The sequence below is a fragment of the Folsomia candida genome, unplaced genomic scaffold, assembly GCF_002217175.1.
Source record: "Folsomia candida strain VU population unplaced genomic scaffold, ASM221717v1 Fcan01_Sc003, whole genome shotgun sequence".
NCBI lineage: Eukaryota > Metazoa > Arthropoda > Collembola > Entomobryomorpha > Isotomidae > Folsomia > Folsomia candida.
In genome coordinates, this window is record NW_019091195.1 from 7,081,874 (window position 1) to 7,325,211 (window position 243,338).

The 243,338-nt window shown below is 37.3% G+C and overlaps 26 protein-coding genes and 2 long non-coding RNA genes across 47 annotated transcripts; 11 read left to right on the plus strand and 17 right to left on the minus strand.

Annotated features, from left to right (window-relative positions):
- The first annotated feature begins 3,927 nt into the window (after positions 1 to 3,927).
- LOC110846172 (glycine dehydrogenase (decarboxylating), mitochondrial) lies at positions 3,928 to 10,821 on the plus strand. Of its 2 annotated transcripts, XM_022092826.2 has the most exons (32): positions 3,939 to 4,250; positions 4,341 to 4,419; positions 4,950 to 5,018; positions 5,116 to 5,182; positions 5,259 to 5,386; positions 5,539 to 5,575; positions 5,645 to 5,804; positions 5,926 to 5,991; positions 6,069 to 6,161; positions 6,234 to 6,258; positions 6,333 to 6,411; positions 6,500 to 6,554; positions 6,622 to 6,909; positions 6,990 to 7,263; positions 7,441 to 7,604; positions 8,060 to 8,079; positions 8,198 to 8,217; positions 8,293 to 8,312; positions 8,382 to 8,445; positions 8,516 to 8,628; positions 8,861 to 8,920; positions 8,988 to 9,024; positions 9,102 to 9,140; positions 9,261 to 9,326; positions 9,400 to 9,449; positions 9,531 to 9,674; positions 9,767 to 9,960; positions 10,037 to 10,064; positions 10,161 to 10,254; positions 10,319 to 10,385; positions 10,471 to 10,549; positions 10,629 to 10,821. In XM_022092826.2, exons 1-32 carry the CDS (start codon positions 4,032 to 4,034, stop codon positions 10,749 to 10,751), a joined length of 3,021 nt encoding a protein of 1,006 aa, XP_021948518.1. In that variant the 5' UTR covers positions 3,939 to 4,031; the 3' UTR covers positions 10,752 to 10,821. The 2 variants fall into 2 exon arrangements, 1 of the variants encoding a protein (XP_021948518.1); XR_004834385.1 differs by lacking the exons at positions 10,037 to 10,064; positions 10,471 to 10,549; positions 10,629 to 10,821 and having other exon boundaries at positions 3,928 to 4,250; positions 10,319 to 10,354.
- A 756-nt stretch (positions 10,822 to 11,577) lies between these two features.
- On the minus strand, positions 11,578 to 13,706 carry LOC118435087. The gene is made up of 3 exons (XM_035850275.1): positions 13,555 to 13,706; positions 13,382 to 13,446; positions 11,578 to 13,271 (listed from the first exon to the last, which is right to left on the minus strand). Exon 3 carries the CDS (start codon positions 13,257 to 13,259, stop codon positions 11,772 to 11,774), a length of 1,488 nt encoding a protein of 495 aa, XP_035706168.1. The 5' UTR covers positions 13,260 to 13,271; positions 13,382 to 13,446; positions 13,555 to 13,706; the 3' UTR covers positions 11,578 to 11,771.
- An 880-nt stretch (positions 13,707 to 14,586) lies between these two features.
- Positions 14,587 to 17,750, minus strand: LOC118434827. The gene is made up of 6 exons (XM_035849168.1): positions 17,744 to 17,750; positions 17,256 to 17,474; positions 17,053 to 17,196; positions 16,779 to 16,984; positions 16,550 to 16,709; positions 14,587 to 16,468 (listed from the first exon to the last, which is right to left on the minus strand). The coding sequence occupies exons 1-6, from the start codon at positions 17,748 to 17,750 to the stop codon at positions 16,308 to 16,310; spliced, it is 897 nt and encodes a 298-aa protein (XP_035705061.1). The 3' UTR covers positions 14,587 to 16,307.
- A 3,006-nt stretch (positions 17,751 to 20,756) lies between these two features.
- LOC110845445 (acetoacetyl-CoA synthetase) lies at positions 20,757 to 26,949 on the minus strand. Of its 2 annotated transcripts, XM_022091858.2 has the most exons (14): positions 26,811 to 26,949; positions 25,044 to 25,136; positions 24,688 to 24,912; positions 23,820 to 23,931; positions 23,726 to 23,750; positions 23,472 to 23,546; positions 23,165 to 23,364; positions 22,936 to 23,080; positions 22,777 to 22,857; positions 22,353 to 22,414; positions 21,990 to 22,267; positions 21,526 to 21,894; positions 21,239 to 21,444; positions 20,776 to 21,151 (listed from the first exon to the last, which is right to left on the minus strand). In XM_022091858.2, exons 1-14 carry the CDS (start codon positions 26,818 to 26,820, stop codon positions 21,011 to 21,013), a joined length of 2,022 nt encoding a protein of 673 aa, XP_021947550.1. In that variant the 5' UTR covers positions 26,821 to 26,949; the 3' UTR covers positions 20,776 to 21,010. The 2 variants fall into 2 exon arrangements, with proteins under 2 accessions (XP_021947549.1, XP_021947550.1); XM_022091857.2 differs by lacking the exon at positions 26,811 to 26,949 and having other exon boundaries at positions 20,757 to 21,151; positions 25,044 to 25,334.
- Positions 26,950 to 27,007: 58 nt separating this feature from the next.
- On the plus strand, positions 27,008 to 30,946 carry LOC110845444 (wolframin). Its single transcript, XM_022091856.2, has 7 exons — positions 27,008 to 27,141; positions 27,210 to 27,934; positions 28,007 to 28,138; positions 28,254 to 28,358; positions 28,444 to 28,540; positions 28,628 to 29,208; positions 29,398 to 30,946. Exons 2-7 carry the CDS (start codon positions 27,490 to 27,492, stop codon positions 30,870 to 30,872), a joined length of 2,835 nt encoding a protein of 944 aa, XP_021947548.1. The 5' UTR covers positions 27,008 to 27,141; positions 27,210 to 27,489; the 3' UTR covers positions 30,873 to 30,946.
- Positions 30,786 to 32,699, minus strand: LOC118435050. The gene is made up of 3 exons (XM_035850142.1): positions 32,340 to 32,699; positions 32,009 to 32,237; positions 30,786 to 31,908 (listed from the first exon to the last, which is right to left on the minus strand). The coding sequence occupies exons 1-3, from the start codon at positions 32,396 to 32,398 to the stop codon at positions 30,955 to 30,957; spliced, it is 1,242 nt and encodes a 413-aa protein (XP_035706035.1). The 5' UTR covers positions 32,399 to 32,699; the 3' UTR covers positions 30,786 to 30,954.
- Positions 32,700 to 32,797: 98 nt separating this feature from the next.
- Positions 32,798 to 36,692, minus strand: LOC110847378 (phosphatidylcholine:ceramide cholinephosphotransferase 2). The gene is made up of 15 exons (XM_022094312.2): positions 36,559 to 36,692; positions 35,436 to 36,075; positions 35,278 to 35,352; positions 35,062 to 35,202; positions 34,886 to 34,955; positions 34,726 to 34,749; positions 34,571 to 34,646; positions 34,304 to 34,497; positions 34,199 to 34,226; positions 34,077 to 34,129; positions 33,877 to 33,990; positions 33,747 to 33,808; positions 33,580 to 33,654; positions 33,236 to 33,268; positions 32,798 to 33,161 (listed from the first exon to the last, which is right to left on the minus strand). The coding sequence occupies exons 2-15, from the start codon at positions 36,072 to 36,074 to the stop codon at positions 33,108 to 33,110; spliced, it is 1,638 nt and encodes a 545-aa protein (XP_021950004.1). The 5' UTR covers position 36,075; positions 36,559 to 36,692; the 3' UTR covers positions 32,798 to 33,107.
- Positions 36,693 to 44,564: 7,872 nt separating this feature from the next.
- LOC118435051 lies at positions 44,565 to 48,046 on the minus strand. The gene is made up of 9 exons (XM_035850150.1): positions 47,551 to 48,046; positions 47,249 to 47,479; positions 46,966 to 47,159; positions 46,773 to 46,878; positions 46,462 to 46,687; positions 46,117 to 46,380; positions 45,801 to 46,023; positions 45,351 to 45,731; positions 44,565 to 45,277 (listed from the first exon to the last, which is right to left on the minus strand). The coding sequence occupies exons 1-9, from the start codon at positions 47,650 to 47,652 to the stop codon at positions 45,010 to 45,012; spliced, it is 1,995 nt and encodes a 664-aa protein (XP_035706043.1). The 5' UTR covers positions 47,653 to 48,046; the 3' UTR covers positions 44,565 to 45,009.
- Positions 48,047 to 48,057: 11 nt separating this feature from the next.
- LOC110848004 (TIP41-like protein) lies at positions 48,058 to 49,425 on the plus strand. Its single transcript, XM_022095094.2, has 4 exons — positions 48,058 to 48,455; positions 48,545 to 48,730; positions 48,810 to 49,065; positions 49,138 to 49,425. The coding sequence occupies exons 1-4, from the start codon at positions 48,196 to 48,198 to the stop codon at positions 49,387 to 49,389; spliced, it is 954 nt and encodes a 317-aa protein (XP_021950786.1). The 5' UTR covers positions 48,058 to 48,195; the 3' UTR covers positions 49,390 to 49,425.
- Positions 49,426 to 49,526: 101 nt separating this feature from the next.
- LOC110848002 (phosphatidylinositol-binding clathrin assembly protein LAP) lies at positions 49,527 to 58,502 on the minus strand. Of its 6 annotated transcripts, XM_022095089.2 has the most exons (20): positions 58,228 to 58,502; positions 57,147 to 57,334; positions 56,476 to 56,771; positions 56,254 to 56,396; positions 56,111 to 56,186; positions 55,990 to 56,010; positions 55,616 to 55,718; positions 55,468 to 55,512; positions 55,201 to 55,403; positions 55,057 to 55,118; positions 54,918 to 54,957; positions 54,670 to 54,680; positions 52,744 to 52,873; positions 52,593 to 52,664; positions 52,103 to 52,489; positions 51,861 to 51,938; positions 51,500 to 51,625; positions 51,349 to 51,434; positions 51,200 to 51,237; positions 49,527 to 50,934 (listed from the first exon to the last, which is right to left on the minus strand). In XM_022095089.2, the coding sequence occupies exons 3-19, from the start codon at positions 56,606 to 56,608 to the stop codon at positions 51,232 to 51,234; spliced, it is 1,722 nt and encodes a 573-aa protein (XP_021950781.1). In that variant the 5' UTR covers positions 56,609 to 56,771; positions 57,147 to 57,334; positions 58,228 to 58,502; the 3' UTR covers positions 49,527 to 50,934; positions 51,200 to 51,231. The 6 variants fall into 6 exon arrangements, with proteins under 6 accessions (XP_021950781.1, XP_021950779.1, XP_035706044.1 ...); XM_022095087.2 differs by lacking the exon at positions 51,200 to 51,237 and having other exon boundaries at positions 58,228 to 58,500; XM_035850151.1 differs by lacking the exons at positions 51,200 to 51,237; positions 58,228 to 58,502 and adding an exon at positions 57,763 to 57,881.
- On the plus strand, positions 52,871 to 54,685 carry LOC110848003. Of its 2 annotated transcripts, XM_022095093.2 has the most exons (3): positions 52,871 to 53,098; positions 53,166 to 53,613; positions 53,671 to 54,685. In XM_022095093.2, exons 1-3 carry the CDS (start codon positions 53,090 to 53,092, stop codon positions 54,648 to 54,650), a joined length of 1,437 nt encoding a protein of 478 aa, XP_021950785.1. In that variant the 5' UTR covers positions 52,871 to 53,089; the 3' UTR covers positions 54,651 to 54,685. The 2 variants fall into 2 exon arrangements, with proteins under 2 accessions (XP_021950785.1, XP_035706045.1); XM_035850152.1 differs by having other exon boundaries at positions 53,166 to 54,685.
- A 630-nt stretch (positions 58,503 to 59,132) lies between the features above and the next one.
- LOC110846009 (adenylate kinase isoenzyme 6) lies at positions 59,133 to 60,764 on the plus strand. Of its 2 annotated transcripts, none has more exons than XM_022092600.2 (6): positions 59,133 to 59,292; positions 59,367 to 59,473; positions 59,577 to 59,728; positions 59,809 to 59,954; positions 60,043 to 60,116; positions 60,201 to 60,764. In XM_022092600.2, the coding sequence occupies exons 2-6, from the start codon at positions 59,443 to 59,445 to the stop codon at positions 60,332 to 60,334; spliced, it is 537 nt and encodes a 178-aa protein (XP_021948292.1). In that variant the 5' UTR covers positions 59,133 to 59,292; positions 59,367 to 59,442; the 3' UTR covers positions 60,335 to 60,764. The 2 variants fall into 2 exon arrangements, with proteins under 2 accessions (XP_021948292.1, XP_021948293.1); XM_022092601.2 differs by having other exon boundaries at positions 59,374 to 59,473.
- On the minus strand, positions 60,762 to 69,667 carry LOC110846005 (cyclic AMP-dependent transcription factor ATF-1). 8 transcript variants are annotated; one of them, XM_035850145.1, is made up of 12 exons: positions 69,649 to 69,667; positions 69,464 to 69,569; positions 66,630 to 67,002; positions 65,393 to 65,441; positions 65,265 to 65,309; positions 64,916 to 65,121; positions 64,695 to 64,838; positions 64,454 to 64,612; positions 64,168 to 64,377; positions 63,775 to 64,096; positions 63,551 to 63,712; positions 62,940 to 63,487 (listed from the first exon to the last, which is right to left on the minus strand). In XM_035850145.1, exons 3-12 carry the CDS (start codon positions 66,939 to 66,941, stop codon positions 63,009 to 63,011), a joined length of 2,088 nt encoding a protein of 695 aa, XP_035706038.1. In that variant the 5' UTR covers positions 66,942 to 67,002; positions 69,464 to 69,569; positions 69,649 to 69,667; the 3' UTR covers positions 62,940 to 63,008. The 8 variants fall into 8 exon arrangements, with proteins under 8 accessions (XP_021948286.1, XP_021948288.2, XP_035706038.1 ...); XM_035850148.1 differs by lacking the exon at positions 69,649 to 69,667 and having other exon boundaries at positions 64,695 to 64,814; positions 69,464 to 69,593; XM_035850144.1 differs by lacking the exon at positions 69,649 to 69,667 and having other exon boundaries at positions 69,464 to 69,593.
- LOC110846010 lies at positions 68,365 to 97,755 on the plus strand. Of its 2 annotated transcripts, XR_004834455.1 has the most exons (5): positions 68,365 to 68,499; positions 86,755 to 86,862; positions 86,932 to 87,020; positions 90,053 to 90,272; positions 97,452 to 97,755. It is a non-coding gene; the product is annotated as an uncharacterized LOC110846010 (long non-coding RNA). The 2 variants fall into 2 exon arrangements; XR_002547554.2 differs by lacking the exon at positions 86,932 to 87,020.
- LOC110846007 (probable isocitrate dehydrogenase [NAD] subunit alpha, mitochondrial) lies at positions 71,217 to 75,362 on the minus strand. The gene is made up of 9 exons (XM_022092597.2): positions 75,209 to 75,362; positions 74,969 to 75,030; positions 74,832 to 74,889; positions 74,672 to 74,736; positions 73,025 to 73,197; positions 72,669 to 72,932; positions 72,336 to 72,585; positions 72,169 to 72,251; positions 71,217 to 72,075 (listed from the first exon to the last, which is right to left on the minus strand). The coding sequence occupies exons 2-9, from the start codon at positions 75,002 to 75,004 to the stop codon at positions 71,919 to 71,921; spliced, it is 1,086 nt and encodes a 361-aa protein (XP_021948289.1). The 5' UTR covers positions 75,005 to 75,030; positions 75,209 to 75,362; the 3' UTR covers positions 71,217 to 71,918.
- LOC118435052 lies at positions 75,483 to 78,631 on the minus strand. Its single transcript, XM_035850153.1, has 4 exons — positions 78,062 to 78,631; positions 76,498 to 76,636; positions 76,190 to 76,430; positions 75,483 to 76,114 (listed from the first exon to the last, which is right to left on the minus strand). The coding sequence occupies exons 1-4, from the start codon at positions 78,467 to 78,469 to the stop codon at positions 75,649 to 75,651; spliced, it is 1,254 nt and encodes a 417-aa protein (XP_035706046.1). The 5' UTR covers positions 78,470 to 78,631; the 3' UTR covers positions 75,483 to 75,648.
- LOC110846008 (SH2 domain-containing protein 6) lies at positions 80,130 to 95,591 on the minus strand. The gene is made up of 5 exons (XM_022092598.2): positions 95,281 to 95,591; positions 87,731 to 87,895; positions 84,968 to 85,163; positions 81,754 to 81,846; positions 80,130 to 80,859 (listed from the first exon to the last, which is right to left on the minus strand). Exons 1-5 carry the CDS (start codon positions 95,350 to 95,352, stop codon positions 80,561 to 80,563), a joined length of 825 nt encoding a protein of 274 aa, XP_021948290.1. The 5' UTR covers positions 95,353 to 95,591; the 3' UTR covers positions 80,130 to 80,560.
- A 2,934-nt stretch (positions 97,756 to 100,689) lies between the features above and the next one.
- On the minus strand, positions 100,690 to 107,671 carry LOC110845832 (Bloom syndrome protein homolog). Its single transcript, XM_022092348.2, has 17 exons — positions 107,438 to 107,671; positions 107,257 to 107,340; positions 107,003 to 107,192; positions 106,355 to 106,938; positions 105,971 to 106,275; positions 105,733 to 105,889; positions 104,591 to 105,090; positions 104,211 to 104,271; positions 103,952 to 104,112; positions 103,797 to 103,878; positions 103,148 to 103,698; positions 102,883 to 103,078; positions 102,618 to 102,799; positions 102,335 to 102,527; positions 102,139 to 102,236; positions 101,751 to 102,029; positions 100,690 to 101,651 (listed from the first exon to the last, which is right to left on the minus strand). The coding sequence occupies exons 3-17, from the start codon at positions 107,173 to 107,175 to the stop codon at positions 101,076 to 101,078; spliced, it is 4,098 nt and encodes a 1,365-aa protein (XP_021948040.1). The 5' UTR covers positions 107,176 to 107,192; positions 107,257 to 107,340; positions 107,438 to 107,671; the 3' UTR covers positions 100,690 to 101,075.
- A 103-nt stretch (positions 107,672 to 107,774) lies between these two features.
- Positions 107,775 to 116,530, minus strand: LOC118434910 (alpha-protein kinase 1-like). Its single transcript, XM_035849519.1, has 5 exons — positions 116,142 to 116,530; positions 114,464 to 114,862; positions 113,404 to 113,570; positions 111,892 to 111,963; positions 107,775 to 111,786 (listed from the first exon to the last, which is right to left on the minus strand). The coding sequence occupies exons 1-5, from the start codon at positions 116,251 to 116,253 to the stop codon at positions 108,310 to 108,312; spliced, it is 4,227 nt and encodes a 1,408-aa protein (XP_035705412.1). The 5' UTR covers positions 116,254 to 116,530; the 3' UTR covers positions 107,775 to 108,309.
- Positions 116,531 to 117,742: 1,212 nt separating this feature from the next.
- On the minus strand, positions 117,743 to 130,163 carry LOC110845468 (pre-mRNA-splicing factor ATP-dependent RNA helicase PRP16). Its single transcript, XM_022091893.2, has 20 exons — positions 129,764 to 130,163; positions 127,632 to 128,659; positions 127,381 to 127,557; positions 127,126 to 127,284; positions 126,887 to 127,045; positions 126,729 to 126,825; positions 126,515 to 126,660; positions 126,238 to 126,384; positions 120,762 to 120,816; positions 120,484 to 120,639; positions 120,189 to 120,377; positions 120,045 to 120,074; positions 119,808 to 119,967; positions 119,563 to 119,713; positions 119,292 to 119,438; positions 119,036 to 119,202; positions 118,638 to 118,953; positions 118,371 to 118,445; positions 118,213 to 118,290; positions 117,743 to 118,081 (listed from the first exon to the last, which is right to left on the minus strand). Exons 1-20 carry the CDS (start codon positions 129,918 to 129,920, stop codon positions 117,944 to 117,946), a joined length of 3,732 nt encoding a protein of 1,243 aa, XP_021947585.1. The 5' UTR covers positions 129,921 to 130,163; the 3' UTR covers positions 117,743 to 117,943.
- LOC110845469 lies at positions 123,415 to 126,166 on the plus strand. The gene is made up of 3 exons (XM_022091894.2): positions 123,415 to 124,204; positions 125,203 to 125,399; positions 125,685 to 126,166. Exons 1-3 carry the CDS (start codon positions 124,009 to 124,011, stop codon positions 125,841 to 125,843), a joined length of 552 nt encoding a protein of 183 aa, XP_021947586.1. The 5' UTR covers positions 123,415 to 124,008; the 3' UTR covers positions 125,844 to 126,166.
- Positions 130,164 to 130,338: 175 nt separating the features above from the next.
- LOC110846650 (39S ribosomal protein L16, mitochondrial) lies at positions 130,339 to 131,706 on the minus strand. The gene is made up of 5 exons (XM_022093467.2): positions 131,528 to 131,706; positions 131,293 to 131,424; positions 131,031 to 131,188; positions 130,811 to 130,942; positions 130,339 to 130,725 (listed from the first exon to the last, which is right to left on the minus strand). The coding sequence occupies exons 2-5, from the start codon at positions 131,405 to 131,407 to the stop codon at positions 130,399 to 130,401; spliced, it is 732 nt and encodes a 243-aa protein (XP_021949159.1). The 5' UTR covers positions 131,408 to 131,424; positions 131,528 to 131,706; the 3' UTR covers positions 130,339 to 130,398.
- A 209-nt stretch (positions 131,707 to 131,915) lies between these two features.
- Positions 131,916 to 187,852, minus strand: LOC110845495 (zinc finger protein rotund). 2 transcript variants are annotated; one of them, XM_035849520.1, is made up of 17 exons: positions 185,827 to 187,852; positions 183,033 to 184,221; positions 178,759 to 178,839; positions 161,631 to 161,816; positions 159,733 to 159,865; positions 147,143 to 147,261; positions 146,958 to 147,035; positions 137,152 to 137,190; positions 136,963 to 137,056; positions 136,806 to 136,886; positions 136,651 to 136,737; positions 136,545 to 136,576; positions 136,352 to 136,448; positions 136,222 to 136,268; positions 135,670 to 136,135; positions 134,628 to 135,138; positions 131,916 to 134,520 (listed from the first exon to the last, which is right to left on the minus strand). In XM_035849520.1, exons 2-17 carry the CDS (start codon positions 184,209 to 184,211, stop codon positions 134,472 to 134,474), a joined length of 3,279 nt encoding a protein of 1,092 aa, XP_035705413.1. In that variant the 5' UTR covers positions 184,212 to 184,221; positions 185,827 to 187,852; the 3' UTR covers positions 131,916 to 134,471. The 2 variants fall into 2 exon arrangements, with proteins under 2 accessions (XP_035705413.1, XP_035705414.1); XM_035849521.1 differs by lacking the exons at positions 178,759 to 178,839; positions 185,827 to 187,852 and having other exon boundaries at positions 132,104 to 134,520; positions 183,033 to 184,240.
- LOC118434911 lies at positions 159,925 to 161,613 on the plus strand. Its single transcript, XM_035849522.1, has 6 exons — positions 159,925 to 160,168; positions 160,237 to 160,402; positions 160,472 to 160,847; positions 160,922 to 161,202; positions 161,268 to 161,370; positions 161,435 to 161,613. The coding sequence occupies exons 1-6, from the start codon at positions 160,027 to 160,029 to the stop codon at positions 161,516 to 161,518; spliced, it is 1,152 nt and encodes a 383-aa protein (XP_035705415.1). The 5' UTR covers positions 159,925 to 160,026; the 3' UTR covers positions 161,519 to 161,613.
- Positions 184,141 to 185,836, plus strand: LOC110845496. 2 transcript variants are annotated; one of them, XM_035849523.1, is made up of 6 exons: positions 184,141 to 184,264; positions 184,431 to 184,818; positions 184,913 to 185,093; positions 185,169 to 185,304; positions 185,359 to 185,579; positions 185,644 to 185,836. In XM_035849523.1, the coding sequence occupies exons 1-6, from the start codon at positions 184,258 to 184,260 to the stop codon at positions 185,722 to 185,724; spliced, it is 1,014 nt and encodes a 337-aa protein (XP_035705416.1). In that variant the 5' UTR covers positions 184,141 to 184,257; the 3' UTR covers positions 185,725 to 185,836. The 2 variants fall into 2 exon arrangements, with proteins under 2 accessions (XP_035705416.1, XP_021947621.1); XM_022091929.2 differs by having other exon boundaries at positions 184,163 to 184,304.
- Positions 187,853 to 211,159: 23,307 nt separating the features above from the next.
- On the plus strand, positions 211,160 to 212,596 carry LOC118435061. Its single transcript, XR_004834464.1, has 3 exons — positions 211,160 to 212,086; positions 212,169 to 212,216; positions 212,437 to 212,596. It is a non-coding gene; the product is annotated as an uncharacterized LOC118435061 (long non-coding RNA).
- An 8,314-nt stretch (positions 212,597 to 220,910) lies between these two features.
- LOC110845862 (phenoloxidase 2) lies at positions 220,911 to 224,585 on the plus strand. Its single transcript, XM_022092387.2, has 14 exons — positions 220,911 to 221,140; positions 221,211 to 221,328; positions 221,391 to 221,459; positions 221,531 to 221,577; positions 221,658 to 221,837; positions 221,903 to 221,978; positions 222,080 to 222,198; positions 222,259 to 222,383; positions 222,487 to 222,523; positions 222,601 to 222,714; positions 222,780 to 223,088; positions 223,159 to 223,380; positions 223,448 to 223,586; positions 223,657 to 224,585. Exons 1-14 carry the CDS (start codon positions 221,006 to 221,008, stop codon positions 224,490 to 224,492), a joined length of 2,526 nt encoding a protein of 841 aa, XP_021948079.1. The 5' UTR covers positions 220,911 to 221,005; the 3' UTR covers positions 224,493 to 224,585.
- Positions 224,586 to 238,608: 14,023 nt separating this feature from the next.
- LOC118434750 (rRNA 2'-O-methyltransferase fibrillarin-like) lies at positions 238,609 to 239,564 on the minus strand. Its single transcript, XM_035848896.1, has 4 exons — positions 239,451 to 239,564; positions 239,132 to 239,372; positions 239,003 to 239,048; positions 238,609 to 238,927 (listed from the first exon to the last, which is right to left on the minus strand). Exons 2-4 carry the CDS (start codon positions 239,370 to 239,372, stop codon positions 238,699 to 238,701), a joined length of 516 nt encoding a protein of 171 aa, XP_035704789.1. The 5' UTR covers positions 239,451 to 239,564; the 3' UTR covers positions 238,609 to 238,698.
- Between the last annotated feature and the right edge of the window lie 3,774 nt (positions 239,565 to 243,338).

A 243,338-nucleotide genomic window follows, 5' to 3' on the forward strand; every position in this document is an offset into this window, starting at 1 on the left:
ATAATACTTAAGTTGACGTATGTGGAAGGTGTCACTAAATACCTTCATAATTAATATAGTCGCACATACAAATACCACTGCAAAGCATGCATACTTACATACTGCATACTGTTTGTGTGGAATATGTACATATGTAACCACTTATTTTGGTACAATAATTAGAAATTTAGCAATGTCGCCACTTTTGCAATTTAGAACCGCCTTATTTACCACAAGATGAATATGAAATTAAGGAAATAGTTCACTGATTGCTACGTTTCATAAAATAAATTATTTCATGTTTGTGTATCCATTATAATGGCACCTAATACTTGAAACGAAATACTTGTGGTCTTTGCTACTTATTTGAGTTTTTTGTGATGTGTAGCATATGAATTCCTAAAATAATGAGGCGATAAGTAATTTTTGATTGATTTTCTTATATCTGCAACGTGCATTTCCCCAAAACTGAGTTTCATAATTTTTTTCTTCAAAGCCTATTCTTGGAACCTGAACCTATGTATTCGATTATATGCACCCTGGATCGAGAAATTTTGCATTTGTTAACTTATATGAGCAGGTATAGGCTTACGTGTACGAATACATAGAGATTGGCACGTGTAACTTTAAAGTGAATTAAAAAATATATGATTATGAGTTTCCAATTTTCATCACCATTGACTCAACTAGGTACATACTTTATTCCCGATATGTCAAACTAACGAAAACAAGGTATCCCAATTTGGTTCTATGATTCATACACACAAATTGCCTAAATTATTTACGGTTGTTGCAAGAATCTAATTAAGGGGAAGTATCACGAGAGGAGGATAACCATGAGTTTTGAGTATTTTCCCAGTCTCGTCCTTCCCCCTCGCTTTGCATAGTACATTGTATCGCCTATCTCGAAACTTCGCATCGGCCCTGTGGGGGGGGGGGGAGGAGTCAACATAAGTGTTAAGCATTCTCCAATTTTTTGCATTTTTTTCTTCGTCTGATGGTATTTTTTCAAATTTTTTGGTCGCCGCAAGGTTCTATTATGCCCCTTACCAGTCTACATAAGGTTACCTCACTTGACGGTCCTGGGGAATGTGATTGGCAATGTGTTTGCCAAGTTTGAGGTCAAAAGGTCACAAACTGCGGTCACCAGATTGCCAAAACGGGACCCTTCTTTTTTGATGGATTGTGCGGGATTCAGCCTGTCGACTCTGCGTGCGGGAATTTGAGACTGGGCGAGGTAAAGTTTCGTGATTCGTGACCGTCACTTGTATTTATCCTCCTCTCGTGACACTCGCCGTTAAGCTCGAGACATGTACTAAAATATATAGCGCGTCGCACAATCGTCACACCTGCAATAATCCAATTGATGGTTTTAATATCAGTTTTACTGATACTTACAATTCTTCCCTTCGCCTTAAATTGCGCTGAAAGTCTGTAGGTCAATACCAGATAGACTTTCGGTTCCGAGTGGCATGTCATGTCAAACCACTAGCTCGACCAAAGATGTGACAGAATGGCGACGGAATTTCAAGAAAAAATTTACCATATATTAAGTTGCATTGGCTGCACCCGAATTAGAGTCGCCAAAGACCAAAAGACTGGAAATTACACTAAATCCTACGTCTGGGGGTTTAGGGCCATAATATATTTTCTGTGCCATTTAAATTTTCTCGTCAAGGTTTGTTTCGTAATGCTTCTGTCTTTGGGATTTTTTGAGCCAGTGACAGAATTTTTTGACTGGATCGCTATTCTACTCTGGTTTTTCATTATTTTTATGATCTTAACCAGCGAGTGGCTCTTTTTCAAAATTTATCCATTCTTTGAAATATTATCTGCGGGCTGGAAAATTTACAACGATCTTTATGTCAAACTCAACAATGACCAAGATTTCAAAGACGGACTGAGGCAATCCGCAAAATCCAGAGTTTTTTTGCAAATGTATTTAGACCTAGATATTTACTTGACTATATAATGATTTCAATAAATCTTATTTACTTTCCGTCTAGATGGATAGCTTTGGTGGGATCTGCTGCCATGCTTTTCCAGTATTTGGCTGCCCCTAAATATTGTGTTTTTACATATTCCGCAATTAATATTGACACATTCTTTCTTTATATTTTGTTTGGAGCTCATGAACTGTTGTTCATTTTTCATGGGTGGCAATTCTATGGAGGAATAATTTATGTTAGCTCCAATCTCGGTGCTGAAATTCACCTCTGCCTGCGTTTTTTAAGAGAAGCATTGGTCACCTCAAGGACAACGAATCGAAGAGTAATTTATTCGGCAAGTGGATGTACACCTAATGAAATATCATTGATAAATGATGCAGAGATTTGGGATACTGATAGCTTGAGCCGCGACAGGAAGGCGTCATCGCTTCCGAAAATCAACTCAAGCCCATTGAATTCTATCATTACGGAGTATCGAAAATTGACGATATTTTCCGACCAACTTAACGACTATGCTTCCTATAATTTTCTAGTGATTCATGTTCTTGCATATTGTCAAATGATTTCCGACGTTTTCGTTATGATCCAGTTACTGCGAATGCCAGAAACAGATGTAGTTGGAATTATATTTTTCGCTGAAGATGCATTCGTAAGTAAATATGTAAATAAGCGAACAATGCGCAAAAACTGACAAATGTTTTGATTATTTTCATATTGTCAGGTTTGTATGTACATGTTGTTCAAGGTGTTCAAGTCAATGTCGTTTGTTTCTGCCGCAGCCGAAAGCTTTCTCCACGAGGTGCAAGTCAGCCTTCGAAGCAACAAGATGAACACAGTCGAACGGAAGTTGCTCAGACAGAAACTCAAGTCGTTGAGAGTCGTGTCGATGCGTATTGGACCTACGAACATAGGACCTGGAATGGTGGGTGGTGCAATGATGACCTTATTAAACTACTATGTGTGCGCAGCCATGTGGTAGTTATTAAGTGCTTATATGTATATACGTGTTACAATGTTTACTCATGATTAGAAATATACGAATGCGCAAATATTTTGGATGGAATTTTTCAATGAAAGATGCAAGCGAGTTGGGTGAGCTGCTTGTTTACTAAATAGTTCTTTAAACAGACATAAATTTTCCACTCAAGAATTGAGTTAACTGAAGCATATGCAGTTTTCTGGGTGTGGTACAATATACATAAACTGTCATGGTCAACTAAGTATGTTAGAAAGTATTATTTATTCAGAAAAATGTCAATATTGGAAATGATGTAAAATGTATGCAAAGTGGCAGTCGTAGCAAGTCAACAACTTCAAAACTGTTTTTCAATACGAAATGAAATTGAGAATCAATGTAACTCGGTGAAAAAGTATTATTTTGGTGGCCTGATCAAATATGAAACCTTCATTGTTTAATAAAAATGTGAATCACGTCATCTCAGTCAAGCCTCAATTTATTAATAATAAATCCACTATATGTCCGACATAATTTATACGAGAAGGCAAGAATGTGATGCAAGCGGGGTCTCATGAGTGGGTCAAAGGTCGCTAGATATTGTCTGATAATTAAGTTTACGCACATCCTCATAAAAGTGATGGTGAAAGAAAGTAGTGGAGTAAAGACTTTTGTAAATGTGTACAAGAAATGTGAACACGAGCCTAATAAATTTTATTATTTAGTAGACTAATCTCAATGCTCGAATGCAACCGTCCAGTTTGAGCATTGCTTGGGGGCTCCTTCCTTCGTGGTTAACTTTAATGGAGGAAGTTTCTTCCCCCTGAGAGCCCTGATATGCCATGAACCTGACTATGTATCTATGCAGCTCCGTCACTGAGTAAACTAATGGGGCATCTAATCTTCACTTCATCTACTAAATACCAAGCATATGTACATATACATATTCACATAAATTATACATTAACATTATGACTGGAATCAAGCAATAACGAATAAAATCCTAAATCAACTCATCCCAGTTTACTGATAAATGCACAATAAAAGTATAGCTTTAATGTGACTCGGGGTCTCGTCGTCTTGTGGAATCTCTGCTGGTCGGAGCATTTTTCTCTGCTGGACACATTTTCATATTTCCATTTTGCGACATGTTCACTCGAGCAGCCAAAAATTGCCTTCTCAAAGCGCATTACCAGAAGAAATTACTAGTATTAAGTCTTTCGAGACAACCACAATGTGCAGCATTTTCTACTTCTGTAGAAAAAAGGGGCAAGGGTTTGATACCCAAACGAGAAGAATTTGCTTCAAGGCATATTGGACCTCGAGAAAGCGATCGCGATCAAATGTTGGCATATTTAGGATTCAAGGTAATTATAATTGTTACTTTACCACTTGGATAAGATATTAAATTTCTGAATTTTTTTTTAATTTGTCTATTTCCGTAATTCTTCATCCAGACCTTAGATGATATGATACAACAGGCAGTTCCTGAAAATATTCGACTTAATAGAGATCTAGAATTGGAAGAATGTTACGGTAAGAGAAATAAATTGTTGATTATCCAATTGTAAATTTTATGTCGAAAATAGTGCTTAGTTTCCAAAATTAGTTTGTGCAATTCTGATTTGTTCAAAACATATTTAGTGCTTGTTTTGCCGTACATTTATAATGATAAGTTTGACCAGAAAGTTCAAGGCAAATTCATTCAGACAGATCAGACCTCACGTACATATGTCATATTTATTACTGCATAACATCCAAGTTATATGTAAGTATTGAGCAAAGATGTACGTACTACTCACTCTGCAGGAAGCCCATTAATTGCAACATACTCGTATGTATGACACCCACAACCGTCAAATGACCAAGTTCATCTGAGGTTAAAAATATAGGTAACTGATGGCACGTCTGTTTGTCCCAGATCGAGATGTCCCGTTGATAAAAATGCTAATGTACCAATGACTTTTTACTATTAAATGAAAATGAAAGTCCGAGAAATCGAATATTCTTTGATCTAAAAAAATCTTTACCAAAAATCTACAAATTAAGTAATTTTTTAAATACAGATGAACACGAATTGATTGAGAGGATTCGATCTATAGCCGAGAAAAACAAAATTTGGCGAAGTTTTCTGGGTAAGAACAACTAACGGTGTATTAGTTTTAATAGTATTAAAGAGTCCCCACTAACTGTTATTTTTTATTCTAATATTTTCTTATTGATTTTTTTAAGGAATGGGATATCACCACTGTGTTGTGCCTCATCCAATACTTCGAAATATGTTTGAGAATCCAGGATGGTAATGAGCCAGGAAAGATTTGCTATGTCAAGTTATGTGCTATGTAACATAATACATTTAATAATGCTGCATTTAGGACGACTCAATACACTCCATATCAACCAGAAATTGCCCAAGGACGATTGGAAGGCCTTTTGAATTATCAGACAATGGTGACGGACTTGACGGGACTTCCGGTAGCAAATGCATCACTTCTTGACGAAGGTACTCATTTCCGACGGCCCCTTAGTAGTAAAATAGTTAAAATTTGTAGTAATAAAATCGTGTCTACCACTACATTTTACCTTGCATGGGAATCACCCAGTCCAAATTTCGTACGAAATAAAACAAAACAATAAAAAATTTTCTTGATGAAGGAACTGCTGCTGCGGAAGCTCTAAGTTTATGCTACAGGTAAGAAAAGTGAACGAGTTATTTTGACACGATGATAAACTTATTTGAAGTATTTTCTGCGTGTGTTAGGCAAAACAAACGAAGGAAGATTTATTTGTCCGACAAACTTCACCCCCAAACTATCAGCGTGGTCGAGACTAGATGCAGTGCGTTAGGAATGGAAATATTTCTCGGAAACGTGAATAATTTTGACTTCAGTAATCGCGATGTTTCTGGTGTTCTTTTCCAGGTAAGTGCTTCAAACTAATAACTTAGCCCAATATGCAAGCAAGTTAGAGAAAGCTCGGTTTGGGTGCTAATGGCATCGTGCTCTGGCTCTGAAATGCAGATATTTTTTTTACCTTTTCCAGTATCCAGACACCGACGGCAATATCATGGATTTTACTGAGGTTGTTCACAAAGCTCATACAAATGGGGTACTACGACAAATATTAAAAATATGTGAATGAATTTACGGAATACGAAATATTCTAATTATGTACATATGTAATAGACTCTTGTTTGCTGTGCCACGGACCTGTTAGCTCTCACAATTTTACGACCACCAGGCGAATTCGATGTAGACATTGCTGTGGGCACGAGCCAGGTAGTTTAATTACATGTTAAAGGCCAAGAGATTAATAACATTGCAGATTTAATTATAAAATATTCTGTTAAGAGATTTGGAGTTCCTCTCGGATACGGTGAGACAAAACGTGTATTCCACGTTGTACAAATATTTTTTAGTAGCAACTTTTTTGCACATTTTATTTTGCAGGCGGACCTCATGCTGGATTCTTTGCCTGCAAAAGTTCTCTTATCCGTTTGATGCCAGGAAGAATGATCGGAGTGACCAGGTATGTTTCCCAAATGTGCTTGCTTAACATGGACAGGTAAAAAATTATAAATTGAAGGTAACGAGAACCTCCAAAATATTACTTGCAGAGATGCCAGCGGACAAAATGCCCTCCGTCTTGCCCTCCAAACCCGTGAACAACATGTATGTGCATAAAGATAAAATGTATTCAGGTAACTAGCTACTGACGAATATTTATTTTTTGAAATAGATTCGCCGTGACAAAGCAACAAGTAATATTTGCACTGCACAAGCGCTGTTGGCAAATATGGCTGCAATGTTCGCTGTGTATCACGGGCCAAATGGTTTAAAAAATATCGGAGTACGAGTTCACACTGCCGCATTAGTTCTGGCAAAAGGACTTCGAGATTCAGGAAATACGATAGAAAATCCATTCTTCTTTGACACCCTCCATATTAATCCCGTCATGGCCCAAACGGAAATTCGTCATCGAGCGAAACAACGTGAAATCAATCTTAGATATTTTTCGGATGGAACTGTAAGCAAAATCATGCTTATTTAATTTCTCTCTCATCAGCAGATTTAATAATCATGAATAATTAATGGATTATTAAACAGGTTGGAGTTGCTCTGGATGAAACTATTAATGAGAAAGATTTGGATGACTTACTATGGATTTTCGGAGGAAAAACCAACCTTGCTAAACTCACTAGTGAACATGATAATGCAGAAAATTTAGAAGGAAGTATTTTCAACTCGGAATTCAGACGAACGAGTCCGTATCTCACTCACCCAGTTTTCAATTCTCATCAATCAGAGACGAGGATTGTTCGCTACATGAAAACCTTGGAGAACAAAGATATTTCCCTAGTTCATTCCATGATACCTCTGGTTAGACAAACCTATACATATATTAACAACCCGAAAAAAAAATCTCATTAAAAATAATTTTTTGTTGTATTTTTTTAGGGGTAAGCGAAACAACAAACTTGCGCCTTTGACCCCATCAAATAGCTCAATTAAATTTTTGAAAATGATTATTAGTGACATATTCATGTATTATTTTTTAGATCATGTACCATGAAATTGAATAGTACAACAGAAATGATGCCCTGTTCATTCCGTCATTTTACTGATATTCACCCTTTTGTCCCATTGGACCAGGCCTTAGGATACACAGAGCTATTTGAACAATTGGAAAAAGATTTGTGTGAAATCACTGGCTATGACAAGGTAATAACAATATATAAATTAAAAGATATTAGACTAAGAGTTAATATTTTAGACTTCAGCAAGTCTCTGTCGTTTTGGTTCATCACGAATTTTTTCGTTTAGCCGTTTTGCCCTTAGCTTACTCCTGATTATAGGATGACATATTTCCAAGCACATTTTGAATTAATGTAAAGTTATGATCTTAAAATCTGGAGGTATTTATGCGACAATGAGTTTCTAAACTGCACGAAGGAAATCCCTGTGAGTGTATGTATGAACGGGATGTGCTATTTTGCAGATAAGATGCGAAAGGTCTTGTTTTATTAATTGTTAATTGAGATATGATGTAAGTAAACACGGTGGTGAGCCAAGTTTTAACACGATTATAACTATTTACCACATTTGAGTGCGAAATTAATTGAGAGAAAATGAGATTGACGAATTTAAGTATTTGGGGTTTCTTGTTTTATCTACAGATCTCATTTCAACCAAACAGGTTAGTTGTTCTTTCAGTCTTTTATGCGTTAGAAAAGTACAGATTCAGATAAATTGATAAATACATGTACGCTATGAGTTTGCCATTTAAAACAATATATATTTGATAATTTGACCAGTGGTGCTCAAGGAGAATACGGTAACTTTAATTTTAAATTTAACTATAATTGAACCAATTACAAACTTAATTAAACTGGTAAAATGGTGTTTACAGCCGGTCTCCGAGCTATAAAGGTATTATTCTTTACACATATATTACAATCCATTTGTTAGTAATGCGGTCTAAAATTATGATTTGATCAGTCGTATCTAGAAGCCAAGGGCGAAGGTCATCGAAACGTATGCTTAATTCCAGTATCAGCTCACGGTAAGGGTATAATTTGACTTTTAACGCGATAATTTGACTTGCTACTTATTAAAAAAACTCTTTTTGTTAGGAACGAATCCTGCGTCCGCACAAATGGCTGGTATGAAAGTGGAGGTTATTAATGTTAAGCGTGACGGATCTATCGACATTAAGCATCTTCAAGCCAAAGTTGAAAAATACAAGGTAAAATGACGCAATTTTGAATTTGCAATAGGATATTCACATTGACGTATGACACTCCTTTCACCCCTTGGTTACATGCGTTGTAACGGTTTATTTTTAATAAATATGTTCTTCCAAATCAGACATGGTGGACACAGAAGTCTATGAAAATCTTTTAAAAAAACTTGTATTTATCAAGTTTCATTTCAACCCCACGCAAAAAACTGATATGTATTCTAAAATAATGTTACAGGATGAACTCGCATGTCTCATGATTACGTATCCTTCTACCAATGGAGTTTTTGAAGACACTGTAAGATTTGCAATCATATTCCCTGCTCAATTATTATTACACCAATAACGTTAAACATTTTTTGAAGGTGGCCGAGGTGTGTCAAATGATCCACGATGCTGGAGGTTTGTTCGTTTAATCCAGTTTTCGGTGTTAATTTTCACGGAGTATCATAATCATGATGACATTTTCTTTTGAGCAGCACAAGTATATTTAGATGGTGCAAACATGAATGCGCAAGGTAGGTATAGACAACAAATAGATGTGGTAGCCAAGACTTGGCCACGCTCTGGAAAATACGTATTATAATTTATCAAACGTTTAAAATAAGCCGAATACTATTTGTAAATGCTTAATTTAGTGGGGATATGCAGACCTGGAGATTATGGTTCTGACGTGTCTCATTTGAACCTCCACAAAACATTTTGTAAGTTTCTTTCTGCTACTTCAGACAATAAGTTTTGACCTTAAAAACTCAACCAATATTCGACTTTCCCTAGGCATTCCTCATGGTGGAGGTGGTCCAGGAATGGGACCGATCGGAGTGAAAGTATGTATTTAGCCCTGTTTTTATGCTACTCACATTGACGGGAATAGTGACATTAATTTCTCATTAATATTTGGAATGAAGGCTCATCTTGCTCCATTTCTTCCATCGCATCCTGTCGTCAATCCCCTGGCATCCATGGGTAAACTGTCAAAGTCTTTCGGAGTCGTGAGTGCTGCGCCCTTTGGCTCATCGGCTATTTTGCCAATTTCATGGGCTTATATTAAAGTAGGTTCCTAGTTACTTTCTCATTTCATGTGTTCGTTTAACTCTCGTGCATAATGTCACTAAAAACAAAAATGATGTATGAACGTATTTAGATGATGGGAGCAAAGGGACTGAAACGTGCAACTCAAGTGGCCATCCTCAATGCGAATTACATGTCGAAACGCTTGGATAATCATTACAAAACATTGCATAAGGGAACTAATGGACTTGTTGCTCACGAATTTATCATCGATGTCAAACCATTTAAGCTAACAGCGAACATTGAACCAGTTGACATTGCTAAGCGGTAAGAAAAGATTAAATAAGATGAGGTAAAGATGAGATTGAACTATTATATAATCAATCATTCTCAAATATTGAAGCTTGATGGACTTTGGATTCCACGCTCCGGTAAATTAAGTATTCATGGGGATACTCTACTTACATATGTTGATATCTGTATCATCTGAATGTTATTTTATTTGTTAAATTTATTTGTTAAAATAGACAATGAGTTGGCCTGTCCCTGGGTCTTTGATGATTGAACCAACAGAGTCTGAGGACAAGGGAGAACTGGATAGATTTTGTGATGCTTTGATCTGTAAGACTATGAACTACATAAAAATAACTTGGGATAGTAGACTTATCAAAATGTGTCCGTCTAGATATTCGCCAAGAAATTGCTGAAATTGAGGAAGGACGCATGGACATTGGAGTCAACCCAATTCGAATGTATGTTGAAATACTTTTCTATTTTCGACTAGCATTTCCAATGCAAATCACTATTTTATAAATTACTAAAAACATGCCTAAATAGGTCACCACACACGCAAGTCCAAGTTATGGGATCTGACTGGAACCGCCCGTATAGCAGGGAAATTGCTGCATTTCCAGCCGTGGGTGAAAATTATTTTTATCCGAAAGCTAGCTGAAAGCAGATTATGTAATATTTTCTACTTGTTCTGACATTTTTAGCCATTTGTGAGACCAGACACGAAGATTTGGCCTACAGTTCAAAGATTAGACGACTCTTATGGAGATCAAAATTTGATTTGCACGTGTCCTCCGTTGGAGTCATACCAAAAATATGGAGGCTAAAACCTAGGACTAATGAAATCACTGCTACTAAAGTTGATTAATAAATACATTTCTATTATTTTTTGCTCAAGTGTTAATAATGTTTAACTCATTTCTCATTGCCTAAACCCCTAATCATTAATCCAGGATTCCACGATTTGTTCATATTTTTGCTCAATAACGAAACGAATCCAGAATTAATTAGTCATATGACCTCCATTATATTATCGGGCAATGCATACATAGATATATGTACACGCACGACGACGTAGATACGACGACCTTAAGTGACGATAGTAAAAAAGAACTTACAGTGAACTTCTGTATTAAAATAGCGCTGCTGCCAAGGCGTGACTCTAACTCCACTAGGAAAATACCGCACCCAAACCGGGTGTGGCTCGTCGAAATTTTTATGAACCTTCAAATGGCCCACCAGGCCTCGGAATATGCAAAACTTTATTCACGAAAGTGCCTCCAGAATTTTGGCCAAACCATACCCTTAGGATTTCGCTGTGCTTTGGTACGAAAAAGTAAGTTTAAGTCATTGTAACACGCAAGTTCCATTAGTGCGAGTTCGTGTGGATGGAAATTTTGATTAGTATAAGTGTTCCATTAGTACAAGCGTAATGCGACTTTTTTTTCATGCAACTTGTTTGGTTTTATGAATTTTAATTTTTAATTTTGAGGACCCCACACTTTTAGAAAAAATGTTACCCTTTTGAAAAGTGCGATTACTTTTCAAAAGGGTAACATTTTTTCTAAAAGTGCACCACCACCCGACACCTCCTGGTGCCGCCTCATTTAATATTAGGGGTACAAATTAATTGATTATGTACACACCTGAAAATTTGAAATATTGATCATTTAATTATAATAGGGGTAGAATTTAATTGATTACATAGACACCCTGAAAATTTGAAACATTGATTATTTAATTATAATAGGGGTAGAATTTAATATATTACCAACACACCCTCCTGAAATTTGAAACATTGATTACTAAAACCTTTCACATTTATCTTACTACTAAAATCAGTTCTTCTATTCATCGTCTTCATCTATTGGTCCCTCTGTGAAATCCAAAATCTCTTCTTGTGTCGACTGGTCATTTTGTGGTGTATGGGTAGCGTCATCTTCTTTATTGTCGACTTGCCCATGTTCTTCTTCTTGGGTTTGATCATCTTGGTCATTTTGCAGGGGTTGGTCTCCTTCTTGGGTTTCTTCTGGTTTATTTGGCTGGGTGTCATCTTGATCACTCTGATTTTGCTGTCCTTCGTTGCCACGATCTTGTTGGTTAGGTTCATTCATTCCTTCCTGTCCGTCTCCAGCTACGAGATATCTGTCGATGTCGACCATGATCCTGGCGTACGCTTGGGGGTACCTATCAGACAAAGACACAAACTTAAGCAGGTCAGACTCAGGTAGCTTACATTGCTGAATTTCCTCGTTGGATAACATGGACTTCCCGTATTCTTCGAAATCCAGACGAATCGCAGACAGCACTTCATACTGCTCCTTGGTCGTCACAGCTTTCTGATGAAATTCTCTGGCATGATTATCCTTTACCATCGTGTCCACTTTCGTTCGTTGCGCCACGAACGACTCCCGTTTTTTAAAGAGATTGTCAGCTTTGGATATCAGTGGATGATCGTCAACTTTTCCGGTACAGGTAGATTTCATCATCCTATCCAAACATGATTTGGCATCAAGGGCTGTCTCCTGAGCTAATGGGAACGCCATTCCTGAAATTTGTAAACTGTCAAAATCTATTAGTACGCGGTAAGATCTTTGCTGCCCTCCGTCAATCTCCCCAACAAATTTATTCGACATTTGGACAATCTTGGCATATGTTTGTCTCGCCTGTTCCACTTCAGCATAAATGTGTAAACTTTGCTGTTTAGCATTATACAAATAGTGGACAAGAAAGCAAAATAAGGGTAGAAATTCTGGGAATGTTAATGGGGCTTTATGTATTTGTGAAAAGCGAGCATATTTTTTTGCCAGGTTGCTCAAACTACGAGATCCATCAAACTTTTTACGCTGGACAAAGAAGGGAAGTTGAGAATTATACAAAGCTTCCTTCCATACACCAAGATTGTCTATTTCGAATAGATTTATGCCCTTAGATCCATCGTTCTTTTCTATGAAAACAACGATGGCCTCTAAGACGCATTGAAATTCTTGTGCACTATTAAATTTATAAAGCCAACTTCCCTTGTTGTTTTCTTTTGCAGGAGCAACAAATCGGTCCAGATGCCTAACCAACGTCTCAATTTTCAATCCGATTGATTGACGCCCTCCTGCTCCCTGGCCAACCAAAATCCGGGGTGGCAGGATTGTAGACGCCATCGACGCAGACGTTGATGGGAGGTTAACCGCTGGTGACCTCTCTGCAGCAGGGGGAGTGACCGGAATTTCTTCGGCTGATGACGAGTTGCTTTGTCCGTCGACATGAATCCTTTTCGCATCGAATTGGCTTGTGGTCCTGGTACTCGTTGTTGTCCTCTTGACTCCTCTCTTTCGAGCCATGATGATCTCGAACTATGTAACAAAACGAATAAATAAACAAGAAAAAATTAGTTCAGATTTCACACATGTATCACAAACGAACAAATGCTACGCAAATATATTAATTCTCCTCATGTCATTACCTTTTATGCTTCGAAAATCCAAGAATTTGCTGAGCAATCCGGCGTGGAAGAGAGCTCGAACTGGACTGGAAAGTGTTGCATAGCATAACAATTAGTGAAAAATTCAAACTTCTTTTCACACAGACCAAAATACACTTGAATATATATTTTAACACTCGAGACGAGAAATATACCTCCTCGGAACTTGGGGAGATTCACAATTCCTTCCGCGATCCGGCGTGGACGAGAGCTCCAAATCGACTGCTAAGAGTATCCTTTTCTCTCGTTTTATATACTAAAAGGGCCACCACCTTCGCCTACACCGTCGTGTACCAGTGGTATCCCATTGGTATACCGTGTGACGAATTTCAATTGGTGATGAAATCGAAACTACAATATCTAGCGACTTGGAAATTGAAATTCCATATTCAAGTCGACGAGACCTGTGTGAATTTTAATTTATTTTCTACTCGCCAATTGTTGGCGTTTCAATTTTATCACCAATTGAAATTCGTCACCTGGATCTACCTTTGGTATACCCGTGTTGACAAATTTCAATTGGTGATGAAATCGAAACGCCAATTCTCGGCGAGCTGAAAATTAAAATTCACATAGGGCTCGTCGACGATAACTTGGAATTTTAATTTCCAGGTCGCCAAGAATTGTAGTTTCGATTTCATTGCCAATTGAAATTCGTCACCTGGACCCGATCAACAAAAGCTATCACTTTTACGCAAAAGTCATACAGTTAAATTGCAGCAACTGATGGCCGGCAAAAATCCGTGAAAAGATACTAGATATTTAACGTAAAATAAACTGTCAATATTGCATAGAATTGACAGTCATATTCATGCAATTTAGCCTCAAGAATATTGCGTAGAAATAACCGTCAAATTAATGCAATTTATAGCATAGAATATTGCGCAAAAGAAACGAATAATTTGATGCAAAACTTGCAGTTAAACTCCATGCAATTACTGCAGTCAAATAACACGAATTATTAATTTTTATCAAAATCATTTATTTCATAACAAAAATTATATTGTTACATTATACAAGGGAATGCAAATGTTTTCATCTATTTTATCCGACGGGAGTAACCAACATTTCTTATCAATATCATTAATACCTATTATGGTTACGCTATTTGATAATTTGCTAACTTTAATTATTCCTAAAATTTTACTTTCACACGGACAAGTGAACAAGTTGTCCGAGTGTTTGAATTTTCTACAATTTATATGTTTTTTATCTTTACTTATACTACTTATAACAACTACTTTCCCATCCTTTAATATAAAACAATGATCCTTTCCGTTCGATTTTATAATACAGTGTCTATTTAAATTCACAGGGGACTGGTACTTATGATTTTCTCTCTCAGCAGTGCGATTCACAGTTTGCTCAAAAGGTATATAGTGAGCTCGTAGCGAGCGCTTTATTACTTGCATATTATTTTCGAAATCGAAAGCACTAAAAGAATCTAACGGGCCATGCTTTAAAGCGTCATCACTAATATGTATAAGAGAATGCATATTATATGATAAGAACTCTTCTTCATATAAATTGGAAACATTTTTAACAAACTTCAATAAAAGCTGTCGTGCATAATCGTTCCAATTATTTGCTTGCGCAAGAATCGTGACTGCTACGCAAAGATTTAAAAAATGTGTATACTTTTTCGGCGACAATAATCCTTTTAAAGCGACGGGTCCTGTATAAAGAAGAAAAGTTCTAAACTCTGTCGCTTTCCACATATCTAACTCTTTTACTGACCTCGGCTTACGACAAAATTCTTTAGGGCAACTATGCGAAAATAATACTAATTTACTTGATAAAGTTGAAATATCACGAGAAGATAATTTAAATGGCAATGGACCTTTTACCCAACTTCTTAATAGTTTTCTAACCACACCTAAGCAAATGAGGTGCATGTAGTCAAGAGGAACCGAAGAAATCATCAAAATTTTAAGCTCCGTAAACGGGGAAATGCCTACATGGTGGTGTTTATCTTTTTGAACATAAAAATCTTGATCTGTCCTAAGTGGACTATCGAATGTTCTGAAAATTACACGTCCCTTCCAGAAACCTGGATCTATACATTTCTCGCATCCATTGTATGCATTATGACTTTTACATTGCTTTAAAAAACTCCTGGCTGGCGCATCAGCTATTATTTTTGAAACCTTACAAAATATTTTCAAATTATTGTAACTAATCCCAACTCGCAAACTTTTTAACTCTGCTATCAAATCCATCAAGTATTCGTCAATACTTTCTGGTTTTGTCTTGCCATAAAATAAACCCACGACAAATACGCCGTACGTACTTTCTTCACACTTTGCTTGAATTGGCCAAAACTGGTTACTGTTACTCTTAGAAATGGGCAATCCATCAAAACTAAATATAAGGTTTAATTTAATTTCGCTACCAGAAGCAAGAATACAATTGGAATCTATTTGCCGTTTTATATTTTGAATAACATCAAAGTGTGCATATTGACCCTGACCGATAGTTTTCATAGAGTATTTAATTGAGTTTTTAAGCAATGTCCTACTATCCAATGGAAGAAATCTAAATTCTTGATAAAAGTTAAATATGCGTAGAAGATCGTTTAAAGCTACTCCCGTTATGTTATGTCGAAGCGACCAGTCCCTCAAGTCCCGTGTTAAATCTAAAATATTCCTATTATTTTCTACTACACCATTGTGGCTTAGTGAATCGGAAACTAATGGCTCGTCACTATTATGGATAACATTACTGCTTCTATCATTATTGCTAATATTACTACCTGAATCGCTATCCTCAACGACAGAATCACATATATCTAAATTTACAAGATTATTACTAATAGCAGGTATGTTTTTTGCACGAGTGAGATTCTCTCTAACCCGTTTTGCAATTATTCGCCTAATGTTTCTCGGTGATTTTCCATCTCGATCCATGATTATGATGCAATTCCCGAGGGAGCGTCGTCGTTGCACCTACTTTTTGAAGAACGAAACCAATTCATTGCTGCAGTTTGAATTATATCATCGGTGGGAATACGGCCGCTGGGATTTTTGGGATCGGGAACGGACTCAACTGTAAAGACGCTTCGCACGGTTTCTAAAATTTGCAATCCAATTAAACATTAAATAGAGACCAACAATTAGAAAATTTTCTTCATTTTAGAATATATTTTAGCACCTTTTACGACTTCCAATAGTTTTAGGTTTTTCATCGATGTCTTGTTTCCTTTACCCGTAAAATTAATTCGCCTGCCAAATTCATTCGTAAATAATTTTTTCAAGATTTTTCTAGTGCTCGCCTCGATCTGTGTCGCAGTTGAAAATGCCAAATATTCAACCTAGTATCAAATATAAGAAAAAACATTAAAGTTTAATTATGCATGTAAAATATCTCGATTAAATCGTACCAGTAATTCGCGATTTGAATCCACCTCGAGCCAAGATTCAAACTCCGCCAGTGCTACCTCGTTGTCGAGGGGTAATTTTGGAATGGCACTGAAATTGGGAGCCTTCCTACCATCCGGCCTTTGTTTCACATTAATCAGTAAAGCCTTAATGTCTTTAATGTCTTCAGCCTGCTTTTCCAACAAAGTTAGCACACTTTGCGTTGTCCCTGCAACGTGATTACAAAGCGTTAACATAATACATCAATTTTAATAAAATTATTTTGCTTGTACTAACTTGAAATCAACAGCCGTAAATCATTTAACTCCTGCGAATTTACAACAACAAAAGAGGTGTCTCCAGTTTCACCTTGATTTCCTACTTCTAGATTGCTTTGCTCTTCAGTTTCGGGAATTATTTCAGGAATGCTCAATGGTTGGTCTAAAAAGCATCACCATAATGATTAGTATAAAATATTTGTGGCAGTATTATAAGCCTACCCAGCTCCAAATTATCCAGAAGTGAGCCAGACGGAGGACTGTTTTTGTTCGCGTCGCTATCCTCCTCATCGGATGAAGACGTTATATCCCCTCGTGTGCTGCTGGGCTGAATATCGGGAATTATCTTCTTGCTCCTTAATCTGCTTTCTGGTTCTGTTTCACTTTCCAAGTTGGAAGTGTCCTCGGCTACTTGAAGTTTTTTTGTCGCAACTTCATAATCTTATCAAATTTCTAATACTTGGCCCAGAGTTTGGTGGCCAGAGACAAACTTTCTCTGCGGGGATAACCCAGTGACTTAGAACAAGCTCCACAGGCACTGAATTGTATTTATCAGGGGGGAATTCAATTATGTAATATTTTTTGGCAACATTGAGACAACAGATAAATTAACAGGGAATTTACGAGACTGCGAGGGTGGGAGAGAAAAGGAAATACCACGCTTCTCTTAGATTCAAACTCTCGCGCGTTGCCTGTCTCTTCGCACCCACCATTCATTGCGTATAAATTGCATGATTTTAACGCCTCATGTAATGTGGGTATTGACGAGATATTGGTGCGGTATTTTTACGCAATATCTCAGCACGTTTGGGTGCAATAATTTTTCAACCATAGGTTACAGTTTTTTAATGCAAATTTAGCGTGTCTCACGGTGCACACCAAACTTAGCACAAAATTTATGCAATAATCACGCAAGATTATTTGACACTTTATCAATCTATAAGGTTACGACAAATGGCCGAGTTACAAAATAAATTTTCATTTTTAGAAACCTACAGTGCAGACTCCATATAGCCCGAGTCAGGGACAGAGTCTCGTATTGACCGACATAATACACAAACTCCGTGTTTTGGATAGTTTAATGTATGTTAGATTTTTTATTATTTGGCATCAAATCCCTAAACAACTTGAACTTCCAAAGCTGTGTGTGCTATCCAGAAGTGGTTTTTATCCCCCATTCCAAATTTCAGATAGCACCTTTTAAAAACGGTATGGGTCAGCCTCCAGGGTCACTCTGGTTGCACTTTGCTCACTTTTTCCTTCAAATTCTTTCGTAGGAAGCCATTAAGTATCACCATGCCGGATTTCATGTTTTTAAAGCAATTTCTAAAAATCGGTATGGGTCACCCCACAGGGTCGCTCCAGATAAAAATTTTACCAATTTCATATCATATTCCTACATTAAGACCCATTTGCAACCTCTCTACCAAATTTCAGCTCGATATGATGATTTTGAAAAATCCGTATGGGTCACCCTATGGGGTCCCTCAAATTGAAAATGTTTCCAACCTGAAGTAATTTTTATCTATTAGGAACCATTAGCAACCTCTGTACCAAATTTCAGCCTTCTACGACAATTTTGAAATTTTGGTGCATAATACCCCACCCACTCCTATGACCCCCACGGGTCAACCACTGGACCGATTTCACCCATCTTCGAACTCCTTTCCTAACTTTGTCCAATATGCATATGGTAAAAATTTCAAGTCAATCGGTTCAGCCGTTTTAGCTCTATCGTGCCGGACAGACAGACAGACAGACAGACGGACGGACGGACATGACGGTTCCATAAGCCCTGACTCGGGCTAAAAACTAAAAATTGTTGAAAATATGTCATTGGTTACAGTTTTGGAAATGTAATTTTTAGTCAAAGTGCTTATGGAACCGTCATGTCCGTCTGTCTGTCCGTCCGATCATTTTACGATAACTTTCGTTAAACTCGGCCTAGCGACTTTAAATTTGGTATACATGTAGTATGTGACAAATGAGGAGTTAAGTTTGAAGATGGGCGAAATCGATTAAGTGGTTGACCGGTGGTGGTCATCTGGGTGGGTGGAGTATTTCAAAATCCTCGTTGAAAGCTGTAAATTGGCATTGAGATTGCTAATGGTGTCTAATTGAAGAATATGAATTTAAATTGGGAAAATTTTCGACTGGAGAGACCCGATACCATACCGATTTTTGTAAATTATCCATCGAGCTGAAATTAGTGCAGAGATTGTTAATGGCCCCTGATGAAAGAATATGAATTGAAATTGGTAACATTTTTATGTGGAGGGACCTTTAAGGGGGTGACCCATATCGATTTTCAAAAATTGTATTAAACAGATGAAATTCGCTCTAGACACTCGTAGAAGACTGAAATTTGGCACGAGTGGGGGTAGACCAGATTGAAAAATATGAAATATTAAGATTTTTTCCACAGAGATTTAACAAGGTGACCCACGCTGCTTTTTATACTGGTAGAATAAAAATAAAATTCGGTATCATGGGTAAGGGCACATCAGACTAAAGGATATGAATAATGTTCATATTCATTGAATATGAATATTTTTGTGGGCCCAGCCCAGAAGACTGAGACCGGTACTGGTTTTAAAATTGGTCAAGGAGCTGAAATTTTGCATGCTGGATTGTGGGAACATTTTTGCCGATTACGAATAGTAGTTGGTGCAGGTCGTCTGACTAAAATTTAGAAGCTGACACTGACCCTGACTCGGGCTAAATAAACGCTGCACACTGGGATTTCAAATTTAATTTTCGAAATAGTACCCTCGAGATTTTGATCTTAAAAAATCAAGCTAAAAATTACGATGATTTCATCTTAACGAATTAAATCTCTATGTTTGCCCATTCAAAAGTTATTAAAGGTCAAAGTCGTTGGTACACACGACCATGGGACGTGTACCAACGATTTAAAAAATAATTATTTTATTTGTAACTCCACCATTTGTCGCAACCGTTAAAAGACACAAGAGTTACCTAGATACTAAATGTCAAGCAATCGTGATAATCACGCCTTTTTTTGTTTGTTAAAAATTTTCACCATGGATGCGTTACTTTGACGCAAAAGTAATAATTTTTGTTGATCGGGGATCTACCTTTGGTATACCCGTGTTGACGAATTTCAATTGGTGATGAAATCGAAACTACAATATCTAGCGACTTGGAAATTGAAATTCCATATTCAAGTCGACGAGACCTGTGTGATTTTTAATTTTCAAGTCGTTTGATAATGCAGTTTCGATTTCGCTGCCAATTGAAATTCGTCACACGGTATACCAATGGGATACATCTGGGGACATTAACATGGTAGGATATGGGAGGAATTTATATAACATAGGGATACGATGGGGACATCGAATAACCGGGGGGACCTTGTCCCTCTGTCCCCACGCTTCCGCGCCCACTGCTTAACTCCTTCAACAGAAGCATTATTCATTTACACAAATTGAATATAAAGTCATTAAAAATCCGTGAAAATCTCATGCTAATTTTATAAATGTATTATACTATTCTCATTCTGTAAAAAGATCAGTGGTATTGGATAAACCTCTATTCATTAATCCAGGATTCCACGATTTGTTCATATTTTTGCTCAATACCGAAACGAATCCAGAATTAATTAGTCATAATAGCTTTATTCTGTAGGTTGTCAACTTGAAATTTACGTTGGATTCAATTTTCTAGCATCTTAAATAGATACGATAACATGAACAAAATAAATTCCGATTCTGCCAATTTATTAAAATAGACCCAATAACTGCACAATATTTTCCATGTGACGTTAACATGGGTGTATTTATTATATATAAAATATTGATCTCACATAAACGAAAGGAGAAACAGTAACCGATCATTGTTATCATATCGAATATATATGTAGACTCTTCTCAAAGTATTATGTTTTAGAAAATACACACCTTCACATTATATTTATGAATTACATATGTATGTATGCGCTCTTATGATGATGGAGATTACGAATAAGTCTGCAGAACTGGAATGTTGCGATACAGGTCCAAACATTTTGGGTTCGCTAGGGCGCCCACGTTCTTCACTTCTTCTCCTTCGATAATGTTTCGAACAGCAATCTCAACCTTCTTCCCACTTATCGTGTACTATATTCCAAAGGAAGTAACATTATATTGGTGTGTGTCATATATTTTTCCTTACACAGATTACATGGCAAATAAACTTAATCTTACAGGGATATCTGAAATTGGGAGTATCACGGCAGGCACATGTCGAGGACTGAGTTGTTCTCGAATGACCAGTTTAATTCTGTTCACCAGGTCATCAGAAAATGCTATGTTGGGCAATAGTCTTAAAAATAAGACAACCCTTTCGTCAGTTCCTGCCTCGTTCCTTTGAGCCACACACACGCTGTCGGAAACCTCAATAAAGTGCTCAACTAAAATGCAAATTCATATCGGGGTTGTTAGATCAAGACGAATATTAACATTCATGTCATATTTCTGACAAATGCCCTTACCAATTTGATAAATCTCAGCACTTCCGAATCGGACACCATTGGGATTCAGTGTCGCGTCACTTCGTCCTAACATGACAATTCCTTTGGTTTGTGGATTTATCATAATAAAATCCCCATGAGCCCAAATTCCAGTGTGCTTTGCGAAATATGCTTTTTTGTACAGCAATCCGTCCGTGTCATTGTGAAATTTGGTCGGCATTGAAGGGAACGGAGTCCTCACAACCAGTTCACCGCGTTCCCCTATCACACTTTCTCCTTCGTCATCCACGCAGTCTAAATCACATCCCAAGTGGTAGGATTGAATTTCTCCTCGATACACTGGCAACATTGGATTTTGTCCCATAAAGCAACCAATGCAGTCAGTTCCTCCTAAAATAATCATAGTTTAAGCTATAAAATGAGATTTCACAAAGAATTCTATTCACACTAATACATATTTATTCTACTGTCACATTTTAAAATACCTGAAATTGATCCAACTAAAACGTCATGCTTGACATATTCATAAATAAAGTCAAACGATTGAGGCTTTAAGGGTGATCCTGTGGAAAGGATCATTTTCAAGGATGTTTTGTTCTTATTCAGCTCCTTTTTTAACGCCTCCACATCTTCTCCATCAAGTTTAATACATTTTCGTGCCACTTCTTCTTGTACGGCCAACCATTTTGCACTTGTTCCAAATATTGTGATTTTGAATTCATCAATTAGACTCCAGAGAGCTTTTGAAGGTGCACCATCGTACCTAAAGGAAATCAGAGCTTGAGGTTGGATATTATTTTATTTATATCGATTAGCACTGATTCATTTTATCATTTAGTCAAACTTACAGTATGACCGTACATCCAGTTATCAACGAAGATATCAACCATTGGTACATCATCCATCCGACCTAAAATTTATCAAGACCACGTACACGTTTAATAAGTGACAAAAAAGAGGTAGATTAAAACACCGATTTTCTCATATACAAAAAATAATATGTGACAACTATTACGAGAGTCGCAAGGTTGCGACACATTTTATTACGCCGATGTTACATTACTGCTTAGAAAATACTTGTTGGGAATTTTCCTTGTGCGTTATCAACATCACAACTGGCAAAATGTTTTTCTACTATGGATTTATTGTTGCATGTATGTACATATATTATTATTGTTATGATGCAAGACAAACGAAAACCGGATCGATATTAATCGCAGTGCTGTTACGCAATCGTTGTAGAAATAAATGTGTGAAGTTTCCAGCACTTACCGTGGTGTAATAAAAGATTACGTCGGTTTTCTTGAGATTTGACTGCAGGAGGTGCTCTTCGGCATGTTTCATTAAAGTTCCCTGCGTAAAATTTCGAATAATAACAAATGATCGATATCAATTTGCGTGGAAAGATTATATATTAATTTGCATACGTACCCCAACAGAATGTACCATACATTTTGGTTTTCCTGTCGTGCCAGAGCTGTACATGATAAATAATGGATGGTTAAAAGGCACTTGTTCGTAGACAAGTCGCGTTTTCAATGAACGGAAATTGTTCAAGAATTCGGAAGCCCACGTCCTAGTGATTTGATTAAAGATTCTTAATAAACTGTATCCATTTAACCGAATATTTACCAGCTAAAGTTTTATGATGTTTGGGTACCATTTGGATTTGGGAATGTCAATCGCCCCTGCTTCCTGTCCCTGGATGAAAGGAATGACGACAATTTTCTCAAGGGAAGGTAGGTCGGATACCAGTTGGTGCAATTTCTTGGACATGGAATGCACCTTGCCATTGTAGAAAACTGCATTGACGGATATCAAAATTTTTGGCTCTGTCTGCTTAAATCGCTCAACAATCCCCTATAAAAAATGTTCATAAAAAACGAAACGAATATGAAAACAAACAAAAAACCAAGTGACGCATATGCATGTATCTAAATACATATAAATACACGTAAAACGCATACCGTAACCCCATAGTCAGGAGAGGTTGATGTCCAAGTTGCCCCCAAAGCTGAAGTTGCCAGCAATGCGATGAGAGTCTACATAAATTATTACATGTTGTGAGAAATACTAATGATGATAGTCCAACTAGTGCAACATCAAGAAAGGTAAATCCCGCATTGGTCGATAATAGATTGTATACACTGATTTATCTAATTTTCAAGGTGACTTAGCGTTGTATATACGAACTAGTGCGCAAAGGGGAAATACGACTCACCTCTGGAGCATTGGGCAATATTCCACTGTAACATGATTAAATAGAAATATTATGTAGTCCATACAAATAATGTTTTCTAGTTAGCTTTTCCTACCATACGACATCATCCTTTCCCACGCCCGCATTTCGTAATGCTGCCGCCCATACCGCAACCTCTGTCCTTAGCTCTCCGTACGTCAACTTTGTTGGTTCTGGATGTCCTTCTCCTGGAAAAGAAATGTTGCAATTTCCGGAGGTAAGAATTAATGGGTTCTTCCCAGGTGAAGAAAAATCATTTCATGACGATGACCACACCACCCGTCAGTCTTAGATATTAATAGATAACTTTTGCCATCAATTCCCCGAGTCAAGGATATTATCCAGCGTAAAGTAGATCCATGCTGTTCAACCATATCTCTGCTTATCACCAAGTCGTGATGATCATGTTCTCTGTAACTGGATTTCACTCATGTTCGACCATTATGCAACGATGAGTGCATGTACATGCTTATATGACGTGACCTGTGACATAATGCTCTGATGGATCCTAGGTCTTTCATTTCGATTTTCATTTACATAAGTGCCTTTAGCATTACACGTGTTACCGCGATTCGACATATGAATTTTAAAGTTAAATGCATATGCACGTAGTTAAAAGTTTTAACTGATGTAAAGTTTAAAGGAAGTTACTGTCAATTTTTTTTAAGAAAACCAGTTCTTAAAATCATGATTTAGTGTCGATTTAGATAAATAAAATAACAAAAAATGTGACGAAAGTGTCGTAATCAGGATTTGCCCAGGATAACTGTCTCAATTCAATATGAAGGATCTACAAATACCTGCGTATGCATGTGTGTAGTCGTTACAATGGAACGCGTTTGTGACTTAATTTAATGAATACCGTGAATGAATCAACGACAAAACAAACATAGAGGTCAAATGTAAGTGGGAATGCTAATCACAAGAATCTATGTCTCATTTACCTTTATAAAAAATCGCAATGTCATCATGTTGTCCCTTCTCCAGTAAATTTTCAGCGTAATTAAGCTTTGTTCCGACAAACCACTTTGGAATGCTGTCAATTCGGATGCTCTCATCAATAACGGAAGTAAACGGCTCGCTGTGGATGATCTCAGCAAGGTCCCAGACTTCATTCCAAAATGCAGAGGGTTCCGCTACCGACCACTTGTGCAGATCAGCGTATGTTACTAAAAGCAAGAAAAGAAAGTCATTTCCGGGTTTTAGCGGTAAAAGGAGAAAACTACCGCCTGTTGATGCTTGGTAGTTGGTACATAGCAGAGTTGTGTATTTATTTGCAGACTATAAATAAAATATTTACCAAGTTTAGTCCCAAATTTCTCGTTGACTTTTCGTCTCAATGCGTCCAGCCTAAGGGAACTCAGAGTTTCTGGATTTGGTGTCCACAAAGGAGCTTGAGCAATGGAACCCATTTTAATATGTAAGACTTGTTATCCTGCTGATTCTCACGAGCTACTTTGCTAAAATGTTTGCGCAGAGGCTGGTTAAATTGAACTCGTAGCAAATTATTTTAGCAAAAGTCGATTTGTCGATCGATAACAATGAAGACAATGCTATTTGTATCAGCTTGAGCCTCCTGACAGCAACTGAGCTTGAATCAGCAAATTGCATGCACATTATATATTTTAAGAACTGATAGAACCGTCGTCCTGGCTGGTATCTCAACTCGCATAAACCGTACTCCTCCTGCGTGAAAGAGTGACGTGAAGAACGGGTTGCTCCTCTCGAGTCGAGTTAAATATCCACCATAAAATAATGCCAGTTTATATGTGAGACACAAGCGAACATATTTTTTGCAAAGGGCAAATATTACTACTTACTTACTACTAGTTGCATAAAGCCAAAGGAAAAGAAATCCGAGTCCTCTCATGTTAAGATCGAACGACGTGTATGCAATAGTGGACGGAGAGTTGGAGGATCATGCCACCAAATGATTTTAATGCAGCAGCCAATTGATGAGAGAATTGCGAATCGAGGCATGCATGGAGAAGAATCTTTTTGCAAAATTTTTTAAGCTTAACACGTGATATCAGATTTCGTTGAGTTTTTTAATTCGTCTCTTACAATGTACACGCAATCTAAGAAAAGTATGTTAATAATATTAAGTTAATATCACTATATCAGTCTTAGGATTAGTGATGACATTAAATGATACATGAAATGTGTCAGCATTTTTGTGCACGTCGATGCATATGTAATTTGACATTTGGATAGCCAAAAATGAATTGATCTTTTTCGTCTTTGAGTTGAAAACTCTCGATGAAGGAATGGGTGGGCACATGATTTGTCCACCATCGAAAAAGCCGGAAGTAGAAATTTACAATTGCAATTGTGTCATCACACACGCTGTCTCAACATTGGTGTGGGTGACAGATAGTGTTTCTGCTCTTGCTGAACCTTTCTAAACGCCTCTGCAGCTCGCATAAATGCACATCCATATCTAGCGATGCCCATTTAGGATTTTTACCTGTCCAATCAGTGCAAATGTGTTAAAAACGTTTAATCTAAGACAAATATACTGTTGCTGATCTGTATAATCTCCATTCAATGCATGCTTTGTACATATGATGAACGAGTCCTATGTATGATTCTAACATTTGAAAATCTTTAATGGCATCATTATTATGTGAATCTTTCTGTGTGTACGACAACGTCTGGTTAATCATAATGTGTGTTCAACGTTCTTACGAGTTGTCTTGTTAAAACTGTACAACTCTGCATAAGGGATACAAACAGAGCTTTGTAAACAGTAAATGAAAACGACATTGAGTCAAGCAAGCTGGAAGACCACACTTTATCCATCTCTTTCAACACATCCACTCCAGTTTCTTTGAAGATAAACTATAACCTCTGTTGCAAGTATTACTACATAAACCAGAGTCTGCATACATATGTCCTTCATTTAAAAAATACGAAGCAATTATTACCAATTTACGCAAACAGTTTAAGGAGTTAATGTGAACATGGTATCCATATGTCCATACGTGTACGCAGCGCAGATACATTGGTACATTCTAGGCTTATTGTGTCACATAACAAAAAAGGTTTTAAAAAATTATGGACTTACGAGATTCCATCCTGTCTACCGCAAGTGTGGAGTGTGTAAAACTCCAGCAGAGCTTATAACTAGTTGTCTCATCTAGTTGTGTCTAATATAGTGCTAATATAGTGAATTTCTTCACGTTGACAAACTTTTGTTCCTTTCTCCAGGAAACTTCACTATTCTATTTTTAACTTGAGTAAAATGAAATGTGTTTGTTCTTAAGCTGTTCCAAACTCGGCTGCTGCATGCAGTCTCAAACAGTAGTCGTGGGGTGCATGAGGCAAGAGGATTATTAAACATTTATGTCTGTAAAGAAAACCAGTGTTCAATTTTCACCAGTTTTTTTGTGTGTGCTGTGAGTATCTGATTACAGAAAGCTGTTGTTGTTTGAGTAATAAAATAAAACTGTTTTTGTTATTGCAGGGTGAGGTGAACAAGTAGTGCTGTTTTCATATGCAAATGAGACAACTCGGTCAAAGATCTTCCCCATCTACAAAAGCACTGATCTGTCATCCCAAAAACAATTAAGTAGATATGCAAATAGCGTAAAAATTCTTAAGAATCAAAGCAAAATTTATGTAGAACTGTGCATAAGTACGTAAGAAGTGCGAGGAGACCCAAGTGTAGTTTGCATTACATTGCCTTGTGCTTATTTAAGCTTATTATCAATCTATCCTGCAACCTTTTATGCATAGCTGCCTTTATGGCATGTCGAGTTAACCTGAGCAAGTCGAGATCCAGGAATGGAGGAGGTGATGCTACTACTGGAAGCAAAAATGGTAATGCTAAAATCACTAGTGGATTCATCGCCCGAGGAAATTTAACAAGCCCAAACAGCGCCAGGCATATTCACTGCTTTCATAATAATCAAGAACAGCAGACTATCAATTCACCTGCATTTTCAACGCGTGCACCGTGCAAAACACCGTACAAATCCCCGATACAGTTGCAAAATTCTCTTCCACCTGGATGGACATTAACAGCAAGTTCATCTAGCACGACGACTGTAACTACCACGATTATTGCAGAAAAATCAACATCTTCATTTGGCCAGGAATCCATTCAAAACAAAGAAGGCATAATAATGGCTGGAGATATTCATGTTGTGGACGGAAAGAGGGCAAGTCGAAGGCACTGGACGCTAAGAGGTAAAAAAAATGTGAAAATAATTTATTTTTGCGCTTTTATACATATGAATTTATTTATGATTATAAAAAAAGATCGATCGGCAATGAGTGTCCACTTCCTAAAGACAAACTTGGCCGAGGACGGGTGCGAAGAGGCGCAACTGGACTTGGGGAAAAAATTACTTCAAGATAGTAAAGACCCGGAGTTACTAGAAAGCTCTCAAAGTTAGTAATAAAAATATGTCAAGCGTGTAATATATGCAGAATAACAGTTAAATGATTATGCCAATCCAAATAAAATTTGCATGATTTGATTTGATTTGAAATTAACTTGTGTTAGGAGAAAACTCTCGAATGGCTATTTATTGGTTGGTGAAATCGTCGGATCAAGGGAATGAAGATGCAACTAACCTCCTTAAAGAATGTCTGGATTCTGGACAATCGGGTAATTTTGATCGGAAGACCTAAATTGTGATTTTTTAAAAACTTCAAACGCACTGAACAACGTATTAATTTAAATATATGCGCAGGAATCACGGCTCAAAATTATCCCGATGTTATAACATGCATAAAAACTCCAACTAATGAAAAGCTGACGTACAAGGCAGCTAGACTTTTGTATTCTAAGTAAGATTTTAATCACCTTTTTGCACTTGGAGCAAAATTATATGTGGCCAATATGTAATTAGACTAACTATTAACTATAAATTTCAGACTTAATAATGGAGAAAAATTCATCACAACCACGCAACTGCTTGCAAGAATTCAATCAGAAAATCGAAAAGTGATACGCTTTGCAGATGAAGACGATGACGAATCTAATGAAAACTCCCTCGACAGCACTTTCGTTGAAGGGGACGACGAGGATGATGAAGATAGTTTGCCAAATGTGGGACTTAATGAAACATTTACATTTCCAAATTGCAGGTCGAAATCTCAATCCCCAGAAACAAAAAGTGACACAAACAAGTCATCTCGACGGTGTCAATTAAATTTCTCACACTCGAATCAAGATGGTATCAAGCTGACAATGGATTGTCTGCTACGATGTGCTTCGAAATTTAATGCTGGTGAAAATCCGACGCCATCCATCGATAGGAATCACCACAGAAGACCAAGACACGACTGGAAATTTGGATCTCAACTTAATGCATTTTTCTTGCAACTTTTAATACTTTGCGTCATGACGAAAACCATTAGCATTAAAGTGGGAGTGATACTAGGAGCGTCACTTTTATCTCTGTGGGCGTCGTTCAACTTACTTGGCTGGAGAAAGCGTTACTATAATTTTAATGGTAAACTCTGTTTCATTTCTGGTGATATCAGCGGGAAAGTCATGTGCCCATTTACTTAACATGGGCACATGACTTTCCCGCTGATATCACCAGAAATGAAACAGAGTTTACGTATGTACCTATGCAGATTCTTGTGCTTGTACATGTGTATATTTGAGTGTATCAAACACATTGTGATATTTTTTACAGATTGGAGCAAAGTTTTTGGAAGCGTCCACACCACGTGGTTTGATACAGATGCTAAAGATCGTCTCATTGCCAATTCACTCGTTCCATATCTCAGTACTTTAATATTCTCATCTGCCACTCTGTTTTACGTGGATGGATTACGCACGGTCAAAATAGTCATTTCGGGTCTAGTCATTTTTACACTGATTTATACTAATGGACCAGGTTTTCACCTCTCTGCACTAAAATTAATTGCGTTTGTCACAATTGTCAAGTTGGGGTCGTCCATAAATTATATCCTTTCGTTCTGCATTTATTATGTGGAATTCGACGAGAATCTACTCGAGTACTTGACACCATGGATGGAAAGTTTGAAGACCGTTACCCTCTATTGTGGAGTTGATCTATCCTCAGTTACTATGAACCGTTGTATTCCAGCTATCCAAATTGTTGCCATTCTCTCTTTACTCATGGGTAGTCGACGACACATATTGCAGAAAACTTTACCTGAATTTCTGGTTGCACTTTGGATTACAGAAATATTTGACATTTCTATCAAGTTACAAAACGAAATTTTGTATGTATGGATTAGTTTACTGACCAGTGTAGCAATTACTGCAATCATGTTGATAATTCACTCTCAGTGGGATCACTGGAAAATGATAATTTCGATCTTCCTTGTAATGATAACGGGGTCCGCATTGGCCGCATTGATTGCCAGTTCAGATCCGGAAAATCATATGATGATTTCTAAAAGTTTACAATTGTTGTACAACGACGAAGCAACTGTGCATAAAGGGGTCACGGACATTGACACTCTGACCCACCTAGAATGGGACGATTATGACTCGAATTGTCACCGACAAGCTTGGAAGACTCGCACACCAGCTTTCACTCAACTCTTTTGCTCTACTAAATATGGAAATGTCCCAACTGCTGTGCGGTGGAGAGGTCGTGTTTCCGTTGTGAAAGTTCGAGAAATGTCGACATCTGCTATTCGTGACGTGGCCTTCGACATAATCGTTAACTTAATGCCGTCTGAAACCAGCAGTGAAAGTGGTCATTCATGGCAACAATACCTCTCTGGAGGTGAACACCATCAGCAATCCCCTTCACCAGCCATGCTCCTCATTTCCACCGCAGATATCATGAAACACGACATGAAACAAAAAGCAATAGACTTAATCGTGAGTCTACGACCAGGAGATAAAATTGAGTTTCATGGCGTTCTAAACCCGGCCGCAGTTGGTGGACTGAGACCTGAAATCGACAATTTGCAAAGCATCAAATGCTTAGAATGCAATTCCTTTCACGTCGAGGAATTCTTTTTTCGTAATAAAAACCTCCAGAAGACTCTCCATCACTCTGACGGGAAAAAATTCAACGAGTCTAATTATTCTTCATTCCTGTCTGCAATCAATCAATTGAAAAATTTTTTTATTGAATTAATTGACACTGTGAAATCAAAGTCCAACATTACTGCATTTACGTTTTGAACATATTTTTTAAATTATTACAAAAAAGCTTAAAAGCGAATAAATAAATACATATTTAAGCTCTTTATTTCCTATTTACTTATTATCTGCCTTGCATTAATTGCACTTGCGCTACATCTTCCCAGTATTTTCGCATTCTGTTTTGAGAATTAACGACAAATGAAGGATATGCGATTCCACTTCCACCAAAACTGTTTAAAATCTCTTCTTCTCCTTGTTGTCTTTTCTTGTGTTTTCTTTTATGTTGCTGGCTCCGAGATTTTACTGAAGTCACAACGCCATCCTCAAGGGGAAGATCACCTCTAGCATATTCCATGTCATTGTCATCCTTACTTTCCCCTCTTTTGGAAGAACCGTGCTTATGTTTCATCCCCAAACGGTTTAACAATAAGTAATTTGTGGAGTCGGGGTATCCAATCCCAGGATTTACCCCATAGGTGGACACTAGCAGTGGGGACGCTGGATTAGCAAATACCCCTGAAAATGTTGAGGGGTAACGTTGCTTAGTGTCGCCGCCTCCGCTGCTACCAGAGATGAATGCATTGTGAAATCTATTAACTTTTCTCGTTGTGTGAGGATTGCGATACGGTTTTGAAAGTTGAATAAAGCTTCCATCTCCAAGTTGTCCTGTATCTCGCTTCCTACGTGTATTCGTCGCTCCATAATAATATGCAGACAAATCAGGTTGTTGGGCTGAAGGATATGAATTTGGTACTGCTGCGTAAGCGGGAATGGGGTCCGAGTGGGCACTGCTGTAAGAATCATGCTGACTTGGACTTCCGTATTGCAAGGATGGAGGAGGAGGGGCAGGGGCACCATAAGCCATGGACACACCCCCATTTGCATGATGGCCGCCACCATGAAGAGTTTTATACAGCTCAATCTCCGTTTGTCGCTCTCTGAAGGCAAGACCTTCTAAAACTATGGTGGCAGCTCCAGCGGCCATGCAACCAATTGTAAAGAGGAGCGCGGCTTGAATTAGGGTGAAATTTCCGTGGTGTGCAACTAACCCTATCGTTGATCTCGTCTGGTTCACCTAAAAAAAATATTATTCCTCAATTTCATACTGGCATTATGGTCTGTTTCACTAAATTGGTTTATATAATAACAATTTGAAGCAGCAAAACGAAACTCACAAACGAGGTCAACAGATTGTTGGCACCTGACACTAAATCCGCACTGCCTTGAAACCCTGAGGTAACAGAAGAAATGTTGAAAGGCTTGGTAACATTGAGATTGGATATTATGGAATTGGGGTCTGGAAGGTCTGGAAGTTTATCCCCAAGCATTAAATTAGTCAGAAATCGAGCCACTGGGTTGACATCGCCATCACTCTCTGAACCCCATGTGTTTTGAACTGTGAACCTATTTTACATAATCGAGGATAAATATTGCAAATGCGGAAGCAAATTTTTGTGGTGAGCACACAAATAACCTAAACGTATTTATTGATTGAACTTGTCATACCCGTTAGTTAAATAAATCAAAATAGGGAGAGACGCAACAATTTTTAGGAACAAATTCATGGTGACGGACAACTTGTGTAGACTAAAGCTTGTTAAAATGAGCAACACCTCATAAGAACGTCTAAAGACTCTAAACAGACTAATGAACTTGACCGGTAGATAATTAACCCAGTTTTTTATGACATTAAACAAACCTCATTGGATCAGGTATACAGCAGCAGGAGTCGTAATTGTAATGAATGGAAGACTCAACTCGACAATTAGTAGAAAATTATGTAGATAACTTTTACATGCTTATAATGAGCTATTTGAGCAAGTGTGAAAGTTCTTCATGTATGTGCAACAACATGATTTGCCAGGCTTGTAAATAACACAAAGCCGAAAATATAAATAATATAAAGTAATAATTTGAATGTATAGTAAAGTTTGTCATGAATTAAAATCGTATAATATTATTAATTGTATTAAAATGACATTTTGCTTTATTGTTTTCAGCTCTTTGTTGTATATTATTTTCTTTTCACAAAAATCGTCGGCTTCATGTAACATTAAATGAGGATACGTACAGCTTTACTAAAACTAAATATCACGATGCTGCAAAATTTAGATCCATGGACATTGGATCACTTATAGTAGTATATATATAGTTTTTCATATGATCAATGTACATATGGGAGACGGAAAAACCCGATAATATAGGGACTCGTCAGACTCTAAAACGAAATCACTGGACAAGAACTGATTTTGGCGAAATAGTGGATCTCAGATATTATATACTTCTTCTCGCACGTTGTTCTCTGGATGAGAACCAAGGAAGTGAGTACTAAATGTAAAAAAGAGTGAGTTATTAGTAATTGCATTAATGAATTTGTCACAAAACGGATTTTATTTTTTTACCTGTCTTGGAAGCGGCCCCCCTACATTTCCTTCCTAAAATTGAACAAGTAATTGATTTGATTAATTTAGACTCGCTCTAAAGAACTTAGTAGTTCAATGCTTTGTTTACTACTTTTGACGCATTGCAATGCGTCGAGACGACGATGAAGCAGTAAACTCGAATTCACACAACAATTAAGTATTTAATAAAATTAAATGGGATTTTGGCACTAAACTTTATATAAGTTGCTAAATTGAGATAATTTTTAAATCGCTGTACGTATTTGTTGTCGCATTTCAATGAATTACTGCTGAATTATTATTTCAGTAAAGTATGTAGTACTGCAAAACAAAAATTCCATTACCATATAACGAAATATAGGAAACCACCAAATTCTGGATAAAAAGTTTGTCGTCGACCCGTTTTGACCATTCTGTACCTGCAAAAATTAGAACAACGATAAATAAGCTAACCATCGGTACATAATTTGAGTATATTATTATACTTCTACAAGTAAGCATTGCTACTTACTTTAAGTTGCGGATTATTAGCAAGTGTATGATAAATCCAAAAGATTCTCGTCGCCACATAATCTTGAAACAATGTAAAAATTTTATTATTTTTTCTAACATAAATATCAAAATTGTTAATAAATACTTACACGCAATCAAAACATCAACTGTATAATGTCCTCGTGATATCAACATCATCACAACCCCTACTATGCTCACTATCCAGGAAGCCCAATGAAGGTAAAACAGTTTTCTTGGAGTGTCTATAAAACAAACAAAAAAATTATACCTTGCACATTAACTAATTGAAGTAATAATAATATTAATCGTTTTCAATAACAACACTTACATTCTTGAATAAAAAGGTACGCTATGCATAAAATAACTGTGTGACCAGAGTAGCTGAAAAAAGCATTGTTCACAGTTGACAGTATTATTCTGGAATCTTACATTATTATATATTATACTTACATATAATCCCCACAGTACGTGTGCTGACCTAAAGATTAATATCAACAATAATAATAATCAAACAACTATTTTATCGATTTTATGGCGAATAAAGAAAGTACTTACCATTGATGGATAAACCAAATCCACTCACAAGCTGGATGACTCGCCGGAGAATTTCAAGCACCGAAGTGGAATTGGATTTTGGGGAACAATGGTAAGTATAGGAAGCCACAGGTAGTACGGTCACATAAATAGTTATTGACCGCATGAAATATAGACATGCTAGAATAAGGAAAGCACGGCGAAAGACGATCCACCTGAAATAACAGTCGAAGAATCCACGTCAATTAACTTGTAATATAATAAGGGACTGACAATATGGCGTCTTACCTATGACGATGCAATAGCATAACAACTGCTGTGGCTAAAGTCGAAATAGCGACCAAAACATCAGATACACTAAGGGCTGTCAAAGGAAACCAAATTAAAGGTAAAGACTACTCCACCTCAAACGGATTAAAACTCAATTTATGAGATAAACTCACCCCAGTCCTGAGCTGTCACATTATCTGAAAGACAAAAAAAACAAGAAAGATGGATGAGATATTTCCAACCAAAGACATTTATCCATAACTATTTTAGGAGCATGCATTTGCGCTGGTTGGCGTTCGCGTGCGTGATTGCTAAAAAATGTCATATTCTTACCAAGTATTATGTCTGGAAGTGGTTTGTAAATGTTGCGATCAGGAACTCGTTCATGAGTTAGCGCAAGTGACTATAAAAAATTTAAAAAACACTTTTAAAGATTATACTATGCTAGAAATACAAAATAACAAATATCCAATTGACCTTTGCTTAGCATAATTCATTATTAGACTTACCAAAGTGGCCAGAACAAAATTGCAACTTAAAACCAAGAACGCAATAACAGTCTTTCTTTTCTCTTTCGGATATTTTAAAGTCACAACTGACTGGTCTGATGGGATGTCAATCCTTACTGCAGTTCGTCCTCTTTTCCCATCCTAAAATATAATGTACCGTTTTCGTAAACATATTTGGCATTCATTTCACAATAGTTGGTTTAATCTGCAACTTACGGAAGATACAGGAGAATCCAGTTCCGCATCCCCGTCATGGTCTATCCAACCATTTTCGCATTCTTGTAGCAACGGCTATTAATTAATTAGATTTAAACACAATTTCATTATTACTACAACTTCTGTAGTACAAATATTCACGCAGAAAATTGTAATACCTGGCGTTGGTACAACAAATCCCCACTATTTGTTGACATTGGACTGGAACTATTTGAGTAAATATGAGTTATTGTGGTGCCGTTGGCGTTGTTGGACGTTTTTCCTCCTCCGCCGTGATTACTAATTATGACAATGGTCTCAGTGGGTGAAAGGCGAGGTGCAGACTGACTATTTGTTGGGTTCAACGTGTTATTGTTTCCGGAAGAATTTCTATATCGGTTGGTTGAAATCCGAATTCTTGCTCCACGCGCTGTTCCGTCATCCGTTCCGGAACGCTGAGTAGTGTCGTCAATTGTAGGGGACGATATTGTTCTTCCCGAATTGTTGTGACTCAAGTCTAGATTGAGGCTGGCGTGGTGAAGGGTGTTACTATTTGGCCTATTCCTCGCGTTGCTGTCAATTGAAACTTGACTTCCACTCACAACCTGATCACTGTCCAGAACACTTGCACCCGATGAGATCCCACTGTTACTGTCACTACTTTCACTCGTGTGCCTACTATTACTATGATTAACTAAAGAGTGCAAGTTCCCACTGGAGTTGGCAACCCTCCCAGCAGACTCACCTCCTCCTCCTCCTATGATTACAGAAGACGACGGTTCTGCAAAGCTTCCATAATCAGTCTTGTCTGAGACCATTCTGCAAGGAATAAGTTTCAGTCATTACACTTTCACACACACACACGATGAATTCATTAGAATGCTAAACCAACATGCTGCACATCGTCATAAACTTTTTTTATAAGCTTTTGCGCTGTAGCTTGTAGTTATTTCGCCTTATTGCAAAATGCTCAACCAAGATATGAATGAAATAATTAATTACTATACACACTCGCGTTCGAAATGAAAGAGTATGAAGTAGTGGCGAATACTCGTCAAGTCAATATTCATGCCATAAAGCTTTAATAAAATGCAGATTATTTGGGATATGAGATGTCTCGACCAGTATAATTAATTTATATATTTTTTATCTTACGAGCCCTAATCCGACTAATTTAATACAACTAATTAAACGATAATCTCCTGATAGCATTTCTCAATTGACATAAGTTTTTGACTAAAATGGACGCATGCTTAAGATTATGTAGTAGCAATGTATGTAAAAAAAACGATGAATGATTACTTGACCCCAACACTAAGAATATTGCACAGGTAGTTTATTTTACAAAATCCTTGATCAGTTACTCCACATGAAAATATTAATTCTTTAGTATTTTTTGTATCACAATTGGTACGAGCTGTGGCAATATGCACGATTGGTCAAAATTGCCCGTACAATGTGCAGAGTAAAAAAATAAAATCTCATGACTCGCTTATCAGTCGTCCTTTCTCCGTAGTAAGCAGAGCAATAGTTCAAACAATTCCTTGATACAGTTTGGGTATAATATAGAAGAGATAACCCTGCAATGATAAGATTATTGCTATCAAAACCAAAACAAAACTTACTTGGATTTATGTATGCCGGGAACTCTCAAATATTCGAATACGAACAAAGAACTAAAATGACGAAACTATGAATTCTTATCCAACCCACAAAAACTCGACTGGATAAACCCCAACTATTCGAGGACACTGAGGCGAATATTTGAAGTTGGAGATTGATAATTGAGTTCAGTTAAACAAATCAGATCGGATCACATGAATTGATAAATCCATAAACGCAACTGTTGGAATATGCGATGGTACATCAATTCCAAATCCTAAGTTTGTAAATCAACTCATTCATGTATGTATTCTTCTGAAATAACATGCAACACAAGTACATACATACATATGTACATCTGTAAGTCCCATTCATAAATATTTCAACAACAGCAAAATAAATACGACGAGTTATATCAACGTGGTGTAGAATATGTGAGTCATCAACTATCAACTACGTAATCCAAATTGTAGTATATTTTCCATTTCGCATGCAGCTTCTGTAATGCAACTACTCAATTCACCATCCTCATACCAGTTAGTCCTCCAGTACTACATGCATATAAATAAATACGATCCTGAGTAGATCATCCACTTTTGTTTGTTAGAGCAGTTAATAGATTCGAATCTGGTTAGTTCAGTAGCTAATAGACCAATAGAAGATTTCAACATGAGTGGGATACACTGAGCAATGCAACTGAAGTTAACTATGATTAAGAGCGATCAATGCGTCACTATTTAACAATTTGTCCTGAGTCACAATTCAGGATTAAGAATGATTAACTTATGTACTACATAAAGATGAACTCATGAAAGACGCTGCTGCAATTAAGATCAATGAAGGACTCGTTTTGTCATGTTTATGGCTCCCTTATCTGTTTGCGTTAAATTACTATATGCATGTGTTTGTAGTACAGGGTGGTTCAAAAAGGATTTTTCATGGAGAAATTTTCAATCATTGACTTTCATTAGTCACAGTATAAAATAACAAATCATAATGGTAATTTTCATTCAATTTGAAAACATTTTCATAAGATTTCTTAAGTGTGAGATGGCTCTTTGTCTGCTTTCATAATCTGCGAATGCTTCCAGCCCTAACTCTCGGCGTACATTCGATTTTTATTAATCTTTGATGATTATTCGATATCATATTAACTAACTGATTTGAAGTAGTCAATAGAAATCATTGAAAATTGGTAGAACAATTTCTCTATGTAAGTCCTTTTTGAACCACTTTGTACACACACAGTACAAATATGTTCATAAGGACGGATGCACTTGAAAGTGCAAGTGCACTACTGATTATCTCTGGAGCTAACTGAATTTTCGAATCCGAGATTAAATTCATATTTTGTAGGGAATATATAAACAATTTAGTTATCTGCGTACTTTAATAAGATAAGAACATGTCCCCTAAACCAAAAATAATGATAAACTATAACCACATTATTATTAAAGTAGTTTCTTTAAAATCTTGCACAAAATACGCACGCTCTCTGTTTTTTACATGCAATGGCAGTATTATAGAGCTCGAGATTCCATACTGCCAATTTTAGGTCAAATGGTATCATGCATACACTTTTCAACGTTCATATAATTGCATATAAAAATGTGTGGCCATAAAAATTTAGATATCCTGGCGTCATTTGCCTAATGCAATTTTGATCACTTAGGATTCTTCGTTTAGACAGTGTCTAAAAATAGAGAAAAAAAGATTCAAATATAGGAACTAAATACCATTCTATGGTAATGGTATTCTATTCTATGAAACTAATGAAAGTGAATAAAGGCAAAGGTAACAGCAAATGTCAAGGTAATGCAGATGTGAAACCGGTACATGGTACATTGCAACATTCCAGCATAAAGTATGCTTTACTATTTATGTATATGCAGATATTACTAGTTTAAAACATGGGCTTGTTTTGGTAACATACTTTTTGGCTTTATGAGAGGAAAAATACATGCATATATAGATGGCAATAATAATAAAATATGACTTAAAATAGAATGAAGACTTATTCATAGCCCCATTTCATCTAAAGGAAAAACAGATTTCGTTAGGAGTTCAATCCGGTTTAGAATAAGTATACTATTTTAGAAGCGCCATACCACATGTTTTTTTACGTCATCGAGCCTTTAACTGACACACCCACACACAAAGAAATGATTTCATTGCAATAATACTCTGTTAGTATGAATGGAATGATAGCATGCAAACTTTCTTCCAGCTTGTTCTTCCAGGTTATGATTGTATGGTATTCTATTATTATACCGCCATAGCACACCACGCCCTCCATGATGACCATAAAACTTCGCAGCTACTATCTCACTATCCGCCCACTGAGTGCCTAAGTACCACTTAGGCTAATTTAGTAACAAAATCTTCCTTTTGGACCATAAAAATAATAACTATAGACATTCAGAGAGGCGAGATTTGGTGGCCTTTCGCCCTCTACACAAACTTTCACTTGTAAGATTATTGAGATATGCATATATGTTATACAGCATGTCCTCAATTGCGTCACGGTTTATGCAGATATTTGTATAGTGAGTGATATGATCTGCCTACATATTGCATAATACTTAAGACTTGTTAACATGCAACTTTGAATTGTTCAAATTGTTAGAAGAACGTATAATTGTATTCATACAGAGGCGACAACATTAATAGGTGTCCAATTTAGAAAAATACATTTTGAGATACACATAAAATTCCTAAAGTGAAGTTGAAAAACAACTTCACTTCTTGGTGACAGTCGTTGTTGGAAGGAATGTAGCAATGCTCGGCACTACAATTCCTTGGAAATAAGGTTTGGTCATGGGACGGCCAGGCGAAAGTTGACTTTGTTGGAGCATAGTGCCATGCACAACCGTAATTGACTTCATCGATCTTGCAGTCAATTACGATCTTATTCGCGTAAATTCGGAGGCGTGTTTTCCACCAAATCTCATTACTTTCTCACTACTATATTTTAGACTTGGTCAAATCCCACCCATTGGATAAAGACCTATACATACATACCTGGGCCCAGGATAACTAATAATTCATACCTTCACAGACAGAAAGTCAATAAAATATTATTTCCTTGTCGCTCCATTAAACCTATGCGGTTGCATTAATATTTTTATAACGCCACAACCACCGAGAAGGAAAAGAATGCGTCATAAAATGCTATAATAATTTCCTCTTCTCATAATTTACTTATCGGTATAAATGTCACACATTCCCAATCAATATCCCAATGTAATAATGGTTGTATGTATTTTAGCTGTTGTGTGCAATTGGAAAGTTCAAGTCAAAAATAGTCAAAATATATCGCATTAGAATTATGTATTACTCTCCCATTAGTCCCATTGATAAATTAAGGGTATACTAAATAAATGAATAGAACACACAGAGCATAATGTAATGAGTGCAGTTCGTAGCGTGCAATGGACAAACAACAAATAAAATATTCATGTGTATCAATCGCCCTCGCAATAAGAAGGTGTTTCTTCACAGCTAGGTTTGAACTAAATGACAAAATGCCTCTTGCTTGCATGAACTACCGTCCTGTGTCCTATCTGAATGGCTCAACTATTTACAAAGTAAGTCAAACTTTTTCTGCTTTCACTATGCAATGCTTGCTTTAGTAGGGATTCTCAAACCGCCCCAAGCATGAACAGCAGCATAGCACGGCACGAGAAGTGTATATTATTATTCTAGCAGACCGTAACCAGTTTCAGTAGACTGCTGATCGGTGCACATGCACTCGCCAAGTACATCTGCACCGAGCCGAAATACTACTCGCAATATTATTATGTAAGTTTTGGTCGGTGCAACCTTTTTGATTAATTCCCATTCCATAGTTCCAATTTAAACCCGATTCATGGACCTTTATTATATGAATTTTTCATGAGGGACAATAATGATATTAAATATGTCATTATTCATTAAATAAAACCATGCATATTGCCTGTTTTTATTTCTATGCGGTGATGTTAATATGTAAACTTAATTTCATTTAATTATACACCATGAAGCTATTTTCATTGTTTCTGTTAGCCTGCATAGCTGCGAAAAAATGCTTTACTAGAATGCTTTTATGTATCGAGTAAAAAAAATGATGACATACAGCGTATTAATATTGCGAACTTTCTGTACAGTTTGCCAAACTTAAGCTATGCTATTGCGGCAGTTTGAAGATTTTAGCATCCAAGTCAGATTTATATGACTCCTCTCTGTCGTAGGATCATACAAAATGAGATCATAAACACGAAGGACTTAAATTAAGAATGTAAGATGCTATACTAAAAACTGAATTATCACGTTTGTGCTATAAACAATTCTAAATAAAAATAGTTAAGCAAATAAAAATAAAATGCTTACCTATTTCAACGGCTTCGTCAAATCCTAGCTACCACCATAGAGCCAATAATTATAGTCCGAAATTGCTTTATTAGGGAGAGCAATTACTGCAGTGGCTGGATACAATGAAATGAGGGCAGTCAGGGTAGTCTTCTTATTTCTGTAATACAATCCGTAATTAGCTACATGTTTGCCCATATGACTAATTAGCTTAATTGTTAGCAACTTTCTCTCCCTCTGACGTGCCCAATATTCACTATTTCTAGAATTAGAATGCGAAACATTTATTATTCCTTGATAGCATAAAAACTATATTGATAAGAAAAGGAAAACATCCTAACCGCACGTGACAAACATATATGTATATATGCGAATTTGGTAGGAATTGAGCGTGCATAGTGTTACTTGTAACTTTACTATAATACTGCGATTGATAATTTTTAGGATTCTGTGACTCACCATGCACACATATGTACCACACATGGTCAAACTCTGGTCAAACTATCCAGACATAACTCGAAATAGAAATGCCATTTAGTAGCCTTCTTGGGAGAATGGTGTGCAAAAATAAGTTATTGTGGTTGGCCATCAAATATATATCTACATATAAGCTGTATACTAAGGTATAATTCTGCATATGATTTCTGGAAATAGTTGTGCTTTACAACTACGACTAGCTCACTTTTGGTCATTGATGAGTTTGATCGATTCCTTATTCATGACATTTTCGTTTCCTCTCTTTCAAAATTCACTCCCACAAAAGTCATGCATTCATAGCCCACAACTGTACTGTTCCCATCGTTGCTATTATTTCAGAACTCTGTGATAGCTTTGACCGTGTGTCACGCCATGCCGATACAATAGTAACGAGTCGAGAGTCATATGACACGTCTTCCCACTCTACTTATTCAGGCTAAGTGAATTAAAAATGCCGACTTTGTAACTTCATAGAACCAAGTCAATGGCACAATCAAGAATTATTGATAATGAATGAATGACATTAAACCGAACCTTATAAGTTCTAATAAGCACAACATTTAGACATTTAGTAAAAACCTACCCGACAAAGTGTTAAATTATTTAGTCAGTTTGACTAAATGATTTTGCATTTCTCTAGGGTGGCTGAACTTGATCTGACTAAATAATCATGACATTCACCCTGCGACCCACTATATTTGACTACACTACTATGTGCCACTATACTATCCAAATATACTTATTATCTAATGTTTGCTCATGTTAAGTTGCTGGTCTCATAATGCTGCTTTCCGAGGTTTTAGATAAGATAATTCCACAGAACTATACTATTATATCTCACGGATAATTCACACGTTCCCCATAAATCCACATAATCTTCTCCATTATAGTAGCTACTGAGATAATACTTTCAATTGAAAGTTTCAACAATCAGCACCGTTTTTAGAAAATTAAAATGTCGGTAATTTTCACTAGCCCAGTTGAATCAACAATTGACAAATAAATCCATTGTTTAAATTTCAATATATACAATGACTGCGTGCTTAATACAACCGAAAGCGAATTTTCGCTATAAATAACCGCTTTTTAACAATAAAATATAACAATAACCAATAACACAATTAGCAACAGCTGATACTGGTGGAACTTGTAGAGCGTTTTGTGCTTATATGTGCACAATTCAATGTAACTTTACGCTTGATGATGAGGAACAGTTACCTTATTACGTCGACTAGGAATAATTTTAAACTAGTTGATCAACACATCTGTTGCTTATGCCTTTTTAGGTACCAATGTCTGTCTAATTTATCGTATTGATCCTCCTGCGTACACCTGCCTGCCAATACTTTTCCACTAGCTATCTAGCAGTTTCGCCACCATTAAGCAAGAAGAAAAGTAGGTAACTGGTTACTTACTTATTTAATGAAACGAAGAAGCAAAGCCATAATTGCGGCGTTGCGTTGTAAGTCAAAAACAGCACCAACTCACGACGACTTGTCGACGAAGACACATAATAACCACCCACCAAAAAAGTCACGTCACCATCACATATATATTCGTTTAACGTATTATATAACAATATCACCACGATCTAATGATTAAGGAGATGAGGAGTGTCGTCCTATCTTAACATCTCCCTAAATCTACAGACTCCCCAATATATAAACTCTACTGTAACAAATGAACGAGTACAGTTAAGACGCAAATTTTCGTAAAGATAACCACCGGATGATATCGAGAGGCGCAAGTACGAGGAGTAAAGATAGGAAGTTTAATTTTAGGAGTCGAGTTGTGTAATGAATGAGTTAGTTTAGTTGAATGAGTTTTAAGACGAGGCGAGCAGTCAGTATGCGTGTTATTTAGTTAAGTAAGAGAGGCAGGCGGGGTGTGTGCCTCCATCACCAACTTCATAATGATGACTGCCACCGCTCTGCCAAATAATAATGTGCTCTCTCTCTCTCTCTCTCATTTCCTGTGCTGCGAGACTAACTAAACAAGCACTTTCTCCACGGTGAACCAGAAATACTCACTCAGCTTGGAGCTGCCTTTACTTTCTCCTTGTGACGAAATGTAGAACATGAAATAATGATGGCAAAGCAAATGTGACGAAACAAGCACAACGGAATGATGGAGACAGGCATGACTGACAATTCGATATTTGGTTGTCCCTTCACATAAAAGCCTCAGTAAAAGTGTGAAAATATGACAGGACATGACAAAGCAGGAGGAAACGGAAGCCAAATATTCAGCCAACGTCTGGCTGAATATTTTGTGGGAAAGGCGACAGCTTTTGACTGACCATTCAGTTCGTCTTCAGGTGCGTCATTCAGGTTTCAATTCAATCAATTTCTTATATGAACTGCAAAATTAAGTTTGCAGGTAAAAAGTTATGCCTATGGAAAACTGCATCCTCAATTGAACACTGGATCACATAACAACGAACTCGGGCAAATACTTTCAGAGTTGGGAAACGTGGATACAAACATAGCCAATCGTGGAATTGTGCATGCATTTTATATAGGAAACAGAATAGCGAAAAGAGTATGTACATATGTATGTGCTCATAAATTCCATGTTTTATTGGAGAACGGGATTGGTGTGTATGTGTAAGCAAGTGGTGCTTTGCCAGAATAATTGATATTCTGTTAATAATAGGGTGGTATTTTTATTGAAAGGTCGATTCGGGGCTATTTGGTATGGGTATAGTTTATGTGTCAGCTCATTTAATTTGATATGTTCTCATAGTTCATTTGGATTATAAATAGTTCAGGTTTATTATTCAGACATATCTACAACGTGCTATTGTATGATCCAGCATATTGAACGTCCCGAATATCTGCTACAGCATTTTGATGAGCACGAACTCAAGGTTATCGTTTGACTGGCTTCAGCTGTCGTTTATTTTTGAACATTTTTCTATAACAAAGACATATTAGTTATTACATACGTCATGCGTTATACACCTTAACTGACACTGGATTCACGAATGAAAACATAAACAAATCGACTAACGGAAATAAATTTAATATCCATGCACGAAAGCTGCTATGTTTGGATAGTGCTAATGGGAGTAAGTAAAGTCAATCGTGAACGAAATGTCCATTGGGTACATATTTATTGGGCATATGTTGCATGACGGACTTCCTCCCTATTAATGTGTGTTCCTTTCCTGGCAATATTTTTTTTTACTTTACCTTCCTCTTATTTTATCCTTCGTGTGTGCCATCAATTCATTGTTAATGTGCGAGTCGTTGTTGCGTCTTTTTCTTATACATGTATGAATATTGTACAAATACAAAAGCAGATCATTTATGATTTATGCATGTTTCATTGGGTTGGCGTAGCTTTTGTTTTTCTAATTTCATATGTAGTCCGTTTAACGACTCCTCCATCTTCAGGGGGATTATTTGTAGTCCCTCCTTGAGGGTCTTGTTGTAAAGGCACATTTGCCGGAACTTGGGTTTTACTAGGCGAATCTAGTTCTAAATTAGTCTTGCTTTTTGAAGGGCAGGGAACCTTCCGTAATGCCCCACTTGGAGTTGGTGGTACTGTCCCATTGGGGGCATTAACATCGTTAGCTCCTCCGCATGGGCCTCTGAGAAATGGGGACTTATGTAGGAGTACTGCGCATTGCACATGTTGTAGTAATTTTTATATTGTAATAGTACATCAAAGAAATCCCTGCCAATTCCCCAGGAACGCAGCCAGGACATTCAGGAATGCATCCCGTTGCTTTACAAATAGGACAACAGCATCCGTAACTTTTTCCAGACTCGGGCATCATACTTTTTCCACCAAATGAGCTTCCAAAGCAAGGTATTCCCAAGCGGGGGTACGAACCCACAGTGTTAAAAGTTCGTGCCCTCAACGAGACCAAGTCGATTCCTTGACTCTGATCTTTTCTCGCCTTTGGATTTGTCTCATCGCAGTCTTCAGTTCCAAGTTCCTCACAATCTTCCTCATTTGGTAAAAGCAGTCCCATCAGACCTCCAATAATTTGCAAAATCCCAATCACAGTGAACGCCATAAAAAAATCCATGAGTTCTCTCCTATTGATGATTTTCATGACATTTTTAAGACACATGTAGCTCCATAACTAAAACTATTTCCAAACTTACGAAATGACTGCAACAAACATGGTGATTATAAAAACTCCGATTGCATGAAACCACAAGATCCATCCCCAAGAGTTCTCAATCCAGGGTCGTGGTATGGTCAGCAAGGTCAACCGGGGAATGCAACAGACTATCAACCCTTCGATTATCCCAATTAACCCACCCCAAATAACCAGCCAGCCAAATGTGTCTACATACGGAAGGATGAGCCACAATATTCCGGATCCTGCGTATACATTTGGCGTTTAAATTACAACGCATTGATTCGTGTGACATGCATGATGATAAAAAAACACAAAAAAATGAGTAAATTATTTACCAACTGTAGAGCCCACAAATAAGTTGCGTTTATAGTCGAAAGTGAAGTCAACTCCAACCAGAATTGCGATTCGACCAATGGCGGAGGCGATGCAGAGCATGGTGATGTACCACGGGGAAAGTATCAAGGGGACGGTCTCCGCATAAGCCAGGATGAACATGTACGGCACAAAGAGAGCCATTGTCGCGATCAAGACGCAAAACCCCCAGAGGACAAAGGACCAGTCCGACCACAAGGCAACATCACAAACGCAGACACACATACCTTGAAAAATAAAAAATAGATTCAACCACTAAAAATGAAATACAAAATACGAAAATTTAAATTGGTCACAAATGTCCTCACAAGATCTTTCCTCGTGATGGCGAGATGGATTTTTCGCCTGGTTCCGTTTAGCTGCTTGAGCAATGCAATCCTTAATTTCATTGTCTCGTTGAGCATGGTTATCACTGGGATTTGCAGTTGTTAGTCCACATTCGATATCAACCATGAAACTTGGAAATAGGTGGGTAGCTCCGGTAAACAGAATGACTAGCATAGCAAGGCACAATTTTGTCCACCTATAACTAACCTATGGATGTATTATAACAAAGTCAACATTTCACAGCTCGTCAGGGAAATGTCATTTGCAAATAATTTTATGATTGATCATATACCCGAGAAAGAAGAAACAAGTTGCACCAATAAAATAATATTGTGCCCAGGCAGCTTCCAATTGATACAAGTATCATAGCCGTTGCCAAATTTTTTCGAAACAAGTCGCTACAAATAAATGCTAGTTTAGTTAATTAAGTTACAAAGTTCAAAGATTTACGACACATATCAATGCATATTTATGTATGTAAATACCCAGCAACCGCCATTGCAGAGCCATAAGCCAAGCCACCTCCAATTGCAAAAAATCCAAGATTGACGACATAAAAAACTGCATAGTGAATTGTAAATGCATCCAATAAGATTCCAATGAAAAAGAGAATCATCCCGAACAATGCCGTATTTCTGTGACCCACCCAGCCAATCATATAGGCCGACAGGGTTGTAGTCTGTATATACATAAATGGAAACTCGATAAATAATTTAGAAATAATACTTGGAACCACATTAGTTTTACCAGCAAAAAGACAGCTCATACTTTGATAAGAATTGCATACGTTAAGGCAGCCGTGAAGCAAATTTCCATGTAGCCCAGTCCGTACGCTTTTTGAAGAACGGGGATATAAAGCCCAAAGCAGTTGAGGAGTCCGATCACAACGCCGACCACGAACATGGCCATTAGAGCAGTGATGAGGTATTTGGGCCTGTCGAAGCCGCACGGGGGTTCTCCGCACTCTGCCATATACGTCCGACCACATCTTCGATGCACCTAAATACGTGGGCATAACTGAGATATTCTGAACATCAATTTAGGAGACGCAAGGTAAACATGACACTCACATCCGCTCCGGGCGTGCAAGGGTCGGTTGAATACAAATAATCTTGAAGAATAGCAGTGGCTCTAACATCCGCTGTGGCGAATCCACCGGAAGCACGCGACATAGCCACAGACAATACGGTCCCGTAGGCAAATCGGATAACAAAAATGTGGAATTAACTTTACAAATTGCCAAAATATATCGACAAGTTGAATCAGGTAGACTCATTGATTTACATAAAAGCGACCAATCATAATCCGTTCAGGTTTCCATGAATCTGAAGTTCAAAGATTCTGAACCTTCTGAACTTATCATTCGTTGATTTTTGAAACTATTCAAGAGCTTAAAATATGCCAAATACAATAGAAATCATTGTATTGGCAATTTATTACTCCACTAAATTCGCCATAATGTCCAAAAAATCCACCAAAATACGACTTCCGAAATGCTACTTTCACCAATACCTTTCCTTCGGCATCCACATTGCCCCATTTACTCACCGCTGCTCATAATTTGAAGTACATACATATCCCGTCGTGCTTGTTTGCTGCATAACAAATAATAAAAGTTTGTTGTTCCTAAAAAATTGATTTACAGTTTTTTGAATTTCTGTTCAAATTGTAGTTGAAATTCAATAAAACCTTTGTGTGAGTGTTTTGTGGTCACTATGCAGGTGGGGGACAGCGATGCCGCTACCGTGCCTAATCCGGCGGGCGTACGGCGGCCAGACGGCTTGAGAAGAGTTGCAATGTCAAAGCACGATTTCGAAGGATGGACAATTTCTGTTCTCAAAAGCCCAATTCTACCATCCAACTGCTACTGCGACGTCTTGGATGGTGAAAACACTAAAGGAATTGTGCTGGAGACAGGACAAAGTTGGGACTCAGTATTATCGAAGACTGATGCATTCAAATGTCAAGTGTGCAGGTAATACAACAAACATTCCATGATTCACAATTCACACACACATTTAGTTATACCAATCGTAAACCTAATTTGGCTACTATGGACTTTAGATATGGCGAAGGATTGGAGCTCAAACACCTTCCGGAGATGGTATTTCCGGACAATCTTCTTCACTTGGAGTACAATGCTTCTGGATTTGTCTTGGAATTTAACACTTTGGATGCTATGAAATTAATGTCCACGACGGACACACATTCCGTTCGGGTTGCAATGTCGGAACCTTGGCAAGCATCCAAGTAAGTTTAAAATAAGAATAAATGATTATATAAGATTCTTACCGAGTAATGTATATGATACCTTTAATTTAATTATTAGGGTTGAAATGGGTTTACCCAAGGATATTTTACATGACTTTAACTGGACATTTACTACAGAATACAAGGGTACCCTGAAGGAAAGGGGTAACAATTCATATAAATCCGAGCCATTATTCCGGGTTGAAACTAATACGTCGGATAAACTAAACCTGGAAAAACTAATGCAAAAAGAACAAATTTTATTCTATGATGAGCTAACGCTTTTCGAAGATGAATTGCATGATAATGGAATTTCAAATTGCAGCGTAAAAATTGTAAGTTTTGTTGATATCTAAATTTATAAATTCCTCATCCTTCTTTAGTTAAATAATTTTTCTTGATTATAGAGAGTGATGCCTTCGGGATTTTTCATTCTGCTGCGATACTATTTGCGAGTTGACCACGTTATGGGCAAGGTCTGTGATACCAGAATTCATTTCGAAAAGGGAAATCAGTATTTCTTGAGACAATACCAATGTCGAGAAGAATCATTCAAGAATCTTGGCACCTTGGACCCCCAAACGTTTTCCGACATAAATATTCTCTATAACCATCTCCCCATAAGAACAGAAATTATTGACAAGATTTTTATAACGTAATAATTTAAATGAATTAAATTCCACATGCTTTCAAAACTTTCTGCGTACATATGTGTGCTTGTTTTTATTACCACATATCAATTTCATCAATCACCACGATTTTACATTTTATATACGGCACTATTTTTTTTTACTATTTTTGAATATCTTTCTTTCATACACCAAAATCATCTCTGTTCATTATTTTCACATATTTTGTTGCACTCGTTTTCCTAATGTGATTACATTAGAGTTCAGATAAAGCTTATTATAATTGGTTTTTTATCATGGGATACCGGAATATTTATGTTGTATGTATGTATGCGCTGCTTCTGTGATGTGTATAATGACGGGGAGAATTTTTCTGGTTGGTGGCATTTATTCTAGTCCAGTGAGATTTTAATTTATCACACGATACAGTAATAATGCTCAACCTATAATAATTGACATAGGCCTAAATATCGAGTTTGCATTCAAAATGATATACTGCACGATTCGTAATTAGACATATGTATCTATCGATAGATGATAATAATAAATACTATAAGACTATCAATAAAGCTTTACAAACTAAGTTATCAATAGTTGTATTTCATGAGCTCGAATTGAACTACTACCAAAATATATTTAGTTATTTAACGTTAAAAGTAATTGATTCCACAAACTTAATACTTATACGCATAATAATCCACGTAGTTGTATAATTACACGGAACGTGATGCATTATTATTAGTATTATTACGTTTTGGGCTGGGCTGATATTGCGCATATTTTTTAAATATATTCTTCCGATACAAGATCCAGGCTGCTATTAAAAGGCAGATGAATTGAATGGAACTCTTGATTGCGCAATAATAAACAGCTTAAAATGTGTGTTAATTAATGTTTGGCTTTCTACATAGATATAACAGTTGTACATACATAAGTACTTGGAATGTGTTTATTACACTCTTTCTCGCTAGACATTTTTTTCTTAAAAGTCTCCACAAAATTAAATGATGATTTATGATTTCGATTAGGACTATGGACATCGGTTGCGGTGTGATTGGTTTTTTAATTTTACGTTTCATATCAGATTGTAGGTTTCATAATACATAATCCGCAACTTATTATAATCTCATAGACTAAGAACTTTTGTGTTTCCGTGAAATCCATATTCCGTGTATCAATTAATGGTTAGCACAAGCACCATCTTTTATTTAATTGATTGTTAAATAAATTTCTACGAGAAAACGTGAAGACGGGACAATATATAAAGGGGTCCGCATGCACAGTATAATTATAATTATGTTGCCTGTCTCAAATTATGACGTAATAATTCCTCTAATCAGATCAGCTTTGCTAAATTATTACCGGTTCACAAAAATTCAGCATTGTTATTGTTAAATCCCTCCACTAGAAAAAAAAAGTTTGTGTGCTAAGCTAATTTTGTAAGAATATTCAGTTATCGTTATCGGTAGCTGAAATTACTGCGCAGTAAATCTGATGAATTGTTACATATACTAATGATTAAACTCTGACTGTTTGCTTATTCTTATAGGTAGTCTTGTATTAAAACAGCCTCCCCTGCAAATTAAACAAAATATCATTATCAATGGAAAATCAAAACCAAGCACGTAAGAAAAATTTAAGTAAAAATTAATCAACAAAAGTTAAATCACAAAAAAAAAACAAAGAAAGTAAGTGCATCACATCGCGCTTTGGTGCAAAACATGCATATTTATAATAAAATAACAAATAACGAATAAAAATAAAAAGAAACCAGTGCCAGTCCAGTAGCGAAAATAGTCAAATTAATTGAGTATAAATGCATGGAAATTAATATTCTCACTCGATTGAATTTTGCAGACAACCACAACCATCCTATTCCTTTGTTTTTGTTATAACAAAGAAAGACAGTAAAAATTGTAAGACATTATTTACACACCATTTCCACTAGTCAATTTTCAGTTAGTTAATGTGTTACATATAATAACTTACCGTTGTATTGGCAGTTGTTCCTTTTGCTGTTTTACTCGGAGAAGGAGACCAATTGGACTTCATTGTCAGAGAGTCTGCTAAAGAGGCTGAAATTAAGAAGGACAACAGTTTTTAGTTCATTAGAATGGTTGCTTATCTTACAAGCAGTTACCTAGGCTAGAATCGAGGTCACCAGTAAATAATGGCTTTGCGGCTGCAGACGCTCCAGCAGGTTGGGTTTGACCCCCAAAACCTGCTCCTGACTGTTGTGGAGTCAAAATTGATCCAAAAAAGTCAACTGTAAATGCAAAAAATAATGCACATTTTAATTAGAAATAACAATTTATAAAACATGTGCACAATCAATATATGCACATAACTTAAAAAAATGGTAATACATGACACAACATCACATACACCTATTCACACAAGCAACACAAGTTTAAAAAAACCAAAGACAAAACTAAAATATCGTCGCCTTCAGGAAAAGCATTTTCCTTCATCCTATACTCTTCTCTTGATAAAAAATCTACCTGACTGTTGTTGCTGAGGTTGTTTAGTGAAATTTTGTGGAGTTGACGGCGGTGGTGGTGGGGGAGCACCTTCCGACGCTGCATGTTTCAAAAATAATGATGACGTGCGCAAGATCAGAAAGCAGTTACATCATCGCATAAGGGATAACTTTCAATCATTTTTTCCCATTGACTAACAGTTATTCGCTCACGTTGTATACATAAAAATGATCTATTTAATCATTGTTTTATTTATTTATTACCTTGATCATTGTTAGATCCAAACGCTCCGAACGGTTGTTGAATTGTCGGAGGAGGTTGTTGATAAAACTGCTGCTGTTGGTTCCCCATGCCCATGCCTCCCATGGGAGCAAACCCGTTGCCTCCATAATTAACTTTTTGCTGTGGTGCAAAGTCTGCGAATGGGTTGGAAGATCCGGTGGTAGGAGGTCCGAAAGCATTTGATCCATTGGTAGCCGTTCCATTTGTAGAAGAACCAAGTCCGAGAGATAACAAATCGTCCAGGGCAGATTGTTTTGAAGCAGTAGCAGGAGATCCTGCAAAGAGGTCTAATATTTGTTGATTTTGTGACGTCTGCTGAGGTGGTGCAGATGACTGAAGGAATGGATTTGTAGCAGAAGCCCCCGGATCTACAGAAAATATCAATTAATCATTTCTGCAACTCAATTCGTCAATTTTGTCACTTAGTTATAAATCAGACCAGATTCATAACTCTCTCGTCTTCTTACTTACCAGACTTTTGTTCTTTAAACTGGTTTAGGGCTGCTTCTTCTTCTGCTAGTATTTTTTGCTTTTCATCAGACGCTGAAACAAATAGATATCCGAATCAGTACATTTGTGAGTGTGCATCATAGATATGTATCAACAAACGGTACACTTTTACCAATGAATGCTGTTTGAGTGGAGCTGAAGGATGAAACGTCCACCGAATTTTGTTTTGACGTTGAGTTTAATTTTCTTCCCTCCAATGTAGCGAGGTGTTGTTCCAAAGCTTCCAACAAAGAGCTGGGTGCCTGTTAAAAACACAATATATTGTAAGTGTCTCACTTTCACCTGGCAAAGTAAAGTCTCGTCCCCCGGCAAAGGACATTTGATTACATTACCTTAAATTTATTCAATTAGTCTATTTGAAAAGATGGAATTAAATTCAACTGAAAACGTGCAGCAAGGTGAAAAGAGACGGTCAGAGGACGAGGGTGGGGTTAGTGCTTCAAAGAAATTGGTACAAAATGTTGATGGTAATAATCATGCTTTTATTTTTATGCTTGAATAAATACTAAAAAATATATATGTTGAAACTCATAGTTCCACCTCATAGACAAAACATTGTTGTCCAGGGCCACCACCCGAATTTGTAAATTAAAAATGAAAGGGACAGGAGCCGTTGCAGGGAGTGCTAGCATTGATCAGATTAAGGCTGCTTTCTACCACTTGGCACGATCCAACAAAGTGGAATTGGATTCAGATGAACTAATTTATAGTCAACCGGATGTACTTTCTCAATCAACACCTCCCGTTGCTCCTCCACCAGAACTGCTGCCCTTGTCATCTGAAGAAAGAGATTCAGCCCTTGTCAAAATAAAAGCTGCTGGAGAGGCCGGAATTACTATTGGAGATACTGGAATGAGTTTTGTTTGGAAAGAAAAATGTGGCGTTGGATTTCAACAACCAAAAGAAAGGGCGTCCGACCAGTTGTGTATTATGCAATCACGCACAAACTCCTTTGATTATAACTCTATCTGTACTCACAATGGTACATTTAATTACCTTGTCCTATTATTTTGTATTTATCCTTACTGTTATTTTGCAGATTGTTTTTCTACTACTGGAACAAGGGCAGATGAAGTTATGCCAAAGTGTCTCATGCACAAAGGACCCAACGAAAGTTATGCAGTTTACGAGTTCAAAGCTCACAAGGGTGGAGTCACTGGGATTGGTCATATGATCATGAAATTCAATTATGCTAAAGATAAGAAGCAATCCCATCTACAACAAGCATTCAGTAAAAGAAGTAGCATAAAACCCAAAGGCGTACCGGGAAAACCAGAGCTATTTAATACTTGTGATGAGGCCGAGAAGAGGTTGGCCGTCTTGCAGACCGTAGCTCTGTTGAAATGCTTTTCCAACCCAAACAAGTTCAAATACACCACCCCATCCGTGTCACTAGCAAACGGTCTCGAAGCAGAAGTCAAGAATGAGATGGAGGAACAAAGATTCAAACTTGAATTAACTGGAATAAGTAATTCTAAAACAGAGAATGCACAAATCCCATTCCCTTTTGGTAGAAGGGCTACACCAGATGAAACACTTGTTGATTTGTTGGATGACGAACATGGGGCTCTCTACATTGTGTGTGACAATAAGATGTTTTATGGTGGTCAAACAATCAGTGGAGTCGACACTCACAATGTCGTTCGGCATGGTTCTGATACCGTAGCCCAGTATGAAAAGGAATATGGGACTGGAAATGTAGTGAAGATCCCATTGTGCGCAATTCCAATCCAAAAGAAGAAGAAGAAAAAGGAGGATAAGGCAACAACTGCTAAAGAGCCAGCAGCAATTGTTGAGAAAGATGATCTCAAGAAAATGGAAGCTCATCTTCATGTTGGTCTCTACATCGCCTATCTTTTTCGCCTCAGAAACCCCTTTCATCCTACATTCACCAAAACGCATCCCTACTGTCTTAACAAACAGGTCTTTTCGTCCTATTTCGATGAGCATTCTTGGGAGAAGGTGGTTTTGTTTTTAAGGAGAGAATTTGGGTGTCAGTTTGAATTTAAGCAAATGTAATTAAATCACTCGTTCTTACCTTCGTCAAATCTGAAATTATTTGAAATTCCAGAAATCAATTAAAGAAATCTAATTCTCACCCTCATCCCTGAAAGGGACTATTTATTGTTTATAATCATCATTTTCCATAAAAATATTGAGCATTTTCAGAGTTCAAGTAAACAAAGAGATACAAGATGAACCTGTGTGACCCAAGCCAAGTTCTCTTTCTCCACTTGCTTTCTTTTGTCTACAAAAATAATGTAATTAATCAAATATCGTTCTTACCTGGAATCTCGCCCTTATCAATACCCACCGCTTCGGCTACCTAAAAGTTAGCATAGTTCACAAATATATTAATTTTATAGGCATGTATTACATTACATTTATGAATAGATTAATACATTAAGGATTTTGGGCAGCTTACTTTTAAAAAATCTGAAACTTTGTCCATTCTAGTCAAAAACTTTTTATAATAGTCAAGAGCATCTGGAAAGAGATAATCTGGGGGTTAGAGGCATACATACAGGCACATAAATTTCAAAATTTAAAGTACTGCTTTTTTCCTTACCCCTTGCATTCTTCTTGTTCATGGTAAAATACTTTTCCAATAGATTTATAACAGCATCGTTGTATGTCGCAAAAAGTCGAATCAAATCACGGAACAGAAGGGAAAATGCGACTCTCATTAGGGAATTGCGATGTATGTCGTCCGCCGAAGGGTCAACTTCCAACAATGAATCCATTTGGGTTTGAAGCACTGGGAATGTTTTCCTGAAAAAAAATGACAAAAGTTTGACTAAACAATTAGCATTAAACAAACAATCAAAAAACCTACAGAAGGGGGTCAGTGCCCATCGTTCGCAAAGTTCCGTCTTCTTTTCTGAAATTTTATAGTAACATTCATAATAATGAAGTCTTCATTATGAAGATTCAATAACATTTGTTTGCTTATTTTGTACACTTAATTTTTTTTGTTAACATACCCTCGTTTGACTTTGCAAAAATCAAAAGCCATTGTTCGGTAGGATAATGCTTTCTCATTGATATATCTGGCATATCGGCGAACAAACGGAGAAACTTCATACCCTGAATTTAATGAAACAAAATCACATTACAATAAATTAGACAATAAATTATTAAGAAACTACATGCGTAAATGAAAGAATACCAATACAATAATGTGATGTTTTCATGCAAAACTATAACAGGTTGAAATTACTCGGAGAGTGAAAAGAACTCAGAAACTAATTAATGATGTGAACAACTCAAAAAGGGGCTAAAAGTAACACGATATTGTAAATATGCAACACAGACTTTAAAATTTTCTACATTTTCAGAACAAATTAATAATTATTACCAACTCTCGGAGCCCCAGCGACTTAGCAAAGGACATAGTTAAACATTAATATATATGTACATACGTCATTTACTCATCAGTCCAAGACATGTAGAGTGTTACAAGTAAAAGTGTCACATACCTTGTGGATTTGCTTTATCCAAAAATGAAGTCAACTGAAATGTACAATTGCTTGAGGCCAAATATTGTGTAAATCTCTGAAATACAGGCAAATTTCAGTTAACATATGGAGACACTACCAAACCAACTGACTGAAGTACCCACCTCATTCCCATAGCACATTAAATGATGCGTCGTGACAAGAGATTTCAATACCACTACCCAATTGGTATTTTGGGAACGTTCCAATAGGAAATTTGCAAGTTGGAGAATCGAAACATTTGGTTCATTCGTACAGTGTATTAAATCTGCAATAAAAAATAACTTGTACCTACGTAAGAACCACTTGATCACACTGATTGATGAAATTAAATGAGTTCAACTCACAATCAAGATGCTTCTTTTTAGGTGGAATTGATTCTTCAGTTGTAGCTTTACAAACAGCTTTTGCTAACCCTTGACCAGCCAACGAGTGTCGTGCAGCAAGGAGCCGGTCACTTATTGTCTGTCCTGTCGCCATTGTTAGAACTTGTTAAAACTTTGTCACAATAAATCAAGTATGGCTCCAGATAACTAGATAAATCTTGTTTTGAGTAATAAGCAGCGAGTAATTTCTTCTCCTTCTTGATTTCGACTATTTTTCGAGGAATGGCACTAACACAGTGAAAACACCCAATCGCTGGCTGCAATAAAAAAGTAAAAATTAATTCATTGCCAAAATCAGTGTAATTTCAGAAAGTTCAGAAATGAAATGGGATAACCCTGCTTATTGTCAGCCTACATTTTTTTTACCAAACTGCTCGGATGACAAGTAATTGTACTCAAATATTCATATGTATTTTTGCTGCAGACACATTAAGTGTAAAAAGAATAAAATTGCATGCTGCAGTACAAAAGAACGCCCACTATTTTGTTACATTTACACACACATTCCATATTTTCCAGAGCCCTCATATCCTCCTTAAAATAAGTATTTAATCACATTACGCTACGAGATGCTAACTAGATAGTTAGAATGTCCCAATGTATACTCTTTACGCACTAATTAAAGGGCTTACCTTTTTTATATTTGATTTTACATGAGCAAATCACGTCTTTTTGATAGTTGAACCGGGTTTTTATCAATTCACTATTATTTATTGGGCCGAATAAACCCACAAGTTGTTATGTACAGCCTTGTCTGCCTTTTTTATGGAAATAAATACAAACTGGATTTTTGGGCTCCCAATGCCAAGTCCACATCTACCTGTCACAGGGAGGTACAAAATAATGATCAGTTAATTGCATTACAAGCTTCATTGCATTGCTACAAACGTATTGCATAGTCGAATATAGGCATATATAGGTAAATATGAAATAGGAGATATGTATGTATCTATATATTAGGTAGCATGATAACATTATTCATCTATCTACATTGATCTAAAATTTAGATTCTAAATACAAACGCATAAATGAATGAATATTTTCGTGGCATGACCGTATGGTAGGGAACATTTTAGTGGTACATAGTGTGCATTGGAAAAAAAATCATTCTGCATCATTGTACATAGTTTAATGTCCATTATCCACGCGATCTAAACTAATGAAATAATAAAATCACGAGATATGTATGGTCCACCTTGATTTCATTCACAATTCAATCAAAACGAGAGTAATTAATCAAATTCCTACCTATGCAAAATTATTTTAACACTTCACTATTTATCTGTTTGGCTTAAATTCTTCCCCATCTCCCATTAGAAATATAAACAATGCTAACCATAAATAAATGTCACAAAGTTTCTCCCGTTTATTCTCTATTGATTTCCTGAATTTATGTACGTGAGGCTACGTGACTACTCTCATAACTAATATGAACGAATATAAGTTACCATTTCTAATTATTTATAAGAGCAGCACTAAAACTGAACTAAATATTAAATACCCGACTGACTTTCTCCAAAAGTCAGAAGCTGTCAGTCAATAAGTTTTTAAGTCCTCACGTTGCACAAAACCAATAACCTATTCGCAGCAGGGAAAGGATGCGATAAAGAAGTAAAAATGTCACATTAAGGTTATGAGGGTGAAAGCAGAGAGGAAGAAGTTTTACAGCTCTTCAAGTACATTTAATTGTTTAAATTTTAGTACTGAACTTACAAACAATTGACAGGTTTTGTTGACGGTGTTTAATTGGAAGTATTAAATGGTCCAGATTGTGATGTGATGATGGAGGGTGGCTGTTCTGCTGGTGGTGGTGGTTAGTAGGTGGGTGAAAGAGGAGTTTCTCCGACTCTGATTCCGCTCCTGCTTTCTCCAACGCACAGCAACTAATACTTCAACAGAAGCAGCCTACTTTCTACGGCAGCAGCTTCTATATTTGGTTCATTTGACACTTTACCATTAGCAGATTCTCCGGCGGAAGGGTTGCAACTTTAACAAATAAGTCGACTCTGACAACAAATACTCGATGTGCACAACCACGCTGTCTCCTGGCCGCTCTTGCAACTAAATTACAATTGAACGCTTAATAGAGTCTGAAAATTATAATACAGCTTTTTATTAAACTTTATTATTGTTTTATCTACTAGTCCGACCTCTCTAAATTAATCAAATGAAGATATATCAACAAGAAGAACGCTGGAATCAAAATTATTTGCTTTCTCTTTTTGTTTGTGCGCTTACAGACAATATTAATTAACGTATCATAAAGCTTTTCTTAAAATAATACCCCTTTATAGAACGGAATACAATTTTAAAGGAATTGTAGTAAAATTTCATCTTAGAAAGGCGTAGTCACAATTGTATGGAGGTGAAAGTAGATCATCTGCTTTCTCTTCTGACAGTGGTAGAAATAATCATCGTCTCGCATCATGATGATGAAATCTGGTGAAATGTATATGAAATCAATAGGACAAATCATTTTATTTCTTCATGGACATGATTTTTATCCAATTCTTTCCAATACACAGTTGGAGAAAGTTGTTGGCAGAACGTTAAAAACGAACGTTGCTGAGAACGGTAATGCTGTTTAGAAGATGACGAAAGAAAGGGGTAAATTGCAGCTGGGAAGCGCGTTTAAAAAGCATTCTCAGCAGCATGCTTTTTTCCACTCTCTCACTTGACCACTTTCTTATATTGACAAACCATTGTATAGCAACGTCGCAGTTATTATTATTCCTGTGGCTGCAAGCTGGTTATTCATTTTCTAGAAATATAACACCCGTAAGTGTGATAAATTGTGTCGAGTTATTTGTTATTTACATTGCATTTATTTTCTCATTTTAATGCATATTTAGTATTTAGGATTCTAAATCGGTGAGGCGAACTGGCCTAATTAATTTCCACGTCGTGTGCTAGAGGTTAATTGACAATATGCGAACTCTGCCCAACATTTTGATTGCAGGTATGTCGTGACTCGTGAGAAAATAGTCTTCCGTGTTTCATTGAAGAAAATAATAGCATATTATATTTATATCTTAAGAAATGCAATTCTAAATTGTATTTAGGGACCCCCGGCGTGGGCAAGTCCACTTTGTCGCAAGTGGTATCGGAAGAAACTGGACTGGAATGGTTGGATGTTAGTCAAATCGCCAAGGAAAACAAATGCCTGGAAGGTTATGACTCATCCTACGGTTCCCACATTCTTAATGAAGAACGGGTGAGTTAGTTACTCGATAAATTATTGCGATTGAGATTAGTATTACAATTTGAGGCGTCTTAAACTGGTGCTGAAACTAGTTGCTGGATGAAATCGAGGACCAAATGGAAGAAGGTGGAAAAATCGTCGACTACCATGGCTGTGACTTCTTTCCCCAGCGATGGTTCGACATTGTGTTCATTTTGAGGACTGATAATACTGCCCTGTATGATCGACTGGTTAATCGGTACGTATATATACATTTTTTTGTGGATATTAATTGGATTTTCAATTTTCCAAATATTAAAATCAATAAAATTATTTACTAATTACAGAGGTTATTCCGGAAAGAAACTAGAGGATAATGTACAGTGTGAAATCTTTCAAACAATTCTAGATGAAGCGAAAGGTATCGAGCTTCCAGCAATCTATTAGGCATAATATTTTATACATTTGTGGTATTATTTGTATATAATTTATTCTCATTTTCCAGAATCATACGCACCAGAAATTGTTTTTGAACTCCCTTCCAACACGTCCTCAGATATGGAATCCAACTCCGAAAAAATTACACAGTGGGTCCAACAATACAAAGAAAAAGCTTCCAACAGCGGAATGCAAATGTAATCAAGTCAGTAGATTTATTAGTTGTAATTTTTCTAATTTGTAATTTACTTGTTTACGGAATCCTCAATATGCAAACTTTATATTGTAAAGTATCTATATACTACTTATTTGTCTAATACGTATACATATTTATCATTGGCTCTAAAAAAATTAACGATTAGATTAATTAGCCAATGCTGAATTATAATTTTTTTAACCGTACGAACACAACGCACACGATAAGATACTACAATACGCTGGCTGGCAATAATATATGAAACAAAATATAAATTCCATCAGTGGTGAAAGTTGGTTTTTAGCTTTGTTGCAACCGTCTCAGATGCTCTCCAGGATTCCATGATATTACATCAAGTTATTGTTGGTGACTTACTGTCAACATTATTATTCTCTGGATGCAATAATTATAAATAAATAAATAATATCATTATGACATTTGAAAAACAGTTTTATTATTCCATAACATTTTGATTTCCTGGTTAGAAATAGCCAGATTCCGACTTAACAAAAACAGGTTATGCATGGTTGGTACAGTTGAAGGATGACACATATATATTCGAATAAGTATAGTAAAAGTACATTGATAATCATTAATTGTCACTGCATAACTATTTAAGTACCTTTGAAAAATTAGGAAACATTATCATAGCACGCTTTATATAATTTGTAGCTGTGACTGAACGGTTTTTCAAAATACATGCTCAGTACAAGAAGATAATGGCTTATTTAGTATTTATATTACATTTAGAATCGTGTATGACTATATGATTAGTGTATTGCCAGTTAACGACAATTAAAGCAAGATGTCAAACAACTTTAGAGTCCGATCTCGTCTCTCACACGCCTGATGAGGAACGACATCGTTAGACATACATAATCAAATTCACCAATTGATAATGGTTAGTTCACTCGATCTGTTTTCAATCATTTGGAGGACCTATTTACTAGTCTATATAGGTAATTATAATACATTAGCCTTTACCTAACCTTAATTCAATTACTTTGTAATAATGTATGTTTTGTTTTGTTGAATATACGTTGATCAGTTCACAGTAAACGTAACATGATAAAGCAAAAAATGGGGAACTACGAAGACTTACAAAAATTGATATCACCGTGGTATATATCTACATATAAACTCTGATTCTACGCTCTTCATAGACATCACAAAAAGTGTCTACAAAGTTATGTGCATCGAGTAAATAAGATAACAGTATTATATAATAACTAAATTATTATTCTAAATAGTAATCAACCCCGCAAGGAAGGTTAATCATTTTTTTGTTGGCAATATAATTCTTTCAACGATTTTAATTCGTCGATTAACGCTTTGTTTTGGTTTTCTAATACAGCGACACGATTCTCAAGGCATTTAATATATTCTTTCTTTTTTCTTCGACATTCTCTGGCAGCTTCTCTATTTTTTAATAATCGGATCTCCCTTTTCCTCGTCACCTCGCCACCGCCACCGCCGCCGCCCCCATGCTCAGAGTGTCCAAGTCCCACCACTCCTGGAGAACTGGATGCTAAGGATAAAATAATCAAAAGAATAATAATGAAAATATGTAATGTAATATTGGAGAAAGTAGACTTATTCACACTTATGAGAACTTACCAGAACTTACTGGGCGAATTGTATAAGCTTGAATTTCTCCACTTCCCACTAAAATTGTAATAAATTATAGTAAATTAGGAAATCAATTAGTACATACGTGAAGAAATACATATATTACACCATATTTAAATACATATAGGTGTTACCTGGAACAAAAAATTGTTGACCGTCTTGAGACTGAGCATATTGAACTATCGTCCCCCCAGCCGTCGCCGCATTTGTCATTGTCTAGAGAAAGTAGTTTGTAAAACACAAATTAAATAATTGTACACAGCAGAAAATAATGTTAAATGCAAAAATTACAATAGTTTGAAGGGCAGCGGCGTGGGATGAACCGTCTGCCGTCGTTGCTTGACCCAGACCCAGTGCGTTAGCGTTTATAACTTTCACGGGATATTGTCCCTGAAGGACAATGCTTCCGTCTTGACTTGACTCGGAAGTGGAAGCAGAGTCGCCTTTATCCGCTGCAAACAGGGGAAAATAGAATTAAAATTAATTCGTGTGTACCTCCCTCGTAGACACCGGTCCTCTGATGGATGAGTAACTAAAAATATTTATAGGCTACCTGATATCTCAGCTCCGCCCAAGTCGTTAAGGATTTTTCTGTAGGAGGGCCTCCTCGTTAAAATATCTCTTCTTCTCCTGTCAGCCGTCCTGTTGTCTGGTAAGTCCACACCGTCGTTGGATAAAGATTCGTCGCTGTGATGAGCGTCGAGGAGTTGAACAGTCTGAATGGCACCACCAGTTGTTTGAATTACGCTAGAATTTGGTTTGGAGGACGATGACACCAAGATGACGTTCACGTTCTTGTCCGCTATAAACAGAGAAAAAGGCAATTAATTCGTCTGCAACTTTTGTGTTGGTAGACCCCTGTTCTCTGAGTGACGTAAGATAAAAGAATTTTATAATGGTTTTGTTGCCATTGATATTTGGCTGTAAAAGTGCATGATCAGATCGGAAGCGATGAGAGGCAGGCATTGCACGATAATAATCTAATGTTCAGTTCGACATGTGTATTTAATGGACCAACACTAACAATGAATAGTAACAAAAAAACATAATTTATGGCGAGCTTAATTCGGGCAGACTGATCGGTCGGTTTTTCAAAACGAAGTCACGATTATGAGGGGGCAATTCTTCAATGAAGGAGTCCAATTGCTCGATAATATTGAGTTTCTGCTGTTCGAGAAAGATGGCAGCCTCTTCCGTTGCGATAATGTAGATCGCGTCGTAATGTTTGCGTGCTAATCCCTTCACTTGGGTTGCAACAACTTTCGAAACAGCAGGAATCCCAAGGGAGGTCACACTTGTCCAATCAATCCGGTGACCTTTCCGGAATTCACGTCGGGCGCTGCCGCACAATTCCACCCAGCGTGCTGAAGCACTGTCACCCGACATAACCTTCATGAATTGTTCCCAGAATTCTCGAAGCACTGCTTGCAGATCCACGAATCTTGAGATGCCCACCGACAAGTTCACAGGGTTATTGTCATCGTTAATCCAATTCACCTTCCACACAGTCCACGTGTATCCAAATCTCACTACAATTGTAAATATACATACTCATTAACAGGTTTAGGTAATATTAACATCTAATAACAAACCTGTAATAAAGTCGATTTCAAACAGTCGAAACTCAATCTTTCCTTGACCGGATGCGAAAAGTACTTTTTGTCCTGAGGGGGTGAAATGCCCTAGTCGAGAATGATATTGAATAGCGCTTACGGATCCAGTAAATTTGCATTCGGGACAAGTTTTCAGTACGCCTTGGGGAACAAAGGTTTGAAAATACAAACATAATAAACAGTTGTATGTACATGGGCATTACCTAAATGATTTTTGTTCACATGCTTGACAAGGCCCGTCCAAGCCCCATACTCCATGTGGCATTTGGTACATCTCCAGCGACGTAATTTCATATGCACTAAAATGATATGTATTTTGGCGGCCGATGGGTTTATGTATGTTGACTCGCATCCTTCGACCACACATTCCGCGGACTTTGATTTGTCCTTTCTTTTTTCTAAATTTTCCTTCGCTTGTGCCATCAGAGTAGTGAACTCGTCACACGTGGGTTCAGGAATTCGCTCCATGTAATCCGACAACTTTTTCCTCTTCTCAATTTCTTCCGCTCCGATTATGCCTAAAATCTGTTATGATATATTAAATTAACTAATTACTATTTTCATAAATTGAATAAATAATACATTATTGACCTAACCTTGTCCAAATTGTTATGAACCACGCTGTGGGTTACTGATTTGTTCGTAGCAATCTGCCTACTATTCAATTTTTCCTTGAATTGATTTACAATTTTCTTTATCTCGTCCACCTTCCATTCATTAATGTTCATCTCCTTGTTCTCGATAATGTCGTCAATATCCCACATTGTGACATCAGCATCATGGCCAACTGAGGAGACATCATGCACCTACAAATACATGTAAATAAGTAGGTAGTAACATAAATTGGCATTGATAAATATTTTTAATCAACAAACTAGTTACTTCCTGTATATTGTCATCTTCTTCTTGGCACACCAACTTCTCCCTCTCACGCGGTGTTTCCACAACTTGTTCCGCCCCTCCACCCAAAACGGCCTCCCGAGGCTTGGCAGTCTTGACTGGGTTATCGTCATGTTTTGCGCGTTTCGAGAGTATAATATCCTACAACAAATAAACAATACAACGTGTGTTAAATTCTCTAATTTCGAACGTGCAGTCAATAAGAATTTCTTATGATACTTACATCGCAAGGCTTGTTATCCACTCTGTTACCAAACTTTCTTGACAAACGACTGAACGTTGGTTGAACCGACTTCAATGGAGACTTTGGTATCGCCTTGTTAGTGTCACTCGATTTGTGTTGCTGTGTACCCAAGTAAACAATTTCCTAGTAATAATTAATTCAGTTTTTAAGGGACGTTACTTTAAAACTACACAACCATTTCAACCCATCTTAAAACTTACCAATTCATTTTCATCCAAACCCATCTTATCTTTTTTATTTTGTGACATCTCTAACAATGTTAACCTGACTTGTAATGTTGTAATAAGAAATCGGTTCGCTGTGTTTATTGTTAGCAGAAAACGTGTGACTGAGCAGTCAAACTTCGCGTTTGGCACAGACTCCCAATACCCCATGAATACAGGGCAACCTGGGGCTTGATGGTATGCTACATTATGCAATACGATGTTTTACTTCCTCACTGACCGTGCTGGAAGCCATGCGATATGTGGCGCAGCTTAAGTTCCCACAGAGTACAAGCAAAAAAAGGAGAGAACTTGTAGAATTACAAAATTTGTGCTAAATTCATACCTTGAACGTTCTTGGGCAGTTGAAGTTGTTGTCCCCCTGCACTTACTATTGTTTCAATTTTTAGTAAAGACATTTAGTCTGGATTTGAGTATTTACCGTACATATTTATCTTGTGAACTCGCACTTACGTTGTTGTTGATGATTACTTTGTATCACCGAAGGAGACTGGATGACTGACTGTTTCATAGAAAAGATTAAGTTAGACAATACAATACAGCCAATAATATGTATACTGCAAATGGAAATTAGGTGGAGACAGCTTTTATAGATACGCAAAAATGACCAAATCAAAGAACAAAGACTGAGATGTGCATGCGTTAAACAATGACGAGCTCAGATCATTAAACCGAGCTATTACTACTTACTAGAAGAGACGTCATTCCATGTGACATGATATCAAAGGGAAAGTACTTTCACCACTAATAATAATATCCTAAATACTACGTGTCTTTTACCTCATGGAATGTAATTTTAGAAATGTATGTAGTCTAAAAATAAAACTCAGCCAGAATAGAAAGACGAACGGAAATGCCAATTATAGGCTTGAGAAATTGAGACAACAATCTATAATATCAAAATACGTATTGTGGTTGTCAAATATATTATTTGTCAAGCATTTCGAAAAACTCTTGCTAAAAGTTGTACACATTATCGAGAATTTTAATGAAAACCTATCTGCTCAATAAATGCTGGGGATTACAAGTTAACAAAACTTTTGGTCGTTTCATGTTGATACCCCACAAGCCTGGACATCTGTAATTATACGTCATCAAGCTATCGGATTGTCTTGTATACAATTTTAGCTCGGCTCATTAAAATTTTAGGGTTCCTCTGGTCGAAATTTGTCAAACTTGACTTCATGTTCAACTTATTATGAGTTCATAAACTATGAGGAATCGCTGTGCCAAATTTCACCTAGGACAATGCTAGTACTATGACCGTGTGAAACGATTTTGCGCATCTTCATAATTTGGCACACACTGACTACAGTAATTAAGTGTGTGCCAAATTTGAAGTGGATCGATTGAGTTTAGAGAGTTTCATGAAACACTGACGAACGGACATGTCTTGGCTCGAGGTAAAAATTTGACGGACGGTAAAAAAATAATAATAAAGTGCTTCAGCATACTAACTAGTTTACAGTACGAGATTTGCTTTTACATAAAAAATGTTTACGATACGATATACGAAAAAAACTGTGGCTGGATCCAACAGAACTGGAAAGAATATAAACTAGGACTACATACAACTGCACGGGTTATTTGCAGAAACGTAAAAAATCAAAAAGAAAATTAATGTGGCAGAAGTAGCAACTATATAGTCGTGGGGGATTGAGTGCGACACTGCGAAATTCGGAATAGACACCTGTGGAACTGTTACATGCACAACGCTCAGCCCTGAAGATTTGGCCATGGTTTGTAGTTGTTCTCCACTAAGGGAAGTGATTCTAACCGGAGTGGAGTTCAGTCCCTGTATCGTCGAAATCTTGTGGGTGGGCAGGTTGGAGGAAGGGTTCCGAGGTTTGGAGGGGTTGTAGGCAGAGGAACTGTGATGATTGTGAAGATGGTGGTGGTGATGTTTCGAATTAGAGTTGTTTCTATCGGATGAGGACACTTCCAACAATCCCGGAACAATCGTCTGTGGATCAGGCTTCACCTCGTGGAGTCCAACTTCCATCGATCTGATTTGGTGAATTGGTTTGCATGAACAACACTTGGGATGAACTTTTAGTAGTGGCCTGCATTTTAAAAAGAATTCAAGGTTTGTCACTTTTTACGTATTATTTTCAATTATCCAGTATTTGGGTATTAAGGAAAGCGTTCAATATGTGAGCTGTTTGAGAGTTCCACAATAAAAAACTTTTGAGATCGGAAATTTGCACACACTGCCACTTTACATAATTTCACTTTATTGCAGAATGAATGTAACCAGGCAAGGTTAAAAACCGGCTTTCATTCAAAACTGTCTGTTATAATGACTCTTGATTTTCACCTGGCGGGCACGCTAATAATAATTCGTGACCCCAACAAACAATAGCGTCACCTGAGCAAAATATTTATGGTTTTCGCACACCACACTGCTGACTGAAAAGCTACATACTATTGACTGTTCTCAAATGTCGCCCAGTCTTATTAATTGTTCTGTCATTACATCAAGATTTAGCGTAGTACTTAAATTTAGAAAAAAATCAGAAGTTGGACTGGGGAAACCTCTGATAATTGGGCACGATTAATTTATTATCATCGCCGTTTACGTAATACATACGCTTTACTCGGAAAGCAATTCAGCCACCACAAACGCAAACCAAACCACTCCAAAAACTTGCACAGCAATAAGAACTGTACCACAGATATAACAAACAAGTACTAAATATCTATCTACCTTTTTGCCACTGACAACTATAAAGTAGGTGCATCGTCGTATGCAAATAATATCGTATTGCTTTGCTGACGATTCCAATCTTTTGACTATACATCCTAACTTTATAACTTGGCTCGTAAGGATAACTATATTATATGCTGAACTTCATTTGAATACAAAATCAACAAATGTCAACGTCATCCCACGTTATCAAAACCAGAGTCCGGTTGAATTAATTTAAAGTATCTTTTTGCGTAAGCCAATAATAAGGAGACAAATGCAAAATCCCGAGAGGGCTACGCTACAACACAATGTTTATCCTCAAGTCTAGTCTGACGTATGCAGTGTACTAAAATGTATGTACAACATACATAGTAGCAAAGACTGTTAAAAATTACATTAGATAACCTAATTAATATCGTAAATAATTTGAAGCCTGAAGAAAAATTAGCAAATTATTGTCTACCTACTCTTCAGCTATTGGATTACTTACTTGTTTTATTTATCTTTTCAATTGAAATGTACGTCACTCACTAAACACCAATGTATATGTATTTCTACTGATTTCTTGTCTGGATAAACACTAATAAACAGTGACACGAGGTAGTTATGAAAGATGCTGTGCGTAAATAATAATGTGTAAGTTAATAGTATACTATAAACTCCTCTAATTCTATGGTGAGTTTGAAGGAGATGTTCTACAGTTTTCTCCCAGGGCTCTCTTCCTGTATGTGCATATGTACCAAATGTTGTAGAACCAGGAAGGAAGGAAACTACGTGAACTTTCTCCAGCTCTTGCTCCACCGCGAACGTCTCTACAACTCGCTTGCTTTCACTTTCGGGAGATAGTGAGTCAGACCCAGTCAAGGGTGAGGTATGACAACGTCCACTAATCTAGATTACTGTACACAAAGCTCTCTAGCACTGCAGGGACTGCGGAACCGTGGGGGCATCGGGGACAATGTCCCCACAGAAATTCATATCTTTGCCATTGTGGTTCAACTCAGGATCAGTATAAATGTTACTGTCCCAAAACTGTCCCCACAGTTCCAAACCCTTTTCTATGTATATGCATGTATGTAGCACGACTGTTGTTGGCTCACTTTCATAGTAAAATTCCACGTCGTGGACGATGGATGCAGAATTGCTCGGAGCTTTCACTTATCAATTAGCCTTGAGTGCTTTCTCTTCTGCACCATATTCAATATATGGTTTTAAACCCCTAATTTATAAATTGTAATTAATATGCTGACTTAGTCAACTAGATCATGTGGTTTTTTATAGCACAATATTAAACCTAATACCACATATCTGTACACTATGTATAGTGTACAGATGAATTGTTGGAAATAAGTATTTAGGCCATTTATAGTTAAAATTAGTGTTCTTATTTTCTGAGACCATCGTCATACATAAATATATCTGTGACTCAATACGCACTCAACAATCCTATCCATCAATATGAGTATTTATTTGACATACATATCTCCAATCACTAAATATATGATGCATATATATGCGTAGTATTTAAGTAGTAGTTAGATAATCATTCAAATCTTATCCAACATTTCGTTGTTCCGACTTATTCATGTGGGAGAAAGTCGTTAAAAAGTGTTCGAGTCCATGAAGATGCAATTCTAATTTGTGTAAGTAATATGATTACCAAAAGTGGATATGACGCCATCACATTCATCTGTCGAGACCATTGTTGAGGATAATATTGTTGTTATTTTGTTGACAACAAGACTATCCTCGTGGCTTAATAGGACAAAATGATGATGGTACGAGTTTGGATGGATTTGGATAGAAACAGAAACAGGAGATATGAAGGGACTTACGTTGAGGTTGTCGTCACTGGTCGTCGTCAGCGTCACAGCAACATCACGACTGACGTAGATGTATCGTGAAGTAATATGAAGTTGAATATATTCACTCGTATAAAACCTAATATACGAAGAAGAGAACTTGTTTTCAGAGAGGAGTTCAGTTTCCGAGAGACCCTCAAATAAAGGGCGAAACTCACCGAGCCACTCTCTTCTATATCCAGCAATGCTAAAAAACAGAATATCATGAGACATGAAGAAGGATAAATCCACTCATTGCGTCATCCGATATATCTTCGGTACAACAATGAATGGGACATGTCAGACACAGTAATTGGTACCAAAAACCCCGTTGAGGGTAGTGCTGCAAGACCACTGGGAGCGGAGAAAGTTGAGCGCTTCCACGCTCTGTTAATGATTTTTAAGAGAGAAAGCTACTCTCATTCTGCATGCTTCTTCCATTCGGATGCATGTTCCAGAATTTTTTGCACCAATTCCTGCCTAGTTATGAGTTATATGGGTTTGCTTAAACATACTTTTGCATATGAATTGTGTATTTAAGCAATCATTATTGTGATGTTAAATGCAAACAAGTTGGTTGGTTGGATGTAAGTAGGATATTCCATTACAGCATTAAGTCATGGATGGGTGTGTGGCAAGGCTTTTGAGGATACAATAAAATAATGTATTGGAGGTAGCAGCAGCATTTCGTGGCTGGGCTGTTACGTAGAAGCGACACTCAAGGTCGATAGGATGACGCAGTCTTATCGACCGCTTTTTAGTCATACGAGTGAACTTGAGTTGAATTGTTGATTGCGGAGATGATATAGACTTGCCATGCTGGCTTCATGTGTTGCATTTCATATTCAGCATAATTGGTGGCTGAATAATAAGTTATTTCAACAAATCATACCACGTTAATGCACTGCAGACACTTAATGCATATCTAAAACTAACCATATATATACATGTATGAAGGAATGATAAACATAAATAGCGAATATTATACGTTATGAACGCGTGTAGCGGAATTGGTGTAATATGTACGAGAGATTATTTAGTCATGAACTTGAACCACAGATAAATATATTCCGACACCATCTCCGTTCTTTTCCTTTCATAAATGCACCATTTATTGAATGCCAACAACACATCACCGCATTTCATAAGTAAATAAAAATTTCCAAGCCAAATTGCACAATGACGCGAAACGACACTGTTTGTTTACGGAAATTGCAACATCAAACAACGCACTCCCTCAACTTTATCCATACTTTCCCCATTGTTCGACTAGAGAGAAGGACAAAAAACGTACTTATTGGGACGATTCTTATACGCTGAGTTGAATGAAAAAAGGGATATGCAATGCAGTGAGTAATGATTAAAAAATGGGCAACTTTGTAATGAGCTTGACATCATCACAGTGAGTAGAACGTGATAGAGCATCGTTATAACGTTGTCGAATAACATGGTTTTCGCCAGACTATAATTCTAGCCCGGGCTACCGCCTATCTCGTAATGCAAGTAGCCCGGGCCAGGGATAGGGGAGCCCGGGCTAGAATTATAGTCTGGTTTTCGCTACATGTTGGCTTGGTCGTCACCTTACGATGATTCATGAATGAAAAAGGTGGGGTTCTATGTAGATGTAAGAAATTTCAACTATACCACTTGTGCAAATAAATAGCATTCAGCAGAGACTGTGGATAAAAAGGATTATGTGTTCCGTATGCATAATCTGACATCATGTCAATATCTTGTTTACAACAAATAAAGTTCATAACAGAGATCTACTCTTTAATTTCCGTTCTTAATGTAACGTAATTTTTAATTTGACTAGGACACACTAAGGCAAGGTCTGCAAACCCCAGTAAAACTGAGCAGCAGTGATTTTCAACATTATTGAGATTAATGACTGAATAGGACAAGAATTTAATGGCTGAAAGAAACCCTAAAATCTTATTGTTATACAGGCGTTTATAATCCTAAATTTAAGCTGATAAGACTCATATTTGTCATCTTTTGAGACGGACTATCACCAAATCGCCCGTACAACAATAAAACAATTCAACATTTTTTAGACACCATAAACACCATTAGCTACTACAAGTACTAATGATTTTAACTCCTGCACCATCTCCAATCAGATAGTATAGTATTGTAACAGCAACAAAACAACAACAACGATCATAATACATTTCCAAAACACTTGAATCCCATGAAGGACCTGTGTTTTGTATTGTCAGATATTGAGGTTTCTTGTCATCGTTAGGCAAGAATCGTACACCATTATAATATCATGTCATCTTTAGTTACAACTAAATAATAAGTATTTTTTATAATAATTCGGAATGCTCATAAATTAGAGTATTCTGAATTAACTATTATTGGCTGCCAATAAGATATTCTTATTTAACCAATCATTTGCATTGACGTTGTTGCACAAACTACAGTAATATAAATAATTTTTAGTTTAAGATGATGCGGTTTCGATTTTTTTACAAATTTCATCCGTAAATTCTGAACACTTTCCTTTACCACCCAAATCCCCAGTTAGCTTCTGTCCTTCGCGAATGACAGCAAAACAAGCCTTTTCAATCTTGTCAGCGTAAGGATTGAGCTCCATGTACCTAATATTATATATTTCATTTATTCAACTCGTTCAAAAACTCGGAAAGTCTGATGTACGATACATGTTTTGTACATAGATAGTTGTCAATTACCTAAGCATCATAACTGCTGATAATAATAGCGCAGTTGGATTTGCCTTATCTTGTCCAGCAATATCAGGAGCAGTTCCATGGACCTGGATTAAGATTGTTTATAATAAATAGGCATTCATAAATTGATCACGATGAAAATACATGTACTTAATTCATCCATCTTTTACCGATTCAAAAATTGCACCGTTAAGACCGATGTTTCCGGATGGCGTCAGCCCAAGTCCACCAACAAGCCCAGCACACAAATCGGATAAAATATCCCCATACAGATTTGGCATAACTAGAACGTCGTACTGCGAAGGATCTTGCACCATTGTCAAACATACTGTATCTAGGTATTTTTCCTCAAACTTAATTTCTGGCGTCTTTTTGGCGGCTTCTCGACAACATCGAAGAAACAGACCATCAGACATACGCCTAGATAACACAAACCAGTCATATTACATATGTTTCCAATTAAAAATAGTCATAATCAATATATAATAGCCAGTCAGCCTTACATGATGTTAGCTTTGTGCACAGCAGTAACTTTATTTCTGCCATTGGATTTTGCATAGCTAAATGCATACTCCGCAACCCGCATGGAGGCGTCTTCAGTAATCAACTTAATTGATTGCACAACCCCAGGAACGATTTCATGTTCAATTCCGGAATATTCGCCTTCCGTGTTTTCACGAATGGTTACAACATCTACGTCTTTGTATAGAGTCTCGTAACCCTCGAGTGACTTGCACGGGCGAACGTTTGCGTAAAGATTAAACTCTCTGGAAAAATAAGTATAAGAACGAGAATGAACGAATGAATAGAATAAAGTAAAAAAAAATATCGGAATGCACGGCGAACTTGATAATCGTACTTTCTTAAAGCTAAATTAAGTGAGCGATGTCCCTTCCCGATTGGCGTCATCAATGGCCCCTTCAATCCAACTGTATGTTTGTTGACGGAATCAATTGCAGCCTGGGGGATGCCAAACTTTCCATCCGGTCCTTTCACAGGTGTTACATCGACCGGCTCCCAATTGATCGGTACCTATCATTTATAACAATCAGCTATCAAACAGGGAGACTAACAAGGGAACCTTTAGTCCTGTCCCATCTCGATTTCCTTCCGGATAGTCTTAATTGATAGATAATTTAGTGTAAGTTAAACTTGGACGTAGAACATGTGCTAAATCACGTTTTCGCGAAATATTTGTCGAGAGCTGCACCAAACGTGCAGTTTTTTGTTCAATACTTTTAACGTAGCCAACAGCCTTCGGAATGATGAAATGAAGTTTATAAATTATATAGCTGTCCGTAATTTCATGCCGATCTCCAATATGCAAAACAGTGACGCAACGCTTGCCATTTTTTGCAAATTGTAAAAATCGGAAAATTTGTTAAATTTTAATTGTCATTTTTTAAATTTCAACAAAATTTTAAATTAACTTCTTTGAAGCATTGCAAAAAGTTTTATTTAATTCAATTTTTCTTGTTGCAACAAAATGGAGAGAAAATTTTCAAAGCTTGAAATTTACAATTTTTCATGAAAAAAAGATACCACGACCACTGCTAGTCTATGTTATGTATTTTTCAAAATTGCTTGCTATATTTCTTTTTGCAAGTTGCAAAAATTTTGGACATGTGCATCGTCAGTTTCGAACATATTTAAGAAAACAACTTTTCTATATCTTGTTCAAGATTTTACGCTTTTTGGAAAACTGTAAAAATTTTGATCTGGGAGGGACCCGTCCCCTATGAGGTCTATATACGACGTCGTATATAGACCTCATAGGGGACGCCATAGGGGGAGGGACCCTGTCGGGTCCCTCCCAGATCAAAATTTTTACAGTTTTCCAAAAAGCGTAAAATCTTGAACAAGATATAGAAAAGTTGTTTTCTTAAATATGTTCGAAACTGACGATGCACATGTCCAAAATTTTTGCAACTTGCAAAAAGAAATATAGCAAGCAATTTTGAAAAATACATAACATAGACTAGCAGTGGTCGTGGTATCTTTTTTTCATGAAAAATTGTAAATTTCAAGCTTTGAAAATTTTCTCTCCATTTTGTTGCAACAAGAAAAATTGAATTAAATAAAACTTTTTGCAATGCTTCAAAGAAGTTAATTTAAAATTTTGTTGAAATTTAAAAAATGACAATTAAAATTTAACAAATTTTCCGATTTTTGCAATTTGCAAAAAATGGCAAGCGTTGCGTCACTGTTTTGCATATTGGAGATCGGCATGAAATTACGGACAGCTATATAATTTATAAACTTCATTTCATCATTCCGAAGGCTGTTGGCTACGTTAAAAGTATTGAACAAAAAACTGCACGTTTGGTGCAGCTCTCGACAAATATTTCGCGAAAACGTGATTTAGCACATGTTCTACGTCCAAGTTTAACTTACACTAAATTATCTATCAATTAAGACTATCCGGAAGGAAATCGAGATGGGACAGGACTTAGGGTTTCGTTTTTCTTTGTAAGATGTAATTTGGGCTGAATCGTTATGTACGTACACTTGCTGCGGCAAATATTTTTTGGACAGCAGCAGAGATCTCAGGCCCAATTCCGTCTCCAGGAACTATAGAACAAAAATTAAACAAATATGCATTTAATACCAATAACAAACGGGACACGAAATACAAAAATTGTAAATAGACAATAGACATGTCTTACTCAAGGTAACGGTTCGGGTGGAGGCAAAACGCACATTCCGAGTGTTTTTGCCAATAAACTAGACAATTATTTACAATGTTATAAGTCATTCACATACATATACTCAAATGAAAACATGATAAATTGGTTGTACTTACAGCAGCTCCTCTACTCAGTAAAACACCTGAAGCCATTTTATCTTACAATTGTTGTTTTTAAGCTGCAAAATATGGTCAATTTATAAACAATGAAGTTATAAGATCAGATTCAGAGCCAGCGATGTCAATGGTTTAAAATTATTCAGACTATGTAAACAATAATTTTATAATACAACACACAATAAGTTATAATTTTAAATCGAAAATGTTTATTGTAAATAATTTGCACTATTATCTCACCTTTTAATTTGATTCCAACCCCGTTCTCTGTCCTGCCGACCGACTAGCGACTTCTCCGACCGAAAGTGTACAAAACGAAGAAAATGCAAAATGAGTGCAGAAATTCGCGAATCTTGTAAGAATATTATTATCCCAAACCAAAGGATCCCGATCTTTTAGTTCGCGGTGTCTGCCAATCCCAAATTTTATCTCCTTTCGCCTCCACAGATGGCACAAGAGAATGAGCCGGAGCTTGTAAATCTCGTCGAAAAAAGTCAAATCTTATTGATCGGTCGGCAGACTTTATATTTTGTATTTATTTCACAAACGCAAATTGACGAATAAGTTTACTATACAATCTGAATGACTAACATGAAGAATTTCTGTAATAATTATGTCATAGGAGCCAGGACCTGGTAACTCTTCACAATTCATTTATTTTATTTATAAGATTCTCTTTATTACTCGGCCATGTCGATTTCGTTTCTTCTGGTTGATCTGCGTAATCGAGGTAACTCTTGACTTACCAAGTTGTCCACGTGAGCATGAAGGGACCTGATTGGAATTTGAGAATTCATCTTATTTTTAGAAGACAATGTCGGCGACTGATGATTTTTCGTAAACACGAGTCCACCTCGTCTACCCAAGGAACGGTTTCGTTCTCGACTGAGACGTTCGGAAATTTCCTTGGCATTTTCTAATTTTCTATTGATTATCATGTTGCTGCTGCGGGTACGACCGTGTGAAAGTGGCGATCTGGAAACTGCCCTTCCACCAACGCCAACAACTAGACTGCTGCGTTGCGAACCTCTACTTTCTCTCGAAATGCTTCGAGTTCGACTTTTTAGTTTGTTGTCATTCCCGTCGCCTGAACTGGTAGAAGAATCTCGAGCTCGAATTTGTAACTCCGATTTTATTTTCTCAAGTCTACGAAAACATTATTAAAAAGTTTCATATGTCGATTATATAAAAGATAGAAGATACTTGAGTATCTCATTTTGCCTCAATTGAGCCATTCTATCTTGTTTAAGCTTCTTCTCTCGAATGTAGGCTGTTGGATCGAAGGAAACTTTCCTGCTGGGGGATGGAGAGAAACTCCGGCTTCGTCTCATTATCGGGAGTGGGCTTATCCCTGGAGACCCGACCCTCCTCCTCCCCACAAGGTTGGCCAAATTTGTTTTAATACCTCTGCGACTCGCCGCTGCATTATCTCCTGAATTCCATAGGTTTAAGCTAATTTTCCCTAATTTTAAATATATTTAGCATTTTAGCATGGAGTACGGCTTAATAAATACAAGGCCAAATCTCACGTTTCATTTCGTCCTTCCGTTTGCACGTAACACAGCCAATCTGAGGTTGGCTTTTCCTACCCGGTGGGACACTGCTTCCATGAGTTAGGAGATAAATCTCGTCTTCTAAGCGCTCCTCATACTTTCCGGATGAATTTAGCTGAAAACATTTACAACAATATTTTTCATTGCCGACTGGCCATTGTATTATAAGTACATAGTCATTAAATTTCTAAACCCTGATGGTGCCACCAAGTCCATAAAATAATGAACCATGCCCATGCTCTATTTCCTTACAAACAGATATTCTACCTACCTGCCCCCTTAATATATATGTATACATACATGATAAATGTACTGAGCTCACTGAGTGACTTCAGTGACTACGACTGTGGAAAAATACAAGAATTTTTCGTGTTAGGTTTAATTAAAGGCAAGTTTTATAACTCATCACTCACACGCCTACGTACATACGTAATGCATAATTTATATTATTTGGGGATGAAAGTACATGAACTTTTTCTATAATTGCTTCAAATCAAAATTTTAATTATGGACTATATTGCTTCCCATCATTGAACAATCTCTTCCGATTTGAATAGACTCCTCCTGACTTTGTTCTACACTGTATTTTATATTAAAACGAAAGTGGCATTCAGTTTACGACCAAGTAATTACATGAGAAACAAGTGATGGTTGGTGGTATAAAAAATAAGGCATGTATGACACCCGAGGGAAAACCACACACTGACCACTACTGTGTGATCGTGTTTGGCGTTTAGTTTCCCTGTCGCTGGCTGACAATTTGGTCATAATTCATTGAAAGAGACAACGCACACCACCAGACTCGTCATCACCCTTCACACAGCTTTCAAAAGTCGTTAGTACTGAACTAAAGCAGTAGCTGACTGTCCATATCTCGTACTAAAAACAATGACAATGAATGATCATGATCTATTGGTCAAGTCTTGGTCAATGCGACGGTGACCAACCACAAAAAAATGCCACCAATGACACCCGCAGACAGCCACAGCAGTAGATACAGGCATACATAGTATATAAAAATGCACTGAATTCCTATGAAAATGCAAGTATTTAATATATGTAATGATATGCAAATCGAGTATGAATAAAATAATATGCATCGATTTCTTTCCTTTGTAGTCAACAATTTTAACAACCATAAGTGAAATTAGTGTACATAATTCACAATGTACGCATGTAGGTAAGCATTGTCCATTCCGTAAAAGAAACCATGAGTAATTTTGACCATCATAAATATCATGGATGACGCGGCGCTTCAGCTCTTTCTGCTGCATGGGACTCGTAATTATGGGAGACTGATTAAATATGTGCAAGTAGTGAATTTTTCTCCATCTGTAATTTGTGCCAAAAGTAGATTCATGGTAAGATTTGAAATGCATAGTTCGATAGAAAAATGGCCTTGTTAAGAGGTCTTTCACCCCTTTGAATCAGTGGAATATGCATGTAAAATAGACGCTAATCAGAGTTTATAGCTGGGCGTTTAGTTGGCTGTGAATAAAATGTTTAGAAATTAAATGAAAGCTGAGCGTGTTCGACCTACTTTTTGCTGAAGAAAATTATTTTCAGCCTGGAGCTTCTCGACTATTTTCAGGTGGTCTGCTCTCGTTTCCTCCAACGTTTCCTCCAGGACGCCAATTCTTAGCCTCAATTCTCCAATCAACACTTGGTCTTCTTCTTCCGGACATCTGCATCTCATCTTGTGAGACAACTCAGCACCACCCATCAGACCCAAAGCAAGCCCTTTTTCGCCATAATTCTTCACATCATTATTTTCAGTATGTTGGTGAATCTGCTTCAGGTTGATTACTTCCTCCTCAAGCGAGATTTTTGCATTTCGTAAAATAACAACTTCTGATCGAAGCTGGAAAATGTTTTTCTGCATCACTTGAAGATTTGGTGGCCCAGAATGGTTGAGGGGAATCGGATAATGAACCCTGCACACATACATACATAATTATGAAAGACACTGGCAGTTCAACTTCTTGTGCAATACTATTGACTCTATAACCAACCACATTAAACAATTTGACAAATGCATCTAAACTACTAATCCTATACGTAAATAATTACATTATCAACTCGTCTACTTTAAATCTTGCCCCTTGAGAACTAAAATGTTGATTCTATTAATGTCATTATCTAAGAGTAGAAAATCTAAATAAATAACTTTGATCCTTACTTGACATGCTATTAATGTTACTTAATATACTTACATATGTATGTACGTACATACATATATACGTATGCATGCACTGGGTAAGGTTTACTTTCCATTTCTAGCAATATATCATCATACAGCTCATCACGGTGTATACCGGCATAAGACGCCACATTGTGTCACGTCTATTATGTATGCATCTTGTTTGGACAACCTTCTTTGCTATTGTATGTCTAGGCTTGACCTTTCTATTTACCACATTGCATTGCATGAGTTTAGGTAATCTAATCTAGTTAAGAAAGTTGATAATGCAATAAAGTTCTCGTAAAGGCTAGACTTGTTATTCAACTTTGCATTTTATGGTCAACCAACTGTTGAGTCAAGACCAAAATGCTTCACATATCATACATAGCATTTCGTACACATTAGAAATGCAGATCATGCACCAGCTAGAAATATTCAGAAAAGACTTGCCTGTCAAACTCTGCTATGTACGCCACAATTAAATATTTCTTCTTTGAAGATCCACTCTCATTGTTTTGGCATAATTTGTCTTTGAGTCCGTTTCCTGCATGAATATGGTCACTGCTGCTGAAGCATGACGAGTTCAGTTCACCGTTATTGGGCTTGAAATTCGTCATCCTTCCTCCGCTCCCACTTCCAAGGGTCGTGGAAGACGAGGAGCCTTTTTGTGATCGAATGTTCTCCAGGTCGTTCAAATTCATCAAGTCCAAGGCCACTGATTCGCTTTTCTAAATTTTCAGCTTTCACTTGCCTTATTGTTATATTACTTTTGCATACGTACTTAAAGTTGGAATATGCTGAACCCATGGGGTTTAAAGAACCGTTAGTTATGCACAAATGTAGTTACCTTTAGCAGAGCTGATTGAAGCATGGATACAAAAACATGAAACGGTTTATAACTTCCAGTGCGATGTGTCAGATTTTCTACATCTGTTAATTATTTGTGAGTTAATAATAATGAATCAGAAAGGCGAATTAGTGCAGTTTTTAATTGATGAATGAGACTTTTAGCAGTACATTTTGAGTCATATGAGCAGCTCCATTCCTCGGCTGTGATTTTGTCTGAGAGTTTTATGGACAGGGAGGTATTCAAAGAAGGATGTTCCATAACAGTGAGGGACAACACGTAGTCTCTGCCGTCCTTGAAGGTCCATGGAGTGGTAATGTTTTTAGACATTTTGTGTTCTAATCCTGATTCGAATTTAAATCAATTTAGATTTCAAGACTATCATTCTGTTTCCATTCTGTATTCGTATTGTTTTTTAAAGCCTTCAATGGCAAACCCTTGACTTTTAGTATCGTAGTAACGCTTGGGGTCCCACTAAATATGTATGCACACAATTACAGCAAGCAAAGTATTCATTACAAAACTTTGTGCTTACACATGTCCCTTTTGCAATTTATGAATAAATAAATAAAACAAGTCTGTTTTTCTAGAACTGCATTTTTTATTTTTGCATTAACACATACATTGCACATGCTATTTATGAAACAAACAAACCCCCTTAAAATCATTACACACAGCCCAAGTCAAAAAATATTCAAGTTTTAAACACCCCATTGAATCATTTAAAGATTTAATACTACTGCATGAAGGGCATTAAACATTGACCTTAAATATGTCGTCCTTCAACAAACGTCCATCCTGTCAACTCTTGAAGTTCTGCTCATTAACGAACAAAAATTAAGTTATGTAAAGAAATTGTCCTTAACAATTATATAGCCTTTACGAATAATAATTATTTTAATAAAGATGAAAATGAAAATGTCGCATACAATCAGCCGGAAGGGAATAATTTTTACGGTCATTATTACATTACACATATTGCAAGGCATGTGGCTTTACAATAATAATATCTAACATTTGTTTGAATAAGAGTAAACAATCGGTGGTTGAGTGAGCTTCGTCTCCCCGAAGAACTTGCCGTTGGAATGAAGTTGTAAATGAGTCTTTTTATAGGTGTCAATCATCTCGGCTACACTTTCGAAATGCATCTCGTTAAGTTTGAGGGTTCCTAATGCAAACCTGGAATCGCTTCTGAGACGAATTTGAATGTGAAAAAGTCTCCCATTGAACCGGATGGTGAGTGTGAAGGGAACCATTGGGCCACCCCCATGATGACATTCTCTCACGAGGAACGCACCGTCTGTCGTGTCTGCAATTCGGGGACAACAAATCATTCACATTCGTATAAATATGTATGTAGATACCGACGTGTATCTGTGCAACAATGAAAATGAAAACAGTCCAAACATGGTTTGCTTCCTCATTGTTCATCCTCATTTTGAAAGAAAAGTGCAGAAGCTAACTATGTACATTATTAATAAAGAAGAAGCTTTAAGGTGAGCGAATCTCTCTGGTATATGAAATTGGAGCACATTAATTTACAACAGAGGCACCCGAGCCTTCCTCATGATTTCTCCGTCATACATATTTAAGTCCAAATTGTTTCTATTTCTCTTCTACAAATTGACACAACTAAAAGTTCTGCTGACATTGATAACTATTTAACTGCGCTCTGATTCAATACAAGATATAAAGACATCTGTGAGACAAAGCTAACCAGATAGTTGGCTGAAGTCTTAAAATAACCAAATCCTTTGTCCTCAGTTGCCAATCAAATCTGCCATCCTCACGACTTTTTTCGTTCACTTGTCTCCCGACAAGTTTAAAATTGGCAATTTTCGTTTGACTAATGAGAATAATTTACACTCCTGTCAATCTTCACGTGCAGTTTTGCCAAGGAGACAAAAGAACATTTAACGAAACATGTAAATGAGCTGGGAATACTATTAATTTCAGTTTCTCTGTCATTTTACACGTGTACATATAAATACATATAATTCTACCTCCGTTTCTCGAGTGGCCTGAATCAATCATTTTTTTCCTGGTTAGTGTTCCTTTTTGTATTAATACGAGTGTTCATAAATAAGAGTAAGTTCATAAAATAATAATCGTCACAGAAAGCAGTTCACGTTACAACTCAAACCGTGTTATTTATAATTCTCAAATTAGTGCCGAGAAATGACACGAAATCGTGACCACTTACAATTTTCTAATATTAATTCGGCACGGCTTCGGTCTACACGGTAAAACCATGGGTATTTCTGCAACGCATCCTTAATCTGGTTAATCTGAGGACCTGAAATAATTGAAAATCCGATATTAAACTGATAATCACTGTTAACTTGATTTAACTTTTATTCATTTTTTCCACATTTAATGAGTCATTTTTGCACACATTCGAATAATTAATAAGTGCGGTATGCCGAAAAACAGATTTTCTAAATTTCAATTAAACTTGTATATTTCCACTTCACGCATAAATAAATCTGTTAAGACCAACAATAATTTCTTACATATTAAACAAAATGTTGACTCAATTAAATTCTACGCTTCATTTCATTTCATTGTGTCAGCAATACGCAAATTTACTTTCTCATTGATTGCATGACTTTTTGGTCTTTGATTTGAAACCATGTTTCGTTTGTGGCCCGCCTCTAAACTAAATGACTCGAGTCACCACCAATTTTTAACTGATTGAATAGTTCCTCGTTCACGCTTTTACTCGTTTATTATAACTGCCCGTTCTCGTTTGATTACCGTGATGGACAGCTTGAGTAAGCCTTCATTGTTTTATAATTACTTGCCGATCGTGCAGCCCATTCAGCAATAATATAATATTGATGGGACTCTTTAATCATCGTGTACTTACACGGTGTAGAATTATTATCGACTATGCCTAAGTACATGTATGCATAAATTGGTGCTGCAGCACAATCGATCATAAAGTGTAAAGTACGGAGACAAAATCTGAGCAATATCATAATTATTGGTTCAGTCAAATCTTGATAAGCAAGTCATATTTTGTGGTTTATATGAAAATACATTCTAAGCACGAATTCAGTAAATGTCAGCACGGATGACTATAAAAATTTGCATATGCATATGAAACGTTGTTGTTTGCGGCGATTAAAAAATCACGAGACGCACAAATATTTAGGAAACAATAGAATTTGTCATTGGAAAACGGGATGAAGATGATTGTCGAAATTAACATTTTTGTTTACAAATAGTATCCATTAATGATCGTCCGCCCATATATTTGTCAGATCCCCTATTCTATCTAGCTTGATTTGGTTCTGAATTTGTCCTGCATACACATTTATATAGACGTACGTATGTGTTAAAAATTAAGCTAGAAAGACTCAGAATTTCAGTTATCGTCGATTCGGATTTTGAGCTAGAAAGGTGTTCGCTTTACGACATGATTCTCACGACTTGTATTAATTTCGCAGCAAATGCGATGTAACTTTACTTTTTATGGATTAATGGTGTTTTGTTGGTGTTCACTGGGACGCAGTACTTATGTGGCGTTAAAAACACCGTATAATTCCAACCAAAACATGTACATACATACATACGTATATATGTAATGAATGGGTATTCATGGTACATCTTCTGGTACAATGAGGTGTAATCTTCAATTTAATCCACGTTGTTGAGCAAGGGGTAGTGATACAGTGGGCCTCCTCAGACACACGAAAATATCGTCGCTTAGAATTTCGCTTCGTTTTTCGCTTACTTCCTGATAGGCGAGCTCTGGGGTAAGCGAACAGAAACTCAACTCAGAAGTGGGGTTAAGGTCGCTTAGCTGAAGTCTCAACAAAATTTTGCAAATTTCATAATTTTGGCCATGATATCGATAAGCGAAAAACAAAGCGAAATTCGAAGCGACGATTTTTTCGTGTGTCTGAGGAGGCCCAGTATTTCTTACATATTTCTTATGTGCACTCTATGCCGGCAGTATTTATGGAAGTATGATTGAAAGCCACAAAAGAGGAAATTGGGTATAAGACGCTCCTACTTCACGATGCATTAATTGACCTAATCACTCACTGTCCTGTGCAGCATGAGTTTTAACCACATCGACAACAGCATGGTGAACAAAGAATTTCTCCATTTCCCACTTTAAGCTCTAAAAAATCTAGCACAACCACCATATACATAAAATGACATTGAAAGTACGAAAAACTGAAATTGGTGGTAATTAAATTGAAAGAGCAAGTGAATTATGTATGTAAATATGTACCTCCTCGTCATAGTATTGGGTTGCAAGCCCTGAATAAATTGAAATAGGCATTGTCATGTAAGAAAAGTATGCACAATGGGGCTTATTCTGTCATTAACTTGCATATTCATTGAGATCTATTTGGTCAGTATAAATGGCAATAAAACGCAATAAAATGGACATCATCGTGTTTGGCAATTTAGGACTCCATTGAGTCACTAAATTACAAACACTAACATTTCGCAGAAAAAGGAGGTTATTGTTCTGTTCTTCGAATGGAGATAATAATATAAAAATTGTAAAAATCAGCAGCAAGTGTGTACCATTGTAAACATGAGCACGGTTTTAGTGCAAGTTATTTACAATTTCAACACTTATAAATGGATTTAGTGACCGAATTCGTCACAATGAAAATCTCAATAGATTGGTTGCATACAGGAAAAACATAAAATAACAAAGTAGGCAGCAGTCGTTGGCGTTGAGTGAGTCGATGGAATGGAATGATACTGCAACCATTCAAACTCGCGATGTAAAGGGTGCTTATTATTATTGCTGAAATAGGTTATGAATTAATCCATAAGTTTAGATATTCCTCCTTTCTTCCCTTCTTTCGAATAATTGAAATCGGTACAACCACCTTTTTTATAGCTCCCAATTGCATCCTTGCATCTTGCCAATTTTACGAGAAAAGTTATTGGTGTCGTGTTTTCATTAATTGCATCAAACATTGTGGCAAATAGAGTGTGACTATTTCTGATTCATGCGAAGAAGGCAGGGTCGCATAGAATTTGCACCCTTTGGTTCGAATATTGGTTCACCCATTCGAAGTAACCCATTGATTTCAACCAATATTATTATTTCGGTATTACATTGTGTTTCCGTATTATGTGGAATAGTTAACCGTGCCGAATTGATTCATCAAATAAACCGTGCACCATAACCTTGACTGATCCAAAACAACAGTAGCTATTTTTGCATAGACCTGTTATGCGTTGACTGTAACTGCTCTAATTGTGAAATATGCTACTGTTACATGCAGACGTACATAATATGTTTCGGATGAACAATTACTGTAATTTTTGATGACATTACAAAACATCACTATAATTTCTGTGGAACTTGATGAAAGTACATAATGCGACGAGTTGGAAATATACATAAATAAAGATAAATTTACAATAAATTTGCTTACCAAGCTCAACAGCTCTCTTGACATTTTCAGGTGGTGAAATACTGTTGAAATTGTTATTGCCAGCAACAATCGAATTTTTAGTGACGTTGTTGTTGTGATTTGATGTCTTGTTGTCACTATTTTTTACAGCGGCCAATAGGTTTTTTTGACTCAGTTTTCTTTTTAGCGTCTCAATGAAATTTTTAGACTCTTCGTCCTGAAACAACAATTAGAACAAAACAATAAAACACTTTCTTCATGTCTTGAGAGATTGATGAACAAAAAACGACAAATTCATATTTAATCATCGATGGCTCATTATTTATCTAGAGTGTAATGAATTGCACATTACTCCATGTTGTATGTGTGCGTAATGCAGATAGTAAATAGTGAATGGTTAATTTCTATTTCGTTCCCACTGCACAATGTTGCATTTTGCGTATGGCTTGTTGTGTGATGTACTCCGGACGATCATTATTATTAAAAGTTGCGTGTAAAGTGAGGTGACTATATGGCTGAGAGTAGTTTAAGCAATAATTGGCAACTTTTTTGCTAACAATCGGCAAAGGTGAAAAGCTTGAGATTAATGAAGCTTAATTAGTTAAAAATGACACGCCTTCTACATAACTACATATCTTATGACTTTGATGCTTGTACCAATTTTAATAGTTTAAATACTAATAGTGTGTCAAATTCTCTAGAGTTTTCCTTAAAAATGAATTTATTGACCATTAGCAGCATCATTACAGTTTAATAATTGAGTAACTTGTTCAATAAGTTTTCGTTCATTACTTATGGGCTGTAGATGTGACTCTAAACGTTGTCTCGTGAAAGTTATGCTACATCCTTGACATAAGATTGGAGTACAAATAACTGTGGAATCGACAGAAATTCTTTTATAGGCGCCTGAAAATCCTAGAATAACGGTATTTAATATGTTCAGGTCTGATTACACACCAACCGGGTGACAACTCATTACACGTGTACTTTGGGGTGCAAAGTACATTTGTACATAAATGTGGCGAATTCCTTTTTCACAAGCTCAAATCTACAAGAGCGTTCATAATACACCGAATAAAAAAAGGCCTTTCAGCAGAGTTTACTCCTATTCAACCACCTCAGCATGATTCCTTTAATGCAGACCGGCAAACCGACCGTCTTCAGATTTTACGACTGAGTCAAATTAAAATTTCTTGCACTAGGAAATCTTCATTAAGAAGATTACCCCAATTATTTCTGCATTAACACTTAAAGAGTAAATTGTATTTCCGTTAATTCCGGTGAAAATTCATAAACTCTTCTTAACCTTGCAAAAAAGCTTATCTGTTACAATGGGTTTCTTATTATTAACAAGTTGCTAATGCGCATTTTCTACGGTTAGACGGTTATGAATGACACGAATCAAGCCAGCACATAAATACGTCATAAAAAGAAAATGAAATTTGTGAATACGTTCAATGGTAAGATTCCTGCGCTTTACCTTTCCTTAAAATTGTGAAGGTTAACTATTGAAAATTGTGAACATCTCTTGCAGAGAAATAATTAATGAGTGTTCTTCCGAAAGTTGGTAATGAATGGATGTGTATGTGCACAGAGTGTGCTTGGAATCTTTAGTCGATGATCAAATTGTTTGACCAATGACCACAGTGTAAATCACTGCTTAATTTTGCTTCCCTTGTGAATTTAAATGACTTGGTTTGCAGAATGTGGTGTGAGCGTTGGTTAGACATGTGTAAATGGTGGATTTAGTTATCATATGTATAATATAGTTACGTATATCTTATAATTGAACCCTCTCGTTTTTCTAGATTAACCACTATTCGAAGCGTACGTGTTTGGCATGATCTCATGAATCACGTCTAGTCCCCAGCAAATCAAATTTTACGTCAAATCAAAGTCCGTTACACGTCAAACAGGTATTACAAATAAGTTCAGATTACTTTTAATTACTACTTCTCAAATGCTCTATAATGAGATAATTATAGGGACAATTTTTTCTGGAAAAATAGCGGCACATTAAATAGTGGTTTACGCTCAAGGACTGTACAATTTTCAATTACCTATATTCTAACAGGTAATCCTACAACGTATGATGCACATGTTGTGGCTTATCGTTGACACTTGCTAATTGGCCAAACCTAATACTTCCTGCCTTTGAATGAATACAAAAGAAAAATATAAATAACCACAACAATCCAAGCAAGGACCAGATTGGACAAATATTATCCTTTTCTTTATCCGAGTGTATACAAAAACTAAAGTCAAATGGGACATGCATGCGCAAATGTACACAAAGAGTGAAAGTGGCTGAGATATACATACAAACAAAACTTCGTTGGATGTGCAGTTGTGACCCTTCGAGGTTGAAAGTGTTAATCATCCTAATAAGCTATAAAACTAATTTGAACACGTTATGTTTTCATTTCCCTTCCACACAGTGAGACTGATTCAATTTTTTCAACTGCTGCGGTCATCCACTTGCCGTATAAAATCTCACGCCAACAAACTTGAAACATTCATCTTCCCAACCGCAATAGCCTTCACAATTTCCGATGAATGAGAACTGATGCTTGGTAGACGATACCTCGTCGCAACTTTGTTTAATATTCAGTTGAATAGCGCACATCACAAAAATTATCTTGCAGGAATTCAAGATTTAATCAATTCCTTTGTTTTTCGAATTAGAAAACTCTGGTGCTGTTTTTTGTCTATCCGTCAATGAAAAAATATATACAAACGAATCAGGAGAGATATTGATTAAAAAGTAAAAATGATCAGACAAACCTTGGTAGCGCGTGTTGGAAGCAGCACATTTTCAATGTACTCGGCAGCGGAAGGCTTGTCATTTTCATCTGCAACTTTGTTCAGCCATTCTGGTACAACTGTGGGCACTGGTCGTGTAGGCTTTCCGTCAGGAATCTCATAAATCTCGCTGTGTTGATGTCGAACCTGTTTAAGAGATCAAAAAATTAAGTTTCCTTATTGGTTATGTCATGTAACGGATCATTGATATGGTCACTTTTGTATCGTTTGTATGTGGTAACAAATATTTGCGTGGGTGCCAAAATTTTACCTATAGATATTCAATTAAAATTGAAATTGTTTGTGGGGTTGGCTGAGGACCATTTCTGCTAAATTTTATCCGTGTGATAACTATTTTAGTACATACATATCTTAAAATTCAGGTTTTCTATAATTTTTCAAGATTATTTAAAGGACCTACATTTTGGAAGGAATGAACATGAAAAATTTCTCTATTTGGATTACATACACGTTTGAGAGCTATTATTTACTGTTTCCCGTGAAATGAGTTCCATTTAGTGAGATACAGACATTGCACATTGGTGATTGAGATGGCTTGCAAACTAATTTTGTAGAAAATATCTAGGTAGCGATCAAGAAGTTTATAAGTTACATTACAACTAAAAATTTGAACTCAACACGTCTCGTAAATGTACACGAGTAATGAAAAATGGAATGTTTTCCATCACGTCATGAAAATGCGGACGTTTGATGAGATGCGGAATAGGAATTAAGGAAACCGTGCTGCTGACCAGTGAGTGATTCATTGCTGGCTACCAAACATCCGTGTGCGAACGCTCAATCATGGCATAAACTACTATGCGAAAGTAATTTTAGTGCAATTTGCACAAGTCACCTGTCATTACCCTTTAAATTTAACCACATTGATTATTTACTGAATGACCCTATTACCGCATTTACAATATTCGTGCTGCACTACAGAACGATTCCCAACTCAAGTAGGTCCTTGTACATAGAAAGAATCAGTCGATAGTCGTCAATAACGATTTTTTAGCACAATTACTCTTTTAACCACGTATGCAGATTGTTTGTTTTTCATACCTATATGTATATATGTACGAGTCGTTTAAAATTCTTGCAAACATGCCTTACATAATTGGCAAATTATTTAAGGAAGTTGGTAAAAATCGCCAATTATTATTGACCGGAATCAATATATTCATATATTCATGCTTTGAATCATTATGCCCAATTTTTTAACTTTAAAGTGTAAACATGAACAACGTATCCCATTAACATAATTTGGATTTCACAAGTAATTATTTTATACTAGGTCTCAGATTTATATCACTATAATTGACGTCCTTTGTACCACGAGTGCTCAAGTGAACTATTTTTTGTTAATAATGATGATAATTTAATGCTAAATGTTTTCGTGTATCGATAAGGAGAATGCATTAAATTTTCATTATCTAGAATTGCACAATTGTTATAAACCAAATTTATATATCCACTTTACGACAAATGTGCACAATTTTATTCCACCCCAAGTTGAGAAACACGATAAGGACTTATTTTATTTATGCTGTTACAACAACATGAGCAACAACATAAGACTGCCTCAGACTGTGTGTTATAACAAAGAATTACAGAGAATTAAATTACAGTCACCGAATATATTCCTGCATGTAAAACATTATGCATTATTCTGGCGTTGATCTGTAAGTTTTGTTTTTTTAAAGTGGAGCGAATAAATCATTTCAGCGTTCATCAGAGTAGGTGAAAGTGTGGACGGACGTAACGTTGCACATTACCAAATAGTTTCACATTATAAATTAATTAAGACTCTCTCACATTTCTTTTGAATGATGGTTTGTATCATTATTAAAAAACTTGAGAAGGAAGGAAACTAAGAACATCTTTTCAATTTTGATTCGTCATCTCCTAATTCTTATGAAGATTTTATTTAACGTCTCGATCCAAACAAGTTTCAAACTCATACATTTGAACGTACTTACACATGTACGTACACACCTCAGGAAGATGATGCATTATGAATGATATGCATTTTATGCGGGTGGGAAGGCCAACTAGTATTGTAATTAAATAAAAATAATTGCACTTTTCCTTTCATCTGAAATATCCAGATTCAATAAAAATTGCATTTATATATGTTATTAGTAATGAATTGATGATATACCAGTGATAAATTGCATAAATTAAAATCATCAGATTAAAGGGGTTGAATTTTAATAAAATTTATCTGCAGGACAGTTTTTCTTTTTCGTACATACAATATGATTTGTGCAAATAAAAAAATCTGCTAATTTCTTTTGATTGCAGATACAAGCTGATTCAAGTCTAATTGGAAAACTGTGTGATGCAACTTGGACTCAACGAGTGTGCGTAATGCTCGAATGAAAACGACAACGTCAAACAGAATATTGAATAAATTATTTTCTTGAATGGATTGAAAACAAGTACGCAAACATTTTCATCTTTCAGTCTCCTCATTTCAAATTAGGAGCTTTGGAAGGAAGGAAGATGTGATAATAGAAACGAGGTAATTAGTGTGAGGGTGAAATTGAATATTTTGTACGCAGAGTGACTCAAACACTCGAAACAACAAATTGCATTTTTTTAACTTGCGACGAGTACATAGGTGACTGTGTGGCAAGTAGCACCATATTCCATGCGAAGAGAGACACACAATGTGTTTAGAGGCAATAAGGCGTGTTCCCTGAAGGAGGAAGATGAATTCATTCTTCTAAACATAACTTAGAAAAGAAAGCGAGTTTAAATAATATCGAGCATAACAAATAGACGCATAATAATGATAATAATACAAACGTATAGCGCATCGTAAATGGTTCATCATCCGAAAATGAAAGTTTTGCATCTTGCTCCCAACGAGCTTTACCACTCCGAATGAGTTCCGCAGCCACCGTGATGGTTATTTATTATTAAGCATCATTATTATTGCTACACCCAGATAAATGCCATACGAGATTCACATTGTACGTATAAATAGGAGGAGATGCTGATATGTCACTCACACTAAGTGAATAGCCATCACAACAACAAAAGGTACAGACACAACCCATCACTAAATATATAAATATCTGTGCTAGCGAAAAAGTTGGATGGTCTCATATTCACCTCCACTCGAGAAAAATAAATAAATAAACAGTCCTTGCATTGCCTCCACTTGTAAGTTTTGCTATTTACTACCGGATACACAATCTTCGTAGTGTCACTTGAGGAAATATGTGTCACTGAGGATGAGACACAGGAATGTCTGTAGTGAGCGATGCTACTTAACTGAATTTACAAGTTAATGGCTCTCGACTGAATTTCAATGAGGATGGGACTGCATGCATGTCGTTAAGATTTTACACAACATTTGTTCCGTTTACTGATACGTAATATGCAAATGGGTGCATGTTTCATAAAAATTTCAGGCACATTAAACATTATATTTGTGACTGGAAGAATGAATGCAAAGTTAATAATAGAAAGTTTGATTTATGGTTCACATGCATGCTTGCGATAATCCTCTAAAATCGGAAATTTATCAAAATCTCGTATTTCTCACAGTATTTATTCGTTTTCTAAAATCCCACATTTCACATTCTAGGTTCAACAGTTGAAAATAATATAAACCCTTAGAAAACGCAAGCTACAATTCCTACAGTTCTAGAGACACTTATCAATAATTATCAAAGTGAGTGGATAGATTTTTCACGAATTATTCATATGCTTAAAAACTTGAAACTTTTCAAAACTCAATGAAATTCAATGATTATACTTCCGTATTACATTGTCTAAAAGCAATTTGGCGTTTGAAAATTATTTTAAGAAGTTGATAGATTTTCAGTGTGCCATATATTGCTTGTTCTAACCGTTGTGTTCACTTAACCTAAAGAGATGGAAATAAATATGTACGTACAGTCAATCCAAGAAGTATTGGCAACCCCAACGGAAGCTAAATATAATTGGTTATAACTTTTGAATGCATTATCCAATTAGCATGAAATTTTGCACACATTTGACAAATCTAATGTGGTACTCGATGATAATAATCCTTTGTTGATTAAAAATAGATTGTCACGATTTTTATATAATTTGTTGGAAAATTTGCGAAATTAGCCCACAAAAAGTATTGGCAACCCTTAATTTAAAAAATCATAATCATAGATACTGCAATTTTGTTTCGATAAACTGCTTCTAGTACCGCGTAGCACCCCCCCACGACGCAATAAGAGCAGAAATTCGCCTTGGAATTGACTCGACCAGTTTCTTTATAACGCTTTTTGATATGGCTTCCCAATCTTCTTTCGAACTTTTGACAAGCTCGTTTTTCGACTAGTGATTTCCCACCAGTCCCTCTTATCTCAACCCGTACAATCAGAATCACATCGGGAGACTATGTGGCCAACGAAAGAAGCATAACTTTTTCGGTATCCAAAAATGTGCACGGTTAATTTGGATGCATGTTTGGGGCCACAGCATTTTTGGAATATGAAATTCCTTCCTGGGTCATGTTTTTGTCAAATATTTTCCAATTATCGTTTGGAATGATTACTTAGAACTCCTTGGTCATGATTTCGTCGATAATGACCAGGTAACTACGCAGCGATCTGGTCATTTAACCCCGAACCATAATTTATTATCCTCTATGCTGAACTGCCATATGCACCTATTCGTTTTTCTGAGCCTTTTATTGCATCCAACAGACTTTAACCATTTAATTTGCTCCGAGTAGGTAAAATGAGATTATGTGAGACCATCAGACCCTTTTTCATTCATTCGAAGTCTATTAAAGATGGTATTTAGCCCGTTCCAATTTATTGAGTTGTTTCGTTTTGGGGACCTTCGCGCCTGTCGGGATACTGGACCCTGAAACCCCATGGCATGATTTTTGATTGATTACCATAATGCATGCAATGTTGACCCCACAGTTTGTACTCAAATTTACGATGGTTTTGGGAGCTGAAATCTTCCGATCTCTAGTGCTAATTTGCTTGATTAATCCGTTGATTTTAGGATTAGCAGGCATTTTTAATAGTATCATAGAAAACCAGGAACTTAAATTTTTTGCCTCATGTTCTTTGGCTACGTTTCGAATAGTAAATATCACGGAGCATGTTTTCTGTATGAGTTATTGATATCCAAGCTTGATTGTGAAGGAGGCACGATTATTTCTAGCTCCGCCAAGAATAACCCGTTTGGTGTGGACGTTTTGGTTCTAGACGATACCAATCTGGACTTACGAAGCAGATAAAGTCATATTCTGTGATCGGATTAACTTACCTTGATAAGACGCAGAGGTTTGTCGTGATAAAAATTTCGCACAAATAATTATGACACAGGTTGCCAATACTTTTTGGAGGTTCGTACCTGACTCGTTCGTATCAAAATCAGGATAACGTGCGGGTTATTTAATTTTAGTCGGAAGCATGATTATAGTCGAACACTACATTACATTTTTCAAATGTATGCAAAATTTCAAACTAATTGGATATTGCATGCAAAAGTTATAGCCAATTTTATTTAGCTTGCGTTGGGGTTGCCAATACTTCTTGGATTGACTGTATGTATGTATCCGTATTTACATGTGCAACGTGTAATATGTGTGTTATGATTCTACCTACAACAACGGGAGTGAGAAACAACTTTCATTTTCAAATATCTTACATTTAAAAATCTCACAGTTTTTGTGCTAAAACACTGCTACATCTTGTACTTCAAAAAATCCAACTAATTTCACGGAAGACAATTTCAGATTTATTACTTTTGAAATTACTTTTTATCGCGTTACGGTACTGGTGCATCGTTTGGATTCGAAAAACTCACGCAAATATTATATACTCGTTATATTATTTATCAGTGTTGTTTGTGACATATTCAGAGTTGGAAGATTTTATTCAGTTGGCTACTTCACATGAGAATTCGTTCATACCTATTAAATTAGCATTAGTGTTAGCACATTCACAGCTCTAAGACCTATTTATATAATTATGCAGGTACATATTTATGACGTCGTAAATTAAAATAATTTCCGTGTGGGAATTTTTATATAAAATCCATAAGTCAAATATAAATTAGATGGTCATGATTTATGCAATAAGAATAGATAATAATTATTATGCTTGGACAATTTCAAGTCCAAGAACACCTTCTCGTGGGTGGCAGAGTGTCTTAAGCGTCCGCATGTACACATGGTTAATAAATAAGCTTGTAAAACTATCTATTTATGATGCGCTTAAATCTTTAAAATACGTTAGGGCGACCACAAACAATAAGCCTACAAAAAATGTGAGTCAAGCGAAGGATCGTATATCGTTGAGAAGCGTGTACAGATGCAGGTTACATCTGTTGCCTACCTAAAACAAAAGTCCTTTGATTATGGCTCCATTGACCGTTATTTATGTAAAAATTACAAGTTCATGCATTGCACAATAAAACGTAGGCGAAACAGAACTTGTGAGCGCTGATGTCCCAATTATACACATTTATAGGTGGTAGTTAGCAGTTGGTTGTTTTATACACCTGTGCACTTCATTTTTTCCTAAGACGATTGACATTGACTTTCCAAATTAGTCTCTCTCATCCGCAGCAGCTAAGTAAGTACACTACGAGACCGCAAGAATAGCACGATTCTCAAACTTGTACATTAAGATGATGGCTAATTAATGTTTTATATAACACCTTCGATAACAAACAAGTCCTCCATTTCTGTATCATTGACAATTTTTCTATTCACTTCAACTGACAAATGATGCATATCGTGGTGTGAAAGTCATTGGATGTCTAATTACTGCTTTAAGTTTAAACAATGCGGAGCTCGCCAGCAGCTGCCTGAACCACCAGCCAAATTGATCTTGAAATGGGTGTAGGGCATTGACTAATAACTTTAATACTTCCAATATTGGGATCAACCCATGTAACCAAAAGGATGGCTTATCGGATGTACAAGAATCATAGTGCTGCCAAGAAATTGAATCAGCCAAAACCTACTTGAAAATAATTGCATCACCAAAAATGATGAGGTACAAGATAACCTTTAGTTTGGCTTCAGTCCATGTTTGGAATCTCCTCTGTCTCCACTTTGGTGTTTACTATTGGTATTGTAGCAATACCTTCCGAATAAGCTCATGATTAATAATGCATGCACTAGTTGAATGACTTATGTCATACATACATACATTTATATTCGACCTTATCACGTGCATTCAATCCATGCGTGAGCTCAAAATGGAGAGATGTGGTATCGAAATAACATAAATTATTTGTGCTGAACGATACAATCGATCCCTGATTTGATATGGGTTTCATATTGTGATTGCATATGTATGACCTTCATTATAGATTTCTTACTCTATTGCCAAGCACTGTGCTTGTCCAAAATGGTACGACCAGTGTGAAACAAAGATATGAAAATTAATTTAAAATTATTGGCTGGCGACAAAATCTGTCTCTCTCTCTCTTTCTGCCAAATCTCATAAGTATGCTAATGTATTTCCGTTTTGGGTTTATGTCAAAATGTCTCAAAATTCCAATTAACTCACTGTTTCTTCGTCCACATCGTCATCAAAATCCGATCCCCAGTCGCTGACATCGTCACTTAAACCGTCACTCATCCTTCTGCTTTAGTTGAATGAACTACATAAATATATCTCAATTCCTATTAACTTGCCGGCAATATTCTTGGTAGACACTCTCGTGCTCGGCTACAAGAACATCATGCTCTAATTTTTTGCACGTAAAACCACACTTTCATCAAGCTTGCTTTGTCTCACTCCAAGAAGAAGAAAAAAAACTAGTGCACGAGGTGGATGTGAACTGTCGAAGAACTCGGCGATGACTGAGCGTCTGCAACGCGATGGTGTTAACTAAATCCATTCACCCCTTAAGAACACAACCCTCGTCTCATCTTTCTCCTTTCTGCAACTCCTTCGCATGGCAATCCTAATCATTACGCTACGCTTTACAATGTGCATATTTCTTACAGCAAATTACTGCACGAGGCATGCTGCCACTACGTCAAGAGTGTCATTTTAACTTGACATTTGAGATATGATAACTTTGTAAATAGGTGTGTGTGTGAACATTCACATGCAATATGCAATTAGCTGGCAAGTGATGAATCCCTAATTTTGTGTCATCCTCAGCCCTACTTTGTAAAATTTGAAACAATTTGATGCAGACGCAGACTCAGATTGGATTTGAGGTTGGTTAGTCCATGATAAAATTTAATTTCCTCCAAATAAATGGGTAATAAAATTTCTAAAATTTTTAGTCAGTGAATATACGGAACGAAACCAATCATACGTATAAATTATATTATCGGACATTTGAATCGCGTTTTTGATGTCTGCATGAATGGTCAATCACTGCATTGTTTTCTGTAGCTGGCTGGCAGTTCATGGTGCATCAATAATCAAAATCGAAATTGAATCAGGATTACTCTTGAGTATAATCGGAAGTCAGGTTTTTGTTTTCATGTATGCATACAAGTCCCATTATTCCAATTATTGGGTTAAATATTTCTACTATATGATAAATATTGCTGCTTGAGATTTCTTCATTTACTACGTGACAAGCCAAGAGTTCCCTAATTTAAGCCAAAACAAACTCGCAAGCTAAATAATGGTCTACTTTCATTCTTGACAATTGTAAATGTTTTGAAACAAGTCTTTGTGCCGAGGTAAAGCCGTCAAAAGCTTTATTCTCTCGAATGTCATGTCACAGCGAGCAACTGCAAACAAAGCTAACCAACCAACGGCGGATTGCACAGACGCAACATAATTGGAATTAGGTGTGAACAATCGTTCTCCATTTTTGCCAACGAAGGATGCCAAGAGGGAATTACGACATTCCGATTCTAAATTGTGGAGCAAATTAGGCCTAAACAAACGATGACAATTGTTAAATATCACCATTATGTAGTTCATTTGGTTGGATTGAGTAAGTTATGGCACCGACAAGAGTTTTAAATTTCGCACTTAAATGTGTATATACTTCCGTTTTTGCTAAATTCTGGTGCGGTTTATAAAACTTGTCGTATCTGCATGTTTTCATTTTCCTAATAACACACACAAGTATGATATTCGTGAATTTACAATCTACGTGCACATAAATATCTCAATCTTATTTGATTAAGAATTAAATTTGTACATAGTGCTCCCGGAAAATAATTAAATAAGCAGTAACGATATGCTGATTTCTGATAATATTGACATCATAATTATCATATTCTCAAGGAATAAAGGAGAACAATTTGATTTGCGGTTGGTTAGTAATCATTATTGAGAATCGAAGGAACTGAGCCGGCTACGGTTTGGCTTGGTTGAAATTGAGGTAGGCAAATGAAGCCACAAGAATTCACTATCGCTTTCAAATATTTGAATAAATCAACGAGTTCAGCAGCATTGCAACTGATTGCAGTGCATTAATACTGATCCCTGAGTGCTAATACACTTGTACGCGAAGGAAAACAGCATGTTTACAATTTACAATAAGTATACTTCGTTTATTTCAAAAAACAAAGAATGCATGTGTTATAAATCGTATTCGACGCACTCAACGAGAGATTTGACCGATGAATAATGTAATTAAATGCAAGTCAACCATGTCATGTACATATATACATACAAAGTGCGAACTTGTGTATAATAGCAAGAAAAATTACATCCGCAACAGCTTTAAATGTGAACTAATTAGTTCTTATTTGATACAGGACAAAAGAAACGGAAGGAAGGAAGCACTACTAAACACCAGCTAATTAGACTTCAACTAATTCAGCGTTACAGGAATGCAGAAAAGGTGTTGATTAATTAATGGGATTACAAGTATCATGCTGATTTACAAGCAGTGATGGACTTGTGATGCCTATTTGATGTATTACTTATCCAATTTTCTCATGATACGTACGTAAATATATTCAATATTGTTTTTGCATGCTTGAGCAGTCGTTTGTTTTATGTACAATGCGTAATCTTAGCTCAATTGTATAATAAATTATGTTCTTGATGTTCAGCACACCATTGCGCATACTAAACGTGTATCTTGCCGAGTGCATAATTTATGCATTTTTCCATATTTAACTTCGGTTTTAAATAATCTTAAATAAAAATTTAATTAGGCTGATTTCCATAGTTTACTGGATTCTAGATTCGTGAGCTAGTACTAGAATCTGACCAAGGTCCTGAATTTTACTTAGTTACGGGTCTACATAAGGTTAGCTCATTTGATGGTAAATTTTGTGACCGAGAGCTTGGGACGAGTTTGGGATTATTTTTGGAAAAACCTACGTTGCTACACGAAGTTAAGGCCATTTTAATGCAAATTTATAAAATAATAATGATGATTGTCATCGCGGGCGGTGACCACGATTAATTTACATCATTTCCATAGCGCGGTACATGCAGAAACGGTGTCAATTATATGAAGATTTTATAAATTTGCATTAAAATGCCCTTAATTTCGCGTGGCAACGAATTTTTTTCCAAAAATAATCCCAAACTCGTCCCAAGCTCTCGGTCACAAAATTTACCATCAAATGAGCTAACCTTATGTAGACCCGTAACTAAGTAAAATTCAGGACCTTGAATCTGACCGAGTAAAAAGACTGTTTACATACGCTGACAAAAGTAGCGTCATGAAGATCTTTCGTTGAATGAAGAGCGTGACACACGGCAGCACTTGTAGCAAAAAGCAATATTGACGCAATAAAAGAGGACACAACTCAAGTTTGTCAACGACCAGTCATGCTTTTAAATGCCTACGCAATCCTGGTTCATTTATGGCTTAAACTGTCAGTTTGTACGGGTGTCACGTTTTATGACCTCATAAGCGTCACCCATACCTTGAGATTGAGTAAATAAAGCTTTGGGCATGCTCCAGTTTTGAAGATTTGTAACTATCACTATTTCATGCTGACATTATTTTTATTGCTATCACCCTCCTGCGCATTTGATTTGCCAACAAGCGTAGAACAATGCCGACTGGGGAGTTCTAGATTTAATTGAGATTCAGGGGAGGAATTAGAAGATTAGTCCAAAATTGAATGTGCCAGAAACTTGAACTGTTTGAAGGCAGTTATGTAGAAACAAAATTTCAGTTGCATACTTATTCCAGATGACACGACGACGGCCACGTATTTATGTACTTTGTATTTGTATTTATGCATATCGTCGTCTTACAAAAGGAAAATTTTTGATGATAACAGGCTGAATTCAAAGCCGATCTGAGGCGATGTACGTGACTTGTTGTTACAGGGCGTGTAAATGGAAACTTCTTTTTAATCGTAAACGATCAATGAATTGTAGCAGCAGCATATTCTAGATATCCCTCGTTTTAAAATTCCTCTGGGCATGAAATGGAAATCGTTGCATATGTATGCAAATGTCCATTGCAACATTAGCACGTGCAAGACTTTGTCTACCCACATACATACATACACACTAAACGTGTGCACTTTATGTTTTGCAAAACCATGTTGTTAATTACAATGCTTAGAGGAAAAACTGCACTGAACACATTGAATTGATTTCTCGACCAATAATAATTAGAGTGCTGTGAATCTACTCAAATTATATAAAGTAGGAAATTTACAGGAAAGATTCCCTCGATTTCTCTCTCGGACTTTGATTTCCAGTCCATTAAACAATTTTGTCCCTTTCGCTCAAACAAAGAGAAAAATTCTCAACTCGAGCATGAAATGAAGGTCGTTGTCTTTGGTTGTCGTTTTGTTGGAGAAGAAACTCGAGCGACGACAAAGAATCCTCAACGACACGACAAGCAGTTTGTTGGTTAACAATTTACTAAATTAGGCCACCTTCGTAATTTATGGTGGATCCTAATCAAAGCGAATAATTTACTTCCAACTCTAATCAACCAATATTCGAATTTTACTCCACCCTTAATAATTTGGTTCGCACATAAGAAAAAAGTGTCTTAGACGCTCGGGTGTTTCTAGATGTATATTATGTACACCTATTCTAGTCTACCGAAATAGAAGTGCTTGAACCTTGTGGTTTCCATTGTAGCTAGTTAGCTATATAAAAAAATCTAAATTTCGTAGCTCGTCACCGTCAATTAACAGAGAATTGTCAGCTTGTTTGCGGTCGCGTGGTAAAAATTCACAAAAATCACACGGGAAAGAAAGTTGTGCCATTTAGTTGTACACATTGAAGAGCAGCCAAAGGATGCAATACTGCGTTCCACACTATTTAGTATTTGTTGTAAATAAATTAATCAATTTCTTATAAATTAGCAGCTCATCTTTAAAATCGCTTTCATTGTCGTTCATCGGCATTTTTAGAGGATCTGCCTACACGAGGACCACTGTAATAAAATTTCTAATGGCCAAGGCTATCAAAGAACGTCTCTTGAATATTTGATTGCAATTACATCCAAACATGCACATCGGTGGGTAAACTATTTAATAAGCGCGTTTATTGTAAGCACTTTTCATCCTGTTACCATATTAATTTCGGGTTATGCAGATTAAGCTAATGTGCAAGTAATGATTAAAGTTAGTTTTGATCAATGGGCTTTGAACTTACAAATTATCTGAAGGTGTTTTTTTGAATCTTTGCATCATACACGACGCATTTTGTCAATGAAATGAAAGTGAGTTTGGCCAAGCCAATTAAGTAAAAGTGATCTCCACATAAACCAGACCACCATCTACACCACACGCGTAAGATACCGGCTCAGATACAATATGTACGTATACTCACAAAGACAAAGAAACCTACCTAAATCATAAACTGACCATTTTTACGCATTAAACATTTCAAAGGTGAGGTTAATTTGCATTAAACGACGGCGAGCGTTATGTAGTTACATACATTTTGTAAGAGAAATATTTTTAAAATTGTTGAATACCCAACGATGAATGAACAAATGAAACTGCGCGGAATGACTAATGCAATAATTCGTGGTGATGCAAATTTAAGATAACAGTTTCGTAAGATTTATGAAATATTTATTAATAAACAAATACAGTTGACACCTGTTTATGATGATCTATTAGTAAATTCTTACACGCAATTTCACATTCATTGATTTTAAATTATTAGACCTTTATTGGCGTTTGAAATTTTTTCGAGTCACAATCGGTAAATGACATTAATTTAAGTAATATAAAAATCCCACAATTGCAGGGTCGTATAGAAAAGTTGTATAAAACACACTACAAATCTGTAATTCAGTGTAAAATATTGTTCTGGTGATGCCCAACAATCTAACTCTGGTATGTCCCCTCTACATAATTCGTAGATACCAAATGAACGACTTTTCTAGAGTCAAAACTTCAAAAAAGGGAGCAATGCAAGAATATTTTTAAATCGATACGTTAAAAGTTCATCTTCCGCTGAGTAGGTTTTGGTAGCGGCATTAAACCTAAACCACTGCTGGCAGTAGTCTTTTTAGCAGGGGCAGCACTAGTTGAGGCACTTGAGCCTGCCATGTGGGAATATTTTTTGGGGGATCTAAAAGCAGTTGCGACTTTGTACGATTTACGAGCTTGGGTGAGGCCAGAGAATGTCCCTTTTGGAGAAAATCCTTTATTTCGAGCATATGTCGCTTTTTTCGGAGACTTTCTCTTTTTCCTCCGTGGTGCTTTTCTTTTTCTGATTCCAACAGACGCTGGTTTTTTAGCAAAATACTTAGACTTGGTGGCAGTGCGGTCATCCGCATCTATCCAGCCATTAGAAGATTTTGAAGTGCCAGGTTTTGAACTCTGGGTCTCGTACTCCTCAATGTTATTCGCTTGATATTCTGATAGCACTTTAAATTTTTCAGCCTTATATTTAATTGTTATATTCAACAATTTTTGGCCATATTTCAAAAAGTTAGCTTTCGTAACACCAGGTACACGAAGCATCTCGTCTGGGGTCTCTGGAGTTTGAATAGACATCATGCGTACGGTCTGTAAGTTACATATGTGTGAGAAATATTTATGGGATCAGTGTCTTCAAATTTTTACCCCCGTATGAGTACAAGTATGTCTGAATTATTAAATTATTACCTGAGCACTCATTATGTTGGCCCATTGGTTAATGTTAAGTTCAGTAGCAAGATCTCTCAATGCTAGAACCAATTCATCATAGCACTTTTGTTGTACTTCTCCCAAAGATCCTTCCAACTCAATATTGACTGTTGATTTAGGTGGTGCTTGTGCTTGTGAGGATTTCGAGGCCATTGAAAATTCGATCTTCACCTTCCCATCTTTGATTAAATCTGCTTTGGCAGACAATTTTAAATAAGCGTAGCTAATCATTGTGTCCGTAACTTCATGTACTTCTTCCTATGGGGGATCAAGATAGTTTTTGTGTAAATAAAAAAATGCATCTTACTAGTAACCGATCCATTTTAATTGCAAGGTCGAGGTCCAGGGGTATAATAAAATTTCTTACTATAAGGTATCCATCCAATACAAGTTTTCGTATCAAACGTTCAACCTCTCCTTTTTGCCATGATTTCAGAGCCCCATGACCATCAAATTTATTATGTCCTAATCAAAGAAATTCAGAAATAACCGTTGGCAGTTAATTGAACAATACGAAACTTTTTTAACATGCTCATAACTAAATTAGGAACGTGGAACAATACCTGCTTCTACAATTTTTTTATGCTCACTTCCTTTCATAATATCAGCAATGTGCAGCAAAGTGAATCTTCCCCGTGGGTCAGCAAGCCGACCCCCTCTTGCAGACGCAACTCGCGTGCCAACAGCATTGACAAGATAAATAATTTTGACAATCTTTTGGCATTCTACAGTGACGTCCTTGGTCAAGTAGTTATCCTAATGTTTAAAATATTGGGATAAATTTAAGAACTATGTAATTTAGAACTTTAGACTTTAATGGTACATGTGAACATATATACGGCATACCGTTTGGGTACAGATATCGCACGCGGTTAGTCGACTTTCTTTGCAAAGTTTAACTTCAAATATTTCCCCAAAATATTGAAGTAATTGAGCTCTCCGACAGTCCGTCTTGTTCTCACAGTACGCCACCATTTGAAATAAGTTGTCAAGATGATTTTTTTGAGCATGGTAATTGGATTTTTCACCTAAAATCAATAAAGTAATTTTTAATTTACTGTAAATTTAAATGAGCCATTTGTACTTATAAGAAAAATATTTAAAAATTTACGTTTCAGCATGGATTGTATTTTTATTGCATCGCCGTATGAATAGAATAATATGCAATTCGAAATATCTCCATCTCTTCCAGCCCGACCAGACTCCTGATAATATCCTTCAACACTTTTTGGCAAAGAGTGATGAATTACAAATCTCACGTCAGGCTTGTCAATTCCCATTCCAAATGCAATAGTGGCACAAATGACCTGAAATAATAGTTCAAAGATGTTCATTATGTAACGTTAAAGAAAGTATTTTTAATAAATCTTCCATACCTTTGTTCTATCTGAAATCCAATCTTTTTGAACACTGGCACGCCTATCATCTTTCAGCCCAGCATGGTAGCTCACGGCTTTAATTCCTCCCTGCTGGAGTGCTTGAGCCATATTATCACAGTCATTCCTAGAGAAACAGTAGATTATCCCAGACTGTCCACGATATGGGCGACTATTCAGAAGTTCTATAACATCTTGAGAACTATTGCCCTTTCCACGCTTTGCACGAACTTCGTATCGCAAATTTGGTCGATTGAAGGAACACATGAACCATTTTGATTGTTGAATGTGAAGTTGTTTTAAAATATCAGCTCGAACAACAGGCGTTGCAGTAGCGGTTAAAGCCATCATTCGAACTTTTGGATAACGTTCCCTTAAAACGTGCAATTTCGTATAATCAGGTCTAAAATCATGTCCCCATTGTGATACACAGTGAGCTTCGTCAATTACAAAACGAGCCAGTAAATTTCTTCTATACAGCGATCGAAAAACATCTTCCAATCGTCCAGAAGCTGAAATTTTTTCAGGTGTGACATACAATAGTTTTAACTCTGAAATACATTTAATAAATTCCAAAATTAGTCTTTGATACGATGATTAGGTATGCTCGTCTTTAGTATATAGATATCGATTAATTAACTCAACGCACTAGGATCATTTCCTTCAAGTTCATTGTACACTGCTGATTGGTCTGCCATGCTGACATCACTTGACAGTTGAGCAGCACGAATCTAAACAGATAAAATGTACAATCATACAATCGGTAAGTGTCGATCTTGATAATTAGATAACCGTAAATCTTACATCAAGAGACGTCAGTTTTTGAACTTGATCTAGAATAAGCGCTTTAAGTGGTGATATTACAATAGTCACTCCTGGGGAAATTACTGCCGTTAACTGGTAACAAAGGGACTTCCCCCCTCCAGTAGGCATTAAAATAAAACAATCATGTCCAGCCATACAAGCTAATAAAAAAATAAAACAAATATCACATAATGTACTCATGTACGACATTGAATTTGATATATCATGGATTGTAAAAAAACTGGCAGTCTTGGCTTACCGTTAATTGCTTGTAACTGAATTGGTCGGAAATTTTTTAGTCCAAAGCGATTCCTTAAAACCTAGAAATCGTATTTGTAATATACAGGGTGGTTAAAATATCACGCCACAATGGAAAATTTTTCAATGGGAAAAATCCCTAAATCCCCATTAGTTACAAGATTTTGGATTAAGATTTTTATAATTATTATCAAAACTGGTGGAAAACTGATGACGAAATTCTTAGAACATTGAATTTTAGAGACAAAATTTCGGTAACTAATGGAAATTTACAAATTTTTCCCATCGAAAAATTTTCCATTGTTGCGTGACATTTTAACCACCCTGTATAAGAGTGCAGACTTAACATTGTTACTAACAAACAAATATATATATTCTTACTGTAAGCATCGTCTTTGAATGTCCGAAATTAAATCCATCAAATTCGCCAGTGATTCCATCATTGCGAACATCGCCCAAAAAACGTCCAACTTCAAGTTTTCCCGGGTCCATAAATTTAGAAGGAGAAATAATACTACTATTAAGAAGCTTGCTTTGACTCCCTAAATTATTTTTCTTTGGGGTGGTCATCCCAGTTGACGAGTTATTAAAGTTGTAGGAGTTGTCAGTGCTTGGAGTATTGTATTGGTTTTGTTCAAATTCATCCTCGTCTTCAATGTCAAAAATTTCATCATCTGGAGCGTCTTCACCAAAGTAATCGTGTTTCGGAATATCTTGGTGTGGTCTCTTGCTCGATGGAGATCCGCTAATGTCAATAACTGATCGGTCAGCAAAATTACTGTAACCACCACCACCACAACTTGTATATGAATTTTTAGCTTGAGTCGGCTTGGTTGAATTGGATGTCCCCGATTTGGCAAAATTATTGTTACCCGGTTGGCCTGTTGATAAAAAATAAGAATTAGATCTATTAGTTCTTTCTCTTGTAGAGTACTACTACATATAAAATAAACCGTAGTAACGTTAGAAGTAGCTCACCCTGTAATAATGATTTGGTTATAACTTGCCCCAAAGGTGCAGAAAAATGCAACAAAATTGATACATAATTTTTTGCAATTATGCACTAATGGTGCAGAAAAATCCAACAAAGTGGATCAATAATTTTTATGCAATGTTGCACCAATGGTGCAGAAAAATTAAACAAAATAGATCAATAATTATTATGCATCGAGGAAAGTCCAAAAATTGTGCATCACTGGTGCAGAATTACCTACCAACGATCAACGATAATTTTGAAAAATGTATGTCAAAATTGTCTAATAAAATCCGCCGGGTAGTATGCATTATTGGTGCGTTATGCATCTAAGCCCCCAATTCTTTCGCATCATTTGGTGTTTCCGAATGTCAGATACCAACGGTGCTATTAATTTATGAAAAAATGGAGCAGGGAGTTATTAATATGCATCAATTAATGCAAAAAACTCGTCAACAGACAGACGGACGGACGGACGGACGGACACGAGGAATTCAATAGCTCTCGTGCTACGCAGGGCGAGCTAATAAGGGCAAACTATTACACTCACCTACTGAAGAAGCAGCCATATCCCATAGTTCAATCAAAGACACTAAGTTTTTTTCCGCAAGTCCCAACAGAGAGGCTAAAACACTAGGGGATTTGCATCCTCGAAATATTGAAACTGTGTTCCGTAACAAATCTGACGACAATGACCTCACATCGTCCTATAAATAAACATGTTTATATGAAACTATTAATCCTTGAATATCTAAAACTCTTCATAAGAATTATGAAAATACAAATACCCCATTTTGAACCCTTTCTATCAAATCCTGTACCACTACATCCGGATCTGACTTATTTTCGGATAAATTGGCACTATTGCTCTGATTGACGTTGGGTGGTAAAATATTTGAGTCATCAATTCCAGCTAACAGACTATCTATTTCATCATCGTCTCCAAACATATCGTTCTGGTCAAACAAATCTTCGTCCACGGCATGACTCATGTCTACACCTTCTTCTTCGAAATCAGTTTCTTCACCTTCTGCATCTTCAAAATCCGTTTCGTCATCGTCCTCGTCTTGGTCTTTTTCCTCGGTTTCTTCCCCTAAATTAGGGTAATACGAGTATTTATAAGTATAAAGTGATACCATTATCAACTAACAAATTAGTAAGTAATAAAAAACCTTCGTTCTCAGTGTCCCCATCGGATTCTTGGTCCGACTCAGAGTCGCTCATTAAGACAAGCTTTCTCTGGCAAACCACCCGTCGTTTAGTTGGGGGTTGAATATAATCTTCGGAAGTAGAGTCGTCTTGTTTAACGGAACTATCTTCCTCTTCATCAGAACTTTTACGCTTATTATTTTTAGAGCTGGAAGAATCATCGTTACTAACATACGGCCCTATATCGGGCTTTATATCAGGGCTGGCAGGAATTACTGTACACCCGTCGTCGTCATCATCATCATTATCCAAGATGGGAGGAGAGTTATATCGAATTGGTTTGTTCTTATCGGCTAATTTAGCTGCCGTGTTGGACGATAGAAATTTTTGGGAAGAAACGATGGGTGATCCCGGAATAAAGTCTTCTTCATTCTCACTACTGTCGTCCATGGAGAATCCTATATTGAAATTAGATACAGCCGGTTTTGCGGGTGTGGGGTTTGCGGAAGAAATGTCAAGTAGTGATGAACATGACGAAATGTCAGACTTCTTGGGTGGAGACGATGGTTTTTGCACAACTTCGTGACCATTGTAAACGCAAGGTAACCTAAAATTACATTAGACTTTTATGGATCATTTTTTCACCTATGGTATTCGATCAATGTCCTTACACTGAGACAGTAGGTTTTGACGACTTCATATTCATGGATAAAGCATTATTCAAACTCATAGCGATTGACCCATTCTTTACACTGGAACTACTGGATACAACAGCTGAAGATACGCTGGTGATGTACACATCATCTGAAGTTCTAATCTTACCCTTTCTTGAGAGGCTACTCATTGTTGTGATGTATGTCGCTAGAATTTAGACACTAATTAATAATAAGTATTGAAAATTATATCCCTCAATATCTCTCCTTACGTTAATCCATCAGTCAAAAATTATAGAGGAGGATAGTCTTCTGGATACTTAATTATAAATTACTTAGTCCAATGGATGAGAAATCTATAATAAAGAATATATAAGAATCCATAAGAATAACTCAATGAATGGTCGTAGACGGTAGGTTTTTGTAAACGTATGTAAGTAATGTAGTTCATACCTAATTGTCATTATTGTTCCGTATCAAAAAAATGCAAAGATGATGAACGAAGGACAACTTATCAGTCAGGCAGTATTATCGTTAAAGCTGCTGGATTCACTTTTAGTGCCTTCAATTAAGAACTCGTTACCAAGTAGCTTCTGGACTAAAACGTGAGTAAATTTATTTAAAGAGATTTTCAAAACTTTTAAAAATTAAAATGTTTTTGTTGGGAACAGGGATTTTTAACGGGACTTCCCACGATCTCAATCAACCTCGCGCTGTTTACGGGTACGATGCAACATGACAAGAAAAGAGTCTACTGCTGAGGATTGATTCTCAATAATTTCTTAAAATGTTGCATTAAAATCTTTTTATTTCGTTTGATTTCTTGATATAAAAAATATTAGTATAAACTATTTTGTATCACTTAAATACTCGATTTTATAACGTGAAACTTTTTTCTGTTTGGGACAAAAGTAACGTTGACATTTGATATAATATATACACAAGAACGTGTAGCATGCTTTGATTTTATACAAACATATTTTAGTACTTTTTTGCTATTTTGTATATCCAGTTTTGACATGACCAGCCAGCAATCGGTCAATTTTTATTTTGCATTTTGCTATTAGCCCAATGCTTGATCGGCACTTGTATACTTTTAATCGTCTCATCTTCAGTGGTGCTGCTGATGGAGGCAAGGTGAGACAAATGCTAAATTCACAAGACAGCAGTAAATTCTACTTACTTAACATAATGACTCAAATTAATGAAAACTTCAAGAAATGCATATAAACGATTATAAAAAAATAGGACAACTCTAAATTAGCGAGCAAGTCTTTGGGTTCTTGTTTTTATACTGATGAGAATAACAAGATTTTGGCTTTTATCTAGGCGGAATTACTCTCCTGGGTCGAATTCCCAGCTTTCTCTCCACTGCCAAAATAGTTTTGCCAAGCATTTGCCATCCTCTTTTTGGCCATGGTCGATATCCTTAGACCAAAGTTTGAGGTGGACACGGCTGGAGCAGCCGTGGGGGAGGGGGCCACGGACACTGGGGTGGAAACAGACTCTGCCACTGCGGAAGTGTCGACGTAAATGGCGGAACTGCTAGAGGTGGACTTATTAAGGACGGCCCCAGCCAACCTTTTCCCTCCTGGAGTGACAATTCTATGACTTTCTCGGTTATATTGAGGGGATGGTGGTCGTCGAGTGGTACTGCTCACTACAACATTGTTAAACCTCTCTGTGACGGTGGGGAAGGGTGTGGTATTGCTTTTTGGATGCGCCGAGTAGGAAAAGTCGACCAGGCGCTTCGTACTCGTGGCACCGGGGACGCCTACTTTGAGACTTCCGGTCCCTTCAGGGTATTTGATTGTGGTGGTGATGGCAGAGTTGGCAGGGTATTGAATATTTCTGTGCTGGGATTCTTGGTTCGATCGTTGACCTTCATGATGCTGCTTTTTTGTATTCGAAGGTTGCTTGTTCCTTTTCCCGTGGTTATGTGGGAGGTAAGAATTTTGTCGATGTCCAGGGCTCGTAGAACTAACACTGCTCTGGGTGGGAGCTGCGATGAAGGAATTTTGATTTGTGAAAGGGGTGGGTGTAGCTTTGCTGGGAGAACTGTCCTTGTGGAAGGCAACGAAATGATCATTGGTGAAAGAGGGGGCAGTGGAATGAGGAGGAGGAGGTCGCATTGTAGAAGAGATTTGACCCTGTTGTTGTTTTTGTTGGCGAGGGGTTGGAGATGCCAAATAGTTTAGCCCATTGGGGGGTGGGGTTGGAGATGGAAATATATTGTTAGCTATGGAGTTGGTAGCTTTGGAGGGTTGTTGTTGATGAGACAGGATTTGTCGAGAGAAAGCTGGCGAGGCTGTTGTAGCGATTGAAATGAAGCTGCCAGATTTGAGAGACGTGAAACCATCCCTGAAATGATCCTGGGAGGAAGAAGGTAGTTGAAGATTTTGCGAAGGTATTTGAATTATTCTTTGATGAAATGGGGTGCTTGGAGAAGCCGAGGGTGAAAGTTGATGTTGCTGATTTTGGAAATGTTGATGATTAGGTGGGGCATTTTGGGTGTGGTGATGGTGACTCTGAGGTTGAGATTGAGACGCTACTTGGTGAAAGTTTTGCTGGGGCTGAGTCTGTTTATGAAATTGGTGGTTAGGTTGGGGTTGAGCGTGTTGCTGCGGTTGTTGTTGTTGTTGGAACTGTTGGTGTATTTGCTGGGGTGGTCTTTGATTATTGTTGCTATCTTCAGACCTTACGGGAATGTGGTGAGCATTCTGCGAATTTGGCTGCCCATGCCCTTGTTGAGGGTGATGTTGGATCTGTTGTTGATTTTGATGAATATTTGAGGAAGTGGAATGGGAGCCAAAGTGACCTTGTTGATGTGTATTTTGTTGTTGAGCCTGATGAAAATTAGGACTTGACGTTACAAAATTATTCTGAAGAGTGTGGGCTGTGGGAGGAGGGATAAAATTGGGATTGTGATTGGGATGTTGGATTTGATTTGGCGAAGGTGTGGAATGATTAATTTGCTGCTGATGATTATGATTTTGCGTTTGAGAAACAGGATGAGTGATGATAGTCTGGCGGATGCCTGGGAATTGGTTACTGGGATGATGCACATTTTCGCCAGGAAGTTGATGATACGGACGTGTTTCTGGAGGGACCTGAGTACTAAAATCGACGTTGATCTTATTATCGTCCCTGGACCTGTCTGCATCAGAGTATGCATTGCTTCGTTGTCCGTGAAAGTGGGGATATGCAAAAAGGTCTTTGCCTTGAGTTCTGAAACTTTTTAAACTTTCCAACTCCAATCTCTTTTGCTTATTCTTCTGCTGTGATGGACTGTATGGATATTCGATATTGGCGTTGATCGTGCTGGGAGAATACATAATCTCACGTTGGCCATTGTAATTGGTATACTGATTTGACCTTTGACCTAAATGAAGATTTGCTGCTTTTTCTGTACTACTGAAGCCCAATGGTTGTGGAGTTGTCGATGACACAAAATTACGATTGTTATTTGGTTGAGTGCTTTGAACAAATCCAAATCGGTCCACATAGCGCTGACTGTCCAAATCAAGACCTGGAGGTCGCAGTGTTGAAGTTATCAGAGTTGGCGTGATTTGAGTTGGGGGGACAAATCCAGCTTGGCCAAGATTTATACTATTCGACTGGTCAAAGATGTTGACCGGTGAAGGGCTGGTTGTTGGAGACGGTGGTTGAAGAGATCCGATGGACCCAACTTGTCGGTTTCCTACGTTATTTGGATTGGGGGAAGGTTGAGGATGTATATGCTGAGTTTGAGGTACCACTCGCATAACAGATGAATACGTAGTTGAAGTGCTTCTAAAAGTAGTTGTAATAGGTGCACTTGTCGTCCTTTGGTGGTTGACGTCCTGTTGATAACCGTTATTTTGTCTCCCTTGTTGCTGGTGGTTGTTAAATTGGTTTGGATGACCAAAATCTTTTGGGGTCTGCAAAGTTGATGATCCATGATTGTACGAAGGAATTTCAGTATTGATACTGACAGGCCGTGCAGTACTGCTAATGGTACCACTGAAAGTAATGACGGCTTGCTGTTTGCCTCCTTTCGGTTCAATGTTCACGTTTACGAGTCTAGGAGTAGTGTTAGGTCGCGATGAAGGGGTGTGGATTGTAGTGACATCCGGTCTCTGCGTGGTAGAAACGCTTCGATTCGTGTGGTATTCCACAAAGACCTGATTTTGCTCAGGACTGGAATACGTTCTACGTGCTACTTCGTTGGAAGGACTTTGGTGATACTGATTATCATTTGATTGCTGCTGTTGCTGGTATCCACCCGTGAAGGAGTTTTCAGTCGACGAAGATGGTCGATCTGTAGGATTGGTTGGATTCTTTTGCATTCGATTGCTGAGCATATTCTGGTTGCTGGTATATTTCTGGGAAGCAGTGTATTGCAACTGATTTTGATTATAATTTTGGTGTTGTTGTTGATGTTGAGACTCCTGTTTAGATGAAATAACGGGCAAATAGTTTTGGTTATTCTGGTTATTATTATTATATCCGGTGGAGGTTGGGTGTGGAGGAGGAGGAGATTGTTGCCGTAAGACTTGGTTCTGTCCGATCGACGCTACACGAGCGACTTGGTTGCTACTTTGAACTTGATTAACAAATCCATTCGAGTTTGGTCTGGGCACAACAGAATTAACGAAAGAATTAGCTGCACCAGAGCTTCCGAGGGGTGGAAGCCCCTTGTGACCTCTCGTTGGCTGTCCATCAATTCCGACACCAGGACCAGCATACAGAAACTGGTTTCTGGAATAAAATTCTGGTGCCGTATTACAGTCAACGTTGAACCACCAGTCGCAAACAAAAACCTAGTTGAAGGAATTCAGATTTTGACAAAATTTATTTTATATTAGATTATAACTTGACGAAGAAAGTGGTTTAAGACTACTACTGATTATTGTATGAGTTATTACCTGCTGGTTAAATAGTGTTCCGTTGGGGCATAAAAAAGCATCCATGCGTTGTTTTTGGCAAATCCAGAAGACCTAAAAATTCAAAAATATGTATGTCATTTATCATTTTGCTATCATACTTGAACATGAACTACATAAATAGTAATGATTGTTTTATGTTTTATTTTATGCTTTAAGCGTAATGTTATAGCATTTTTATAAAGTACACATGCATATGTATCTAGTGTATCTTTATTTATAAGTTGTAAAGTTCTTGGAAGATACATCAGTATTTAGATGTCATTATCAATAGAACAATACTTTAGACAAGCTTTAGAGCTCACATCATGAAATTGATCAGTATTACGAAACAACATTTTTTGATTTGGGAGCTTGACTTAAAATTTTACAAATCTTCGCATGCTTTCTCAAAATTATTTTTTATTATTTTGTACGCTTTTTATTATTTTTATGCTTTTTTACTAAATCTAAAATTTTTGAGGAATCAACTTCAATATTCTTGATACTACATACAATCTAAAATTATTACGTCACTGGTTGCCCTTTTTCTCGAACTCTATGAAAATACAAATAATAATAATTGATGTACACCACATACACATACACATCGATACAATTATGCATTTATCACGCTTTGTTAAGCGTTTAACTCATTACTTCTGCTTCTTCATTTCCATTAAGGCAACAATTTGAGTCACAATTGCACAACACAATGCAATTGACTTCTACTTTAATTTCAAAGGAAGACTTAATATAAACGGTATACTAAAACTAGTTATTGCTAACCAGCGTAGCCGCAATAAATGTACATAAGCATCACGGTAGATAAGCATGTGTATTGAAAAAGTGTGTGAGTTCCCACGCTTTTGTTATTCAATAGTTGCATTTTATTGTCAGTTGCCATTCTTGTGATGCTCACTCTGCTCTATTTACGGACGATAGTGACGAACTATGTATGCAGTTTAGCAAATTTGCTGATATTATATCACAAATGCAAGTAATTACTTCATTTCACTTTCTTCCTCTGCTTGTGCACCCCTCCTGAAACTATATGAACTACTTGAACTACATACCCTAATCCTACGCGATATGTTTTTGAAACATAGCATAAACTTAAAATAAATTTTTAATTTACAGTTTTTTTGGGCATCTGAAAGCTGTCAAGTTTGGGTGCCTTCCTCACATCTGGTGTTTAAATTTATTATTTATTGCAATTGCTCATCACTTTAGTATTAAATTATGCAACTTCCTGTCAAAAACGAAAGTACTTGATATAAGTAAATGGGAGTGTTTTGAAAGGAAGTGCCTAAATTGCATGAAAATATTTGATACGAATTCGAGTCCACTTTGTCTATAGGTCATTCACTAGCTAATGCCACGTACGTACACAAGTTGCATGTCAAATAGTGAGACGATGATTGCAAGTCTTCCGAAATCCCATTAATTTATTTAATTAAGTGAAACTTAATTAACTCCACATTGGGAAAAATGTACTCAAAGTTAGTAATTTACCTGACAGCGAGCCTCAGTATCGGCGTAGTAGCCCGGCCATGCCTGATCTTTGCATGAGAATGAGGTCCTCGGGATGCTGGAGAAAGTCGGATAATCTCGACCTGCCTCGCCTGGAATTGGTTTCCCATCTCCGCTCGTGTCGAAAAAGTCGTCCCTTCTCTCAATTACTGTTGAGCATAAGTTAAATTAACCAAGAATATTTATTTCACGTTTTCATATAATATTTGTGTCATTTCATATAAGAATGAGTAATATGAGCGATTCAGATTCTTTACAATTGCAATTTTATGATGGAATTGCCGGCTCAAAATCTTGCAAACGTTTGTGGATTTACTCTCAAAAATAGAAATAAGGGATAACAAAATCATAATTTGTTGAATGTAAATATAACTACAAACAGACAGAATTATCAAATTGGTGGAAAATTATTAGGTTAGATTCATATCTTTTCTCACGTATCCGTCACAAATATTAAGAGTTGGCTCATCTTGGTTGCAAATACTGTGTCTCTTTTCCCATTTTAAACCAAGAACCATTTTAGTTGCTTGATTGGCAACCTGTGACCTGCACTCTTAATTGATTGCAGCTGAACTTTGGATACGTTCCCAGACCAAGTTACAAAACACATTAAAACATGTGTACGATAGAGTGAACTATTTGGTGAATTCAAGCAGTGGGAGCGACGAGCTTCTGACACAAGAAAGTTCCCATACAGCCCTTAAATTGAGTTGAGCGTGATCATATTGCGAGAATTTAATAGCATATTTACAGAAATCTTATTTTCCATACACATGTTATAAACCTAGAGTTTAGAATAATGATACCAACAATTAGTCAATTTCTTCATACATATGACACATTTATGAAGTTTGTTTGTTTAGAAATACTAATTTCGTCACTTCATGATCATGTTTTAGATATGCACAGAAAAAATGTGGCAATCAGAATATTCTTGAACTTTAAAATTCTAGCTGTTGCGACCTCATGTACCAGAATTACACACATTTGCGAAACTCTTAGAAATCAATGACACATCAAAAAATAAATTGTAAAAACTTACTCGTGGTTGCTGCCGGAACTTCGTCCAATTTTGGAAGATTTGATGGGAAGCCCAACCTTGGCGAGAAAAAACTCGAGTCTGGTTTCCTGTCCAGTGAAGGAAGGTAACCGGATGAGGATGAGGATGAAATGTCATTGTTTGTCAATGCAGGTGGTGGCCGATCGCTTTCGAACTCTACGAAAGGAGGAGGAGAGGAGTTTGCGACCTCATCGAAGGATCTCTCATCCAACGGAATGTCAGTGTAGCCCCGTTGAGCTTGGCGTTTATCTTTCTTGGAAGCTTCCAATGTTTCAGTCGAGTTTAATGAGATGACTAATGTTGTTGAATTTGTAATCGTACTTGAATTTTTGGACGTTAAGCTATTTACTGTTGAATTAGTTGCATTTTGAGAGGATGTTGCTAAAATCAAAAGGGAAGAGTATTCATTGATAACTGAAATATGCATATTGTACAATCGTGGAAAGAGGTTGCCGAATTATCGGGTTTGTGCTTTAATATATTCAAAATAAAAGTTTTCATCGTGCATTCTAAATTATTGTGTATTGCATATTTTGATCAACTTATTTTTAAGTCGTATTTCCGGTGCCATTAAGTAATGTCCCTAATAAAATCATGCATTGAGTAAACTGGATCATTTGGATGGCAATCAGATAACTTGGCCTAATGGCCGAAGCATGATTTAAGCAAGATCTATCTTTCAACAGTAGTACTTATTTCCTGTTTTTTAAACCTTATCACCTATTGTGGATCATGCCAATTACTTGTAATTCGATATTCATTGTACAAATTGGCGAATTTAAGATGTATGCATCTATATAATTGGATCTCAACTACATACTTACGATTAGTTTATTATCCATATATCACTCAATGCATATGAATGCATATAACAAATTGATCCACTTTTGTATGCCCCACCTAACACCGCTTTCTTGTCAATACCGACAAAATACATAAAATCAAGAAATGCAGTATGAAATTTGCCTTTAGCATACATATGAGTTTATTATGACGGGTCGCTGACTAAAGTAATTCTTTTCGGGAAGATACATGTAAAATTAAATTAATAATCTGTACATATTAGCCCACTGTCAACATTTCTCAAGTTTTGTCTCAAGTCCTGTCATGCAGATGTACAAACAATTTAGATTTCATGTGTATTTATGATTTGCCATTAATATCAAAGTGGAATAGTTAATCTTACTGGCACAACGGAAAGCAAATCTATTTTGATCCTTGAGTAATGATAGCATATAATCAAAAATAAATATATGGTAGTTAATTAATTGTCGTTTCTCATCTTGTCACCAGAAATCCTTGGATTGGACACCATGTGCACATGATTTAGTGTAAAATTAGCAACTCACTAATGGCGAAAACTTATTAGAGCAAAGAGGACTATCGGATTCCCATACCTCGACCAAGATACTCATCCTCAGTGATTAACCATACGTTTTGAGAAAGCACATTACTAAATTTGCATAAGGCATGAATAGTAGTCCAACACTGCTAATTGCAACAAAGCTTCATATGTAGATGCAACACCACCTACTAAATACATGAGAATTTAAGATATTCATCTCTAAAAGTGGCGACGACGCTCATTTCAAATGCATACAAAAAGCCATGAACTAATGATTTTAATTTCTTGACAAGTTTTATTTTTATTTTTACGTACCTTGGAGCAACAAAAAAATAACTATTAATTTTCTGATGACACCATTCCAAACAAATCGAGTTTCCATTTCTCTCGCCGATTTTACTCCCACTTTGTTGTGGGGTGCACTCATTTGTTTTTTACCAATAATAGGTCCCGCACTTTAAGTTTCACATTCACTTGACAATTTAAAAACGTTTCTTCTTCCACTTGTTATGCCATCGCCTTCTGGAATTTCGGTGGATCCATTCTTCACCGTTTAGAACTTATCTATAATTGGTTATTTTATGAGCTATTTGTAATAATGAAATGACCAACTTTGGCTGAGCTATGTAGATGGGTTTTCCAAATGACGCTGTATGAAAATGATGTGCACACGAACTTGCAGAAATCGAAAGTGTTACTGTTAGCGAAGCGGATGGGAAAGAGAGCTTTATACGGCGGATGTTCTTTTGACATCATAAACAGGCAATATGACGATTTTTTCTATCACATAATCCCACACCACAGCTAAGGCACTAACATTGTTAATTCCAATAATCATCCTGCTAACCCCTTCATATTTATTGCACGGCTGCATCGTAATAACGCAACGCTCATCGCTCAAGTCTCAATTAGATCAAACATATTGTTGAGCATTTAGGTAAAACGGTATTAGCATTTGTTAGTGTCAGCAGTCAGTCATTTTTAAGCTCGGCGTAATAATATTAATGGTCGAGTTTATCTTCATTCAGCCCCATTGTTGATTGTGCTAAGAAGAACGATATTATTAGACTCGAGTCGTGCATTTGTTTCCCATTCAGACATCGACTTTTATGCAACCATTAATGTGAGACATTTAAATATCATTTCGTATCATTTGACACGACGCCCTTCAATCAGGCTTTCTGAACATTGACACTACGCAAGAATAATAAAGACAACACTCATTGCCAATAAATCCAACTTGCTCAATCGGATTACAGGAGAAATGCTTGTACAAATGTACGTGTGGTTGTACGAGTGTATTCTACATCGAGACACCAAATCTTTAAAGTTATTCACAATCGTGAATAACTTTAAAAAAGATTTTCATGGAGTCAATAAGCAGTCACTTCTGTATTAGCAATATATTGGCAATACTATAGTGAAACATTTTACATATCTATTACATAGTACAGAAGCTATTTATGTTGGATGGAATTGAAGAGCATGGACTTGATGTTTCACAGATATATCGCTTTTATGAAATTCACACGAAAAAGTGGGTGAACATGTCTCTTACTCAAAGTGCGCTTAGCCAGTTGATAAAATCGTGTGTTGCGTTCGATCTTCTCGTTTATCTTCTTAAGATTAAGCAGATCTCGTCATTTCATTACTTATCTGTCTCAACAAGTGCCTCGTGAGAAGAATGTGCCGGTTAACAATAACAGTCAACTCATGTTTGCCTCTGTTTTGCAATTGGTCCAACATATTTATGATGTGACCAAGACTGGAAAATCTAATTTTATCGCAGCATATTCAACAACCAACTACAAGTACAGTATTTGTCTAATACGAACTATCTACATATCTGTCTGCATGCAATTCATTCATTCATTGTTACATGTACTCATTGATTGCGAATAAATTCCTTCATCATGAATGGTGTAAATATTTTTATTAATTATATTGATCATGTCTAACACATATGTAAAGTAATGAGAACCAAAAAAAAGTATACTAGCTTGCTGGAATATATCTATATATATGCATGTACATCAAATCTAATGTTGTTATATAAAATTAAAATAACAATAATAATATTGAACTTTTATAACAAAATAAATAAAATACTATAAGTACTACAGACCAAATCGTGAAGGTAATCTACGTGGTGTGTCAGGGTCTGGTCGTCCAGGAGTCACAATTTCGTATTTTTTAGCAATCTGTTGCTCTTGAATTAGTTGTTCTTCTTTAAGTTGTCGCATGTCGGCTTCGGCCTGAAAGACAAACGTTAGTTAGCAGTGTGGATTGTTGAAAGATGCCAGTATTTTGAGTATTTAGTAAATATAGTATTTAGAACACTAAAGTTAGCTCAAAGCCACGTATAAGTCAGATTATTTATATTAACCTGTTTCATCTCAGCATCCATGTCCCGAATATGTTCGATCGTTTCACGTTTCTTGTCCATACGGGAACGAGCAGTTTCCTTGATTGATAAAATTTAATTTAATTAAGGCTTCAGATTAAATATTAAGCTTATTAAGATGAAAAAAAATAAATACAAACCTTCACAGAAAAAAACATTGGTCCAAGTTCTGCTAACCAATTTCCATCCACAGCAGTGACGCATTGCATGTATTCCTGAAACAGTAAATAAATTTAACTACCTATTACTTGCACAAATAATGTAATAAAATTAACTAATTCAACACAATGTTTCACATCTCTTCTCTTAATCATCGATCTTTATAAACAAAGGAAACATAACAAATGGTAACATACTACGGAATTCCTATTTATACGCTACCTATAAAAACAAAAACAAAACCTCACCTTATGCGTCATGACGAGTTCGTGATACACGACGTAGTCTGGTGTATAGCCCATACCAAACAAAGCTGACGTGGGATGCAGATGACAGGGCATCCCGGTTCTCAAATTCACATATTCTCCAATGCCCTTTAGTCTGGCAGCTTGGTGGAAATATGCGGAACAAATGCATTTGCGAATGACATCCCAATCAGTTCCCGAAGAAATGATCGTCATTTTTTGAGAATCCATGATATCTTTCAACTGACTCCTTACTTCTCGAACCTTCCTCATTGCCTTGCAATGAATAAAGTGTTCATTGCACCACGTCGCCGAATACCTATTCGTAGTACATAAATTATTACATGACATAAATATTACATATATACTAAAGTTAATTAAGATTTTAGCGTATGACTAACTTGTTTGTTTTCCACTGATTGTAAACATTCAAATATGTCAAATGGTCGGATTCTGGCACTTGAAACTTCTCTCGAACAGCATCAGCGTCCTCTTCCCTTCCCTTTGGCCTATAGAACAAGGCAGGAACGGACAACATTGATACAACTATCAATATATCTGCCGAGCACTGAAATACGATTCATGAAATCTTTATTATCTTCAACAGCACTAATTATTTGCATAATTTGTATAATGACTGAACAACTTTATTATTACCCCCATTTCAACTGACGCAATCAACATTTTTGACAATGCAGGATCCAAAGGAAATTCAACCATCGATCGCCCAAGATCCGTTAACCTCCCAGTGTTATCCAGTGCACCCAGGGTCCAGAGCTGGTACATTGAGTTTAGCATATTTTCCTAAAAATGGAAGGGGATTTGTCAGTGGTCGAATAAATTGGCAAGACACATAAATTGATATTTGAAAAACAAAAACATGAGAATCTTGCTTTTCGTTATACGAGGAAAGAAAGGATATAAATACCTGCGGAGGGGGGTCCATAAAATGAAATTGTAAAAGGTCTTGAACGCCCAAAGATTTTAACAACAATACGACGTTTGACAAATTAGTCCGTTGAATTTCAGGAATTGTTGTGACGAGCAAATCTTCTTTGTACTGCCGTTCAGTGTACAACCTATAATTATATATTCCTATAATGATTAATACAATTTAATTACTGATAAAAATTGGTACACAAATTATAAATTAGACGGCTAAGTGGCTATTACCTATAGCAAGCTCCGGGACCGGTTCTGCCTGCTCTACCTGACCGCTGATTTGCGTTGGCTTGACTAATTGGATAAATTTGCAATGCATCCATACCAATTCGAGGATTGTAGACTTTCAGCTTACAATATCCAGAGTCAATGACGAACATAATTCCGTCAACTGCAATAAAAACATATAAATTAATTCTACTTGTTCAACATATGTACATATTACCCGTTAAATGACGCTCAAATTACCCGTTAAAGAGGTTTCCGCAATATTAGTGGCTATAAGAAATATAAATAAATTAGGTTCGTTTATCCATCATAAAATATTATTTATTTATAAGAATTAACAAATGACGTTTGATGATTACTCATGAGAATTAATACATCCCTTACCTACAACACATTTCCTGATCCCATCGGGAGCTTTTTGGAAAATTTTGGCCTGCAAATCAGATGGCAATTGTGAATAAATTGGAAGGATAGCAAGTGGAGGAGCGTCATCTAATTGATCTAAGCGTTCAGTCAACACTTCGCATGTGACTTCAATATCTTCCTGTCCTGGCATGAAGATCAAGATATCCCCTGTTTAATTAAAACACAAATCATAAATATAAAGCATAGAAACTTAAACTTTATGTGTGCTACATATTTGGAATCTGTCTTTATATTCATCGTTCCCATTTCTTACCTTCAGTAGGTTGCAGATGAATTTGAAGGGCTTGTTTTACAGCAGCATCAACATAGTCTTCAACAGTATTTTTTCCAAAAAATAGTTGGACGGGAAATGTTCGTCCAGGAATAATAAAAACTGGAACATTTCCGAAAAACATGGCAAACTTTGTAGCTGCGAGAAAACAAAAGGGTGTTTAATTAATGCATTTGAATTATGCTACGGATTTCCCCCTTGAGCAGTAATTATTATCCAACTCTTTTAAATGAAATACAATATAATTTTAAATAACGTACCATCCATTGTAGCTGACGTCACAATTAGCTTTAGGTCATGGCGCCGGGCTACAATCTTATTAAATTGACACAAAAATTTGCCATTAGAACATAAGTTTGTATGCATAATATGGTAGATTTTTATAGCAAATCAGCATCGCAAAAAGCATCAGCATCCTGTTTACAAAAATACGAAAAGCACAATGCGTCTCATGACATAGTTGATTAAAAAACGAGAACAACCAGAAACGCTAAAATTAACTTGATTTTGAGGTCGAGATGCTACATCTGCTGCTGTTGAACCGATAGGAAGACATACACATTATAGAAATGCATAGGCAACCCGATTCATATAAGATTTCTTTGTCTACGTTTCCAATTCATTGGTCATGATCATGGTTCAATTCGGGCAAATACGTCACAACTGCGACCTTCACATTACCACCAACGTTGATGACGACAGATAAATGTAATTCGGTTAATGACAAGGCACAACTCGGTAAAATAATTGTATTTCTACAATTAACCACACCATAGAGGAAGATAAAGGTGTTAATTGCACTTTTCATGCAATACAACCCAGCACAATTATTTTAATTGCTTCATAATGTGGCATAGTGGATGGATATGTATATTCGACCTGACATAGAAAATAGACATCTAGCATGAACTTAAGCTTCAATGCGATGGAATAGTTGACAGGAGCAATAAAATCAGGAGACATCCAGGCAGTGAGAGAGATCTTAGCGTTAGTTGGACAATCACACAGAATTACAAAATTATGTGGGACAAGAAAAACAAAATAATCACTTTTATTACCAGCATAATAATGCTTTTATTGTCAGCATTACAGGGATGCTGCGAACCATACCTATTGACCCATTGCTCTCGTATGTGTGCATATGTATACTTAATAATTATTGCCGATATGGTATCAATTATATGTACCTATTTATACATATAAAATTTCCATCACAAACTCTACTAAACATGTATACAAAAACACACGTATGCACGCTATGTTTGTACATAAAAAGGGTGTACATTTCCTCCACGTGTCAATCAGCATTTAGGCATTATTGAAGGCAACTCTTATGGAAATACTATAACTCTGAAACGTGATACATAAATGCATACATACATTCGACTGACTACATCTTTTTATTATCTTCCTGTAAAGAAATGAGACTGAAGATGATCATACACAGACAATGTTCAGAATTTTTTTCATAATTGTGACTATTCGTCACATTTCCTGTCAGCTCAGCGTCAAACGAGCATCGATAAAAGTATTCGGTTTAAATGATACGTCAGAAGACAAACTGGATTTTACTGGAGAATGCATAGTCCTTCCATTTCAGTCCATGTAGCCTTGTGCACTCCGCCAAACTGCAAACTTGCAAGGTAAATGATAGTGCAATGGACGTCACCACTCAAGAACATTATTTCAAAGTGATGCAAGCATGTAATGCAGGGTTGTAAATATGTATGAAGTAAGTCGACCATTTTATTCATTGTGGGTAACAATGCATATCAAACTTTGTTCTATGTAATTCATCCCAGAAGCTATAAATAACTTCTCAGTAGTAGTAACAGCCCTTGTTACTAAAGGCTGTACAACAATTGTGTTATGTTCAACAAGCAGATTCTTTATATGAATGTGAAGAGAATAGCTTATTGCGTGGATCACTTATGTGCGCGCATTTCTTTCCCAGACCACCCTACTTCCCAAAAAATAGTCAGTCTGGAGGGATTTATTCAGTTTTATCCAAGAATCCCTTACAAAAAATGTATTCAGCTCAACAATGAAACTGGACTGAACTGCATCTAAGTGGATTTGGCCATATGTCTTGTCTATACTCTATACATACATTCTTATACATCCTGTGGGCCAAAAACCCCCTATACAAATATACACAGATGCCTTATGCCAAATGGAAGGGGATTTGAAAAGTTGCAGGGAACGAGGATGTTGCTGATAGCATTTTATCAACATAAGTATTTTATATTCTCAATTCATACATGTAATATTACTTCTTACTATTACTTACTATTACTTCTTTATATGCTTTATATGTTAACTGTTTTTGGTTTGTCTCCTTTGTTGTAACAGTTTACAAGAATCATGAAATCATGCATATATGTATGTAACATCCACTACCCCGGTATTTGGTGTATCACCATACTAATCTTACGTACCAATGGTCAACTGCATGTAGCGGTCAAAAGCATGAGCAACCTCCCAGTTCAGTTATATTATTTTCAAGAAGATTGTTCTTCTCACAAGAATATAACAATAGAAAGAAATGCAATAAAGGGGAGGATGGATACCTTTCTGAGATGGTGATGCAGAAGGGTGTGTGGTGGAGAGCGAGGTGAATGCAAAATTAATTATGCAATTCAGATGCGTGTCTTGACATTTCTAATTATAGTCAAAACATTATCCAAATCGAATCAATTTGCCATAAATAATTTTGAGTATACTATGACTAAATTCAATCCTACTATAAAATAATACCAACCAACCAACAACCAATGATACAAATGTAATGCCTTTTACCCCGTCCTGCACAGTCTCAACGACATAGACGGTAATAGTGGCTGGTGGGTGAGAAGTGGTGGTAGTGCATAAATGGTGACGCGATTAAATACATTGAGTTAGGCGAATGTTACACAAAACTGTGCTCCTCGTACTCTTGGTCTCTTTTAATACAAAGTTAGAACTGAAGCCAACACGAGAATAAAACGGCTTGAGGGAAAAGACCCAAAGAACAGTTTCACTTTACCACGCTGACATTCAACAAGTATTTTTCTCCCTACCTGTTAATCTTTTCTAAGGAGCAACTTTTTTTTATCAGGTTGGACCCCACCTCATCATCCTCCCATCCCATCAGTATTCCATCATTACTGCCTTCAAATATCCTCCTCAAAAAAATCATTCTGCAGACAACATTTTTACTTCTTTTTGATCTGAGTAAGAGAGGGTCGACTTCTTCTCCACACACACACAGAGCCCATATTTCAACAAATTTTGTTCAGTTTTCCAACCATAAACTTACCACTTACTCACGAAACACTAGTATTCTATTGCAACACGGTGTGTAAACGCTAACAGAAAGTACCAAGAGAGAGCGAGAGCAAAGACATAGAAGCAAAAAGTCGGCCAAGTCATTTAACCCAGCAGCAGCCAGCCAGCCTCTCATTACAGAGAAAGAGAAGACTGACAACTGACACAAAAATCCGAATTCATTTGGAGTAAGAAATCACCATGAAAGACGAAAAATTGCCCACTTATACGTTCGACAAAGTCTCAGATTGGTTTGACACGGACAGTTTCAAGGTGTTTGTCAAAGTGGTCAATAGCGGAGATGTTCTCGAATTAAGGTCGACGAAATGTTCCCACTGGGGGGTGACCACCAGAATACCACAACCGCCGATTAGCCCAAAGTCAAAGGCAAAACCACGTAAGCAAATTCTTGGAACCATTGTAAATATGCTTTCTGTGAAGGAAGTAGGTAATCAGAAAACTTGTCTATCCTCACCTGTACAATTTATTCATGGTATGAATCGTAGAGCGAGTGAGTCATTAAGTTCTCCTTTGGAACATATATTGTTTCTCACATGAAAACCCAATTTGATTTGTCATTCATTTCGTACTAAGAGTTAGACCCAGAGATGACAACATTTAATGCTCTAAAGTGGCTAAACCCTCACGGTTTACCAAATATAAATCTGAATCGATAAAACTATAAGAGGAAGATATTAAGAGGAAAATGACTTTTTGAGCAGGCTGATTTCCTCATGATGAATATAATAAAGTTCGTTACTTACATATGTGGCTAGACCATCACTACTATGTATATTCTGACTGATTCTGACTATGTAATGAGGATTGCTCCATGCATTATTACACGCATTTATCTGAGTAATCATACTTGACTTCCTTTCCAAAACAAATATTTCGTCTGATTACTCCGTTTGGTAACTATTTCTATTCATATCTATCTACATATATCCATAATATTATATATATTCTACCATCATCCAACTGGCTTAATCAATTGGAATTGTCTGGGTGAACTGCCGTTCACGTGGACAAATGCTGCTAGATTTTAATGATATCTGGCCAGGGGTTTATTAGTAGAAAAATGTATATCTGTATAGTTTATGTATTCTCTCAGGAAGAAGATTTTTGAGTTGAATGCACCACTGCTGAAATGTCATGAAGTGTCTACGTGCAGTAAACGAGATTTCGTAGAATCTCTATTTACGCAGAATGAGATGCACATAAGTGTCACTTTGAGAGAGGATCTGCTGCCGCATCATAGCACAATCCATGGGTTATGCGTAACAACCTCTCTTTGGATGACGCTTAAATAATGCTGCATGCAACTCCCCGTTGTCATTATTTCCTCATTTATGAGTTTGAAATTGATGGATTTTCTTTGATGTAAATTTTTAGCAAAGCCGGTTCCAGACGAGATCATGGTGTTTCATCTCATCCACTCATCAAGTAATCGAGGAATGGTGGGGCAGTTCACCTTGGAGGAATTTTGGGCACCTGATTGCAGAATACGAATCAATAATTCAAACATTTCCAATCTCTACTGTGCAAGTCGTCTAGTCTCCAAGGCTGACGTTTTGCAAAACGCCTTTACGGTACGCACAAACTCAATTATTAATTTGTTTTGTCTGACTGCCAATTTGCAAAAGAAATTGCAAATTTCCCCATTCACAAGCCAAAATCTATCCTAGCACTGGCTTCCAAAAGTGCAATTGCTACAACTTTCAAGGCAGCCAAAGAATATAACCATCCATGCAACTCTATTAAGTAACCTAATGACTGCTGAATATATGCATTGTATTTAATATTGCAACACTTATTCTTAACAAAGCTAACTTCCAATAATAGAAAAGAACTATATATTTCCTTTTGGTTTACAGGCTCACGCTTCAACAACGCTAAAGTGGCAAACCTGCGCGGATTTTATACGATGGTCATCTTGTTTAGAATCAAACGATGATCTCCGAAGCGGAAATAGCACCGCAAACCATTCCAGCTCGAGCATTACCAGCTCAGCCTGTTCAACTGCTAGTCATTGATGATGACAACTTATTATTCTTGTTGAAATTGACAAAAGACTAACCTGATGCAGTTTTCCGAAATCATGCAAAATTATTTTGTGAATCTATATTTTCACACTCCTATAAATAAACATTTTACAATAATTATGTGTCGCCGAATAGTATAAACTTTCCGTTGCTTGCTGTTACTATACAATGCAGACGGAAAGACTTTTTTTGTATCCCAGTGTCGAAATCCGATGAACTACATGAGAATGTTTTGTATGATTACCGAGTAATTTGTTTTAATTAGCTGCTTTCTCATGTTATTTAAATAAAGCATTGAAATTTGAAATTGGCAATAAGTTTACCTACACAGCCGAAAGCTAAATTATTTGCAGCAAGCACTCATCAAAAACAAAAAAACACTAACCTCACGTAACAGACCAAACAAGACATCCGTGTTGAGAGATCTCTCGTGAGCTTCGTCCATAATAACAGCAGCATAGTTGTCTAAATCTGGCTCACGCAGAGATTCACGAAGTAGAATACCGTCTGTCATGTATTTAATGATCGTTTTCTGCAATGAAATGAAATAGTGGAGAGATTAACAAAACCGTTTGCTTTAAATTATCAGTAAAGCAGAAAACCACTTCCTCTTCTTTACAGAACGAAATAGATGTGAAAAGCTCAATTATGTATATGCTTACATCACAAGTACAGTCTTCAAATCGAATTGCGTATCCGATTTCTTGTCCCAGTTCTGTTCCCATTTCATCAGAAACTCGCTTTGCTACAGACATGGCTGCAACTCGTCTCGGTTGTGTACATCCAATCATTCCATTTTTGGAATAACCTATAAAGTTAAAGTTATGTAGGTTCACAAAAGACATACACAAATTAATAAATGATTAATGTCTTTACCTTCTTCATGTAAGTATTGAGTCAGTTGTGTGGTTTTTCCGGATCCCGTTTCTCCAACAATGATAATAACGTTGTTATCCCGTATCACAGTAAGAAGCTTAATAAAATAAAACATGGTGAGGTTTTCATATTCGCTTATGTACTACAAAATAACTGACCTGCTCACGGACAGCAAATGCGGGTAAATATTGGCGCTGCTGAATAAAGGATTTGTTTTTAGCAAAATTACTACTAGCGTGGCCTGTGTTTTTCATGTGTTCTGCAAATTGTTGTCCTTTTTTGTAATCTGATTCTCCTTCTTCGTTTACATTTTCATCCTGAAAATTAAAGCGATTAATTATCAATTACTTACTATAACATAATGTTGATAATGTACCACAACATTAATAAAACTTACTTTCTCTTCCTTTTTCTCAACCCCTAACAAGTTTCCCATTTTCGTTCCAGCAAGCTCCCAATGTTTCTTTTGTGCTTTTTTACGTTCCTTTTGCTCCCGAAATGTTCGTACTAGCATGGAGCCTTTACGAGATATTAGGGCCATGTCAGAAGTTGGGTCCTGCAACCAAAAAATCACATTCACCACATGTATAATGTCCAGACAAATGTCACTAAATTTTGTAGGTCGAAACTAAACCAGCGTAACGTAACGTACCCTAACGGGAACGACGGGTTCAAACTGCTTCGTGAAAACAATACGTCCATCGAGAAAAGGGGGAATTATATGATGAACCAGTAAATGTACTCGAGCCTCCCCTACATCATCGTCTTCATCTTCATCCTCGACACGCACCACTACACCAGAGGTCAACATTCGATTTTTCTCCCACAACTGAAAAAAATCACAATCGTTAGAATAGTAACACGTCCCAGTTTAGAAAAATGCATTTTTCCGTCTTTACATACCTCATTATCACGGTGAATTTGCCTCTGCTGGGCAGACATTCGTTGATTCTTCTTTTGAGCAATTTGGTCTTCTTTCTTTTTCGTATATTCCTCCGAGACTCCAGCAAAAGGATTGTGAACTTCGTCATACCCCTCATCCATGGAGTACCATTCCCGATCCAGCCTTTTTTGCTCATCTTCCCACTCATCTGGATCCACTTTGATTTCCTCTGCCTCTTCAGCTCCGTCCTTAATCTTGACAAACCAGGGCGTTTCCATTAATTTCGAGCTCCCAGGTTGTTTGACCCAAGGATTAAACTTATGAGCTGGAGTTGGTAGCGGTGTTTCATCCTCCTTGCGATGCCTACTGTCTCCTACGAGTGGAGTGGGAAAATCCCATTGTGTAGATCGTCTGCTACCAAGTCCACTGTCATCATCATCTTCCCACGCTTTTCCACGAGGAGTATTTGCTACACTGAAGGCCGGCGTTAATGGTTCGTCACCAAATCTAACGCTATTGTCCCCTTCACGTCGCGAAGAAGGAGGCCTGAAACTTCTTTCGGAGCGTGGTTCATCTCGACGTCGACTACTGCTGTTGTTATTATCGCCACGATGTTCAAGTCTTTCTCGTTCCCTATCATGGTGACGAGGTGGTCTGTCATCGCGTCTCCTTTCATCCCTGTTATCACGATTTCGACTTCTATTATTGTCCCTGTCCCTGTATCTATCTCTATTATCTGGTCTTCCTCCACGTTGTCGATAGTCGTAGTAATTGCCATAATTATTTCTCTCTTGATCCTTGGAGGATACGTCGACACGTCTGGTTTTATGATGCCTATCCTCAATTGCCGTTTTGGCAGAAACATTGACACCGCCACCGTGTGAAGGGGTGTCGCCACTTTGTTCCCTATAACGTTTTGGTTTTCTATCATCAGAGGAAGGTCGTTTTTGAAAATTATGGGCGTCATTTCCACGTTGAGGAGTTAACTGCGCCTTTCTCGAATCTGCCGAATTTAAAGATTCTTCTTCTTGTTCACGGCGTTTGAGCTCTATAGGAAGTAATATTAGTTTCTTAAATTCAGGCTAGTTTTTATTCGAAATACAAGAATTCTCATTTAATTAACCTTTTAAAAACGGATTCCACCAATAAGGTGGAGGGCGATTTTGATCTCTTGGCGACGGACTACACCAATAAGGTGTAGGCCAAATTTTTCGCCTTAGCGACGGACTACACCAATAAGGTGTAGGCCAACTTTTTCTCGTTGGCGACGGATTCCACCAATAAGGTGTATGGTTACAGAATTCCGTTGAGACCGGGCTACATCAATAAGGTGTAGGAAAAAATAAAAATAAAATGACCGAGAAAATTTTCTCAGTTCCATTCTTTCCTCCTTATTTGTCGTTGGTTTTTCTTCAAGCCTGAACTAATTTTTTTAGAGTTTAGAGTTGTAGTTGTAGTGGGGGGAGGAACTCGGAGGAAGTGCATCAGAGGTCACGCCGCGCCCCCGAAAAATTATCCAACATTGGCGCCGCTAATAAATTGGTCGGCGTTGACCTCTGACCTGTATCATGTTGTAAATATGATACAGTTCATATTTTTTTTAAATTATCACAACGTTTTCTTTAGCTAATATATTCGCAATAGTGTCACCACCGATCGGAACAAGTCACAGAACACTGAAGGACAAAATTATAGCTAATAACTTGTTTAAAATATAAAATGCATCCCAAAATCAGTGTCATCAAATTGATGACATGAATGATGACGATTTATTCGTTTAGTTTATTTTTGTAGTACTATCAAAATCAAATCCGATCTTTTTATCAAAATTAATATCGTGTGTTCATTTGGTTCAGTTGCAATTTCATGTTAAAAATGTATTATGTTCTAATTTTTGTTGTCGAATCAGTTCCAGGTCTCTAATAAATCATAACTGCATCAGTAGAATATTCAAAATCGGTTTGCATTAATTCAGTCCCCAACTGATTTTATCACCGCCCCACAAGTCGGTCTCAATGGTATTCTGCCCCCCAGTAAATCCGCCCCCAAATGCAATAGAAACCATTTTTAATTCCGTTTTTAAATGGTATCCAGGTCAAAATTAATTAGTTTTTATAAGGTTAATTAATTAATTGCATAGTTGCGTTGTTACCGGCCAGTCTATCCAATCCAAGAAGTGATTTTTTTGGTAGGTCAGGTCGCTTAAATTCGTGTTCAGCTTGGGCCTTCTTTTTAATAATGAGACCACCTACCTCGGTTCCACTTGTCCCTTCCAGACGATTTATAGAATCGTCATACTCCATGTCCATCTTCAGAATAAACAATTAAATAGCAGATCGTGTAAGTTTGAGTAAATTCTCCTTAGTAAACAGGTAGTTCGTAGTTGGAAGTTCTAAAAACTTCCTCACTGGAGCTCACAACTTGTGCTAATAATCGGCAGCAGGTTTCAAGTCAAATTGATAATACCAAACTGAATACTGAATATTCAGTTTGTTTTATTTGAACCGATGTGTGAATGGATTAATTTGTGTTGTCGTCGTGTTTGGTATTGAACGAAGTGCAGCCCGCTCTAAATTTTCATGTCCACTTGACCCCATACATCTCGACAAAATCTCAGACTCATCTCGGTGGTCGCCAAATGATATGCAATTATGTACTCCTCTCACTGCCTCTCAGAACATTGTTTTATCTATTCTGAGGTTGATAAGTCAAGATAAACCACAAGAATCAGTTTGAACTTGTGTATTTATTGCTTTATCTAATAAATTCTAACAGGGTGAAAAAAAGTTATATGTGTTTGCCGAACCATTTTCTATCATAGGGTGATATCCAATGATGTGACTTGCCCAAATTATTTCTAATTATGTATTCTAATGTGTAAGGATTAATATTATATTTCTCTGAGTTGCTTTCTTTTTGTCTCATCTCTTGTAACATTTGATGACTAACAGGCTTCGCCTTGAATGGTAGTTTTTCAGCAACCTCTCGCAGAATTGGGAATGCTTCTTTAAATTCGCAATTACCTCCAAGTTCTACAATTATTCTTCCATGTTTTACTGGTGTGACGTAGTGATCAATGGCTCCTTTACCACCACCCATTCGTTTTCCTTGACCCTGTATAAATGGTACAAACGCGTTAATATAAGTTAAAGTTGGTAATCTACAAAGCATATGTATGTATGTTTTATATTTAATTTACTTTTCGAGTCACTGGCTGCCAAGGAGGATCAACTCTCCAAATAGCAAACATTCTGCTGGTGTCCAAACGTCTGCCGATGGTCATCCTCATCATTTCAAAGTGACCCGATCTTAATCTTCCTGGTCCTAATGCCTAACGGTGCGTGTGAGGTATGACAAAGTAAAACATTTAGATTTTGAATTGGGACCCTAATTCTAATAATTATTCCATGTGGACTCACCACAATACCATACTGCTGATGAATAAGTGAATGATGAACAGGTTCCGGTCCCCTCATAAATATTAGATTTTTCATCATCTTTGGGGGCCTTAAGCCAGCCGGATACGTTGGAACTTTGTCCATAAATTTTAATTTGTTCCTGTCAGGAAACTCCACGCCTAGGAGAAGAATGAGGATTGGTGAAACATTTAATATTATAGTTTAGTTTACAAACATAAATAAATGCCTCTTCTTTAAAAAAATAAATTCATAAATTCATTACCTTCATAACTGGGTGGTAAAACATAATTTTTCAGCCCACAACTCGGAACTTGTGTGGCACACCCTACAAAGCGAGTGCACATCCCCCCCAGTGGGGCTGCTCTGCAAATTAACATCTTAGTCGATGTTCAACCTAAATGATTCATCAACAATTAATTGCGTGTCTTGTTAAAACTAAAAAAAATAAATACATGCTGTAATCCATCAGAACTTTATTTTCTGAAATCTCAACTTACTTGCAGACTTGCAGTGTTTGTTATCTATTGCGTTAACCAACGCAATGATATGATACTGTAAAATGTGAAACAGTTTTTATTCACTATTCATTCGCCACATTAAATAAATTTCTGTAACTCGACTCAAAATACAAAATAGACAACTTTTGTGAACAAATTAAACCGGATGAAATTGAAGTTGGTAGACGGAGCGGAGCAAAGTGCGAAATCCATTAAAAAAGTGAAAGCACTCCATGCAAGATCTCATGCAAATCATGAAGCGTTGTCAAAATCATGTTATAATATTTCATAATGATTTTAAAATTAATGTTTTATAAAAAAAATAAAGGAACGTATGTTTAAACACATTTTTAAAATTTATTTATTTATTAATTCTTTCCATCATTGCATTTACTTATTATTCTAAACTTCAAACATTTATGTATACGTTTTATGCACTACTTTATATATTTTATGATTATCCTATACTTACGCTTCAAATATTATTCTGAGAACTTATCTTTAATATATCGTCCCTACTGCAAGATTGATTCAACAGCACAGTACAAACACATACGTTCACAAGAAGGAACGGTGTTGTTAGTCGTCACACATAATTTATTTTATTTTGTGATTTATTAGGTGGACAATCCTCCTAATGAGCTTATGCTATTTTTTCTTTTAATAATTTACGAATGTTTTGCCTAGAATATATGTATGTGTTTAAGATACATAGGATTTAAGGATGAGGTGACACCCATCAATGTCTGCTTTGAGACAAAAAATTGGTTTACAATTTAAAACATTTAACACAACATTAGTAATCATCATATATAGATATATTATATGTATGTATATCGTCGTATGTAATACAATATAATATTACAATCGCAGTGGGTTTTACAGTTTCAGACTATATAAAAAACGAATTTGATTAATTTTATATACGATTTAGTCCCTTAAAACATTTGGCCGATTGTAATCAATAAAACTATTATTATTTTATGATACTCATACGTTGGCCGATATTACGTACTAATTAATGTTACAGAGTGCACATTTTTGCTATAATTTTATTGGAGTCTAAGATTATGACATTGAGATTGTTTTATAAAGTAAATGATGGTAGTGCATAGTGGTTTTTCTGTAGAGGTGCGTAAACTAGACTAACTGAAACTGTAAATTTTGTATAAATATACTACGCGTGCTAATTAAATACCACAACAGAGAGCAAATTTTTAGTTTGGTAGCTACAAAATCACATTTTTCAAAATCTTAGTCAATTGTAGTTTTTTAATTATTATTGTAAACATGAGTTGGACACACTGGATCAGTTATCTGGCCTGCAGTATATTTTATGATGTACAAAATCACGACTAGACTTTCTTTCTCAATTCATCTCAAGCTGTAGTCAAACACTTTTTTTGTGATCTCGCTCTCATTCTTTTCTTTCTTCCATCCAACAAAATTAACAAAAATTTAACCAAAAACGTTCTCGTCCTGTGTGACTGTGATGAGATCAACCATTTTTTCATCTTTCAACAAAAAGCTCGATTTCAAAATGTCTCTGTTCTCTCAGGGCAGCGAGTCCAATGTGTCCAGCTCATGCAATGTAAATTAAAATAATAATAGGATTGGGAAATTCAAAGGTACATAAGTTTGATGGGATCTTTCCAAGCAGTACATAGATTAACAACAACGTAACAAAATGCCATAAATTAAAGTTTGTGCAGATAGATAAATCGATGACGAATGTCTTCTAAAATTAAAATCACGGTGCTGAGAACAAAAATCACAACTAAAATCCAACCGGAGCGGTTTTTCATTTTAATTTCCAGGAAACTTCTCTCAAAATCCAAAGCCGTATTTTAACAACCCAACCTCCAAAAGTGCCAACCACCCCCACAACTATTCTTATGCAATACATACCTTCTCAAAACAAAGCAGTTATTAATATCTTGTTGATTTTTTCAGGATTTGAAATTCTTATAAAAATACACAATTTTACACAAAAGTTGGTGACCATAACCTCTGTTCGTTGATACACATACTTTACACACTTATTTTTACTTATTACTCTGAGTTGCTTATTTACACATTTTCCAACTGTCGAATTTATAAAATGGCGTTTCATCATCATATTACTCAGATAATGGAGTAGTAGCATATTTGGAACTGGGGGCTGCTATTTGATAGCTCTAATACATGCTATACTAGGAGTAACACTATTGGATTGCATATCATATAAAAGCACATTAACATAATCTTTACAACCTCTTATTCGACATTTGAATCACTTTTAGCATTTACTTATTTGTAAGGAAGAGACATTTCCTCGTACCCTTTGATATTTTAGTCTAACATATTTTGTAAGTAGGTAATATATTATTTATGTTTGTGAGTTAATCAGTATTCGAGTAACAACTAGAGAGTCTCTTTCACCGAGCATCATTTTCACTCAATAGCTATTAATTTCGCTACTTTCAAAACTGCTACGACTAATATTTGTATAAACATGGACAAACCTCTTTAGCTACATAAATATGTATAATGAATGAATGGGATATTATTCACATCGTGGTATTTAAATGCAGCATCATGTTTCTTCTACGGGCTAGAATAGAACATATTCGTTTACATTAGCTGTACGTTTCGTGTACTGGAATGATCACAAGAATTCTTGTAATATTTTAACTACATATAACGTGTGATTCAGCTCTCCCTCTTGCAGTAAATAACACGGATATTCGAATATTACTATCAATATAGTTATGTATTTATAGAAAAAATGGACAACATTATCTGAATACATTGAGAATATGAAAATCTTTGAGAGTATTACCGGGTTTTCTTTAATAACTAGTTACTCGAATGGAATTATCTTATTAGAATAGGTCAGTTTGTTTTAGAAAATGTACGTTGTTGGAGAATATAATAGTATTTGACGTGATTTAAATCAGTTGATTTAAGAGTTGTGAGCAGGAAGTGGAAATCCGAGAGAGCGAGAGTCCAGTCTGTAAAAAGTTAAAGACAAGATAAATTAGTGTTGCGTATTTTAGGTTCCGCCTATTATTTACATTAATATGTAGGCGAAACTGCTTATGCTTCTTATAACACTTACCTCATCAATGCTTCAGTCAGATCGGGCTGTTGACTGAGGATGGAGTTGAGCTGGTGGTGGGAGTGGTGGTTCAGAGCCGCGTGGGGGTGGTGGAGATGGTGGTGGCTGGAATGAGACAAATTGTTGCCCTGTCCTCCAGTGTCCATTCGATGGTCCATCATGCGGTGTCCATTCACCATTCCTTGATGTCCAGACGACTGAGCAGCAGCATGTTGATGCTGGGAGATCATGCCCCCAAACGTGTCTCCATTGTTGTTACTTGGTCCATTTGTTCCACTGCCGGGGCTCGTTCCATTCGAGTTGTTACCTTTGGAGTTGTTGTTATTGTTCGAGTTATGATTTTCCACAGCCAGTCGAAGTGCTTCCGCTGTGTGGCTCCGTAAAAGATTTTCCGCCTGCATTCGCATGCTCTCAGCAGTCATCATGTCTTGAGCCTGGGCTTGGGCGTGTTGGTGAATTAAGTTGCGAATATCATTTTGACCCCCGTTAGAACCACCTTGACCCAACATTGCTGCAAAAAATAATACAGATAAGTCGGGCAAATAATGCACCAGTATCATATAATCTCGTAATATCTAATTTCTAACTAGGTTTGGAAACTGTTATATGCTACATAGGTTGGATAAACAACAACGCTCAGGTAGCGTCCCCTCGTTATCTATACTTTATTTATGACCAAATCACAATCAACCTAAAAATACCTTCTTTTAACGAAGCATACTCTTTATATTTAGCGTGGCTTGGCTTCTTATCTTTGGTTTGGCAATTCTTGCAAACCAAAAAGTTTGTCAAACTTCGTTTAGTCGTTATGTGCTAGTGGAACATGAATACATACATGAATATCTTATGAATTTTATTTTGTTGGACTGATTTTTATGAATTTTAGAGTTTCTTGCTGTGATATCCGCTTTTGTATTTAATTTTCTAGATTTATGAAATTACATAATTTTTAATCATCCTGCATTCCAGTGTCTCTTATTTTCGTTATTTGACTAACAGGCATAAATATTTATATACTGTACGAATATATTTGCATACCCACCTGCCATTTTCATTGCATCGTGTAACTGCTTATTGTTGGACTGAAGCATTCCATTTTCTCCAGCGAGGATATTGTGATGACCAGAGCCCAGAGGGTGATGTCCCTGGTGCGAGGAAAGGTGAGAGTGGGACGGGTGATGGTGAGACTGTTCATCCCGTCCTCCGAGATTGTTTTCACCCCCAGAACTGTTGTGTGACATCCCCGAGGAGTGGTATTCCTTGTTGCGATTTTCAGGATTGTTGTTATTGTTGCCCCCGTTCGGGTGGCCCCCTCGGGTGAGTTCCAACGGCCCATTGCTGCTGACTGGACTTGACATGGACAATCTAGAGTGTTGGACAAGTCCTGAGTGAGACATTCCCGAATTGGTATCAAGCGGAGAGCTGAGACGGCCGGAGGATTCAGAGCCGGATGGAGATGGTGGCATTGGAAGAAGAGGCCCCAGGCTTCCGTGTTGCATTCCTTGACCCTAGTGCGATAAATCATCCACGAATTAGCCGAAATTTCAAATTATAATGATGACTAATAAATTGTTTGTCTTTGAGACACGCTTACCTGCGAATTTCCACTAAATGGGTTATGTCCTCCCGCTTGTGCCATTGCTGTTAAAACATAATGCGCAAATTAAGGGTTTGTTTATATACATCGAAACATCAATGGGTCCAACAAGAAGACTTTTTCATACCTGAAATAGCAGCCGCAGCGAGAATATTCTCCCTTTCTCGTCGTTCAGCTGCAGCTCGACTAAGCACATATTGTGCAGCAAACTGATGTTTTGGATCCTAAATAAGACATTTAATATTTAGAATAATAATATTGATAACCTGTGGTTAACTTTACATTTCGCTAAAGTATTTACAAGATGGAAATCAACTTACCATTCGCATTTGTTCCATGTGAGTCAGCAACCCTATTTACAGGATACAAAAAAGGTGAATTTCCAGTTCATGGTCAATCGAACAATTATGTAAGGATTTTGCATACCATTCTCATGAGTGAAAACCGCTTGGCAGACGGAGCAGGGCCACATTCTCAGAGATGATGATAACTGAGCCGTTTCAGGATGACAGCCTATAAAACCACACCAGAATCTGATTTTCTGTTTTGGTAATGTAAATTGATTAAAAAATACGACATACTCAAATGTTTCCGCAAACTTCCTTCGTTCACATAATGTTTCCCACAGATAGGGCAAGGATGGTTCGCTGTTCTTCGTTTGGCTGCATTACACAAAGATATTTAAGTCATGAAATAATCCACTAAGACGATTTAATTATTATTAAACTATTGATTTACTTGCTACTCCAGATGCATTTGGATCCTTGTGGGTGTACTTCATGTGCTCCATCAACGCCTCTCCGCCGAGAAACAGCTTATGGCAAACGGGGCACTAAAATAACACAAAAGAATATATACATTTAGATTAGAAATATAGAATTCGATAAGCATGGAATATATAAGCAGAATTGTGTCTCGTTCACTTACGGATAATGCATTCGAGCTTCCAATCAAGGCACCATGTTGCTAGAAACATAAAAAAAACTTGCCATTAGTTTCTGTATTACGTATGCACATATCTAAATAGCCTGCATAAATATTTATGCATACTTTTTCCTGTATTTATGTATAAGCAATTTACAAATGAACGAATAGCCAGCAAAGCAGCAGCTTAAAATCACCCAGCGGTTAGACTTAAACGATTTATTATAGACAATAATAAATAAGCAAGCAAACCCTTGGAATGACTTATTACTGCGCAAAAATGACCCAGGAGTTTCCGTCATTTCATGTAAACGTATCATAAAAAGTTTCCAAGTCTTCTTTCTTTCAAAACAGCTTATGAATGGGGATGCCATTATGGTTTATATTCATTCCTAATGTATTTTCAGATGGTAATGGTTGGATGCTTTTCTGTCATAATCACGGCAGTTGGACTACATGGTTTTCTAAACGAGTCTTCTGATTTCCCCGTATTGCGCCGAGCAGTACTCTTTTTGATGAGGTTGCGTGTTTGGTGAAAATTACAGTTTCTTTCAATCTTTCCTTTTCCTGTGAACGAATCAAAGTGCATACTATTCAATAGCCGTGTGGAATTATAGCAATGCAGCAGCAGGAATTTTAGCAGGTGAGAGTAAAATGCGTATGAAACAATCATAATTCAAGCCATTTCTGCACAAACCCTTGTGGATGGGTTGGGTGGTCACCTATCACATAAAAAAGTGATGATAATGACCAAAAGTCACACACACGCGACAATTATTATTACTGTTCTGTATTTTTCCAGAGTAATTATTATTCATATATGGTCATTCAGTAGTTCCCTAAATTGCATAATAAATTAATTAAACCACCGTACCTAGTTTGAGCAACCAGAAAATTCTCATGAAGCAACTTTGGTTGGGCATATATGTAGATGTACACACACACATACATACATTTTTGACCGAGGCTGGCTTAAATTCATTGTGTTGATAGTACAATGGTAAATGCGTATCTTAATGGTTTAATTATAGGGTTCCCTCACAATCATAATAATAATTATTATTTACTTATGTTTAATTACAGCATTAATTCCCCCTTAATGCTGAGACTAAACCAAGCTCCTATGTAATTTTCACAGTCCGACGTTTATACACATGTGACAGTGGATATTTCCTGCATTCAAAACATTTTTTGCATTTTTTTGTGTATAAAAAAATGTTTGTTCACGGTCCGTGGAATTTCATACATACTTTTCAACCCAACCAATGCTATAGTTGCAAAGAGCTTGTCGTGGACCCAAAATTACCCATCAGGAATACATGCTTCAATAGTAGATACTAGAAGAAAATGACAATGATAACGTATACGACTTAAGCTGAATCGAAATAGTCTTAGGTTTTACAGGCATATTTTTGGTACACTTTTCGACATTTTAATGCGGTGATCGCATCAAAAAATACTTTGTTGAAGAGATGGAGCATAAAAAACTTTTTGTTGCTTCGTTGGTACGCACTCGCGTACACCTTGTACGTAAGCATTTAAGAAGCTGGATTTTGTTCACAGGTTCATTTTTTTTATCCGGAGGCAGAGAGTTAAGAGTGTGACAAAGGAAAACGGCGTTCATGCCACGATTGGGCTTTTTAGAGACCAACCGAGGGGCTGACTCCACCTTTTACCACAAAGACTTTTATTCTTCTCCTATTTTTTTCTCCCTTCCTCCCTAAACCTCCCCAAACTGCCCAAACTATTGCATAATAACGCTCCACTTCCGACGAACGCCATAAAATGTTGCTACAATTTACTAAGGAACCACTACTGCTGCTGTTCCAGTTTCTTTGCATGCTACAAATTTTTATGTTCTCATGTCTCAAATTCTTACGGCAGAATGTAGTTTGGAATACCTAAATGCGGTATGTGTGTCAATATTACTGATCGTGCTCAGCCCAAGCTAATAAAGTGACGTAATTATTAAGAGATAACATTATGGTTACAAATAATCCCTCGTCGTCCGCATAAATATTTGGGGTTACATTGCGTAAACAAATAGTTGGTACAAAAAAAGACACAAGTCGACAACCTTACTTTCCAGACAAGTTTTATCATGCAAAATGTTTACTCCAAATAGTAAATAGATACACTTTTGACTTTTGTGGCCTCTCCCGAGAAGTCGATTAGTCAACAGAGCAAGATGAAACTGGCCCAGACACATTTATGCACGTTTGTGCATACAACATATACTTTGAAAACTATTATAACTGCGATTAAAATGTCTACAAATCCAGACCAGACAGTGCTTCACAGTAGAATTGCCTACATATAGATATATATGCATTAATATTAACTTGTTCTTCATAGTCATGAGAAATATGTGTATACGTAAAACTGCGCGTCTGGACGATGAGGTATAAAAAGATTGTTCCAATTTGCAAAAATTCTTATAAAACTATGTATGCACAATTTTTTTCCATGTGGCGTACGTGATCTGTGCTTTCCTAGTTGGGAACATAGGATCACAAGTAATCCTATATGTTAAATACGTAAGGTCTACCTATTAGATGACATTGTCAAGTCAATCTAATGAAAAATGGCCTTAATTGCATAAAAATTAGCACGTGCGAAACTATGCCGGTGTGCTATAATAAATCGGAGTGTAATAATTCAGCAATTAATTGGTAGCTCTGTGTGGTGGAAGGCGGGGGCTATTGATGGTGGGTAAACGAACTCGTCGAACTAGAACCACACACACACTCGCTAAATATGTACGACAACAAGCTCAAGTTTATATTTGAAACCAGTTTTCTACGAAGAATATTAGTTTTTCAAACGCCCGGCCACGCCATACAAAAAAACTTCCTGTGCTCCTAATACCACAGACTGGCTACAATTTAATTGTTTTCCACTTCCAGTAATGGCCAATTAAATCTGTCGGATAGGGGATTTGAAGGGAGTAAAATTGCAATATTAGTGGAATACGCTGCGATGATTTTATCAGAGTGTACAACCGTGAGAAATCCACTCGTAGAAATGCTAAATATGTGCTCTCTCAATATTTACACGGACACTTCAACAGCAAAAATTGATAATTACTATCACAACCTGTAAAATGTATCATTAAGTAAAACGATGATTTGATGTCACGGCTCATGGACTGTTGGTAGTACAAATTTGACCGGTTTTTTGAGTCGCATTATTACAGACTCTAGTAAAAAAAACTTTACAGTATGTCTCCGCAGACCTCTGTATATTCCCCACACACAAACTCACTTTTCTCTGCAATTTAGCAAGAGCAACAAGGTATATGTAGATAGATATATATTGTTGCAATAATAATGGCTCTTGAGATATAATCGAAACCTAATATTGCATTGGCGAAACAGGATTTGCGCCTCAGATACGATGAAAATACACGCTTTAATCGCAAGGCCTACGAATAACAGAGCCCAGTTCCCGTAGCTGCTTCTTAGAGTTTCGTAAAACAGACAAATGTTGGAATCATTTCCTAACTCACTACTTTTACGTTGAGGGATCTCACACCTGAACTTGAAATTTAGTCAACGTTGAACCACAAACCTGGAAGTAAACCTACGTCTTCTGCGTATTAATTAACGAACTCATGTATGCATGTGTACATATGCAAGTTGCACATATATTATGTATAATTTGTTAAGTGTCTAACGTTCAGCTAATTAATTTTTCTAAAGAAAACAAATATATGCATAATTATCATCATAATAACTGACAGCTTAATGTGGAACAGATAAATCTAACCGAGTTAAGCCTGAAACTCGTAATTAATTAACTTGTAGTTAAGTACATACATAATTCACAACTTTTTTTTACATATATTGCACATGTTTGGACTTGACCCTTTCTGCATACCCACCAACCAATCCAACTCTGCACAATTAATGAAGCAGATGTGAAAGTGGAGCAAGATATCAAAATATTTTATGCTTGCCTTGAGCAAAACTGTCAGGACATGATGAATTCTTTCCTTAAATAAAAATAAATTTTTCATTAACTCGGAACACGTAGTTGAGCAGATAAGAAGACACATCTCACAAGACGTTTGATGAAGAATGTTGTTAGCAGTATGTACCCTACCGAAACAGACTCCACTCACGACGGAGAACCAGTCACACCAAGTAAATGTTGATGCATGCTGGAAGTAGAAGAAGAAAACGCAATTTAAATGAAGAATTAAGTTTTCGATTGAGTTCACATTTTAATTTTGCCATTGCCTCAGGAATCAATTTGGCCAAAAACCAGAAAAAGAGCGAGGAAACACACTCTCTTCTCCAGTCTGGACAAAGATCAAGAGTTGTGAGCTTTCAAGTCGCTCACAGAACAAGAAGAAGGACGCAAGCAAGACATGAAACGGGCAATAAGGTTAGCTCTCCCTGCAAGCAAAAGTGTTTTGATGAGAGAATGATGTTCTTTAGCCACGTCCTCGTCTCATTTTCCTCCCCTCCTTCAGGATTAAAGAATTGGCCACAGGCGTTACTTCAAACTCTAAAGTATACGCGCAAAGGAATGAAAACAAAGGACAGGACATGCGGACGCTAAGATAAATGAGACTGCCAGGCGTCACTTTAAATATATATATATTTATAGTGGTTAACAGGTAATACGTACACTAGGAAAAAACATCTAGGCAATTTGTGTAACAGAGTAAACGAAAAAAAATAAGAGAATTTTTCGTTCCCGGCGATTGAAACGTACAATTTCAAGAAATAAAAAGGGATTGGATATGAACCAAATAAAAGAACGCATTTGTACTTGTAATCGGTCATAATCTCCAAAGCTGGGAGTTGTCGCAGTTTATTTCCACACAGAGCGAGGCAGAGAGTAGTGAAAAAGTGAAAATGCGAAATCAATACTTAATTACCCCGGTTTTTCCCTAATAAAACCGCAGGGTTACTTCCCTGTTGTTTTATCAACGATAATAATGCCCTATCTACTGTTTACTATCGCTCCTATTGTTTTAGTTTCTTTCCAACTAAATCTAACCACCACTAAATCTTTCGTATTATTCCATTCCTTGTTCTCACTAAATCGTTCCCTCGCTCGCTCTTTTCTCCCTGACAAAAAGTGACCTGAACTATTAACACAATCAAATATTAACATCAACAGACTCAGCAGCAGGTTCACAGGGAATGACAAATGTGAGGAAACTTGAGACTTTGATTCTGATTCTCCAATCCACTAAAGTCGATATGATATCGGGAAACCAAAATAACCATGAATCAAGCACATACACATGTGGATGTTAATGCATACGTTACATTTCATATCACTGCTTATTTTCCTATATCACTCTGCTCCCGTCGAGTGAAGAAAAGCAGCAATAATGTGAGTTGTAAATGTGTCGTAGAGAGAGGCTATACGACTTGAGACATGTTCTCTGCCGGAATTTACTGACTTATTCTGAGCAGCAGTGGGACAAAAATTCACTCATGTGGACATTTCGTACGATAAGATATTGAGGGCTGAATACTTTTCTGTCCAGCTTTTTCTACACGATAAAGTCACGCGAATAATAATGTTGAGTGAGTGTTCGAATGAGGTTTTGTATTTTCAGGAGAACTCGTGCTTGGATAAAACGTTGACTGGTTGAGGTGGTCTTTAGCATTTTTTACTTTCGCTAATTGGGTGAGTGATTGCGAGTGCCATAGTTGTAAAATGTCGTATGTATGTTGCTGATTTTGCTCTGCATTGTCCTCCCCACTGCATATCGTGTGATGCAACTTTTTCTATTATTACTACTGTTGTTATCCACCAATATCTTGAACTTGCCTGCTGGTGGACACAAGTTTAACGCCATTGTGGACACTACATGACACCTATTTGCATATATGCTTATACGTATGCACGACGATATAATGCAATTTTTAAGGGTGGACTTTTCCAACCGCTCATTTACGGTCTGAACCTCGTGTTTATGTAAAGAAGCCTTGGAAAAACTCAAAAATTAAGCAAACTAAAATATTCATCGACTCCTTTCACTCCCAGCAAAGTTTCAACTAGTCTCAAATATTCATTACATTTACCTTAACTTTTCTCTTTTTCCGTTTACTTTTCCCACAAACCAACTATGGATGGATGGCCAGCCAGCTACTTTGCTTCCCTGAATTTTTATCACTCTCTCTCGCTCTCTCGACGGCGACTACCCGCAAAGACTGAGTTCACAACCTTTACTCTTTACTTTTTAAGTAATCTAGCCCATTTTATTGAACCGAGAGGGTTATGCCGATTAAATTTTAATTTAATTCTGGAAAACAGATTCAAAACTGTGGTGACTTGGCTATTGCAATGTTTACTTTTCATTTTACGCCACCGAACCTACAAACTTTCTAGTCTTGATTTAAAAATGAGCAGCGTAAAGTAGCTTCATACATTCAACCTCACATCCCGCCCAGTTATTCGGATAAAAAAAACTTCGTATTATTACAAGATAATATCCTCCTTGGGTCAAACTGTGGCTGAAAAAGTCGAGCTGTTGATTATCATCACAGACAAATCGACATGTGGGATGGAAAGGGTTCGATATTCAATGTACGCAATTTAGGAATGGACAATTCAATTATCTATTCTATGGGTTCGTTCGTATAAGAAGGAATTATTTCTCAAAACGCTACACGGTTGACGCAGCCAGGTTTGGTGAAGCATGCAACACACTTGTACATACATAGAAAAGTCAAGTGCAGGAACGTGAAGCTGCACGCAGGTCGCATGAGAATCCCTTATTGTATAATGGCTGGTATTGAATAACATAATTGCAGCCACTCATTATTTTTCTACTCTACTTTTCTATTTGTTGATTGATTGAACAAGAGCAATCAGGTGTACAGCCCGTCAATAAGTGGCCTGCTTTTCCTATGCAGACGTATGTCCTTAATGTGTATTTGATATGTGTGGTCTTTTTTCGACGTTGGCGAGATGATCGACATCGGGAAAAAGTCTTATTATTTTCTGTGGGTTGATTATTCAAATCACTCATTGCGTGCAGTTCCCATCACATGGCATTGTGTTCCCATCACGAAATACTGGAATTGGTACTTTTCGGTAAAAAAGTTAAAGTTCAGTGTTTCCATCATGTTCAATCTTGAGCTTGATATAAATTTCCTCTATTTACTCGCATGCAAATTGCTCACCCGTTCCTTGCAACGCCCACTTTTCTTGCAAATCTAATACCGTTTACAACTTACAATACAAATTGACTTTAGATACGCAGGGCACAGTGCACAATATTCCTTATCAAAAGATTTTACGTGATTTTGCTGATTCTCAAAGAGTGGCAGATTATACTTTTATTAGATTTATTGCGGCAAGAGGTTGCACGACGGCTTAAAAATGAAATATTGCGGAAAATCTTTTTGAGAAGAAAGGTAAGCAAGCAAAGGCCGAAATTTGGGAGAAAGTTTTCGTGCCTCTTCTATAATCTAGGAAAGAAAGATATGTAGCAGGAGCCATCATCGTAATCATATTTCCCAACACTTTTCTTTCTCCAACTCACGACTGCGAGTCTAGTTAAACTAAACCCTGAGCAATTTACGAGAATCAACATATCAGATTATTTTTGATAGATTAATGGGGTTTTCTGTCAAAAGAATGAAAAGTTTTTGTAATATTTTGTGCTGAAGGGCTAACATAAGTAAGTGGGCAGCAACTAACAAGACTTTACACGCATTAACTTATTAGCTTCTTTCGTTTGCGGTTGTTACTCGAGCACGTAGATATGCACATATAGTAAATACGTATAAATGGACCTATGTGTGTATTTGAATGCAATAAAGAATTCTGCTTCCTCGCAATGTGTATACAATTAAAAATATAGAGAACGTGGCAGTCATTTTCTTGCGTCGTTTTCTCATAGCTTCGTCTTCTTCCACTCCTTCTTCCTTCTCGCCCACTACTCCTTGGCCCAGTGCAATAAATCTCTCACTTGATGCTATCGATAAATGTACATGAAGTTGTTGAGCATTCTGTTTTCTCTGATATGATGTATACGATAGGAATATAACCCTGCCACCCCCTCCCCTGCACGCTAGAATTTTTCGGCGAAATTTTGGCCAATCCTAATGTAAACTTTGGGACTCTTGACTAGTGAGACAGCTCAAAAAATGCAGAAAATAATCTAGTTTGCAATGGAAAAAGGTCCAGCTTACTTTCTCCTAGCCGAGAAATTAAAGTTGAAAGTTTTGCATTTTTCTTAAGTGCAGAAAAAAATAGGATTTGAGGAAATTATCCAGCAATTTTTAAATTGCTTTGTAAATACAGCCCACATGAATTTTTCATCAATGAAATATTATATCGGAAATCTGATTTTATCCTGGACCTAAGAAAAGGTACAAAAGCTTTGACCTTTAATTTCTTGACCCGGCGGAACGAACTTTATTGCAAATAGTAATCTAAAGTATTTTCTGGATTTTTTGAACTATCTCAGGAATCCCAAAGTTCGCATTAGAATTGGCCAAAATTTTACCGACAAATTCTACCGTGCACTGCTCCTACGACAAGCCAAAGTAAACAAGACCGCAATTTATGGAGGTGTATATTACGTATGAAATTCCATACCCCGTTTCGCGTTGGAACGCGTTTAAATCAAAAATTAAAATGAAGACGTTAATTTGACAGTGAAAAAGTTCCTCCACGATATAAACAGTAGTAAACACTGTATTCTTTTGCGTTGTGATGAAAGCCTGCTTAGCATACTTAAACATGGGAAAATCCATTAGCGTTGAACAAAGAGCAGTCAGCCAACCAACCAACCACTCGAGGATTTGTCAATGATCTCTGCTCCAACACATTGTTTGAGACTTTGTGTTGAATGCGCATTATACGCAACGGAACGAAGAATGGCTTTGCATTCAGGAGAGAGAAGACGAAAGATGAATGACTTACGCAATTCTTCCCATTGCTCCACCAAGTCCACGGAGCCCTTCGTCAGTGGATCACAACGTAGATTATGTGAATATGCACGTTGATGTTACATACTTTACTCACGCGGTTAAGTAACAGCTACTCATTCAACAACATACATTCCCCTCTGATTTGCATAATAATAATTTTTATAATGACCCACGTACATATTTGTAATTCGCATGCTCATAAATATATTTATATAATCTCAGCCCATGCATCTTCGCTTCCATGAGTAAGGAATGCAACATCATTTGGGGTGTATTTATCTATGTATGTAGGTTGGAGAAACTCTGCTATAAAATGCACTATCTTGTGTATCACTGGTGGCGTAAAATAAAATGCGAGTTACAATTAACGTGAGCGTGGTAGAATGGACATAAAATATTTTATCAGTCAGCCCCATCACATTCATTTGGCTCACTCTTTCACCCTATGAGCATATTAAGCATGTAACCTCGGTAGGTACTGGGCAGTTAGAATTTAGAATGGCAAATTGATATCCATTTATTTTATATTTATTTATGGTGCGATCCACAACAGTAACTATTATGAGCAGAAGCAATTAATTCAGCATTATGTTGTTGTATTTACGCTGTTAAACGTGCATGTACTCCCATACTTACCACTTTTCCACACATGTCATTATTCGAGCCAATGAACTTCCGGCATATATTTGCTGTCTTTATATGCCTATTTTTCGGATGTTATGTACTAAAAGCAAGGCTGGTTTAAGCAATTGACAAATAAATATATGCAACGATCGACTATTACCAAATTCTTAAATTCATTTTTTTTAACTCGTATTAAACTGTTAGCTGGTGCGCATCAGGAGCTATAACCACTTATAGTTAATTAGAGAAAATTGAGGAACGGGTGATACTTACTTCTTTGCATACCTTGCTGGTATGTGTCCTAAGCGAAGACTCGGTGGCAAATCCTTTTCCACAAATGTTGCAATGGAACTATGAGATTACGAAACGATTACGATTATTAACCGGCGGCCAACAAATGAAGTGTATGTATGTATTTATGTATGAAAGTAAGGAATTGGTATTACGGGAGTACTTACGGGACGATTTTTAGATCGTTCCAACTGGGCATCATGATTCCGGAGGTGTTGTTGCAGGTTAGAAAGTTGGATGAAAGCTCTGCCGCAATCCGAAACGTGACATTTGTATGGTCGTTCACCTGTGAGAATGAAAATAAATATATATATATCAGATACATATTGCATAAAAATTAAATATTTTTATCTTAACATTATTTATAATTATAAGTAATGATATGCTTTTGTATGCCGTGTACTGTTATCCAACTTGTGTAATTAGTTGGTGACCTATTTTTATAAAATATTCATAGATCAAATTTCTTCTACATTTTGGTTCCCAACGCTAAATCTCTTCTAGATCATTACCGGCCAACAAACGAGCGTAAAAATCGTCAGAAAGCACAACACTTTCCTTGGTGCACCATCATCACGAGGGCAGACGGAGAGGAGAGCGAGGTGAATTGTGTGCAAGGGGTTCCCACAATCAGCCAGCCAGGAAAAACTGATAAAAAATCGTTCAGTATGCGCACAAGTGTCCTTCGCTCCCTGAATTCATAAGGCTTCTTTGCATAATGCTCAGCGTCATCTTGATTTCCGGCTATCTTGAATATGAAATGACATGCAAATGATCTCACACTATTTCTGGGATTGTACTTTCATCAGTGGACAAAGGGACCTGCTTTGTTCGGAGGATTAAATCCATTCACGCATTTATTAATGCAAAGAAAGAAACTAGAGTCCAAGAGTAAAGAAATCTGAGGTGAGATGAGATCATTTCGGAATATTAATGAGCAATCTCCACAACGGTATGCATTTCATTCATTTTTATACATGTACATTCTCAAATGAGGAAGTTCCCATCCGAAGACCAGGAAATAAAATGCCACGTAATAAGAAATCCGTGAAAACAAAAGCGGAACAAAAGTCCTTAATATTTAAATATATGCAAAGTGTAAATAAAAGCTCCTCAACTGACAAATGGACACTGGATCAGACTACATAATCAGTTGGTCCAACCTGGGAAAATTTCCGGGTTCCTGCAGACATATTTACAACAGATACTGTGTGTGTGTATATGTGCAATTACTGCTTCAGGATGTATACAGAGGATGAATCAAGTACCCCACTCGAGGGCCTTAGCACTGATTTGCATAAGATATGAACATATCCCATTAAGACGAGGGCTTGGTTGCCCTCAGGACTGACCCTACTAGATTTCTCTATGCAAATCCGCCAACCTGAGACAAAAGGTTCGTTCCACCAACTTGCATATTTAATACTTGTGTTACCTTATACATACTTGACTATTTTTCTCGGATTGGGATTGAGTATCAGTGGAAATAAGGCCTTGAGGCTTTTCTACGAAACAAGCATTCAAAGAGAAGATATTCTATTCGAGCTGGATTATCTACCTCCTTTGTCATATCGGATCACTCATGCTGCAAATGCGTTAATGGTTCTCTGTCTAAGCACGTAACAAGTTTTGGATATTATGATTTCTGAAGGAATACTCTATTATTAGGAAGATATTAATTAGCGAATAGTTAATTTTCCCATGACCTCATTGAGCTGAGGTCAAAAGGTTAAGAAACATAGCTCTTTGCAAAATGCGACTGACTGATTGACGTAACAATCCAAGATATTTCAGAAATCTCATCTAAATAAGAATACCCATGACTTCAGTCAAGGCAATCATAAGGTTTGGGCCTAACCGAGATCCTGTGGTTTGTTTATAACCATCAAGCAGACCATCATCACACCCGCACCTGCCACATATTTCCATACCCAAGGATTTACTTAGTAAATGTTCATACACATATTCTTGTGAACAAGTCAGAAACAATTTGTACAGAATAATGCATGCGGAATTGCGGAAGCTCCTTGGTAAGTATTGATGTGAGCTCGTACTATCACCTCACCCACTATTATCGATTCAATTATTCAAACAAGTCATTGTTAGGGACACCCAAGTTCAAAACGAGCCCCAATAACTATGGAGTAGAGCATGTACATACATACATCAAATCAATGCAAGCAATGCATTAGGACTGACTCTTGGTCCGAGGAGGCGAAAGAATAATGGATTGCACACGCTCTGGGAAGCCATCCATCCAGGGCTACCCATCCATCGAATGGATCTTCTTCCGTTGAATTTGATTCCCCAGTGAGTTATTAGAGTGAAAGAAGGAAACCGAAGCAAATGGCAAAATCTCACCCTTTTCGTTCTTTCTTTCCTTCTTTCACTCCTTTTCCTGGCTGGCTTTGGGGTTGGTGGGATTTGGTGCTGAAACCCATCAATTCCAAAAACAAAAGTTGCAACCTCACTTAACTCTTCTCACTTGGACGATTTGACGAGGAGAAAACTGAGACTGATCCTGAGAGGAATGGACGAAGCAACTCAAGTTGAACAACATGGAACATGGGAATGTTTTCCAACTCAGCATGACACATTTCTGCAGATACTTTCTCGGATGTTCATAACTCTTTGGCACTTTACTTGACAGCGTCGTGGAGCGGGGAAATCAATCATCAAACGTCAAAATTTTACTCCATTTTTCACAAACAGGAAAAACAAATCACTATCTGGTCCTACATATAGTTTGTATGTACATACGACATAGATGTATTTATGTAGCTCAACAAATGGCTCAGCAAAAACAGATTTTGTCGTTGTGATGCGAAGTCGAAGATATATACTTATGAAATGGTTACATAAAGCAGAATTCTCAAAAGAAGAAGTAGCCCAACTAAAAATACTAAATCTCCAAATCTCTTTCAAATTGGTCGTCACACAGCTTAAGCTGAATTTGGTCATTAGAGTTCCCTCCTGCCGACTTCCAATTGCATTTGAAATTACCAACTGTAATAAAGTAAAGTTTTTCAACAAGACGCTTTACAGAGAGTAAAATTCTACAAAAATACTTCCAGCTGAGATGCATTAACTTTTAATAAATTGAAAATCAACACTAATTCTGCAAATCTTTCGAATTATTTTTTCCCAATCTAAAAAGTATATGTAATTTTATTATCCATTAATTGAGACGATAACCAATTTAATAGTACACATTTTGTATCCGAATGCTGCGTTTGAAATGTGCATAAATGTATCAGATTCACACGATTTGTCCTGAATACAAAATTTTACTCTAAAAAATAATAAAACAGTTCTTTAAAATGTGTGTGATATGCACACAGATAGAGACTCACACAGAGATAAGAAGTAAAGCAACACAATGACACCACTCACATTTACATTAGTCCGTCATGGATTTGTTTAATATTCCAAAATCATCAGACGTGTTTGCATATGTGTAAGATTAAATAATGGAATGGAAGATTGGAACGTAAATAAATAGCTGAAAAGAGCACCTACTCATATTCTCTTTGATTCAACATTACTTCCGCGTAGTAGAAAGGATTCACATTATGCAGATCTTTTTTTATATTTACGTTGTTGCTTCATTCATCCACCTTGATCATCTCTATTCAATGCAATGCCGTTCCATCCATCCACCATCATCGTCCTCACCTCTTGGAGACGACAACGATGAGAATTTTTCATCCTAGACATTACAGAACATAAATAACAAATGTTATATTTATGTTTGCTTACGTAGATTCGCCCTTCTCATCTTACCCCCAATTATCTCAATCTCACTACAACGGTAACAGAGATGAGTAAAATGTAAAAATTATTATGCCTGTATAAATGCTAACTGTGCAGCATATGATGATCAAAATGAGACGGTACACAGTCAGATGTCCGACCAGCGATGCAGGATATTTTTAATTTAGTCTTTTCATAAAAATCCGAATTTTTTCGAGTTTCCCCTTCTTTTTCTGCTTCCCCTCCTTCCCATTCCACGGTTCCGTTCTATTGTTTGTTCCTATATCGCACAACTACAATGCACAAATACGTCGTCCAACGACACAGACAGTTCGGAGAACAGCTTTATTCACACACCCGAATCCCCAGTCTGTGTCGTCGTCGTATATGCGTGCGTGTTGTGTATTATCTTACGTATCTATGTATGCATGTACATGGATGGATGACCATTCAGCCTGGTCGTATTCTCCTCTTCCTTTGATTATACGCGGTGATATGCACAAAGTTGTAACGGTGCTCATACTACTTTTGCTACTTTATAATAAAATGCTCTCTTTCTTTCCTCTTCGATAAAATGAATCGTGAATGACGAGAGGAGTAGGTGAATGAGTATTCAAATGAGAAACGGACGCTGGCTTCTCCTTCTTCCATTAACTCGGCAGCACCGGAGATGGACAAAAAAATTCAATTACCTTTATTCACCAACTTTTGGTGGCTACAACAAACAAACGATGACTATACCACACCTGGACAGCTGCGATGGCCAGCGTCTCAACTTTTTGTAGGTTTTCACTCTGAACACCTTCTGCTCCAATTATGATACGTAATGAGCAATGTTAATGAATGAATGGTCAATTTGGTCCAACACAACTTTCGACATTTTGACGCTGAATGGTGTGGTCTCTAATTCAAACATTTCATCAGGCTTTATCAAACAAATTCACCGTTTAATCCAACAATCTGATATACTTTTCCTGCCAATTGTCTAGGGTTCATTACGTTACAAATTATGTGGCTACAGGGACCATGGTTTGATTGAATTATGCATCTAGTTGAAAATTTCAAATAATAATAATAATTTTGAGGAGCAACACCGAGATATAAATCCGCATATGCATATGTACCGTCAACCGTAAGCAAACTTTTATATATGCATATAACCATAAAGTTTACGCATAGCATGCATAGTTTTCAACCTTAATAATAATAAGTCATCTCAGAGTGAAAATATTGTCATTATTCATCCGAGCTTACCATCAAAAGTGCTCTTTTGGCCTTTCAGCTTTTTCTGCTAGAAATAAAATGAGCCTTACTGAATGAGGAGGAGTCTGACTGCTCAGTAAATCGGCCACACTAAAAATGCTCAGAGAATGCCATTCGTCAAGATCAACCTGACTCCTGCTTTAAACTGATCTCAGGAGCACACTCAGGAATTCTTTGTCTCCTTCTTGAGTACTTGCTGCTGTCTCGAGCCTTGACATATCATTTGATACGATCCCAAGCTCCGATGCCACGACATGCAGTATAAGCAAAGAGTGAGAGATAGAAAATGCCGGTTCCGCAACTTTTTGTTCAATTGAATATTCGAGGTGACATATAAACTGATAGGAATGAAATAAGGTGGAAAATCTTCCCTTATCGCATGACTTACAGGACTTTGGAAAATTCAAGAAAATTCAAGATTGTTCTTCAAGAGTTTTCATGGACAGACTTTTTCTTATCAAGTTTGCCACTACAGTCTCTTGACCTCTCTAATGAGGCACAAGGGACACTTCCAAACGGCCAGCGGCATTGAGGAAAAAAGTTGCAAGACATACATAAATACGTTAAATGCCATATGGCATATTTGTGCATATTTTTTTGCAGAACAAAATTTTTCCAATAAATTCCATAAACAAAAATAGGTCACTAATAACAATTTTATGCACGAGTAAGTTTGGATCGGAATTTTAATTTCAAGACTTGTTGTTAATAATGCTTGTTAGCTTGTTAGCTGAGCGTGAGAGGAGGAGATTGAAAAATTCTTGTTGAAGCGAGCAATAATGTGCCAAGAAAACGTCGTCAACGTTTGACTTATTAATATTAAATCATTATTAAATTATATAGAAAGCAGAGTCTCACTCCGTTGCGAGTCTTCTTGTCTCTGGAGCAGAAATCTTAATAATCGCGTAAAAAACTGGGGAATATGACGCTAAGTTTTTTAATAAAGAATTTTTCTCTCCCTTTCTCCTTCGCTCAATCTCCGACCTTTCTCTCTCCGCTCGCTCCGTTCTTCACATACACATAAATTCGTAGACGTCTGCACAATACAGATTCACGGTGGCTCCTGATGCATGTATTTGCTCTCTCCCCCTGTAACCCTGTCTCCTCTTCTTACTTAATTAATTTTTTTTAATATACTGATCTCTTGGTCTGCTCCATTTTTACAGTTTAACACAGCTGCACTTTGCACTCACAAGTGGGATTGTGACTGTGTGAGACGATGGGATGGACGCTATGCCAAGATAACGAAAAGTTGCAACAAACTAGAGTCACTACATAATATGTAGAAACCAATACCAACACTAAATATTTTTAATTGTGTAGTTGAACAGGTCCTAAAATTGATTGACATAATGCATTTGACGTGGGAAAAACAAGTTAAAATTTTAGTACACAACTAACTGTCGTTTACAACAATGAGGTTAGGAAAACAGGGATATTTTATGATAAAATGCCCATGAAGGAGCTGATCTTTTTGAGTCATAATTGAGAAAATGGTGGTGACTGAGGGGGTGGTTGGCTGGTTGGTTGGGTTAAGAAAAGATATAAAAGCATGTTTTATGTGAAAAAGTTTTCTGGATTTCCTATGCCAGCCAAGGTAAATAATTGCAAGCCATCCATCTTGCGATTTATGAGAAATTTTACATACCTTTCAACTCGGCTTATTAGGATTAGGAATGACGAAAACTCGGGAAAGTTTCATTAAAGATTTTCGCTAGCCTTCCAGCAGCCAGTGCCACGTTGTAGTCGTGTGCGATGAGTTTGTGAGAAAAATAAATTTGACGTCTTTTTGAGGTGTTGGAAGCAAGAGTGCATGCACACATCCGTAGAGGTCGGACTTTCCATTCACCGAGAATCAAAGGGAACTCATGCGGGGACTGATAAAAAGCGAAACCACACCGAAATGGAAAAATCCTTCCTTCCAACAACCTGACGTACTTAGGTGGTAACGGGTCTGGAAACGGCGGAGGAGGAGTGGGAACCACGTAGAAGATTAATCACGAGAATCGTCAAAGAAGAATTCCACTTGGCGAAAAATGTTTTTTTTCCTCAACCAGAATCACCCTTCCCCTCGTCCTTTCACTTTAATCATTTCATTTAAAGAAAGTTCTCTTCGTTTGTAGAAGCAAAGCTCTTTTCACCGCGAACGGATCAGGTTGTGATACTCCGCCACGAAGAAGATGAAAAGGAAAAAATCCTAATTAATCTCTCACCCAAATCTTGGTAAGTGGTAAAACGAATGAAGGAGAACCCTTTTATTAAAAACTTGAACTCTTTTTCAAGTTCTGCTCAATGGCACGCCATTCGTTTGTACCAACTAATAAGTACGTATAGTTTTGTCTAGCCAAATTAATTGCTACCACTATTTTTATTCTCCAATCAATACATATTATGCACACTAAAACTACCTACACACGTATCCACATTCTTTCGCTTTTACTCACCCGACACCCATTATGATTTGCATTTTTAAATGTTCAACAGAAACGACATGGACGCCCCATGCCGGGTTAAAAAAGTTTGTTTTTAATCAAGTTTTTCTTATTGGAGAAAGTGAGTTTTAATGCAAATGCCATAGCCTGCGAGAGGAGAAAATAAAGTAAAAAGAGGAGAGGAAAAGTGCTCCAGGAGGTTAATAAAGTGAACAATTTACATTTTAAGACAAGGTGGGAGAGGGAAAGAAAAGATGAAAGTTTTTATACAAAATCAACGTAACGGCAAGATGATCATCTGCCACACCGTGTATATTTATATTACGGAGGAGCACACACATCCCAGCCCAAATGAACACCGGCTTCTCCAACGGTGAGTATATTGCTCTAGTCGGAAGCAATAATCTCCGACGATGGAAAGAATAACAAGAGTGGGAATGAGGAGGCAGAGCAAAAAAATAGGAAAAATAATGAAGTAGATCAAAATCAAAACAAACTTGGCATCATTAATTTTTCAAAGTCTTCTTTCTCCCTTCTTCTTCGCCTACATCGACGACGAAGACGACGACGAGCACATAAAGTTTACATCAACAACACAGGAATTAAATCCAAGCTTCTTAACCCTCCAGACGACTTGCTCCATTTTACACCTTTCACTGTTCGCTTTCCCTCTCTCGCCCAATTGCTCTCCGGTGAAGCAGGGTTTTAATTATGAGAAAATTGTTTAAATTTAAAATGCCTGAAAATAAATTGCATTACAAAACTCGCAACAGCTTTTCTATCAAACTCTATGTGCACATACACAAATAAACGTACGACCCAAATGTACTTTTGTATATACAAGGCCGTCAATAATTGAAACTAATTATCAAACTTTTCTGCAAATATCACAATCATAAAATTAACTAAACATTTGGCAAGTGATTCAGTTGAACAGCTTCACGTCGTTTTAACTCACTTACATAAGACTGATAATTGATTGCCTTTCGGTAGTTGTAGTTAAATACGTAAATATATGTAGGTAGTTTTGCATGCTTAAAGATTGCCATTATGCCCAGCCAGTTGTTATGCATGTGCTGCATGTGCGCCTTATATTTCATGGGTAAAACATAACAAGGGTTTCATGTGTTTCCCCAATTTCAAGTAAGGAAAGTATATAAATATAATAATAATCACGGCTCCCGGAAATTACAACGGATACGGGAAGAATTCCAGCCGAAAAATCACCCAGTTGAATGCATTATTACCCGCTCGGTAGGATATTGTTACATCACGAGAATAAAGAATTCTCGCCAAGTTTTCACTAAATTCACGGACAAGGATGACGTTAATTCCAAGTTTTAGGGTGGGCCAAAATCTAAACGTTTGAGATGAATGACACCATTAGACAAAGGTTAAATAAAAGAACAGCTTTTTTAATATATGAGGCACATACTTACTACTCACTCTCCGTTGCTTTGCCCCTTGTTACTCTGATGTAATGCAAGGAACGCCTTGGGAAATGAATTGAATAATTCAAATAAAAACAGAAGAAAGCAAAGTTGAAGAATTGTGAAAACAGCAAAGGGAGCATAAAGTGTTAGTTTGTTTGGTAGCCTAAAACTGACGACAATGCACGCATCCTGGCCTTTGTTTTTCCTTGGCGAAACAAGAGTTATTAAAAAGCTCATGAAAATTCAATTTTATGTAAGAACTCTCTGGTCTCCCAGTCTCAAATTTCAACCAGTAGCCCTTTTGTTCCTTCTTTGTTGGGCTGCACGGCGGAAGAGAAATCCACCATGCATCATGTATCACATAGATGCCATCCTTTCACCCTTTCACTGGAATAATGGTGTTGGCAAGAATTGTGTGTGTGACAAACATTGCTGTGTGTGTATGTAGATACATAGATTCTACTTACTACTTACTTACTCGTGTACTACAAAGTTGTGAACAAAAAGCAACCATCATAACAAAACGGAACTTCTCAACGGAAAGAAAGCAAAGATCTCCTAAGATCACATTAGAAATTTGAATCCGTTCCAAAAATTCAAATTTATACTGTGTGTTATTGTAGAACAAAATCTGCTCTAAAAGTAGTTTCACTTGGGATCATTCTTTGCATTCTTTGAATACATTTAAATTTTTGGCTACAACAACGTCATCCTTCTCAAACTTGTTTCGCTTCCTTCCGGATACGAAACAATAAAATCTCTTTCTTCAAAGGACAATCCAAATAATGGACCAAATTCCAAAAACTGAGGCTATTAACTTGCTGAAATTTGCACATTGCTTCCCTTACGAGGGAACATTTCAAATAAATATAAAAGCATCCACCACTTCGAATCTAAAATAATACGTGACTGCCCCATTACCAACTGTAAAGAGACATTAATGGCTCCATCAAAATGATTTTCTTGGTACAGCATGGAGCATTACGGTTGCAATAAACTTTGTAAAATTTCCTGCTTCTGGACAAAGAAACTAGTTTTACGACTTGTTCTTGTTTCTTTTCCCATTTCTTGCGCTTGTCAACCTAAATAATGCTGCGATGGCGCTCGTAAATAATTGTAATAAAGGTAGGACAATAAAAATGAGGACGACGATCCAACTTTTACATATAATACATATTTCATAAAATATCGTTCTTTACGTGCAACGAAAACACGCCATTACTTATCCTGCTAAAGTTCAAACAAACATGGCGAAATAAGTAATGGGCAAAATTAGTAATTTTTTAAAACCAAGCCACATTTCATTGGGCATTACAATCAAAGCAATTATATTCCCCTTTAATTGCATTTTTTATCTTCCTTCCTCCAGCATTCGATTCGCCACTTTTTATGCTCTTACGGCATCATCATCATCTTATCAGATAAGAGAGCTTTTTATGATGAAGGTTCCTCTCTCCTCAAGTTGGGCAATACCGCGCAGTCCACGGCATAAGTAAATTTAGGACCCAACCATGAAATTAAAGAGATTCAAATAAGTGTCTCTCATCTTGCTCTCATCTCTTGCCTCATCGTGTGTCGTCATATTCATCCGTCCCGTTTGACGACTGCTTGCCAATTACCCCACATCACGGTATCATTGTTTGTGGTGTTGAATATCGTTTGATGCGTCGGGCAAAGTGTGTGGTGAAAATATATGTGTCACCCCGTTTTATTTGGAGTTTGGTTCGCAAGGAGAAGAGCAAAAAATTTATGATTGCCTTTGCCATCGTCTTCCGATGGTTCCAATGCCCAGGAAAGTAATCATCATCATCATCATCGTAATGTTTATGTTCCCTTTTTACAATATTAGTGTTACGATATCATCAACCATCAAGCCAACTTGCACAATAATATTAGTCGTGAAGAATGCGTTCCTGTCTGCAGGTGGTCCTCATTTGTCCAATAATATCAGTTCAGCCAGTTAGCCAGCAGAAAATTATTATTATTATTATGCATATGAATATTCTAGTTTGCCATTATTTTACCACAGGATTCAATCATCAATGCGCAGATTACAAAGGGCCCATTTTAATGCAAAGTAGTAAAAATGAGAACAACAGTAAATGATTTAGAACCGCACTACATCATTTCTCTCCTTTCTTGACTAAATTATTATCTGTAAAGTCTGACTAACTTATTGTCTGATTTTATTTGTGGGACGAAAAATTTTATGGTCGAAATATTGCATTTTTATCAAAATGTAATTGCTTAGATGGTATGAATATCGTATTTTAAATATTTATATGTAAGCACATAAGTCGAGATTTTATTAATGTTGACATTTATTAGAGAATGCAGCTAAACAATAATGGTTGAGGCGAGGACATGAGGTAAAGGTAATCAGAATAAAAATAATGCAGGGAGTGAATTTTGATATTTAGCAGCAATAGTAAAATCGTAGTGATGGAGGATGTCGCGGGGGTGTTCGAACGCGATGCTGACAGCGATAATTGATTTGATTACAAGAAGAATCGCGTGATTCACGAATAAAACAGGATTCAGCAACACCAAGCAACCAACTACCACCAACAGCTCCCACCACTACCACGATTACTTACTGAAAGCTCAGGTTTTAGGGATGGAACTAAAAGAAACGAAAGGAGTTAGTCGTGCAAAAAATCACCACGCCCAAATTTGGCTGGGTAATACTTGTAAGACTTGTCGGTAGCCCTGGGTGCCGGTAAGTATCAAGTTCCAAGTATAAACATGAAGCTGGTCGTCTTACGAGTTGTAGAATTTCTGATTTTATAAGTCTAATCCAGGACAAATCTAGTGTAACTTTAGACAGCACAATTTGGATGACAGAATGAGTATGAAGGGTGTTAAAACCTCCTGTGCAGATTACTATGCCACAGCAAGGAATTATTCATATTTATTTCTGAATGTGTGCGTATTCCTGAAGTTCGAAATTGGTGTGTGTAAGCCCCCTAAGCTTCCCCGGATTGAACAAATTTTCCAAGTCGATGATATTTTTGTATGTATTTTTTTTTACTATAGGTCATATTGCTGTATCTAAGATATTTTTTTTAAATGTGCACAACACCGCATTTCATTGCTTTCACTGGTCTTTATATATACCCGATTAAACTCGTCCTTTAATTTGATCCAACACATTTGTCTGCTGAATTTCATGTCAATCGAAAAATATTCAAATGAGCTAATGTGCCTTCAGACATACAGTCAGGACGGTTCCATAAGCCTCGACTCGAGGTAAAAAGGAATAGAAATACTGGACCCCCGTTTCCTATCATGATGGCATTGTAGTAATTACACAACCTCCATTTTTAACCCTTCCTCGCTCCCCGCTTACTTGTCTTGCTTGCATAACTAATGTAAATGCCCGATTCGGATTTTTCCTACTCTCTGCCCCTTCCATCCAAAGTAATATGGTGGCGTATCAAATTCTGAAAGAATTGCATGATCGAACTCATTTTTTAGGGGGATGTAGTCCACTCATGCACACCCGCGTCGCCCCATGTTATTCCATAATCTTTTTCATTTACAGTTTCCTCAGCCCTGCTTCTACACCACTCAAATATGTATCAATCTTTCGTTGAAACTAAAATACTATGATGGGACTACAACTACACATAAGCATAGTGTGGGGTGCAATAGTGTCTGCTTAAAGAAAGGCTTTCAGAATTCTCGGAAACTGTCACAAATAAAATTGAGACATTCAGGATTGATTTGTTCCTAATTCCATTTTCGTTCAATCTGCTACGTGTACATGTATGTATATTAACTGAAGTTATTTATGCGCACAGTTGCGAGTCCAATATTTCGAATTCATAATATGAATGGGATGCTTAATGAGATGATAAGCATAGAATATCGTACCTGTGTGAAGTCGTGTGTGTTGCTGGACGTGAGAAAGTTGCTTGAATCTGCGATCGCAGTAGGAGCATTTATAGGGTTTTTCTCCAGTGTGAACACGGATGTGCTGGACTAATTGATGGTTGGATGAGAAAGACTGAAAAAAGAAAAATATTATAATTATTATCAAAGGAAAAGCAGGCCAATATAATTATTAGCTTGAAGTTCACCATGGGGTGGCGGGAACAAAATAACATAAATGAACAAAATTTTTTGGACAATTCATTAATTTAGTTCTTTGTTGTTTTTGTTTGAATAATGATAATTCAATCGTTGTGCACAATGATTAGTGACAATGAATTGCTTCGACAGGATCCCAAAGTGGGGGTGGACTTATTCGCCTGGAAGGACGACAACGATGACATTCAAATGAGAGTTTTGACGGATCAGGATATCGAACGTAATTTTAATTGTTTGTACTTCACTCTCAGTTTGTGGAAAATGGTAATAAATTGTTTGTTTTAATAGAGAAATTGATCCAAATCTACTTCTCCCTTTTGACTGACAAATACCAGGATGTTAGGGACATGACTGTAAACGTCGGGCCTGCACGCACCTGTCTTATAAGCATCACTGAAAAGATCACCAGTCAGTTCAATAGCGATGCTTTGGACCTCGAGGGTTGCAAAGTTAAGTAAGAGATAAATGGTTCATAGTACAAAAACATTATTAAAATCTATTTACACAAACAAACAATTTGCAGAGAACTTTATGAACAGTGGGGATGGAAAGTGGATCCTGCCTTGACCTATTCTTTCCACATTTACAGCGACGATTCATGGGTAGCTGACCAATTCAGGTTCCGCATCCGGAGAAAGTTTGGAGTTGTCTGCGCCAAAGCCCCGTACACCTCAGAGGTAGTGTTGGCGAAACACGCTGAGAAGATTGATGATCATTTGCGGCAGTTTCTCCATCGTCTTCCTCAAATTCGACAGGATTACTTCAACAAACCTCCTCCTCCTCCTCCAGAGCAACTACAAAATCCACTACCACGCCCACCACCGCAAGAGAAACGTAGTTGTAAGTTTTGTGGTGCAGTTCTAGTTGGAGTCGGGACTGATGACTTCAACCATATGAAAGTATGCATTTATTTTTCTGTTTAGTTAGCAAAACAATACAACTGGTATTATGTACAGTATTAATTAATATGTAGACAAGCCATTACTCGGGACCAAACGCTATATCCTGTGATCTATGCCCCTGTACTTTTGCAACACCAACAAGCCGAAAGTCACACCGAGCCAAGTACCACCCAGGAGCAAAACCACAAAAGAGGAATACATTCGGTATCCCCGATATTAACGAGGAGGACGCTGGTAAATGTGACGCCCTAATTGAGATTGTCCCACTAGAAGAAGGGTCAAATTTGACCAAGTATAGGTGTACTTGGGGACGAGAGTGCGACAAAATAAAAAACGGATTGGCCTCTTCTCGGTAATTGTCTTTGTATTCTCATGGGAAACAGTATTATCTTAACATTGTTCTTACTGCTGTTACAGCGAACACGTTTGCGCCCATTTAGGACTCAAACCGCACATCTGCCCTGCATCAGGATGTACCTATTCCTCTTCATTTTACGGCGGGACTGTCGTCCATTACAAGGTGTGTACTTTAATTTTCTTTAGTTATTTAATGAGTTCTAAATCATGCATTTATTCCCATCAAGAACCAGAGGATAAGGACTCTGAGGAACAACAAGAGGAACCCCCACATAAAAAGACAAAATCCTCAACTCCACCATAAAAATTAAGTACACGAGTTATCCCTGACTAGCTGATTACCATTTTTTTGCATAAACATGTTCATGTTAAGTCTTTATATATCCATTAATAATTAATAAAATATTTACAAAATGTACAAACTTTGAGACATTGTTGACATTGGTGTGGTTTGGATATCCCAGCGCCGCTCTCGGAGCCGGAACTGGAACCTGCCCTCATGAGGGGACCATGAGGTCCCATATGGTGACCGCCGCCCTGGACCTGCTGAGCCGCCACTGCTTGCTGCTGCTGCTGAAGCTGCATCGCAGACTTGTGCTGGAAAAATATCTGTGAGACAAGAAGAAAAATGGATTAGATAAATCGAGAATTTGGCGGAGGGAGACGTTACTTCTAAATGGATTAGTCGGCTTTTGTTGGCAAGCCTGCCTACTTTCTACACATAGGTTCATACATATGCCCTTCCTCTACTGCGGGGAATATAATATCGATCTCTCAATTTGATTCAAGCTGGAGAAAAATCATTTCCTGTCAAAACATCAAAAGTTGTAACAGACACTGAGGAGGAACTTCATAAAATTTCCCTAGACGATGATGATGATGAGTAGTTCATCATCGTCATCCTTCTTCACTTTGCGTTTTTAATCACTTTTTTTAGAAAAACTTTCCTCCTATCACAACCACCTACCTACACTCTCCTTGGTCTTTTACTTCTTCACAGTGTTAGCACTTTTGCTTCTTCCACATGCAATTTACAGTCTTTGAAAGGGACTGAAAAGTTTTCTGGGTAGAGAACAAAACGCCTTTTTCTTCTCAGAACCAACACTTTTACAGCCTCTTTCTCTCTCTCTGTTCATTTGACAAGTTAACCAACTTAACTTTTAACTTGCCACAAAAGTGGTGAAAAAACTCAAAGCCAAATCAAACACTTGAGCCACCTCGCTTTTATGACCAAGTTTCTATTCCAGCAGCAGCTCTCTAATAATGGAAAACCTTTTACCTTTCACTTCAGGCTGAAGAAAACTCAATCCCAAACTCGTTTTCAATATAATTTCACTTTTGACTTGTTACCTCATTTTTAATTAAGTTTTCCAATAATAGTGGCACTTTCAGGCACATTTTTCTCTTTCTCCTACCTCCGCTCTCATGTCTACCTTCCCACCACCAGCCAAGGACGACAAACTTTTTCTTTTCTCAAACTTATGAGAAAAGAAAAGAGATTTATTAGATGCCTCCGTCTCAAAGAGTGGGGAACTCATAAATTGGACCTTGTTTTTTGTATGACAGTTGTGATTGCATGAAAAAAGTTGAGCTGATAAAAAGGGAGGAGGAAAAATGAGAAAAATTTGGTCCCAGTGTCTCCTTGATGATTGAGAGAGGCAATGGGGTATAAAGTCAGAGATACTCATTCCACTTTTTTCCACGTATTTTTTTACATCCCTAGCTCCAACTGTCAAATACTAATGGAGAAAAGTTTTAGTCTGGTAAAAAAGTGGTAATTTTCTGTCCCTCTCCTTTCTGATTTCTCATTGTGCAAACAGTACACCATTTTCATGTTCCTCCCTCTATCCATCACAATAAAACGAACAATATAATAATGCTGGGGGTCGTCGAAATCACGAGTGGAATTGGATTCATTTTCATTTCAGTCGGAGCAGCAGACATCAGAAAAATTCGTCTTCAGTTCAGTTATTTCTGCTCTTGACTGGCTGATTGTCAGACAGTCAGGAAGCCAGCAGCCAACTTTCTTCCTTGCCTCGACAGTCAAAGTCAACAAGGAAAGTTGACAGCTTTCCACATCTTTCATCCAGCATTAACAGCACAGCATTCACATTACTCTTGGATTAAAAATGTGAAATGTGACGAAAGAAATTTTGACGTTTCCTGCTCCTCTTCCCCACCAAATGGATGATGGAGGTCTTGCTTTGACGTCCTCAAAACAACATTGCAGTCAAAATGGATCAATTATGCGGAAAAGGCTTGTTTGTGGGGTGATCATTCCCACTGGGATCTGCTCTAATTGAGTTATTGAGTTTGAAACAAACCTTTTTGGTTTTATAATACAACTTTACATAATGTAGGGCTTTGGTAAATGAGATTTAAAAATATAACAAGAATCTAAAAAATATGTGCATAATAATAAGTGCTTAGTTTCTGAAACCGCAATTCGTTCCTAATGCCTATAAATATGTACCCTCTAGAATAAATACGCGGTGGTCTTCTCTACCACCCACCAGCGTACACGTGATGAAGTCAAAAAATCTTTGCGGACTTTGGAAGGGACAAAAAAGTCATTAAGATTCAAGAGTCGACCTCATTTCATTCTTTGGACTTCCCGATGCCCATTCCCGTGTTAAAAGTGCATGGACAGGAAAAAGTACATCATAATCACCGTCGACGTATGCATTTTCTTTGTCAAATGATACTTCATGTATACATACATTGCATGCAATGCATTATTACTTCTCCAAGAAAGTGCAGAACCATTGGTATTCCATGCCTCAAAATATCCTGGGTTAATGCATTTCCTTAATCAACCCTTTAAAAAGTGGTGGAAACTGGAAACACGACCGAACCGATCCTCTCTCTAATAATAACAGATCAATTTTTAATTCCGGAAGGATGTTACTCTCACCCATGGAATACGTGAGTAAACTACAAATGGACTCGAGCATTGGGAAAAGAAGTAATAATAAACCCCTGGGTTTCGTTTCCAGTCGTTAGACCCACCGACCGATCGAGCGACCACTAATATATTATAATTATTGGTAGAGCTGTGCCACACTTTAATAGCAGATAGCACGCCATGGCATTACAGTTTTCTTTTTAAAACATGCACCTTATCATACTACACTTGTCGGCTATTTTCACGTCGTTACATAAGTGCATAAATACATCTCTCGGTATAAAATCCCTCCTGTCAATTTGAAGCAAGTGGTAGTAAACCAAAGTCGTCAAAACGGCTAAATATGCAAACTGTAGAATTTTTCGATCCCGTCGTCAACGAAGGTTTCACCCATTCGTTCTTTATTACTTCGATCTATTGTCATTGTCAACCTCCTTTGTCTTTGGAAAATTCCACCCCAGCCAAGCCAACCCTCTAGCAATGTCACAACACATATCGAATTCGGATCAGTGCAGCGAGTGAATCCAAGTGAAACTCATCCCGTCGTCCCATCAAAGAATGAGTAAAACGCATGAAATTGTCAAGTCGTATTCTTCTCCTCCTCTCGTCTCTCGTATTTGGGACAGAAAAGGAGGTGGACTAAATGTGCAAAGGGAATGCACACATCACATCACATGCATATTTTCAATGGTGGAGTGAGCAAGAAGGGATTTGGAATGAGTCATAAAAAAGACAAAAAGAGGGTGGGAGAAAAATATACGGGAAAGAAGGGGAATAAAACAAATTTTTAAAATGCCCGGATCGTCATCCCACCATTTCTCGGTATTATTGCACTCGTTCCTTCCCTCCTGTCGTACGAGATGCTCGTGATGTAGAGTTGCCTCCGAGATAAGCGGAGCGAATCATCATCACCATCATTGGACGAGGGGACCAGAGATTTTAGCATTTTTAAATAATTTTTACTCCTTTTTACTGTCTGAAATATTGCCCCTCGGTCCTCTCCGCCGGCTTGAGGACTCTCGGCGTCCCATCTCCAAAAGTCAATTTAATTAGCTCGATCGTTGCTGCCCTCGACTACTTTAAAAACTCGGCAGCCTAATGAGAAAAAAATGGAATGGTTAACTGGGGAATAAAAATGAGGGGGATAGCGAGATTGCCGTGCCGGCAGAAGCCCTTTTTGTCTCATTTACTATTTATTGAACTCATCTGCTGCCAAACATGAGAACCCCGAGGGCTCACGGTAGCCAAACCAATGTAGCAAATGCATGTGTACATACATACAGATACGTACAACCAAGGGCACCCATCCTCCATTCCCGGATAAAAAATCGGGCTTCTGCCGGCAGAGAAAGAAAAATGCTCTCATTGGTTTCCCTACAATCGTGTGGGATGTATCCACAATGCAATGCCGTGCTATCTTCTCCTAGCACTTTTATGGGAAAAAAATTGGGAGGTCGATTCTAGGCGCATGCGATTAGGGCGACAAAAATACTGTATGGCTGATTTTTTTCCTATGTCTCCTTGTACAATTATTTGTTATACTGTTTGAAATGTATGTACATACGTTAAGCAATCAAACCTCTAAAAGTTTAAATATTGGTCGGAGATTGGAAGAAGCTCATCATAAAACTCCGTTGGGAGTATGCCTCGTTGAATTGCATTAATTAAGGCCCCCTGATCAAATACATACATAGATTTAACTAATGTAAATGTAGTATCCTATGATTCAACATTAACGTTTGTATCATTCCTCATTAAAAATTTGCATATCCCAACCGTCCGTGCTACTCTTTGTCTTACGATACATAACTTCCGTTTTTATCGAAGAAAGTAAAAACGCTTGGTATGTTTAATGCCGGTAAAATGTAGGTGCACAACTTGGAAGTGTGTTTGGATCGAGTATGGGTCAGCCCTCTGGCCGTCCTGCCTCTCTCTCCCAATCCATTACGGTGGGAGGATCACTGAAACATTCATTATTTTCGATAAACATCTAATTCACCCAAAAATACATATCTTATAACAACTACTTACTACTTTTGGGTATTCCTTCTCGCTCAATCTCCTGATCACAAGGTGAATTTTCCTAATAATTGCTGAATACATGTAAGTACCAGCTACCAACCAACACAACCCCTGAAATTAGTATATGCATTTATACGATGATGAGTTTGTATATAGTCAGGTTATGGTAAATCCATAAGATCGATTCGACATTTCATACATAACAAAGGGTTGATGTGGGTTAGTCAACTTCAAAGTGGTTTTTAAAGGTCTGTTTTTCTTAACCATTACATTTATAAATGTGTTTAGTCTCGGACATGTGTACGAACGTACAAAGTAAATAGTTGACTACGAATCAGCATATTTAAAACTCAATGTAGCAATCAGCAAGACTGGAAAGTCGACGCCTCTTCAGACCAACTCTTTCAATTAGACAAGAACGAATACAATGAATTTTTTAATAGCGTGATTCTCCGGCACCTTGACTGCTACATAGTTGTTCTTTCTTTTCCTCAATTATTATCTAAAAAATATGCGTATCCGTGGAGGTTGTGGTTGACCATGCAGCTCGAAATCGTGCAACGGGGTTCAGGACAATAATGTGTAGTATATGGTTTGCATCAATCTGTGTATGATCAGATCACACCACCACCACCGCCACCATTTTGATTACATATCTCTGCAAAATAAATACTGCCTTAAACGCAGAGAGTGCAATTAAACAAAGCAAGAGGGTTGAAAATATGGGAGGGAGAGTTGGCGCCCGAATGTCGACATGAACCTCAAAAGCCAAAAAGTTAGGAAGGACGAAAGAAATATTTTGTGAGCACTGATCGTATGTAAATGTGCATAATGTCGTGATAACAGCTTTCTCATTCGAGGATGGAGAAATGACTTTGAAACCCTTTCAAGCAGTGTGCCCACTAATGCCTACTTGAGCCAAGAGGTCTTACTTTCCTCCTTAAGTGAGCCAATGGTTTCATCAGCGATGAGAACACGGGGAAAGAAAAATACGGAAATTAAACAAATGGCTCGGTTTTTCCTTTGGCACTTGAATAAAACAAGTAATAAATTTTGGATTTCCTTACATGCTTTTCAGTTTTCTCTTCTACAGTCTGCTATATTTATCTTAGCTTAAATATTCGTACACGAGAAACCCTCGCCCTCACAGAAATATAAATGAATTAGAACAAAAATTGTCTACTCCAGAAGAAACACACAAAATATACATTTGAGACAGGACATCGTATTCGCAAAGAAGTTCTGTTTTAGGCCTTTTAAGATGGCCTTATAGATTTGTCAAGATGTCTGTCTGTCCGTCCGTCTGTCCGTCTGTAGGCACGATAACTCTCTTTAAACAAAAGCTATCGACCTGAAATTTTGCATGCTTTATCTTCGGGTAAAAAGTAAGGATGAGTTCGAAGATGGGCATAATCGGTCAAGTGGTTGGCCGGTGGGGGTCTTTTCGACCCAAATGTGTTGCCATTAACTACCAATATGGCATTAATGCCATCTTAAAAGGCCCCGCAAAGTTGCATGGAGTAGGTTTTTGTATCATATTTCTCGCAGTGATACAAGAGCAGATAGATAAATAGAAGTTCAACGAGAAGAAAACAACAACGCAGTATGAGATGGCTTCCTTTGAATTTGTGAAGAATAATTGATGATCTGAAAGAGGTCTGAATTGCTCTTGTTATAAATGTTGTATAAAACCTGTCATCCACGCCACACAATGTCATCATGGGTGGAAAGAAACAAGAAGCGAAAGAAACAAAGAACGCTCTCCGCCACTGGCTTGCGAATGGTGGAAACAAATGGAAAGCATTTTTTGCGATTGTGCGGAGACAGGGAGAAAGAGCAAGAGGCGTGAAAAATGGATGCATTAGTCAGTGTTTCACAACCAGAGGGAATTTAACCCACTGTTATTATGGCAGCAAAACGAAAAAGCCTAAAAGAAGACAAAATCCGTGAGCGTGAGTGGATGCTATTCTGATTCGTTGTTGCATGGTTGAGCGGCTGCTGACACAAAGGAATGAATGCTAAATTTAATGTTTTCCCATAAATAGGAAAGAGGTTGGAGGTGCATAATGTGTGCTGTGTTCCTCTATAGTTGTGGCCGTGGTGGAAGAAAGAAAGGCTGGCGACATGACAATGCATCGGTTTGTGAATGGGAGGAGGAGGAGGAAGAAGAACCCAAGAGCGAGGAATCATCATCATGCATTTTTATTCAACCTCTAATCACAAAGTATTATTAAATGCATGGAATAATGACTAAATTCAAATTAAATGGCCGGATGGAACGTAATTTTCGGGGAAAAAAATGCGCCATTTAAAAACGAGAAGGAGCCAAGTTCTTTGGCAAATGCTCTTTCGAATAATTACTGACGAGTCTGCTGTCTGGTCTCTCGTGCTAAAATATTTTATAAATAATACGTTTCACCCTTTCGTCGAACTCATCGAAGTGAAAATCTCTTTGTTTTTATAGATTTTATTTGAAATGTGATGGTTGCCTTTGCTTTGTCTTGTGATTAGCATCCTAATAATATGCGAGTAGTAAAAGAGTGGATATTTATCAGACTGGAATTGAGCTAAGCGTCAAAAACGGAAAATGAATTATTCGTCAATCTTCAAACTAAAGCCTTTTGAAATTGGAAATAAAGTGCTTCCCCCTCAAACACTCGTGCCTCCGCCATCCTTTACTTTTACACACGCTTGCATTCATACATTCCGAGAACTATGATTTTGCAGACCTGTCACTACTATAGAGCAGATTCGAACCCTATTTATTTTATGGAAAAGTTACAAAGAAAGCGATGAGATAGCAAGTATCCTTTCCGGTACAGTAAATCAAATATGTAGCGCATTGAAGATTTATAAAAAGAAAATTTCCTGGAAATTTGTAAAATGTGTGTGCAGTACAATCTATGATATCTACATACGTAATATGTGACCCATATGCACAGTGAAATTATAAAACTTTTGAAGCTTACTTCAAAGTTGAAATCCATTTAAATATGGAGAAAAATAATGTTAAATTAAATTGATATCGGTACTGCATTTCGTATCGCAATCCTAATTTCTGAGAATTATTCGGTATTTAATTAATGTGATAATATGAATGTAGTATTAGATAGCCAACTAGGTTATCAATCTAGCTTTCCTGGTTTTATACGTGCTTATATGTGACATTATCATTTCCGATAATGAACTGCGTATGTGTACAGACTATCTTAAAAATTGTGCAAGTGAAGGACTTGACGTAAAGGTTTTTATCAGATTATGCAGCTGCATCCAATGCAATGCCGACCATTGAATATGAAATCGCTAGTTATAATATTAAAACACACATTACGATCAATTGGGATCCTTGACGTTGTGTTTATATGTAAGCCAGCGCCGGCTCTTTTTTATAATGTTGCAATTTCTCATAAATGTGAGATTACTAGTTTTCACAAAGCACTATTCATCACACGATGACTTGAATCCATTCAATTATTTCTTTTTATAGCTGAAATGACAACTGATACAGTTTAATGCCGGAAAAAATCGTAATAATTCAATAACGTGTAGGTATGTATGTGAGTGAGTGAGAAATCGAACAGGAATCGTATAAGTATAAATGTATGCAGAACCCTGTCTGCTCCAAAGTGTGTACCTGTTGGTGGCTGTTAACAGTCAAAATTGTTTACACTTTGCGGTAATTACCTTTCCCAACAGTCTGTGTGTTGAACAAACATTAAACTGATTTGTGCACGTATATAGTTTTAGTTCTCTTGGAACCGGTACAATCGTGCAGTGATCATTTTCTTGGAAATATAATTTGCTTCAGCTTGCATACAATGCACATTTCGAATTTTAAGTACAATTGTCATCACCTATAGCTCACCCACAACTGAACAAACGTTGTTTTATATTTAAACTGTAAACTGCTTCTAATAATCTGCCCAAAAGCTAAACAAAATGTATGTAAATATCTACGACCATACTCTTTTCCCAGCTGTACCTGTAGATTATTTCAACAATAATGATATCTAGAGCAGCGGTACATCGAACTCTAGTTTCAACAAAAATCTAATTTACACGTTCAGAATCATTTGGCACATGTCCGCAAAAAGGAATTCCAAAATAATATCGTTTTGAGCCATAAAACAGTCATTGCATTAGCTGAGAGAGTGCATTGGCACAAGTTTCTCAATGTGCATCAGAAAGAACATCATTTCTCGAGAGATGTTTGGACACGTGAGCAGAGCACATAACTTAAACCAAAAGCGAACGTTGGTGTAACTCAAGGAATGAGAAGCGGAAGGTCGTTCTCGGCAGATGCACCCAGAGAAGAGCGAGCTGGAACATGCTCTTAGCTAACCTCAAAGATGAACTAGAAAACGATGCACTTCAGCTCGTTTTTTGGAAAGAATTCGACCTCGGATAAAAATAGACGTGTAAAGTCAAGGGAGTTCATTTAATTAGGCGAATCATGTGAGGTGAAGAAAAAGACGCAAAATTCAATGAACTGCAGCCAAATAGAACAACACCAGCGTTTACATATCTTCTGATAAAGTAGATTTATGCATACACTTTTATTTACCCTTTTCGCATTTCATTCACCTTAATCCATCCAAAAATTGGAGATGCGATGCGATGATGCACAACGAAAGTGAGAATGATGATCACATGCGCCAAACATTTACAGCTTTGTACCACGTAACCTCTGCGATTGATTTTAGGTAAAATCTAAATATACAAACTATTTGCTACATATTTATGTTACTCCTGTTTTTTGGCCGGTTGATGTGTTCCATTTCCAAGATTTTCATTTTTATAATGGCACAAACTTCATACGTACAACAACAACACCCGGTTGTTGCTGCTTACTCAGCACTGAAAATAAGGAGGATGTAACTACTTGCGGCCAAAGGAATTTGGACTCGGCAGCCACTACGACGCCAAAATCGCATCATCAGAGAGAGAGGGAGAAATCAAGGAAAACAGCGAAGAGAGATTTCTCATTGGAAAAAAGACGATTGTTGGCAGCCCTGAGTGAAAAATTATGTAAATGAAATTCAAAGTTGGAAATTATGAGTTTGGAAGGGAAGCTAGTGGAGACCATAAAATAAAATAAAACTGGAAAGGGTTTCCTTTGCTGTGTCATCATCACATCTTTAAAGAAAGAAAGTCAGAAATGTCATTACGCTACAAAGCAGTGCTTCCCCACTTACGACGACTCTGCTCCTCTTTTGGTATCTCCATCACACACGCAGTCATAAAACGAGACTTTGTGCCACGTTGTTAAATTACGTGGCCGCTCTGGAAAAAGTCTCCGTTCTATCTCTCACCATTTCTCCCACTCTCCATCCATGTACCGCTACATATTCGCCAACAAAGACCAAATTTCCTTATTCTCGCAGAGAAAAAGATTCCATCCGCACGAACTATTTATCTGCCACTGGCGAGGGTGGGTTGGTTTTCACCTCGGTTGCCTACTTCCGCTTTTGCTGCCTTTGACTTTTGCTTGATGATCCTTGTCCCTTTCATCACAATTTCTCCATTTCTTTTCCACTTATTCTTCAAATGCGAACAACTACCACCTTTTTGTGATCTCACCAAGCGCAGTGCAACCATATCCAATGCTGACTGATTAGTGATTAAGTATTTATTTATGCCTCAAGGAACCATGCACCAGCTAATCACACTCGTCATCGGCAGCCAGATTGGGATCACGACCACGAAATCAGAAACCGATGCAGCAACTTATCCATTTTAATCTTAATTTTAATCCTCTAACGAAAAACCTTCTTCAAGCCATCAAATACATACACGGGGCATCATAGGAGATGCAAAATTTTGAAGTTCATGGCCACAATGATTTCTCTAGTTGAAGGTGTTACGAATACTAAAAAAGCCAACAGTCACTGACCCTCAAGGACATGGAAGCAACGGTACCCAACTAAAATTGTTATTCCATGTTAGTGGTTTCGTATCAATTTATGTATTGGCAAGAAGATTTTGAGTTTTCTATATGAATCTCCTACCTGCTTACTTGCTTAATATTCTAAAGAATAAGATACAAGATAAACTAAATAATCTGATATTTTCGGGATGTGAAGTGGAACCCAATTTAAAATAAAAAATGGTTCAACCGGAATAAATTACGTACATTATTCTATCTGTAGAAGGGTACAAGAAGCAGGTGGAATTGATGGATTGTCAATTATTCAATAAACTTGGTGAGATAACCAAACCGCATTTATGTATCTACGTACAAGTGATGAATAAAAGCAAAAAAAGACTCACCCTCCTTGAGAAGGGTTCAAAAAGGTACTGCTTCTCGTTTCAAAGGGCCCTTCTTAAAAAACCTTTGATCATTGAAAGGGTCAACCTCAATCAATTTCTTGTTCAATTTTTACACCGGCTAGCTGCTACTGATTGAAGACCCTTATTTCACTGCCCCACATATTTACAACAAGTAAAAAAGAATCCAGGCGACATACATTCACTTGTTTCAACAATATAATAATGTCAACCATTTAATTTGTTTTTAAACACCCAACAAAAATGTATTTAAAGTCAGGTTCAGTGTGAACGATTTTCCGAAATTACGTACTGGCGTAACTCTGCACATTTATTGAGCCATTGTTATTTTCCGGTTATATAATTGCACTTGTATTGTGTGACATAACATGAACGGGGACCCAATATGTAGCCAAGGTAAAAGGAAAAACTGATACTCGGTGGTATTAGAGGGAAATAAACACAGCAAAAGTGCATTAGAAACAAGGAGAAGCAGGCACTGAGCCAAATCATGAAACGGAGTGTGAGAATTCTGAGATGCACTCAAACAAACACAAAATGTCTCTGCTGTATTACTCACCAAGTTTAATATCGCTTTGGTTTGTCCAACAAGAAAATGCCTCTGGATCGCCTCTCATTTAATTATCATTCAGTTTCAAAATTAAATGTAGGTCTCGATGAATGTATAGAACGTTATCGCTAGAACTTAACGCCACGACACAAATCTAACAAGTGTCAGTTATTATTCCTACATGTAAACAGCAAGCATACGGCAGTTATCAAATTTCCACTTTTCCAAACCTATGTACTCGGTTTAATTGTAGATCAAGACGGATGCGCAAGAATTGCTTGTTCTAATTTACTTAATTGTCTGACTGAAGTTGGCTAAATTGACAATTTATAAATTGTGGCTAACCGAGTTCAACTTCAAAGAAGTTGCTTTGTCAAGGATCCACTAAAGCAATAACAAAACTGTTGCACAAATTCCCGGCGCAAAAAAATTGTGGTTGCTGTAACTGACCCCACTATCAGCAAGTTGGGGTTGTTTCAGAGCTAAAAATAATCAAGCACGTTTCCTAAAGGTTATGATGACGCTTTATTACGTGTAGCAGAATTATTGATTTAGACAAATTTGAGTGCCATTCGTCCACTTCAGCAATGCAAGTGAGCACTTTGAAGACCTGTAATAAGTCTTTGTCTCCTTCTTCTCTATCTCGCGTTGCACTAGAAAAAGTATCTTTTTTTGCAAAGTTGACTTTGCTGTCACTGATCAAACCACTATCCACTACGACAACTACATGTACTCGTAACTGCACCACCTCTCTACTCAACATCGCTAGTACTCAACTGCTCAAAAAGCCAGCCAACTAATGACTTGTAAATTGCAAGTTGCATCGCATCCCACCAAATTCCAGTGCACATGGATGGAATGGACTTATGCTATGAAGATAAATTTAGTTCAGTTTGCCAAACGGTACAACTTATTATACTGCAAGTACGACTGAATAGATATGCGAATGTCCCAATGTATAAGATGCATGATGATGAAAGGACGAGGTAGGAAAAGCGTTGTGAGTATATGTGTGCATATATATGCTGTATATATGTATGCATAGCATCGCGATGACCATATATACATATGCAGATGAAGAAAATTTCTACTGTTAAGATGAGTGCATCATTTATTTGCATTAAAAAAATTGGATTTGTCTCCATTCGAAGTTTTATGGGCGGAGTAAAGATGATGTTCAGCTTATTAGGATTTCAAGCTGCTGATTAGCAGTACATCAATTATTATAAAATTAGGTGCTCGTATACAAATATATCACGAAAATATGGGTAACCTTAAGTTGGTCAGTCCAAGCCATATACATAGATGCATAAGTAGTGTGTTTGTCTGACAGAATATGTACAAATGTCTACTCTACATTTGCATTTACTTGTGTTATCACTACTCAAAGACTGTCCATATTGCACAATTGCAGTCAGATAACAATAATCGCAATCTATCCGACATGTACGGAATATGTACATATAGTTTGTCAATAGTGCAGTATTACTTTCCCACTTGTGAGTTTCCCTGAAATCATGCATGCCAATGGAGCAAAGCTATCCAGTGATTTTGCAAATCCTGAACAAAAGGGATTGTCCATTATTAAGGAACTGACTAAAGAGGGTGATGATACATGCAGCAGACAACAAGAAGTGTTTAGGAAACTTGTTATATAAATATGTATACTGCATTATACTCGTTGATTTTGTTTGGTGGATATAAACACAAGTCAGTCGAGCAAAGAAATAATAAATTGTGCAGCAGCAGCAGTAGGAAAAGACCTTGAGGTTGAGCCAAAGCTAATTCCTTCCAATGCATGTGAAGTCGTGGTAATAGAATTGTAGCAAAGCAGTGCATTATCTGTTCACCAAACATAACATAAAACGTAACCCAACGCCAACCAACTCGGAGGAGATACTACCAACCACAGCATCCATCCCAATCCATGTCCAACAACCAATTCATTCGCATTACTCACAACCATAAATATGCCTGCAGATTCCTCATTTGCATCACACCAGCAAGTGAGAATTTATCAGTCGACGTTTCTGATTCCTTAACGTCGTCATGTAAACCGCTCTCGGATACTTTAATTTTTAGTAATGAAAATTACAGGTTCTATTAAATCCAGTGGTCTAATGAGGACCTGCCTTGTGGAGCAGTTAGATTATGTAAAGCATTTTAACTATCTATGAATCATGGAATTATATCAGATATGCAGACTTGTCTGGAGGAGCTGGCTGGTTGCAAGTGAGTGCAGTCATCCGAAATTGCAATTAGTTGATCAAGGCCGACCAGGTATAAAATTAGTTGAGACACACGGAGCCCACGTCAAGTCCAAGATTGGGTCATGTTATTCTTAATAATGTTTTATTATGCAGGCATCACCTAAGCGAAAGCCAAATATCTTAGGCATTATCATCAACAACTGGATTCGCTCAATTCTTCCTTGTTTATGTTGGCCATGCAGTTCAGCTACAAATGTAAAACTGCACTTCCCACATATGCAGCTGCACATTGCAGAAATAATGCAGTCGTTTTTGTGGATAAATGTCTTTAGCCAGTTTTACCCAATTTATAAGTTGGACGACCAGAGATGTGTTAAATTTGCACGATTAGTGGCATTACTTCATACACAAATACATATGTATGTACATCCATTACAAATAATTTACTCTGCCAGTTTCTAATGCACAAGCTATAACTAAATGTTTTATTAATTATATGAATATTTAATTATGCTGATTGCTATCCATTTCTGCTACACTTATTGCAAACTTTGAAAACATTAGCAGACAAGCTAGTGTGCTAAATATTAGCAATTTAAATTAATCAAATAAACTGAAAAGATCAGTCTTACATGGACTACGTGATATTCGTCGAAATCAAAGCCAGCGACAAGAGAAATTGTACTGATATGACCACAGAAAAATAAAGCACCGTTTGGTGACCTTCATAATTGAGATGGTACAGATTTGATGAAAGCATACTTTCAATACAATTTCTAGTTGAAACTATACGTATGCATATATTTAAATATGTCAAGTAATTTGCTTTCTCTTAATGGTCATCCGATGTCAGAGATTTAAATCAATTAGGGTGGAAGGCAACTCAGATAAAGGAGAAACATGCCCTTTTGTCGCACTTTTTTGTTTAAAACTTGCTTATTAAACTGTTAGCTATGTAATGACACCTGCAAATATGCACGTAGGCTCCTCTCTGATCTCGTTTCAAGTCCAACAACTTGGTAACTGGTCCTGGGTAGTTGTCACGTTGTCATTTTCATATTTCAGATGACTTATTTAGCCAACTATCAGCTCTGGTTACGGTCGTATTCCTTATGAAAAATGATGACCCTGAGTTTGAGCAGCCACTTTACTTCCCTACGAGAGAATGCGAGATATGACCACTCCCACTCACGGTCAGGATTTTATAAAAATTTAATCCTACCCTAGCAAACGCTCCAATGCGAGGCAAGTAAAACAGAATCTTTACATATCCGTATATGACGATAAATAAAAGTCAAATATGATTTTTACGAATATTAATAAACTTCGCTTATTCATATATAAGAAATATCAACAATATTCGCCAGGTCACAAAATTATGCTATAGAGTGTCATGTACTCCATAATGAATAATAGTCCAAGAAAACAAATATCTTGCATACACACAAGTAAGTACATATATATATATGTATAGGCTGCATTTTTATTACGCTCGATAGCAATTATTTTGAATAGGACCGATAAATGCAGTTTGAATTACATTCTCACATCTCTCAAATTCAAGTCACAATTAGCATGCAGAAAGTGCATGGACTGTTGTACTTCATGACGACAAAGACGCCAACAAGCACGACTGCATACTGTCGTCTGATAAAAATTCGAGTCATTGCATCCAATTTCAAACATGTATATATTTATCTTGGAAATGTGCATCAAGAGCCAGACAAATGTCAAGTTGTAGTGCAGCAGCAAAGTTTCGAGTGCAACGAATATGATAAATTTGTTCTAGTTTCACCTTACAAGCAACTCGAGAAACTGACCATCGCCCTAAACTTCAAATCTAGAGCTTGTTCATTGCCTCCTTAGATTATTACCATTCTATTCGATATGCGATGCATATGCACCTCGTGTCATCTGGTCTGTCTCGTCCTCCTGATTAATTTTTATTTTATTATACATTAATGCACCACAAACAAAGATTATTGAATATTAACCAACCAGAACGAAGCAGCACAGGAGCATCTGCTATATTGGACCTTACTTATTTACCATCGTCCGTAAGGCAAAACCGGCTCGTCTCTTGATGACTGAATGCTACTTACTCCGCAGTCAGGGACGACCAAGTTGGTTTAATAAATGAACCAAATTGGTATCAAAAAATTGAATCTTCTCAGCTCCACCACGTTTCATCTGAGTTCTGAAGGTCTGGCCTGGCTTCTTCGTATTCACAGATAAGCTTGGCTGCATAACGAATCGAACTGTCTCCTCTGTCCAGTGGGCCATAATAATGTACATACAAACGCATACGATGCAATACACCCTAGCCAAACCCGTCTTCAAGTGGACTACAAAAAAATACGACTGCAAGCGAGTTGCTTTATTCCTATAGTTCTACTTTTAATATATTTCCATAATCTCCCTTCGTTTTTATTGTTTAGAAAATCATAAGATATCAATTTCATTCAAAGAAATTGTCCAAATATTCTGCTTCTGTAATTACTGAGCTGTTAAAATGTTGGTAGTTGCCAATAAATCAATGTCCATTTTGTTCCTTTTCCTACTTTTTACGTTTTTGTAGCAATAAAAAAGGAATACAAAGGTGAATTATGTGCGTTTTTTGACGCCCCCCACACACTCACTCACTCAATGTAGAGACCACTTTTTCATACATTTGTATTTGTTAGTTTTCCGTATTAAAGTGTGGCAGACAAAGTTTGTTGTTGGGATTAGAGACGTACGTGGAGAGAAAAGAGAAGGCTCAGGCCCAAGAAGAAAGGTAAATGTGTGCACAGTCAATACAAATCTTGTTAAGACCTCTCACTCTGTTTGAACGTTAATCTTTACTTCTCTGGACTACTTAACTGCAGAGGATCGAGTTTTTTGTCTCGATTTTGATTCAAGATCATGCATGATATCAAGTGCATCCTTGCACTTACTTAACATAATGTGCTCTCCAGCCTGTGGGAGGCCTTGAATAATACCAAGACAAAAAGTGATCTGAATGATTTTAATTCCTAGCTAATAGCCACTTGGGCTGAAAAGTACACAATACTTAAGAGCCAACCTAGATGTGAGCTGGGATAAGAACAGTGGGAGTAGAATAACTCAAAGTTCTTGGAGAAGCAGATGGTTGAATTTGGATACAGCTTAAGAATATTTGTTACTATTATTATCATTATTATTAAAATGCATGTTTATCAATGTGAGGCACAAAGCATGCAGACAAACTGTACCTTTAATCATGGATTATTAATTCATGGTTTACACGCGTAATCTCAAATCGGAAACAAGACGAATAATGAACCTCTTGAGATGAATGCTTTTTTCTAAATTGATTTCAGTTTTAAACCACGCATATGAAATAAGTAAATACATACATATGTTTACTAGGCGAGTTACTGCTTTACTAAATGGTGGGATTTACAACTAATTTCTACAACTAAATTTTGCAACCTAAGTATGCTTGTACTACATAGGTTTTAGAATTACTAATTAGTGTTAATCAAGAGTCAAGCCAATTACGAACAATTACAGACAATGAATAGGACAGAATAGAAAGACGATAGATTGACTGACCATGCAGCTGATACGTTGCAACGTTGTCCAGCATTCTTGGAGTGTCCGTTCGTTAAGATGAAATGCATTCCTTGTTGATTGCTGCTTGCGAAAAAGAGATTGAGGAGAAAAGAGTATTAGTTGAGTTAACCTTCAATTTGCACAAAGATAGCATGGAAACAAGTCAGAGGTAATAAGCTTAATTGCACAGAAATAATGAAGTGTGTACCTTTACAGCAAAAGATTAGGTTTGGACGTAGCTAGTCCCAATTAAAAAAATAAATAAGACCAAACACAACAAGTAGCAGTAGCGGTAATTAAAAGTTGTGTGTATACGTAGGTATGTGTACAATATACAACAAGTAGTTACAAGGCACTTTGTGTAAATAGGTTTAATTATTTGTTGCGTTTATTAAGGTATGTCTAGCGTTATTTAGATATTATTGTGTAGCAAGTTTGATTGTTGTCGGGTTTCCACGAGATTATTATATTGCTTGCTGATAGGAACTGGGAAATGGAGGACTTTATTGAGACATTTTTAAAATTTAACGGGATAAAATCCTAATTGCTATGAATTCGAGTTTCACATTGTAAAGCCGGTGGATTATTACTGTGTATCCTATAATGAGTCGTCTCTATTGACACCTTTATCAATCTCTGTCACGATATTTGAAATATATGATGGCATGTTGATTATCACAATGAAATGATTGAATTTGACACGGAAGATGTGTAGATTAAATCTTGTATTTTAAATTTGGAGACGAATGTTGTCATTCCTTTTCGGGGGGAATCGGTAAGACGAGAGTTTGTGGAGGAACGAGTTGTCCTCAAACGACGACTAAATGCCGGTTCCACTTTCCTCAAAGAAAACCCGGGTTTCGTGGAGAAAGTCAGACTTTCTCCGCTGCATACCGCTCGCTCCTCCAGATCTTCTCTCAGACTCCGTCCACTTTCTCTCTTCCTCAGCTCACTCCAAAGTCCGTGCTTTTGGATGGAGAGCACGGCGAGAGGAAGGATGGAGCGAGACGTAAATGCGAGAGTGAGAAGTTGAGACGACCGACTTTCTCCAAAAGTCCCATAGATTTTCCCACCTTAAAAATCACGACAAAATGTGTACAAAACGCAATGGTCAAATTGCATGTTGGCCGCCTTTCTATGTTGTTGCTATCTTTTACGATCACGTAGTAATTCACAACTTTCCCCACTACGAAACGCATTTAGTACCTAAGCGATACGCAACGGTTTCTGGTGGTGTTTTAGAGTGACCATGTACGTATTATGTGTACCAACCGAGTGGAGATATTCCGATAACGGGAAATATTGGTAGCAAAAATGAAAAGAAACCAAAACTTCCATTTACTCGAAAGTCGATAGCGACGCGTAAGTCGAAGGAAACATAGCCAACAATCTGGAATACACGATTTCGCTGGTCAACTTGTCCAGACTGGACTGTTGTGAATAAGTAAAAAGTGGGACCATTAAGATTTGTCTACCAGACGACTGTGTGTTCATGGCTCTGAATGTTTATTACTCGCGTTGAGATTGAGGTTCTTTCCCCATTCCTCCTAATAGACTTATTAGACGCAGTGGGTGGAACGTCATAAAAGCGGAAAAGAATTGGGAAACAAAATCAAGATAAGTTCGACCTACCCTTCACCACTCCAGGGTTCCGTTCCATTGCTGCGGAAGGAATGGTGGTCGTATGCACCTCGGCCGCGGGGAAAATGAGACTCTCAATCTTGATCAGCCCTGTTTTATGGTTTGTCACTCTATTTGTTTGTACTTATCTCAGTAAGCTCAACTTACCCCATGTGTGGAACATGGTTTGTAATAAAACGATATAATAAAGCTACAATAATTTCATAACTCTATTTAGAGGTCGAATTTACAATAAAATGTCTTGAATTCTCTATACTTTCACTTTATTCTATTTAATGAATTTCTGCCAAAATGACCCTAAACTTGGCTCACATTATGCACACAATATCCCACAAAATAGGGAAACCAAACTTTGAACTCTAATATATAGGGCACAGCACACAGCACTGAGGAAACTACTCCCGAACCGAATGACGATAGTTACCCAGTCGGTAGGTTCAGGTAGTTGTGGTCATAATATTGCGATAAAATTCCGACTCACTACCTACTCAGACTGCTATCATTGCTGGACCATTCATATCTTGTCCCTACGCATCTCGAATCAACAGACAGTGAGGCTCTCCGTGTGAGATTGCAATTACAGGACCCTTCCATGTCGGCATTGTTTCTATTTACGGGGAGAGGATAGGAGGAAGTGAGACCCTGTGAAAGGGAGGAGGGTCAGTCCGTCGTAATGGAACATGGACTGTTGTTTGTAGTGTGAATTGGATTTGTCATCTGGTCCACACATACACATTCATTTAAATTAAACCCTGTCCACTACTCGACGACTTTGCCATCGCCCTGTGAGAGGCTTGTTTTCCTAACTCTTTGCTCTCATAATTATAAGAAAGATCCTACTACTTAATACGTATACTGCCCGTTTATGTAGTTTTTTTGCGTATGTACATATATCGACCCTGTTCACTGCTTCTGCTGCTGCTGTCCCTTTGGGCTGAACGAGTTCTCACTCTGTCCAGTTTTTGATGGTGAATGTCAACGAATGAAATTAAAAGAGGCTCAAGTCCTCTTTTCCTGTCCCACATAGTACGTGACTTCAGTTATGTACGTCATTAGCCTCCACTCTTGTGGTGCTCATTATACCCCGAATAATAATGGTCCGACGTCTGGTGGTCATTATTTGCCACTCTTTATCTCAATTGAGAACTTATGATACCAAAAGATTGTGGGGATGTGAGAAGCATTTCTTGGACTTATTTTCCAGACAACTCCTGCAGTAATTATTGCAATTATATTCAACACCAACCCCAGTGTGGAGTCCAACTGTACGTATGGAGAGTCAGAGAGAGAGAGAGGAAATGCATCAGAATTAGTGCAACAAACCGCAGAAATCTTTAATAATAATAAAACAAAAAATATATGGAGGTAATAAATTCTCTCCTGTCTCGTAGCCTGTCTTCGGAAACGCACTTCAATTTGGGCAGTCGTTCTCTCATTTAACGATTAGTGAAGGCTGGACTTTAACGGTTAGTGAAGTGAAGTGGGGCCTCCAACAAAACAACTCGCACATTTGGATACGTATTTATGTGATGTAGATATTCTCTCGGCCATCTCAACCTGGGCAATATACTCGTGGATTAGAGAATTATTCGGAAATTCAGAGCGAGCGGATAATGGTAATAAGAAGACCGTGTGAGTTGCATGCGGTTGTTTTCTGGGGTGTCCGCGCCGTCCAGCTCATTACATATTCCGGCCGCATAGCCACATTTTTCCAAAATATTTTTATATTTTTCCACCCTTTCCCTTCATTCAGCTTCTGTTCTCCTAGTTTTATGGCATTTTTATTCGAAATCAGTCCAACTGCATGTTTTACGCACACTGTACCAATTTGTGTAAACTCGTGTTGTGTGTACGTATGTGTGTATGCATTTAATAGCCCGTGGCAGAAAATTGAATGCAGAGTAAAATTTTTGTGGTGGACACTCGAGTCAAGAAGAAGCTGACCAGGTGCAAATAACATTTTGAACATTTTGAAAAGAATTACACGGCGCAACATTCATAAGTCAACGAATAAAGCTTTGAGCAACATCACAAACACAAGAAAAATAAGCTCATAAATATTATTGAGAATAAATTAATGACCAAGATGAAGTAGCTCAACAGTTCACTTGGGGGCTTTTGTGGAAGGTGCTTATTTCAACTTCAAACTCACTTTTGGTTTTGATACGGAAGGAAAGAAAAAGTGAGCAAATCTATCAACCCCAACCTAGAATTAGAGTAAATCATTTCTGAATTTATCTGAAAGAAGTCTTGTCAAGCCCCTTCTTCGCTTGTGGCAACAACGAACGGCACAAGATGAAGAAGGACCTATTACAATGTAATCCTTATCTTCCACCCAACAAAACGGTGGTGTAGCAGAGCAGTATGTTATGTAAATATGTAGAAATGTGTGTATGTGGTGGCATCAAGGACGACCACGACCCAAGAAACTGGATCTATGCAAATGAGGTGTGATAATGCATCATCAAACTAAAAATAACTTGCAATTTAAAAAAATCAATAAAATGCGCTATAAAATTAAAAAATTTAATACAAAGCTCAACCAAATAAACACAATTTACAAATGCTTTGATACAAAAAATATATATCATACATACACAGACAATAATTTGACAATAATTTGAAGTATTAACCTGAACTGCGAGTTCGCTGACTAATTTTTCTGCCAATTTGATCTCGTTGACTTGTTGTTGACCAGCAGTAAGAGCGTTCAGGGCGGCCACCGTAGCAGCAGCTGAAGAATTGCTCGTCCCCCCGTGATGAGATGAGGAAGAAGGGATCGGAGATGACCGATGGGTTTGACCTGCCCCTCCTACATGTCCCCCAGAGTTGGATGCCCCATGACCACCGCTGACCTGTGATGACGGGCGAGGGGGTGGGGACGACGTGTTGCTGCTGTGCGTCTGTTGGGAGGAAGATGCTGCTGCTGCAACAGAAGCCAAACCTTGCTGCCATATCTCCTGGTTCATCTTGATCAGCCGCTGTGTCAACTCGGACATGACCATGTCTGACTCCATTGGACTGGCCAACTCCATCATCTTGCCCATTAAATTGGCACTATTTTGCTGCTGTTGTTGTTGGGCTGCAGCAGCAATTGCAGTTTGCAGACTACTTGCCAATGCCCGAAGCTGTTGCTGTTGAGCTGCCATGGCCATGCTGTTACTTGCCTGGTTGTTGGCAGAGGTGAACTGAGCCCCTGCAGCCGCCGAGAGTGACATTGCCATCGGGAGTGAAATTGGGATCGACATGGGATTACTATTTGAAATTGGTTTAATGTCCTTGGCATCCTTGAAGTCCTTTAATTCAGAAGGTGTTGGGGAAGGTGGGGGTGACCCCAGCATGGAATGAGATGGCGAGTCTGGTGGGGACGACATGTCATGATGATTTTGATGCTGATTATGATTTTGGGCATTTTGCAAAGCCATTGCTAGAGTTGCTAGTGCTGCGTTGGCATTTGTCGGCATGGACGATGATGGTGACGATGAAGATGTTGAAGGTGGCAGAGATAGATTTGGAGTCGCTGCTGCTGGAGTGATTGTGACACTGAGACCTGAGCCCAGCGGACCAAGTCGTTCCAATCCACCAAACCCGGTGGGAGAGTGGCGTGGACTGGTCAACGGGTTTGCAGAATTACCAGGATGATTGTTCCCGGATGATGATGAAGAAGGAGCTGCGCTGATGGTCAAGCTGCTGGTGGACATTGCTGACGAGGACGTTGAGGAGGAAGACATGCTTCCACCTGCGAGCATGTTAGCATTCCCTCCAGCTGCAGCGAAAGCAGCAAATAAAGGATGCATTTGAGCCGAGGTCATAACTGGCCTCCTAAATAATTGGATTATCAGTTTTGAGACAAATCCCATGAGAGGTTGGTCAATTATTGCATGAGACAAAGAGAAATGGTAGCGGTAAGACTCAACTTAAAAAAGTGTAAACATATTCTCTGGTGAAAGGAGTTAAATTTAATTTTTTTTAATTTAAAATTTTCTCATAAATAACAAACAAGTTTAACGTTAAGAAATCTATATTTCTAGTTGTGACAAAGTTCAAATTTAAGATGGAGGCACAATACGACCCAGTTTTACAGATTTGTAAACTTTGCAAATCCTCTTTTCTCCAAAGACACTTTGCTGACCATTTTAACAGTTGCCACGATGAGGGAAATTTATTTCTTTGTGAGTCCGACGGTTGTTCAATGAGGTACAAAACAATCCTCGCTTTAAGGAGACACAAAACCATAAGTCATAATGGTCCGGAGGCAAAATCTGTATTGGAAGACGGGCAGAGAATGATATGGGCAGAGGAGGTCAAAATGGTCCACAACAATAAGCCCGTCGGTATTTACGTGGGGGTGACAAATTATTATCACCCTCATGTCGCTGCAGCAGACAGAGATCGTGATGGGAAGAAGTGCATTGTAAGGTAAGTATACATTTTATTTTAGCTCTATATGTAATGGTGAAAACTGCATTTTTAGTTAAGTGAATAATGTTGACATGCTCTCTATACAATTTAGCAAACATTTTTTGTCGGAAGGATTGTGCTATTGCGACCACGATACGGCCCGGGAGCTGCTAACTGTAGCCGTGCTACCGCGTGATAACGAGAACAAAGTTGCATTTGAGAAAAGAACTTTGGAAGTCACTACAGCGTATAAAATGTACACTCGTCAGCATTTTGTAAAATGTATTTGTTCTGTAAGTATATGTTTTAAATATTTATCTGTGGTAATTTTAATTAATAATCACAAATCTACTATTATTTCTCTACAGAATTTCACCTCTACATACGAACTCTCAGAAAAGAAGGAGAAGACGATTCGCAGAGCGCTTAGAGACTCAGAATTTTCAAAGTATTATACTGACGATATACAGCAACCATTTACCTATCATGTTTGGAAAAACTCGAGTAAGCTCCATGACTAGGTTAGAATGTAGTCCTTAAAATTTATCCTGTTTTCAGAGGATGGACAAGAGGCTGTCGCCGCAAAACGGGTAAAGGAGGGCAAGCCCCATTTAATCCCTCTTCAAAAGAGGTTGGCGTCCTCGGTGACCAGTGCTGGCGAACCCCAACACAAAATGAAACGTGACACGGAGGAGGTTGAAGGGGAAGAAAACCTCATAAAATTAATTAATGCTTACGGTCGATCTGCTGTGAGAGACATGTGTGATAAACTTAGTCAGGTAAAATCGGTTAATTTTTTTTCAACTTAAATAACAAATCAAATAGTTATTATTTGTTAAACAGGAGGAGAAGAAGTCAATTGACGAAAAGAGAATTGCTCTCGGTGATTTGAAGATCGACACTGTTCATGCAAATAAGATGTGATGTCATAATTAGATAGATATTTTTTTGATGAATTTTTTACACTACTACTATTTCTCTTTGTTACTCATATTATTAATATGAAATGCTAATACATTAGATTACCTCGAAGTCACTTTTTGCCTCAGTTTGAATTTGTCACTCGACCTGCTAACAGGTCACTTACTGTTCACACAAAAAATAGGAAATGCAACAGAAGTTTCCTTTCTGTTTTTTTATTTATTTAACAAGTCTCTTACTTCCACTTAGTTCTTACATGTGCACCAATTGGCTCACTCGTGCATGCTTCTCTCTGACTGACGATTTTAATGAGATTTATTTATATTCCTTGCCTCTCTCACCTTCTTGACTAATCCAATTTATTCAAGTATATTAAAAATTATAAATAGTCACACCACGAAAATTTAATCCGCTCTTACTGACTTTTCCTTTCCTACAACACTCCCAGTCCAACATTTGATTTCATGACGGATGACAGGTAGAACAGCCCTTCTGACACTTTTTAATCAGTTGAGATGATGAATGTGTATTTGGCCTGCTTACACGTTTTAAATTTGTGACAAGTCCACTTTTTTTGCTTTGCTTACTGGAGCAGTTGTGGGAGATAGTGAAAATCGGGGTCTGTGTTGAGAGGGGCAGATTGAGATGAAAGAGTTTCCTTGGTTGTTTAAGAGAGAGAGAGAAAGTGGTTGGTGTGGGAGGCCTGAGAAGTGAGACGGTAATGACGGGAAAGTGAGAGCGACGGTCTAAAGTATCCGAGAAAGAAGTGACGGAGAGAGTGAAAGAGAAGCAGCAGCAGGAGAGTAAAAACACAGCCAGGAAAAGTCCTATGCTCCTCCAACTACCACTGCCACCAACAAGCAAGGCAGCTCATAATAATACCAACTGACTTGGCTTTTTCCCGGATCTATAGGATCCAGCAGCAATTCAACTAGGCAGCTGTAGTTGTATCTCAGAAAAAGGGTGAAAGTTTGGGTGTTCTGCCATAAAACTGAGTGAGTTGGGGCGCCGGCGTTTTCCCCATTCTTATTCTCCTCCTTCCAACAGTTTTTACCACCCCGATCTAAGCAGATAGTTGAATACCCGGGTATTTTCTCTCTCTCACTCTCTCTCGTTGACCCTGGAGCCAGAGATACCCGTCCGTCCATCCATTCTCATTCCCAACCTGACCATCTACTGTCTCATTTTTACCATCCATTGACCAGACAGACCACTGCTCACTCCATTATTTACTCTGCCAGGCCAAAAACTCTGACTCACCACCACAATACTGACCACATATGCGTAAAGTATCACATTCAGGAGGAGGATGATATATGTATCTCTTCATAATGCTGCAGAGAGAGAGCTGGATGAGCTCTCATTAATCAGCTTCAGAGCAAAGTGCCGAGTTTGAAACTCAGAGATCCAACAGAATTAACTCTTCATCTCAAACAACAAATTTCATTCGGCTCGACCCTCGTGGATGGACAGTGGTAAAATTGGGAACATCCAAAAGATGGAAAAATTGATGTCTGTGTGCATGGAACAGCAGATGATGATTGCCAGTTGATGAATGCAGCGGAAGTTGTTTTAGAAGTTTTGGCAGGCGGCAAATGAGTGTGTCTACGACGACTATTCCTCCAAGAGTGAGTGAAACAGACATAAAATATAAAAGTCAGTCCGGAGCAGCAGCAGTCCTCTTGCCCGTGAATAAAAAGTGGTCAATTTGAGAACAATCACGTGGAGTTGATTTCTTCCCTAACTGGGAATACATACGTACATAAGTGCGTACATACAATAGGCATAGGCGCATTTATGTATGATTACATGTTCACAAAATGCTGGCAGTATTTCCCGTAAATGAAGATCTAATAATAAAAGTTTTGTTTGATTAAAATAAGTTAAACCAGTCACGTCTCAATCACACAATTCTGTATCATTATTATTCAATATGCACAACTTTAATAACGGAAAACGGTCATTTACCATCCAAAGTGGTTTTAGCTTATAATCCGTTTTTGTCTGGACATGGGATTAGTTTGAGACGAAAATGCAAGTTTTTATGTAAATAGTAGACTACGTAAATTGAGAATTGTGGCGTTCTTTTCACCACAATATAAATATCATTCCTTTCATATCCACGTATTAAAATTTCCAACAATATTAACACCACCATTTTAATAACACCTTTCACTTTGATATTAAGAAAAAAATCGAGTACTTACATTGCATACGTGATCTCGTCGCTGCCCCCGATCAGCAACAATGTCAAACTTTTTGATTGAGACGAGTTTTTTGTGATCACAATTTTTCACCAAGTAATAATAATAATCCTTTGACTGACACTAGTTGATAATACAATCAGTGTACGTAAATTCGTAGTTCAGGTACACTCGCTCGCACGTGTTGAAGTGGAATAATTTTTGCGATTTTTATCACATCCAATAAAGGAACGTGTATCAGGATGAGGAGGGTTAATTTTTTTTTCGTTTCGTAAAAATATTGCTAAAAAGTTCTCAAACACAAATTCCTACTATTGCACAGGTCCCAGTGTCCAAGGGATTTGTCAAAAAATGTGATCCTGCAACTGGGGGATATCCGGTATATCGGAAGAAGGGAACCAAGGAAGGGAGTAGCCCCTTCTTGTCGCTCTATTGTCTCGGGGTAAAAATGGTCAGTGGTGGACGGCCTAATTTGCATTCGAAAAAATGCTCAATTCATCCAAGACGTGTTATGTGTAGCACAGGCTAATAATGAATTGGGAACAATGAAAGTCTTGGTCATTGAATGAGCTCTATCTTTAGAACCGGTTCTCATAATGCGTACAAACGGTGTGATAAAAATTATACACTGGTCCTCGGTGTGTGTGGACCAGGAAAAAATCTCCTCCGATTCCGTCACTATCCCGCAATACTGGTCCAAATATCTAATGAATACAGTAATAATAATAGCGTTGTAATATTTGTGTCTGCCTACCCAGGAGAGACTGCCTTTGCCTGTACTGGGCGCACATGTATGTACAGGAATCTAGCAAACGGCAGCAAAACCAGAGCAAAGTTTCCTCCCTTTGGATTTTTTTACCGTGTAGAAATCTCTTAGCTCTCACGTAACCTCTGCTATTTCTGATACTCAACCCCCTATCCCGACTGACTTGTTACACCGTCCACCGTATTACGTACGCACAGATCTGAGGTATCACCACGTAAAGGAATAAAATAATCCACGCCAAGTGGGGATGGACCAATGCGAATAATCTTAACCCTTTGGTCTCATACTATCAACAGCACTGCTCCGCTTGAGCATTGCATTGCCTGGATGGGATTAGATTGATGAGCACTGAGTGAGCAGCACTATAATTACTCTTTTTCATTCCTATGCACCCGTGTATACCTCTCTACATATGCCGGCTAGCTAATCTGCGTATCTGCACCGCAATCATTGACGGGGAGCTCTTAATGCCTTTGTAAACTTATCACCAAAATAAAAATGTCCCCCGTTGGACGCTTAAAAAGAATGGGCATTGTCCACTATTTTTATGATATTAATACAACCCTGAAAAAAATTTGAAAAATGAGAATGAATAGATTAAATGAAATGGACCCTCGCAGGGTGTCCAACACGAGAATCCAGGAGTTCAAAGGACGGTCGCCAAGTATTCCTCTGTGTTTCAAGAGTATGAACGATGATGGCTTAATTTTTAGACAGCTAAAATAGTAAAATTGACTTGAATGTAACATTAATAATTGTCAACCAAAAACTCTTTTTACTCCTTTCTTCTAACCATCCGAGATGCACGTTTTCAGTTTCCGATCAGTTCTGATTTGAGAAATTGAATTATACATGATTTGACATTGTGACTTGGATGCATGCATGTATGTATGAACGCATGCACATAAGGAGAACCAAAATCGCATCCAAAATACTTATCAATCATTCTTTGTCCATACGTTAATTAAATACAGGAGACCAAAAATAATCTAGTCTGGGGATCGGTGCACTTGTATGGATTCATCCCAATAGTAAAAATCAGGCGACAAAATTACACAGAACACATTTCACGATAATAACTGCAAAAATTTAACACGAGTTTCCCTGATTCAGTTGTATCTCTTGCAGCATCGAGCACCGAGCTGACCTTTGTCCTCAAATTTTGCATATCTCATTTCATATCAAGTTTTAATTTCAGTCCATTAAAATTTTGAATAATTGAAGCATTCAATCCTGGTCACAAAACCGTGGAATGGAGGCCAAAATATATATAATTCAGTATTCAAATTGCATGTGCAACTGAAAAAGCCCAATGCTCGGAAGGAGATCGCATAATAAACTTATTCATATGGACAAGGAAATCAGAACCAGATGGGCCGTGCTGGTCGATATAAAATGCATTAATTTGACTTGAGGAATATATAGTGGAGGAATGACAGTGCATTCCTTGGCCGCAAAGATTATACATATGACTGACTGCCACAAGAATGACATTAACCAAACTCACTTGTTGAGCTCTCAATTAAATCAATTTCATTTACAACAGAGAAAATTCATTAATTCCATTGCATAAAATAAATTAGTCGTCTTCTCACAAACGCAATGATCAAAAGAGACACAAAAGAATTTAACTTTTGATAAAAGCAGATTCAAATGGACAAATAATGCAATCAACAACAACATGACGATTAGTGTGATTGAGTCCAAGTAAGAACAAGAAGACTCTGCGATGGGAACGAACGAGGGAGAACAGAGATGAAGTGCTTAAATGGCATCACATTTTACATATGCAAGTGGTTTTGTTCTATAGACCTGCGTTGTTATTAGACTATCTTATTCAGAAGAATCGACTTGGAATAAAGGAAGCAAAGTCATTATACGAATCCAATGTATGTATGCCACAATGTGGGTCTAATTAAACCGGACAAAAATTTAAATTACAATTACAATCCAATCTGCGGATAGATCCATATAGAATAAACTTGAGATGACGGGGCACTTTTCCGTCAAAAATCCTTGAGCTGCCGATGAAGAAGGCAAAGGTGTGTGTATCGTCGAGGTCCTTCGGAGCTATTATTTGTTGTTGATCAATCTTCTTCTTGATTGTCACTTCTCCAGCAAAAAAATTGATTCATCAAAGAACAAGAGCAAGTCATAATCGTCGTCGTCGTTGTATGTATGTAAATAGTACAGGAGTAGTAAAATGGTTATTAGAACAACACCGCCGTACTTTGTCTTATCTTTACCAGTCATGCATTGTAAAAAGGCGTTTAAAAGTATCAAAAATTCAATGAAATGAGGGCAGGTGAGCGGAGATAAACCAAAATAAAATTAAGCTTATCAAGTTGAAAATCCATCTCCTTACCGCTACGCATACTTTTACAAAGAACGCACAATCTGATCATCAGCAGATTTTCAGAGAACTGTCAACCCAATTCTTCCTTTGATTTAATGTCTTGGTTGGTCTCATGGTAGAGTTGGAATAAAAATGAGCAAACAAAACGCTGCTTACCTGCAAAGAAAAAGGAAAAATGCAAAATAAAATATTGCAAAAACATGGCAATTTATAACGCATCAAGATCAAATACAAAATACATTTATCTCTCCTACCACTTAAGATTAGTAATTATTAAGGTTGGCCTTCTGCTAATTATCGCAATTCCAATTGATGAGATGGTAATAAGGAGTTTGCAGCAATTAAGTGATTATTCTTTGATGGGTGTGAAAAATAATGCAAATGCTGTGAATTAATTCAAACTGACAACTTTATTAGGAAACATTGACATAATTGCATCAATTTGACCACTCATCAACCGAAGGTAAAATGTAATTAATAAGCCGGGCAGAATTTCAATCGTCCTTTCAGACAACAATAAAACGAGTCTGGACGTATGATAATGAAATACTGATCTCATCATCATCATCACATTTTCGCCGTATTAAATAATTGAGGGTTCTTTTCCTTCACGAGCAATCAACAAAAGAATGTTGACCACTCTCTTTAGCATTTCATCTTCCATTCAAGTCAAAACATTGGGCGGCTAACTGGTTTGGATCATTTTATTGAGCTAATAACTCAAGGTCATGAGCAAATGGAATTGCATTTTTGGTCATCCATACATCGTCAATATGTACGTTACATGATGAGCATATTGATTGAAGGACTGATGAACTGTTGCATTTACTTATCATCATGTCATCAACTGATTGGCTTTATTCCGACGGTACGATGAAATGACGTGGTCAATTCTGCAACATGTACAAGCATCTGAACCCTCTCTTTAAATAAATAATTCATTCTAACGAGATCCATCTCATTTTGGACAACGTATTTTTCCACATATGTATTTACGTGTTGGAAAAAGAAACCACATTCTAATTAGTTGGATACATATGTATTATGTTGCAAAAGGATGTCCAGAAATAAGTGATTGAGAATCGTCAAAGGTTGATGCGATATCATTATGGAATATGCAAATGAGTGTCATATGAGGAAGAGGAAGTAGTACGTAATCGCCAGAAAGACATTTTTTGTTTTCTGTTATGCTCTCCCCCCGTCCCTATTTTTATACGACGACTACGGCAACCACGGGCAGGTATAAGTGCAGATTTCTTTTCTTTCATTTCATGTAAGACTCACTTTATAAATATTCATGAGCCGCGGAAGGAAAAGGAGAATGTTTTACTGTTTTCACCGTCATTCTCAATAGAAATATTTAAATTCCGTCACAATAATCTTCTCAGTTGAATAACTCTTTTGCTCATGTGAGCGAATCTCATTTCGTGTGAGTCTTCTTTTTATTATTATAAGTTGGAAGTAAGCAAATATCATGCAATGCATATTAAAATAAAGTAATGTGAACAAAATTAAAAATGCTGACATTCTACGTGATTTATTCCTTCTTACTTATTACTGCACATACCATACACATACGCAAGTTTAGATATGTACACATGTGTGATCGAAGCTGAACGCGGCTGTGTATCTATTTTTGAGACTCAACGGACGATGAACGACAAAGAGAAAGAGAGACGAAGAGGGGATGAGGTTTATGAAAAAATGCCCAAAAAATAAAAATCCGGAATTCATTTACATTCACATGAACACAGATCTGAGAGCCAGATGGTAAATGCGGACACTTCATCTCGCACCGGTTGTCATCTTGGTTTTTAGGCATTGTTCTACTTATGCAGACTTTAGCTGGTTGTCGCATGTGATTGCGATATTTACCGTATTTTTGTGTTGATGGTAAGATTCATGCAAGATTTATTTAGATTACAGTCACTAAAACTTTGTAGGACGGATGCGGAACATGATGAAATTGTTGTGATTTCTAAATTAAGTTATCACTAGCATAATTTTCATATTTTAGAGAGATAAATGTAGCGATAATAATGTCATTTACTAAAACAACTCATAATTTCGTATTCCTCTGTGCAATGCATGGTCCACATGTTTGTGAAGGACCTAGTGATACATTTATTATTATTACGAGTAAAAATGGTTCTCCAGTGTCTCTCGAACCTGAGGGTTCATTGTAGTTTTAAAAAATTGCTTTAATTACTAACAACCCAACTTCCTTAATTATTTCAAATTTACAAAAAAATGAGAAATAAATGTAGGGCTGAACAAAGCAACAGTAGCCACTTATTAACTTTAGCCTTTATTATTTTCCTCGCTTTTCACAATTTCTTCATTATTCAAAATTATGCATTGCCGATTGCTCATGCAATCAGATTTTTTAATTTTTGTAGGAAACAAAAGCACTACATTCGAGTTGTTAACACTTGAATTGACACGCACATTTTGGTCACCATTTTTTATACAAAATACATTTTTACGAAATTATCGTCGGTCGGCAAAGTAATTTTAATTGGTCAAACCCATTGATTGTACCTACGTGATACTCAAGTCATCTGCTTGAGCAATTAAAAACTAACAGTTGCAAATTCAATTTTTTTGAAATTAAGAAAGAGTGATTAAATATGCAAAACCATCGTCAACAAAGTAATCCTGCGGGCTAAAATATTTGACACTTTGCTTAAACTTGAAGTTAAGTAGCCAGTGCATGCTTTTTTCAGTCTGTTGCCAGAAATATGGTTGGAGAAGAAATGTTAACCTGGTAGGTGGGCCAAATTATACGCTTAGTAAAAGGTTTCAAATTGAAAACATAAGCACGAGATATTGTACGCTATTATTGGGAAGGAGGCGCTCTACTCTTTTCAATAACAAACGTAATGCCAGAGTTTGGTCGATTGTCATGTAAGCAGAATCATCATCAAATTCATTGAACACATGCAATAATTTACAACTGTGTAACCCAACGTCGAACAAGGTGCAACGAGCGTCCAGAGGGAGATAAGGATACAAGAGTGAGTTTAAGGTCTAATGATTTCATCAGAAACGAAACAAGCAACAGAAGACAGAAACACGACCCTTCGTGAGCGTTCCCTTGAGCAATTTTTCAGAGTAAAAAATACATTTTTACAACTGAACAAACAATACAAAACAGAGTGTGGGTTTAAGGTAATTGGGATAATTATTGTTGTCATTTTTAAGAGGCACGCTAGCTTAACTTTCGAGAAGTCAACAAGTCACGCAATTTTTTGTAGGGTTGATTCATAATCATGAAGGGGCAGGAGGAGGAGGATGGATGACTCTGTTTCATCACAGCAGCGCATAATTCGCTAAACATTTCGTAAAATTTTACATGTTTTACATAGCTTTTTTTACATGGTATTCTAAATACTTTAAAAAATTAAATATTAACACATGAACATTATAAAAAAACAATACGAAAGTACAAACCAAATTGCAATATTCGATGTGCAGGATGTCTTGAATTTAAAACTTGTCTGACTGTTTACTAAAGTTTTTACCAAGATAATAATTTTGTGTTTAAAAAATTCCATGCAAAAAATGATTCAAGAAAATTGTTATTTCACTGAGAAAATATATTTTCTAATGTCTATATTCTAGCATTAATAACACAATTAAGACTTTGTATATACCGCAATTAAATATTTATCCGAGGCAGAGATTTCGTTTGAAATATTCCCATTTAAATTATTTTAAGTGGTAAAATTTGGACAAATTGAGCTAAATTGCGAGGTATTTGATTCAGACGAACAATTTTAGTCTGAATACATGGAAATTCTACCTTCCTGCAATGCTTAATACATACATACATATGTACATGTATGTTATGTACTAGTAGCAAGTTAGCAAGTAACCAGTTTTGCACTTGTTCCAAATTATATGAAGATTCCTGGCTCAAATTTGTTTATTATTGCCTCGATTCGTTCTCCGTGATCTCAAGGAAACCATAATATTGTAAAATTATTATGCACATGCAACAAACAGAGTGGAGGCGTCAGTTAAAACAAGGCTATTAGCAATCACGCAATCTTTTCATCGATTTCAAGAGCAGATTGCGATTTTAATAATAATTATAAAATTCCCTTTCTCCTCCGATGACCACTCCTCCAAATCTTGAAAATTGGTGTGTTTATATACAGGCAGAAAAGTCATTCAACTACTTTCATGAATTTGCAATCACTTGCCATTTCATAACGGAGACCAACATTTTACGTGCCAGCAAATAAGAAAAGTCGGGCGAGAATGTGACTGTGATATTTAAGAAAGGGTTGAGATGCCCTCTATTCAAGTGGAGTTCAACCCTTCCAACCCCGCCGACGCTACTCCACAGGGATGCAGCACCTCTTTCACCCTTATCACTTTGTTGAGCACCAGCCTCATGCAACAATATTTTCACTTGGTGAGATTATCCTGCAGACATTACTTGCATACCTATATTTGTTAATTAGTGAGTAATCTTAAGCATAAAAACTGCCCTTGCAGTTTCAGATGCCATCCACGCCTAATATTTGTAACAATATTAAAATGATGCACAGTTACACATTGCCAACTTTGTAAGCTAATTAAGAGCATTTCAATTGTGCAAAGTTAATTATTTATTATATGGCTCATTACTGGGAGTACAATTGTGGGAGGAACAAACCCCACTGTTTTTAGCAGTATTTCTGGTTGTGTTAGTACGAAATAAGTTTTTCCAGAGTGAGTAAAGTTGAAAGAATCATAGTTCTCAGGTCTCATTGAGGTGGGTAAATACACACCAAAAGTCATTTAGGATGACTGCTTCCGTCGACTCCGCAGCCAATGATGATATTACTTTAATAAACGTGGAGAAGCGGTTTGGGTTTCCCAAAGCGGTTTTCGTGGCTGCCCAATTCGAACGACGACGACGGCTCGGTTTATGTGCAAGACTTGATTGTGGGACATTGTTTAGGAACGAACACTTTCCTTGAGCTCGAAGCAATAGTCTCCTCGTGCCGTTCTTGGCCTGCATTTATTATTTCATCCCGTTTTTCGTACATTTTCGTGTCCGTGCCCTCTATATCAGTCAGTCATAGGTAATTCAATTGCAGTTATTTTAAAGGAAGAAAGAGTCGTGGTTCTCATCTTGCAGGACTTTCGCTTTCAATTAAATCATCAGCAAATCACAAGCACTTGTTGTAACTGAAATAGTGATGGCTTAAAAGAAAGGTGCATGCAGTCATACATTTCGTCTCATCATGTTCGCCCGATATATATGCGAGACGACTCTAAATATACGATTTAATCTGAGAGAGAAGAAGAAGGAAAGAAAGAAAGCAATGGTACATATGCAAGTTAGAAAGTTGGTAAACAACAGGGAGCAAAGCGGATCTTTCCATGACTTTTACGGAGGAGGAGGAAGAATCAATACTTCGCCTTTATGTTTGCTTAATGCGTGTTCATGTCGGATGGATATTCAAGTCAAACGTGAAAGCTCATGACGAAGCATTAAATTTCATCGTCTGCATAAAACGAGGTACTCATACCATCCAATTAAAAATCCATTTCCACTTCTGTCAGTAAATTTTTCAAGCATGAAATGGACGACATGACATTGCAGTACGTAGCGTAGCATTTTAGGAAGAGAGCATTATTATTAGAGCTCTGAACTCATCAGGGCGTCGCAGAGAGGTTAGCACCGCCTTTTTCCGTCAGAAAAATTCACACACCTCTCTTGAACAGTGGGAAAGGTACTTTTACTACTACAATAGACTTCAACAATACACACAATCCGACAAAATAAATGGTTGAGCATATATAATCATAATAACAGACCCGGACTCTTTTTATCACCACCACCACCACCGCGATCGCATGGACAGCTATTCTACGCGTAACCCAGTACCGTCGACCATGCAGAAAAAGGTTCCTCATGGCCAACCAAGCACGTCCGGCATTAAAAAGTAAGAGTGCCAAGGTGTTGTAAAACTACTAGAGAAAAACTAACAACGAAAAACGTTCATTTTATTTTAGCCCTTCCAGAATGCTTAATAACACGACCGGCACCTAACCGATTATGTGCACTTTTATACAGCTCGGCAGCACTACTACCAGTCACGTCAAGGTATACAATGTGTTCTCCGTTGCAAATACTTGTGTAGGAGCGTTGTGTTGTTATTACCTCCCAAGATAGATTATCATTGCTGATTACATGACAGCCCGTTCACATTTTATTACACGGAAAGCAATCCATTCATGTAATTTTGATACTTTCATAGTTTCATGCACTCGGTGGTTCGTAATGCCAAGTTGAAGTCCAGTTGTTGCAGAGCTACGCCGTATCATTTTCTTGAGAAAGAAGTCAGTTCTCAAGGAGAAGGAATGGATATTAAGTCAGATAAAAGGTGCGAGGAATGAGAGTCTATAAAGTTGAGGAGCGCAACTTTGTATAGTCAGCTATGTTCCGAGTGGAAGAAAATAATTGCTCCTTCCCCTTCAAATAGTTGCGTCAAGTGCTAAAAATAAGGAAAAATATGAGACGGTATTAACAAGCAGGATCGATATGACGAAACTTTATCTTCTCCTCAAGCTGACAACGATACGTAAATGTGCACATACGAGTCGGGGGAAAAGCTGTAATAATAGCTGCGTGCAATACGATATAGGGAATAAAATGGGACATAACTTTAATTAAGGAACTTTTTATGACTCGGTGGATTTCTTTTGTGGAGCATGAATAAGTTCACTACCCAGAAACATACATGGGTCGGATGGTGGTGCTATAACTCTGCTTGTCCCATTATAAATACAACAATGAAAGGAAGAATTCAATATGGCTCTGCCCAATGGAATGTTGGAAGAAACTCTTGAACAAATAATGAGTTTAAGAGTCTAATTAGTCTGTATTACGAGGAGAATAATTAAAGTTTTAATTTTAACAAATTTCGTGACATGCACCAATTCATGTACATCGATAATGATATTCTTATTCGATATCGGGTGACTAAAAGCGTTATCTCTCGATGCAAAGTTTATTTAATTTCTTATTCGGGACTTATCCTTAAATGCAATCCTTTAATTATTCATGCAATTAAATATTTATTAGGAGGAAACATATAAATACATGCATATTCCATATTATGAAATTGACATGAAATATTTAAAAGCTCACAAATAATGCGTCGAAATTATGAGCAAATCCGATAATATTCATTTTTTATACTGCGTGAAAAGTAGGAAGAAATGTTTCATCTTTCAAACTCTCATTGAGCAAGCGAATTATAATCTCAACAACGACTTCTGGAGAATCAACGAGCAGCCCTTGACTTCTCATTGGGATTGAGGAGCAGGATCGGAGGATGTGTAAAATGAAATATTACCTGCCTGCTGCCCAAGAAATAAATGCCAGTCTGGTGCTGCTGTTGCTTCTGTGATGGATGGATATAGATAGACGCAGAGAGAGAGAGGAGCCTCAAATGTGAAGGATCATCTTAATTTTACTTTCCCAGGAAGTTTCGTTTCTCCAGGGCTTTCGTCTCTCTGGGAAAAGTATGCTCGAATCTCGTTCGTAATTTCGCAAAACATCCTTCACGAAACATTTCACGTCAGTTCCGGCCTTCTTCAAATTCTTTCCGCTTTGAACCACCAAACCTTTGTAGAGAAGCTAAATAAATTGAAGATCCTCTGCCCCTGCACAAACCTAGAAACGGGCAGATTGCTTTCCCTCTGATCTTTCTAAAGAGTATCCCTTCCACAGATATTGGAATCACTTGAGCATCTCCATCGAGTGAGCAGCACTATGAGAAAGATGCAGCCCAGACTTTTCAGGAATTTTACAAATTTATCCCGTCAGCTAAGACTTTAAATGATATATTTATGTAAGACATCATATGTACTTATAGTCAGCCTATTTGCATATATGCGCATCAAAGATCGGTATCGGCATGACTAAAACTAGTTTAATCTTGCATGAATATTTTTAGGATGTGGCAATTACATGGTTGTTTCCTTGTATTTTTGAATCAATAGTATCAAGTCATATCCTGCCAAGTCCAGATATAGTACCCCAAAAAGCTATAATAAAGCCTTCACGTCTGTCGTATGTACGTGTATAAAATGCAGTTTTGCTAGTAACTGGATGAATTCAGTAAATTGACCTGATGTTGTTGTGGTTGACTTGATTCATCACCACCAAAATTCATAATAAAAGTTGAGGAAGATGTGTTTCTGAGTGAGTATAAGTAATTTCAAGGTTAGCCACTAAATAAAATATGAATTTACATTGCAATATGACAGCTACAAATACTTATGTATAGCATAAATTATGAAGTCAAAGCAAGTTACCTTTCCAAAAATAAACTACATCCAATGAAAGCGAGATGACGAAGAACCCACACAGTTTTTCTGTATACAACAATAATATATGCATACAAACATATATTATTTATTACATTTAGGTACTTTTTAGTAGGCCTCCATTGAAGAGGTCTCACTGAAAATTACTGTCTCGTCGAAATATTATCACATTATTAAAATCAAGTGTGATATTTAATGCATGTAATTGTAATAGATTTATTTTACAAAAACGGGGATTTGACGGGATCAAAATTATTCAGCAACTTTTTCACGATTAGACTGCATAACGAGTTTACGAACTCCACAATGCACTTCTGCTTAGGTAAATGACTTACTGGAAAGGATGGTTTCGCGACTCGCGAGAGGGTAAAGTCAGTAAAGTTTATCATCTTGACAGGTCAGGTTTCTGCTTTGCGAAAGCTGGGAGGACAAAAAGCCTCATTCAAATCACAGTCATCCTCAGATAACATCTCGGCCCAACTTGTAGCATAACTTTATGTAGATTAGAAGATGCACGCACATGCACAATAAGAAAATACCTGTTCCTTTCTTGCAACAAAACCTGATCATTTGCAGAATAAATTGTAGACATTGGCCCGTCGCAAAAGATTGACTGACACGAAAGGCCTTGAGGTTGGAACACATCGAACCAAAAGAAATATCCAGATTTACTTTACAAATATTGACCAGTTTCTTCACTTGCAGTTTGTTTCTTGCATTAAATAACCCCAGAATATTTGGAAGGGATTAAAATCAAGTTTTGCTTTTAATCTTTGATACCAACCCACATTGTTTTGTTTTTTAACCTACAAATGCAGTTGTATAACGTGAAAACGGTTGGAACTAATTCAGCCAAATTTGAGTCTGAATTTTTAGTTGTCTCCATTAGTTAGATTGCAACACGCATCAGTCAGTTATCAGCAAAACGTATACAAAAAAAACCTGCTTTTTACCATAATTAATTTCGGCGAGACGTAGCAGTCTCTTTCTTCGTATCGTGGGCATGGAAAGTTCTCACTAATGATGCACACAAGGACAATTCATTGTGCTCAGATTAAAATTAAATCCAATTCAACTTTTCTGGTAAATATCTAGCAAATTCAGTGGTTGCATGCACGCGTTTCTTATACAATTGAAATTTACATAACATTCAAGTTGGTTCAGTAAAATTTTAAAGTGCCGACGAGTGTGGATATTTGATGTTTTAAAAACATATAAATACACATCCACATCTGGATATATGTACAAATGCATGCATCTAAATATATACGAATACGTATGTATAAGTATTCTTGTACAAAGTTAAAACATAATCTGCTTCCCATTAGCATTTCCAGGCTTACAAAACATGAGTTTGTACATGGGGAGAAGCGCCATTGGAGGAAAGGAACGAGACAGATTCAAGCCTTTTATTTTGTATTTTGCAAGATTTGCATACAATACAATTAGTTTTTACGGGAGTTGTGCCAAGAGTCTCTTCTTCTCAAATACTTATGTAGCACGTATACAATCAACAAAGTGCTGGAAAGCGAAAGGAGCAAAAACGACCAATTCTTCTGCCACATTTGCATTCATTAAACACGAGTAAAAGTATAACTGGTCCTGTCTCACAGAAAAAGATGGAATTCACTCAATTGGCCTGCGTGATCATTACACCACGACCCTCCCCTCACTAAATTTAGCATTTAAAGGGACTTTTATTTTGTTTGCCCTGGCTTTCACTACCAAAACTAACTAAATAATTTCTGATTTAACAAGTCGAATTATAGGCAATGTTTACCTCTAAAAGTGCTCGAAACACTGGATAGACTTTGCCGAATTTCGACTTCAATCAAGAAATCGCAAATGTCTTAAATGTTTGCAAGTTTCCCTTAAGGGCAGCCTTTTGAAATCATCTCGGCCCATACAGAACTATGTACATACGTGATAATGTATATATGTACTATATGCTATATTATGGATATAGGATGTTATTATTATTCTTATTAGGCAATTCAGATATTTAGTCCTTGGTAGAATGGAAAAGAGAAAATAAATTGGATATTATTGGTTATGTACATACATAAGGACGTACATAAACGAAACCTTGTGTCAATTTTGTAATTCCGGCATCAAAAATATCTAAATTATGCAAACATTTTCTTACACCCTTCTTAAAATCGTAATTAAAAGAATTAATGCCAAAACTTATTAAATTATTCAGTGAGTGAGTGAGTGGCTACTTGCCACTCCCTGTAAAAAGGAGTGAGCTAGTGTAAATTTTGAATAAATGTCTATCCTCTCAGTCCACAAGCCATTCTTTCCAGTCGTGTGTATTTATTTTACACGGGAGAGGAAACAAGAAAATAAGTATGTAAATAACCCGAGTATTGACAATAGGAAGCCGTAGTCACGATAAGGTTTGCATGTCATTCTCATTCCCCAAAAATAATTATGACAATAGCCAAAATTACACGGAGAACATCAAAATCGCATGATGATACGCTGCAAAAAACATGTCATATTAATAATAAGTGTCATCACCGTCTCTTGATTGTCACAAGAGAGTGAAAATGCCCAGAATTTTCTTGAATTGTGAGAGGAATTTCACAGCCAGGCGCCACAATTTAATGTGACAGTAAAGTCCTTATCGAGGAAGGAAGGAAGGAATAACAACCCGACTTTGCATGCACACGGTGGAAATCAGAAGAAGCCAGAGACTTACTTATATACTCGCATAGCCGAATGGGAAAAGAACATGGAAAAGGTTTGGAAAAAGGAATCAATAATCAACACTCATCAGTCCTTGGTGGAGGAGAAGAATAATATTCACACCCACCGAGGAGCGTATGAAGTGCAAATAGAAATAGTCGACTTTGACGAGGACTCGGCAGAGAAATGAAATGAAGTTCCAACTTTTCTTCCTCCTGTCTGCTCCAACATTTATGAAATAATGAGCCATTTCCCAATTGTTTTTCTACTGCTGCTGCAATTTTACTCTCCACCCAAACTAAAAGTTGTGATGGAGTAATGGACGCGACCAACCAGGAGAGCAATTTCTGGCAGAGCTTATACATACCATTTTCTGTCCCAGCCCAGCTAATCAACACAGTGAGACACGATGGGAAATTGAAAAGTCTGTAATTGCCCATTACTATTTTATTCAGGACAGCGTTCAATCAAATTTCAAATTGAATGTGCTCACCAAGTTCTTACGCAATCTAGTACAGATATTTAAACAAAACATAATAATAAGCAGTCAAAAGCACAGGAAGCGTGCTTTGAATACACACACATCCATAATGGCAATATTTGATTTGGATTTCTCAATCCAAAAAACTCATTTAGAATTTATAAAGTTTTAGCCTCGCATAGTCCAAGACCATTCCATTCGCAGTATGATAAGCGCATACATATCCAAGTACTTGCTACCGTTGTTCATGTGGTATGCGGGGAACGATTAAAAATGGTTGCACAATTTTAGCCGTCTGTCATCAACAAGAAATTAGATTACTTCCAACTTTCAATAACTGCATAAAAGGTTATCCCTTACAAAGTTAGCACGTTAAGATAGATAAATGGGACGCTGTAGTAAATTGCAAGTGAAGCACAAGGTACAAGTGGATGGAGGTCGCGCAGCAGATATCTGCTTATGTCTCGAAAAGGAAGGAAGAAAAGGAGAGACAACTTTCTCTAATGAGAATGCATAAGAGGTGGCTGTCTCTGGCTGACATCTTATCTCATACACACTCATAATGCCGCACCCGTTTCAAATGAGAACTTAAAAGGAAGGTGAGCATCTTGAAATGAAACGTTATCTTCTAATAATCTCACAGAAATGCTATGGGCCGCTAACTCTGGGGAGGAGGCTCCCGAGTAATACGAGAAGACGACGACGAGGCAACTTTTTCCTCAGCACACTTTACTTTACTTTTCTGCTGCCTCATTCTTTCAAAATTAAATTTCGTCTCCAGAGCTCCTCCAGGTCTAAAAGACGTCTTCCTCCAAGAAAAGACAGATAATGAACAAAGAAGTGGTAGTTGGTTCTTCGCACTATACAAGCAGACCTGAACATGAGCAAGGGATATATATAGCACGGAGACGGGCGGAGGAGGGAGAAAGAAGTTTTGAAGAAAAGACTCCCCTTGGCTAAAAACTGGCAGCATGGGCGAGTAGTGGAATAAATGGAAGCTTTCTCTCCTCTCGTGCTCTCTCCAAGAAGAAGAAGACTTACACAAAGTATTACGTAGTTACGTACGTACGAGATGGTTGGAAGCAAGCAAAAACTCAATTTTCTTGGTACTTTCCTCCATCAAGAAGGTCTCTCTCTTATGGATCCTTTCTCTAAGCTCACCCTTCTTTCTTTATGCTTCGCTCACTCCAAATGAAATTTCTTTCTTGTTTCTTCTCCGTCATTCTTTACCAAGAACTCTTATCTTCACTCCTCGAGCTCTCCAGAGTGGAATGAAGCGGAGAGAAAGAGCTACAGACGAAGAAGACGATGGCATCCTCCCTTGTGCAACTACACCACTCTGCAAGGAATTTAGAAACTAGGTTGATTGGAATGCCCAAAAATTCTGTACATACGCCCACTTGCACCATCCTTTATTTATATTCTTTTCAAGTCCCTCGTAGAATGAGACTTGGAGAGAAAGCGAGAGAAAGAGGGTCTTTGAAGTTGCTTGCTTCATTATTTTGATCAAAAATTTCGGTTGCAAATTTTGGAAATGTCAGATGCAGAGAAAATTTTCTCATTTTGCTCTTCTGCTGGAAATAATAAGGAATAATAATGAAATGAAACGGGGATGGAGATTGGAAAGGAGAGAGCGAGAGATGCTTGTCTCGAGATGAATGGCATGGGCTGCTAGTGGGTGGGACGGATTACTACGCCACATATTCGGTATATGCATAGCGGTGCTTTCTTTTGGGATTTTCTTGATCATAGCAGTTTGACTCTGACAGCTCATCAGTCATTCTTTCCTGAAATCCCTCTACTTTTCTTGTCTAGAGTTCTGCTCCTTTCCACTTTTTCATCGGTTCGTCCTCCAAAATATTTTACACGTTTTCTGAACACTGAAGGGTGACGTGTCGGTGGTGGCAGGAGTTAAAAGATCTAATTTTAGTTGCTTAAACTCAATATGCATTATGCAGTTTCGGAGTCTCCTGTATATGCATATGGGCCGTATTTCATAGATTCTTGTGTATATGCAAATATGAAGCTAATTATCACATTTTACATAATTCTTCCAATGGAAACTTCCCACTAGGTTTTTACGCAAGGCTGGAATTATTGCATCTGTGGGATTTCTCAGGAAGGGCGAAAGTGAGCTCTGCGTAGGAAGAAAGTCGAATTGATGGCGGAGCAATATCAACTTATTTTATGACTTTTAAGCACCTCTGTGACTCTTGATGGAGTAGCCGTCGAAATAATGAAGTGAAGATAATAAAGGCTGAGAAAACTTGTTCAGTTTTCTTAACCAGCTCCTCCAGACGATAAGAGAACAATTTTCTTGTGATCTACTTCAGATGAAGAAGAACAGAAGAGAAAAGTCCCCGACTGTAACTAACTGCTTTGCTTTTGCTGGGTGATGATGGTTGGTGGTGGTGGTTTTGCGTGAAGCCTTCTTGCAGGTCGGATCCACTGCTGTGGTTGAATTCGGTGTGGGGTTTATGTGGCCGTTGTAATAATAATGAATAAGAATGTTTGGTTACAAGCAGGACAATTGTGGAATGGCAATGACTCTCTGATTACCCTGAAGGGTTTACGTAAGAATAAAGTGATCGTCCAAATCCATGTGCAATATATCATAAAGATCGTAAAACTCGGATCTTTAAACCCTCTCCATTTTAATATTTCCTCAAAACCAGTGGACATTGTTCACCAGGCGTTGCTACAGACGTAAGTAGCATCACATTGGCATTTACAGCTCATCTTTAGGACCACCGAAATGTAAAACTCGTTATTTTATTGGCACGACCTTTGCCATTTTCAATAAAATCCAAATTGTAATAAAATAATGTGATGGTTTGCATATTAATATGGTTTGTAGAATTTTTCTAACACATAAATTAAATTTTGGAGGCATCTTCGGTATTGATTATACGGGTAGGTTTTTGAGAAATTTTAGGTCATCTTTTCCATAAGTTGTCAATCATTTTCAATAACCATTTTCAATAACTTTATCTTTGCCGCTGACGATCATACTGATACAACATTGCTATATTAGTACATAGAAATAAAGTCAACAAATTTTCAATAACTGATATGCGTCACTTGAACCGTGCACGTAATTTCGTGATTGGTTTGGTTATGTCAAGTTCTACATCCTAGCATACACTTAACTTGCTTTGATAGAAGGACAAAAAATTGCAATGCATTTAAATAAACTAATTTACGATAAACACCATGCAACATGCGCATGTTGATACTCCACAATTTTTCTACTTAAACATTGGTCTTAGCGTTCATTCATTTTTGATTAAGACTTTAAATATGGCCAGCTTTATAAAATTAACAGTGTCAGTAATACATACGTGCATGCAAGTACAGGATATATGTCGCTATTTAAAGTGCAGGAAATATTGCGACAGATAAGGCTGCGTATATGCATATGTACATACATAAGTAGTTATACATATTTGCTGCAGTTCTTAGCTTATCAGAATTCAGTGTTTTCGAGTTCCAATGCGGAGAGCTAAACCAGTCCATAAAAAATATAAAAGGTCAAGCTTAATTAATCAGATCAAGTAAGTCAACATGGGATTGCACGAGTGCAATAGGCTCAACTCTTGGTCTCCATTATACACAAATGCGTAGGTACATACATATCTAACATCCTGCGTTTATCCGTTCGTCTAACTAATCCAAATCCGCTGTTCATTTCTCGCATTTATGTATGGCAATAATTTTTCCTATATACAACCACACCTACATATAAAGCATGTCGTATTACTCTTATCAGTTAAAAAAAATGAAACTAAAATTGGCATTTCTCACAAAAGGTGAGCTTTAATGTGACGTTTTATAAGGAAATAATAACGTTAAGAGGCAGCAGGGGAATGAGACGAGACATTGATTGGGAAGGGGAACTTAATGATAGTTGACGATGGGAGCGTGGAGTCATGGCGGCGAACTACTCAGGACGACGGGTCTTCGACATCGAGGGGAACGGGAGCGAGGAAGACGAGGCAGATTTTTCGTGGAGGAAAGAAATGAGTAGGAAACCTCCAGGAAAAGAGTCCGGGAGAAAAAAGTGATCGATACGCTGGATTTTTCAGAAGAAAGACTTTCCTCGTCTTCGGAGAGAGTGGGAGAAAGTGGAGGCGCATGTGTCCGTGCTACACGACGACGACCACCACACATTGCACTCCACTTGGCTTGACGGCCATGCCTTACATCATTTCACGACTCCCCCAACTCCACCATACGCAAAACTAAGAAGGGAAGCCAACTATGTATTTGCTGCCTACTTTTTACACTCTTTTTATCCGTGCTTCCTCCTCTCCACGTGTTTCCCCATTCTCTCAATTACTCCCCACTTTACATCCCTACCAAAGATCATGCGAGAGAAATTTGACAGCCCGTGCCAGAAAGTCATGGTTCCGCTCATACATCAATTGTGTGGCCCTCTTCGTACAAATTGCGTCTATCCATTTTTTAACTACTTACATGCATATTCACATCCACTGATGTTATAATAGCTGTAAATGGCAAATGAGGTTTAAGATCTAAAAAAGTGTAAAAATGTACTTGCACATTGTACATAAACCTCCATATCTAGCGAGGAAAGTACGAGTGCATTATATTTACTAGGCAGTCCATTTTTATCGAATTTCTCCTCTGCCTTCTGGCGTGGTAGGGTTTCCTAGATGTGGATTGATGTTGTATTTGGAGACTTGCTCAGAGTGCCAAAACATTACATTTTGTGTACAAAATTCACTCGATGATTGATCAAGTTAAAGGATGCAAGTCCTCAATTGCCAAGCCAGATGGATGATGTGAAGTGTTGTACGATATGCGTAATGACTAATCATCTCTATCTGTGTGCATTTCGGCCTTCAAAGATTTAAGACAAGGAGGTAAATTTTTAGGTAAGAATTGGTTGGCAACGTCCCTCACTTGTCAGGCGAACCTGCATATGACGTGACTTGCAGAGGAAAGAGAACGTCAGCTCGTAGTTTTTGTGATGAATTGACAAATTATGACCTACAGCTCTGCACTACTACATGCATATTCATAACAATATGTACAAAACCAAGTTTGTAGAAAATAATGTTAGTATTTGTACCAAAACATGAAACTTCGTGTAGTTGGAACCAATAATATGAATGTTATGATCAACTCGAAACCCGTCTCAATTTTCTAGACAAAAAACAGTAGAGTTTTAATACCTCTGTAAAGTGTCTGAGTCGGTTGTAATGGAAGTGGGAACCGTTTATGGAGAATATTACCACAACTTGGATGACCACCAGAAAGTGCACGCCTATTTTCTGCCCAACATATGCTACGCTTTTCTCCTCAATATTCAAATCCATCTGAGAAACTTGATCATGTCGTCGTCCGTTGTCTTTTTGACAGCTATTATTTTATTAATTCATGCCCACATCGTATATGCACATCTATGCAAAAGGCAAATTAACCAACTGGCCCTCCATTACAGAATCGAAATTTAAGGGAACCATCGAAAATTTGAGAATTTAAGGAGTTGTGTTATTACATACATGGGATTGACTTTCAACGGTGTTAAATTAATTTCTTTCCTTCTAATAAATATTATGTACCCAATATTTACATGCAATTAAGTTTTCCATGCGTTTGTTGGACTGAAAACTACTCTTACACCAAACTCCACTTCATATTTAGTTTTAATTCTGTAGTGCAAAACTTAGAACATTGCTCACTCTGAATTTCTAAATCTTGTGGTTTTGAGATAAGCACACATTTTGGTATTATCTTGAGTTAAATCTATCCCATTTGCTTCAATATTTACTTTCTTTATGTGTAAAGTACCAGGCAGTTAAAATAAGTGTCTACCGATAATTTTACTCTGAGAACAACTAAATATTTAGTACAACGAGTACAACTTTCGGAAACATGCAAAAAATGTTTTATACGCATTTGCTCACTACGCCAACATTCGATCGATCCTGGGAAAGAAAAGCAAACAATTGACGTTGCTATACCTTGTAGACTGAGCCAAAATCCTTCTTCCTCGCCCTCGTTCAATCACTCTGGGTTTTTACTACTTAATATGCACATACATACAATTGTATATTCTGTTACATCACAAGTGCAAGTATATTTCGCACAAATGCACTGCACAAAATTGGTCTCATATTATTTATAAACGTTAAACTGAGAGACTCCTAAGTGCTGCACAATGTTGTATGCATGCACAATTATCCTTGTTTACCTACTTGAAGGAGATCACCACAGTGCATAAAATACTGGCCGGTTCCAATTTTATTGCCAAACAAGGAGCATTTTATAAAAATCTCACCAACCACAACAATGTATTAAGAATAATTTACAGGTAAACAACGCAGAGCACATCAACAACAATGAGACTGGGAGTGCAGCAAAGATCGAAATGGTGAAATTGTTGGTGCAGTGGTTACTCCAATAACATGAATTGAATAAAAAGAAGTGGCCAAGCCAGTTGTGTAGGTGAATTTGATCTACGCCTGGTTTGTAATGGAAAACTGAATCTTGGTTGTCTCACATGCATCTACACAGTTGCTGCTGGTCATTAGACTGCGGATGCCTCATTGCCATTCAGTTTCTTACCCATCACACACCAGCAGCACTAAGAATAATTTATGCACTTCATTTTAAGTCAAAATCTTGTTTCGCACTTTACAAATAAACTTAATAATGTTTCAAGACTCAAAGGTAGCAGCGACAGAATAACAAGAAATAAATGCATGGTAATTTTGGAATCAAATTAATTTTGCAATTGATTCATGAGATGGAACATAATTTACATTGTGAGACACCTAAATTCAAAAATTCATCGTATGTCAGCCAATTAGCAGCTGGAAAGCATGGGATCTTTCAACTAGTTGGACTCTGGTTTTCACGCCCAGTAGCTCCATAAACTAACATGAAGGAACGTGACGGAAATAATTTTGAGTTTCTTAATTTTTTCAGCTTATTCAATTTTCAACGCAGTAGCCAACAATCCAATTAATTCTATATTGAGGATGTAGCACTTTTTTATATTATTATCCATTGTTTTTATGCAGGATTAATACCGAGTAACCGATATCTGGAAAAGAGGTACCCACAAAAAAGTACGTATGCATGCATATAATTTGGTATCATTAATTTTTGGACGAAAAAACAATCTCGATGTCTGAATGACTGCAGCAAGGAAACATACAGAACTGGATAACAACTTGAAGGCCACATAATTAAGACAAGCTAACTATCAATGAATTCATTTCAGATGACTGCCAAATTACGCAAAAATGATCCTGTACATATCACAAAGTGTATGTGCATGTACATTTTTGTATAAATTGGTGAATGAATGCAATGAAAAACGCAGATAATGTAAATATTGAACCCAAAGTCGAAAGTATGGAAGTATGTGCATATGGATGTAGGATATTTTACATATGCAATGCATTTCAAGGAATGGTCGAAAAGTCGTTAATATAAAAGAAACCCCATCAAACAGAGAGTCGCATATGGACAATTATGGTGATGTTCGTTGTGCCAATGCCAAGGTCAGGTTCGTTCCCTGGCTTTTATGCCCACCAAACTCATTTGATCTCCAATGAAGAGAATCATTTCAACTTTTTTTTTACAAATATCAAACAACCAACGTTGCAATCCATACTAAACTCCAAACCCAAATCTCAGTCGTTTCAAGGCATTTGTTATTATGCATGACTAGTGCATAGAGCCAAAAAGTGGAAAAGTTGTTCTGTCCAGTTTGACTTCATCTCAATTATATTCAACTGCACGTCCACGAAATAATAAACCCCTTCCACTTCATTATTATTAACCCATCCCCTTGCACAAATTCACTTTACAGAGGCCAGGTTTTCAATGAACGTTGTCAGTTGGACATTTATAAGCAAATGAGGTTGCACTGGACTCTCCTTATGTTATGCAAATATTTAGCAATAAGTAGTTTTGCGAAGTTGAGAATACAATCTGATCATCAATAGTTTTCTAACCTTAACTAAAATATTGTAAGATTGCAATACAATTCAAGAGATAAGTTTTCACATAAATATTCTGCTATCTAAATACGTTAAAGCATTTGCACGTTTTAAATCCGATAAGAATTGCATAATCGCTGTAGGATTTCATAATAGGCAAACCTCGTTGTGAGAAAGTAGCGCAGTGATGGACATTATGTAGTTTATAAAAATCGATTCAAGTAATCTGAGAGATCGTTGACATAGATTGCAGGTAATACAAGTTGCTGATTTCCAAATCTCTGATCAATCACGCTATATCCAAAACTGCATGATAAACCGAGTGACCAAACCTCTTTTGAGGATGACCTTTGCTTTCTCAGTGCTGTCACTACATTTTCTCAGAGTTGCAAAGACGACTTTTTGCAGCAACAGCTTTTGCTAGATTGCAAAATTATTGCACATTAAAAATGCATTTTTGGCTTATTTAATAGATGCAGGCCTCAACTCGGCTTTTAACAGCTTCGTTCGAGTGTGTTGGCCTCACCAATTTTTTCTAGCAAGTATTTCATCTTCGATACCTGGGTTTCTCTGATTGAACTTACTGGTTTTATCTGAGGTCAGTAAATTGGTATGCATTATGCATCATCCTCACGAAATAATTTTTATAGCACCATTTTTCTACTGCAAAAACTGCTTCTCTTGACCCCACGTGGAGTTCACGTGTGACAACGCTGCACTTCACATAGTAACCAAGTTCATTGAATTTACATTTTTATCCTAAAGTACCTGATATGATACATAGTACCAGATACACAAATTACTGTGCACAGTTATTATTATGAAACTCGTACACAAATTGGATACAAAATGTTAATAAATTAATAAAAAATATGGAGAATCGTTGTGTGTGGTTTCAATCCACGAATAAAATTAGGCAGCATCCCACTCACGGAATTGCTTCGCACGCACAATCACATTGTCAAATGTTTATTTCATCTGCTTTTATTTAAACAAACTTTTATTTCTCCAGGCTATCAAAAATTTCCAGAGGTTGATGGAACAACAACGAGGCAAAAACTTTCTTCCGTTTGCTCTGAATAAATTGAGGTCGTTCTCGTTGTTGATTCTAATGTTTTATAGATTCGGTGGGCAGTTTAATAATGATCAAGCTGATGCAGACATTGACAGATGATTCAAAATAAAAATTCATGTTTAGTTTGGAGGCGGATGAAGGTGAATTAATTTTGGAGGTTACATAAGCAGTACGCGACTTTGAGGGAGTTCAGAGATGAAGGTGACTTTGAAGGAGCCTTGGGACAAATTCAGTGTAAAATGTGGTTAATAACACACGATAAGAATATATGTATTTGAGCACCGCACAGAAATGATGAAACTTGCATGTTACGTATTCCAACGACACTGGACCTTAGCGGACTGGACGAGGAAGACGTTCAACTTTTCAACCAGATTGCGTTCCATCATCACATTTAGGGAAGTATATTAGTGCATAAGTATCCTTAGTGAATGGTGAGTGAAGGCTTATGGATCGGGTGGACGACGACTTAGCAGGTGGGCCTTGAGGGGACAGGTTGACTTTTATAAAAATTCTCCACATAGTCAAACTCATTTGTTAACGGTTTCATTCTTCCAGTTATAAAAAAAACTGACAAAGTGGTACAGATGTAACATCCCTGTGGAGGTATGTAAAAGTAGGATACATTCATTCTGATTGAATACTCTGAGCGTGCTTCGTCTCAAAAAATGATTTACTCCGTTGTGAAAGAGAGCTTTCGGGTAAAAAATCAACAATTGTCTGAGCAGAGCAATCAAACTGAACCCTTGAGTCTAAAGGGTTTAGGGTTTCATTGATTTTCATGAGTGAGGGACCCCTGACTGATAAATCTATTCGTTATTTTCAGACAATCTTATGCTCCAGACTCATTTTTACCAACGTCAGACGGTATTTTATATAAAAAATGCATATATGTACACCTCGACAATCCACATGCACAAATATATCCACGTTTTAATTGCTTAATGAATTAAAAAAATTAGTTTTACCAAATTATGTCTACAAAATTAAAAACCAATTTGAATTTGTAATAAAAAAAATCATTATTACAGAATTAACTCAATGAACTAGTTTGCAAATTTATACATGGATCAAGCAAAGATTACTTAATAACTTGTTCTTGCAGATCCAGTCTTTGTGAACCAACCAGTTTTATTATTTTCTTTTTGGGAGCCATGTCCCATAACTGTATGAAATAGAAAACTCGGGTTTCGTCACTTTGAATATTGACTCTGCGTATTTCAAATTGATACTTCATAAGAATATGGAATGGATTATATAATACGAATTATATAACACGAATTAGAAAAAAAATGGAAAGATTATGCATTTACAAATACCAGAGTCTTGTTGAACTTTTTGTGATAATTGAAGGTGTTTATATGACTGTTGTGTTTAAAACCAATTAATAAATGCAATTAAGCCAATTATATCACGTAAGGTGTCAAATGATCATATTTAAATCAGAATTTTTTAATATGGCAATCAGCGGAAAATTGGAAGGAATTAATTATCCATCTTACAAGCAAAGCTGGCCGAGCTACTAAAAAACTAACATTTCAAATTATCAGGTATACTTATTTAATAGTGGGCGATGCATTAACGGGGAAGAGATTAAAGTCTGACTTGACTTGATAGTACAGATCAAATTAATGTATCGAAACTGACCGAACCCTGCTCAACACATGAAATGATTTGACTTTTAAATCAGATAAAATTGAGGGCAAACGTGAACCTATTTAAAGAAAGAACAAGATTTTAATAAAGCTTTAATTGAGGATGGTCTGATGATGAGACTTTCAAACTTTTTTCCCAAGCACAGTCCGGGGTGTGTATAAATATGCTTAATATCGGTTATTATGCGCTCAGTGGGGAGAAGACTTGCTGGTCACTCACTGCTCATCTCTGACCCTGGTCGAATATTTATGTAAGAAGATGCACTCGCTCACTCGTCAGACGATTCTCTGCCACTGATGAAACGACCAAACGAAGACAATGACAGTTATGCATCCATCAATCCACCGATACAATCTACTCAACGCTACTGATAAAATTCGTATCAGGTTGCTCAGCTCGGAAGGTCTGGACGCCAGCAGGTACAATTACTTAGAATGAAATGAATGATTAAAGTGATCTTTAGACTTGAATTGAATTCATTCCTTTTTTATTTATAATTTATTTGAATTTAATTTGACCAATGTATTACAACTCTTGCTGCATGATTCCTCATGTGGGCAGTAATTTATCATTTCTTATTCTTAATGACTTAATGGCCACACCAAAACCAGAGCTGAGCTGCGAAGCACCCAACCCGGTTTATTTTTTAGACCGTGTAGCAATTAACTCATTGTAAATCCTGCTTAATCTGAATTCGAATGGTTACTTAGCTTGTATCATCTGTACACGGAGTGCATACAGGCAGGTAAGTAGTTGGCAGTTGGTGTGATAACTTCTCGAAATGTAAATATGCAATAAAATAGTACGTGACCAAGGAAGTGCAATATCTAGTTAAACAAGAGAGGAAATCTATATTATGCATGCTTATTAACTTTAATCATTATGATTTTAACCATTTTTATTCATATTTAGCATCATATAATTATGTAGTATGCTTATGTATGTACACATATTTAAATACATGTCCAGAGTTTTAAGCTTAATATTAGTAGTCGAATCCACAAACCTGTCTGCTTTCAATTTAATCAACCTTCCAGCCGTATAAAAGTAAGTTGCATAATAAAATTTGAGAAATATTGTGATCCGTTGTTGCTCATTATTTTATTCGATCTTGAGCATCTTATTCTTTCCCGTCTCGGTCTACACACAGAGTTTTCACATGCATATCTACCTGCATACGTAGTCAGCCTTTGTTTGGTTTACGACTCTTTAAAATCTGCTGTAAATCAACAGCCAATCTGGTTTTACATTTTATACGATCCAATAATATGTTTACAGTCCTTTTATGGAAACTGATAAGACAAACAACAAGGGAAGCGACCGAGTATAATTTCGTTGATACTCTGTTAAGCTCCAACCCGACTATGGTTTTTAATTGCGGGGTAATGTTTAGTACGATTAAAGTCCGTTTTTAATGAACGCCGTATGAAATAAACAGACACACCTTTGTATCACGACGGTTGTTAAATACTCAAATTTTCTTATGTGCGCCACGGCAGCCGTAACAATCAGGAGTGAAATTATTCTCAAATTTTTTACGATGAGCGAAACAATAGCAAACCAAGAGGAGTAATAAGTTGTCCATGTTCGAACGAACCTGCCAACTGCTTCTGTATTTGTATAACTTTATCATTAGACAAAATTGCATGGGAGAAATTGAGCTGGTTGGATTTTGTTTTTTACTAGATGAGAACAAACCGACCGCGGTTGAATGTATTTAGCTGGTCCATTTTTGATAACTGTGATGCGCTGTTACGCGTACATGTGTATTATTGTGTGTGTAGTGTGTGTGTTGGTAATTACTGGGCAGAGAGTCCAGCTTTGGGTATTACTAAGTACTACCAAAATTGCCAGGTATTATTATTACAGGCGAGTGAGTGACGAGATCCGGCGATTTATTTTCCATTTATCAACTCTTCATTTTTCGAAAATTATGGCTCACCTTTCGTGCCTAAAATTGCATGTAATTCACACTCCCATCACTCATTGGTTACTTGCTGTGTTTCATGAAACGTGTTGTAATGAGATTTAATTTGACAACCAAGAATTAACCTCATGCACAAAAATACTTGGTATACATACGCTTGTAGACTTTGTATGTATGTGCCTAGCAGGAAGAACTTGGCCAGATTTCCATCATGCCTGGTATGCATTTACTTAGTCTTAATTTACCCTGGCATTTATTATTTTATTGAACAACTACTAGATTTCCCTGTATCATGGTACAGAGAACTAGTTACCAGTACACTGTAAAAACTGAATGCAGAACGAATCTCGTTGTTCCTTCCCGATGTACAGCCCAAATCCATCTGTGCTTGCATACAATGAACCACACTCAATAATCTCAAGCTTTGCTGACTCTGTTCAACAGAACGTGATCATAAAGTGAGTGCGACAAGTCGCTCTAATGATGCACTATTTCATATCAAATTATACGTCAGAGTAACCCATCTACCAACGGTCCTGCCTGGTCTGCAGATAATTTATATCAGGTTCTTGTACTGGGTTTAGGAGAGCAAGGACATTTCATGTCATCTTGTGGACTGTTTCTGCACCTCAGTTTGAGGACGCTCATTAGAATAAGATCGTATTTAAAAATTTTGTAGAAAAAGCAGGCTATTTCTAAGCTATATGATTTGAATATAGCCAAATTCGTTTACTTACATATTACGGAAGCGTAATTTGATTACATTTTCTAATGTGATTAAAAACTGATAAAATGTAAGAAGAGAGCAAACATGAGATTGATAAGCAGATAAGCAATGAATCTTCTCGATGGCTTTAATTAAGAGAGACAGATGAGCAAAAAAGGTGAAACCGTCTCATAATTTCCCCAGAGGATCTCATCCCGGATCTTTTTTTACATGGAGCTGCTGCTGCATAATAACACCCCACCACCTCCGCTATCTTTTGCACATTAAGCCATCTTCGTCGTCCCATGATTAAACACGCTCCTGCTACTTTTCTATTCCAGTCGGGGCTTAAGCTGCTAAACTCAACTTTGTCTCCCTGTGTATTTACTCTTCCCGTTTCTTGCGAGGTTGGCTCCCGGGCAGCGGTGTTGGGATCCCTTCTTCCAGAGAACACAATAAGAGGAGGCGAATTGGAGTGAGAATGTATAATGTGAGGGCGAGGAAGAAAGGGTACAAGTTTTCGGATATGCAGAAGCAGCAGTATCTCCGCTATAGCGTTGAAATTGTAGGTCTTCCCATCTTTTCTCTCCAGAGGCTTCTTTTTCTTTATACATACTGAATGAAAAGATAAGTTGCGTTCTGACTCATTGCACACCAGCCAATTCAGCAGCCAACCCTATGCTCATGCAGCCCTTTGTTTAACGTCGCAGACTGCGTAATGGTGGAGGTGGCTGTCAGAAGATGAAAAATCTTCCACTTCTTCCTGTCACAGTGTTATCTGTCATGATTAAATTTACACATTCTTAAGCCAGGAAATTTAATAAGGACCACCGTCGCATCTCCCTGCGCTACCAAGTACCAACTGTCAGTGTGGCTAATGCAAATAGCCATACTTGCTTCAATTTTATCATCAATGCGACACCTCGTTATCCTCTCCCAATTGGCATCGTCAAAGCGGTTTCTGGTGGTGTTAGTTTGCAAGCAACCCAAGTAAAATGCATACAGCATGCGAGCAAGTCAGTGTTTTACTTTGGCTCAAAAGTGATAATTAGGCGAGTGGGACCGCAACGAAATACCACATCCCGGATAAAACTCATAAGACACGGGTCTTTTTTATGTTCTAACCCTTCATGCAGGCAGAAACTGCTTCTTTCCTCAACGAGCACAAAACCCAATATCAGAGAATAATAAATCAACATCTTGTTAACACAATGCACACTGGTCCGGATTGCTTTATTTGCTTGCCAAAACCTCTAGCTCTCGAACCATTCCATTTTTTCGAATTCTGCCTTGGGAATGGAGATATGAAGTTCCAAGGGGAGTTAGTAATGCAGCTTTAACTGACCACCACCCCCTCTTGGGGGTGTGGTCTCAGGTCCATATTTATTTTCTCGCATTACCTAATCAAGTGGGGTGTCATTTGAAAGGTCTGATCAAGCTCTAAACAACTCCGACTATTATTTAAACATTATCGGCACACCAACTGCCAGGGGGTGTGGTCAAAACACAAATTTGAAAGTTTTGTTTCGATAATTTTGAAGATGTATTTTCATGAAATGACAATATTCTATAGTTTTATGAAGTATTTCTTCTCTCTAACTTAATTAACAAAGAAAATTAGACCAAAATTATAAATTTAGTTATGCCTCCTCAGGGGGCCACCACTTTATAAAATTCCCCCGCTCGTAATACATTTTTTCGAGGGGTTTGTTTTACCATATTTCCTTCCCCAAGGAATAGGCAATATATTTTGAAGCGATTGTGTTATTTGGAACACTCGAAAATTTCATACGTGACAATGATTGGAGCACTTCAGATATTTTGCTTACGGCAATTTGCTATTACATAAATCCAAATCTCTCTGTCAATTTGCAAAAGGGGCAAAAAGGGGCAGCAGTTTTCATAGATGAGATGTAAAGGTTTAATAATACATTGATGGTTCCTCGAAATACCACAGGACTAGACAGGATTTTCAACTTGAAGTTTTTCCCATTTAGCCCAATGTTACAAGGCAAGTTTAGGCATACGCAACGCCATAACCAGTGGAACAATTCAAATGAAACTTTCCAAAATTGAACATCTATGTCAAATCTATCTATCTAATCTAATCTATGGTACTGAAGACGGTACTTTGTTTTCGGATTGGTGAGAATAGGTTTTGGCCAACAAATTGAGTATTCCGGACCAGCGTGCAATGGAGCAAACCTTCTCGTTTTTAACCTTATGGAACCGATGATGTAAGAAAAAGCGGCATAAAAAATGTTGGGATGATTGAGTGGCTCATGTGGTACTCAACTGGCCACGAGAAAAGAATGACGAGAGGTAGATCACTTTGTGTCAGAGTACCCTTTTGAATTAGACCCTTCTATTCAATTATCCATAAACAAACTTGTTGCAAAGATGTGAAAAAAACTTAAGTAAACACCAATTACATAAAGTGTGAAGTGGAAATAAGGGTCGTCCGACACTGCAACACTCGCTTTTTTTTATTTATTTTGTGGTGTCGTAGAAGTTCAAACAACAATAATTATTAATAAAGTACCTTTTGTATTTTTGTTTTCCCTTTTTTCAATAAAGCTATCGTAAGTATAATGATAAGACAGCATATGGTATGACTCCAAGATATTTTTCATATTTTCAATTGATTGCCTTTGACTCATAAGAGGAATTAAATTAAAATGTCAAAATTATTTTCATAGTATTTCATTATATGTACAACTCTGCAATTAATATCTAAATGTATGTAGGTAGGCGATAGAAATAGACAGCACGCTACACTTCCTCATTTCGCGAGAAAATTATATCGTGTTAAAAGAGAAAAAGGTTCATTTAACAAAATTTTAATATAAGAAGACGCGATGAGTATTTCCAGTCACAAACGAGTTCACAGGAAGACAAGTAGAGGTACATATGCCCATATCACAACAATGTTGGCGATGCAGTTAGTGAAGCGTGGCTCAATGTATTTTAAATTAAAGTATACAAGTAATACCCAGGATTTCATTCGGCGACTTTGAGGAATTTTCAACGAACATTCTTGTTACACAAAGACTCGGTTCGGCTGGAGAAATAAAGACTTGAACGAGTTTGAAGCTTGCAAAGAACTATAGCTTTTCACAATAAAATGCTTGTATTTTCTCCTCAAAGTCGAGGAATAGTCATTGCATGGAGAATATACATATGCATATAGTCGAAAGTCAGGGATTCAACTCTGGCATGAATACGATACGGAATTCTGAGAGCTCTGAGACGAACGGCAAAATTTGACCAAACAAGTTGTAAATGAAAGGGTTTTTGTTCCTCTGTAATCAGTAATTTGTTCACATGATATGTCTCGTCTTTCCTTCTCATTAAAAATGTTCTACACTTTCTCCTCTCGCAAATTTCAGGCTTCTGATTTCTTAGTTTTATTTTCACAATAGTTTAACTGCCTCCGACGCTCCGTTCATGCTGTTCCAAGGACGACGACGGGGACGCTTTACATTTGTGCTACAGGAACAACTTCAACCGCCTCCAGGAATTTAATGCCTCCGTCAGCAAAATAGATTGGCAACCCGAGACTCTGAGATGGGCACGTTAATCAAAAAGACACCCATATACTCCAGGTTGTATGTATGTATGTATAACATAGAGTCTGAATAGACGCCTATTTTACATGCACGCTGCTGGCATCAGCGTATAAAAAGTAATTTTATTCTGAAAAGAGAAAGAGGGCCTGCTAACTAACGAACTAACTACAACAACTTGAGACAGCCCTCCTAGCGCCAGACAATGTATTATAAACTTTTCGTCTTTCTTTTAAAATTCCAAGTTTCGAAAGTTTGTTTTGCAAACAGTGCCAAAGACAAAACCTCGCTTCGTTTTGAATGTCTCAGGATCCGAGATAAAAGAACTTTTGAAGCTTTGAGCACAAAATCAAAACTCTGCTTCTCGGTCTTGTATTTAATTTAAATGTGCCCAAGAAGAAGAAGAAGAAGTAGTTGAGAGATGAAAGGCATCGTCTACGTCAAAGAGCCGCTACAGTCAGCCTGGAAAAGTGTGGCCAAATAAACAAACATACACGTTCATACATACGCAGGGTGGAGAGAGAGATGGTAAAGAGCGAGGAGAGAGCTGCTGGATGGATGGGCGAATGTGAAAGTTGAGTAGAAAAGTTGGGAAGAAAGAAAGTTGGGGGATAAAAAGTGGGAAGAAAATGGCGAGCAGGAAATCGATTCCGCAGCAGATGTTTCATCATTGGTCCAGCAGTTGGATCAATTTTTTCGGGTGGAGTTTTTCTCAAATTGTGACAAGGGAAAAATATGGCTCTCTCCCTCCTCCTCCTCCTACTGCCACGGCCACTAATTCTCCCTCCAAAGGTTGTTTTCCTAATTCAATGCACGCTCCGAGGGAGAAAAATCATGCCCGGCCAACCAACTTAACTTGGTTCCTACTGCTCGAGTCGGGAAAGTCGGGTTGTTGTGATATGAATTCGAAAGCAAAGGTTGAGCACAGCCCCACGTTCTTTCCTCCTCATCGTTTTTATGCCTCCGTTTTTTGTTCTTCGCTTCTCCTGCTAAACCAGACTCTTGTTTTTATTATGGACTCTCTTCTCCACGGCGCAACGGAGGATCGATATTTTGCTAACATCTTCCCCAAATATGTGTAATATGCTCTCTAAAAGTTGATGAACTTTCCAGTTACGCAGAGCCCGATATTTATAACCGATGATAATTTAAAATAAAGATATAGTAAAAAAAATATGCAAGATGTAAAATTGTCGGAAATTATTAATGCATAAATTAATACGATGTCGGTATATCACAGGAGGTAAACCACTGCATTTTTTAATGCGGTTGTTTCTACCAATTAACTTAATTATTGTTATCAAATTAGTAGAATAGTAGCGGAAACCAATGGTGGTCAATAACAATACTATCACCTAAATATGTACATTACGACACCTATCTATTTACACATGCATATATTTTTAAAGATTTTGTAATTTTGTAATTTATTCCTGTGACTGGGATTGTGGTGTGTGGAGTGGACTTCATAAAATTGATTCGACTTAAGCACTAGTCCAGTACAAATAATATCCCGAGGTTTTAATAAAATTTCATCAAAATGAGCTCAATGAGTGATTTCCAACTTCAACGGGATTTCATGTACCTGTTTGAGCGTATGAGCGAGCCCCTGGGCTACGGAATTAAGGGATCTGGTGAAAACATGGTGTACTACAGGAGCCCGACAATGGAGCCCGTCAGTTGAAAATCATATACTGAGTTTCTTCCTCCTTATAATTCTCTAATTTTATAATTTATAACTTTAGGCCATGGCTGCCGCGACTGAAACCATGATGGGCCAAGTTCAGCAAACCATCAATATTCAAATGCCTGGCAAAATGCCTATGGAGGAATTGAAGGAAATCAGCAAACTCTGCCCAAAAAGTACACAATTCACCTATTTATGCACAGTTTTCATACATCTACAGTGTGTTAATTGATTACAGGTGGATTGTTCGGTCATTTTATTCCAAACCATAGAAAAGCCCTCATTTCACTGAGGAATGTTTTGATGGGTATTTTCTTGACTTATTACTTCTCGCAGATAAAGGTACCATATCAAGAGATGTGTCTTTTAAATTTCTAGACCAAAACTCTACGTCCGACCTGTTTAACATGGCTTGTTTTTGTCGGGTTAGCAATACTCATCTTAAAACTGAAGGGTTTATTTGAGAATTTAAAACACTAAAAGATAACGAAATCCCTAATTACAGGATAATCAAATGGTGCATCCTCTCCTCTTTGTAAATGCTCTCAGTAGTTGCTTGGCGAATCGACGTGACACAAAGAAATTCAGCATGCCTGCCTTTTACGAGGTGATGCCTGAGATTTTCTTTTCTGACCATATTATGAAGCAGGCAGAGAAAATGGCAAGAGTTCAAGACAGTTGCAAGGTAGTTTAGGAACAGTAAAATAATTTAGTTATGATTTTAGTTGATTAAAAATTTCATGGGTATAGAATCGAATCATGATTGACAGAAATACGACCGGTCATCAAAATGACCCCGAAAGCCGTTTGTGGTACTTTCGTGAAGGTAAGTAAAGTTTTCATGTCAGATTTTTCATGAGCATAAATATTTTTCTATATGCTTTAATGGTTCATCTTGTTATGATTTTAATCTTCCAATGCATTTAGACATTGGAGTGAATAGCCATCACTTTCATTGGCACGTCGTCTTTCCAGGCGATTATGGACTTCGTAATGAAGTTAAAAGGGACCGGCGTGGAGAGTTGTTTTATTATATGCATCATTCCGTAAGTTCTTGAATGTGAGGATTAATTTTTGCACCGTTTAAGCATTTAATCATCTCGCAGATGATTTCACGATATGACGCTGAACGACTTTGCAATGGATTAGCTCGAACAAAGTTATTGGATTTTGACAATTTGGTGATTGAGGAAGGATATTTCGGAAAGCTGTATTCTACAAATGCAGGAAGGTATGTATAAACAAACAAACCTGAAGATTATAGTTACAAACGTTTGTTTCATGACAAATGTACAAAGGTTTATCCATAATCCATTATAAAATACATATTTTAGGCACTGGGGAACACGACAAGCAAATACAAGACTTGTGGTAAGTTTGGTGAAAGATGCACAAAATTACAGATTGACTTACTCGTTACGATGACTTATGTAAAATTTTTATTTTAGAACTTGGTGGGAGCAAATGATGAATTGCTGATTGATATTGATTTGAAAGTTGAAGACCTAAAAAGATGGCGAGATAGGATTCTCGAAACGATTGACACTGGGGTTATAATACGGGTGCTGATTTAATATTTGTTTAGCTTCCACTTAATGAGGTTAAAATTGAGCATATTTTTTTGTAGAAAGTCGACGTAGGAGATAAACGGGAGCAACTTACAGAAGACACTGGGATTGATGTGTTGGGGGACATTATTGAAAATTCTCAAGACTCTCCACACCGTCAGTACTATGGGGTTGATGGGTTCCACAATATGGGTCACCTTCTCATTGCCTTCTCTCATGATCCCACTGGAAAATTCAGAGAATTCGTCGGTCCTATGGGTGATACATCAACTGCTATGAGAGATCCTGCGTTTTACCGATGGCATAAATATTTGGATGACATGTTTGACAAGTACAAACGAACTTTGAACGAATACAAGTTGAATGAAGTAAGCTCATTGAAAAAGTTACATTTCAAAATTTCTGTTTTTAACGAATTTTTGCCTACTTATGGAAAAGGGAAAGTGGGCTTTGAAGTGGGACGGCATCAAGATTGAATCCATGAAAGTGATCAACTCGAATTCAAAATTTAAGGAAAATGAGCTATCCACACACTGGGCTCAATCGGATATTGATTTAGCTCGAGGTTTGGATTTCTATCGCACTGAGGCTCGAAATGGGGGTCCGGTACTGGCTACTTTTACTCACTTGAATTATGATGTATTCAAGTATCAGATACAGGTTTATTACTGTTTTATTGCATTTGATTTTGCAATTGTTCAAACGATGTTGCACTTGCAAATTTTAGATTACAAATAATAGTACTAAACCAGTACAAGCCACAGTTCGAATTTTTATGGCTCCACGACATGATGAACACGGGGATCCTTTCCGATTGACTATACAACGTCTACTATATTTTGAAATGGACAAGTTTGGAACTAAACGTACGTGAGCAGTGTAAATTTATAGGAAACATAGTTGCAACTAATTTTGCAATATTTGCAATTCTTTCAGTGAAGCCCGGCAACAATACCATTGAGCGATCTTCCTTGGACTCATCAGTTACGATTCAAATGGATGCAAGTTTCGACATTTTGGAAAAGTTGAATCGCGACAAACAACGCGATGACTTTCGAACTGGAGACGATCAAAGCAGATGCGGATGTGGATGGCCTCAACACCTGCTTTTGCCTAGAGGCACTCCGTTTGGGACACAGTTTGACCTCTTCGCAATAGTTACCGATTGGGAAAAGGACGCCGTAAACTCAAGAAGCGGTCCAACTCCCCTCAAGCCGCCATGCAAGGACGCTCTCAGTTTCTGCGGAATTTTGAACGAGAAATATCCCGATGCTCGCCCAATGGGCTACCCTTTCGACAGGAGGCCATACAACAATCCGGAAATGGCCCAACCCACTGAAGTGCGCAACATTGAGGAGTACGTCAAATTCATTCCCAACGCATCTACCACGAAGATCCGCATCATCCACGAAGCTGACGTAGTGAAGAGGGGGAAACAAAAGGACAACGGAATGGGAATGGTGAACGAAAAAGGAGAAGTCCTCCAAACCCCTCGATGCTCGTCGTCGTCTTCGTCATCATCAGCGGCAAGTGGGGGCGGAATGAAAAACTCGTCCCCACCACCACCAGAAATCAACGCAAACAAGGACAATCGCGGAAAGAAGATTTTATTCATTCCGCCCAATCGAGGACCACCAAACAGGTTTCAACCCGGTCAGGAAAACAAACAATGGCAGGGCCCCAGCGCCTTTTACGGTTTCAGGGGAGGGAGGGAGCCCGGTATGGATGAATTGGATTCAGATTGGGATTATGTGCATGATAACAACAACTGACATACATAAAAAATTATCATATACCATCAGCATCAACTTGGAATTATAGTAATTTTTTGTACAGAATAAAATGAATTCATAAAATAACTGCAACAAGAGCTGCGGAGTAGATTGAAACTGTTAACGACAATTGAATTTGCTTTGAACAACTCACATTTTCTCTTAAATTATGCATGAAGTTTGTTGCCTCAAGATTCGTTTCCTTTTGGAGAGATTCTCTTAAGTGCACTGACTTTGCTGAACATCAAAGGTGCAGCGCAAGCAAGCGTTTCTCATTTCGAGGCTAATTTTATACTCCTCATTCCACATGCACTTTCACCATACGTACCCTTTTCCAATATGTGTATGCAACATCATAGAAGTACGATTGCCTTGAGCACTTAATGACAAGGAGTTGCATTCTTCTTTGAACATCAGTTCTCTCCGCCTGGTGAAAGTTTGGATTTGACGCTAAAAAAATAAGGCTAGGAAGGAAATTTTGTTCATGGAGAGAAGGCGAACAACTTTTCATCTCTCAACACAAAACAGGACAAGAAAAGAAGGGAAACAGATGAGGGAACAGCAGACTACGAAATAAAAGAGAATCTCATGAACTCTGTAATTTTAAAATGCCAGGCAACTTTCTTCCTTTTAACCCAGCTCACAATAAATTCCGTGAGTGGGTGGGTGAAGGCTGAACCATCCTCCTCTCACTTCCCAGAAAGAAAGGGGATCAAAGAAGAAGGCCTGCTAGAAAAAGCTGCAAGTTTCTTCCTAATTAAAATTTGTAATTAAAAGTTTACTTTTAGGAAAGGGGCATTAGTCTTATTAATGCAGTGATGTGACGAGCTCAAACTCTCCCTGCTCCCGCCGACCCACCCTCCCAGCCGCCTCTCATCGTTCAATCACCCTGTGTCGAAACTTTCGAAATCCATTTGGGCACACATTTCCATCAATCCATTGTCACTACTTCCCACTCCAAGTTTAACACGGGGCGAGAAACAAATTGGGTTCCTCAAATTTAATTTATGAGAATTTAAAGCAATAAAATAATCACTTCAGCCAGTTAAGGATTTACTTGAAATATTTTATGATATAAAAATATGATATAAAAATATGTGCATGCATTTTCTTTTCCTCATACGTACATATCTTCTCTTCACATACACCTTGTACGCATGTAAATATGTACGTTTCTAAAACACGTTTCACGTAAATATATTCCTAGTCCACCAGGGACTCAGGTCTACAGGAGATTATACTTGGCTGAATTAAGTGGCATTTACATATGCATACATAGGATGAGACTCTATTTATAAACTAAAAGTAGATCTTGAGAGATCCCCTTCCTCCACTGCCATCACTACCATTTCTTTCTATCCGGTTCTTTAGTTTACTTTAAACTATCTGCAATTTTCCTCCAAGACTACCCACTCATGATCCCGAGTCTGATTGGGATGAGTCAATTGTTGTTGTTTTTAGGAGAAGGGAGGGAACGAGTCTCATTATTATACACGCATTCTCATTCCAGGCTTTCTTTCCAGACACAATTTGCTCTGGGTGCTGTTGGCTATGAGTTCATGCATATTTTTAATTTGTTTTTCTCCAGCAGAAGACTCCAAATTAGTAAATTCAAGCAAACGATCTGCATACATCTCTCCACTCCGAGTGGGGAGAGCTAATAGGAAAAATATAACATTTACTTCTAATAACGTCAAAGATACAACTGGGCTGGATAACTTCCCCTCACAAACTTTCAGCATTTTACAAAGTCACAAACTTTCTACCCAATCTAGTTAACAATGGGAATTTTTATCATGAGGAAACTTGATATGATTATGTATTACGAAAGTAAAAGTTATGATATGTTTTGTATAAAACTGATTTATTCACCGTCTGGGATTCCGATATTAAAATTTCCACGAGTCGGAGAAGGAGGAGAGCGAGAGGGGAGAAAATTAAAGAATTGCATTTCTATGCAAAACTCACAAAAACGCTGAATCTTCATGAAATATATTAGAGCCCGTCCCCTCAATGCTCACCCTCTTCCCCGGCTCCTCCATTCTCTGAGAAAATGGAGGAAAAGTTTTTAATCAGCTTCATTTTATGCAGTGAAATGAGATTGGACTGTTGGAGCTGCAACCCTATGGCGATATTAGTATTATTATTCCCTCTCAAAAAATTAATTTCGAAATGGAGGAGCTGTGGAGCAAAATATGTATAAAAACCATTACGCCAATGAAGGAGGAAGTTTAGACTACGCCACGGGACCCTGCCGCCTTTGTCCGTGCAGCTATTCAAGGATAGGCAGACTACAACAGGAGAGCTATGCACTTCCATTTCATGCCCCGTTAGAATTTCTTTTTAATATCGTGTAATTTTGCCTCTTAAAAGGCTCGTAAATCTTGTAAAATGAGTCTTTAACTTTTTAGGGAATCCGGCATTTTATCACCCTGTGGGATGCACAGATTTGGCTGTTTGGAGAAGAAAGTGAAAGTAATAGGAAAGAGATTGCTGCATAAGTAATACGCGTAGTAAGTCTTATTATACCGCTAACTACGCTGTGTGTGAGTAGAAAGATGCGACTCCTAGCAGCCGAGAGTTGTTGGTTTCTCTGGTGTTGTAGAACAAGATGGGCTAACCACATTCAGTTACATTACTTTAATGTACAACTGCTGATATGCCTGCTTTCCTGGCATCCCACAGAAAACCGGCGAGATAGATGAAGAAATAATCTGGAACAGGAAAAGATAGGCGACGACGACTGCCGTGCAAAGTTGTTGCCGGTCCCACTCATTTCCTTTATGAAACGGGGATAAATCTTGTTGCAGAAATGAAACATTATTGCGTCCCAAATCCCCGTCTGTCTCTTTCTGCTAACCCAAACACAACGAAGAAAGAGGAACATGAGACTTACTTTTGTTTTAAATTATCATTCTTGATAAATGCGGCATTAAGAAGTGTCACATTACTTTGGGTTACGAGAATATGGAGATGTTATTTGCTATTAGGAATGATGGTTATGACCATACGTTCCAGTTCCGTTATCACCATTTTAATTAGATACAATCAGAAATTAAGATGGCACAAATTCTAATAAAATTCTGTCAAACGTGAAGAAACGGGGTCTCAAAAGACGACCATGCACCGTATGCACATACATCTGTTTTCCTCAGGTTTCTTATCTTGATCATTATGATAAATATACGCATACTTTTAATAGTGCAATTTATAACAAAGACTGTGAACCCTTATTAATTAGTAATCATCAATTCTGGATTAGTCTACTTTGTACATCTGTCTCGTGATTAGGACAGCCAAACTAGTAACCAAATAAGCTCACAATCAAGAAACGGATGGACACTGATAATTGGACTTGTAAATTAGTTCAACAAGTCAATTCATTATCTGCCATTATAACTTTTCCTTACACGCACACCTGCGCTCACATATTCGCTACAGTTGATAGTTTATGGATACTCTAAAAAGAGCAAGCTCATTTTCTCTGGATTGAGCTATTGGACAGAAAGTAATTTTCAGCACTGTGCACATGCACATACATAAATACGTTGGTGTGTAATGTATATATACCAACGTTATGTTTATCTTTTTCTATTTTATTTTTATATTTTAAATAAAATCGCCAAATATTAACTTTTGAGTTTGGTTTATATCTTACCTCCCAAAGAAATCTCCATTATGAGTATTGATTCCTTAAATCGCTAGTGGCCAACACAAAATAATATAGAAATAAAATAAGAAAAAAATAAAAATAAAAACTGACCTTATAAATACGAAGTCAGATAAAACGGAAACTGCGGAATTCAAAATAAATAAAACATCACTCTCGTTCACATTCACGTTCACAAAAAAACACGGTCGAGAACGAGGTAAAAATATATTTAATACAATCACTGACCACAATGAACATTAACAATGTTTATTTTTAAAAGAATATTTTTGTGATTCAAGAAAAATCCGGTTCATTCAATTCTCGGACCCGGTCCATATTTTTTTTGTCCAACAACTTGAACCTTGTTTCAGCTTCAAGATACACTAAACTGGGTGCTTATTTGTATAATAGAGATCAATTTTTTTACAAATAAGAAACAAGTAAAACGGGTTCGGATTTTTGCTTAAATTGTCCCCGTCTGGTCAGTAGAACGTCTTTCAATGAAATGAAGTCTTGGCAGGGTCAGGACCAAACAGCAACAAGGCTGGATTATGCAGGGCCTCTGATTAATAATAATGATACCTTTGGCCCATCACCATCATCATCATGAAGCTTATGTCTGTGTCATGCAAGACTACATGTTTCAAATCGTGACTATCCAGAGATGAACGGACGCCACAACGGACATTGCAATTACACAGCCAGAATTATATCGAACTGAATGAAAATAGGGAACGGCTTGCTTTTGAATTTTTTGATTCAACAGAACCAGTTTTTCTCTGGAAAAAATGAGTCGACAAAGCCCATTTTGGACCTGCATTTGTGCAATCTGGTTATTTGTTTGGTAAAAGCGAAAGGGAAGAAAGTAGGAAACGGAAGAAACTCGAAAGAGCCGGATGAATCATGATGGGACAGAATTGTGCATAATGCGGAATTCAATGAAACGAGGGGAGAATAAAAGAGATTTACTTCTGAGAGGAAAAGGTGTTTATGTAATAGTGACCAGACCGGTTTTCCTCTTTTGTGCGAGTAAAACCAGAGAGAATGAGACCAGAGTTTACAAAATCTCAGTTTGACGGTCAGTTTCACTCACGCATGCATCGGGTGAATCTTGTGCAGAAATGCTGCACAACTATTTGTGCACATACAGCTCCTCTCTTTATTCCACATCATCAGAACTATGCATTTACCAAGTGAGAGTGGAGTGGGACGAATAATCTTGCCTGGCTTGGACGCAAATCACAGACGGACAGAGTTTCAAATACAGATCCAATCCGTCTCATGCCGGTGCAACTGCTGTGGAAGAAACCGGTTTTTCATTTATGCACATTCAATTTTAGTATTCGTTTCAAATGATACATGATGAAAGGCATTCAGACAGCAACACTTTTGCTTTCAGCTGGACAGACGAGCAAGTTCGGCTGGAGTGTGGTTGGTGATCGCCTTCTTAAACAAGATTTTTTTCGTGCTATATAGCCCAACAAAACCAATGTTCAATGGCAAGGACTCATTTGCACTCATCTATGTGGCTTCAAATGCTTGGACTCTCCCCTTATACAGTAATACGACACAATGCATATAATAAGTTTGCGAATATCAAGGTTAACACATTTTGAACTGGCCACATAATTTTGTGCACAGAATTGCATATGTATACAACAAATCAATGCGAAAGGAGATCAGATTTTGTTTGTCTATGTAAAACCGGTTTCATCCCTGATTCTGGTCACAATATATACCCGGTAATGTAAGGCAGTAGTGATGGGTGGGTACAGCTATGTATGTATGCAACTGCATTTGTCCAAAATCGGGTATTGATGTAAATTTGAGCTAAATTTGTCCTTTGTGTTGCGATAAACAACCATATACTCATGAATGAGTGAACTACGGGAACTGGACTGATCTGTGCAGTTTGGTCTGAAACGGTCTCGTGGCTATAAATGATTTGTTTATTGTGAGAGTAGATGCACTTGTTAAATTCATATATATTTCACCCAAACCTCGGCCGATTGCCTAATCACTTGTACGGACCAGCCTACCACAACGGTCAACAGCAACGTGCTGCACATGGTTTACGCTAATGTGTAACTATGGTGCAATGACACAAACAATGGGCTAGTTTTGCACGATTGCTTGACATTTAGTATCTAGGTAACTCTTGGGTCTTTTAACGGTTGCGACAAATGGTGGAGTTACAAATAAAATAATTATTTTTTAAATCGTTGGTACACATCTCCTGGGCCTGTGTACCAACGACTTTGACCTTTAATAACTTTTGAATGGGCAGACATAGAGACTTAATTCGTTAAGATGAAATCATCGTAATTTTCAGCTTGATTTTTTAAGATCAAAATCTCGAGGGTACTATTTTGAAAACTTGAAACAGTGTACAGCGTTTATTTAGCCCGAGTCAGGGTCAGTGTCAGCTTTTAACTTTTAGTCAGACGACCTGCACCAACTACTATTCGTAATCGGCAAAAATGTTCCCATAATCCAGCATGCAAAATTTCAGCTCCTTGACCAATTTTAAAACCATTACGGGTCTCAGTCTTCTGGAGTTTGGGCTGGGCCCACAAAAATATTCATATTCAATGAATATGAATATTATTCATATTCTTTAGTCCGATGTGCCCTTACCCATGATACCGAATTTCATTTTTATTCTACTAATATAAAAAGCAGTGTGTCACCTTGTTAAATCTCTGTGGAAAAATCTAAATATTTACTTTATATTTTTCAATCTAGTCTACCCCCACGGGGTCATGCCAAATTTCAGTCTTCTACGAGTGTCAGGAGCGAATTTCATCTTTTTAATACAATTTTTAAAAATCGATGTGGGTCACCCCCTTAAAGGTCTCTCCACATAAAAATGTTACCAATTTCAATTCGCATATTCTTTCATCAGGGGCCATTAGCAATCTCTGCACTAATTTCAGCTCGATTGGATAATTTCCAAAAATCGGTATGGTATCGCGTCCCTCCAGTCGAAAATTTTCCCAATTTAAATTCATATTCTTCAATTAGACACCATTAGCAATCTCGATGCCAAATTACAGCTTTCAACGAGGATTTTGAAATACTCCACCCACCCAGATGACCACCACCGGTCAACCACTTAATCGATTTCGCCCATCTTCAAACTTAACTCCTCATTTGTCACATACTACATGTATACCAAATTTAAAGTCGCTAGGACGAGTTTAAGGAAAGTTATCGTAAAATGATCTGACGGACAGACAGACGGACATGACGGTTCCATAAGCACTTTGACTAAAAATCACATTTCCAAATTTCCCATTGTAACCAATGACATATTTTCAACAATTTTTAGTTTTCTAAAAATGAAAATTTATTTTGTAACTCGGCCATTTGTCGTAACCTTATAGATTGATAAAGTGTCAAATAATCTTGCTAGTTTTGTGTATTGATTTTAGATAGTTGACCTTGTGGTTGGACATGAACATGATCTACAGCGTTAAAGTGGACAGAAACTCGAGTGAGAACTATTTGTACCTAGAATTGGCTATCTGTGAGAAAATTCATTTACAACGAATATTTTTTAATGAAAAATAAGTAATCTAAGCACCGATGTTGAAATGGATCCGTGGTTTATTTATAGTACGCTTCGTTAGCATTCTCTCTCGGTGGAATTAATTTATTCTTAAAAACCCGAAATATTCTGTGAAGTCATTATTATTCTTCGAGCTCAATTTCTCGAGCAATTGACTTTCATTTTATGAGACCGTGCGAGGACCTACGGTGAAGAGTGGTGTACGTGGAAGGGGCCGAGAAAATATTGTTACGTATCTCTCCCGGGTATTTTAACTTCCTTGGAGCTCCCTTTTCTCATTCGAAAGGAAATCGTGCGAAAAATTTTCATCTGTTACTTTCGCTTCTCCTCCCTCAAAGTGTCTATGGGGCACAATTATTATCCTTCACAAATCATCCTCAGTTCCAGGCAGGCTAAACCCCTCAAAATCTATCATATGTACATTTCGTTGCATGACAATGGGATGAGCTCTGCCGTCTTGTCTTCTCTCCATTGTTGTTTTTGAGCATGCACATGAAAAAACAAGAAATGCTTGTTTTGCTAAATGCTAATATACCGAAATAATAAGTAGAAATGCTAATTGCATGTTCATACCATAATGATACGATAATGTGCAGTGTTGTAAACCACAACGAACATGAAACCTCAATTTGTTTGAATATTTAATTCGTATGACTATTGTTTTGTTGATTGAGCAAGCCTCCGAGTAAATATGTACAAAACGATCACTTTCTCGAAATTACTGGCTGCTTTGCGGGAAAGAAATTATTTTTTTCTTAGAATTTTGATTTAAAGTGCGACTATTAAATTAAAATTATCATTGAGATGCTTATGTATGTACATACATGTTGAGTGGGTGCATATCGCTTTACATCTTCAAGCACACAGATCTCACATCGCGGAGTGAGAGTAGTAGCAGAGCGTCATTAGACAGTATCAGTTTGATGAAATCTGGAGGAAATCATCCGAAAAGGACCACAACGTAGCCAGAGGGAAAGTCCGCTGAAGCATGAAGGCTGTACTGTGCAGAGTGTGATAATCACTTTGTGACAGCTATCGATACTAACAAACGAATTTCACATTTGTTGTCGAGTTGTGTTCAAGTCGAGGAAAAGTGAGCGAGTTGCTGACAGCATAATAGCAGTGGCAACGTCTAAATGTTCCTTGTAGAGTCCGAGATAAGAGATAAAGGTGGCGGCGACGACGATGGCGATGGCAGTGGAAGGAAGCAACTGGAAAGTTTAATAAATAAAATGAAAGTGTCGATTTGTTTGTTTCAATCATGGGTAGCGATTCAAATTAATTTCACACTTGTTTCCCGTTTTCTTCTTCCCTGTCAGTCCAATTCACTTCAATCGTTTTCTTGTCATCTCTTTCTCTCTCTCCTTTTACTTTGCTGACTTTCAAATTATTTTTAATTGAGCTGCGATACTGAAACTGGGTTCTAATGAGGACTGGAAATGATTCGAGCGTGTTGGCTTCTATGCATGAAAGCGAAATTTGATTTGCTCAACTTTACAGAGGCAGTCGTTCCCGTATCGCCTTGTAAGTGCATATTTCTCTGCCTTATCTAGGCTGGGTTCCAACCAACAGAATCTGATGTAAAAGTACATACTCGTCGTAAATATTACGTCGTTCTTGTTACTATAAAAATACATGTTTAAAATCTTGTTTTGTTTAAATGGACCTTCTCGTAAACACGATAATGAGAATCAACACGATAATGAGAATCAAGTAAACCATTAAATACCATTAAATACTCTTGCACTGGAAAGGGTCGAGATGTGAGGCAAGTTAGTAGTGTGGGATCGGGGAAATTGGGGTGATGGAGAAAGGGAGCCCTGCATAAAAGTCACCCTGTGATACATCTACCGGCCTTGCCTCCAACTCGATGCAACCCTTCGCTTTCCTCTCGCTCCCTCCTCGGAGAGAAAGTTCCCCCGTTCCGATTTCTCCTCCAAAATCAAGATCTGATTTTCATGCATTCCATTTCATATTATGCTTTAGCACGAATGTCTGGCTTCAATGTTTACTACGACAATTTATTCAATTTTTTTGTTAGAATAATTGACGCAGCGTTTTAAAAATACTGTTACTTTTTGGGAATGTTCAAAGTGCATATGCATATCATGTCATGCAAATCATAAAGGGTGCCGAGTATCATTCATTTAGTTTTGATGTACTATTGTGGGCGTAAAACAAGTAAGATTATTATAACTGAGTGTGCGACTGGTATTGGAATGATGGAATTTGTGATGAATTGAATTTTACTCTTTTTACTCTTTTACTCTATCGTGCTGGCGTAATTAAAAGCTCTGCCGGTGTAATATTTCTCTTGCATAAGGTGCAGAAATGAAAATGGTGTGCTCCGCCTGAAATTTATTGGAGATAGGCAGCAAGAAGTGGCAGTGACAATATTGTTCACGTTTGAAGTGGTTTGCTGATTATAGTTGTAGACTTAGTAGCCTTCAGAGGTCTTTCTCTCCAAATACTTTCATTTGGTTAGACAGAAGAAGAGGACAATGGACTTAATTAAAATTAATTAAAGAGAATTTGCATGTCGCTGTGTCTGCAAGATAATGAGAGAAGAGAAGTCTCTCTGCCTTCAAAGCTTTCAATTTCACTGCGAGAGTCGAAATTACGGTCTTTTGCACGAAGGGGACAGGCAGGCCCACCATCATCGCCACAACCACCACCACCACTGCTCCCGTCCATTCCCTTCAAGGACTCCGAATTGCTTTCAATCTTATTCAGTAACTAAATTATTTTCATAGATTATCACTCTAGCAGGTACATACTTATTGGAAGGTAGGCATGTATGTCGCAGAGCTGGCTCAATCCCCTTGGGAGGAGGAGGAGGTGGTGGAATTGTTCAGGTAGGTATCCACACTCTCATCTAATTGCCTTTCACACCCACCACTTCCTATAATTATTCCAGAAATGGCAATGATGTAAAGATACAATGCTTCAAATAAATTGAAATGAGGTAGAAATCTGTCCAATCCAAACATACAACTTTCATTGTAGTTGTTTCAATTATTCATTGGCTCCAATAAGTTACCTGGCTTCCAGTCCTTGTAAAGCTTTCCCTAAAATAAGTTCTCATTTTAAATCCCAAATGGCATTATTTTTTGGATTACAAACTTTGACCCCTTGAAGAGTGAGTGAACTAGTATTTGTACAGAAGTAGTTGACACTAGGAGAGCATATACATACTATACGTACTATATGTCTGGCTCTAAACTGGCCCGAATTATGTACGTCTCTTACACGCGGATGCTTTCTTTGAATAAAGTTGCTGAAAATGGGAAAGGGGGGAAAATGGTCTGAAAAATCGACCAAGACGACGCCATTCATTCTCCGTTGGAGCGGGTGATGCTGGTGCTGGGGAGATGAGAATATGCGCTTTTGCCGTCGGAGGAGGGAAGAAATGATGGAGATTTTGGTCTTTTATCCGAGACGGGTAGGAGAGAGAGAGGGGAGAAAGCACGAAATAAGTGGTGGCAGTAACTCAAGTATGTCGGGCGAGGCTGAGACCCGGAGCGCCCCACAGTCAAGAAGAAGAAGAAAGAAGACGAGGCAACTGATTGGAGAAAAGTGGATGGAAAAACTCCACCTCCACCGACTCACGCTCCAGCCCACAAACACTTCACCTTTTTTCCTCCCTCTTTTACCACCGGGCTCCAGGCTCCCTTCTTACGTCGCGTCGATTACACTCTTTTATCCCCCCATTTTATTTATGCTTCCTCCAATCTCACTCCCCTCCTGGAATCCAGCTCCTCCACGTTCCAGACCCACCAACCGCTTTTTATACTCTCATAAATTTCTCAAAAGGGATGCGCAATTACCTAATTGCCATCAAGATAAAATTCTTTATAGACTGACAGTCTTGAAACGATTTTCCGGAGGGATAAAGATCATGGAATGCTGACAAAAAGAGTAATAAAATATCAATTGTATAAGGCAGGATGCTGAAGAATTTGTGTTTTTTATCTATATTTTCTTGCACTAGTAATTCGCTTAATTTAATTGGCCTGATTTTTCAAAAATTACGTAGATAAATAAATACAAAGCCTGTGATAAATAAATAAATAGAACTCTCTCTCTCTCCTCCATCCATCTCAATGCATTAAGTTGAATGACGTCTGCCAGTGACACGCCAAAGTGAAGGAGTGACATTTAAACGTCCGTATGTACATCGTCCTCCTGACTGTATGCCAATATTTCTATGCCAAGCATGTTGAATGAATTGATGGGATGTGGAAGACAGGAGGAGAAAGTATAACTTTGCATGTTGGGAAAGGATTGTATTGGATTTGAAGTGGTAGTAAAGCTAAGTAAGTAACGAATTGTTGCATGTCAAATCTATTGTGCTGTGCCACCAAGTTTTACCAGTACACTTGGCACAGGAAAGTCCGGAATTGAAGAGAGAATTCGTCGGAGAGATTCAACTTTGTAAAACGAATACTAATGAATTAATTTCCAGCACAAAACACTTGCAAGAGAATAACAAAACGTCTGGCAAACAGATACTAAACCAGGCCTTGCCAACATCAGCACCGTATTAGAATTCTAAATGAGCCAGCAACGACAAAGCCAAAATGAGAACTTTGAGAAGGATGAAATTCATGAAAATGAATGTCTCTGAAATCCGTCGACTTTGTTTTGGGGATTTTCTTCGTCTTTGTTGTTCTCCACCGTTTTGAGATTACTTGCTCCTAAAGTCTATCTCGTCCCTTTGTTGTCAACCCATCTCACCACCACCATCTTCGTTTTCTTGATAAATAAATTATTTATTGGGATGAACAACACCAGCTTACACAGCAATAATGTAAGCAAGAAATGGTTCTCACCGGTAGAAGCAGCATATTTAGTGGCACAATGCACATGGTACTTCAGAGGAAAATGAATTATTGTCCCTGTAAGCCAAGACATTTTAAACATCAAAGTTGCCTATCCTATTGCCTGTGTATTTGGTGATAAATTAGACAGACGGGAAAATATCGAATAGCCGTTAGCAAAATGGTGTCATTTTCCCTTGAAATTTAACCAAATGCTGCCATTGCTGCTACAATTCTAAAATTTATAATTTGCTTTCTCTTCATCTTCTGCCGAGGAGGAGACGACTGTTGCCTCACATAACCCACGGGAAGGATTTATGTCTTTGAGGATCCAGTTTCCAGTTTAATTAGACGATGGCATAAAATTCTTAAAAGTCATGAAGGGAAATGAGCCATTCTATATCGATGCAACTATGAAAAGGACGAAAATACTGTGGTGCCCATTTTATTTCAGTGCGCCTCTCGCCAAAAGTACCCTTTTCTATTGTACTTCTAGATATATATATTCTGTAGATTCTTTTGTAGTCCCGAAGTATGTAGGTATGCACTAGTGGATAAATATTTAATGTGCATTAGGCGGCCAGCAGGTGGTCTAAAACCTGAGCACTAAAACCCAAGTAAATGTGGAAAGTTGGATAATTCTAAAGATTTAGTCCTTCCCGTGAGACCCGTTTACTCATGAAACCATTGGAATTGTGCTCTACATTATGGAGCATTATTCTCCAATACCCCACCAAAGCTATTTGCCATTTCCTTTCGTAATTCAGTTTACTTTTCACTCAAGAGCTTCCTTGGTACTTAAGTATCTGAACAAATAGTCTGTTATTTCCGTTTTCATCCCAATTCCAACATTAAACCTGCAAAATAAACATTTAGATAAGAATTGTACATTCCTCGGAAGGAAGGGCTTCTGCACCCATGCCGCCGCCGCCGCCTCCATGCCACGGACACCCTTGGGCTTAATATGACTATACGAATGCGGACTATTAGCCCTGATCTGAAAAGACATTAGGAGAAAGCCAAAGAGATTTCTAATGCAAATGAGCATACCACCAGCGCCGTGCTACTTAAGGCTCATTCATCTGCATGCTTCCCGAGCATTGTTTATTTTTCGGACTCTAGGCACCAACTCAACCAACGAAGTTTATTCATCTCATCCACTTGCCAACTACCCGTCTCAGAGTTTTGTCATGCAAAAGCAACTTGTGCATAACTAACGACCATCCCACAAACTGAGGAATAAGGGCTCCAGGGCTTTGAAGACTATTCGAACTAACCAACAAATCTCCAAATCTAGAATTTAGATGCGGTGGTCTTGTCTACCTGTTAAAATGTAAGGAAATCATCCCTCCATACATATCTCCCGCAGGACAGCATAATTCTAATTCTAATGCTCGTGGTTATTTTCATTTTGGGCTTTGCAGACAGCCAACGCCAAAGTCGAGGCAGAGAAATACGTAATTCTCGAGCCAAGGCACCGCTGATTGTGAAACGTGATATTAAGCACAAGACTAGAATCAGCAACAAAAGCCCACATGAGTCGGAAAGGAAAATAACAAACTCTTTGTGCTCTAACGAGCTTTTGTGAGTGAAACACTCATCTCAAGCTTTGGTTCGTTCAGTTTCCACAAATTCAAAGGAGCTTTCTGCGCGTAATTTCTTATGGCAAAGTTGTTTTGATTAAGAGAGGAGGACTAGAGCGGCGGGGAGAGAGAAAGGCTGAAGAGCGAAATTAAAGTTGCTTTCAGGCCGTGGAATGGGAAGGAAAAGAGAAAGTAGAGAGAAAGTAGAGGCAATAACACAAGGCATAAATTTGAAATAATACACACTTTACTGCATATAAGGTGGTTATTAATTCCGCAAATGAACTAAGACTAAAACGCTGTTGGACGGCAGAAGAGAGAGAGAGTTGGAAAGTTTGAGTGCTTCTCTCTCTCATCGTCAGAGACTTGAAATTCAAAGAGAAATTACAAGTAAATGGAAAACTTCTGTGATAACGGGCTCTGAGGTCTCTCTCTCAGCTCTCTCAGCTATTTTATATGCTGGTCAAAATTTGAAATAATACGGCACCCATTTTGATGAAATTAATTTATTCTTGTAAGTAAAGAAGCAAAATTGAAGTACAACATTTTGGTTATAACATGAAGGTAAGTAAAAACAAAATTAGGCCATATTAACATCATTATTATGAGCAGGTAGAGGAGGCATAATGAAGCCTGGTTTCCACGTGGCAAAGGGCGGCTTGAAGACAGAATAAGAAGAACCAGTAGTAGCACCGGTAGAAGAAGTGGCAGCAGAAGCTTTGGCAGCAGCGGCGACAGCTGCTTCGGCGTGCTTTTCAAGAGCAGCGACTTTTTTCTTATTGGCTTCGTCTTCAGGATACGGACATTTACTGAAAATCAAATAAAGTTTAAATTGGTAACCAACTAGACTACTTGATTGCACTGACGTATAATTATTTGCTCACTTTGCAAGATGACCTCGCTCTTTGCAAAGGGCGCATTTTCGCTTATCTACAGTGGAATAAAATAAAATTCACTTAAAATAATAAAAAATAAATATTTTAATAAATTATTCTTAGTAAAAGAGATTTTACCGTTCTTGGTGACGCTACCGCCACGACCCCGATCTCCACGTCCTCTTCCACCGAATCCTCCACGTTCACCGAATCCTCCACGTCCTCTGAATCCACCACGACCTCTATCTCCACCAAATCCACGACCTCGGCCACGGTCAACACCTCTAAATGATCCACGTCGACCATCACCATCTCCAAGGATCGCGCGATGAAGTCCACCTGCTGGTCCTTTATAGCTCAGTTCAATAAAGTCGTCCATCTGAAAATGAACAAAAGAGATCTAGTTTTAACCCTTTGCTAACCTAGCTTTATTGCACTTTAAATAATAATAACTTACCTCTAAGGATCAGCAAACAACCAAGAAGAAATAAAATCGAAGAACAACGGAGACCTCTGTTGTGGAAAACTATAAATCTGCATATAAAGATATGAATAAAAATAAATTCTTTTATTTTGTAACTTAGCTTTATTTATTTTAATTAAACGAGTTAAAAAAAGATAACTTACCTGGACGATTGATAACGACGAGGAGCGGACGACGACTACAAAGTTTGATGAAGAGATGATTCCTATCAGGGACAAAATTGACAAAAACATTATTATTTCGTTCTATTTAGACCTTAACAATTACTAAATATTAAATTAGTTATGAACTACCTGAATTTTCTTTCGGAGAGAGAGAGAAAACATCCACCCTGCACGTGTGTTCAGCAGAAGTGAGTGAGCGAGCAACAGTGGCAGCCAAACGTAACTCGAACTGCAAGTGACGTTTGGCTGCCACTGCTGCTCGCTCACTCACTTCTGCTGAACACACGTGCAGGGTGGATGTTTTCTCTCTCTCTCCGAAAGAAAATTCAGGTAGTTCATAACTAATTTAATATTTAGTAATTGTTAAGGTCTAAATAGAACGAAATAATAATGTTTTTGTCAATTTTGTCCCTGATAGGAATCATCTCTTCATCAAACTTTGTAGTCGTCGTCCGCTCCTCGTCGTCATCTCCTCGTCATCATCAAACGTCCAGGTAAGTCGTCTTTTTTTAACTCGTCCAATTAAAATTAAAAACATTCAATGCAGTGTTCATTAAGCCCGAGTCAGTGTGAGTAGGAAAACACACCGCCCTTCTAAATTTTATTTTATATTCTTTCATTAGTTCCCACTAGTTACCTTCATACTAAATTTTAACCTTCTACTAGCATTTAGAATGACCTCCACAAAATAAAATGACCCCCACTTATTTACCACTGGACCAGTTTGACTCATCTTCGAACTCGATTCCTAACCTACTTCTGTATACATGTGGTCGAAATTTCAATTTAATTGGTGCAGCCGTTATAGACTTTCCGTTGTCCACAGATACACGGACAGACTGGTACCATAATCTCTGACTCGGGCCAAAAAGCTTGATTATAATGTAGTTTTTTTATTCATGTTCTGTTGTGCAGATTTCCTGCTTCCCACAAGCAAGACTTCCACGTCTTCGTTGTTCTTCGATTTTATATCTTGTTTTTTGTTGCTGGATGGATAATCGAACTAGGTAGGTTATCTTTCTAATAAGATTTACCAAAATAAAACTAAATTAACAAAATATGCATAAGGATGAGAATAAATTGTCTGTTTTTTGTAGGGTCGCGTTTGCGCAGCTGGCATCTTCCTACATCGATTTTTGTTGTTCTGAACCCCCTAAAATTTATGCTACATATAGCTTTAGTTGTTAATTTTAGTTTTTATATTTATACATCTGAACTGCTTTGTGCGGTTTTTAATAAATTACTACTTTGTGTAGTATTAACAAATAACTGCTTAGTGCGGTGTAACAAATAACTGCTTAGTGCGGTGTAATAAATAACTGCTTAGTGCGAATATTAATAAAGGGATTTGTTCCCCAAAATGTCTTTACCTAAAATACAAAAATTATCTGTCGAAAATACTGTCCTTCATTATCATTCTTGGAATGCCAACGGGATTGATGAAACCAAAATTAAACGCATGATGCCCATTTGGGTAGGAAGTGATTTAATTTTCATACAAGAGACAAAATTAAATCCATCAGACGAGCCAAAAATTTTGGCTCTGGTTCTTACATATGGGTTTAACGCTAAATTCCATAGTGCAGTAAAGGCAAAATATTCAGATTACATAAGTTATGGATTATGTGTTTTTTACAGAAAAGGTCTTAACATCCTATATACGGATATGAGTAAAAGTTTCACCAATATAACTACGCAAAATAAGGAAAGAATTATGATGATAAATGTAAGACACCCAGTAAATGAAAACAACGTAATTTATTTTGTAAATGTTTATCTCCCATGCAACCATGCAAATGATAGTGCAAGAGATACTGAACGGGAAAATTGGGTAACGACAATCGGCCAATTATGCAACAAATTGAAAAGCAGACACGCCATCTGGGTCGGAGACTTTAATATGATGGAGTTGAACAATGATTTAGTTCCGCACATGTCATCTTCGGACCCAAGATGTATATATTATGAGAAATGCATGGACAAATTCACCGAATGTAGTTTTGGAAATTTGTGTAGTAAACTATGGCCACAAACAATTTTCACAAGATTTGCATATGGCTCGAATAGCAAGATTTACAAATCCAGATTAGATTATGTATTATTTGCACAATCAATGAGAAAATTTTATTTGATGGTAGAACCCACTTATGATGATGCAATCATGCATCTTAGTGACCACATCAATTTAAAATGTTTCATCCGTTGTGAATCAGAAGAATATCCAAACATAGAGCATTCCTCGAAAATTAAATGTCAGATTCCTGATTTGATTAATCGAAGTATTAGAAATTGTCCGTATTGTGAAGTAAAACTAAAAAGTACAAGCCCTTCAGATATTTCTAGACATATTATGATCCATACGAATGAAAAACCGTACAAATGCGAAAATCATTGTGGATTTCGGTCCAATCACAAGAAAGACATTTCTCAGCACCTTTTGGTATGCAAAGGTTCTTTCGATAGTCGCATCAAGTATTGTCCTGATTGCCCTGCTTACACTCCAATTAATGAGCAATATATGCTACACATAAGCATCTGTGCAAAGAAAAAAGCAGCATTTAATCCTCTCGCAAAGTTTACTTGTTCAAAATGTTATTATTGGACTGACAAACAATCTCATTGGATCAAACATCAAGAAACTGAAATACATAACGCTGCGCAAATATTGGTTTGGTATTTTTGCCTTCCCTGCAATTTTTGTACACACGAGGTACAGAAATTCAATAACCACAATGAAACTAGAAAGCACGCTCAAATGCTCCAAAAGTAAATATTTAAACACGTGCATATTTGTTTGTGTATATTACGTACAAGTAATTAGTTTTTATTTACTTGAAGTGTAACAGTCGTTGATAACGTAATATTTAAATAAGATTAAGTGATTTAACTTGGCTAAGGATTAATAGTACTACCTTTAATTTTATTCCCCTCCCATTGTAACAAATAATAAATTAAGATGCATAATTGGTTTATATTATTTTATGTTTATGAAAAAATTTGATACCTATAGTTTCAAACGGCATGCTCCAAAAACTTTGTCAACAAAAGGTTATCCGCTACTTTTGCAAAAGTTTTATGAATCTGAGAACCCGGAATTCCTCTCCGTCGTGCAATTAATCTCTCACAAACAACTTGAATTATAACATACCCTCTTAAATTATTAGTGAGGCTGGCTGGTAGTATCGCATACATTGGGCTCTACTTTCCAGCATCCAAAAAGTTGCTTTCCTGGAACTGAGGGGCAGGGAGAGTGGTTGAGGATGCTGGTGAGAGGGGACTAATGGTTGCATCTCCGATTTCCTTTCATCCGATTCCAGGCAAAACACCCAATCAAAACTGCGTCGACTACATAGAAACATGTCCTTCGTTTTCTGATGCTAAAAAAATATTTCACCAAAAGTACAGCAAACTCATGAAAATCTAGCTTTAACACGTAATACAGGATAAACAGAAATTTCTAAAATTGGAAGATTGTATATTTAGCTGCCTCGTGTCTTTCTTTCCTCCTTCCGTCAACCCTTGCCCGTCATGAAAATCTTATGATTTCCTTCTACACAGCCTTCCTTATTATTCCTTTCATTAATTATCCTTTTCTTGATTACTTTTGCCTTTTGCCTGGAGATGTCAAACAAGAACTCTGCTCTTGACAGAAGCGTACTCTCAGCAAAATTCGAAATTATTGAACAAGCGAGCCTTT

Excerpts from the sequence above, each read along its gene's own strand:
- LOC110845496 (XM_035849523.1), top strand. Across the intron at positions 185,305-185,358 it reads TCATGTTTGGAAAAACTCGA|AGGATGGACAAGAGGCTGTC; the intron begins GTAAGCTCCATG and ends TCCTGTTTTCAG. Across the intron at positions 185,580-185,643 it reads TGTGTGATAAACTTAGTCAG|GAGGAGAAGAAGTCAATTGA; the intron begins GTAAAATCGGTT and ends TTTGTTAAACAG.
- LOC118435051 (XM_035850150.1), bottom strand. The coding sequence starts at position 47,652 with ATGTCGCGTGCTTCCGGTGGATTCGCCACAGCGGATGTTAGAGCCACT. Across the intron at positions 47,160-47,248 it reads CGTATGCAATTCTTATCAAA|ACTACAACCCTGTCGGCCTA; the intron begins GTATGAGCTGTC and ends ATGTATATACAG. Across the intron at positions 46,381-46,461 it reads CCATCACGAGGAAAGATCTT|GTATGTGTGTCTGCGTTTGT; the intron begins GTGAGGACATTT and ends TTATTTTTCAAG.
- LOC118434910 (XM_035849519.1), bottom strand. The coding sequence starts at position 116,253 with ATGAGTGCACCCCACAACAAAGTGGGAGTAAAATCGGCGAGAGAAATG. Across the intron at positions 114,863-116,141 it reads TATTTTTTTGTTGCTCCAAG|CAACATCCTCTCAAAATGCA; the intron begins GTACGTAAAAAT and ends TTTTGATTTTAG. Across the intron at positions 113,571-114,463 it reads AGTTCCGGCAGCAACCACGA|TAATTGAGAGAAGGGACGAC; the intron begins GTAAGTTTTTAC and ends TATGCTCAACAG.
- LOC110845444 (XM_022091856.2), top strand. The coding sequence starts at position 27,490 with ATGGCATGTCGAGTTAACCTGAGCAAGTCGAGATCCAGGAATGGAGGA. Across the intron at positions 27,935-28,006 it reads AAGGCACTGGACGCTAAGAG|ATCGATCGGCAATGAGTGTC; the intron begins GTAAAAAAAATG and ends TTATAAAAAAAG. Across the intron at positions 28,139-28,253 it reads GTTACTAGAAAGCTCTCAAA|GAGAAAACTCTCGAATGGCT; the intron begins GTTAGTAATAAA and ends AACTTGTGTTAG.
- LOC110845862 (XM_022092387.2), top strand. The coding sequence starts at position 221,006 with ATGAGCTCAATGAGTGATTTCCAACTTCAACGGGATTTCATGTACCTG. Across the intron at positions 222,384-222,486 it reads TATTCTACAAATGCAGGAAG|GCACTGGGGAACACGACAAG; the intron begins GTATGTATAAAC and ends TACATATTTTAG. Across the intron at positions 223,381-223,447 it reads TATTCAAGTATCAGATACAG|ATTACAAATAATAGTACTAA; the intron begins GTTTATTACTGT and ends TGCAAATTTTAG.
- LOC110847378 (XM_022094312.2), bottom strand. The coding sequence starts at position 36,074 with ATGGTCTCAGACAAGACTGATTATGGAAGCTTTGCAGAACCGTCGTCT. Across the intron at positions 34,750-34,885 it reads ACTTCCAGACATAATACTTG|ATAATGTGACAGCTCAGGAC; the intron begins GTAAGAATATGA and ends TTTGTCTTTCAG. Across the intron at positions 33,809-33,876 it reads AGTTGATGTTTTGATTGCGT|ATTATGTGGCGACGAGAATC; the intron begins GTAAGTATTTAT and ends CATTGTTTCAAG.
- LOC110846650 (XM_022093467.2), bottom strand. The coding sequence starts at position 131,407 with ATGTTAATTTGCAGAGCAGCCCCACTGGGGGGGATGTGCACTCGCTTT. Across the intron at positions 131,189-131,292 it reads TTTACCACCCAGTTATGAAG|GCGTGGAGTTTCCTGACAGG; the intron begins GTAATGAATTTA and ends TTCTTCTCCTAG. Across the intron at positions 130,726-130,810 it reads GGCAGCCAGTGACTCGAAAA|GGTCAAGGAAAACGAATGGG; the intron begins GTAAATTAAATA and ends CCATTTATACAG.
- LOC118434750 (XM_035848896.1), bottom strand. The coding sequence starts at position 239,372 with ATGGACGACTTTATTGAACTGAGCTATAAAGGACCAGCAGGTGGACTT. Across the intron at positions 239,049-239,131 it reads CGGTAGCGTCACCAAGAACG|ATAAGCGAAAATGCGCCCTT; the intron begins GTAAAATCTCTT and ends ATTCCACTGTAG. Across the intron at positions 238,928-239,002 it reads GAGCGAGGTCATCTTGCAAA|TAAATGTCCGTATCCTGAAG; the intron begins GTGAGCAAATAA and ends TTTGATTTTCAG.
- LOC110848002 (XM_022095087.2), bottom strand. The coding sequence starts at position 56,608 with ATGGCGACAGGACAGACAATAAGTGACCGGCTCCTTGCTGCACGACAC. Across the intron at positions 55,119-55,200 it reads GAACAAGAAGAATGCAAGGG|ATGCTCTTGACTATTATAAA; the intron begins GTAAGGAAAAAA and ends ATCTCTTTCCAG. Across the intron at positions 51,939-52,102 it reads TGGATCTAACAATGATCAAG|CGTCGGAAGGTGCTCCCCCA; the intron begins GTAATAAATAAA and ends TGAAACATGCAG.
- LOC110846009 (XM_022092600.2), top strand. The coding sequence starts at position 59,443 with ATGCGAACTCTGCCCAACATTTTGATTGCAG. Across the intron at positions 59,474-59,576 it reads GCCCAACATTTTGATTGCAG|GGACCCCCGGCGTGGGCAAG; the intron begins GTATGTCGTGAC and ends AATTGTATTTAG. Across the intron at positions 59,729-59,808 it reads ACATTCTTAATGAAGAACGG|TTGCTGGATGAAATCGAGGA; the intron begins GTGAGTTAGTTA and ends TGCTGAAACTAG.
- LOC110846007 (XM_022092597.2), bottom strand. The coding sequence starts at position 75,004 with ATGGCTTCAGGTGTTTTACTGAGTAGAGGAGCTGCT. Across the intron at positions 72,586-72,668 it reads GTGCACAAAGCTAACATCAT|GCGTATGTCTGATGGTCTGT; the intron begins GTAAGGCTGACT and ends TGTGTTATCTAG. Across the intron at positions 72,076-72,168 it reads TCAGCAGTTATGATGCTTAG|GTACATGGAGCTCAATCCTT; the intron begins GTAATTGACAAC and ends ATATAATATTAG.
- LOC110845445 (XM_022091857.2), bottom strand. The coding sequence starts at position 25,155 with ATGGGTTCCATTGCTCAAGCTCCTTTGTGGACACCAAATCCAGAAACT. Across the intron at positions 22,415-22,776 it reads TAATCTTTTATTACACCACG|GTCGGATGGATGATGTACCA; the intron begins GTAAGTGCTGGA and ends GATAAATTTTAG. Across the intron at positions 21,445-21,525 it reads TGCTGAGATTTATCAAATTG|TTGAGCACTTTATTGAGGTT; the intron begins GTAAGGGCATTT and ends TTTGCATTTTAG.
- LOC110848004 (XM_022095094.2), top strand. The coding sequence starts at position 48,196 with ATGCAGGTGGGGGACAGCGATGCCGCTACCGTGCCTAATCCGGCGGGC. Across the intron at positions 48,456-48,544 it reads TTCAAATGTCAAGTGTGCAG|ATATGGCGAAGGATTGGAGC; the intron begins GTAATACAACAA and ends TATGGACTTTAG. Across the intron at positions 49,066-49,137 it reads CAAATTGCAGCGTAAAAATT|AGAGTGATGCCTTCGGGATT; the intron begins GTAAGTTTTGTT and ends TCTTGATTATAG.
- LOC110845468 (XM_022091893.2), bottom strand. The coding sequence starts at position 129,920 with ATGGACATGGAGTATGACGATTCTATAAATCGTCTGGAAGGGACAAGT. Across the intron at positions 126,385-126,514 it reads TTGAAGACTGTACTTGTGAT|AAAACGATCATTAAATACAT; the intron begins GTAAGCATATAC and ends ATTTCATTGCAG. Across the intron at positions 118,446-118,637 it reads AACTCGTCATGACGCATAAG|GAATACATGCAATGCGTCAC; the intron begins GTGAGGTTTTGT and ends TTACTGTTTCAG.
- LOC110846172 (XM_022092826.2), top strand. The coding sequence starts at position 4,032 with ATGTTCACTCGAGCAGCCAAAAATTGCCTTCTCAAAGCGCATTACCAG. Across the intron at positions 5,387-5,538 it reads TGCATCACTTCTTGACGAAG|GAACTGCTGCTGCGGAAGCT; the intron begins GTACTCATTTCC and ends TTCTTGATGAAG. Across the intron at positions 9,450-9,530 it reads TGGGACCGATCGGAGTGAAA|GCTCATCTTGCTCCATTTCT; the intron begins GTATGTATTTAG and ends TTTGGAATGAAG.
- LOC118434911 (XM_035849522.1), top strand. The coding sequence starts at position 160,027 with ATGATAATTCAATCGTTGTGCACAATGATTAGTGACAATGAATTGCTT. Across the intron at positions 160,169-160,236 it reads GACGGATCAGGATATCGAAC|AGAAATTGATCCAAATCTAC; the intron begins GTAATTTTAATT and ends TTGTTTTAATAG. Across the intron at positions 160,403-160,471 it reads CTCGAGGGTTGCAAAGTTAA|AGAACTTTATGAACAGTGGG; the intron begins GTAAGAGATAAA and ends AACAATTTGCAG.
- LOC118434827 (XM_035849168.1), bottom strand. Across the intron at positions 17,197-17,255 it reads TCTGGATAATTTGGAGCTGG|ACCAACCATTGAGCATTCCT; the intron begins GTAGGCTTATAA and ends GATGCTTTTTAG. Across the intron at positions 16,469-16,549 it reads ACTATTGGAAGTCGTAAAAG|AAACCGTGCGAAGCGTCTTT; the intron begins GTGCTAAAATAT and ends TGCAAATTTTAG.
- LOC118435052 (XM_035850153.1), bottom strand. The coding sequence starts at position 78,469 with ATGTATGTGTGCAGGGTTCATTATCCGATTCCCCTCAACCATTCTGGG. Across the intron at positions 76,431-76,497 it reads ACGGAAGGACGAAATGAAAC|GGAAAATTAGCTTAAACCTA; the intron begins GTGAGATTTGGC and ends ATTTAAAATTAG. Across the intron at positions 76,115-76,189 it reads GATAGAATGGCTCAATTGAG|ACTTGAGAAAATAAAATCGG; the intron begins GCAAAATGAGAT and ends ATGTTTTCGTAG.
- LOC110845495 (XM_035849520.1), bottom strand. The coding sequence starts at position 184,211 with ATGACCTCGGCTCAAATGCATCCTTTATTTGCTGCTTTCGCTGCAGCT. Across the intron at positions 136,887-136,962 it reads AAATGCATCTGGAGTAGCAA|CCAAACGAAGAACAGCGAAC; the intron begins GTAAATCAATAG and ends TGTGTAATGCAG. Across the intron at positions 136,269-136,351 it reads CGCTGCGGCTGCTATTTCAG|CAATGGCACAAGCGGGAGGA; the intron begins GTATGAAAAAGT and ends ATGTTTTAACAG.
- LOC110845469 (XM_022091894.2), top strand. The coding sequence starts at position 124,009 with ATGAAAGACGAAAAATTGCCCACTTATACGTTCGACAAAGTCTCAGAT. Across the intron at positions 124,205-125,202 it reads AAAGTCAAAGGCAAAACCAC|CAAAGCCGGTTCCAGACGAG; the intron begins GTAAGCAAATTC and ends GTAAATTTTTAG. Across the intron at positions 125,400-125,684 it reads TTTTGCAAAACGCCTTTACG|GCTCACGCTTCAACAACGCT; the intron begins GTACGCACAAAC and ends TTTGGTTTACAG.
- LOC118435050 (XM_035850142.1), bottom strand. The coding sequence starts at position 32,398 with ATGAATTTGTTCCTAAAAATTGTTGCGTCTCTCCCTATTTTGATTTAT. Across the intron at positions 32,238-32,339 it reads TTGATTTATTTAACTAACGG|GTTCACAGTTCAAAACACAT; the intron begins GTATGACAAGTT and ends TATGTAAAATAG. Across the intron at positions 31,909-32,008 it reads ACAATCTGTTGACCTCGTTT|GTGAACCAGACGAGATCAAC; the intron begins GTGAGTTTCGTT and ends TATTTTTTTTAG.
- LOC110846008 (XM_022092598.2), bottom strand. The coding sequence starts at position 95,352 with ATGAGTGACGGTTTAAGTGACGATGTCAGCGACTGGGGATCGGATTTT. Across the intron at positions 87,896-95,280 it reads ACGATGTGGACGAAGAAACA|GTTCGACATCAACACAGCGA; the intron begins GTGAGTTAATTG and ends TCTCTTAAACAG. Across the intron at positions 80,860-81,753 it reads CGAATTAATATTAGAAAATT|ACACGACAGACGGTGCGTTC; the intron begins GTAAGTGGTCAC and ends CCCGAATTGCAG.
- LOC110846005 (XM_035850145.1), bottom strand. The coding sequence starts at position 66,941 with ATGGAAGTTGGACTCCACGAGGTGAAGCCTGATCCACAGACGATTGTT. Across the intron at positions 64,839-64,915 it reads GTTTGGATGAAAATGAATTG|GAAATTGTTTACTTGGGTAC; the intron begins GTAAGTTTTAAG and ends AATTATTACTAG. Across the intron at positions 64,378-64,453 it reads AAGATGACAATATACAGGAA|GTGCATGATGTCTCCTCAGT; the intron begins GTAACTAGTTTG and ends ATGTATTTGTAG.
- LOC118435087 (XM_035850275.1), bottom strand. The coding sequence starts at position 13,259 with ATGGCTCGAAAGAGAGGAGTCAAGAGGACAACAACGAGTACCAGGACC.
- LOC110845832 (XM_022092348.2), bottom strand. The coding sequence starts at position 107,175 with ATGAGTAGCCTCTCAAGAAAGGGTAAGATTAGAACTTCAGATGATGTG. Across the intron at positions 106,276-106,354 it reads TGGGGACACTGAGAACGAAG|GGGAAGAAACCGAGGAAAAA; the intron begins GTTTTTTATTAC and ends ACCCTAATTTAG. Across the intron at positions 105,091-105,732 it reads TATGGCTGCTTCTTCAGTAG|GCCAACCGGGTAACAATAAT; the intron begins GTGAGTGTAATA and ends TTTTATCAACAG.